Here is a 287,808-nt window from a genome sequence, read left to right on the forward strand (position 1 = left end):
TCCTCTATTCTATACCATTGGTCCACCCGCCTGTTTTGGTACCAGTACCATGCTGTTTTTGTTACTATTGCTTTGTAGTACAGTTTGAAATCTGGTATCGCTACACCTCCTGATTCACACTTCCTGCTTAGAATTGCTTTTGCTATTCTGGGTCTTTTATTTTTCCATATGAATTTCATGATTGCTTTATCTATTTCTACAAGAAATGCCGTTGGGATTTTGATTGGCATTGCATTGAACCTATAGAGAACTTTTGGTAATATTGCCATTTTGATGATGTTAGTTCTGCCTATCCATGAACAGGGTATGTTTTTCCATCTTCTGAGATCTTCTTCTATTTCTCTCTTTAGGGTTCTGTAGTTTTCATTGTATAAATCTTTCACCTCTTTTGTTAGGTTGATTCCCAAGTATTTTATTTTTTTTGAGGATATTGTGAATGGGGTAGATGTCCTCATTTCCAGTTCGGAAAATTTGTCGCTGATATACAGGAATGCCTTTGATTTATGCGTGTTGATTTTATATCCAGCCACTTTGCTGAATTCATTTATTAGCTCTAGTAGTTTCTTTGTAGACCCTTTTGTGTCTTCTAGGTATAGGATCATATCATCCGCAAACAGTGATAATTTAAGTTCTTCTTTTCCTATTTTTATGCCTTTAATTTATTTCGTCTGTCTAATTGCTCTGGCCAGTGTTTCGAGAACTATATTGAATAGAAGTGGTGAGAGAGGGCATCCCTGTCTTGTTACAGATTTTAGAGGGAATGCCTTCAGTTTTTTTCCATTTAGAATGATGCTAGCCTGAGGCTTAGCATATATAGCTTTTATAATTTTGAGGTAAGTTCCTGTTATCCCTAGTTTTTCTAATGTTTTGAACATAAAGGGATGCTGTACTTTGTCGAATGCTTTTTCTGCGTCCACTGAGATGATCATATGGTTCTTATCTTTAAGTCTATTGATGTGGTGAATAACGTTTATTGATTTCCGTATATTGAACCAGCCTTGCATCCCAGGGATGAATCCTACTTGATCATGGTGCACAATCTTTTTTATATGTTTTTGTATACAATTTGCCAGAATTTTATTGAGGATTTTTGCATCTAAATTCATTAGGGATATTGGTCTGTAGTTTTCTTTCTTTGAGGTGTCCTTCTCTGGTTTGGGAATCAGGGTGATATTGGCCTCATAGAATGAATTTGGGAGTTCTCCCTCTTTTTCTATCTCCTGAAATAGATTATGGAGTATTGGTATTAGTTCCTCTTTAAATGTTTTGTAAAACTCTGCTGTATATCCATCCGGTCCTGGGCTTTTCTTGGTTGGTAGTCTTTTGATGGCTTCTTCTATTTCCTCCCTTGATATTGATCTGTTTAGGTTGTTTATATCTTCCTGATTCAATCTGGGTAGTTCATATGTCTCAAGGAATTTATCTATGCCTTCACTATCTTCTATTTTATTAGAGTATAGGGTTTCAAAATAATTTCTAATTATCGTCTGTATTTCTGAATTGTCTGTTGTGATGTTGCCTTTTTCATCCCGTAAGCTAGTAACTTGGGTTCTCTCTCTTCTTCTCTTTGTTAGTGTGGCTAGTGGTCTATCAATCTTATTTAATTTTTCAAAGAACCAACTTTTAGTTTTGTCAATTTTTTCGATTGTTTCTTTTGTTTCGATTTCATTGATTTCTGCTCTAATTTTAATTATTTCTTGCCTTCTACTGTATTTGCTGCTGATTTGTTCTTCTTTTTCTAAGGCTTTGAGGTGTAGTATGAGGTCATTTATTTGTTGGCTTTTACTTCTTTTAAGGAATGAACTCCATGAAATGAATTTTCCTCTTAGTACTGCTTTCATAGTGTCCCAAAGATTTCGATATGTTGTTTCTGAGTTTTCGTTTACCTCTAAGAATTTTTTAATTTCCTCTTTGATGTCTTCTGTAACCCTTTGTTCATTCAGTAGCATATTGTTTAATCTCCATGTGATGTAGGGTTTTTCCTTTCTCATTTTATTATTGATTTCCAATTTCATTCCATTATGATCAGATAAAATGCATGGTAGTATCTCAACTCCTTTGTAATTGCTAAGCTTTGCCCTGTGACATAATATATGGTCTATTTTTGAGAAGGATCCATGTGCTGCTGAGAAGAAAGTGTATCCGCTTGATGTTGGGTGGTATATTCTGTATATATCAATTAAGTCTAAGTTATTTATTGTATTATTGAGTTCTATGGTTTCTTTATTCAATTTTTGTTTGGAAGATCTGTCCATTGGTGAGAGAGGTGTATTAAAATCTCCCATGATTATTGTGTTGTGGTCTATTAGACTCTTGAACTTGAGAAGAGTTTGTTTGATGAATGTAGCTGCACCATTGTTTGGGGCATATATATTAATGATCATCAAGTCTTGTTGGTGTATGGTTCCCTTGAGCAGTATGTATTGTCCTTGTTTATCCCTTTTGATTAACTTTGGCTTGAAGTCTATTTTATTTGATACAAGTATGGACACCCCTGCTTGCTTCCGGGGTCCGTATGAGTGATATGATTTTTCCCAACCTTTCACCTTCAGTCTGTGTATGTCTTTTCCTATCAGATGAGTCTCCTGTAGGCAGCATATTGTTGGATCTTTTTTTTTAATCCATTCTACTAGCCTATGTCTTTTGATTGGTGCATTTAAGCCATTAACATTTAGGGTTACTATTGAGATATGGTTTGTATTTCCAGCCATATTTGGTTATGTATGATACTTAACATGATTAGTTTTTCCTCTATGCTTAGTTTTTCCTTTATTGTACTACCTCCCGTTGTTGGTTTTCATTGTTATTTTTCATTTCCTCTTCCTGTAATGTTTTGCCAAGGATGTTTTGAAGAGCTGGTTTTCTTTTTTTTTTTTTTTTTTTAAAGAGGGAGAGAGAGAGAGAGAGAGAGAGAGAGAGAGAGAGAGAGAATTTTAATATTTATTTTTTTTTTTAGTATTCGGCGGACACAACATCTTTGTCTGTATGTGGTGCTGAGGATCGAACCCGGGCCGCACGCATGCCAGGCAAGTGCGCTACCGCTTGAGCCACATCCCCAGCCCGAAGAGCTGGTTTTCTAGCTGCAAATTCTTTTAACTTTTGCTTATCGTGGAAGATTTTTATTTCATCATCAATCCTGAAGCTTAATTTCGCTGGATACATGATTCTTGGTTGGAACCCTTTTTCTTTCAGCGTTTGAAATATGTTGTTCCAGGATCTTCTAGCTTTCAGAGTCTGTGTTGAAAGATCAGCAGTTATCCTGATTGGTTTACCCTTAAATGTAATCTGCTTCCTCTCTCTTGTGGCTTTTAAGATTCTCTCCTTATTCTGTATGTTGGGCATCTTCATTATTATATGTCTTGGTGTGGATCTCTTATGATTTTGTATATTCGGTGTCCTGTAGGCTTCTAGTACTTGGATTTCTTTTTCATTCTTTAAGTCTGGGAAGTTTTCTAGTATTATTTCATTGAATAGATTACTCATTCCCTTGGTTTGGACCTCTGTACCCTCTTGTATCCCAATAACTCTTAGGTTTGGTTTCTTGATGTTATCCCATAATTCTTGGATGTTCTGCTCATGATTTCTTAACATTCTTGCTGAGCTGTCTATGTTCTTTTCAAGTTGAAAAACTTTGTCTTCGTTGTCTGATGTTCTATCTTCCAAGTGTTCTACTCTGCTGGTAATACTCTCATTTGAGTTTTTAATTTGGTTTATTGTTTCCTGCATTTCCAGGATTTCTGTTTGTTTGTTTTTTATATCCTCTATCTCCCTATAGAGTTGATCTTTTGCTTCTTGGATTTGTTTATGTAATTCATTGTCCAAGTGATTTTTCATTGTCTGAATTTGATGAATAATGTCTTCCTTGAGACTCCAGATCATCTGAAGCATGTGTATCCTGAACTCTTTGTCTGACATTCCATCAGCTGCAGATATTACCTCATCTAATGTTGAATTGACCTGTATTGTTTGTGGTCCTTTCTTTCCTTGTCTTTTCATACTGCTCATGATTCTTTCTAGCTTTGTGAAACTGTTGAGTTAATGTTTTTCCCCTTATATATTTGTATTGTTCTTGAATAGCTCCAATATCCCTCTTTTTCGGAGAAAGACAATGTTAACAGATCCCAATATCAACAGTACATTATCTAAGGACAAGTTTTCATTATTAATACATTTATAGTTAGATTCTAAGACTATAGATGTTGGATTTAATTATTACTTAAGAATATATTCCTTAGTTTCATAAAAGGCGTACCATATCTGGTGGCATATAGAAAACTTAATTTCAGACGAAGGATGTTATACTTAAAGAGAAAGGAGTGAGGGAATGAGGTTAAACTAACTTAGCACCTTTGGAGAACTCTAACCACTCGACTGGTAATTTATGGAAGAATGTATAGACTCAACCTCCTATTTAGATAGTTACCCTATGTATAGATAGCAAAAGTTAGGAGATTGAAAGTGGTATAGAGAGAATATGAATTAAAAAAAAAAAAGAAAAGAAAAGAAATAACAAGGAAGAAAAGAGAAATAAGAGAAGGGAAAGGGAAGTAAGATAGAAATACAGAAAAAAAAATGGGGGGAGGTGGGGTATATGCAATTCCTCTATATTATATTACTTTGGTAATTCAGTTGTTCATGCTCAGTTCTTGGTTTCACATATGCTGAAGTTGTGGAAGAGAGAGAAGAAAAGAGAAAGAGAGGAAAAAAAAAAAAAGTCTCTCAGAACACTGTTTTCCTTGCTTCCAGTAGGTGGCGTTGTCTATTCCTAGTTTGAGTCTCTGTATTCAGGGTGGTGGGTATAGCCAGTGTGAAGGGAAATGAGCTTCCACCTGTATCTTCCCTACTCTAGTCTCTGAGGTAGAAACCAGGTGCCTCTACAGTTGTTGTTTTGTGTTGATAGCTACAATCCCCAAAAGCTTGTGGGAAATATTTTGAGTTATCGCAGCTAAGGGTGGGGGAGTTGGAAACCGGGTACCTGGATCAGCCGCAACTGTGCTGGTAGCCACACCCACTTTGATGGGTTTTAAGGGTTGATGGGCTTCCTGGAGACTAGCGCTCTGGGCGGGACCGGACTTCCTCCTCCGGTCTGGCTGAGCGGCTGGCGCCTTCCTGCTCCGGTCTGGCTGGGCGGCTGTCGCGGCTTCCTGCTCCGGTCTGGCTGGGCGGCTGTCGCGGCTTCCTGCTCCGGTCTGGCTGGGCGGCTGTCGCGGCTTCCTGCTCCGGTCTGGCTCGCTTATATGTTTTTTAATGCTTCCATGGATATAAAATTCAACAAGAAGCATAACTGACTTTTACTGTTAGAGAAGGGTGTGTGGATGTGGCTATGAAAGGGAAAAAACTAAAATGTGGTATTGAATTGGAATTAGTATAAATTCATGACTTTAAAAATGGATAAATAGATAATAGAGAAATAAGTGTGTGTGTGTGTGTGCACGCGCGCGTGTGGGAGAGAGAGAGAGAAAGAGATACAGATATATGATAGACAAGCAGATATCCCTAGGTCTATCTGGTGAGAGCCCGGTAAAGACAATACTCACACCTTATGTGAAGGTATTGTCTTCTAAATATCATTTTCTACCAAAAGGAATGAAAGATCTTGGCAAAATGGCTGATTTCAGAGCTGGAGTAGGGAAAATGAAAAGCAAACACGTTAACAACCAACTATGCCAAAAAATGAAATTGTGCTCAAAGAATGATAAAGGTAAGTCAGAAGGTCACAGAATCCACTTGGATAGGGCTTCCACAGGCCAAATTGGAGATAATATTGAGAAATTGCTGTGACACCATTTTTGAGAAACCAGCCTCTACCTCAGAGCAAAGCCTGTCCAAGGAAAGGGGCGTGACCCTTGTCCTCGGAAAAACCCACAGAGCACTCCTAGGCACATACCCACCCTGCTGAGTTGTTTGTCTGCAAAGAACAAGAGAGATCTGCGCCAGGTGTCCCTGACTCAGTAGGCTAGGTGAGGACCCATAACAACCCCCAGCAACCTCCAATCAGCATGAGATGGTGAAAATTCCTGGGATGCCAGATGACCCTCCCAGTAGTTTATGGTGTGTTAGAGTCTGTAAACAAGTCTGGATGGCGCCTGGCATTTTGCCAGAGAAATGTTAGGGTCTGTAAACAAGTCTGGATGGCGCCTGGCAAAATGCCAGAGGGAGTGGTTTGTGAAGTAACTCTACCTAGCCATTAAGTGTGGAGATTCCTTATTGGTTGACTGCTGTATCTAGTTTATGTTAATTAAGATAAGCTGTGTGGAATGTATAAATACCACTCCGGTCCTACAATAAATGGCTTCCACTCCTGCTGTATCAATGTACACAAGTTGTTCGTCACCCCCACCCCCATCCCCACCCCACCCCTCCCCCCGACCCCCACCCCCACCCACCCCCACCCCACCCCCACCCCACCCCCGGGCTAGTTTGCTGCAGCCGGACTGGTGGTTGATAACTTGTTAGGAAACCATGTAGTTCAGCAGTACACCCCTCGTGGCCTAAACCAATCAGGACATTTATTGTCCTGTAAGTCTTTGAAAATATTGTTTTAATGATTCTTTGTGCCAAAGTATGTTATAAAATATTATTTCATAATATTTCAAATACTATTTTTTAAATATTGTGGCCTAAACCACAGTCCCAGCCCCCTTGTACTAACCAATCACCCCTACCCAACTTGTTCCCGCCAGTGAATGTGCTGATCAATGTTAAGAGTTATTGTTTGACTTTCCCGTGATGTGAAATGATTTGCTGTGTGATGTTGTGACGCATAGACTATCCCCCAAAAAAGCCTATAAAATCTCACTGAACAAAGGGCCAGGACTCACTCCCTGGGACCGCTGGGTAGGAAACGATTGTGAGTCCAGGCTTGAGCTTGCAATAAAGACTCTTGTGTGATTGCCTCGGATTCGGCTCCTGGAGGTTTATTGGGGTCCCATGAATCTGGCATTACAATATCAGCAGAGAAATTAGAGTAATAAACTATAACCATTTGAATAAAATAGGAATTCATACAGATTAAAAGTTTTTCTGTGGACCAAGATGTTTATACATCTCCCCTTCAAATATTTCTTTATTCCAAAGGTCAAAGAGCAACTCTATTATTGAGAAGACTAGCATACACCTCTTTAATCAAGTGATCAAAGTGAATTCATCACTTTGTAAGTGAATAAATAAAAATCTTATGTCTAAACTACAGAGACAGTAAAAAGATATCATTTCCCTAAGTACACGTATAAAGACACGAATGGTGTGAATATACTTTGTATACAACCAGATATATGAAAAAATGTGCTCTATATGTGTAATATGAATTGTAAAGCATTCTACTCTTATATATAACAAGTTAGAATTTAAAAAATAAAAATAAAAATATATTTGAATGCCAGGAGTTGGGGGTTGGGAGGGATAAACAGGTGGAACACAAGGGATTTTTAAGGCAGTGAAACTATTCTGCATATTATAATACAGAATATATTATATAAAATATTAAAATATAATATAAAGCTGGACATAGTTTTGTTTTGTTTTGTTTTTAACAAGTGTCCAAACCCACAGAATGTACCACACTAAGAGGAAACTCTAATGTAAAGTATGGACGGACTTCTGATGAACTTGTTGTCAACGTAGATCCATCAATGGTAACAAATATACCACTGTGGCCAGGGATGTGGTAATGAGGGATTTGTGAGCATGGGAGCCATTATAGAAACTCTCAAGACCTTTTGCTCAAATTTCCTGTCATCTCTAAAAAAGTATCTATAGTATCTATTTTTTTTTTAATCTAATCCACATGAGAGGATGAATGAGAACGCAGCAACATTTTCATGATATTCCTTCCAAATATGCATCATCTGAATCTAATCATGAGAAAAATCAGACAAATTAAAATGGAGGGTCATCCTAAAAACCAACTAACTTGGGATTTTCAAATGTGCAAAGGCATGTGAGTTGAGGAAAGATCGAATAACCTCACCACACTGAAGGCACAAGAAACATCACAACTTTAACGTATTGAATCCTTTGGATGCAATGCAAGGCCTCATGCATGCTCAGCAAGTTCTCCTCCACTGAACTACATGCCTGGACCACGGAACAAATGCTTCGCCTTCCTCAAGATGCCCAAGGAACATTAGTGTGGCTGAAAATCACCAAAAAAGAGTTAACCACTGAAAACTGGACATCCAGTCTCGGACTTGCCAATGTCAGTCAGCTTCTCTGTATATCACCCCTCAAATCTCCATCTCAGGAACAGGAGATGTGAGCTCATGAAAATGATCCATATTCGAGATATTGCAAACGAAGCAGACAAAAGTCTAATCTCCATTTTTTCCCTTTGGGAAATTCTTAGAAGAAAATTGATACCCCTCCATGGGGAAGAGATAAGCCAAGGTGAGCACGTGGAAAAAAAGCGTTAGATGTGTGAAATTACCATTTTTATGAGTTTGAGGAGATGTTTGCATTAAAATATCTTGCTAGTGATGAGACAAATTAAGAGAAAGCTTATTTTTCATATAGTTATGGTTTCCAGGGCAGAGGAAATGCTAAAAGGAGTTGGGGTCCAAGGAAGGGCGAAGATACACAGAACTTTTTAAAGTTAAAACTTGAAAAAAAAAATCAAGAGACCAAGAAGAGGTTAATTTATGCTGAAGAGTCTATTTCCCTAGCCTACCGTCCACCTTGTTCCACTTAAATAAGTCTCTATCCCTGACCTGTATTAAATATTCTGTCCTTGGCATCATTTCTTAGCCTTTAGAGCACATTGATACTGGGAGCAGCCACATCTGCCTACATGAAGCCTCACATGACTCAATCATGAGAGCAATTTACATCTTATTTAGAATTTTGTGGGCAAAAAATTCCACATTTATTGTCCTGTAAGTCTTTGAAAATATTGTTTTAATGATTCTTTGTGCCAAAGTATGTTATAAAATATTATTTTCATAATATTTCAAATATTATTTTTAAAATATTTTGAACAACTACTCAACAACCATCTCCACTGTTCTTTTTAGGAAACCTTAAGTTCACAAGTCAAAGAGAAGTAGCTACTTTCTGACAACATCAAGATCATTTCAGAGCAATTAGAGAAACAAAATATCTGAATACAGTATTTCAAATCTACATTTAAAATTTTTTTTTCTTAGTTGTTGATAGATCTTTATTTTATTTATTTATATGTGGTCCTGAGAATAAAACCCAATACCTCACACATGACAGGCAAGTGTGCTTGCTACTGCTGAACCACAGTCCCAGCCCTCAAATCTACATTTTATGAGAAGAATCTTTCCTTTTCCCTTTCCCTTAAAATGTTTATTTATTCACGGAAACATGGGCAGCTTCTCGGAGAAATACAATATTTCTGAAAGGGAATATTTTCTTCTCTCAAAATCCTGTTTACACCATGGAAAATGGTTTGGTTGTTCCTTTCAAACCTAAAAATGGATTACAATCCAGCGACGGCACTCTTGGTGTTACTCGTAGTGTCCCAGAGAAATGAAGACTTATTTTCACACAGGAACTTGTACGTGAATGTTCACAACAGCTTTATGGCCCAACACTGGAAATGACCTAAATGTCCTGCAATTGGTAAACAATTAAACAAACTGTGATACATCCATACCAGGGAATACTACCCAGCAATAAAAAGGGACCAAGTCTTGATACATGTAACAACCTGGATGAACCTCAAGGAAATTATGCAGAGTTAAAAAAAAAAAAAAGCCAATCCCAAAAGGATACATATGACATGGTTCTATTTATGTAACCTCCAAAAAATAACATAATTATAGAGGTGAAGAGTAGATCTGTGACTACCAGAGGTTAGAGATGGTGGGGAGGGGAAATATGGGTATAAAGGAATGATGACAGAGTAGAGGACCTTGATTGGGGTTGAGGTCACACAAGGTTTTGTATGTGATAAAATTGCATCAAGCTACCCATATGTGTGCACGCATAATGCATAAGTAACTAGTGAGATCTGTATAAACAGTACAGATTATATCAGTGTCAATCCATATCACTATGATATTTTCTTACAGTTATAAGATGTTACTAGTAAGATGTTAATGTTGGAGGAGGCTGGGGGGAAAGTACATTTCTTTGCAACACTCTATTCATCTCTAATTATTTTAAAATTAAGATCAACCCTCCCCCCCCCAAAAAAAAGCCATTGTACAAACATTAAATCTTTCAGTTTAATGTGGTTTCTTAGAAATACAAAACCAGCAGGAGAGCAGGAAGGGGACTGCTAGTGTGGTCATGCACTCCCTATGTTCACCATGGCAACATGGTAGCACTTTCTTTGTGTAATGTATTTTGTACACATTAACCAGGATTATACAATGTGTTCTGTATTTAGGTCTAGCCTTAGGGCTTAAAAGACCTTATGTAGCCTTAGGGCCTCAGTTGTGGTTCATACCTGCTATCTTCCTAAGGCTATTAGGATAACTGAACTCTAGGGACAGGTCTTGGGACTTCTGACCACTTGGTCCCTATGAGTCTGTGTGTTTATGACAGAATGTTGTCATTTATCTGTTCTGCTACTTACTTACTATTTTCACTCTTTCAGAAGATGTCCCTCAAACGGTAACAACTTTGTCCTAGGTTCCAAATATATCTCATTATTTGGCATTTTTTAATACATAAAAGCAGCATTATATATTCTTTTTTAAAAGAAAAAAATTAAGTTTAATTCATTGTTATATATGCATACATGCACACAATATAACTATATAATTTGGTCACTATCATTTCCCAGTATTTCTCCTAAATACTCGTGACAGTTTGCCTATCTTTCAACACTGACTTTTTTCCCTGTTCTTATTTTTTTCTACTCCCTTTGGCATGCTTCTCCTCTGCACTTTTCAAGAGAGGAGTATCTTTAATTCTTTTTAGCCTTAGAGGACAGAGTCAGAGGTTTTAAAATTATTAACACAAATTACTGGGACAAGGGATAGCATTTGGTCCTTGTGTGTTTTCTAGTGAAGGCAAGAGAGTTTTTTTTTTAAATCAATTTTCAGATAAAGTATGTTCTTAGGTGTGAGCAAAAATAACCAAAACAGGTTTTGGCAACACAGTGAAATCATAAATAACCAGGACAGGAGCAGACTTCATAGATCAGCAATGCTTTTACTCAGCAGCAGAGTCAGGCATCAGAGGGGCTTACTTTCTGGGTACAAAATGGCTCCTGGATACAGAAGGGGTCTTGGTTTTCATAGGTTACATTGAGAGGTGACTTAATTATTGACATAACATGTCGGTTTGGGCACTCAGAGAATAGATTGTGAGAATCTGAAACTTGACTTTACTGGGCAAGGATGGAGGGTCCAGAGGTGAGCATTCAGTGCTTATTTTTTTCCTTGGGGGTCTACTGTCACTGGGAAAGAATTTACTGAGAAAGGATTAATATTTGTCCTGTTCCCAGGGATGTCATTTTAGGATTTATGTTCACCTCCTTCCCAGGGATTATCTTGTCCCTGGGAAAGGATTTATTGGGGAAGAATCAATATTTTGCCTTCTTCTTCCTTCCCTCATCCTGGGTCATACTACTGTCTTTGGGGGTTGTCATTTTCCATACCCTTCATTAGGTGTATTCAGAATACAGGTAAGTCAGAAATTCTACCTAAGGCTATTTATGAAACAAAGAAAAAACTTTGATCACATAAATAAGTAGATGCAATCATGGTTTTATGATAATTTTTAATCAAATTTTCTGAAATGTTAATCAAGAAAATTGCACTAAATGTAAAAATTAATGTGCATAGGTTTATTGTTAATTGAGGCAAAATTCATATAACATAAAGTTAACTATTTTAAAGTGAACAATTCAGTATTATTTAGTACTAATAATGTATAACCACCTCCTCTATCTCATCATCTGGTTCCAAAACATTTTCATCAACCACAAAGAAACACCCACACCCAGTAAGCAGTTACTCCCCACCCTGCCACCCTACCCCAGCTCCTAGAAATTGCCATTCTACTTTCCATTTCTATAGATTTGCCTATTCCAAATATTTCCTTTATATAAACGGAACTTCAGACTTCTTTCACTTAGCATGTTTTCCAGATTCATCTGTTATAACATGTATAAAGAATGAAGTATTCACTTCATTCCTTTTTGTGGCTAAACAATATTCCATTGCACATATATAACACAATTTGTCCATCCAGGGACATTGGAGTTGCTTCCTTTTGGCTATTGTGAAGAGTGCTGCTATTGTATTCTGAAATGAGTACCTGTTCTCAATTCTTTGAATAGAATTGCTTGGTCATTTGTTACTTCTATGCATTTTTTTTAAAGAACCCATCAGACTGGTTTCCAAGAAACAGAGCTGTTTACATTCCCATGCATGGGAATCTTTTAAAATGAAACATGTTTCCTATCTGCTTCCCTGGGTTTGGCATCCTCTAGGATAAGTCAGTGGTTCTTGACTCTGGACCTACAGCACAAAAAGTGTAAAACAAGAAGAACAAGAGAATGAAGATGATGGGGGAGAAATGGGAGGAAAAGGAGAAGACAGAAGAGGTAATTGGTGACCATTGCCAGGCTCCATCTCTAGAAACTCTATTTACATCTAATAAATGTGGGTTAAGCCCAACACACCTCAAGTGACCATCAAGTAATTCTAATGGCAACCAGGACTGAAAACTATAGCTATTCTATATGACCTCAGAATTAGCAATGCAACAATTTCCCCCTAGAGAATAGGAACTATTAAATTGTCATGAGACCAGAACTAATTTCAATTGCCCAAATTCCTTGGTTCTTGAATCATAGCCATGTAACTGAAGCTAGAATCTTGATTGGCACATAACTGGGCAAAAATACTGGCTGATGTTGAATACCCAATTTTATTTAGAGCTTAAAATCAATCAACATATCTCCAGGCAGTGGCACACACCTGTAATCCTAGTGGCTTGGGAGGCTGAGGCAGGAGGATCTTGAGTTTCAAGCCAGTCTCAGCAACTTAGTGAGGCACTAAGCAACTCAGCAGACCCTGTCTCTAAATAAAATGCAAAAAAAGGGCTGGGGATGTGGCTCAGTGGTTAAGTGCCCCTGAATTCGATCCCCGGTACCAATAAATAAATAAATAATCAATGTAACAGCAATTAATAATTCTTAAATGATATCAATAATTTTAGTCACCAATATTAAGTAGGAAACCAGAGGAGAAAATGGAAATCTCCTGATCAGATAATATTTTTAACATACCGTCTTTCTTTTGTTAATAATATCTATGTTTATTAGACTTTTTGTATAATATTGGGAGACAATTATTTTTTCAAATAGCTATCACTTTATGCAAGCCTAAATAATAAGTCGAAGGCAAAAATATAAGATGATCAAACAATATTGGCATTCATTAGAATTGTAGTTGTTAGACCACATCGAAGGCAAAAATATAAGATGATCAAACAATATTGGCATTCATTAGAATTGTAGTTGTTAGACCACGACGCAAGAAAAGACCCCTGACTCCAAATAAAATCAAATTTAAGCAAGCTTATTATTTCAACTGGCTGGGCTGCCTCTCCCAACAAAATCGTGGGAGTCAAGGACAGCCCTGCAGCTTTCTTGTAGCCCAGGTTTATAGCCCAAAAAAGTCACACAAAGGGGGGTTACAGATAACAAAACTCTGACAAGCATAACACAAATGCTAGTTTACATTTTTGCCTGCCCGGACATCAGAATTTATGAAGGTCATTAGAGCCTCAGAGAGAGTCGTTATCTGACCAGGGAAGGCCAGGATTTATGAGGCGTCACTAAGGTTTAGGAAAGGGTTGTTATCTGGTCAGGGAAAACCGGGCATGGGTGAGTTCAGGGCACGGGCAGGCATTCCAAGCAGCTTTAGAACATCAACTTATGGCCAGGCTATACAGACATCCTAATGTTTTTACAGAAAACAGGAATGAATCCTTCATAACTGTGACAAGCTGACTTCTGATCTAAAAAGTTTTCTGCATTTACATTCGTTTATTTTTAAAATGTTAATTCTACCTAAATTTTCCAGTTTTGCATTTAGTTTTAAATGTCATTATTCCATCCCCAATTTTACACCAATCTCTTTTCTCTTCAACCTTGGAAATTCTCCTTTCTCTCTCTCTCTCTCTCTCTCCTCATTTTTTCCCGACTTGCAGCAAACTGTTATTAATGTTTCAGTATCTTTCTGTTGAGCTCCATGCAGTCCTTACCAGTTTTTATAGCAGATTCTGGCAAATACTTCTTCATGATGTCATCCTATTCCAATTCCCTCTGAGAATTGCTATCACAATTATATAATAAATAAATAATATATTTATTTATAGGTAAAATAAGCAATTTTAACTTACTTAACTTACAAAAATAAAAGCTCTGGGTTCTATAGAATTACTTCCCACCCTATGTGTTGGGAGCTGCTCTGGAAATACAGGCCCTTAAGCTGTGAGCAAGAGATACTGAACAATTATTGCACCCCACAATAACTTGGGCTTTACCTACTAGGATAATGAGGCGTGGCTCCAGGAGTAGGCATCACCCAGTGGGGTTGAGTTACACTCACCTGTTCCTTTCTAATCCTACCCCTTGCCCTTTTTCGGATAGAATGGTCTAAGAAATAGCATCCCCCAATAAAAGCCAGCTCCAGCACCCCCTCTCTGTTGCCAGCCTCTCATGACTTTTTCTTGCCCCTCTTGTGGGAGCTGGGAAAGCCGTCCTGAAACTCATAGAAAAGGGTATTCCATTCTGTGTCTGCGTGGTATTTTATGTCACCCCAAATTCACACGAGTGACTGTGGTTCAGTTGCCCGCACTGGATAGGGGTGCACCCATGCACATGCACACGCAGGTTGTATAATACCTTGGACTAACTCTTCAGTGACTACAGTGACTATCTCTCAAGCAAGTGGACATCAGACCCTTTCCCAGTCGGACAGGCTTCATCGTGTACCTTGCTCTCAATTTTTAGAAAGGGAAGCTGGATTTCCCTTCTTTCCCCCAAATTATAATTACAAAAGGTAATATTGGTAAGTAAAGACTCAAGCATTTCCCAAAGAGCATCATAAATAAAAATATCTTTACTAACAAGTTTCAAATTAAATTTTTTCATGTAATTAAAATCTTCTTAAATTAAAAAAAAAAAAATAGAGGCTGGGGCTGTGGCTCAGTGGTAACGCACTTGCCTGATATGTGTAAGGCACTGGGTTAGATTCTCAGCAACACGTATAAATAAATCAAAAAAAAAAAAAAAGATCTATCAACATCTAAAAAATATTTTAAAAAATAATAACTGGCCAAAATCTGAAGAGATTTTCTGCAGTTAAAAACAAAAAGCTACATATATTCATTTGTTGGAGAATCTAAAACATGTATCAACAAAGACTGATCATCAAGAAATACTGGTGTCTAGTGTTTTATTACAGGGAGAATGTGAAAGGAAAAGAGGAAAAAATGATGTTAGATCCAGATTATTCAAATCTTTAGCTTAATTTCACAGGGTTGGGGCCACATTTGCTGAAGTAAAGATTCTGTTCAGGGCTGGGGATGTGGCTCAAGCGGTAAGGCGCTTGCCTGGCATGCACGGGTACTGGGTTCGATCCTCAGCACCACATAAAATAAAATAAAGATGTGTCCGCCGAAAACTGAAAATAAATATTAAAAAATTCTCTCTCTCTCTCTCTTAAAAAAAAAAAAAAAAGATTCTGTCCATTGAATTTCAGTGGCTTCTTTCCATTTTTCTTTTCATAATAAAGCCAACATACCCTCAGTGGCTCAGGAGGCTGCAGCAGGAGAATTGCAAGTTCAAAGTCAGGCTCAGCAACTTAGTAAGACCCTGAGCAACTTAGTGAGGTCCTGTTTTAAAAAAAAAAAATAGTAAACATAACTATTTAAGAATTCTAGCAGTAAGAGTAGATCTTGATGACCTCATCAAGGTTACCTGTATCTTGACACCTCTATTGTTAAATAGTGGGTGTTATCTGCCAAACAAACAAGGAATGTGAATGAATGAATAAATGATCCTATTTTTCATCCTAGGACTGCCCAGCAATGGTGGCACATAGACTACAGGTAGCCTGTAAGAGTTAGCATCAAGTGCTAATCAGATTTGTCAAATGAAGACTAACGGGGGCATGACCAATGTCTAGTAGGAGGGTTCTTCTTCCTGCTGAGGAGGATGTAAGCCACCTGAAAACTTCAAGTCTAAAATAATTAGTGATGAACAAAAGACAAAGAGTCAGAAATATATTTACAAAAGAGGAGCCCCTGGAAATAGACAAAGAAAAGATGGCTCCAGTGATTGAGTTAAGGGGTACATCAAAGGCAGGGATAAGGTTTCAAGGAAGGAGTCTTGCAGTCAGCAGGTTGATTGGCATCTTGGCAGGTCACACCCATCTCAGGTGCTATGTGGGACACGGCAGAGTGGGACAGAAATTTACAATGTCTCTGAGCAATTGGCCAGAAAAAAAAAAAATGTCTACTGGTCATTCCCAGACACCAGATGTTTCTATCCACTAGGATTTGATCAGCAGTGACCTACACACAATGCTTAGATGGCTCCTGACAGAAGATGGCAGGGCAGGGGGTGGTGACAAGACATTGGCATCTCCCCAGACCATGAATCTGGGTGGATGTGATGATGCTGGCCTTGACTGTGGCCACAAGCCAGAGGGACATCAGATATGGTGCTCTCAGAGACGGGAAGAAAAGCAGATTCTTGGGATGTCAGACTGGTCTTTAGAATTAGAATACTTGGGTTGGAAATTTGTTTTCTGAAACTTTGCAAAAATGGATAGAACCTAGATATTGATAATAGCTACCCACTGATTATCAGACAGAGGGAGAAAAGTACAGGAATGCACCCCATATCCCTAGTCTCTGAACTGACCACTCAGGGCTTTGGGCATGCAGAGCCAAGAGGCTCAAGTTTCCATCTTGAATAAGGAAAGGAAGAAAATGTAGACAGCACAGCACCAGGCACTAGGAATGTTCCTCAGAAACACTTAGTCATATATCAGGGATAGAAAGGAACCTAAATCACCTGATCCAGCTCCCTCTGTATGAGTTAGGATTTGTTTAACTAATAGTGATTTAACAAGATATTGGTCTATTTTTATCTATACCAAATGAGCTCATATAAATAAATGGCTTTAGAAAATTGCCATAACGACAATAAATTGATATAATTACAAAAAGATAAGGGCAGCAGCACAAAGAATCAAACTCAGCACTGTAACAAGCAGGGGAAACTACTGGATCCATGACACAATGGTCCAAAGTTCAGAGAGCTGAATATTTCTTTATTCTAATCCTTTTTTAAATATTTAGTTTTTAGTGGTAGTTGGACACAATACAAAATTTTTATTTTTTTTATTTTTATGTGGTGCTGAGGATCGAACCCAGGGTCTCACACATGCTAGGGGAGTGCTCTACTGCTGAGCCACGACCCCAGCCCCCTCTTCATTCTAATCTTGCTCTGAAAATTAGGGTTCAGTTGGGAGCTGGGAGATCAATAGCCCTCATCTCCAATGTCTGTTATTATATCAGATCTGCTTGGAAGAACTTTGAACTTTATGTTTAGTCCTCAAGTGTAGATATTTTGGACAGAAAAATAACATTCAAAAATATTCACTTTGGATTCAGTATCAAAGTAAAACGAATTTCCAAAAACCTAGCTCTAATAAGAGGGACAACTTTGTTCCATGGAGAGGGTAAAAGTAAAAAGAAAAAAAAAAAGTTTCGGGTTACCAGTTTATGCTTTAAAATTACAAATTAGAGCAGGGCACAGTGGCACATGCCTGTAATCCCAGCAACTCAGGGAGGAGGCATCGTGAGATCAAAGCCAGCCTCAGCAACTTAGCAAGGTTCTGGGCAACTTAGCAAGACTCTGTCTCAAAACATAAAAAAAAAAAAAAGGGGGGTGGGGAGTGGGGATGTGGCTCAGTGGTTAAGCACCCCTGGGTTCAATCTCCTGTACCAAAAAGCAAACAAAAATTAAATTAAATTAAAAACTAAACATAGAAGACAAAAGAAATTTTCTGATGATTATTCCCCTTCTCAAAACATGCTATTGGAAGGAATCAATTTTGTTTTTGCCAGATTGGGGCAAAGTGGAGACCTGCTTGAGTGGAAATACATTCTGACATGTTGTGTTAGTGTGCTCTGTGTCATTGTTATGACCAAAATACCTGACCAGAACAAATTAGAGGAGGAAAAGTTTATTTGGGGCTCACAGTTTCCAAAGTTCAGTCCTTGGTTGATGGAGTGAGTCTATTGCTCTGGACCCAACATGAGGTGGAGCATCATGGGAGAAGGGCCCAGAGGAAGCAGATGGTGGGGGTTGGAGGGGTGAGGGGGGGAAGCTGTTCAGTTTTCAGTGGGGTCAGGAAGCAGAGAGGGTGAGAAGGGACCACAGGAAATATACAGCCTTCCAGGACACGTGCCCAGTGACCCCTCCTCTAGCCACAACCCACCTGCCTACAATTACCACCCATACCCAGTTAGTCCATTGAAACTAGGATGGACTGATTAGGTAACAGCTTTCACAATTCAATCACTTTACTTCCAAACATTTCTGCATTAACACAAGAACTTTTGGGGGACAAGTTATATCCAAACCATAGCACGTGTCAAATGGGCACTCTGACCCACCAAAATTATAAACGTGAAACAGTACTAGGCTCTAGGGGTAGTAAATATGATCATAATTATATCTACTTATTCTATGTCCCTCTTAAACCATGAGCTTAGCCATCACTTTCTGGGGTATTTACAGAAAGTGAAATGGGGATTTTCCAGTCATGGCTGTGTTATGCCTGACATAGTTTCTCTGTTAGAAAATCTTTCTCAAATGCTCCTTGATGGGTGGGACGTGACTGGTCTTTCCAACAAGTTCTTTTCAATACCAGTCAACTTCAGCTCCACAACACAGAGCCTGTGATTGACTTTTTTTCACAATATTATATTTTTGGGATTCATCTATATTAAGATATACATTTTACCTGTTAAATAGTATTTCATTGTATGACTACCACAATTTGTATAAACATTCTTGTGATGTACATTGTTTCTGCCATTTTTTTTTTTTTTTTACTTTAACTAAAAACAGTGCCACAATGTGCATTCTTATTTGTACAAGCAGCACAGAGGAGTGGTTAGGAGTGCCACAAGACAGAGCCTGTGATTGTCCTGCTATAGAGATATTTATATTCTCTAACATGGGTCCTAATCTAACAAGTAAGCATTTAAATAGGTTCACGTTGCTCCTTTCATTGGTGACAAGCTCATTAAGAATGATTCTGAAAGCATAAAGTTAAAAGATGTGTCTTCCTTCATTGTTTTCATGACTGAAAGAAAACAGGCCACTTAACAGAAGCACAGAGAGTTAAAATAATTTTCCTGTAGTGACACAGCTACCAAGCATAGTAGTAGCATCAAGATTCAAACTAGTTAACCCAGCTCTAGTGTCCTGGCTCCTAACCACTCCTCTGTGCTTCTTGTACAAATAAAAATGCACATTGTAGCATTTTTTCAGTTAAAGTAAGAAAAAAAAAATGGCAGAAACAATGTACATCACAAGAATGTTTTTACAAACTGTGATAGTCATACAATGAAATACTATTTAACAGTTAAAATGTATATCTTAACATAGCTGAGTCCCAAAAATATAATATTGTGAAAAAAGCATGTTTTAAAGATATAATTCAGTATATATATGATATATATAAACAATATATAATATAAAAATATGTCAAACCAGTCTATATATATTATTTCCAGACATATATGACCATGTGTATGTTTTGCTATAAACACACACACACACACCAAAACAAAACAAAACAAAACAAAACTGCCCATCATTTACCATCCACACCCAAACTATTATTAATCCAGACCATGAACTTGATTTTTTAAATGCAAGGTCCAAAATTCCTTACTACAAAATGATATTACTAAAAATTAGCCATGAGTTTTTTTAAGCCAAAGTAAATCAACGTCACTTATATATTGAAAGAAATATCTCTGTATGAATGACCTATTACACATCATATTAGCCCTGTAGTTAAGCACACACCTGTCATTGAACAAATTGGTTTCATTCATTCCAGGGAGGGAGAATGCTAACCCTGGGGCATCTCAGTAAGAGGGTTTTAGAACCTATTATAGGATTTGGACATTTTTGGGGTGACTGGGGGAGAGTCCAAGGAAGCAGAGGTTCATTGTAAATTGAGTTCTGGAAGAAAATGAGGACAAGTCTGTGACTAGCTAGCTCAACAAATCTTGTCTCTAGGGAAGGCAGAACAGAGTGAAGCTAAATCTGAAATTGGTATTTAATCACCAGTTCTTATAATAAATTAGTGATAAAATAGCTGTTTGGGAAGTAAGTGTACATAATTGTAATAATAAAATGTTTACTAAATAATGTGCTTAAAGCACAATTCTTTTATTGAGAATTTTATAAAACTCAACGTAGCAATTTTAAATAAGAACGTAAGACAATAATATGACCCCAAAAATAATAATTTTTTTTCTAAGATTATTTATGGTTACTTTTTAAAGTTTTTTTTTTCTTTACTATTTTGGGATGTTGAATATCAAACCCAGGGACTCACACAAACTAAATAGATACTCTACCACTGAGCTATACCCCAGCCCTGTGGAGGTTACTTTCTGATAAAATATCAAGAAAAGAACATGAAATTCTTATGTGTTTTACTTAGATTCACCAACTGTTTATATAAATTTGGAGACACTTTGTCTCTTTACCTTAAATACCTAGATGCATTTTCCTGAGAACTTGGACATTTTCTTATATAACTACAACACAGTTATGGGAATAAAGAAATGTAACACTGATACAAAACTATTATCTTTTCTTTTATTTATTTATATATTTGGTAGTGGGGAGTGAATCCAGGAGCACTTAACCACTGAGCCACGTCTCCAGCACTTTTTTGTATTTAAGACAAGGTCTCACGGAGTTGCTCAGGGCCTCACTAAGTTGCTGAGGCTGTCTTTGAACTCCTGCCTTCACCTCCTGAGCCACTGGGATTACAGGCGTGCACCACCATGCCCAGCCAAATCTATTTTCTAATCAGTTATCAATGTTTAAATTTCATCAATTATCCTTATAATGTTCTTTATAGGTACCACTTTTAAATTTTGATACAGCCCCTCTGCCTTTTGTGTTGCTTAATCCTGACATTTTTAAAGAAATCGAGTCAGTTCTGTTTTTGTTTGTTTGTTTGTTTTGTCCTTCTGGTGGTGCTGGAGATGGAACCAAGGTCCCTGTGCATGTTAGGCAAGCACTGTAACACTGAGTTGCACCCCCAGCCTTTATAAAAAAACTTCATTTTGGACAGATCTCACTAAGTGGCCCAGGCTGGCTTCAAACTTGTGATCCTCTTGCTTCAGTGTCCTGAGTAGCTGGGATTATACGAGTGCACCACAATGCCCAGTCTAGAAACTTAATGTGTTCATTAACTTTTTTTTTTCTAAAACAAAGCATAAATTAGGGCCTCCTAGTGTTAGGGGAGTAAAGGAGGGAGAAAAAACCAGAGAAACTCTACATAACAATAAAGGCTGAGGAAGGATATTTGCCAAATTATATTGTTATATTGTGTGCCTGTATAAATATGTAATAACTAATCATTATGTGTAACTATAATGCACCAACAAAAATAATGTGGAAAGAGAAAAAAAATGTGGATCAAATGCAAAAACAAAGTTGCCAGAGACTTTTTTAAATGCTACATAAACAGATTCTCTTATAAAAATATTTCTACATGCCTACAATATTTACTACCCCAAACATCTAATAAAGTAAAATATGTGGGGCAATATGTTTTTAAGCTTCGAATGCTTAAAATTGTCTTAAATGTTAAACCCATAAGATAATTATAATTTTACATACATACGTAAGTCATAAGATGATAAGCCTTTCTTTAAAAAAAAATACAGGATTGTGGAGTGTATGTGCACATGTGCACATAAAGAAGAAAGGAGAGAGGGAGGAATAAGAAAACAGCCCAGAAAACCTTTCTCAAAGCTGAACCACAAATTTAAACAAAAGATGCACAAGTTAGAAAAGTTGTCCTTCAAATGCTTTCAGATAAGCAGAAAAGAAAAATCCAGTTATTGTTATTTTATAAGCCTTGCAGCATCCTAAAAAGAAACAGCCAATAGTATGGTGGGCAGCATTGCATTCGACTTCAATCCCAGGTCAAATTTTCTACCAGAAAATACCTTGAATTTATTCTGATATTTTCATTTTTACTGCCAATATTCTGATAGAGCCCGTAAATTAGACCCGCAGGCATTCAGGGTCCCTTCAGCCTGAGCCCCCAAGATCAGCATATTTGAAAAGGTATCAAATATGAGTTTGTTTCACTACGCCTTTGTTTTTAGACTGATCTGTCTGGAATGCCCATTCTAACCTCTTGTCTGTCATCCAAGCCTTCCTCATTCTTCAATGCTTTTGTCAAATGTCCTCAATGTTTTAAAGCTTTTCACGAGTCCCTCCTCATACCTCATTCCATTGATATCAACCCTTCCTCCTGTGCTTGCCATTCATTTCCTTTATATTGGGTTTCAAGTCACTCTAGAGCATGGCACTTGACAAGGGCTCAAAGAAACTCAAGTGTTGAATTGAATGGGCTCCATCGTATTTTAAATAACTTTTTAATTATAGAAACTTTCAAACATAATAAGACTAGACAAAATGGTGCTCTAATAAATTCCCATGTGACTATTCCTCATCTTTTTTCTTTTTTTTTTTTTAGTAGACCTTTATAGTTATACGTAGCCCATCTTTAAAAATTAACATTTTTCTATTCAGCTGCACAAGCCAGAAACCTGAATCCTGCCTGATTTATAATATTTTGAATTTGTTTCCTTCTGTTTATTATCTATGTAAGAGTGTAGCTTCTTGAAGACTGACAAGGTGTCCTTTGATCTCTGTACTTGGCATGGGGGAGTGTCTGGTATATAAGAAGTTAAACAAATACTTGCCTACTGAAAAACAGTTCTGACGGGGACAGTTCCTGTGGCCTAGGGCTGTCCCCTGCCCAAGGAAAGATGGGTCTTGGTTTTGGGCCAAATCAGCCGCCTTTGGCGTAAACAAGTTTGTGCCTGTACCAGGAAGTCCACCCCATTGGCCGGTAGAAACCACAAGAGCTCGGGCCCAGTAAATGCTTCCTGTCTTTCCTATTATGTGTCCACAAGGTTGAGATGTGACCTCCTCTGTGATTGGCTCCTATGTCCTATATATACTAAGCACTTTCTTGGTACCGGGTTCCTCTTGTTGCGCCTTCAATAAAACCTGTCACAGTTCCACCGGGTCCTTGTCTTTCTTTTGTTCGACTCTGCTGGACGGAGTCGACACAGTTCTACACAAATGTCAATGTGGTCACTCCACTTCATTTTCAAATTGACAATAGTCATAGTCTAAAAATTGCTTATCACTTGCAACATTCTACAACCCTCCATCCCAAACTCAGAAATACAGTCCACTAGACTCTTGACATTATTGACTTTAGAGACCTTAGTGAATATGCTCTCATGAATATGTCAACATTTGTACAGGTTTCTGGCTTTCTATTGAGTTACCTGTTCACCCTGATGCATAAAATAGTTGTTTTTTTTTTCTCCACTTGAGAACTATGTGCCACAAAGAAATAAATTTAACTCACTTATTAATTCATATGATAACATATGGAATAAAACAAATTCCAAGCAGGTTGCAAATGCAAGACAGTAACTAAACTTACTCAGTAGGTAAATGACTTGATGCCTGACACCATTCTCAAAGTTTATAAAAATACCACGTTCAGCAAAATTACTAATTCCCATACTTGGTGGCCTTTCAGAATCATTAGCAAACTGCAGAGACTGCAAATGTTAAATCTATAAATGTTAATTGAGTAAGTTTGCTTTTTTAAAAAAAATTTTAGTGGATGGACACAATACGTTTATTTGATTGATTGATTGATTGATTGTGGTGCTGGGGATTGAACCCAGAGCTTTTTGCATGCAGGACAAGCATTCTACTAACTGAGCTATATGCTCAGCACTAATTATTTATTTTTATATGGTTCTGAGGATCAAACCTACATGTGAGACAAGCACTCTACTACTGAGCCACAACCCCAGACCATAGGTTAGTTTTCTTACATCTTAAAAGAAAACAAATGTACTATGCACAATAATGTGTCAACTTTTTGGAATTCTTCGTTGGAAAAACAATTATTTTACTGTTTAATTATCTTACCCATTGAAAATCAATTGGCCACAGATGTACAGTTTTGTTTCTCTCAAATTCATTGATCCATGTATCTATCTTAATGCCAGGACCACATTGTTTTAATTACTGAAGCTTGTACTAAGTTTGAAATGTGAGAATGTTAGTTTTCTAAATTTGTTCTTCTTTTCCAGGATTGTTTTGAATGCCCTTGAAATTCCTTTTTAACTATGATGATCTATTGGATACCATTGATGAGTTTACACTGACATATTTTTATTACCCAAAGTTCTTAGTTTGTATTGGGATTTACTCTGAGTGTTGTACCTTCTGTGGGTTTTGACAAATGTATAATGGTATATAATCACCACAGCAGGATTGTATAGAATAGTTCCACTGTCCTAAAAATCCTGTTCTTGGCCTATTCATCTTTCCCTCCTCACTAACATCTAGCAATCACCAACTATAATGTCTGTAGCTTTATCTCTTCCAGAATGTCATATAATTGGAGTCATATGATATAGAGCCTTGTCAGACTGGCTTCTTTCATTTAGCAATTTGCTTTTAAGACCCCTCCACACCTTCATTATTTAATCTCTCATTTCTTTTTAGCACTGAATAAATTTCATTGTCTGGATATACTATGGATTATTTATCCATTCACCTACTGAAGAACATCGTGGTTTCTTCCAAGTTTTAGCAATTATGAATAAAATTGCTATAAACATCTATGTGCAGGTTTTTTTGTGAACATAAGTTTTCAGTTCATTTGGGTAAATATCAAGAAGCATGATTTCTGGATTGTGTGGTAAAAATATGTGTAGTTGTGTAAGAAACTGACACACTATCTTCCAAAGTAGCCATATCACCCTGCATTCCCACCAACAACAAATGAGTGTTCCTCTGGCTTCACTTCCTCGTCAGCATTTGGTATTTTCAGTTTTGGATTTTGGCCATTCTAATAGGTATGTAGTGGTTATTTTAATTTTCAATTCTCAAATGACAGAATTTTCCTTTTTTTTTTTTTTTTTTTTTTTTGGCACTGGGGGCACTCTGCTTAGCCACATCCCCAGTTCATTATTTTTTTATTTAGAGACAGCATCTCATTGAGTTGCCTAGCGCCTCACCATTGCTGAGGCTGGCTTTGAACTCATGATCCTCCCATTTCAGCCTCCTGAGCTGCTGGGATTACAGATGTGCACCACGGCATCCAGCTCCAAATGACAACATTTTTTAGTCTTTGTCATCTGGATGTCTTCTTTAGTGAGGTGTCTGTTCAGGTCTTTAACACACTTTAAAATCAGGTTATTTATTTTCTTATTGCTGGGTTTTGAGAGTTCTTTAAACATTTTTTATAACAATCCTTTATCAATGTGTATTTTACAGATATTTTCTCCCAGTCTGTGGTTTGTCTTCCCATTCTTTTAACATGGTCTTTATTTTTAAAAAATAATTTAAAAAATTATTTTTTAATTTTAATGAAATCCAGTATGTTATTATTATGTTATTATTTCTTTCTTGGATCATGACTTTGATGTTATATCTAAAAAGTCATAATTATACCCAAGATCATCTAAATTTTCTCCCATATTATCTTCTAGGAGTTTTATAGTTTTGCATTTGACATTTAGGCCTGTGATCCATTTGGGGTTAATATTTGTGACAGATCTGTGTCTAGATTCATTATCTTGCTTGTAGATATCCAGTTGTTCCAGCACTATATGTTGAAAAGAATATTATTGCTCCATTATATTGCCTTCATAGATCAGGTGACTAAATTAAAGAGGATCTTTTCTGGGCTATCATGTTCTATTGACCTATTTGTCTATCCTTTTACCAATACCACACTCTCTTGATTACTATAGCTCTACACTTAAGTCTTGAGGTCAGGTAGTATCAGTCTTCCAATTTTACTCTTCCCCTTCGAGTTAACTATTCTGAGCCTTTTGCCTCTCCCTATTATCTTTAGAATTAGTTCATTCACAAAACAACTCCCTGGGATTTTGATTGAGATTGCATTGAATCTGTAGATCATGTTAGGGAAAAGTGACATCTAACAATTCTGAGTCTTCCTATTCATGAACATGGACTCTCTATTTATTCTTTTATATCTTTCATCAGTCCATTTTCTTCATATAGATCTTGCACATATTTTGTTAGATTTATAGCTATGTATTTCATTTCAGAGGTGCTAATAGTATTGTTTTTTATTTCAAATTCAATTTGTTCATTGCTAATATATAGGAAAGTGATTAACATTGTATTCTGAAACTTTGCTATAATCGCTTATTAGTTCAGGATATATTTTTAGTTTAGGTTTCTTTGTTTTGGATTGTTTTTTGTCCATTCTTTCAGATTATCTATACAGACAATCACATCATCTGCAAAGAAAGACACATATTTTTCTTCTTTTCCTGTCTACCCTTTATTTCTTTTCTTATTGAATTAGCCAGCACTGCCATTATGATGTTGAAATAGGGGGCAAGAAGAGATATCATTGCCTTGTTCCTGACCTTAGGAAAGCTTAGGGTTTCTCATCACTATGTTGACAGCTGGGGTGTGGGGAGAATTAAGTTGGGAAATTCCCTTCAGTTCCTAGTTTATTAAAAATTTTAATGAATGGATATTAGATGTTCTCAAACACTTTTTTGGCATCTACTGATATTTCAATCATGATTTTTCTTTAACCTGTCAATATGGATTAAATCAATTGCTCTCCTTTGTGGAATCAGTTTTGCATACCTGAGACAAATTCCACTTAATTATGGCATATAACACTTTTTATACATTGTTGGATTCAACTTGCTAATATTGTATTGAGAATTTTGCATTTATCTTCATAAGAAATACTGGCCTGAATCAGGCATGGTGATATACACCTGTAATCCCAGCAACTCAGGAGGCAGAGGCAAGTTCCAGGTCAGCCTCAGCAACTTAGATACTCAGCAACTTAGTGAGACCCTGTCTCAAAAAATAAAAGGATAGGGGATGTAGCTCATTGATAAAACATCGCTCGGTTCAATCCCCAGTGTGCGTGTGTGTGTGTGTGTGTGTGTGTGTGTGTTTCTTATTATGGCTTTGTTTGGGTTTCGTATTGGTGTAATTGCTGATCTCTTGAATAAGTTTGAAAGAACTCCTCTATTTCTATTTCCTGAAAGAGACTGTCTTTTGGACGGACTGTGTAGGAATATTTGGCCCATGAGACAATCCCTTCCTATTAGCCAACATTTTGTTTCTCTTTTTCTTTTCTTTCTTCCCCGACCCTTCCCTACCCGGCTTTAACTTCTCTGGTCCCTTTGTGCTTACACCGGGTTTTTAGTCACTGGCGGTTCAAAAGCAGCAGCATTCCAGGGCTCACAGAGCCGGCCTCCCCTGGACGACTCTCTGGATTTCACCCAATCAGAGCCCAGGCAGGAAGAGGAGTCACTGCAAGACCCCGGGACGCCCAACTTCGAGGGACTTAACTCCGCCCATGTCATGTGACCCAAGCCGCGTCTCCCACCTTTCCCCGAAGTGGAGGGCTCTTTCGAGTCCCCGCCCCTCCGGGCCCCGCCCTCCTATGGAGCTCGCGGATTGGTCGCTGCTCGCTCGGTCTCCTGGGTGACGGGAACGCGGTACCCTCTTGAAGGAGACCCGGTGCGCCTGCGCACTTTCTAAGTCGCGCGGCTGCTGGAGCTTTGAGATGAAGGTAAGTAACTTACAAATCCTGGGGGTGGGAAGACGCGACCACTGACCCTTCATCAGACCCTCTAAGCGTCCCAGTGAGGAGAGGGTCTGGGCCCCCTCCCCTTCTCTGGAGTTGTGGGGAGGGCAGGGGCGAAACTGAAGGAAGCAGGGGAAAGAAAAGAAAACAGCAGAGAAGAAGGCGGGGAGAGAGGCCTCTCTTTGCTGGAACCGCGAACCGAGTAGAGGTGCGGGAAGAGGGAACCCCGCCACGACTTGTAATGAGCAGACTGGGTCTGAAGACACCCGAACTTCACGGCGGAAAGAAGGGGCCACGGTGAAGTTGACTCAGTCGGGTGTCATGATCTGCATCATTTCGTGGGGCTAATCCCTGGCAAGTCGTGCTACTGCCCAGCGACCTAAAAAGAATGAAAAGTCTCCGAAAGAATAGTCCTAAATTGCATCGCCGGTGACTGGTCCCGATTACAGATTGCCTGGTCGCGAGAGCACTTTATTCACCTAGAAATCGGCACCCGCACGCGCACGTCTCGGGCGCATCATCCTCGGCACGCAGGTTTTCTAGTCGTGGGCTTCTCATAATCCCCATTCCCTGATCACTGGCTACAGCTGCCTACCCTTCCGATTTATCGCAGCAATACCTCCCGTCCTCCTCTGTCAAAGACCTGGAAGGCTCAATTTAAAATTAATTTAGATGTCCAACCCTTCTTTGTGTGGAAATTGGAATTGACAGATTGGTGGTCGTAACTCATATTTCTAAAGCTAATACTTTCTAATACTTCACAATTTATGAAGTATTAGAAGTAAGGAAGTATTCTCGATTTACAGTTGAGAATTCTATGCTTGAAGTAATTTCAGTGACTTGCTTTAAAGTCCCACAGTTAATAAGCGAGAAATAAAATTTAAATCTTGTTTTTTTTTTTTTTTGTTTTTTTTTTTTTTTTGGTTGTGAAGCTATTACTTTTTCCTCTGCGTTGTACTTAGAGTATCTATAGAGCTCCACAGAAGAAAAATAATGTGTAAGATCACAGCCAGAGGCAGGTCTGCCATAAAGGTAATAAAGTTCAAATTTAAGGACTCCTCGCTAGTATAAAGGGTTTTCCAGCTAATGCAGTCACAAATTGCAAGAGTAAAACTTTATAAATACTCTTGTTTTCCCCTTCATGAGTCTCCATGCACTACCAAACCTGAATGATTTAGCAGGTTCCTGCTTTCAATAGAGATGTATTTCCTCTTGTCTTTGGCATAGGAAATGCTCATTGGTGTTTAGAGGATTGAAAGTTTTGTGTTGCACTGATTCGTGTTTCCTGCAGTACTAGTAGTGGTAGTGATAGTATGCCTAGATACAGGGCATCATTGTTTAATCTGTAACTTAGTATTAAAATCTAATTTTTCACTCAAGTTTATGTTCCTAGATCAGCACTGGTTGATAGTAAGTACAATGTGAGTCAATGTAATTTTTAGTAGCCACATTAAGAATTAGAAAGAAGGGCTGGGGTTGTGGCTCAGCGGTAGAGCACTCGGCCTCACACTTGCGAGACTCTGGGTTCGATCCTCAGCACCACATAAAAATATATGTATAAAATAAAAGTATTGTGTCCAGCTACAACTAAAAACTAAATATTTAAGAAAAATGACAAAGAAATAGATAAAACTAATTTTAGTAGTATGTTTTTATCTTGCCTGGTATATCCAAAATGTTATTTCAGCATGTAGTCAATATAAAAATTATCAATGAGATAGTTTGCAATCTTTTTTCATACTCTTTGAAATCTAATGTGTATTTTAAACTTATATCACATGTAAATTTGTATTACCCATATTACAAATCCTCAATAGTTACCTGTGATTTGTGGCTTCCATATTTGACACACCACTTCTAGATTAGACAAATGAAAAATTTTCAATTGATATACTGTTCACCCAATAGCCAAGTTAAACACTTAATAATGAAGTAAACATAAGATAGTGAGAGAATAAAGAAAGAAAATATAGACATTTTTATGTCTATCTTAAAAATCATTTATGTTTTTTCAGAAAGCAATTTTGTTAAATATAATTCCCAAGAGTTCAATGGATAATCAACTAAATTCAAACTTAAGTTATTTTAATCTCATCATCTATAAAATTTAAATTATACATTTTTGTAAATTTAACATTCAAAAAGATTTTTAAAAAGGCTATCCTGGTGCAGTGGTGCACCTGTCATCAGGATGATCACAAGTTCAAGGTCAGCCTGGACAACTTAGGAAAATTCATCTCAGAAAAGAAAAAAAAAAGGAAAAAGTTTTATAATATTCTCTTATACCTTGAGGCCCATACTGTATTAACCACTTGTGTTTGGTTGTGTTTGGTGTGTTTTCTTTTGTGTTTTTATTGCTTTTTGAGGGGAGAGGAGGCAGGGATAAGCACTAACATAAGATTTCACCAACCTTTACCCTACTGTTTTCATGATCACATTTTGACATGTTTTCTGACCAACACTTTATTGTATATGTTTTAAAAATATAAAAATTGTGTTTATTTTTTAGCGTGTTTTCTCTCTACTAGAAAAGACGTGGCTTGGCTCACCGATACTGTTTACCTGGCAAAAATCATCAGGAAACTATCTTGCAGCAACAGGGTAAGAACCAGTGAATGTTTTAAGTAATTCTATTATGCCCATATAACCAAACCACCTGTTCTACCAGTAGAAGTTCTTGTGTGACAGTAGTATGGTGGGAAAATGAATATTTTCTCTCTGTTAACATCACAGTTCATAGAACCTTTTCTCTGGCAATAACTTTTTAGATACAAATTATGAAAGTACCATGAAAGAATGCTGAAATCATTTGAGTGGCAGCTTAATTTTTTTATATACTTAGATAAATAAAAGAAATAATCAAATCATGTCTTCATATTCTAATTGTCTCCAGAGCTGATCATACAGTAAAAATCTTTGATCGCCATGGCCAAAAAAAAAGTGAAATTAACTTACCTGGGTAAGTACAAGCTTTGTTGCCTATATATATTTTTTTAATTTGCTAAAAAGATTTTTTTAAAAAACATAGTACTTTCTTAAAACTATAATCAAATAAAATTATATAAACTATATATAACCCTCATCTTTTGCCTTCTCCATTTACAGAGCAATTTGTTTTCTTCTAATTACTGCATGCTAACTGGTTGCACAACTGGAGCCCCAAAAGAATTTATTTTCTTTATGACATAGTAGTTAATGAGATATGCAGAATCAGAAATGAGTCCAAAATAAGGATTTTCAGATTAGAGATGCCCAACCTGCATCTATTTTAGTAATTTTCTCTCCAATAAGTTGGAAAATAGTTACTTTTCACATGCTTTTATCCATTTTCAGGAAATCATAAGTATAATTTAGGCATTTTTTATATTTATTTTTTAGTTGTAGTTGAACACAATATCTTTATTTTATTTATTTATTTTTATGTGGTGCTGAGGATCGAACCCAGGGCCTTACACATTCAAGGCAAGCACTCTACCGCTGAGCCACAACTCCAGCACCGATTTAGGCATTTTTAATGATTCACTGTAATCATTACCTGTATCAGTTATTCTGCAGATAGTCTTGGTAGTTAAGATTATGTATGTATGTGTAGAGTCCTTCACTGAAATGGCCTTTTGCTTCTATGCTTTTAAAATTCACATCTGTTTTCTGTGGTTTATTGACCATTTTTGCAAACCAGGTAGTTTTATTTCTCTTGGTCTCAGCCTTTCACACCTCCTGCTCTGCTGCACTCACGTAGTGGGCTACCATTTTGGGATTCGCAATTCTCTCAGTTGTTGATTCTGATTTCTACAATCTGGGAAACAAGAGATCAGAGCAGTCACAGTCTTTATGTCTAAAATAAGGCACTCCGTGAAAAAACGTTTTTGAGTAAATCACATGAGTTTAATTGTCTAATCTCTAACATCAGGTTTGGTTACACAATGGCATCATTTCTTTTGAATTCTTTTGCTGTATTTATGATAGTTTAATTTGACCAAAATTATCTCCAGATAAATAAATTGCTATTATACATTAAGTCTTTAATGGGCAGGTGATTTTATCAACAATTTAAAAGCTTCCCTCTTCCATACTTCCAAGATTTCTAAGGATGTTATGGAAAATTAAAATCTTGAGGGGTTGGGATTATGGCTCTATGGTAGAGCACTTGCCTAATACGTGTGAGACATTGAATTCAAGCCTTAGCACCACATAAAATAATTAAAAATAAAATAAAAGATATTGTGTCCACCTATAACTAAAAAAAAAAAAAAAAAAAATTTTAAAGAAGTAATCCCCGACTTAAATGTAAATCAAAACATGGCTTAGCCAATACCTAACAGCAAAGAGCCTCAACATGAAAAATAGTATTAGGGAGGAAAAGTTCTATTTTCTTAAGAATTTAATGAATTTCAAAGTTTTAAAATTATAGCTAATGGGCTGGGGCAGCAGCTCAGTGGCAGAGCACTTGCCTACCACATGTGAGGCACTGGGTTCGATCCTCAGCACCAAGTAAAAATAAACAAATAAAGGCATGCTGTCCATCTACATCTACAAAAAAATTTTTTTTTAATTATAGCAAACATTTTGGAATAATCTTAAACAAAGAATCATATTAAATAGAGCATTTACAGTTTATAACTCTGTTGTGATCTCAAGTGAATTCTTATTCTATCAAGATATAAAATGAAAATAACATTTCTTACCACTTCAGAATTCAGTCTTCACATTGTTTGTGATCTTACATCTGCATGACCTTGATCTACCGTATTTTCAACTTCTTTATACATAACTTCATTTCTTATCAGTGCCTTCTTTATCTCTCTGTAAATCTGAAACAAACTTTCAAAACTTGATTGTAACAATTACCTGTTAATTCTAGGTGTGATTTGATGGAGGTGTTTGATGAGTATGTTTTCCCAGAAGGCCAGGTTCTTTATAGGATTCAAGAAAATCTGTTAATTCATTAGGTATAATTATATTAAATTAAATGGTATTAACAATAAAATTTAAAATTTTTTTCAACAAAAATCTGAAGTTAATATTAACTAAACAGTCAATAGAGAGTTACATTTCTCATTTTGGAGTTATGACCTGTTCAAAATAGATTGAATGGTTTTGTGGTAAACAAAAGTCACAAATAGGTCTTTCAATTTCTTTCCCCCTGCTTAAGAAAAAATGTATAGAAATGTTTTGCTCTCTCTCTCTCTTTTTTTAAAGTAACTGTATTGCCATGGATTGGGATAAAGATGGAGACATCCTAGCAGTGATTGCTGAGAAAACCAGCTGCATTTATCTCTGGGATGCCAACACAAATAAAACCAGCCAACTAGACAGTGGCATTAGGTAAGGATAACCTACCTTCCTTTCTTTCTTTCTTTCTTTCTTTCTCTTTCTTTCCTTCCTTCTTTCTTTCTTTCTTTATTTATGTTAAGTGGTGATCTCAGTTCTTTGGTTTTACTTTATTTTTTGACTAACATCAATTAATTGAACATATAATTGGAGTATAGCATGAAATTTCAACACAAGTATACAGCATGCACTGACCAAATCAGGGTAATTAGCATTTCCCAACATTTTTATTTTGTTAGTCTTCACTTAGAAACATGAGTATCTGTAAGTTTGATGCCAGCAGTTCATTTTAAAGATGACTTGAGTTACTTTCTTATAAATGAAAAATCTCATTTCATTCTGTTATTGTTATATAATCCTAACCTAAACCAGCTTATTAAAACAAAGTTGTTATAATTATAAAATGAAAATAGCTTCTGAAAAGTTGCTTTCAATGAAAACCATGAAAAAATTACAAAGATATTTGAAATCAAATATATATGGGAAAATCTGGAGATGGAGTTGGCTGCAGGGATAGCTGTCTATGGGCGTTCTAATAATGCAGTCCAGACTCTCCATCTCTCAGCTCTTCCTTTCTCTGTATTGACTTCATTTGAAGTCAGACTCACTTTTGGCTGTATTATTCTTCACAGCAGTCATGTCAGAGAAAAGAGTAAGGCCCTTTATACCCCCAGTGACCATTCAGAAGGTCTCTGAATGAAGCAGAGAAGGCCATACATGGTATTGCAGTCCCTCCAGGTGAAGGGTGGGGTAAAAGGTTGGGCTGTTCCCAAGTGAAGAAACTCTAAGGTAGAGAGAATAAATCACACACCCTGCTAAAATAGAAAACACTTTTTACCATATGGAAAAGAAAAACTTGCCTGTATTTGCAACTAAAACTTCATCAGGTTGACCTGGGACAAGTTGCTTGATTTCTAAGCCTCAATTTCTTCTTTATGGAATGGGTATGATATCTGCTTGATGGCTTCATGTGCCCGCAGGCAGGCAGGAAGAGATCACACACAACAGTGTAAATTTAAATTATAAATTTCCAGCTTATTTACTAGGGAATAACAGAACCAGAGAAAGGAAGTTGGCCTTGCAGAACCAGACCAGACGTAACTTCAGTGCAGTGTCCTTTGACCCTACAATGTGGCTCTTGAGTCACAGAGCTGTAGAAGATACTTTCTACCCAGTGCCAAGTCTCATAAGTCTAAGAACCTTTGTCTTTTGCCCTGTCCTTTTGCACTTGGGCTTGCATCACTTTTCAGAAAGATTTTACACACTCAGCCAGGCAAGGTGATGCACACCTGAAATCCCAGTGGCTTGGGAGGCTGAAGCAGGAGGATCGAGAGTTCAAAGCCAGCCTCATTAAAAGCAAGATGCTAAGGAACTCAGTGAGACCCTGTAAAATATAAAATAGGGCTGGGGATGTGGCTCAGTGGTTGAGTGCCCCTGAATTCCATCCCTGGTACCCAAAAAAAAAGAAAGATTTTACACACTCTGTCCTGTCACACTTTCACTCAAGGGAATGTTTATGAACATTGAATACCGATTATTGAACCAAGCACAGCAGCAGTGAAGCCACACCCTCTCTCCCAGAGAATAATGTATAACTAATCTCCAGGTGTTACTAATTGATATGTCCCACAGAGTTCATTTCCCCACATCATCTCAGGGTTGTTGTGATGTTTAAATGAGTGTTATGGCCAGGCATGAAATTAAGACCTGAAGAAATGGTAGATGTTATTATAATTGTCATTAAGATAAAATTTAGGATTTTTGCTCTTGGTATTAATATTTAATGTCTAAAGAACTTTTATATATACAAATATATAGCTGCTACTTTTTGATCTTTATGTAAAGGCAAATCCTGTGTATGTATGTATGTTAAAATGAAACTCTTAAGTTGGAATATCAAAATTTTGTAAATTTTTTTTTTCAACTTACATGCCCTTAAATATTTTAGATTCCATCTACAAATTTGATCTGAAATTATTCTTTTGAGCACTTCAAATACCTTAAACAGTAAACAAAACATATTCAAATAGGATTATTAAAAACTTACTATGATGCTACTTAACTAAAAAAAACTGTTTTAACATCATTTCTTCATTTTTGCTGTCTATATTTTTATATCTTCTTAGGATTAAACCAGTATTTACTCTGATACTGGCCTACAGCAGTAATCGGTTAGATAATTGAGATACAGCCATCTTTCCAGAGAGAACCCTACATAAAACATCTGGTTCATCAACCAACCCATTCTTGGCTAGATCATGGCACATGGTTGCCTCTCCCAAGGCAACCCAGCCCTGACTACTGGTTATCCTGCTTAGTCTGTTTTTTGATTGATCTTCAGTTGTCATATCATCAGTAAGATTCTTCTAAACCCACACCTTCCATAGAAGTTGCAGAGTTTTGTAGTCTGTGCCTTTCTCTAGAATTACCTGTCTTTTTTTTTTCCCCCCCTAGTACTGGGGTATGCATTCTAGCCAAATGCTCTATCACTAAGCTACATGCCCCACTCAAGTGATTACTGTGTGAAGTTTTTCTTGACCATAGATAACATAAGACTATTCTACATTGGCATGATCTGTTAATATTATTGGGAATTTATGTATGTTTTATCTTTTTGTAAATTATAGGCCCCTCTAGAGACCTTATCTCCTAAGAGAAGAAGGATAGAGCCTGTTCAGTTAGCTCTTCGTTTCAGGATATCCAGTTCCTTGATTTTCTTAGAACTCCCTGTTTACCCTCTTTATAGGGGGTGGTTGTGTGATGGTTGGTTCCGATCGACTGTTGAATAGACCAGTGTTACATTACCCCTGTGGAATATGAGCACTGATGCTGATCAGACCTTGTCCTTGTTACACATGCCCTCTTGTCTGTTACTATTTAACTCGATCACCATTCTTTTTATTCATGTGATCTGAGAAACAGATTCCAAGATATCATTAACTGGATAAGAGATTTACTAAGGGAACACCTATGAGAGGACCTGGGGGGCTGGGGGAGAAGACATTAGAAGAGCTGTGAGACCCCAGTGCATATCTAGCCCTAGGGAAAGAAAGGGAAGGAAGAGAGAATAGAGACATCTTTGACTGTAGCATAGTTCTGAGACAGTTCAGCTGGGCCTAGGGGGAATCTTTGAAGCTAAGGAGTCCTGGATCTCCAGGAATGGACCTTGGAGTATCCCTGTCTTGTTCAGTCATTATCCAGAAACAGTCCATGGCAAAGCATAGCTCCACTCATGGAGGTGATAGATTCCAGTGCTGAGCAGCTGGGGCCCTAGATCAGTTGCACTCTGCAGCCAGAGATCTGAGAGACAGTCACATGGCTGCTACACCTGCTTAAACAGGTAGAGAGAAATTCATGTTTGTCTTTTATAAAATATATAGTTAATAGAAGAACCCAGCAGTCTGGTATATTAGTACTCCCTTTACTTACTGAAATTAATTTTTAACTAAACATTTTGTCATATTCACATATTATTAAAACTAACTTTTCATATTCTTATCATACTTTTATGATCTTTTCAAACTTGTATCAATTAAGTATATAATTTGAGACGGGGGGCGGTACTGGAGATTGAACTCACGGGCACTCAACCCTGAGCCACATCCCAGCCCTATTTTGTATTTTATTTAGAGACAGGGTCTCACTGAGTTGCTTGCACCTCCCTTTTGCTGAGGCTGGCTTTGAACTCTGTATCCTCCTGCCTCAGCCTCCCAAACTGCTGGGATTACAGGCGTGTGCACCCCGCCCAGCTTAAGTATATAATTTTTGACACTCAAATTCTCCTAATTTAGCTTGAGAAGTCCTCTTTAAGCTTACTCTTTTGTCTTTTAATTACTACCCTCAACATTCTTGGGAGGAGTGCTCTTCCTGAAAACAGGAGCATGGTCTGTCAGTGGTGTTCAAAATGTAGCTGCATCAGAGGGCTTATTAAAACACAGAGAGCCAGGTAACACTACCACCACCCCAGCCATGCCCAGGTTTTTCACTGAGTGGTTCGAGGTTGTCATCTGACAGCTGGCATTTCTAATAAGTTCCCAGGTGATGCTGTTGGTTCTGGGTTTGAAAGCTGATGATCTAGACCCATTGTGGTTTCTTTTCTCAATATGTGGAATGAACTATTTCCCAAAGAGTCCTTGATTACCTTTCACAGGGAATTATATAAAAGTCCAACCCATGAATCTTAGATTGCATGTTATAACTGGTAGCAGGTAAAAGTGCTTTCTACCTGCTTCTGAGCTATTCTTAATAGTGACAGAGACAGCAAAAAGATATATCTTTTTTTAAAAGTCACAAATTCCCAGTGATTTTTCCAATTCAATATATCATGTTATTTTACTACTACTTTGTGAAAGCACAAAGTTTCATCATCCATTAAGATTTTTACAACAATTAATGGTAAACCCATCATTAGTGAAGTAATATCAAGAGTCATTCCATGAAATTTGAGGTTACATCATAACCAACTGGAAGTCTATATTCATTATATATTTATATTTTGAGACTGATCCTAAGATCATCTTATAGCATCTCCAAAATTTCTTTAGCACTTAATTTTTGTCCTTAAGCATTAAGTTATAATTTCATGCTTTAGCTTCTGAGCAGAGGTTAAGATTATTTCATGAAGTACATTTTGAAAGGATTATTTAGAGGTCATAATGGTGAATTGTTTAGTAATTTGTATCTTAATGTTACAGGGATCAAATGTCTTTCCTTCTTTGGGCAAAAGTTGGAAGTTTCCTGGCTGTTGGAACTATTAAAGGAAATTTGCTAATTTATAATCATCAGACATCTCGAAAGATTCCCGTCCTTGGTAGGTTGTAGCTGGAAACACTGCCGAATATTTGAGATGCTTTACCTAAATGTAAATTTTTTGACTCATATTCTCTTGATATTGCAAAGGAAATTTTGTAACAGGAAGGCCCTCCCTGCTTCAGTCTCACAGCTAGTTAAACAAGAAAATCCCTCTTCACTGCTTACTAAGAGTTTCCCAGGGTTAAGGTCAGCCGATGTCTTTGGGCATCAAGACAATAATGACATGGATTCCAATTGTCCTTTTCTCACCCAGCTTGTATCTTTCAAGGTGAACTTTAGTCATGTTATAATGTAACAATTTTAGTCCATGTAGTAGGTGAACCAAAACATTTGGAAATTGCTTGAATGAAGTATATCCAGATTCCTAATTCTGACACCTCACTCTGTCCAAACACCAATTAAATCTGGGTGTTGGGGGGTTGGGATTGTGGCACTTGCCTAATAAGTAGGAGGCACTGGGTTCAATCCTCAGCACCACATAAAAAAAAAAAAATAAATAAACAAAACAAAGGTTTGTGTACATCTATAACTAAAAAAAAATAATAAATAAATAAATAAATCTAGGTGTTGGGCTGAGTTCTGTTTGCCTCAGGTATGTGGCTAGGGAGTGTTTGTTTCTTGTCTGACCTAGTTTCAGGCTCTTTGAATCCCCCACCCTTTGGTCACCTGGCCTGTGCCCTCTGAATACCCTTGAAGATGCAGTATTGGTTCTTTTCAGTTAACAACATTCTGCTGACTGGTGGAACTATTGGGCTTAATGCAGGTGGCCAGAAAAAGTTATAACTTACTGCTAACAAAGGTATTAAACTCCAGAGGTAATGGCACCTACAGAATACTTGAGTACCTTTCCATTAAGGACAGTTAACCCTTTCACATTATTTTCACCTTTATGTATCTCTTTAATATTAATTTTTAATTCTACAGCTAAACAGTAATGTCATTGACCTATTTGAAAGATTAAACTAAAAAATGTGAAGTTACAAAAATCAAATTTATCATATAAATTATCTCTTTGACTTGAGTAAGCGTTTTCTATTTCCCACTTCATCTGCAGGTAGATCCCATCAGCTAACTTTTAAGCCCCCAAATTGTGACACTCAAGGTATAAGAAAATAATTGCCTGTGATTATTTTTTAATAAGGCATTTGTCATGTATACATTATTTTGCTCTTCAATTTAATATGAATACTGATGCTGCTTACTTTCTTATTTAATAACTATGTAAAATGGACCTTAAGAGATTCAGATTAATTACAGATTTTAGGTCCTTGAGTTAAACTTAAACCTGCCTTTCTCCCAGGTGACTATGACTTGTGGCTCTGCTTTTTTTCCCCTAACTTTCTTTCTAAAACCCAGCCATCCCATTTCTAATAGCAGCTGATGGTTGCATGAGATGTCAGCACTTTGCAGTAACTAAGAATCTGTGACCTTGTTCAAGTTGCACTTACTTTTTTTGAACTAGACTAGATACAAGCAGTTCTTGCTTTGCCTGTTTCAAATATGCATGAATCCAAGTTAGAAGAGTTTAATTAAATGATGCCAGTTTCCTGTAACACAGTTCCCATCTCAGTTAAAATAGTATGTTAACTGTGAGTTAATGTTAATTAAATGAGTTGATAATGTGTAAAGTGCCCCGAGCACTACCAGTGGGGGCTCTGGTTGGCTTTTATCGTAAGGCTAACCCGAGTTCTGAGCACTGGAAGCAAAAGGGCCTTTGGGTTTATAGGAAGAAAGAGGAAGACCTTCTTCTCCCTTTCTTGCGTAAGGAAAGGAGTTTGTCTTGAGCATCTTTCCACCTTCCTCACATAGTCCTTTTTCCTCCCCTGTATACCAGAGTCCCTCAGTATACAATCAGCAAAATCTCTGTTTCTCCAGTCTGTTCTCTGAATGTTCTCTTCACATCAGTGCTCTGGTCTCCTGATTTGAAGTACTCCCTGTGTCCTGAAAACTCCTTAGTTTATCTCTCTTCCACACCATACATTCATACATCCAGCTGCTTCCTCAACATCTTCAATGAGATGTCAAATACATGCTTCAGATTTAATATCTCCAAAACCCTCTTGACCCACAGCTTCTCTCTTCTTGTTGATGACATTTCATCATTTCAAATTGTGAGGCCAAACTTTACATCACCCTTGACCCTTTTCTTTCTCATACTTTCCATGTCTCATTTGTCAGAAACTCTGGTTTCTGCCTCCAAATATCCCCAGATTCCTGCCCGTCTCATTACCTCTATTTTCCACCTGAATTTCTGCAATCTCCTCTTCGTTGGTCTCCCTGCCTAAGCTCTTGCCCTGCCATAGAATACAGTTGGCCCTCCATATTTGGGGGTTCTACATCCTCAGGCTCACCCAGCCACAAATCAAATATATTCAGAAAAAAAAAAAAACTATCTATACTGAGCATGTACATATTTTTTTTTTCATTTCATTATTCTTTTATTATTTCAGAGAGAGAGAGAGTTATTTTGCTGACTGGAAAGCTGAGAGAGAGTTTCTGATCCTTAGTGGTTATCTACTATTACTAGCTAAGAAACTCAGGTTCATTCATATTTTCACCTTAGCATTGCCATGAAGTATTATGAATGATTAAAACTGTGAGTGTTCTTTCTACTTCACGATTTACCAGACCATGGTAAATTGTGGAGCTGATTATAAGTAAAGATGACATCACTGCTTTGGGATTTACTTCTCTTAAGGACATTATTGTTACAGGCTTTATTATGTTGTAAACAAACAAAATTTGTCAAGGATCAGAATATCTTTTTATGTGCTTATATTCAGATAAAAAGTTGGAAAGAGCATTAACCTCATGTACCTTTTTCTTGATTTACAACTTAGTAATAAACTGTTTTAAATAAGGTTGTGCAGACACTAACTACTTTGAAGATATTCTAAGTTCTTTGTTATTGAATCCCATGGCATATCACCTAAATTTTCAGACTGGCATCACAGGTTCATTTATTTATTTATTTAGAGAACTCCATGTAGCTATACAAAAATCATCTTTTTTTTTTTCCTTAGGAAAACATACCAAAAGAATCACATGTGGATGTTGGAGTACAGAAAATCTGCTTGCTTTAGGTGGTGAAGATAAAATAATTACAGTTAGTAACCAGGAGGGGGACACAATAAGACAGGTAATATAGTAATGTCTCTGTGGTCTGATATATTCAAATTTTTCCTCAAAATAGTTTGTCTTTTGGGCTGGGGTTATGACTCAGCGGTAGAGCATTCGCCTAGCACATGTGAGGCCCTGAGTTCAATCCTCAGCACCACATAAAAATAAATAAATAAAATAAATGTATTGTGTCCAACTACAACTAAAAAATAAATATTTTTATTTGTTAACATTCAGAATTTGTGCATGTGGTATTTTGTTTTGTATTTTGGGGTTTTAGGAATTAGATCCAGGGCCTTGTTAGATCTGTAAGCCCCAAGTCCTCTAGAAAGAATTTGAATATTGGGTTTGTTCACAGTGATGATATTTTTATCCTTATAGACATCTGTGAGATCAGAGCCAAGCCACATACAATTTGCCACGATAAAGACCAGCGACCAAAGTGCTGCTACTGAAAACACAGTAAGAATTCTAAATCAAACCCATGCCCAAGTCACTGTGGTAATTTTGTAGAATATAGCTATTTCCTTTTCTTGGATAGGTTTTGAGAAATAAATTATGTTTGTCACTTATTAATCCAAAGTAGGGCTCAGTCTCTCAGGCCTGAAAATTGCTTTTGCCTCTGCTGACCTCTGGTATCACAGAAAATGAGAATAACTTTCTGTTCCAGTTGGTGTATTGCTCTGTTCATTCATGTGGTAACAAAACAGGGGAGATTAATGATTTCTCTGTGACTTTTTTCCTCTACGATTGGGTGAACAGATCTCAAAAGTTGTAATTTTTCATTCCTTAATACCTAGTTATATTTTCCTTTCTACATTTTAATATTCCAAAATCCAGATGATTTGCATAATCAACATGCATATATTTAATGACGTAATGTGTCTTTATTTCCTATAAAGCAATTTTTATGTTGACATTGACTACTATTGGTGACATCTTAGAATCAGGGAATATATCAAAGTGTCTCTCTTGATGAAGTCAAATAAACAAACATGCTCTTTTTTCTCCCCAACACAAATATACCTTCCACTGAGAATTATGTTAAGTATTAACTTGTGTTAGTAGCAGAGGGATGCTAGTTTAGCCATGCTCACCTACAAGTGATGGAAGTAATGATATAAAAAGCCAGGCTAGATCATCCATAGAAGTGTGGGGATCTGTAATCCCCAGTGGCTCAAAAGCAGATTGGCCTCTTAAAATGGAAGACTCTTTAAACTCTGAATATGAAATAACTTCAGTGAAATTATGTCAGACTTACCCTCCCACATTGCATAGTATTCCAAGGAAAGGTGTAGAGTTTAAGAGTCTATTCCAGCCAGGTGTGATGGTGTACATGTATAATCTCAGCAACTTTCGAGTTTGAAGCCAGCCTCAGCAATTTAGCAAGACCTTGTCTCAAAACAAACTCAGTGGTTAAGCACCCTTGGGTTCAATCCCTGGTACCAAAAGAAAAAGGAAAGGAGGCTATTTCACAAAGGTATTTTAGTATATTTCAAAGGATATGTTAAAGATGTGTAAAGCCAAGGACCCTTATCAAAATATACCTCACTAGATGCATTTTTTGTTAAGTCATATTATCATGCTAATGTAGCACATGGAAATTTGGTTTATTGTTTTCCTAAATTAGGTTCAGCTGTTTGGATTTGCTTATTGGTCTTTTCAAGAACTACTAAGTAATTTATTTCACAGTCTCCTGATCTTTTCTGACAGATAAGTGCGGTGATTGGCAAGAAAACTTTGTGTATTTTTAATATAAATGATCCAGATTGCCCAATTGATCTGGAATTTCAGCAGCGCTATGGCAGTATTGTCTGCTATAGTTGGTATGTACCAAAAGCTCATTATAGAAAGAAATCTATTGTTTTTCCATACTAATTATATGTATAAAGTTTTGCCTGTAACATTCTCTATAGAGCATTTCTGAGTTACAATCTGTGATTAAGTATGTGAAACTGCCTAGCATATTATCTGATATTTAGTTGGCCCTTAATAAATTATATTCTTTAAGGTATTTGCTGATTTCCCATATTACCAGTAATATATGAGTCTCCTTTTTTAAAAATTTCTTTTTCTTTACCATATTTTTGCCTTTGTTGCTGCAGGTTTGGTGATGGCTACATCATGATTGGTTTTTCACGTGGCATTTTCGTGGCCATTTCTACATACTTCCAAGAAATTGGGCATGAGGTATTTCAGACTCGCAACCATAAAGATAATCTAACCAGTATTGCAATATCACAGACTCTTAACAAAGCTGCCACATGTGGAGATAACTGGTAAGTCATATTCGCATATCGCTAGGAAAGTTTATATAGGAAAGAGAATACTCAAGAAAATCAATAAGACTTTGGTAACTGATAAATCTGACATTCATACTTTCTTGGACTCTGAGAACATGTTTACATTTGCAGATTTCTTGAACTCCTTCATCCTCTGCTTCCTTTAATACTCAGAGCAAAAATATAATATGGAATATACTAGAAAATCAATCTTAAAAATAGTATAGGCAATCTCAGGTAATCAGGTCAACACACTGCACCCTGTCTCTCCTACCGTACACAGCTGTAAAACCTGGAGAGAGTGATGGAGCAGCTATTTAAGATCTCTGAAATGTAAATATTAGCAGGTCAGAATTCAAAGTACCACTGAACCAACAATGAGGCTTCCTTTCTCCTCCACTGTCTCTCAGGCAGGACTCAAGGTAGCCTGAATCCTAGAAGCAGGCATCAGAGCACAGAGAGCTGCAAAACATTGCAGGAAAGGAAAGACCTAATGATCAGAGGCAATTGGGGAAATGTCCTGATTTTTGAGTTTTCATTCTTGTTTTTCTCTCCTGCCCTGGCCACCAAGTAGCCTGCAAGAGCATTAGCACCAAGGACCCACAGGCACCTCAAGCTTTCATGGAGGGTCCCCTCCTTCATCTGTTAGAGGACCTGTGGTCCCAAGGAAGTGGAACAAATCCCTGTTGCTTATTTTTCTTTCTGCCCACAGATGCTGGTGCAGTTGTAGGAACTACAACAGACAGTACAGGGTGTCTAGAGCCCCAGGGTTCCCAGAGGACCAAAAAGGGAATCCCAAGGAACCAGAAAACAAAGAGGGAGGGACTCAGGAAAGCAATCTGAAACAGATGTTTATGAACTCCTAGGTTTACCCCTCAGCTTGTATGTGTAAATCTTTTTTTTTTAAACTTTATTTTATTATCATTATTTTTTTATGTGGTGCTGAGGATCTAACCCAGTGCCTCACACATGCTAGGCAAGCACTCCATCACTGAGCCACAACCCCAGCCCCTGTAAATCTTATCGTAAACATTTACCAAAGCATTGAACTGAGGTCCAATACTGGCCACTGAGTGGGCCGTGCATGGACACATCTAAATGCTACTGCAGAAGCTTAGAAAATAGAGCTGTCATTGAAGCCATTACCCTCAGAGTATGCTTGAAACCTGTGGCCTGAACCCAAATGGTTGATTGCCTAGTAAAACAAAAATATCAACCCTCTCCAGAGGAATTAGGTTAGACACAGATTCTCAAAACATTATGTTTAAAATGTCCAGAATATAACCCCAAATTACCTGGCATCTGAAGAATCAAGAAAAGTTCCACTCACTTGGGAAAGAGCAATCAAAGGACACCAATGCCAAGAAGGTACAGAGGCAGCTGTCACTGAAATACTCCAAAAGGGCTGATAATCCAAAATTGGAAAGATCACCTAAGAAAAAGAAATGGAACTTCTAAAGAAGAATCTAGTAGAAATTTCAGAATTTAAAAAAATCCAATACATACAGTGAACTTAATAGCAAGTGGAGGTCAGGGTAAAGAGTGCACTTAAAGATAGATCAACCCAAAATGTCCAATCTGAACACAGAAAAAGAAGATTGAAAAAAAAAAATAGTAGAATGTTAGGGACCTGTGAAACAATACCAAAAAGTCATCAGAATCCTCAAAATAATGGCTGGAAACTTCTTTCTAGGAAAAAGCATAAACCTAGATATTACAGAAGTTCAGCAGATCCCCAAAAGGATAAAAATCAAAGAAATGAATCTTGACAAAGAAAAAAATCTTGACAGAAAACATTTTAAATGGCAGTGAGTTTCTCACCATAGAGTATGGAGGACAGAAGGGTCACAGTGTTCTTAATCTGCTGAAATAAGGGCGCTGTCCATTGAAATTCTGTATTCAATGAAATTATCTGTTTAGCAATGAAGATAAAAGCTTTCTCAGAATAAGAAAAAGTGAAGAGAATTTCTTGCCAGGCAGCAGACTTGATCTAAAATAATTGCTGAAGGAAGTTCTTTAGAGAGAAGAGAAATGAAGACGACAGAAGGAAATTTGAGATGATAAGAATGAAGGAAAAGCCCAGCGCAGTAGTGCAAGCCTATAATCCCAGCAACTCAGGAGGCTGAGGCAGGAGGATAGGAAAGGAAAGACCTAACGGTCAGAGGCAATTGGGGAAATCTCCTGATTTTTGAGTTTTCATTCTTATTTTTCTCTCTTGTCCTGGCCACCAATTGTTAGCCTCAGCAACTTAGCAAGACCTCTTTCTCAAAACAAATGAACAAAACAAAAAACAGAAGGAAGGAAGAATTGGCAAGGAATGTAATTCAGTGGTAGAGCATTTTCCTAGCATAGCATGTATGAGGTCCTGGGTTCTGTCCCCAGTAACAAACACACACACACACACACGCACACACGCACACGCACACGAAGACCAAAATATCTGGATGAATATAATAAGACATTTTTCTTTAACATAAATGTGACTGTTAAAAGCAAAAGTTATAAAGTAGTCTAATAGAGATGCAATACACAGGACAAGTGTAATACAAAAAGGAGAGACTAAAAGTTGACATGTGTAATAAGATTTCTATATTTCACCTGACATGGTCAAATATTGATTCTAGAAAGACTATGAAAAATTAAATATGTATATTGTAATCTAGATCAACCACTAAAAAACTACAAAGATATTTATAAAAGTACAAAATTATGGCATTTGCAGATAAATGGATGGAATTGGAGAACATCATGCTAAGCAAAATAAGCCAGTCCGAAAAAAAACAGGGACCGAATGTTTTCTCTGATTACTGGATGCTAAACTATAATGGGAGGGGGACATGGGATGAGTAGAGGAACTTTGGATGGGCCAAAGAGAAGTGGGGAAGGGAGGCAAGAGGGTAAGAAAGATAGTGGAATGAGACGGACATCATTATCCCAGGTACATGTGTGATTTCACGAATGGTGTGACTCTACTTCATGTACAATTAGAGAAGCAAAAAATTCTGTTCCATTTGTGTACAATGAATCAAAGACTTTTCTACTGTCCTGTATAACTGATTAGAACTGATTTTTTAAAAAGCATGATAGATAAATTGAAATGGAATACTAAAAAAAAATCAAATATAAATGAAGGAAAGAAAAGGAGAAAAGGAACAAAAGACAGAGGAGACAAACAAGACAAATGCCATAGATCTACATTCAAACCTACCTAGACTACATTAAATATAAACGATACAGTTATATCATTTATAGGCTGTTAGAATGGATTTTTAAATGACCATATTATATGCTGCCTGTAAGAAACTCACTTCAAATATAACTAAGAAAAAAAGTAAAAGGATGAAAAAAGTTAAAACATTCCAATGCTAATCAAAAGACCCTCAGTAATGTGAATATGAAACAACAGATCCCACCATTATGTATTACTATAATGCACCAATGCAAACAAGAAACCCCAGCAAAAGAAAGATGGGGCTGAGGAGGAAGGAGGCAACATAAAGGGTCCTGTAGTCATGGACTATCTGTATCCTCATTGTGATTGTGGACCTCAGGATTCTCACGTTAGAATATTACATAGAACTAACACACACACACACTGGGTACCAGTAGAACTGGGGATATCTAAATAAGGTTTGTGGATTATGTCAATGTCAGTAACCTGATTGTGATATTATACTATAATTTTCCAAGATGTCACCACTGGGAGGGGAGGGGCTTACGGACTCTCTTGGGATCACTTCTGAAAACTGCATGTGGGTCTGTAATTTTCTCAAAATAAAAAGATTAACTAATGAAAAGAACAGGGGGAAAATATAAGGGGAAAACACTAGGAGGGAGGAGAAAGAGGGAGACACGGAGGAAAGAAATATGATGCTTATTGTGCTCCAGTATTGTGCTATACGACTTTCATTTTCATGGACCTATTTATTCTTCCCAGTAAGCTGAGGAAGTAATATTATGTCCCCATTTTTTTCAGCGCTTTCAACCTAGTCCTTGTGATTCCAAATCTAATGCACTTTCTGTTGTACCTCCCCACTTTTTGTATGAACCAATTCTGGGCAGGGGAGAAAGGCGACCTGTTATAAACAGCACTTGTGTCATCTTACAATAATTAAACTGCTCACCTAGGTACACGAATGAAGACACGAATGGTGTGACTCTACTTTGTGTACAACCAGAAAAATGAAAAAATTGTGTTCCATTTGGGTGCTATCAGTCAAAATGCATTCTGCTGTCATATATAACTAATTAGAACAAACAAATAAATAAAATTTTTAAAAAACTGCTCAGAAGAAGGTTCTCCTATTCAAACTTCATCAGAACAATATTAACCTCCCTTTGTAGTAGCTATATAGATCAGAGAATTAAGTGGGATACTGCTCCCCTTCCTGTGCCCACATATGCTCAAATAAGCAAACAAACCTAACCAGAAGAAAATTTTAATATTATCTTACCTTAACCCACTGTATTATCCTATATGTCCTATTTGGGAGACCTCTGATCTATTCCACAGTTTATAATTTTTTTTGTGAACTAAAACAATTTTACATAGAGCTCATATATATTTAAAATATCCTCTTTTTTTCCAGCATTAAAATTCATGACTTGGCAGAATTAAAAGACATGTATGCTATAGTCAACCTGGATGATGAAAATAAAGGTATTGATTTTCCTGAAGCAGTTGACATCTTCTCATTTCAATTATAGAGAGTAATGCTGTGTTTGTTATTGTGTATGATATGCATTTATTGTAGGAGGAATAAAATTAACACCTTTCATTAGAGTTTCCTAAAATAGTCTCCTTATTTTAGTAATCATGTTAAATCATTCTACTTGACTAACAGAATATTAGCACACTTAAAACCAGAGATTTAAAGTGAATTGGATCCTGATCCTAGTTGGAAAATGAATATATACTTTCCATTTGAGCCATATTGGATGAGTTTGCACTCATATTCTTATGCTCATCCATGGTGAATTCCCTATTTTAAATAAAAACTATATTTGAAAAAAAATATTTGAAGTTTTTTTTAAGCCTCTGGTAGCTTAAGTAAAAATATATGCTTGCTTGCCTGCAACTGTAAATTGTTTTTTTTAATTGTTTGTGTTGTGAATTTTTTCAGGGTTGGGTACCTTGTCCTGGACAGATGATGGCCAGTTGCTGGCATTGTCTACCCAAAGGGGCTCACTCCACGTTTTCCTGACCAAGCTTCCCATACTGGGGGCTGCCTGCAGCACAAGGATTGCGTATCTCACCTCCCTCCTTGAGGTCACCGTAGCCAACCTTGTTGAAGGAGTATGAAAATGGTGTTATTTTTATTTTATTTATTAATAAATCAAAACAGTTTTAACAGCTGATTTACCGCTCTTACTTCTCTGTGTTATAGGAGACACCAATCACAGTCTCAGTTGATGTGGAACCCAACTTTATAGCAGTAGGTCTCTATCATCTGGCTGTGGGAATGAACAATCGAGCCTGGTTTTATGTTCTTGGAGAGAACGGCAAGTCGACATCCATTTGTTGCATTGTTATCTAGCATATAATTTCTGTATAACACTGGAAGTTTCTCTTTAGACCAAGTCTTTCACTCATTTTTGTCCAAACATCTCTTTCTTAATTTGAATGGCTTTGTGAATCCTCTAAAATATTTTGTGTAATTTTTAGAAAGATTTTCTTCTTTACCTTTGAAGTAAAAATAGCATGGTATAGTGGGTAGGCTGGAATTAGAGAGGAGCTGGGTTCAATTCCCCTTCTGCTTCTGTAAGTTAAGTGAACTGTAGCCTATTTACTCTACCCCTGTGAGCTTTGGTTTACTCATCTGGAAAATGAGGCTACTTCTATGTTTAAGGGATCATGAGGCAGATTTTTTTTTTTTTTGCATACATGACAATAGTGGAATGCATTACACTCATTATTACCCATTTACAGCACAATTTTTTGTAACTCTGTATATAAAGTATGTTCACACCAGATTATGCCATTATACACTACATGTAGTCTCTCTCTTTTTTTTGCATTACAATTCTTAATACACATATATACCACAATTTATCATCTCTATTTGTATATAAGATATGTTGACACCAAATTCAAATCTTCATACATGTATTTTGTATAATGATGACCATCACCTTTCACCATCCTTGCTATTCCCCTTCCCCCTCCCTTTCCCTCCCACCCTTCTTCCCTATCTAGAAATAATCTTCCTCCCATGCTCTCCCTCCCTACCCCACTTTGATTCACCCCCCCCCTTATATCGGAGAAAACATTTGGCATTTGTCTTTGGGGGGTTGGCTAACTTCATTTAGCATAATCTTCTCTAATGCCATCCATTTACCTGCAAATGCCATGATCTTGTTCTTTTTTAGTGCTGAATAATATTCCATTGTGTATAAATGCCACATTTTTTAATCCATTCATTCACTGAAGGACATCTTGGCTCCACAGTTTAGCTATTGTGAATTGTGCTGCTATAAACATTGATGTGGCTGTATCCCTGTAGTTTGCTGTTTTTAGGTCCTTTGGGTATAGTCCGAGAAGAGGAATAGCTGGGTCAAATGGTGATTCCATTCCCAGATTTCCATGGAATCTCCATACTGCTTTCCTAATTGGCTGTCCCACCAGCAATATATGAGTGAACCTTTTTCCCCACATCCTCAACAATACTTACTGTTGTTTGTCTTCATAATAGCTGCCATTCTTACTGGAGTGAGATAAAATCTTCGAGTAGTTTTGATTTGCATTTCTCTGATTGCTAGAGATGATGAGCATTTTTTCATATATTTGTTGATTGATTGTATATCCTCTTCTGAGAAGGGTCTGTTCAGGTCCTTGGCCCGTTTATTGATTGGATTATTTGGGGGGTTTTTTTTGGTGCTTAGCTTGTTAAGTTCTTTATATACGCCAGAGATTAGTGCTCTATCTGATGTGTGAGGGGTAAAAATTTGCTCCCAGGATGTAGGCTCCCTGTTCACCTCACAGATTGTTTTGCTGAGAAAAAACTTTTTAGTTTGAATCCATCCCATTTCTTGATTCTTGGTTCTCACTTTACACAGTGGCTTTGTTAGGCACACCTATGCCTGGTAGCTTAACAAACCATGGGTCCCTCTCCCCTTTTATTCTTTGAGTAATGTCTAATATCATGTGAAGAAAGCTTTTCCTCCCTCTTCCTCTCCACTTTCCCCCCAACTCTAGATCAGATAACCTTCAGGAAAAGACCTGAGAAGTAACCTGTAGAATAGAAAACCCCATTAAGCTTCTTGTCACTTAAGGTTTAATTCACTTATTTTCTCTTGTTTCATATGAACCATTATAGAATTCCCGAAAGCAAATTTATTTGGCTACCACGATTTTCTTTACAAAAGCTAGAATAAGATTTAAGTTCAGAAGATTTTTACAAAGGCACACATTTAAAAATTACTTGCAAATACTTGTATGAGGTAGTTTTTGCCTAATTTCAGTGTGTTAATTTTTTACATTGCTACAGGTGTAAAAAAATTAAAAGACGTAGAATATCTTGGAACAGTAGCCAGCATCTGTCTTCATTCTGACTATGCTTCCGCACTTTTTGAAGGCAAAGTCCAGTTACATTTGGTAAGTATAATTCTGATATCTTGGAAATCTGCTAGTTTAAGTAGTAATAATGAATAACCTCATGTCTCATTATCAAGAACCTTGGCCAGGCAGCAAGTATATACAGCCTAGCTAGAAAGCCAGGTATGGGTAAGGGTGAACAAAACTCTTCCCCTTCTGTATGAGATGTTCAAGTGACATTTTAGCCCTGTTCTCTAGAACCTTGATAAATATCAACAGTGCTCTTTACCACATTGCTTATAGTAAAAATAATCCAGTTGATAAATTGCATCTAGAAGGAACTACAAATGAACCATAAACCTCTGGGCTTTCTGCAATGCAATGACTCTTAGATTTGTGCATGTTACATGTAAGGATCCTCGAAATTATGTTCATTGAGTCATTCAACAAATATTGGCACCTGCTATGACAAGACTTCTAAATTAGGGCATCTGCCACATAAATAACTTTTCATTCTTTTTTTTTTTTTTTTTTTTGGTACTGAGGATTGATTGAACCGAGGGGCAGTTACCTACAGAACCACATCCCCATCCCTTTTTTAAATATTTTATTTAGAGATGGGGTCTCACTGAGTTGCTTAGGGCCTCACTAAATTGCTGAGGCTGCCTTTGAACTCACAGTCTTCCTGTCTTAGCCTCCCGAGCTGCTGGGATTACAGGCGTGTGCCACTGTACCCAGCACACATAAATATCTTGACTCTTCTCATCTGGGGAGCCAAAGAGATTGGTGGGAACACCTAATGCTGCCCTGCAGGCCAACTGTGGTTGCTGTCAGGTATATTTCTGAGTAAGCAGGCCTAAGGTAATCTTGAGATTCCAAATGTGTAGTTGAACTTGAGAAAAAGGACACTTTGCACATTTATGCAAACAATCTTTACATTTTAGATAGAAAGTGAAATCTCCAATGCTCAAGAAGAACGTGAGACTCGACTCTTCCCGGCAGTGGATGATAAATGCCGTATTTTATGTCATGCCTTAACTGGTGATTTCCTCATCTATGGGACAGATGTATGTATTGTCTTTTTTAATATAGAGCATAGAGGATTTCTAATTTTTACTTTGTGACTTAGACTTTTTCCTACTTTTTTCTATATATTTTTCTGAATTGAATTCAATATGAGGAATGAAGTTATCTGTGATTAATCATACACTTATGCAGAATATAGATGGTATGATCTGCTAGTATAAGCGTCTTGTGATTTTTAAGCAATTTCTTAATTTATGAAATTGAAAAGGTAGACTTGGGATGGTGCCATCACTAAAAGCAGATGAAAAGCTGATTCATGACAACTTTCCACAAGACAGAGAGGTGAATGAGAAATGACTTGGGACAGCTCTTCTCCAGGCTGCCTGCTCTGTCATGTCCCTGCTGAGATGTGGGTCCGACTAGATTTGAGCCTCACCTGTGTGCCTGTGTGAGTGTTGCAAAGTAGCCATGGTGTTATGGTGGAGCTCTCCCCCACGAAGCCCCCTGGGCCTGGACTTTTCTTTACAAGATGATTTTAAACTACAGATTCAATGGTGTCAGTAGAAAGCAAGCTATTCAGGTTATCTGTTTTTCTTCCTTGGTGAACTTGGATAGTTTGTGTCTTTGAAAGAATGCGTCCATCTAAGTTATGGCATAAAATTATAATATTCCTTATTATTCTTTTAATAGTTGTAGATCTGTAGCAATATCACTCGTCTCATTTCTGATGTTGTAATTTGTGTTTTTTTCCCCTGATTGATCTACCCAGAGGTTTATCAGTTGTGTTGATCTTTTCAAATAAATAGCTTTTTTGGTTTTGTTTTTTGTTTTTTTGGTTTTTCTCTATTGTTTTCCTGTTTCCTCTTTCATTGCTTTCTGCTCCATAATTTATCCTACTGATTTGGGTATTAATCTGTTCTTTTTTTAGTTTTTAGGACCGGAGTTGATTTCATTTACTTGAGATCATTCTTCTTTTCTAACATAAGCCCTTCAGTGGGAGGAAATTTCCCGTGTGTCCTACTTTAGCAGCATCCCCCCGATTTTGGTATATTGTATTTTTTGTTTTTATTCAGTTCAAAATCTTTAGAATTTCCCTTTTGATTTTTTATTTTATTCATGGGTTTTTTAATACTGCGTTGATAAATTTGCAGACAACTGAGATTTTTCCAGATGTCTTTCTGTTACTGAATTCTGATTTCATTCTATTATGGTTAGGGAACATAATTTGTCTGACAAATTATTTTAAATTTGTGAGACTTATTTTATGGTACAAAAAGTGATCCATTTGGTAAATATTCCTTTTGTAACTGGAAGGAATATATATGCTATTCTAGAGATCAAGTTGGTTGATAACATTCAAGACTTCTGTATCCTTTCTGATTTTATATTTTTTTATTCAATCAATTATTGAGAGCTACAATGGTGAATTTGCCTATTTATCTCTTTGTCTTTTCTATTCTCTAAGCGTTTTATGTATATTGAAGCTCTCTTGTTAGGCACCTAACCATTCTGGATTGTTTTGTTTTCTTGACAGATTAGCCACTTTATCATTTTGAAATGACCTTTTAAAATCTCTGGTAATAGTTTTGCTCTGAAATCTATTTTTTTCTGATAGTAACACAGCCATTTCAGCCTTCTAGAATGTTATCCTGCTGTATCTTTTTCCATTTCTAACTTTTTTGTATCTTTATATGTAAACTTTTTTCTTATAAGTAGCATATAGTTGGATCGCACAGTCAGACAGTCTCTCTGCCTTTTAGCTGGGGAGTTTAGACTTTTAAGTATAATGAATTACCCACCTGTTTAGGTTTCAGTCTGTTGTCCTGCCATTTTCTACTTGTCACATCTGTTCTTTGTTGCCGTTTTCTTCCTCCTTTACCTTCCTTCAGACTGTGTATTTTTATTATTTTATCTCATCTGGTGACTTATTAATTATAACCTTTGTTATTTGGGGTTTGGTCTATGCCTGTATTCAAGTGATGGTGTACCATGAAATGTTCCCCTCCAACCTCAGTGCCACTGACACACGTCTTGCTTTAACAGTTATCATAAACCCCTTAGTGCATTGTTATTAGTTTTGTTTAAACAATCAGCTATACTTTAAAGAGATTTAAGAAAGAAGTAGCTTAAATATTTATTCATGTGGTTGACATTTTTGGTGCTCTTCATTCCATTGTGTGAATCTGTGTTTCCACCTGGTATGTTTTTCTTCTGCCTGAAGGTTTAACTTTATCAATATTCATCATACTGGTGTCCTGTCCATGAATTCTTTTAGCTTTTGGTCTGAGAAATGTCCTTGTTTCACCTTTATTTATTTATTTATTTATTTAAGATGTCTTCGCTGGGTGTAGAATTCTAGGCTGACCACTTCTTTCTTTCAGTACTGTTTCTGCCCCGCTGTCTTCTCACTTGCATTTTTTCCAACAAGAAATCTGTCATCTTGATCTTGTTCCTCTGTGTGCAGTGTTTCTTTGCTCTGCTTTTACTATTTCATCTTAATCACTGCTTTTGAGCAATTTGATTATAATGTGTCGAGATGTCGTTTTCTTCCTTTTTCCTGAGCTTGAAATTGTTGACCTTCTTGAATCTGAGAGTTTACAGTTTTAATCAAACTTGGACCCTTTTAGCTACAATATCTTTAAATTTGTGCTGCCACTCTCTAATCGCAGGGATTCTACCTACCTGGATATTGCGGTGCTAAAAGTGTCTCACAGATAAAACTCTTTACATTTTTTAATTCTCTTTCTTCTTTTTCATTTGCAATAGTTTCTACTGCTGTATTTTCAAAATCACTAACCTTTGTTTTATCATGTCTGAGCTGCCATTAGTCTCATCCAATTGTTTTAAATTTTAAACATGGTAATTTTCATCCATAAAAGATCTATTTGGGTTTTTAAAATGTCTTCCATGTCTCCAATTAGCTTTGAAACACATGCTTTACAGTTATAATCATCTTTAATGATCTTATCCACTAATTCTAATATCTGGGTCCATTTTGGGTCAGTTCTGATTGATTATTCTCATTATGGGTCATATTTTCCTATACGTCTGGTAATTTTACCTTTTGGGGTTCTGGATATATTTGTATTCCCCCAAATATTCTTGAACTTTGATGTGGGGAACAGTTAGTTTATTTTAAAAGAGTTTGACTCATTTGAGTCTTGCTTTTATCATTTTTTAAAAAGTTTTTTAGTTGTCAGTGGACCTTTATTTTCTTTATTTATATGTGGGCTGAAAATTGAACCCAGTTCAGTGCCTTACACATGCTAGGCAAGCACTCTACCACTGAGCTACAACCCCAGCCCTTATCATTTGTTTTTGGCAGGTATGAAATAGTGCTCAGTTACAGCCAATTATTTCCCATTCCTGCAGCATGGCTTTCCCAAGTACTCTACCCAAGGCCCCTGTGGATTTTAAGTTTTTAGAGTGTGGCTGTTGGGAATAGTTTTCTGTGAGGCCAGTCACTGTTCACTTTGTTTCTTTTGGATGATTCTTTCCTGGCCTCAGTAATTTTCTCATATATGTGCACTGATCATATATGTGCACACCTGTGTCAAGGTGAACCCTCTCCATAGATCTCCAACTTCTCTTTCTCTTTGCATCTTTGTCCTCTCTGGGACTCTACCCTGTCAATTCTAGCCGCCACCTTCTTCTCCCTGTGTTCTCAGCTCCATCTCCACAACTTGGAATCATGCTCCACCTGTAGCCCCAACCCCCTTGCCATGATTTGAAATCTCTGAAAGCCATAGCTGGAGCTGTCATAGGACTCGCCTTGTTGCCCCCTCTCAGAGATCAATGTCCTTTGTTGCCTAATTTCAGCATCTTGAGAATGGTTGTTTCACGCACTTTGTTTACGTATGTATTAAAAAAATACAAGTGGTTGTTCTGGATAGAAAAGAGAATCCAGTGTCTCACTCCATCTTGGCCTAAGTGAAGTCCAAGATGTTCTCATGTATTTTTATTGCAATTAAACTTTTTTTTTATTTGAGATCCTTGCAAAATTAAATGCAGTTGTCAGAAATAAAGAGATCCTATGATCCTATATACCCTTCACCTAGGTTCCCCCGTGTACATTTATAGCCCAGTATCACAACCATGTTGAGATCCATACAGTCAGACAGAACAATTCTGTCACCACAGGGATCCCTTCTGTTACTGCTTTAGACCACACTCACTTTCCTCCTAACCCCACCCCTCCTTAACCCCTGGTAACAAATAATCTGTTCTCTATTTCTATGATTTTACCATTTTCATAGAAATCATATAATATGCAGTCTTTTCAGATTGGCTCTTTTTCACTCCATGTACTTCTCAGGAGATTCAGCCAGGTTGTATGTAGCAGCCATTTGCCTTTTTTATTGCCAAGTAGTGTTCCGAGGTATGGTTGCACTAGTATGTTCAACCTTTCACCTACTGAAGAGCTTCTGGATTGACTTCTAAGTGGGGTTTCTCTTTTGGGTGATGAATTGTTTTAAGTTGATTAAAGTATTGTACAACTCTGTAAACATGCCAAGAGTTGTACACTTTGAGAGGGTGAATTTCATGGTATGTGAATTACATTTTCATAAAGCTACTAAAGAAAAAAATGAATGTAAGCACCTTTTAAACAGGAATAAGAATCAGTTGAGCATATCCATGTCTATTTTCTGGGCCCTCTACTCCATTCCATTGACCTGTGTGGCGTCCCTCCATCTATACCACATAGTCTTGATTATCACAACTGTATATTTTTTAAAAATCTTTGAAATTGGGCAAACTAATTCCCACTTTATTCTTTATTTTCAAACTTGGTTCAGCTCATCTAGTTGTTTTGCCATTCCGTATAAATTTTAGAATAGTTTTGTATCTTCAAAGAAATCTTGTTGAGATTTTTATTAGAATGATGTTAAACCTATATAGTTGGGAAAATTAACATTTCTACCATGGTGAGTCTTCTAATACATTATGAATATAGCGTTTTGTATTTAGTGTTTTGTAGTTTTCAGCATCAAAATCCTATGCATGTTTTGTTACATTTAAACCCAGATATATAAATGTAGATTATCCCTTATCCAAAATGTTTGAGACCAGAAAGAAATGTTTCAGGTTTTGTTTTGTTTTGTTTCACTGGGGATATTTACATAGATATCACTAGTTGAGCATCCCTAACCTGAAAATCTGAAATCTGAAGTACTCCAATGTCTGAAAACTTCTGAGTGTCATGTTGGCACACAGAAAATTTCAATTTCAGATTTTCAGATTAGGGATGTTCAGCCTTTATTGTGTTTTCAATTTTGAGATGTGCAAGTTCATTGCTAATATATAGAAATACAGTTGATTGTATCAGGTAAGGGTTTTGTTTTGTTTTTATCTATTTTAAAACTAATTTTCTAGCTTACTAATTAACAGAAAAAAATATTTGAAAAAACACAATCTGAAACAAAATCTCTTCAGCAACAAGGGTATTTCAGCAAGTAAGAAATACTATGAATTAATTATTCCATGTCATTAAAAGCATATGAATTAATAGAATATTGAGTCACTTGTGTATTCTCATTGCATTTATTTTTAGGAGTCTGTACACTGCATGCATACTAAATATTGTTAGGCTTCTCCTTCATCAAAAATAATGATGAAGGCCGGGCATGGTGGTACACGCTTATAGTCCCAGCAGCTAGGGAGGCTGAGACAGGAGGATTTCTGTGTTCAAAGCCAGCCTTAGCAAAAAGTGAGGCGTTAAGCAACTCAGTAAGACCCTATCTCTAAATAAAATACAAAATAGGCCTGGGGATGTGGCCCAGTAATTGAGTGCCCCTGAGTTCAATCCTGGTACAAAATAATAATAATAATAATAATAGTAATAATAATAATAATGCTCTAAAAATTAGGAAGTGTATTTAATATGAACATGGAAAGTCAGTATTTCCTTGACCACCCCTTATATTTCCATAACTGGATTTTTTTTTTTAGACTGGCGTCATTCAATATTTCTATATTGAAGACTGGCAATATGTTAATGATTATCGACATCCTGTTGGTGTGAAAAAGATTTTTCCTGACCCAAATGGGACCAAATTAATTTTCATTGATGAAAAAAGTGATGGATTTGTTTACTGTCCAGTAAGTCTAGAAATTTTTTAAATGTCTGTTTAAATAAATATAATATAAGAAAAAGGTGTTATTAAAGTAGAGCTCATGTAAAATTTTCCTACACAGTATCAAAGATTATGCTACTTGCTATCACCTATCACATTGTTACATTTCATACAACTTTTAGCCTTGTTACTGCAAGGTATTATCATTACAGTCTACCTTCCTGCACATGAGTTTTCTCTCCAGATATGCAGGAAGCCTCAGAAGGCAGAGGCTATACTGTCCTTTCTGCCCATCTTAGTTGATTTAAAAGTTGTTTTTATATTAAAATGATTCTTAAAAATGGATGGACCTATCCAAAAAGTCAGTTACTCCTATTTTTGGACATCCTTCATGTTTTTGAAAATAGATTTAGAAAGAGGAAATGTGCTTTATGATCATTACCATACTGGGGCTTTTCATTTATTTTTGACTCACCCTTAATGGTCGCCCGTGCACTGGGTCCCGGCTCAAACCCCACAGAGGTTCCTGGACCCACCTTAATGCGGCTCCCAGGTGTCTGTTCTGCCTAGTGTCTGCCCAGTGAAGGTGGCTTTCCATCCCTACCGTAGCTGCCTTGGTATGAAGATTTCATTCCTCCTTCCTCCCTCCTTCCTTTCTTCCTTTCCTCTCCTCTCTTCTCTTCTCCTTTTCCTTTTCTTTTCTTTTCCTTTCTTTGAAAAATATAACAAGAAGCCTGGATTATTTATGCCAGATTCCCATTGTGGACTTCCCACTCAACTCATTCCCCTCCTGTCCCATAACAAAGGAGGAAGAATGACATAAACCTGAAGAGAACATCCTGTTCCCTCCACTTAACTGGCACAGGTTCCCCTGGTAACCAGGTGCCAATCAGAGCTGCCTCCCCCGACGCCGTCCCCATGGGTTCACCCACTGCTTTGACAGGGCATCTGGAGGTGGCAGGACCTGTGGGGTGTCTGTCAGGAGGTCAGGTCAGTGCCTGGCGATGACTGCTAGGGAACCGGTGGAGAGTAAGAACAACCATAAACAAGAGGATGCCATTTATCGTTCTCCTTTCATAAGTGTCTTTTCCTTGATCATTTATGTGAAAGAGCTGAGTAATTGGATTCCCAGTTTCCCTATATTTCTAGATGGAGATGGTTCTAACACTCTGTGGGGTCATTGGATGACAACTAAATGGGATGATGTGTGTAGGGTTTTGCACATAATAGATGCTACACAAATGGCTACACTCAAAAAAAAAAAAAAAAAATCCTGTATCCTCCACCTGCTGTGCTTATCCATACAAACTGAGCCTCGGTATAACCTAGAGGTTAGAAGCATAGACTCTGGAGCAGGCTGGGGTTCAAACCCTGGCTCTTCAACTAATTAGTTGTGTGACTTTGGGCTGATTATTCTGTGCCTGAGTTTCCTCATCTGAAAAGTGGGGCTAATTACAATACCTGTCTTGGAGAGAATAATGTTACAATTAAATGAGTTTACACATATAGGTATATAATTATGAGTAGATAATATAGTACCTTTTAGTAGTACTGTCAAATTGGAATTTAATGTGAACCACATAGAGAATTTTTAATTTTCTACTAGCCAGATTTTTTAAAAAGATGAAAAGAAATAAATGGAATTTTTTTTTGCAAAGCAGGGGATCAAAACATGAATTTAATTTTTATGTATTTAATATAACCTAACATTATCATTTCAATATGTAGCTAAACGTAAAATTATTAATGAGATGCTTTACATTTCTTTTTTGCTTTGAGATCTAGTATGTGTTGATTGGTTTAGGCACATTTGAATGCTCAATAGCTTTAGATGGATATGTTATCTAGGCCCAGGTTAGAGGCTACTTGAGTTCTGACTAACTGGGTTTAGTTGCCTGCCCACATCAGTGAAAAGAGAAAGCTATATAAAAAGGAAAAATGAATTAATTGCAGTTTGGCCCAAACTAGGAAGACAGTTAATCTACTTTCCTCATGCTACAGAAATGTCACAATTGGTAGGAACAAAAAGCCAGGAAATATGCATATGTAGATTCAGCCAGGCTGTGCTAGCCAGAGTTAGATTGTAGTTCCAGTTTTCTGATTTTCACCAGGGCTTTGGGGGTGGTTTCATCTCCCATTCTCAGCATGAGATGATGGACTGTAGAAAGCTGGGGGAAGGAAATGCTTGAACAGATTAGTAGGAAATGAATAAAAAAAACAATTTGGAGCTTCTGATTTTAAATGGGCCCATTACAGATATTATAATAGCAGCTATCATATCATATAATACAGCTCTGTAGTATCAGTTATTATTTGGAAGAATCATAAATATCATTCTCATTTTGAGAGAAGATGGACTAGGAAGAACACACGGTTCTCCATTTAAGATGTATGTAACCCTATCTGCTTAAGTTCACAGAAATTATGTAGATTTTAAATGTTTATATCATTGTAGTATTATATTTATAGATTTTTGAAATAAAGCATCCCCAGTGTAATTTTTGTAAATTTCAAATCGTGCATGAATTAACTTCTGTTTCTTAACACCCGTGTTATTTACTACCCATTATTATTTAAAAGTTCCTGGGGTTGTAGCCTAGCATGTGTGAGGCACTGGGTTCTATCACCAACAACACACACGTGCACACACATACACAAATCTGGAAACAGGTGTGTTTGTGGTGTAAACTTCTGCCATTTTGAGCAGCTTCTATATGTTATTTTTAACCTGAAGCCACTGTTTTTAGACTTGTAGTTTCCTATAAATTCCCCATAGTTTAGATCAAACCCTTGATTTGCCAAATAGCTGCAGTTTTTCCAAGTCTGATGTGGTATAGGACTAGGAAGAGGAACTTCCCTTCCTGCTGTGGTTGGAGTAACTTTGGGTCCAGTGGGGGTTGGGAAGCTCTGCCAGTTAAGGCTGTAGACAGGCTCCTGCCAAGGCAAACGTAATGATCTAAACACAGACGTGGGCGAATCTATAAACCCTATTTTGTAGGTTAATGATGCTACCTATGAGATTCCAGATTTCTCACCAACCATTAAAGGTGTTCTTTGGGAAAACTGGCCAATGGATAAAGGCGTATTTATTGCTTATGATGACGATAAAGTGTACACTTACGTCTTTCACAAGGACACCATACAAGGTACCGAATCACTTTTTTGTACATTCGTTAATAAATCAATTTCCATTGCAAAGAAATTAAAACCTTCCTTTCTGATGTTTGTGCTAAGTATTCACTTTTGTCATTAAGAGGTCTGCTTTATGATATAGGATCCAAGGTTATTTTGGCTGGTGGCACCAAAGTTCCCTTCTCTCATAAACCTCTGCTGTTGTACAATGGTGAGCTGACCTGCCAGACAGAGAGTGGAAAAATCAACAGCATTTTCCTCAGCACCCACGGCTTCCTCCACAGTTTAAAAGACAAGCCGCCTAACGAACTGAGACAAATGTTGGCCCAGACTTTAATGCTCAAAAGGTAGGTTGGACACACTTCGCTTGGAGCTTCTCACTTGCTTTTGTGATTTTTCAAGGTCAAACCCAATTCAGTAGATCTGTATAACACTACTGGCTTATTTCACAAGGCTATTGTGAGGCTCAGATAAAATAATGAATAGAAAAATATATATAAATCCCAAGGAAGTACCACCATCAGATATTATAGCTAAAAGTGTTGTTTACAAGAAAAACCCTTCAGAATAAAAAAGTTTCTAAGGATCTATGTAGCCCAGTTGTTATGAAATTCTAATAAACTGAATTATTTCGACAATATCAACTTTATCGTAATGAAGTCTGACCTTGCCTTGCTCCAAGACTTCCTTTTCCTGATGTTTTCTTTTACGTCTTGGGGCCACCGTGAATTCTTTGGTGGTTCTGATTCTTCTAACCATCTCTGAAGCAGTGCTCTTTCTTAGCATCCCCATGAGCTCCCTTATTTTCTTCTCACTCTGTTTCTCCTGAGCAAATCATCTCTACTTCCAAAGCATCGATATAGTCCATATGAGGCTGACGTCAAAATCTGTCTTCATCTTAAACCTGTGTTTACAACTAACTGCTTTCAGAACTCCACAAGCTCCTCAAACTTGCCCTGCCTAACACCGAGCTCTCCTTCTTCCCCCCCATCCCTGTCTTGATTAACTTTTGGTGTATACACACACACACACACACACACACACACACACACACACAAGCACCTTGACTTCAAGATCATCTTCTCCTCTCGTTCTCCTGTCTTCATTCAGATGCTGACTTGGAACGATGTATAATATGACCACTTGTTAACTGGTCTCTTTCCAGATAGCCGCATGATGATCTGTTCTGTTTTCTTTTCTTTCTTTCTTTTTTTTTTTTTTTAGTTGTTGATGGACCTTTATTTATTTGTATGTGGTGCTGAGAATCGAACCCAGTGCCTCACACATGCTAGGCAAGCACTCTACCACTAAGCCACAACTCCAGCCCCTTCACACAGTTTTAAAAATATGAATCTGATCCTCTCGTACCTCTCTCTGTTCAAGATCTTTCAGTGGGCATGGCTGTGTAGCTCAGTGATAGAGCACTTGCCTAACATGCACAAAGGTCCCATGTTCAAATCCAAGCATGAAGAGAGAAAGAGAGAGAGAGAGAGAGAGAGACTGACTCTGACTAAACTGGTAAAATTAAAAAAAAAAAAAATTCAGTGACTTACAATTGTCTTTAGGGAAAAAATCCAAATTCCTCAGGGATCCCAGTATGGCACACTCAGCTCTTGATTTAATCCGAGCCACAACTGCCTCAACTGGCCCTACTCAGCTCCCTCTCTGTTCCACTGGCAGCTTAAATAATTATATTTTTCATGCTTCTTCCTGGAATGCCCTTCCCCTATCTCTGGAGGGCAAAACTCCTCATTCTTTAGCCACCAGGCAGCCATCTCCTCCAGGAAGCCTTCCCTGATTTCCCCCCACCATGAAGTCCCAGCTGGGGGTTTTGTGGCATGTTGCCTCAGGACCAGGATGAAGTGCCCCTAGTGCTTCAGAACACTTCACTACTTACCTCCGCTGTGTGACTTGAGCCAGTCTCCTAAGGCGCCTAAGCTCACTTCTTCATCAGTAAAGGAGAAGTAACAATTTGTAGTGGGTGAGGTTGTCGCAGTGACCTAATAGAATGTGTGCAAACAGCACAGAGAGTCAGGTACCCAGAGCACTTGGTTCCTTCTGTCGCACCGTGTGGAGCGCATTTGTTCACTTCCCTGTCTCTTCCTCCTTCCCGAGTCATAGCTGTCCTAAGGACAGTGACTGTGTGTTTGACCTTGTATCTTGGTTCTAAGCACAGTTCCTGGCACATAGCACAGAGGTGCTCAGTAAACGTGTGCTGGATAGAGAAACGGACAGGCGGGCAGGTGGATGGCTGAGCAGGTGGGTGCGTGTGAGTTTTTCACTGCGGCAGAGGTTCTGTGAAGTTGAATTGGCTTGAGTGTATGTTCATGTTTTAAGCCAGAGATCAGCAAATGTTTTCTGCTATGGGCCAAATCGTAAATATTTCAGGCTTAAGGGCCACAGGGTCTTAGTCACAGCTGCTCAGCTGACTCTTGGAGCACAGAAGCATCCAGAGAGAGTCCAGACAGGAGCAGACTGCCAAATCACCCTGTTTCACTCAGACTTTACACCAAAAGCTAAAAGCAGATTGGACTTATCCTTTCAGCCAGTTTACTGACCCATTTTCACCTTCTAAATTTATAGGACTCTATTAGGTTTAAGTGTAAACAAAAACAATTTTAATCTATGTGTGAAATAAAAGTACAGAAAAAAAAAAGAATTAGTTTAGTTAATTGAGGCAGAAGGGCTGGTTACAGAGAGTAGATTCAAATTAATTTTTAAAAAGGCAAGGGAAAACATTTGTCATACAAAAAAAAAGAAAGTTTATATATTTTTTCATTAACAAGTGACAATTATAGGTTAAAAAAAAATGTTTTGCAAAGTTTATTTAGCACATGATAATAGATCATAGGTAATCTTCAAATTGCCAAATAGGTGGCAGTGGCGCTCTCCAATTAAGTGTGTATACTCAAATCCCAGGTTTTCTGATGCTTGGGACATATGCAAGATTCTGAATGATCATGCTGCCTGGAATGATTTGGCCAAAGCTTGCCTGCATCACATGGAAGTGGAGTTTGCAATCCGGGTTTATCGGGCAATTGGAAACGTCGGCATAGTGATGTCCCTAGAAGAAATAAAGGTATACAGCATTTTATGAGAATTATCAGATTAAGATTTAAATGCTATTTCTTCAAATATTTTTCTTCCTTGAGTTAATGTTACTTAACTCATAAACAGGCAAATAGAACATTGCCACTTCCTACTGAGCACAGTCTTCTTAAAAATGGAGTTAAACCTCTGTATTTCTTCTTATCAAAACTGCTTTTCTTTGCAGGGAATAGAGGACTACAATCTTTTGGCAGGACATCTTGCCATGTTTATGAATGACTTCAACCTGGCTCAGGACCTGTACCTTGCATCCAGCTGTCCTGTGGCTGCCCTAGAGGTATGGCTTTAAATAAGGAGGGAAAGAATGTGCAGAGAAGAGGGTCTCCCCTTTTTTCTGGTTAAAACTTCTTAGTTCCAGACACCATATGCCTTCCCCCTCCTAAAATGTAAACATTTAAGCTTTTAAGAATCCCTGAGTAGCCAGGCACAGTGGTGCATGCCTGTAATCCCAGCAACTCGGGAGGCTGAGACAGGAATATCACAAGTTGGAGGCCAGCCTCAAGCAATTTAGCAAGGCCCTAAGCAACTTAGTGAAACCCTGTCTCGAAAAACTAAAAGGGCTGGAGGATGTGACTGAGAGGTAAAGCACCTGTGGGTTCAAGCCCCAGCACACACACACACACACACACACACACACACATACACACATACACACACACACATACACCCCCCCCCCCAAAAAAAAATCCCAAAGTACCATTAGCTTGAAAATATTTTCATTCTTCATTTGGGAGCAGCATAAAAGGCATGGTATTATAACATTACTAAATAATTTAAAGTCTAAATGTGTCCAAAGAAAACAGATTGTGTAACTTACAAAAATATTTGCAAAGAAAAATAGCTGCCATTTCTTGAGTGCTCACAGGTGCCAGGCAGTTTTCTAAGCACTTGACATTTATTAGCTCATTTAACTCTCACAAGAATCCTATAAGATGGTACTATTATTTTCTCTATTTTTTGCCTGGGAAAACTAAGGCACATTTATCTTTTATCTATTTATGAAATTCCCTTATGTATTGAGAGTTGTAGGAGAGGAATTGGAATAGAATGAAGGACCAAGTTCAAGGGCAGAGTGGAAGAAGACATAACAATATAGAAAAATGATCAAGAGCAGAGACTCGAGAGAAGAACACTTCTGGGCTCAAATCCCGACTCTGTATGATCTTGAATGAATTATTCAACCTTTTCAGCCCCAGGTCCCTCTTCTTTAGAGTAAGGATAACTATATCCAGCCCAGCCCACAGGATACTTGTAAAATGTCTTCAAAGGGAATTAGATCTTTTAGCACAGTGACGGATCAGTAGACACAAAATAGTAGTTATTATAATTATTAATGTTCTTCCAGCCCAAAGCAGCATTTCTACAACTATATAAAAGGGGTAGTTTTGAAAATATATTTGTTACTAATTTCACAGCTTTTCTTTTTCATATTGTTCTACAGCAAATTTTCATTTTCTTTTATGCAATGCTGGGATCCAACCCAGGGCCTCCTACGTGCTTGGCAGGCACTCTACCATTGAGCCACATCCTCAGCCCTAAATTTTTATTTGCACATTACATTGATGTTTCATTATTATTTTTACAGCAAATTTTCATTTTTGTTTTCATTATAAGTAAACTAAATTCATTCATTTTAAGAAAAAAAAAAAAACTAAGGTTATTTTACCCTATTATTTGAGATAACTAGGGACACCCTGAGAAATTTTCAAAGCTTGGATAGGTACTGACTTAAGTAAAAATGTGACTACAGTGAGTAAAGGCAGTGCCGTCATCTTGGCTCCTTTGCATTTACCTGTGGACACCTGTGCCCCTAGCTTTGTAAAGGATTTGAGGGATGGCTTCAGAATGAGGGGTAGTTGCAGTCTGTTATTCTTTAACTTCGTTCTGAGTGGTAAGTTAGCCAGGTGGAGAGGGCAGGGGCAGAGCCCTACTACTGGCTCTGTCATGAACTGGCCATGTAGCCTGTGTCAAAACTAGCCTCTCTTTGTCTCAGAGTCTGGATCTCTAAAATGACAAGTTCATTGTAAAAGGGTAGAAGTGAAAAGTAAAATAAGCTAATGCCTTAGACCAGTGTCTGGCAAAGAATAACACTTGAAAAATGTTAGCTATTCTTAATTCTTCATAAAGTGTACATAGGGCGAGGAACAAACTTTAAAAGTTTGTGTTAATGATAAGTTTGTATTTGGAATTGTGTAACTGACCACAGGAACCACAGACACTGGTAAAAGGAACCAGGAAGGAAGAAAGTTTACATTTTACTTATGTATTCTGTTATTTCTGTTGCCATGTAGCTTGAAATTATCTAATAAAATAACATTAATTCCTATAGTAAAGTGTTTTCCAACTTTTTTGTCATTGCCCCTCAAAGATGAAAAATTAAATTTAATTACTGCATTAATTTTTATTGGTACATTATGATCATACATAATAGTAGGATTCATTATGCCATACTCAAACACATGTATAGCATAATTTGATCAGTCTCATTCCTCAGTACCTTCCCTTTCTATCCCCTCCTCCCTCCCCAATCCATGTACTCTACTGATCTCCCTTCTATTATCATTTTCAACTAGTGCATTATAATTTTATATATATATATAGATATATATATATAGATATATAGATATATAGATATAGATATATAGATTATATTAATTTTAATTTACCCTTACTGAGAAAAACCAAATACTAAGGAATAAGGTTTTTTTAGGTAGGATTGAGTATGGGGAGGGCCACAAACCACTGTAATAGCTAAATTTAGGGCTCTGTTACCACCATTGAGACTGCAGAAAGTACTAGTTATCCTTGTAAATGCCAAGTTTCACTGTTAAAAAAAAAAACAAAAAAAACTTTTTTTTTGAAATTACTTTTATTAAAACTGGCACTATATTATAAATTTGCAAAATAGTTTGCTCTTTTGAAATTAAGGTCTCTTCCTAACAGATGAGAAGGGATTTACAGCATTGGGACAGTGCTCTCCAACTGGCAAAACGTTTGGCCCCAGAGCAAATACCATTTATATCAAAAGAATATGCTATTCAGCTTGAATTCACGTAAGTCCTCCTTGTTATGTTTTTTTTATGGGGGTGGGGGCACCAGGGATCGAACCTAGGGATACTTAACCATTGAGCCACATCCCCAGCCCTTTCTATCTTTTTATTTATTTATTTTTTTTGAGACAAGGTCTTACTAAGGCTGGCTTTAAACTTGCAATCTTCCTGCCTCAACCTCCCAAGCCATTTGGGATTATAGTCATGTGCCACTGTACCTAGCCATCATTATGTTTTCATAGGTAGCTAATTGCTACATATTTTCATTTTCTTAATATTTTTTTAGTTGTAGATGGACACACATATATTTATTTATTTATTTATATTTTTTTTAAGAGAGAGAGAATTTTTTAATATTTATTTTTTAGTTTTCAGTGGACACAACATCTTTATTTTATTTTTATGTGGTGCTGAGGATCGAACCCAGTGCCCTGAGCATGCCAGGCGAGGGCGCTATCGCTTGAGCCACATCTCTAGCCCTCTGTATTTATTTTTATGTGGTGCTGAAGATCAAACCCAATGCCTCACACATGCAAGGCAAGCGCTTATCAGTGAGCTACAGCCCCAGCCTCTACATATTTTCATTTTAAACTGCCTTTAATTATAAGGTTCTCCCTTGATTTAATAATTGCTTTTTAGAGAGAAAAAAAATGTTGCTTACTCCACATTCAAAAAACATTTAGCTGGGCATGGTGGCACACACCTGTAATCCTAGTGGCTCCAGAGGATGAAGCAGGAGGATCACAAGTTTAAAGACAGCCTCAGCAATTTAGCAAGGCCCCAGTAACTTAGCGAGGCCCTGTCCCAAGATTTGAAAAAAAAAAAAAAAAAAAACAGGGCTGGGGAGGTTGCATAGGTTACACACTAATGATATCCTATCATACATTTATCCACTTTGATTTTCAGCATCAAAATCTAAATTTGGGTCTAAGCCTTTTCAGCATGGAGAGTGATACAATGTTTCCTAACCTGTGTGCAGGAGCCTGATCTCCCTTAACACTTTGAGGATTTGTAATATAATTTCAAGGCAGAATGAAAAATGCTGAAGTTTAGTCTATGTCTTAGTCCATTTGTGCAGCTATAACAGGGTACCTGAGACTGGGTAACTTATGAAGTACGGAAATTTATTTCTCACAGTTCTGGAGGCCAGGAAGTCCAAGATCAAAAAGAGTTCTCCCTCATACCTTTGTCCTGATGACTTTATCACCTCCCAATACCATCACATTGGCAATTAAGTTTCAATATATATGAACATGTGCCATAGCAGTCTGCATCTCTATTAGCTTAAAATTATAGATTTTTCTTTTTAAAATTGAATTGCATATGGATGAAAAATAGTATTTTCACAGAGTGATGCTCAGTGCTTGAGTAGTAAACTTTTTTGGTACATCAGTAGGCTTTGCAAATCTCTCCTACCTTTGGAAATTCCATAATCTATGCTGGGAAATTTAGAATTTTCTTATTCTCTTAAATGTTAGCTCATCTTATTTGCCATAAATTTTGTTTGTTTGTTTGGTACTGGGGATTGAACCCAGGTGTACTTTACCATTGAGCTACATCCCCAGTCCTTTTTGTTCTGAGACATGGTCTTCCTAAATTGCTGAAGCTGTTCTCAAATTTAGGAAACTCCTGCCTCAGTCTCCCGAGTTGTTGGGATGATAGGGGTGTGCTATCATGCCCAGTTGTCATAGTCTTAATCAATAGACACTACATTTTTATTTCAGTGATGTATAAAACTGTAAATTTAGAGGCATTCAGCATCCAGTTTTAAGTTAACATTCAGTTGTGGTTATTTCTACCAACACAAATAGCTACAAAGACTATAAATGAATAACGTATTTACAAATATAAGTTCACACATGCATGTGTATGTGCAATGACAATATCACAACTGGTAATTTCTCCTGACATATATTGTAAGATACATTCAAATTTCAAAAATATTAGAATGTAGAAAAGTACTAGTCTTTGACAAAGAAAGAAAATATGTTTTAACATTTGACTGTTACAAAAATATTATGTAGTTGCACTTTTATTTTCATACAGATTTTTGATTGTGAGAATATTGACCTCCAAATTTTGGTTGTAGAAATTATTTTATCAAAAAGTATTTATTTTTGTTCAGGATACCTAATTTTAAATTTTCTGTTCTCCAATAAAAAGCTTTTTGAAGGCGTTATTTTCAGAGATGATTATGCAAAAAGAGATGGTTTCTCAGAGGAAGATGGGTCTCACCAAAAAGGTCTTAAGCAAATCATCATCCTACATAATGAAAATTAATTGATATAATAAATAGGTCTTCTAGATATGCAGATCTATGTTAGTATTCGTCATGGGAACAGAGCCTATTATTAATTATTGATATGGTTAGGAGCGTAAACGTCCCCCAAAGGCCATGTGGTAAAGGCTTGGTCACCAGCCTGTAGTGCTATTAAGAGGTGGTGGAACTCTTAGGAGGTGAGCCCTAGTGAGAGGTCACTGGAGTGTGCCCTTGAAGGGGATATTGGGGCCCCAAGGCCCTCCTCACTTGCTTCCTGGCTGCCGTGAGGTGAGAGGCTTAGCTCCGCTGCACATCCCCTGCCATGACACTCTGCCTCACCACAGGCCCAAAGTAAAGGGTCCAAGGGACCATGAACTGCTCTGAACTGTGAGCCCAAATCAACTTTTCCTCAGGTTTCTTATTCTCAGCTATTTTGTCATAATGAAGGAAAACTGATTAACACAATTATATCATGAATGATACATTTTATTAAAGTAAGAACCAGCATCCTCAATACTGTAATACCCAGGGTGTTCTTCCATGTATCTTTAATAAACTGATGGTAACCCAGATTCTCTCAATACATATTCTTCTTATGAATATTGGGTCTTTGGAAGAAAGCATTAGTTTTTACGGTCACATTATTTGTCATTTCATGCCCTAAAGGAAATAATTAACCAACGGTAGCTCATAAAATTTGCTGTACCTCCCACAAATGCCTAGCAAGTCCCTTACAGTGCACTATGATCCATTTTAATATTTTTAAAGTGACAAAATAATGATGGGCTGCACTCTGAAAGAATGCTTGCATCTATGTTGTTTATCACATCTTTCATGAACTTAAGCAACTCAGAGATTATCTTTTAAGTTTTGTACATATAAATAAGATACATAAATATGAATTAAATTCACTCTGATTTTTCTTTCAGGGGTGATTATGTAAATGCTTTGGCTCATTATGAAAAAGGAATAACAGGAGAAAATAAGGTAATCTCAAGTAAAGATCTTTATCCTGCTCTTATTTGCATTGTACTTATTCAATATCTAGTAGGTGACCTGTTTTTCTGTTCATTAGCACATTTGCAAAAACATAATTAAATTATTTTAAACACTTTTTAAACTCTTAAAAACTAAAGATGGCAATATTTTTACCCATCTGAAAAGAAACGTTTTCTACTACAGCCTAAATATAAGCTTCTAATTAAGACTGGAAGTTAAAAAGTGGCATATAACTTTCCCATTTATAGGCCAATATAATTCAATAAGAAAATGAATGAAAAAATTAGGGTACATCCTAACAATGTAACATTAGAGGACTAAAACAGATTCATATGTATTAACGTGGAAAGTCTCTGAACAGGCAAAATGCTTTGCACAGAGTAGATACCAACTCAAAAAGCTCAATTTTGGAATAAAATGGGTGTTTTTAAATTTAGTTGATCTAATAAAGATGGAGAATCTTTTTTTTTCTATTTATATCTAAGTTATTACAAAAGGAATGCAAGTTCATCATACTCAATTTTAAAAAATCAACCAAGGATATTAGGGTGAAAAGTGAGAGTCCAATATTCACTCCTCCGTCCACACCCTATAATGATTCCATATGTTGACATCCAGAATCTTATGGAGCTCACAAACATGTATGTCATACAGGGTTTCTACTAAACATAAAATCACTCCTGCCCTTTCATTGAGCAAAGAGTAGCTGTTGTCCACTCTGCAACGTAGCATTTTGCATGCTCCCGATCTTTCCAAGTCAATATATATGAATCTGTTTATCCTTTAAGAGAGTCAATGTTCCATTTCTTAGATTATACCTTATTTTCAAAAATACTGCAAATACTACAATGACTATCCCACCCAGTACATATTTTTTTAGTTACCAAAAATGGTATTTCTGAAGGATATATTCTTATAGGTGGAATTTCTAGGCTATAAAATGTGTTTTAATTTTTGATATTTGCTAAATTGCTCTCACAAAGAAATTATAGTAATTCATGCAAATATTGTTCATGTAAGAACATATTCTCAACATCAGTGAACCATTTAGTCAATTTAATAAGCATATACATATATATAAAATTTTATTTTATGTGTATTTGAGTGAAGTTGAGCATGTTTTTATTTATTTCTTGGCCAGTTATATTTCTTATTAATTACTTGATTATATCCTTTACTAATTTATCTCTTGGGGTTTTTATATTTTCTTGGGCTACCTCTGCTTTACTTTATTCTTTATGTGATCTATCAAATACATTAACCACTAGCTACATGTAGCTGTTCGAATTAATTATCTAATCAAATTGAAAATTCAGTCCTCTTTCACACTCATCATATTTCAAATGCCCAGTAGGCACTTGTAACTATTGGCTACCATGTTGGACAGGGCAGACACAGATTCCCATCCTCACAGAATGTTCTACTGTACATCTGCTTCAGATAAAATAGGATCTGACTCATTAGTCTTTGCTCCATCATTTCAGGAGCACGATGAAGTGTGCCTGGCTGGAGTGGCCCAGATGTCCATAAGAATGGGAGACATACGCAGAGGGGTCAATCAAGCCCTCAAGCACCCCAGCAGGGTTCTTAAAAGAGACTGTGGAGCCATATTGGAAAATATGAAGGTAGTCCTTTCTCTGCACAAATGTTCACATGGTTCTTACACGTAACAAATTTAGTACCTTAATGATCCTGTATGATTTTAGCAATTTTCAGAAGCAGCTCAACTGTATGAAAAAGGCCAGTACTATGACAAAGCAGCCTCTGTTTACATCCGCTGTAAGAACTGGTAAGAGCTGGTGATGGTTCGTTTCCAGGCAGGTTTGGAAATTAATATGTTGGGGTTTCCCCACTTGTCTCCTTGCCAGTCTTTCTACCTGACACTCTGTTCCCCCCAACCGTGCCTGCCATCTTGTTTTTACTACTTAGTTCACATGAATAGCCTTTGCCCAAAGAACAGCACATTTTGCTGATTTTGTATGAGAATGTCCCTAAACAGATAAATTACAAGGAAAAAACAAACAAAACCCAAGAGAGTTAATTAACTAACCTTTATCTTCCCACATAGGGACTAACAAGAGGCAAAGCAATTAAGTTTACTTTTTCCTATTGCAGCCAAGATTTTTGAAAGATCATAACTGTTTTTTCGTTTTTGTTTTTGGCACCAAGAATTGAGCCCAGGGGGAGGGGTGCTCTTCCACTGCACTATATATCCCCAGCCATTTTTGTTAGCCCAGACTGGCCTCAGCCTCCCAAATCACTGGTATTACAGGCATATGCCATTGTGCCCAGCAGATAATTGTTTTTTTAATCCTAAAATCTAGCATTTGTTTATATGCAGCTACTTGAGGGAGCACAGTGTTGATATCATTCCTTGTGTCTACTTCTCTAGGGCAAAGGTTGGTGAGCTTCTGCCTCATGTTTCTTCTCCTAAGATCCACTTGCAGTATGCCAAAGCTAAAGAAGCAGACGGAAGGTTTGTACAATTTCTTAAATTTATACAAACTTAAAGAAGTTTGATCAATTAATCTTTAACATTTACAACACTCTAAGAAAGACAAAGAAGAGAAAGATAGAAAACATCCTTTATATATAATGCTGGTCTGAAACGACAGTCTTCAACATCTTTCTACATCTCATACCTCATGCCTTCCTTTATGTATTCAGATATAGACTGGGATATCTTTGTATTTGAAGGTAAATGGAGGAAGTGGAAATTTGGCCTAATAAGGCATGAAAATGGAATTAAGTGATCATCATTTTATTAAGGAGGATAACTTAGAGATATAGAAGGAAAAAAAAGTAAAGAACCATGAATTCCACACACAAGGCTGGCTGTGCTGTTTAAACCATAAAACAGTATGAAAATCTAGAAATGAATAATGAATATTAAATGCGCTATGACCTTCTCCAGCTTAATATAGTATAAGAAACTCAAAAACACTAATATTGGAAAAGAGGCTCAAGACAAGAAGGCAAGTCTCGGAGGAAATACAGTTATAAAACTGCATGTGTTTAAATATGAAAAAGTTTCACCCCATGAACAGTAATAAAACTGTCACCATATTTGGAAAATGTATTTTAAACTAATAACCATACTGTGGAAATGCACTTATTTTACATGAATGATGGAAGTGTAGATTTCACTTTGGAAGTTTGTACTAAGAGACTTTTAAATATTAGTGATACCCTTCACTTTTTGAAAAGTAACTTAGGAAATGGAGAGATACACTAATAGTCTTGTTGAGATGGAAAGAGTTGGAGAATTAGTTCAAGCGAAAAGAAGTCCTGAGCGCCATCTAGAGGTCAACACACAAAGACTTTATATCATTGTTAGGCATATATAATTGTGAAAAATTATGTTATCTATGTTTTATAAAATAATCCTATATTGCTATTTTAATATTCTCACTCAAAAAGGAAAAAAACAGTAACATATAAAGAAATTATATAACTTTGATTCAAGTGAGGAAAAATACAATTCAATATTGGCCTTTTACTGTTTATCAAACCCTTACAAAGAACATATTTTAGTGGGAGAGTTCCTGCTGTTTTTTCTGATGAAATAAAAGGATGTTTAAGGAAAACAAGCAACGATTGCAACACAATAGGAAAGTGACCCAAACACTTATTGTTATTTCCCTCCTAAACTGACAGTGTTGGGAAAGTTTATCTCAACCAAGTATTTCTTACAGATACAAAGAAGCTGTCCTGGCTTACGAGAACGCCAAGCAGTGGAACAGTGTGATCCGCATCTATCTGGACCACCTCAACAACCCGGAGAAGGCCGTCAGCATCGTCAGAGAGACCCAGTCTCTGGATGGGGCCAAGATGGTAGCCAGGTAACACAGTGCATTCACACTTTTGGACTTCCAAAAACTAACTGTAAAAGAAGGACCCTGCCTCCACTGTCAAATACTTAAATTTGAAAGGAATATTTATTCTTTTTGATTTTTTAAATCAGCTCTAGGTATTTAAATCCAAAGGTTGTTTGTGGGCTGGGGATGTGGCTCAAGCGCTAGCACGCTCGTCTGGCATGCGTGCGGCCCGGGTTCGATCCTCAGCACCACATACCAACAAAGATGTTGTGTCTGCCGATAACTAAAAAAATAAATAAATATTAAAAAAAAAAAAAAAAGGTTGTTTGTGAATGGTCAGCATTAGCATTTGATTGTCTAGTATAATAAGCATATAATGAGGACTGCAGTTTATGTAATAAATTTTTATTTTTAAGTGATTTCTCCTGATTAAAAACGATTTTATTTTGTAAATCACAGACTTATTTTATATAAGGGTCAAGCTAATTGAAGTACTTTATTTTAGGTTTTTTCTACAGCTGGGTGACTATGGGTCTGCCATCCAGTTTCTTGTCATGTCCAAATGTAACAATGAAGCTTTCACCCTGGCCCAGCAACACAACAAAATGGAAATTTATGCAGACATTATTGGTAAATATCATTGTTTCTCTACGTTCTCTAAAAGCTTTTATCATAGAAACACTTTGACTCTTACCATCAACTTAGCGAGGTCCTAAGCAACTGAGTGAGACCCTGTCTCAAAAGATGAAAAAAGGCTGGGGATATGCCTCAATGGTAAAGCACCCCTGGGTTCAATCCCTGGTTAAAAAAAAAAAAAAAAAAGAATATTTGATTACTAAAGCTGGGCACTGAAGGCCTGTAGTCCCAACTACTCAGGAGACTGAAGCAGGAAGACTGCAAGTTCAAGGCCAGCCTCAACAACTTAGTGAAATCTGTCTTTAAAAAAAAGAAAGAAAGATATATGAATGTATATGATTATTTTGATGAAAAGTGATATTTTTTGGCATGCTTGCCACTGTTCTTAGAAATTACTGAAATAATTTTTAGACCTTTATATCATGAACCATATAATTTATTTGTGTTGTCTTCCTTTAGCCTTTTTTCATTGTGGTAAAATAGTCCTTACCTAAAATTTCTATTTAAAACTGCTCGGTTCTGGGGCTGGGGATGTGGCTCAGTGGCACTTGCCTTGTACACACTGAGCACATGCTTTACCACCCACTGAGCTGCACCACAGTGCTCAACCTTGAAATCGTCTCTCTCCACCCTGTCACTGTCACTGTCACTGTCTTCCTTCACACTTGCAGGTGTGAGGCCCTGGGTTTGATTTCCAGCATTAAGTACGTTCACATTGTAGTGCAACTGTCACCACCACACATTTATGGAGCTACTTCATCATCGCATTCTAAAACTCTGTACCCATTGTACTCTCTCCCCATTCCCCTCCTGGTAACCACTTTCTATTTTGTGAATTTGACTATTCGTGGTACCTCATGTAAGTGGAATCAGAAAATATTTGTCTTTTTGTGTTATTTTCTTTTTTAAAATTCACAAAATGACCCTAAATTGTTAAAACTCATGAGAAATTTTCTGTCTCCATCTTTAAGAAAACATTTGTTGGGAAGTCATTGAGATAACTGAAGAAAATAAAAAGCTAAAGAGGAAAAAAGAAGTAGAGATAAAAGCAACTTTAGAACTGCTAATGTTTCACTTGATGGATGTTTGTCCCAACATTATAAGTGACCATTGCACTAAATCATCTAAGTTTTCATAGATAGAGAGATAGAGATGGAGATAGATAGAGATGGAGAGAGAGAGAGAGAGAGAGAGAGAATCTTCCCATAGGGTACAGTGTCCAACCTTTCTCTTAGAAACTCTGTATCTCCCTTGGGCTGGACTTGTAGGGCTATTATGGGTAACTGTTGTTACCCACTGAGCTGCCATGGGTAAGTGTATGTAATGAGTTGGAACCTGTGGAGCTGTGGAGCCCTTCTTTCTCTGTGCTTAATAAATTTAAAAGCCCTCAACCAAAAGAAAACAGTAAGAGAAGAACAGTAATAATGGTAACTCCCCTCATTGGCCATTTTGGATACCCTCTTTCCCTGCTGTCTGGCACACACAGACTGTTGTTCAAACCAGGCCATGCTGGGAAAGGGAGGTGGGTCACGTCTGTGTTGGGTTGACTTGGCCTCTGAAGCTCTAGGCAGATTGCGGTTGTGGTCATAGTCATCGTGGTTCTTGTTGTTTTAGGAATTGAGATTTCAAGACTCAAAGAATGAAAAAAAACTCAAATGCTAATAACGAATCATAACCTGGATTCATCATTTTCTCTCCCAAGTCCTGTTTAGAATGAAACAAAGATGGAGCAGAGTTGATATGCAGGGTGATGATGATGAATGTCTTCTGATGAAAACAGACACTAAGGGTTTTAGTCTCCAGTTTTTAGATCACTTCTTAGAATTTTTTTTAGTTAGCAATAAAAGGTAAACAAGTTCTGCTCACGTATTTTACTCAACCAACTTATGTTGTAGGTTCCGAAGACACGACTAACGAAGACTACCAAAGTATTGCCTTGTACTTTGAAGGAGAAAAGAGACATTTTCAGGCTGGAAAATTCTTCTTGCTATGTGGCCAGTATTCCCGAGTTAGTATTTGCCAAGAACACATTCCTGGACTCCACAGGAATGATTATGGGAAATGTTTTAAAATGCTAATATGTTTCCAAACACCCAGATTTGGGATCTGTCCACCTTTTTCGTTGTCCTTGGCCCTGAGGTTTGTACCCAGGGCCTTGTGCACACTGAGCACATGCTCTACCACCCACTGAGCTGCACCACTCAACCTTGAAATCGTCTCTCTCCACAAACTGTCACCATCTTCCTAAAATCTCTCACATTGTCCCTTTCTTTCTAACTGCCATCAACCCAGAGCCCAGATGACCTTTCTTCTGATTATTCTGATAGTTTCCTACTTTCCCTATTTTTAGTTTCTCTGCGTGAAACTCATCCTTCATTTCATTACCCCCCAAACAGTACTTGCTTTGCCTCAGGCGGGGAAACTGTCCAAACAAGAGACACCATGAGTTCATCTGGGGGGTGAAGCTGAGTGTTGACTGTCAAGGCTGGCTGGCACGTGCCTTGTCTGAAGGGGACAGCTGCTGCCCACCTCCAGCACATCAGGGCCATTCAGGAGTCCAGCAGTACCAGATCATATGATGCTTCAAGGGAAACAGAAGTCTGGGTCTGCCAGTCTTAAAATCTGGGTCCAGATATTTGCAGAATACCTCACAAGCCAGAGAAAACACATGTGTGTGAATTTCGCCTACAGGCCACCAGTTTACTGTTTCTGCCTCTTAGAAAAAGGCCTACCTCCTCAGCTGGCACTCAAAAGGAATTTCCAGAATTTGACCAGCCAGCCTGAGCCTCCCAATCTGGCTCCAGCTGTTTCTATGGAAGCACCACACTAGGTTCTCTCAGCCAGCCCTTTACCAACCCCCTCCTCCCTCTGGCTCCTCTCATTCCCTTCACCACCGACCACACACCCATCCATCCTGCAGGCCTCTCCCCTCCTCTGCCACCTTTGGACTGTCCCCCCTGCATAACCATCTTAGCTTCCTCAGAGCACTTATAATACCAACTGGCCACACCTGTCTTTTAAGCTTTTTAATTTCTTTATGGGTCTGATGTTCAGGAATTGGGCAATTGGGACTTAAAATAATTGGTTCCTTTTATTATCGCATCACACAGATCTCTCCCCAGTTAGATGGTACCTAACATAAAAGGCAGGGCCACACATACCAGAGCATTCCTGCTATACACCGGCTCTCCCACAGCCCCACATACAGTTACAAGTAATCAATAAATATTTGTTGAAAGAATGAATGAAAGTCACTAGATCTTCCTCCTGCAAGAGGGCTTAGTTTGTATTTGCATTTCATCAAAAGTAGAATAAGATTCTTCAGAGGGTTAACTGGATCCTTCCATTTCTTTTAAACTCCCCCCCAATCTTTGAAGTTTATATTTAAGATCCAGCACTGTGCAGGCCCCTGGGGAGATGAAGATTTTTTTCACAAACTAATTAATTTGTATGTGGAAATTTTGTTTTTCCTATTGTGAGCTCAGTCTAAAGACGTTTAATTGCTGTACGTTTCCCATTTTAGGCACTGAAACACTTCCTGAAATGCCCGAGCTCAGAAGATAATATGGCAATAGAAATGGCAATAGAAACTGTAAGTAAACTCTACAATGAAACCTTCAAGAATGCCAGTGTTTTTAAAAACTCTTTGAAGAAATTTCCAAATATATGCAGAAGAAGACCAAACAGTGTAACAAACTCCCACACCCGACAGCTGCCCACACATGGACAGTACTATTTTATTCATGCTCCACCTTCTTTCCTTGGATTATTTTAAAGTAGATCACCGTCATCACATCACTTCCATTCTGGATAAAAATCTTTGTCTAAAAGATAAGAACCTGGGCTGGTCAGGTAGCTCAGTGGTAGAGTGCTTGCCTAGTGGGTCTGAGGCCCTCAGTTTGCTCCCCAGCACCACAAAAAGAAAGGCCCTGTGGGTTTTCTTTAGTTGTAACTTGCATAACAGTGACGTTCACAGAGCCTGTGTGTACAACTTGATCAGTATTTTCCTACATGTCAACCTGGGTGACTCTCACAGATCTTCAGTTCTACTACAAAAGGCGCCCTCATGTCACCTCCCAGCCAGTACCCCCACCCAGGGCAACAATCCTGACTCCTGTCCTTAGAGAATAGTTTTACCCGTGATGAACTTCATACAAATGTAGACAGGCATGTGTAGCCTTTTGTGTTCAGTTTCTTTGAATCAGTGTTACGTAGGGGAATGTGTCTCCTGTTGCAGGTAGCAATGGGCCGTTCTTACTCACTGCTGTGTAGTAGTCTACTATACAACTATGTCACGACTTATTTATCCCTTACACTGTTAGTGGGCATTTGGGTTATCTCTAGCTTCGGCTTATTATAAATAAAGCTGCTGCCTTAAGCAGTTCATACCTTTTGGTGGACATAGCACTCAGTTTTATTAGGTATGCCTCCAGGAAAACTATCAGTTATAGGGTATACATGTTTTTAGCGATAGTGGATACTGCCAAGCATTTTTTTTTCAAGGTGGTCATACCAATTTACATTCTAGTGAGATATTTTAGTCCCTCCTCATCTTTACCAACACTTACTGGTCTATTTCAGTTTAGCTCTTCGGATAGATGTGTAGTGATATCTCATTATGGCTTTTATTCATTTTTCTAATGACTGACAATATAGAACACCTTTTCATATTTATGGTCTATTTGAATATCCTCTCTTGTGAAGTACTCTTCTGTCTTTTTTCCAATTTTGAATTGTATCTACTCATCCTTACTGATTTGTAGGATTTTATTACATATCCTGCATATCAGTCTTTTCACTACATACACACACACACGCACACAATATAAATCATTCAAGATATAGCTTATCTTTATTTTCTAATGGTGTCTTGATGAACAAAAATTCTTATGTTTTGATAAAGTCTAATTTGGGAATCTTTTGTAGTTAATGCTTATTTATTTAAGAAATTTTGTTCATTCTATGGTCATGAAGATATCTCCCCGGTGCTTTTATGTACAAGTTTGATCATTTTAGCTTTCTCATTTAGGTCTGTGCCTACCGAATTCATTTTGGGGTATGGCATGAGATGGGGTCAAAAATCTTTCTTTTGCATATGGTTATCTACTTGACCTAGTGCCACTTATCAAAATGTCATTCTTTCTCCACTGAATTACCATAGAGTGTTTGTCGTAGATGAAATGACCAATATGTATAATTGATTTTATTTTTGATTTTTGATTCATAAGTTTCTTCTGTTATTTTAGTTATCTTTTCACCACTACCACACTATCTTACTTATTATATGTAGTGTATGTTATAATCCATTTTAAATTACTATGGATTTGCCTATTCTAGACATTTCCTACAAATAGAATTATGCATACAACATATGGTCCTTGGTGTAGTCTTCCGTTTAGCTTAATGTCTAAGACTTATCCAGGTTGTCTTATGTATCAGGACTCCATACCTTCTTATGGCTTAATGAAATTCCATGGTATGACTATATCATATTTTGTTTATATGTTTATCAGTTGGACATTTGAATTGCTTCCACTTTTGAGCTTTTATGGATAATACTGATGTCAACACTTGTGTGCAATTTTCTGTGTGAACGTGTTTTCTTTTGGATATATTACATAGGAGTGGAATTGCTTGGCCACATGCAAACTGTTTAACATTTTTGTTGAACTGCACAGCTGTTTCCCAAAGCAGCTGCACTACTTCATGTTCTCACCAGCACTGTATCAGGATCCCAATTGCTCCAACAATGATTTCTTGATAATGTCAAATGCCCAGCTAGGGCTCAAATTTCCCAACTCTCACATAAATGCTCTTTTACAGCAGGTTAGTTCACATCTGTCTCCAGCAAAGTCCTTGTGTTACGTTTGGTAGATGAACCCTATGCCTCTTTTAATCTCCTTCTCCACTCCCCTCTTTTGCCCTATCTCCTAACCCCACCTTCAGTTGTTAAGAAAATGGGTTATTTTTCCTGAGGAATTTCTGACATTTAGATTTAATTGATATATCCTTGTGGCATAATTTCCCTATATTTCCTACTAAGTAGTAGTTAAATTTAGATACTTGATCAGACATAGATCTGACATATTTTGAAAAATGTCTTCTTAGATGGTACGTGTACTTTCTATTTCATCGTTATCAGTAGGCTCACGTCTTAAGTCCAGTTGGGTTGCCACAGTTCTAGAGCCTCGGAAGCCCAAGATCAAGGGGCTGGCTTCCCATTCCTGTGTGAGGGCTCTCTTCTTGACTCGTGGATGGCCTCCTTCGCACTGTAGCCTCACGTGGGCTTTCCTCCATTTATGTACACAAGGAAAAAAGATCTCCCTCCATTTTTCTTATTTTAAAGCCACTAATATCATCATACCTTCCAGTATGGCATACTGTTTTCCTGATCGATACCCCCCACTGGAGTGGTTTCACTCTCAACTTTGTGGAGATGATTTCTAAGAGATCTGTAAGCCAGGGTCCTCACCAGAACCTCATCCAAGTTTCCCAGCTGCCTACCCCCTCTGGGCTCTGTGGCTGCTCCTTGACACTGAGCCCCGCCTGCAGGGGTGTCCTCAGGGAGCCGCTGCAAGGGCCAGGCACTCAGAAGGGTGATGTTGTGCAAGCTGAATATCCCTTACCCAAAATGCTTAGAACTAGAAGTGTTTTAGATTTCAGTTTTGGATTTTGGAATGCCGGCATAGATTAATTAGCATACTAAAATCTGAAATGCTACAAAATCCAAAACTCTTTGGGCATCATGTTGGCCCTCAAAAAGTTTTAGATTTCAGATTGTTTTGATTAGGGAGATGCACCTGTGAAAGGCCCAGGTCTTGTGCTCAAGATGTGATGCTTTTTGCAAGATGTTGCTACACTGATCTTAAGATTTTTTTATTGAAACCTAAGAAGCATATTCTCTGTACAAAGAAACATCAGCTGAGTAAAGTTACAGTTTCTAAAGATGGATTTTTATTGGCAACTAAAGACTCTGAGTCTATGTTTCCAGCACTTTACTATAGATACTTCCATGTATTCTTTTATTCCACATCCACAGCAAATGATTGTCTTTCTCCCCTCCTGCTAGGTTTAAGGTGCTGATTTGCTGGGGTTTTTTTCTTTACAAAACAGGTTGGCCAGGCCAAAGATGAACTGCTGACCAGTCAGCTGATCGACCACCTGATGGGGGAGAGTGACGGCCTGCCCAAGGTAGGGGAGGCTCTGCTCTGTGGGGTGCTCATGTCTTCATTCAGCCCAGCTTTCACCTATCAGCTATCAAGCCTTTGGAACATGGGCTTGAAAATTTGTCTCTGAAATTAGCTGCAGCTCATCTAAACAGACCCAAGTGTTGGAAGATGTTATGGATGTTCACTCTTTTTTGGTGGGTGGGTGGGTATTAGGGATTGAACCCAGGGGCATTCAGCCTATCCCCAGACCTATTTTATACTTATTTAGAAACAGGGTCTCACTGAGTTGCTTAGTGCTTCGCCATTACTGAGGCTGGCTTTGAACTTGCAATCCCCCTGCTTCAGCCTCCCGAGCCACTGGGACTACAGGTGTGCACCATCGCACCCAGCATGTATATTTACTCTTTCAAGTTAGCAGTCCACCTGGGAAATAGCTGCATCCCTCCAGAAAACACCAGCACCTTGACTTTTGTTTTAGTTTAGTTTAGCTGGGAATTATGAAAACAATCGCTGTTTCACTGGTCCCTAAAAATTGGTGTGCTTTGTTTGAATTTTTAAAATTATGGACATTAACAAAAATCATATTAAGCATAAAAACAACTCACTTTAAAGTAGAAATTAATTGCAAAGAGTATCTTTTCAAAATACTCCCTGAGAGTTCCTGCAGAAACTGGTCTTCTCCCTGTCCTGGTGAGAACAGACTTTCAGAATGCCAGGAACAGGTTCTCCCGCTTGCTTTTATGGACAAGGAATGCTGCTTGACCACTCAAGTCACTGATTTAAAGAGGGCTGTACAGTCTCACAGCTGGAGAGCAGGTAGATGCCTGAGTCCATTTCCTTTATTTAACAGATTAAGCCACTGAGACCCAGAGAAGCTAAATTGACTTGCCAAAGGACACAGGTCCTTGGTCTGATCCAAACCACCTCCCACTCTGTCCACTTATTCCAATAACCTGGAAAGCAGCATCAAATACATGATGAAAGGCTCTCAAGCACAGGCCTGTAATCCCAGCAGCCTGTGAGGCTGAGACAGGAGGATCATGAGTTCAAAACCAGCCTCAGCAACATAGGGAGGCCCAAAGCAACTTAGTGATATCCTGACTTAAAATAAAAACTAAACAGGCTGGGGATATGGCTCAGTGGTTAAGAACCCCTGGGTTCAATCCCTGGTACAAAAAAAAAAAAAAAGAAAACAAGAAGAAAAAGTCTCAAACTAGGATAGGAATAAAGTGATCAAAGGCCAAAGAAAATTTTTATAGAACAGAGAATTTATATGAGTTTTAAATTTTTTTCAATCTTGGAAAGCTGGTATATTGTGTAAGAATGCATTTCCCTCCAAATATATAAAACATCCTCTGTGAAGCAGGGTTGGGAACAGAGACTTGGAATCCAGACCATAATGGTCCAAACCCTGGCTCTGCCCCTCTCCTATTATATCATTTCTCATCTATGAAATTAGAATAATAACCATTTCTCCTGGGGCAGGCCGAAGGACTTAACAGAGTTAATATTTCTTGAGTACTTAAAGGGCTACTGGGTACATATGAACCTCTGAACAAATTCCTTTATTGTGGTTTTTTTTTTTCCTAGTTATTTTTTATTTTTTCCTTTATTGGGTTTTTAAAAACAGTATCAATTCTCAGTTACTGGCAGATGAATGTGATTCTAAGTGTAGAATCATAGGTGTTTTTCCCCTTAGCTAATGAAGAAAATGATGTTTCTCTAACGGTTTGTATGATAGGACGCCAAATACCTGTTCCGCTTGTACATGGCTCTAAAACAGTACCGAGAGGCTGCCCGGACCGCCATTATAATTGCCAGAGAAGAGCAGTCTGCTGGTAAGTGCCTCACATGTACATTTTGTTTGTTTTGGTTTGGGCTTTTTATAGTGCTGGGATTTGAACCCAGGCCTCACACATATTAGGCCAGTATGCTAACACTGAGCTGCCTCTCCAGCCCCAGGTCCCTAACAGTTCTTTTTCTACCCAAATAGATGGTAGAATCAAGCCCCAAGCCCTTTTCTGACAGAAAAAAAAAAAAAAAAAGGAGGCAGATTCTAATTTAGACTTGCTTTGAATCCAGAAGAATAAGGAAATAGCCAGGCACGGTGGTGCATGCATGTAATCCCAGCAGCTCAGGAGGCTGACGCAAGAGAATTGCAAGTTCAAAGCCAACCTCAGCAATTTAGCAAGGTGCTAAGCAACTCAGTGAGACCCTGTCTCTAAATAAAATACATAATAGGGCTAGGGATGTGGCTCAGAGGTTGAGTGCCCTGAGTTCATTCCCTGGTACCAAAAAAAAAAAAGAAAGAAAGTAGGAAGTTGCCATTTCTAGGTTTCAGAGAAATAAAATAATAGCTGTCACAGAGGGACATGGAGTAACTGGACTGATCCTTCTCCTGTGGGGCACTCGTTCAGCCGTCCTTTGCAACCTTACAGTTCCTGACTCTGGACGACTCCTCTGACCTTCCCAGCCCACAGCCCCCTCCTACAATGGCATTTCCTTTCAGTTCCATGTGTTTGACCTTAACCGTGTAAGAGATATCAGATGGTAGAAGATAATCATACTATATTACTATGGACCTGGTTCTTTGTGATCTGCAGGACTACTTATGGAAACTCCAGAATGTTCTATGGTTCCCTTATATGCTTTGTAAATAGTTATTGAATAAGTCAGAATTCTTTGCAAGCCAGTTCTCTTAGATATTCATATATATGGAACACAATTCTAGGAAATATGCAATAAACACAGTACTTTATTCACCTTATGTTGACTTCACACCTGTCAGATGTGTGCTAGGAGCTCGGGATACAGAACTGGGCCACAGTTCTGCCCTCGAGGGTTCACAATTCGATGGGAGAAAAAAAAAAAAAGTGAATTCTGAGTTGTTATTCAGGCTGACAAGTGCTAGACTAGAAAAGAGAAATATAATAAAAAAGACACTAGGAGTGGGGGTCCAGGGCATCCCAAAGGCTAGGGGTGGTGACAGTTGGAGAATGGTAATGAGGGTGGCAACAAGGGCTCCAGCTGAGTTGGAAAGGAGAGAGATGAAGAGAAAGGGGGTGTGCTGAGAGAGGGGCAGCCAGACTATCACATCCCCAGGCGGGCAGCAACAGGAGAAGGCAATGACCCTGGGCATGGGGGGGCAGATCTGCCGGGCTCAGGGCCTCTGCTCAGGAATTTACATTGGAGGGTTTTTGCAAGGGTGTGACCTGGAGGTGTTAGGCTTCTGGTGAGGCATGAAGTTTTGGAAGGACTCTGACATCTGAATGAAGCTCAGGAGAAACACTGGTTAGGACACTACTGCCCGGAGGAAAATGAGAGGCACTCAGGGCAGGCACGAGGAAGGGAGCCGGATGGAATCTGAAGGACTCAGAACTCACTGACCCAGCGGACTTTGGGGTCAGGTGGTTGCCCTGAGGAAGAGTGAATCATCTGGGAGGGCAGCCCCATCTTCTCCCGAGGGACTGGCTGGATGTTAATAATATGGAATAGGAAACACTACTAGGTTACTATGTAGAAGAAAAGGTTAAAATGTTACTAAAAACAAGATTAGCAATTTCACTTATAAAATGAGGGCCCATAAAACTCCTCAGATGACATCCTTTGCAGTCATGTCATTTTACCGCCTTTTTTCAAGGAAACTATCGGAATGCACATGATGTTCTCTTCAGCATGTACGCAGAACTTAAATCCCAGAAGATCAAAATTCCCTCTGAGATGGCCACCAACCTCATGATCCTGCACAGTTATATACTGGTGAAGGTGAGGCCCTTAGAATGACCCAGAATAATGCCACAATATGCTGCCTTATGTGTGAAAAGAAAGAATGCCTAGCTGTTCACTGCAGAATAATGAGAGACATACTGAAGAGACTGGTAGAACTGGCTTGCTAAAGTGGCAGGGCGTGAGAGGAACCAAGCCCCAGCAGACGGGAGGGAAGAAAGGAGCAGGCTTTGCTGTGTGAGTCTTTCTATATTGTATTTATTTGGAAGCATTTAGGTATATTAGCTGTGCCCACAAAACAAATTTACTTAAAACATTTTTATTTATCCAGTAATTGTTAGTTTATTAATTCTAAATTAGTAGAGTTTACAAAATTTCACTGTTTTTAATATTGTTTCATTTTCAGCTACATAGAAAAATAATATGCATTAAAAATTTTTGAGAATATAGAAAGTTTGGTGAAAACAATCATTCAGGCTTGAAGTCTGTCACTGAGATATAAGTGTTAACATTATGTTGTACATATCCTCTGTGCTTCTTCAAATGCATGTACATACATTTTTAAATGTTTTACCAAGTTAGATCATATTTATTTCCAGTTGTACATTGGTTTTAATCAGCAATTTTCAATAGAAACAAAATAGATCATGCAAATCTCAAATACTTATTCATATAATATAAATCACTGTTGTATGTTTGCATGGGTAGGTCCATATGTACACTCATATCTCTGTAAAGGTACAGACAGAATCTAACTTGTATTTTCCCAAATTTTCACTTAGATCAAAGTACCTTGCATATTAGTAATAAATTGGTTCTCTGGCCAGTCCACAGGACCTCACGTAACCTTGAATTTAAACTGATTTAAACCCTGATTACTGTGTCAGCACTGTCCAGTAGAACTTCCTGTGGTGATATACCTGTGCTGTCCAGTACAAAAGCTGACAGCCTGTCTGTGGAGCACTTGTGTAACTGCTAAACTCAATTTTTAGCTTCATGTGATTTTAAAGTTTAAATGCCACATGTGACTAATGGTTACCATATTAGACACCTGGGTCCTCAGCGCTGACTGATAGGAAAAGGCATTTAGAACTCCAACACGCAGCCCCTGGGGAGTCCACTTCCCTTCAGAGCAGCAGGATCCTTCTTTCCTAGAGAAAGTGGCTGCAAACAGGAAGGTTTTCCTCAGCTGCCAACGTGAGAGGTGACGCCGGTGTCGTGGGAGCCCAGATAAGCAAAATGGAACCTTAGGTGTTGAGGGAGGCTAGAAACAGTTGGAGCTGAGGAGCAAAAAATAGGGAGGGATTCCTCCTCCAGGCTGTCCACCACCATACGCCATGGGATGCTGCTTGAGTCCTTTTCTTCTCTGGCCCCCAGGGCTGACACCTTCCATTCCATCCAGACATTCTCCTCCCTTCTCGCTGGAGAGCACCCTTGTGACTCTTCCCCTCAGCTCTAATCTCTCACCAAGCATTTCCAAGGCTTTCTAGGTCTTTGACTGCTTGTAGTATCTAAAGCAAACTATCAAACCCTCTCAAGGAAGAATACATTGATGCACAAATGTCAAGGTATCTTTGCCACAAAGGACTGAAGAAAGATTCATCCACATACATTTCATGAGAAATCTGGACTTGGCTTTGGTGCGGCTTTCTCCTCAGAGCTGGGATAATGACAGCCTAGGACATTCAGGTGTCGGTGGCTCGGCTGGGCAGTGTTGAGGCCCAGAATCAGTGGAAGGTTGTGGAGAATAAGCAGGAAGGGCTTCCCCTGCTTCAGATAAGAGATCAACAATAGCTAATAAAATAGAACATTCATAGCAATATATTCTAACTATGTGAATGAGGTCACTGAAGAGTAGACAAATGTGCATATTTTTGGACCAAGGTGGATTGCAGGTAACTAAGACTGTAGAAAGCAAAGCCGTGGATGAAGGGGACTACTGTACTTCTCTCCATCCCACTGTCCCACCTCTATGGGCCCCCTCACCTCACACTGGGTGACTGCAGTGGCTTTTTGGCCAGGCTTTTGCCAATTCTGCAGCTTCACCTCATCTTACCCACACCCCTCCACCTCAGACCTTCCATCTGCCATTGCCCTTTCCCTTCTGTGTACATAAATGTAGGAAAGCCCACATGAGGCTATAGTGCAAAGGAGGCCATCCATGAGTCAAGAAGAGAGCCCTCACACAGGAACGGGAAGCTAGCACCTTGATCTTGGGCTTCCCAGGCTCTAGAACTGTGGGGAATGACTTAGTTGTTTAAGCACTCAGGCTACGACAACCCAACTGGACTTAAGACATGAGCCTACTGATAATGATGAAATAGAAAGTACACGTACCATCTAAGAAGTCATTTTTCAAAATATGTCAGACCAAGCATCTAAATTTAACTACTATTAATAGTCCTCTAATAATGGCCAGTAAGAGATGGACCAGGGACTTGAACTCATTTCAAGGGTCTAGGGCAGAGTAAAATGCATAGAATAGAAGAGGTGAGACCTAAGGCCACTGTGGCAGGCAGCAGCTGTTTGAAGGAGAAGTAGTAAGGGAGAAATTGCCAGTGGTATCAGCCAAGAAAGGCTGTAAGGACCTCGTAATGGCCCTGTCCTGGGCCACAATCAAGAAGTTATTTGGGTTAGGTGAGGTGGTGCGTTGCATGTCTATAATCCCAGTTGCTCGGGAGGCCGAGGCAGGAGGATTGTGAATTCAAAGCCAATCTCAGCAACTTATCGAGGCCCTAAGCAACTCAGGAAGACCCTGTCTCTAAATAAAATATAAACAGGGCTGAGGATGTGGCTCAGTGGGATGAGGCTCCTGAGTTTAATCCCCAGTACCAATAATAATAATAAGAATAAGAAGAAGTTGTTTAGGGGAACAAAGCATGAATTGGGGTTGCCTGTAAGAATAAAATGTATCATTTATTTCAGATTCATGTTAAAAATGGAGATCACATGAAAGGGGCACGCATGCTCATTCGGGTGGCCAACAACATTAGCAAATTTCCATCACGTAAGTACTGTGTGAAGAGCTCACTATCCACCTGTCCACCCTAGTGCAGTTTGAGATCTACTCAAAGACTCAGCTGCCAGCCAGTGTTTTATATACTATGTATACAGGTAATCCCTGCCTGGCATGTACCAAAATTTCCAGCCTCCCAGGAAACAAATATCCACATAAACCACATTGTTTCTACAAAGATTTTTAGGCACATGGAGCCACTCATCCGTTCTGGAAATGGTGGGAACTCTCCCTAAATCCAGTTTCCCAGATACAAGTCAAGGGCCAACCATTCAAGCAGGTCTAGTCTAAGGATAAGGTCTCCAGCATGAACACGTGGCTACTCTTCTACACACATGGGGACCATTCTCCACATGTTATAGATAAGCAAACTGGGGCAAAGAAAGTGAAAAATAACATCCATCTGCCCAAGATCACATTGTCAGTTAAAAAGTTTGATTCTATGTTCTCAACCACAGTAGGATATGTTCTCTGAAAAAGGTTCTGTTATTCTAAAAGACATGACATGACAATATTCTTAAATGGATAAGACTCTGTACCATAATAGACAGATATCTACCTATTTTTTCCCATAATGGATCACATGTTAAATGTTTTAGGTTTTGTGGGTCCTTTGTCCCTCAACTATTCGACTCTGACATTTTTGCATGAACAATACATATATGAATGAGCAGGGCTGGGTTCCAACAGAACTATTTTTTAGACACAGAAATCTTGGAACCTCATAAAATTTTAACATGCCACAAAATATTATTCTTATGATCTCTTCTCAGCCATTTAAAATGTAGAAACCATTCTTAGTTCATGGGTCATAACAAAGTCAGAGGGCCAGATCTGGCCTATGGGTCATAATCTCACCAACCCATTCTCTAAATGTATTTTTGTTACAGAAAAGGACTTAATATCATTTGGCAAAGGGTAGGACAGAACAAGCCCTCTCATGCATGCTGGTGGGAATGAAGCTGATGTAGCCTTTCTAGGAAGCAGTTTGTCTATTAGTAGTGAGTCATTTTTAAAAGATCATGTTCTTTGAGTCAGTAATTCTGATTATCTGTCCTGAAGGAAGAATTAGGTGCCTGCAGAAAGATTAGTGCATAAAGTTATTAACTTCCCAGACCCATTTATCAGCAATCCTGTCAGATGCAAAAAGTCTCAGGTGTGGAAGGAGCCTCACCCCAGTGTCACCTCAAGGGTTGTTGGTCCCAGTGTCCCAGAGCAACAAGTTAATCAAGGGAAAGACATAAGTTAGCCTGACTACACGGTGGTGTCCTTTCCTTATTAAATATATCACCTGTGGGTGTTTGCAGAAAAAGCTAAGCTTGGATGAGTGTGAACCTGTTTTTCTAGCAACCAGGGATGGAGTCACGCCCGTGCCCTGAGAACGGGAGCCATGTGCTTTCTCTGTTGCATTTGTATTGCAGACATTGTGCCCATACTGACGTCTACTGTGATCGAGTGTCACAGGGCAGGCCTGAAGAACTCTGCTTTCAGTTTTGCAGCTATGCTGATGAGGCCTGAGTACCGCAACAAAATAGATGCCAAATACAAAAAGAAGATCGAGGCAATGGTCAGGTAGGCAGAGACAGCCATTTCTACTCTCTAATCCCATTTCCCAGAGGTATTTTTCAAAATAGAGCTGCTAATGCGCAGGCTCAATAAGAAAGTAGACAGCAGGTAAGGGATTATATTCAGCTACAAAGCACAGAAAATCTTGAAACAAGTCAGGATTTATGTGACTCTTGCACAAGGCATCATGGTTCAGGGCTGGTGCCACTGTGTCCTGATACCACCAAGCACAGATCCAGCTATGCTCTCCACAAGATGAAAGTTTCCTCCTCTTGATTGCAAGATAGCTGCCACACCTACAGACATCACATTCCCATTCAAGGAGGGAAGAAGTAAGGGAATTAAAGGAAGGGTCTTTGCCTGGTTATTCAGGAAGGCATCGTCCTCAGGACTCGCAGTTCACCTCCTTAGCCAGCTCTGCCACACAACATACTGCCGAGTGGAAACAAGTTCTCTTACCAAGGAAGGAGAGAATGAATGGCTACTAGCAAGGAGCATCTGCCAGGGGAATAAATAAAGTAGTGCACATTCTCAGTGTGAGAAACTCTGTAACAGCCCTTTGCCAGTTGAGTCCAAATCCTGTGCATTTCCAAAGGCACATAAGGCATGTCCTCACTTCGGAAAGCAGGCTAGTGGCCTGGTCAGAAATCTAGGAAAAAGTAGTAATACCGTCTACGAAAGGAAAGATTAGTTGCAATCATGCAGCATTTCTAAACAACTTGTCCAGAGTAGTGATGACACTTAGGATACTGATTAGTCACAGTTATGACCAGGGACTCAGCTGTACCGGAAACGTGACCCAGGCCTCAGCCAAGGAAAATGGAAGCAGGTAACACTTCAGTTTCAGATGGCCCTGGGACCATCCTCATGGCAGAGAACTTTTAAACTGGGTGGGCCTACCTGAACACTCCCTTTTTTAAAAGCTAACAAGTTTACCAAATCAGTCTGACCCAGTACGCTTTCCAGCGTGGAAGGGAGAACAACTGTAAAATGGAGGACAGGTAGAGCAGGCTGGCCAAGGCCCTGGCTTTGAGAAGATGATTGTCATTCTCCACACACGAGTGAGTGGTCCACAGCTATGTGGTCTAAAATGGCACCCACTAGCCACCTATGGCTCTTTAAATTTAGATTAATTAAAATGGAAATAAACTTTGAAACTTAGTTCCTCACATATATCAAGTATATGACTCGTGGCCACAGTATTGGGCAGCACAAAATTACAACTCTCCCATGGTCACCAAGTTCTGTTGGAACAGTGCTGGAGAGCCGTTAAAAAAACCCTTTAGCTACACAAAAAGGAAAAGAGGGAAAATATCAAGCTCACCGCTGCAGAGACACAGCAAGTCCTCCCTGTTTTCCGCCAAGTAAGTGCTGTGAACTCTTTAACTCCTGAACCTGGGCAATCCTGGGTTCTCTCTCTTCCCTACAGCGGGATCAAGGGTGGCAGGGAGCTGAGAAGCATCTCCAATCTCTGTCTGCCTGTGAAGAAACTGGTAGTTACACAGTCCTTCCCAAGTGTGCTTTTTGCTATCCATGTTCTATGAAATGTGTTTGTCAATGACATGTGATGGTTCCTCCACAGGAGACCTGATACATCTGAGACAGAAGAGGCCACGACCCCGTGTCCATACTGCGAATTTCTTCTCCCGGAGTGTGAACTCCTCTGTCCTGGATGTAAAAACAACATCCCCTATTGCATTGCAACAGTAAGTTTCTTTATGATAATAGTTTCCCTTTTCATTTGAATACTTGATATACTTCTGCATTTTCTTCATTTCTGAAATAATCCTATCCTTCCAATTTCCTGCCACACTTAGCATACAATTTCATGGTCAGCAAAGTTGGAAGTTATGTTCAAAGCATATGTAAGCTAGGGCACTGGCCAGAAGGCACTGCAGGGCAGCTGGGCAGATGAGGATCAGCAGCTGTGGGCTCAAAGTTTTTCCTAACACTTATTAGACCACAACATGGTGCCATTTCCTGTACCTTGCTACACGAATCTATAATAAGACCTTCCTACTGAGATTGACTAGACTGAAAAGATAACATGTCCTAACAAGGTCTTACGACAACATCTGACATGCTACAGCATTTCATAAATGGTAGTTTAGTGTTGTTGTTGTTTTAATAATTGTGGGGGGTTTTTTAGCCTTTATTTATTTATTTATTTTATGTGGTGCTGAGGGTTGAACCCATTGCTTCACACGTACTAGGCAAGCACTCAACCACTGAGCCCCAGCCCCAGCCCCAGCCCTCTGGTAGTTTTTATTAAAACCAACTGTCAAAAAATTATTTGTTCATCACTGGGCTAATGTAAACTCTGTTTTAAAGGAAAATAAATTCAGGTAATGATGTAAAAAAAAAAATTAAAGATTATTCTGTCTTTAAACATGAATCTGGTAAGTCAAGTCTAGCTATAGTACTTCTGATACCATCTCTTTCTAGGCAATTACACACCTATAGGAAATACCAATAATTTCATAATTTAGAGGCCTGGCTTTAATTGTAATTGTTATAATTTAATACTGGGATTTTTAAAACAAAGATGAATTTTACTCTTAAATGTACTGTTTCCAGGGCCGGCACATGTTGAAAAATGACTGGACAGTGTGTCCACATTGTGACTTTCCTGCACTATATTCAGAATTTAAGACGTAAGTGTGTATCCTTTCACAGTCACAATTTTATACAAAAACAGGCCTTTTGTTTTTCACTTCTTTATTCTGAAGTCTCCTTATGTTTCATGTTCCTAAAGACCCAAATTGTCTTCCTGAAAGAAACTTCTATGACCTATGGACCATTATCTTTAAGAGGATCTTTCAGTAGGCATGGTGGTGGCCACCTGTAATCCCAGTGACTCAGAAAGCTGAGGTAGAGGCTGAGGCAGGAGGATTGCAAGTTGAAAGCAAGCCTCAGCACCTTAGCGAGAACCTGTTCCAAAATAAAAAATAAAAAGGACTAGGGATGGGATGTGGCTCAGGAAAAAAGAATAATCTTTTATTATTATTGATCGACACAGTATCTCAAACTTCACCTACTGAGTTGCTTAGCACCTTGCTTTTGCTGAGACTGGCTTTGAACTCATGACCTTCCTGCCTCAGCCTCCCAAGCCACTGGGATTACAGGTGTGCATTACCACACCTGATAAATATTTCTAATTCTTAAATTGCATGAGTTATGAGGTAAAGATAGAAAATAGCTGCTTTTTACACTAGAATTACCCAAAGGTAAAGAAATATTGTACAATTACCTTACTCTGAATTTCCCTCCCCAAAACAGCATGTTAAACCATGAAAGCACATGTCCTATGTGTTCAGAAAGATTAGATTCTGCTCAGCTGAAGAACATTTCAGACTGTACCAAGTACCTGCGAACAGAGATGGAATAGTGGGCAGCATGTGCAGGTAAGGGCACCATTCTCTCATGTTCCAGAGCACACACAGCCGGTACTTGGTAATGGCGTTCACTTCTTTTTGTGTATCATGTATTTTTAGATCTGAATAATTGGACAAGAAATCTTTGATGTATTTTTTTAATGCTAAAATGCAGGCAATATAGTTGCCAGTGATAAAAGTTATTTGGCCAAGGAGAATCACGGAAAGCAACTAGAACTCGTTGTATCAAGTCACATAGAATTATTTCTAATCAGTTCAATAAAACTAGAGCCACCTAATGAAAGTGGATATTACTGATATAATTCAGGAGAATATGCTCTAAAAAGTTTTGGCTTCCAGAGATTTGAAAAAAATCCCATTGTTTTTCTTTCCAAGTCTCAGTTTTGTCAATGGAAGCTACACATACTTGTGCTGTTTTCCATTGACAAGGATTTACTCACATGGCTACATAGTGCAGAAGGAGGAAGGAAAATGTCTCTAGCTTGAAAGCCAAAAGCCCTACTAAAAATTATGAGATTCTTAAAAAGAAAATATCCTTTTATTATAATTGACACAGAATTTCAAACTTAACCTGAGGAGGAAACTCCAGGTCTCTGACCACAACCTGTTCTCTCCAGGTCTTCCCTACCTTTCCCTACCTCTGCCAGGGGCAGCTCCCTCCACTCAGCGGGTCAGGATGTGAACTGGAGAGGTGACCTTGATTCATCTCACCCTTACCCCCACCCCCATCAGTCCACCTCCAGCATCTAGTTCCCTTCCTAAACCCATCAGTGGCTTTAGAAGAGCCTACAGGTGGTGAGCTGGCCCGTCTCCTCCTCCTGTCTCATCTCAGATTATTCCTCTTGCTCACTATACTGCAGCCCATTGACCTTTCTGCTGTTCTCCAATACTCCAGACTCTTCACAGGGGATGCACCATCTTCCATTCCCATCAGCAATGTACGAGGCCCTAGTTTCTCCACATACTCACTCATACCTGTTACTATCTGCGCTTTGATTGCAATCACCCTGCTGGGAGTAAAGTAATATTTCATTAGATCTTGATTTGCATTTCCTTAGTGGCAAGTGATGTGGAATCTCTTTTCCTATTTATTTCTTTGAAGATATACAAGTCCTTCGCCCATTTATTTTGTTGTTGAGTTATGAGTTCTTTTAGAATATATTCTAAATACATTTTATCAGATATGATTTACAAATACTTTCCTCCTGGGATTGGTTTGTTTTCACTTCTTTAATATCTGAGTCACAAGTTTATTTTGTGAATTCCAATTTATTTCTTTCTTTGACTGCTGTCATATCTAAAAAACTATTGCTTAATCCAAGGTCATGAAATTTACACTTACGTTTCCTTTTAGGAATTCATAATCATTACTCTTACATTGAGGTTGTCTTTGACCCATTAAGTGGTATGGATCCTCCTCCTTTTCTGTGTAGATAATCGAGTTGTCCCAGATATTCATTGAGAAGACTCTTCTATCTTCACTAGCACTGGGTTATCTGTTTTTTAACTTTTCACTATAGTGAAACAAATTGACATCTATAATCATAGGGGTTGTTATCTTTTTGAACTGTCAAAATTATTTATTCTAGTCACAAACTGTTCATCAAACATGTTTGAAAATATTTCCTCCCACTCTGGCTTTCTGCTTCTGAATGGGCATTTGGATAGCAGATATTAATGAATTTGTTTATCAGTTCTTTAATTTCATAGTTATTCTGTGTCCTACCCTTATTTTTATTTGCTCATTGAAGTTAGGAACACATTTTCCTGTTTTCTTCTAGAGACTCTAGATCTGTGACTCATCTTGAGAGGATGTTTGTCTATAATGAGAGGCTGTCCCACCCATCCCCCACACACACATACCAAGTAGATAGATTCAGTCTTCTAGTACCATCTGTTAGCAGGTCTTTCCTTTCCTCATTGAACTACTTGATGCTTTTACTGAAAAATCAGTTAGGTTTTAATTGTGGCTGTTTTTAGACTGATGGATTAGTTCATTATTTTAACACTACATTGTTTCAATTATTTTAGGTTTATAGTGGTATATTAAAGTCTTGAAGTACTGTGGATGCTCCAACTTTTATTGTTTTTTCCCAAGATTATTTTGTCCACTCTTGGTCTTTTTATCTTTATAATATCTTAACCAGCTTGTCAAATTAAGATTGGGATTTCCTTTAGTTGCTGCTGCTGTACAGCATCCTAAAACAACATACACTTATTATCAGTGAGTCAGTGTCTAAGCATAGCTTTAGTTGGGCCTTCTGCTCAGGGTCTCACAAGACTATAGTCATGATGTTGGCTGGAACTCATGGGCTTCAAGTCCTCTTCCAGGTTCACCACTAGCAGAATTCTGTTGTTCATGATTGGAGAACTGAAGCCCTAAGCACTTAGAGGTAGTTTCCCAACACATGAAATTATGCTTCAAAGCCCAGCAAAGGAGCATCTCTCCAATGTACAACAATGTACCTTCAGGGAAAGTCTAAACCCTCTTAAAAGGGCTTACCTAATTAGGTCAGGCCACCTAGGTTAAAGTCCTATTGATTAATTCAGTCAGCTGACTGGGGACCTAAACTGCACCTACAGAATCCCTCATGTAATATAGACAAACATGGTTATTTCCACAATCACAAGCCCTTCCCCGCACTTAAGAGCCAAGTACAATATAAATAGGATGTGTACACTGAGGGTGGGAATCTTGGGGGTCACTCTAGAATTCTGTCTGCCAAAACTACATTGATTCTGAGTCCATTTTGAGAACTGACATTAAAGATATATACCAGTCTACCAATATAGCCCTACATTTATTTCAAAATCTTGAAATTCCTTTTGACAATTTAACTTTCAGTACAGGAGTCTTTCGTTAAATTTATTCCCAAGGAATTTGAGACTTTGATATGGAATTTTTAATTTTCCATTGGTATGGAAAAATGCAGTGGATTTTCGTATCCTGACCTTGCATCTTGCAGCCTGCCTCCTACCCTAGTACTAGGGATTGAACCTGGGGCCCTCTACCACTGTACCCCCAGCCCTTTTATTTGGAAACAAGGTCTTACCTAAATTGGCCAGGTTGGCCTTGATTTAGCAAAACCCCTGCATTAGCCTCCCAAATAGTGTGATTACAGACATGTGCCACCATGCCCAGCTTTTTCTAAATTTATGTTTTATGTCATAGTGTATAGTCTTTCAGATTGTCTATGTAAATAAGCATGTCAACAGACAAAAAATTTTTTCTTCCTTTCTAATATTTATGACTTTTATTTCTCTCTTCCCATATTGCATTAGCTAGGATCTCTAGTACAAAGCAATATACTTGTCTTATTGCGGGTATTGGGAGAAAGCATTCAGTATTTGACCATTGTGATTAGTTGTAAGGTTTATAAGAGAGGCCTTCTATGGGGCTGGGGTTGTAGCTCAGTGCTAAAGCATTTGCCTAGCATGTGTGAGGCACTGGGTTTAATTCTCAGCACTACATATAAATAAAAAATAAAGGTCCACTATCTTAATTACAAAACTTTCCTTTTATTCCTAGTTGGCTGAGTTTTGAATTTTGTCATATGAGTTTTCTGTATTAATTAAGATGATAAGTTTATCCCCCTTTATTCCATTAATATAAATTATATTTATTTTTGAGTGTTAAAATCAACTTTTATTTAGGGGATATATTCACTTGATCATGATAATTTCCCTTTTTATGTACTTCTGGATTATTTTGCTTATACTGAGAATACTGTGTCTAAGTTTATGAAGGATACTGGTCTGTAATTTTTTTGTTGTTGTTGTTCTAATGTCTTTTTCAAGTGTTATCATGTTGAATTTAGGTATACTGTTTCATTACTTTTGTCTTGCCTTCTATTCATATAATCCAATTCTTTTTTTTTTTTTTTTTTTAAGTATTTCACTTGATTCCTCTGTTGACCTTTTATCTATATACCTTTGCAAAACTTTTTACTTGGTCAGTAGCCTATGTCACAAATATACATACATACACAGATACATACACACTTATAAACCTTATAATATTATTTTCCTTTATCATGTCTTAGAAATTACAGGAAAAAATATGGATATAGCCTTATACTTGCCAACCTATTTGCCATTTCCATGATATTCTTACATTCCTGAATCCACATTTCCACACGGTATTATTTGCTTTCAGCCTAAAGAATTTCCTATAGCACTTCTTTCAAGTTCAGGTTTGTTAGTGACTATTTCTCTGTCTTTACTTTCCTTCAATTTTGAAGGATATTTTCACTTGATAAGGAATTCTGGTTTGGGGGTTTTGTTGTTGTTTATTTCTTACAGTACTTAAAAGATACTTGTCCAATGTCAACCATCGTTGTTCCCTGTGTATACCATTTTCTCTGTGGCTGCATTCAATATATTCTCTGTTTTTAGAATATGACTATTTGACTAGTGTGTGTTTTTTTTTAATTTCTTTTAGTGAATGTCTTCAGTGAGTTATGATTATGCACTGTCTTTTTAAAAAGTCACTGTGTCTTTTAAACAATGAATATTGGTTGAAGTCATTGTTCACTGGTTCCTTTAGATAAGCAATCTTTAACTGTTTATATATGTTCTCTGTAGTTTGCTGAGGATTCACTCTGCATTTTCTCATTCTTCCCAGTATGGCCGTCATCAGCATCATTCTCAATTTACAATAAAGGCTTAGAAGCTTGCCACACATTAGTCAGTTACAAGGCCAGTACTGAAACTCAATACTGATTATAGATTGGAAATTTCAAGCTTGAATGTAGTGTTCTTGTTCCATAGTTCAGAAATAAGCAGAGAATGTGGCTTGATTATTAAATGCTAGTAATTACCTGAAACCCTTCTGAAGGCATGTGTTTGTCTTTTCTAGATACAGTGTTCCTGAGAAGATAGTAATTTTTCCACAGGAGACTGTTTCCACCCCAATGGACTTAAGAGATGATTCTTCATAGATACACAAAAAAGAAACAGAGGTGACCTCTCCAAGTCAGCACTTGGCAAAAGTGACATATAATAGTGTTGTTTATTATACTTTGTATATTTCCTCTTCAAAGTTTTACATTTTAATAGTAACCTATAACGTAATTGTAAATACTTAGTTTTTGATTACTTTTATATTTTGAATATCTCCTTTAAAATAAAATTATTGACTAGATATTTGTACTGTTTTCTTGGAGTTAAAGACAGAAAAAGAGATGATGAAGGTAGCTTTCAAGCACATTGTGAAGTTTCGATAGTACATATATATTAAGTGTAAAAAATCTTAAAATATGTTCATACAAATCAAGGCTTTAAGCAGAATCAGTTCCAGAATCAAAACACAGTAAAATTTTTGTCATTCTACTGCACACTACGGAATTTGTCACAAATTGTTTGACTTCTCCTAAAAACACCCATTACCTGGAATCTTTCCCAAGGCGGTGTGACAGTTCCTTCCTCGTATCATGTACACCACACAAATAGGCTGCAAGGGACCATACTTTTCCTGCAACCTCAGTATATGCTTCCTTGCCATCCTAGCCAATGTCACCAAAGTCTAAACAGCTAACAGAAATGAGTCACCTCTGAATAAATCACACAGTTTTACGTTTATAGCACTCCTAAGCTGAGGCGAGGGCCCACAGGGCCAATAATGTTTTATAGCATCTAAGCAGCCTGCCTGCATGATGCTTCCAGCTTTATCACCTGTCCTTCCCTCCTAATGCCCAGCAGGACAAGCCAGAGGCCTTTGGCCAAAGTGATTCAATACAATTTACTAACATAAAACCCACACATAATCCCCCACTTATGAGGACAGCAAAGAAGAATTAGACCTACACTGTCATCCTCATATATTAAATAGCACATTGATAATTCCTAAAATAGATGTTCTTGTACACATGTTTAGAACTTCATAATGAACAGTAAAGGACACTATTTGTTCTGGCTCCAAAGAGGCCCTTTCCAGAGTGTACAAAATAACTGGGCAGACATGACTTGCTATTCAAAAAGAATAGAAATGCAAGAAGAATATGCATGAGAAGACCATCTTCACCCTACTAGTGAAATAACTTTCACTGAAACTGAAAAGTTCCAAGCCTGGCTTTAACAAAGAAGAGCATGGCTCAGTGGGTAAAGGCTTAAGGCAAAATTTTATTTTCATAATGAATTAATCTCCATGAAAGATACTTCAAAAGTCTCCAGAACTTTGTCCAATCTCCCAAATAAGATTATCAGTCCTTGAAGGCAGGTTAACACCATCCTTATTTTATATTCCTTTTAGCATATACCTCACAGAGGCAGCACACACCTCTGAGCATTTCTGACAAGATCAAAAAAATAGCTAGAAAACTAAACTTCAGGTTAGATCCATAACCTTCAGAGCCACTGGCAAGCATATCACTAGGTACAGCCTGAAGTTCCAACAGATCCATCACAGGACAGAACCCCATCTACAGCCAAAGTAAGCCTAAGAAACCCTGCCTGAGCCCTACTGGTCTGAACCTAATGAGATGCACAAGGGCGGGCATGCCTGGCAATCCTATGGCCCTACCCTCTATTAGCAACAAAGAGGGCCTCTCCTTGAGAGAGGTGCATGACTCTGGTCAGCACTGGAGGGAGGGAAGCTGGAAATTCCAGCTCTGGCTCTTCAACTGCCAGTCATGTTTCACACAACTGGTTAGTATGGAATAAAATGAGCTTTTAATCCACTCATTTACAAACTAATAAGGAAAGTAATATACCAACATACTATTTTGCTGTACAAGATGACAATCTTGAGAAAAATTTGTACATGTATCATGTGGAACATTTTTATTCCTAATTTATACTTTGTAAGATGCTTGACAATGTACAAAGAATACCCAGTTCTAGGTGGTGAATGTTTTGTATTGATTTATTTACAAAATTTCACCACATAATAAGAACTACCTTTAAAAAAAAAAATCAGCATTGGTCCTATAAAGGCCATTAGGATAAATTCTTAACCTACAAAAGACACCTTCGTACCACTGCTCCCCGGTTTATCGTTGTTAATGAAAATCTGGCACGAAAGCCCACATGTAGTTTCTGGTTCTAATTATACACAGTCATCTGAAGTACAACAATCTAATTAGATTGGCAGGGGACAGTGGAGCACCCACATAGTCCTACAGACCTCTATGAGAGGTGTGCACGAGCCTACTGGTTACATCTCAGCTGTGCTGCCTTTGGAATGGGACCACCATGTCATCCCATTATGCTAAACATGGCTCCCCTGGAAAAAAAACGAGGCTTACTCTAGACCAGCTGGACTGGTCAGGAGGGTAGATAAAAAGTGGCTGTTGGTGAAAAAATGGTTTCATTTCTTCAAACTTTTTCCTTTTCCTTTTTTGGACTCCTTATCTTTTTCTGGTTTTGAAGGCTTTGGAGATTTTGTCTTTTTCTGTTGGAGGGAAAAGATGCACAAAATAGTTAGTAGCTGTGTTCATGAGTAAATGAAACAAGCTTCTCTCTACAATAAATCTCATCTTTATCTGCAGCTGAATTTTGAAAGAAGAGAGGCTGCAAACATCTAGATCTTGAACTACTGCTGCCTCTGATGAGCTGGCCTCTAAGCAACAACTAGGCTAGTTAAACTTTTCAAAGACAGCAGTAAAAACTGAAGCTATCCATCTAAAACTAAGATACATTCCCCATGGAAGGCAAAATAAGCAAAAGTTAATTTACAGATAGGTTTTTTGTTTTGGTACCAGAGATTTGAACCCAGAGGCACTTAACCACTGAGCCACATCCCCAGCCTTTTTTTTTTTCCTTGTGAAAGCAGCTCACTAAGTTGCTGAGGCTGGCTTTGAACTTATAAACCTCCTGCCTCAGCCTCCCAGGTTACTGGGATTACAGGCATGCACCACCATATCAGCCAAATACGGTAACGCTTATATGAAGAATTTCCTTTTTAGCTTCAGACTGGAGATCTAAACACACTCATTTTGTAAAGGCGGAAGAGGAGAAAGGAAGACTACATCTTATGTCTAAATAAGGCAGAACAAGATCCATGGAAAAGATCACTATTACTAATTTGCATATAAACACAAAAATAAGAGACAAGGAGCATACACACACCAAAGGACAGAGGAGGACAGAGACTAGATTCCTTTGCCTTGGTCAGCTGTCAACACTGAGCTGATACCATGACTAATTGTACTCTTTCCTAGTCAATGACAAGGAAAGATCAAGTTAGCTCTGAGAAAGTTCTACAGGCAATTCAATGACTACAGCAAAACACATATAACAGAAGGGCAAAATGCGTTTGTTAAAAATGTGTTTCTGTCTGTGGCAAAAATGTGTGTGTACAGATAAGAAAGCATATACCAATGGCCAAATACATAAAAATCCAACTTTTCCTTAGAAAATATATGACCATCCATATAAATGGCCTATTTTCTTAGCATTTGGCTCTTCCACTATGACAAGGAGCTATTTATAAAAATAAAATCTATCCCTTCACCACCCTAAGCCACAACAAATAAAACATTGGAAGCATTTTCAGCTTACTCTGCCACTTGCTATAGGCTCTATTATTTACAAGGCAAGTGACACAAAGAAAAGAACATCTTTTTTGAAGTTCTCCCATCTATTACTTAAATACTACCTTGATCATAGCGTCAGTCTCTATAGCATCTTGGTCTTTCTCCTCAGACTGAGAGTCATCTTCATGTAATTCTTCATTGTATTCAGAATCTAGTGCTGAGCTCATGCTGGGTCTAGATGTCTTTATTACCTGAAGTGAATATGGGGTGAGGTGGGCTTCTTTATTGTAAGCTCTTGTGAAAGCTGCTTTCACCTGCATAAAAGGAACAGAGGGAGACTATTAAAAATCTAATTGCCAAATAATTCCTTAAACTCCATAAGCCTAAATGCTTGCAGAGGTATTGGAAGCCCCTTGAAATTATCGGCAAAATATTCATGTATGCGTGTGTACATGGAAATATATGTATCTTTCCATGAAGACGGTCCACATTTTTCATGACATTCTTAATAGAGCCCTAATCAGTATCGGGAACTTTAGGCATTTTTTTTTTTTTAAAAATGACTTTAAGTCATATTTGAACTATTGAATACTCTCCACATTTCTACTAAGTATCAAACAAAGTTAGTCTATGAATCAGTAAATCAAAAAAGCTCATTGTAAAGTTCAAATTGGCCTTTACTACAAAACACTGAAGTTTCCTTTAGCAGAATACTACAAATACTGGTAACTTAAAAAGCCTTAACTTCAAGCTTCTAAACAATTCCAGAATAAATCCATGAATTTAGTAATAATTAGATCAAAATTCTAGAGAAAACAAACCACAGAGTGTGTGTTTTCTAAAACAGCATCAAATAAACAAAAGAGAGAACTAGATATTACATATTCATGTTATATCACTTGAGCTTTTTCATCCTCCTGAGCTAGGGATATGGTTCAGTGGTTAAAGTGCCCCTGGGTTCACTCCCCAGTACCAAAAAAAAGAAAAGAAGGGGCTATGTTTATACATAGCAGACTATCCAACCAGAATAAATACAGAATCCACAAATTAGGGAGACTAAGAAAAAGGAAAAATTATTCAATCCTCAACCAGGAAACCCACCTTCTTTTTATTTTGGGGTAGTAGGAACTAAACCCAGGGATACTCTACTACTGAGCCATATCCCCGGTCCTTTTTATTTTGAGACAGGATATTGATAAATTGCATAGGGCCTCACTAAGTTGCTGAGCTGGGCTTTGAACTTGCTTCTGCCTCAGCCTCCTGAGTCGCTGGGATTACTGGTGTGTACCACTGCACCTGGCCACTCTTCTTTTTATGACCCGTTACTACCACCGCACTTTTACTTCTTCCCTCCACTCTTATTAAGAGTATGTTCATGTTTGCTCCTCAGATTTGACTTTTTTTCTGTTCAGCATGAAGCTAAGATAAAAATACAAATTGCAAAGTTAAATCCAAAAGTTTTTTTCTAACTATGGTAAACAAATGCTATCTTTAGAAAGCATAGGCCATAAAAGAGAATAAATTTTAAGAGAATATACAGAAAGTATTTTAAAAAGCACTAAAAACACCACTGAAGTACTTCTAGGACAAACCTGGTCATCACAAAGTGATGAAGAACCAGGAGGTTGTACGACTTACCTTGGGGTCCAGCTTGGAAAAGGGACTAGGTTTGCCACCCCAGCTGCTAATTTCCATGATATTCTCAAAGTCTTCTTTCATCAGATAATATGTGTCCATAAGTGCAACAACATCCTGTATTCCTTCCACCCCTTGTGAAGTCAAGGGTTGTACAAGTGCATCCCTTATATGTGACAGATAATCCATGTTCACAGTCCTTTTGCTAGAGTAAGTTCTAAAACCAAACAAAAGACACAATTGTGGTTGATGGCAAACTATCACCAATTCAAGTCATATTGCGCATATCAAGAGGCAATCAGGTGGAGCTTCATCCAAGTTTATTACTGTCTGGGGGAATGCCTACTATTTATTTAACAGCTGGCAGGAAAGGCCCAGGGCTCCAAACCAGGGAAATGGACATATATCACTGTGCTCAAAGGCAGTTTCTCCTCACTTGGAGCAGTGACTACAAACCAAACATAGATTCTATTTCTATCCTACTCTTAAGATCCAGGCAACAACACTGTTTTTCTGTGCACATATTTATTATAGCCATAGGGATTACTCATTCAACTTCCAAAATACTAAAAGTATCAGTAAAAAGTGGTGAGACCTGAGATTCTATCTCACTCTAGTCAGAATGACAATTATTAAGAATACAACTAAAAATAAATGTTGGCAAGAATGTAGGGAAGGGGCTGGGGATGTGGCTCAAGCGGTAGCGCGCTGGCCTGGCATGCGTGCGGCCCGGGTTCGATCCTCAGCACCACATACAAACAAAGATGTTGTATCCGCCGATAACTAAAAAAGAAATATTAAAAAAATTCTCTCTCTCCTCTCTCTTTAAAAAAAAAAAAAGAAGAAGAAGAAAAAAAAAGAATGTAGGGAAAAAAGGTACACTCATACATTGCTGATGCGACTGCAAACTGGTCAACCACTTTGAAAAGCAGTCTGGAGATTCCTCAGAAAACTTGGAATGGAACCACCATTTGACCCAGTTATCCCATTCCTCAGTATATAACCAAAGGACAAAATATATTACACCAAGGACAAAATTAGCATACTACAGTGGCATAGCCACATCAATATTTATAGCAGCTCAATTCACAATAGCTAAACTATGGAACCAACCCAGATGTCCTTCAACAGATGAATGGATAAAGAAAATGTGGTATATATATACGGTGGAATATTACTCAGCCATAAAAAAGGATGACATTATTATGACTTTTGCAAGTAAATGGATGATCTGGAGATAATCAGGCTAAGTGAAACAAGCAAATCCCAAAAAACAAAGGCAGAGAGAGTTGGGGTTGTGGCTCAGTGGTAGAGCGCTTGCCTAGCATGTGTGAGGCACTGAGTTTGACCTCAGCACCACACATAAATAAATAAAGGTCCATCACCTACTAATAAAATAAAAATTAAAATAAAATAAACAAAGGCCAAATATTCTCTGATATGCATGTGCTAACTTACAATAAGAAGGGGGAGGAAGAACAGAAGTTTAGTGGATTAGACAAAGAGGAATGAAAGGAAGGGAGAGGAGATAAGAATAGGAAAGACAATAGGGTGAATCATAAATAACTTTACTATGTTCGTATGTGAACATATATACTCCATGTATGTATATATCAAAATACATTTTACTGTTATGTGTATCACTTCCTCAGAGCCACTTTCCACATCAGGGTGCCTAACACCTTCTGTTCTGATTATTACATTTGAAATGATACATGAATGCCTCCCTTACACACTCGGAAATCTTCAGTTCTACAGTGGTATTTCTGAGATTTTCCCCAAACCTCAGAAAACTGAAGAGAATGTCCTGCAGAATCCAAAAGTTATCCACACCCGCCAGTGAAAGATAAGGAATCAATTCTGATTTGCTGAGAACTGGGATATCATCAGGAAATGACTTTTTCTTTTTCTCTCAAATGCTGTCACTTTTTTTTTCAGTTGTAGATGGACACACTATTAATACCTTTATTTATTCATTTTTATGTGGTGCTGAGGTGAGGCAAGCGCTCTATGACTGAGCTACAACCCAGACCTGCTGTCATTACTTTAAAACAGAAAATACATGAACAAAACAGTATTTCAAATGTCACCATCTTAAATCTTAAACTTAGATGCCTCTGTATGCGTTCTTTAAACAAAAGCCCTCTAACACCATTAGTATCAGAGCCCACATGTTACTAGATGGGGCCCGGCTGGAGGAAGTAGGTCACTGGGGGCAAGCAGTTGAGAGGAATGTTTTATCTCCCTGGTCTCTCTCTCACATGCTCTCTCCTTCCCGACAGCCATGAGGTGAACAGCTTCTGCCTTGGAGCCAGCCAACCATGTATTGAAATCTTTGAAATCATATGCCTAAATAAATCTTTCCTCTCTTAAGTTGATTTTCTCAGGTATTTGTTTCAGTGATGAAAGAGCTGACTAGCACAAAATAGAATTAGAAAAGACTGTTAAAAATTAGGGTCCTATTCCTGCCTTTATATAACTAATATCTGAACCCCAAGAGGTCATAGAGATCTTCCTCAGTCAGAAACCTAGAAACTTGCTCTTGTGACTGTCTTATTGCTCAGGCAAATTTCAATTTCACCCATTTCCTGTAGATTCAGTCTTTTATAATTAAGGACACTAGTGCCTGAAGAGAAGCACAGTGAGTCCCTAAGCCACAAAACCCAAGACCATGAAACATTTTCAAAATAACTTTCCTGAGCTGTTGAATTGTCATCTTCTAGTAGAATCAGAGAATGTTAAATCCAGAAAAGTATAGAGATGACATCTATGTACCTAAAATCAGGGATTCTTAACTTCAGGAATCTGTACTTCCCCTATGATTGTATTATTTGAGCATCTGTGCATTTTTCTGGGGAGAGGGTGGAGGGAATAAAGGTCAAAGCTTTCAGATTCTCAAAGGCACTTAAGACCCCCAAAAAGGTTAAGAATTAAAAAAAAAAAATCACACTTTCATTTTGAAAATATGGAGAGAAACTGAGGCCTCTAAGGGTTCAGTGATTTGATCAGGATTAAAAGGTTAAGTGGGAAGGTCTTACCTAACCATAAATGTCCTTGATGATAGTGTCCCATGTGTGATTCACTAGGAAACACTTATGAGCTGGAGGAGTAAGCTCGATTCCTACCCTGACAAATGTTCATCTGAGTGGGGAAGGCAACAGCCACAAAACAACATGGAGGTCAAGGGCTCTAAATCCATATGGAGTAGGGCGGGAGCCTCAAGAAGGGACATCCCTAGGGCAGAGTCATGCAGGACCTTGAAAACCCTGGTGATAAATAAATCCTGAAGTCTATTTAACATCTATTATATGCACATTTTTTTAGATTCTGAGTGGCCTCCTTCTGTTACATGTAAAACTGTGTTTTCTATCTCAAATGAGGTCCGTTCACTTCTAAAATAGGCAAACACTAGTTCATTTCTCTGAATAATTCAATTTTTTCCAATTAATTATTCTGAAGCTGAGACACTATTCCTACTAGTAACAAGCATAGTCACAATATCAGCAGTACTACCTCAGATGTATATAGTTTTCAAAATGTATTTTGAAGTTATGACACATCTACCATCTGTCTTTATTGTCCAAAATGTCCTCCTAAGTGGTAAAGCAAATCTTGTATGGGCCCACAAAATATAAAGAACTTATCCATGATCATTTTAAATGTTAGTAATAAAATCAAAACTAAAGCTCAAATCTTTACACTCATGCTATCTTACTGGATAAAGGCTAATACGTTAACCATAAAATGTCAGAAATGGAGTAATTCTGCTTACCTGAGACTCATATGCAATGCTAGTTCCTGAACAATACGATCATGTTTGCCGGTGGATGAGTGCTTGCCCAGCCAGCTCGGAAAGGTGGGAAACTGGGTCATGTACCCCCTCATCAACTCTCCAGGAAGAACACTGGCATAAATGGCCTGGGGGGGAAAAAAATCAATTGCAGTCCAGAATTGAATTCAGTGCAACGTCACTTCGGTAGCAGTTGTTGGCTTCCCAGAAGGCTGCTATGATTTAGACAGGATTTGAGTGTGTCCACCAAGCCTTCATGACTTAATTTTTAAGTCCCCACTGTGAGGTTTTAGGAGGGTAGAAACTTAATGCAAGTATACTGCTTAGAGGTGAGGCCCTGGAAAGTGATCTGGACTAGAGTCATTAAGGTGAAGTCCCATGACTGAATGCTGTTGAGGGAAGAGAGATCACACACACACACACACACACACACACACACACACACACACACATGCATGTTCTCCATCTCATGCCACATGATGCCCTGTGCCACCTTGGGACTCTACCAGCAAGAAGGCCTCACCAGAAACTGGCCCCTAAACCTTCATAAATGTGAGCTAACTAGACCTCTCCTCTTTAAAACTTACACAGCCTGTAGTATTGCATTACTAGTAACTGAAAATGAACTAAAACACAGTCTACAGAAAATGAAGCAGTGTACCTAATTATAGGGCTGCCAGGCCCTTTCCCTGTCTCTGATCTGTAGGTGAAGGAAACTTCTAGAGAAAACAATGAATTGCAATCAACACCTTGTTCCATAACATGTGACAGCTCAGAGAAAGCTTGTATCCTCAGCCAGATGACCTCAACATACCCGTTACCTCATGGATGCCAATGGCACAGCACAGAACTAGCTGAAGAGGAATGGGATTATCTTTACATAAGCAATTGACAGCACAGGTAGATTAATATATGGAAAATCTAATAATTAGAGAATTGATTAGAGTGGCACTTGACACACCTTTTAGGGTCAGGATTTTGCTTTTTTAAAGGTTGGAATTATACTCCACATAAACTTTGTATCCTGCTTCATTCTAGTAATATTCTCATGTTTTTTCATTAGATAATCTCTACAAATAATAAAGGGTATAAAATTTTTCATCAAGGGATTACCAAAAGTAATCCTCTTATTACTGGACATGGAGATTTTCTCAAAGTTTCTGCTATCAGAACTAAAGAGTTAGGGAATATTTTTATACATTAAGATTTCCCTGGGCTGGGGTTGTAGCTCAGTAGTACAGCGCAGGCCTCACATGCAGGAGGCCCTGTGTTCGATCCTCAGCACCACATAAAAATAAAATAAAGGTATTTTTTAAAAAAAAAAGATTTCTCTGTTTAAAATTATTTAAGAGAAATTCTCAAAGGTACAATTATTAAGGCGGGGGGTAGACACTTTTAAAACATAAAAGACTCTGTGTCTCCAGAATAAGTCTTTGTTTTCTATTTCCAAGCAATGTGTGGGAAGAAAATAGGCCTTCTGAAAGTCCCATGCGTATCACTCAGGCCACTAATGCTAAAAACAAAACTCAAATAGGAATTAACAACTCTCTTAAATAAAAATGTCTGCCAAATTCTGCTTTCCCTTAAAGATATCAACTTATGGGCTGGGGTTGAGGCTCAGAAGGAGAGCGCTTGCCTAGCATGCGTGAGGCCCTGGGTTCGATCCTCAGCACCACATAAAAATAAAGCATATTGTATACACCTATAACTAAAAAATAAATATTTTTTTTAAAAAGATATCAACTAAAATACAGTACCCAACATAAAGCTGCCTTGTTAGCAAAAAAGAAGGAAATTGGAATTCCTGCATCAGAAATGACTGCTGACCTGACTTGACTCATTCCTTTGAGGAGGAGCTATTTAGTGACCCTCTAGGAGGACCACAAATAACAAAAAATAAATTCTTAAAGTAGAACAGGGCAAACAAATTTTCTGATTCACATCTTTGGTTATAACCAATATCTGGCCTTCCTCTTTCTGAGCATACATTTAGATAAAAACAATTTTATCTAAATAAAGACAGATTAGTAAACAGACAATAGTGATCACAGTGTTTTCATCTATAACAGATCATAGTTTTTCCAGAAAAGCCATATTATTCACCTGGTATCTTAAATAAAGTAGGAGCCCAAAACTATTTTGTTCTCTTTGGCTAAAGCAAAATCCTTATATGCATATTATTGTCTGAAATAAGTCAACGTCAAAAGTCTATATACTATGTAATTTCAAAGTCCACTCTTGAAGGAGAGCCCTACACCTACCTGTGTGGGCAGAAGACTCCAGTTTTGCTTACTCCGAATCTGACTGTCCACTAAGTCCCCATCGCATATGCTGTCTGCTGCTCGGCTCAAAAGCATCAAGTGCTTTTTCATGTCACCCCTACAGGAAAGAACCAGTCTGGATTACACCACTATCTACACCCCAGGACACTCCCTCCTCCCAAGTCTGTGGCCTTCACAGCTCTGTCCTACCCCTCAGGAGTCAGAAAGCTCACCCTGCAGCTACAGGCTTCACATGCACATAGTTCTCCTGGACAAAGAGGGGTGCTATTGAATAGTCATGAAAAAAGAGATCTGATTTGTCCATAAGTGACATGTGAGCAGTCTCCTCTCCAACTGCAAATACTTTCCGGGCAACATCAAATGGGCCCTGAAAAGAAGAAAGGACATACCTGTTAGAATGCTCAAAATCTAAAACACTGAACACAACAAATGTTTGGCAATGATACAGAGCAACAATGATAAGGTACTCTCACTGGTTGCTGGTGGGATTGTCACAAACACTTTCAAAGATAGTCTGATTCTTACAAAACTAAACGAACTTTTACCATCAGCAGTCATACTCCTTGGTATCTACCCAAATGAACTAAAAACTTTACACAGAAACCTGCACACAGATTTTTATAGTTATTTTATTCATAATTGCCAAAAATTAGAAGCAACCAAGATGTCCTTCAGCATCTGGATAAACAAACTATGGTACATCCAGATAATGGAATATTACTCAACAAGTAAAAAAATAAAAAGAACTATCAAGTCATTAAAAGACATAAAGAGAACCTGATATGCATATTATTGTCTGAAGTAAGTCAACCTCAAAAGTCTACATACTATGCAATTCCAACTATATTACATTCTGGAGAAGGCAACACTACAAAGACAGGAAAAAGTTTAGTAGCTGTCAGGGCTTAAGTGGGGAAAAGGGATAAAGAAACAGGATTTTTTTGGACAAGAACCTACCCTACATGACACAACAATGGTGGACACATACCAAAAAACCATAGAATGTACAACAATTTTACAATTTACAAATGGACCACTCTGGAGGGAAGGCTGGCAGGAGGGGAGGCTAGCAGGGAGAAAGGCTGTGCCTATTGGGGAGGGAGTGGTACAGGTATAGAAGAAATCTGCACCTTCCAATCAATTTTGCAGTGAACCTAAAACTGTATCAAAAAATAAAATATATTAATTTCTTTTTAAATCCATTACTTAAATTGTGGAAAGAAAAAAAAATTACTTAATCAATGCTCTAACATAATAATAAATTCTGACTAGTTAAATGAAGCACAGAGGAAATTGATATAGACCTCTGGTTTCATAGAGATTAAATTAAACCATTTGAAACAAATTATTCCAAATAGTACAAAACCATTCAAAACATGAAAGCTACCAGATGGGGCACACTGGTAATCCCATCAATATGGGAGCCTTAGGCAGAACAATCATAAGCTCAAAGCCAGCCTTAGCAACTTAACAATAATCTGCCTAAAAATAAAAACTTAGTGAGAATCTGGCCAAATTAAAATTTATATTGTTATATTGTGTGCATGTACAAATATGTAACAACAAGTCCCATCAATAAGTAGAACTATAATGCACAGATTTAAAAAAAAAGTGGGGAGAAAAAGGGACTGGGGATATAGCTCAGTAGTAGGGCACCCTAGTACAAAAAAAAAATTAAAGCCATACATAAGGGACTCTAGAAAAGCTAATTTGTAACTGCTGAAGCATGAGTATAAGTTAAAATTTATCCCTTTCTTAAAATTTATCATAACATTAACAATCCTTGAGGAAAAAATGAATTTGAATTAGAAATACTTCTAGCCACAATGTCTCATTATAAATACCCATGGGTTGCACAGTAACTCAATACCACTTCTATTAAGCTAGAAGTGGTATTGAGTTACCACTTCTAGCTTAATAGAAGCTATTAAACAAAAAGTGCTGCGCTTGGGAAGAAACTACGAAATGGATAGGTATTTTACCAGTTTGATATCCTTCTTGGCCCTATGAGAGTCGGCCTTGGCCTGGTCGTAGGTTAGCGCCTTGCTTCGTGCACACCACATACTCAGATTGTGCAAAACCTGAAAAAATCATAAATTAAACAATGAAAGATGGGAAAAGACCGCTACTTCCTCTCCCAGCAGGACAGATGGATGGAACTACAGAATATCATGCTAAGTGAGATCAGCCAGTCCCAAACAACCAAAGGCCAAATGTTCTCTCTGATATGTGGATACTGGCTCACAATAAGGGAGGGTGGGGAGGGGAAGAACAGAAGTCCATTGAATTAGGCAAAGGGGAACGGAGGGAAGGGGGAGGATTAGGGAAGACAGCAGAATTAACTGGACATAACTTTCCTGTCCTTATTTATGAATACATGACCAGGGTAACTCCAAATCATGTATGACCCCAAGAATGGAATCCTAATAAGTTATACTCCATGCACGTACAATATGTCAAAATACTCTACTCTCATGTACATCAAAAAGAGAACCAATCAAAAAAGAATAAAAAAGAATCAACAACTGCCATAAGATATATTTAATTTACCTGTCTGATATCTTGATTGGCTCCTAAAATTATTTCATTCATAGCAGGAGGGGGAATCTTTAAACCCTCTTTAAATGCAATGGACATCATAGCACCCTGGAATTCAAAAGGAGGGAAGGATCTTTAATAATTTTTTTAGAACTCATAATCTAGCTTAAATAAACAAGACAGTGTGGTTAAAAAAAAAAAAGAACCTTAATACCTTTATCTGTTCAACCCGAGGTCTTTGAAAACGAAGATCAAAACAATAATGAACCAAAGAGCGAATCTTGGGATGATTTCTATCATTACACATACAAATAATGGGTATTTTAGTATGTTTTATCAGACCAATTAATTCCTAAAAGACAAATTTGCAAGACAAAAATAATTATTTAAACAACAAAAATATCACACAATATATTTTAGGTTTTAAAAACCTCCCTAACGACATCCTTTAATAATTATAAATATCAATGCGTAATAAATATTTTCTAAAAATCTAAAAATTAGCAGTAAAACTGAAAAAGTACATGCTTCCATTACCTGCACTCCGCCCCGGTCTTCACTGCCGGCCATGCCGTCTACTTCATCCATGATGAGCGCGTGTTTCATGCTTACGGAAGGGGCTGCTCCACCTGAGCCTGGGTGAGATGCAATAGAATGGGACAAAAACGAAAAACAAAGTTCAAAAACTGATACTTTACAAATAATTATATAACGCATTTTAAACTTCAAAAGCTTTAAAAGTAAGCAGTAAAAGGAAATTCTTTCACCCCTTCTGTTGGGTTTCCCTTCCCAGAGGCAAACAATAGTCTCTTGAATCCTTACCCCCCGCCCTTTTTAGGGTCTTTTAAAATTTATTTATTTATTTATTTATTCTAATTAGGTATATATGACAACAGAATGCATTTTGATTCATTGTACACAATTGCAGCACAACTTTTTCTTGAATACTCTTTCTATACATGTTAATAATATACATTTAATATATTTTTAGTGACGCTTTCCCTTGTCTATAGATATAGAACAATTCCTTTGTTGACACTGGGGATTAACCCAGGGAAGCTTTACCACTGAACTACATCCCCAACCCTTTTTATTTTGAGATAGTTGCCTAGGTTTCACTAAACTGCTGTGGCTAGCTTCAAACCTGTGATCCTCCTGCCTCAGCCTCTCAAGTAGCTGGGAATACAGGTGTGTGTCACCGCACGCAACTAGAACACTTCATTTTTCTCAAGACTATTTAATATTCCATTTTAACAAAGGCATCATAATTTACTTACTTACTATCTACCAATGAAATATTAACATACTCCCAAGCTTTTACTATAAGTTACACTTAATATCCTCATGTGTGTGCACACACGTCATTTAACAGTCCATAAACCAGTATAGTAATAACTGAATACCAGGAACTAGAATTTCTGGTTAGAGGTGTGTATAATTAAACTCTGAGAAACACAGCCAGGCAACTCTCCCACCAGCCATGAGTGACATTTCCTGAGCAACTTCATTAAAGAAAGATTTTCTGCCACCGAAAACACCAAGAATGCAGGTGAGCAGCAGTACACCTCCGGCTCTCAACAGTCAGTTGAGTCCTTAATTTGGCATCTTAATTCTCCCCGTGAACTCTGGCTGTTCAGGACCACCAGCCACAGCCTAAAACACAGTGAACACTTCCACACTATGTTTTTTCTTCTCTTCTACTATTTTTGCCTGAGATGACATTTTCTACCTCCAAATAGATCTCTCTTTCTTCAAGGCCTTTCTAATAAATACCATCCTTTCCCAGCTTGCTAGCTTAGCCAGAACCCCAAACACAATCATTCCTCCTCTGCAGGCCTTATTACCTCATTCATCACATGGAATTATATTTATTTTCCTGTGAATCTTCTAAAATCATATGAAAATACAAAAATTTTACCATAGTCTCAGAAACCTCAAAGCCTAAAGCAGGGTAACCATTATAAGGGTTATGCCAGAGGACTTTCTTACTTTCTTGATAGCCCAAGGATTCAGCAGGGTGCCTGCTGCACAGCGGTACTCAATACTGGTTACAAAACAGTAAAATCAACTTATTTTTCTTATATAACAATAACAGTTCAAAAAGCCACATACTTGAATAAAAGCCTTTGATGCTGGTGTTATTCAGTGATTCAGCAACAAGTGCCTTCAAACTGTTCTTACTCCGAGTGTCACTTGCATTTAGTTCCACGTAGCTATATCCCAATTCCTAATCCAAATATCAGACATCATTACTATCACAATGCAAATTAATTTCTTTCCCACAAACAAAAGGGAAAAGTTCATTAAGAAAAGAATGCAAAAATCACATAAAGAACCATGGGTAAAAATACAAAGTATAATCACAAAAGACAATTATTTTAACTATGTCTCAAAATATTAGTCACTTTTTAAAATATCACATATAGACAGCACACCTATATATATAAACACATGAAAGTTCGATCTTAAGTCCTCAGCTACTAAATCACTAATCTGGAAGAATATATTTAAACAAACAATTTTATAAAGTTTGCTTCTTAGAGCCCTAAAATTTTAAATATAAACATTCCAAGAATTCAATACCAGATAAAGAATTAATCTATTATAAAATACCAAAAAGTAATTCTTGCCTAGGATAAATTATAAAATTAGAAATTAAGACATTTTTGCCAAACTGTCCCAAAATACAATTTTCCTCTTTAATCAGGAAAATTCAAGTTATTCTGATTCATTTTCCAAAACTGATTAGCTTTAAAAATGCCTTATTCTTCATTATAAACAAAAAAGGAATGATACCAAGGGAGAAAAAATAGTGCTCATAAATGTAGATATCAGGAAAAAAAATTGCTTTGCTTTTTTTAAAAAATACAGTGAAAAATATATAAGCACTTATATTTAAATTTTATGTACTGATCCATACAACAAAGACCAAAATAAGCTACCAGCTTATGTGGCAAAGGACTGGGAACCCAGCAATAAATTTATAATCCCGTATTACTCTGATAACACAAGAACTCTGATATATTCTAGTCTAGTGCCTCTCACTGTCTAGAGAGTTAGCAATAATAGACACAAGAAATTAGGCAGAATCACGTGGTGGTAAAGAGCAGGAACCCGAGTCAGACCACCCAGGTTCAGATGGTGCCCCTATGTGTTTTACCTGTCACATGAGGTTAATAAGAGGACATACACTGAATATACAGAATAGTTACAAAAGTATATGAGTTATTTGTATCTTTCAGGGTCTGTAACAGCTATTTACATTACAGGTTGAGTACCCCTTGTCTGAATGCTTGGGACCAGAAATGTTTCAGGTTTCAGGGTTTTTCAGATTTGGGAATATTAACATAGATTTTACTGAATGAATATGCTTAACCTGAGAACCTGGAATCCACAAATTTTCCAAAATCTGTAACTTTTTGAGTGTCTCATAAATGTTCAAAAAGTTTTGGAGTTTCAGAGCATTTTCAATTTCAGATTTGCATATTAGGAATATTCAACCTGTAACTAAGATAATGTACCCAAGTGCTTTAATAACAGCACAATGACTGGAGCAAAGGTAAATTTTACTTATTAGTTCCCCCCTTATCCACAGTTTTTTACTTTTTGAGATTTCAGTTAATTAACCATAATCTAAAAATATTAAATGGAAAATTCCAGAAATAAACAATTCTTAAGTTTTAAATTGCATGCCATTCTGAGTAGCATATTGAATGCTTAGGCTGTCTTGCTCTATCCTGCCAGGACGTGAGTCAGCCCTTTGTCCAGAATATCCATTCTGTATACACTATCTGCCCATTAGTCACTTAGCAACTGCCCTGTTTATTAGATCAAGTATAACAGTATGGCAGTGCTTGTGTTCAAATAACCCTTATTTTACTTAATAATGGCCCAAAGAACAACAGCAGTGATGCAAAGAAGGTAACATGGCATAAAACTTGGAGGACAGATTGCATGGCAATGGTATTATGTGGCAAGCTGTAGGGCATATAGGGAAAAACAGTATATGTAGGATATGGTTCCATCTGTGTGGCTTTAGGCATCCACCTGGGGGTTTGGGATGTATCACCCACAGATAAGGGGCACTAGTGTATTTACCTCAAAAAGGTTGAAAATAACAAATATCACCAGAACCAAAACAGATTTTAAAAGCTGGATTTTAGAAAAATATACATCACATGTTTACACACACATCTTATACACTAGCATTTATCTGATACGGGAGGTTATTTCCGACCACAGTGACAGTGTACCCACCTGACACACCAGAGAAGCTGTGGTGGTTTTGCCAACACCAGGAGGGCCTGAGAGCAATGCTGCTTTAAAACTAGAGCCATCATCTTTACCGGCAAATTTACCAAACTTTGCTGCCAGAGAAAAAAAAGTTTCAGAGTGTTACCTGGGCCACCCAACAGAGATTCAGGAATGGCAGGAATAGGTTATGTGTGAACTATCTGCAGAAAGCATTCATCCAGGTTAGTTCTAAATTTGTAAAACAAAACTAATTTGCTTTCAAACTATATGAAACAATAGTTTTATAGGTTTCCTTTTCTACAAAAGCACAGGTCTGATTCCACCCATCTCTAGCTGGGAGAACTTGAGTCAAGACTGAACCCCTCCATGTCTGTCTTCTGCTTTGTAAAATCAAGATTAATAACAGTGAAGTAGCTGATACTGTGGTGTAAGGATCAAAGTGCTAAGCACAGACTCAGGTCTGCCTCAATAAATGCTAACAACCAGAATCAGTTATAGGAGCACAAGGAGAAATAACAAGTTAAAGATGTCAGGTCTACAACTATCTTGCACAGCTCAAAGCTAGAACTTCCTTCCTACCCTTACTACATGGGTGCTGGAACATACAGAGACCCAATGGATACTCAATAACAGAAAATTATTGCACCTGCTATCCATGGACACAGAAAAAGAGATTACAGTTCATTTGTAGTCTTAAAGTCTTCTCCAGGCATACAAAATACTTGTTCCCCTTTTAAGGTAGGTTTTATACAGTTTCAGGAAGAGAAAATAAAAATTTAACTAAATCTTAAATAATATAATTCTAATGACATAGTTTAACAGTTATGAATAAAGTAAACTGGCATTGCTTGCAATGTCAGGCAGCCATGCAGATATTAATTACTCAGTTACCACTTTGGGGATTTGCTATACTGCTCCTAAAGTTTGTCTTCTTATTTTTCACAAACTATCTTCTAGGGCTATGGCTGAAACTTAAGAAAACACTACCAATATCATGATCTGAAACCTCAGTTCCAAAAATACTTTAGACATTAAACATATATTTTGACTTTTCAATTTTCATGACGATTACATGGTAAACAAGGATAGAAACTACTGAAGTACGCGTCTATCAAGCTTACCAAAAGCAAGTCACACACTGCTGGGATTTTAGGATGCCTACTCTGTGTGCATGCCTCAGCCACTTATTCACACCTTTCACCCTACGGCTCTGGGCACTCTTCTCTCTTTCCTACCCCAAATCCACCCATCCCTTTACCTGGCTATCTCCTACTTGGATTCCAAGCCTTAGCATAACCATCCATTCCTGCAGGATGGGAGCATACATCTTCATCCCTGACCCCACACTTCCACCCCAGAAGCACCCTATACTTACCCCTCTAACAGTACTTGGCACAATGCATTTTAATGGCTGGTTCATATGTCTCCCCTACCACCTGTGAGCTCCTGAGGGGCTTTATTCACAACAGCACCACAAGGGTCTAGTAGAGCACCTAGGCTCAGAGCAAGACTCAATAAGAGCTTGCTGACAGATGAATGAACCAACCATTAACCTTTTGCATATGTGTGCAACTGAGCAATTACATGCTGACAGACACACAAAATGAGTGAAGTTGTGAAATCACCATGTTTCTTCTCTTCAGGAGAACTCTTGTGCCAGTTTCGGAGCCAGCGTAGCAGTTTATTGGCACAACTCTGGTCACCTTGCTGTCCAATTATAGTCTTGAGTGAAGTTGGCTTGTATTTATCGACCCAGAGCAAATTTTCCACTTTGCTTTCACCGCTGTCAGCCAAATCCCTAGCCTTACTGTCACCCTGTGTGTCCTGGGCCACCTGCTCCTTAAAGTCCAGGCCTTTCAGAGGCACGTTTGTTTCCTGTGTCTCCTTTTTTATTGCCTTTACAGAACTGTCCCTTTTAGGAGTTAGCTTGTTCCTTTTAGATTCTGATTCCTTCTTGGTTGGACTACTTTTTCTTTTTCCTTGATTATTTTTTTGGGGTGTTCTCTCCAATTTGGATTTTTCTTTCTTCATCTTAAAAAAGCAGAAAAATTAGAGAAAAAGAAACCTGATGAGACACAGAAAATTTCAATGCTACAAAATGTACTCAAGAGCAACCTGAGATACCCAGGTTACTTGATCATTGAGTTACTCAATCTGGGTTGGTCTTTTAATGATGGACCCTGTGGTTTGTGGAATTCACCACTTTTCAAACTTTATAAAAATTAACAACAGGGCTGGGATCGTGACTCAGTGGTAGAGTGCTTGCCCAGCACGTGTAAAGCACTGGATTCAATCCTCAGCACCACATAAAAATATGTAAATAAAACAAAGGTGCCGTGCCCATCTACAACTAAAAATATTTTTTTAAATTAACAACAAACATACTAAAAGTAAGAACATGCTGTTAAGTAATAAGAACTCCACCCAATTTCACTTTGAAAAAAGAGTAATGATTTAAAAGATTTTTGTTTTTAAAGTTTCCTGACTAGTTAAAAGCTAATGCTCCACAAAAATTTGTACTTAAATGTTTACAGCAACATTATATTAAATGACGTATATAATATAGTCAAAAAATGGAAACAACTCAAATGTCCATCAACTAATAACCAATTAAACAAATGTAATCCATATCCACACAGTAGAACATTGTTCACCCATAAAAAGGAGTAAAGTACTAATATATGCTACAACATAGGTGAACGTTGAAACCATTATGCTAAGTAAAAGGTCAACATGTTGTATGATTCCGTTTACATGAAATGTCCAGAACAGGCAAGTCCACAGAGACAGAAAGTGGATTAGTAACTGCAGTGGTGGGTATGATGAGTGACTGCAACTGAGTTTCAGATCTCATTTTGGAGTAATGACAATGTTCTAGAATAGGCAGTGGTGAAGTTTGCACACTTGTGTGACTATACTAAAAACACTTGACTTACACACTTTAAAAGGGTGAATTATGGTATGTTCATAATATCATAATTTCTAAAATAGTTAAGTGTCTTCATCAATGGCTGCTAAAACTCACGGACAAATATTTAAGGAGAAATAGAACATTTAGCATCATCTTCAAGTATCTACCTCAGATAGTTATCAATTACAGAGGGGAAAACAGTTTTTCTACTAGTGCAGAACCAGGAAGGCACCATGTCAACCAACTAACTGAACAAGTCATGCCTGCATTACATACATGTCATGCACTAGGAAACATGGACATATCATACAACTCCTGGGAAACTCCTGCCAAAACAATTAAACTCAATCTAATTAACGGAAAACATCAAAGAAACCAAAACGGAAAGATTCTCCAAAACAATGTTAACTTCCTGTTTTTAACAACTTTACTACAGTTACACAATACAAATCATCCCCTCAGATTTTTCTAACTGTCATCAACTGGGTGGATCATCTTGCTACATTGGTGACAGTGCTGGAGTTGTTAATCTCAGGAAGCTAGAACTCCTGTGTCCTGCTTTGAGAAAAGCAGCTATATAATGTTGGAATGAATGAGGGTAATACTAAAAGAAGCAGAGACAGAAAATCAAAGGGTTCTGAAAGCGCTGGACCCTGAGTTCCTACTCAACACCCACTCAGCTCTTAGTTTAGCTTAATTGACTACATTTTTTTTTTTTTTTTTTGCTGAAACCAAGACAAGCTGAGTTTCTGTCTCAACAGAAAAAGCCCTAATAGTTCAAACTAAGCACTAATCATGCTAATGCCCAGAACATATCCTTTAAAGAACTCCCAAACAGTAATTTCTGCTGTAAAGTCAACACAAGAATGTGAGATACGAGGAAAGTTTAACAAGTCAATACGTGTAATACACTGCCCTCTCTCTGCCTCTCTTTCTCTACATATTCTTTTGAGAAAGCCAAGGAAAAAGACCATAGAAGACATCCTGAAGAGAGTCCTCCAAGTCAAAAGGAAATAAGGTTAAGTTCATTTGTGGTAAAACAGTTAATCTTCTAGCCAATGAACCTGTATCCACATAAGATATGTCTGCATAAAATAGGAAATGTTTCTACGTTCTGACTTAAATAAATCAAGTTCATTTATACAAACCTCAGCTTCAACTGCTATTTCATATTTAGACTTCTTGCCTGGCATAGTTCGAATCAAATTCAACAGTCCATCTTCATCAATAATTTTTGTCCCCAAGGCTGCTGCCTGTTGATTAAAAATGAGAATCATCAGGGGCCGGGGTTGTAGTTCAGTGGCAGAGCGCTTGCCTAGCATGTATGAGGCATTGGGTTTGATTCTCAGCAACATGGATCAATAAATAAAATAAAGGTCCACTGACAACTAAAAAAAATTAGAAGAAAAGAAAATCATCACTGCTAAGTGAAGTTAGCCAATCCCAAAAAACCAAATGCCAAATGTTTTCTCTGATATAAGGAGGCTGATTCATAGTGGGGTTGGGAGGAGGAGCATAGGAGGATTAGACAAACTCTAGATAAGACTGGTGGGAGGTGAAGGGAGGGGGCAAGGGGGTAGAAAAGACAGTGGAATGAGATGGACATCATTACCCTAAGTACACGTATGAAGCCATGAATGGTGTGAATATACTCTGTATACAACCAGAGATGAAAAATTGTGCTCTATTATAATATGAATTGTAATACATTCTGCTGTCATATATAACAAATTAGAATAAAATTTTTTTTAAAAAAATGAGAATCATCAAAACTGCACCCTAACCATTCATTTTTATAAGAGGGAAAAAAAAAAAAAAAAAAAAAAGATTCCAGGGCCTATTTTTAAATTAGGTAACATTAAATTTTTTTTCAGGGGGTGGTACTAGGGGTTAAACCAGGAGTACTAAGTTACACCCCCAATTCTTTTTTAATTTTTATTTTGAGGCAGGGTCTCATTAAGTTGCTTAAGGTCATGCGCTAAATTGTTAAGGCTGGCCTCAAACTTGTGATCCTCCTTCGCCATTGAGATTACAGGTATGTGCCACTGCACCCAGCAACAATGGAATTTTTAAGAAGCAAAAACATTCACTGAAAAAGCACTATTAAAAAGAAAGAAAGAAAATATCAAGCATGGTGGCTCATGGCTATAATCCCAACAGCTCCTGGAGGCTGAAGCAGGAAGATCATGAGTTCAAAGCCAGTCTCAGGAATTTAGTGAAGTACTTAGCAACTCTCTAATAAAACATTAAAAAAGAGCTGGGGGCACTGGGGTTGTGGCTCAGTGGTAGAATGCTTGCCTAGCATGTGTAAGGCACTGGGTTCGATTCTCAGTACCACGTAAATGAATTAAATAAACAAAGTTTAAAAAAAAAAAAAAGAGCTGGGGATGTGGTTCATTGGTTAAGCATCCCTGGATTCAATCCCCAGTACCAAAAGAAAGAAGGGGGATGGGGGTAGAAAATGATAGATAAACTCCCTAAGAGTGATATGCTAACAGCTGAAGTATCACATTATTATTTATTTTTTTGTGTGTGGGGGAAAGACAGGTTCTCACTAAATTGCTAAGGCTGGTTTAGAACTTGGAATCCTCCTGCCTCAGCCTCCCAAATTGCTGGGTTTACAGGTGTGCACCACCACACCCAGCTAACATTACTACTTTTGTGAACTGCTTTATCTTTCCTCCCAGAAAAGGGCAAAGCCACCAGGATCTAGGTCCAGTTCTTCACACCCTCTCCTATGTTCTGGTCTAAGGCAATCAGAGAATTCCTGCTCCTCCCCAACCTCCATTAGAGCTCTGAATGTCCATGTGCCAGCTCTTGCCAATGACGCTTGGGTGGAACTCTACAGGAGATGTTTCTGGGAAGATGCCTGTCAGGCCACTCACAGCTATTATGACATCTTGCCCCTGTGTCCTTTGTCCTGCCTTGAATGCAGCTACCTTGCAATCACAAGGCGACAGGCATGAGGACTAAAGGAAGATGGCAATGGAAGGTGGCACTACCCTGGCTACACTGCCCAGCTGCTGAGCCATTGGCTGACCTCTGAGATTATTGTCAGGTGAGGAAAATAAGCAGCAGTTTGTTTGAATCACAAGTTGAGTTGGATACTCTTTTACTTGGAGCTAAACACAATCCAACCTAACAGACCTCAAGCTTCCCTTAGAGATTCCAGTAAAAAAAAAAAAAAAAAAAAAAAAAAAATAGGATGGAGTATATCACGACATATACAGGAAAACTTAGAGCTAGAGAAAAAAGAAAACTGCATTTGTTTCTCTATCTTAAAAAAAAAAAAAACTATTATTAACTAGAAGACACTAAGGAAGTCAAATAAACAGGAACTATACCTTCAATCAAAGCCAACAGCACTTATACAGAGAAGAAATAACGAATGAAATTACTTTTCCTTTATTTTCCCTCATTTAACTCTCTATATAAAGGCTTACTTACTACACACAGTCACACCAAGAGCATGCCAAGGAAGCAGGCTCCCACACTGCGGGGGCACAGCAGGACCCACCTTATCACTCTTGGACTGTCCACTATCACGACCCATGACAAGGTAGTTGGTTTTCTTGCTGACATTTCCTGTTACTTTTCCCCCATAACGTTCAATTAAAGACTTGGCTTCATCTCGTTCAATGGACTCCAGCACTCCTGTGATCACAAATATAAGGCCTTCCAAGCAATTTTCAGCTCCCTAAAAACCAAAAATGTTCACACAGAGAAGAAATTACATGGTAGCTTTCCAAAGAAATATTTGGCATCAAAAATGCAGCAAGCTGATTTTTCTCATTTGACATCATAAGTAACCTTGGCATGAAAAATTGGCTGGAAATTTACAGCAAATAAGCAGAACCTGAAACTAAATCCTGAGAAATTCTTATGTAGCTAACATTTTTCAATTTTTTTTAAATGAGCTCCAAGAAAAACAATTCTCTTAGCAAAACTCATTAAAATTACCCATTCATGCAATTTTCCATTTTGTTCTTTTATATTTCAATTAGTTAATCAACTTGCATAACTTCAAACAGCCAAATGCAATCCACCCACAGAAACTCTTGCTATTGTTAAAAAGGGAAAGTTAATTATGAAAATCTTATGAGGTTGGAACCTCCCCTTCTCTCTGCTGACTATGCTAGGACAGTAAATCCAACAATTGGCAGGAACTTAAAGGCAAGATCATATTATTCCTTGATTGGAAAGATAACTGATAATCTAAGGCATTTTGGCCAAAGGAAGCTGGATGGAGAAGACATAATCATATTTGCAACTATATAAGTCTATATATGTTATAGACTGTTATTTTAACAATAGATTAATGAAATTACACAACCAAGCAAAATGAAAATCATACATGACACGCCAAATTACTATTACTCTGTTTTATCTTTTTGTTATTAACCATGGATTGAACCCAGGGGTGCTTAATCACTGAGCCACATCCCCACCCGCTTTTTTTATTTTGTATTTCAAGACAAGGTCTCACTAAATTGTTTACAGCCTTGCTAAGTTGCTGAGGCTGGCTCTGTACTTGTGATCCTCCTGCCTCAGCATCCCAAGCCATGGGGATTACAGGCGTGTGCCAACATGCCAGGCTACTATTACTCTTTGAGTAAAGAACTGAGATCAACACAAACTTAAAACAGGCTTGAAAAGCAGCTACACAAAATTCAAAGACTACCCTACCACAAGATCAATCCTTCCCATCTAGGTGAAGATTATTTCTTAGAAGACAAAAAAGAAATAGCTATGAATTTGGCTGGAAAGAAAAAGTTTGACTAATAAAATCTCAAGGTCCCTTCAAGGCCCACAATTCTAGGATTGAAATGAGCCAATGCAATACTACAGGTACTTCCTTCTTGACAGATTCAAAATAACCCTGGAACAGACCACATGGAAGCCCCTATAACTCAAACCCCAATCATATGCTATTTCCTAAGCAATCCCCCACAATGATTCTGAATGTCTCTTTGCTTATCCAACCTCAGCACTTCCAGCCTCCTTACCCAGCCCTTCCATTCTAGGACTCCTCTGTAGGCCTTACTTCAGGAGCAGCAAACCTCTTCTCAATCTCTTTTCCAACATTCCCTCCACAGTCTTTCCATCACTGAAACCCAACTGTCGTCTAAGGACACCAGTTTGCCTAAAGTCCTCTCAATTAGTGGCTTATTTAGTCTTTCAGTGACATACCTGGGCACTAGACTAACATCTTTCTAAAGCTTCCTATACAATCCACAAGCCCCTCCAGGTTCACCCCTTTCCCCTTGCCATCCCACAGCTGCACCATCCTCAGCCCCTCTTTATTAGGGGAACTACTAATCTCCATTTGTCATTATGTATACAAAGCTACATGTGCTGTCTCCATTTTGTCTCCCACACTCATTCCTCAGGCCACTTTCATCAGGCACTGCCTCTATCAATCCAATGAAGCTGCTCCAGCTAGGGTCACCAGGGACCACTGTTCATGTCACTAGGTGAAATGACAAATTCCCGTCTCATTTTTCTTAGAATCTTAACATGACATATTTAATAGCCACTCTTATCATTTTAAAAGTACTCTCTTGCCTTTGCTTCTGTGATACCACCCTTGAGAGGCTTCTCTCTTATGTTAGTGGTTGTTTCTTTTTCGTCTCCTTTTGATTTTCATTCACCCCCCTCTACTTCACAAAAATACTGGGGACAAGGCCCCCTTCTCCTCCCGTTCAGTTCAACTCTCAGATAATATTAATCCCTTCAAATATTACCTAAGTGAATAATGCCCAAGTTTACGTCCAGTCTTGACTTCTGAGCTCCATTACTACATACATATTTGCCTATTCCGCATCTCTGCACAAACACTGAAAACAGCATGACCAGCAATGAACTCATCCGCATCTTTCTAAACTGTCTCTGCTCCAGTAGCACCAGTGTTCACCAAGTTGCTCATAACCAGGAGACCATCCTTATACTCACTCTTCCTCAGTTCCCTCTTCCAATTACCACCAAGTCCTGCAGATTTACCTCTTCCCTTGAAACCACTTCAGGTCTACCTTCACTGCTCCCTCAGACAGGCCTATCATTTCCTACCACAGCTCCTAACTGATCTTCCCCTTTCTATTCCTGCCTTGCCACAGCACCCCAGACTCAGCAGCCACAGTGCTATTTAACATATGCAATCTGGTCAAGTCAGTCCCCACTTACAACTCTTTTTCTTACATAGAAGCCTGAAACATGGTGCCCCCAAAGATATAGTCCCTCTCATTCCTTGGTCACTTTGCTATAACAGTATCAGTTTTCTTTTGCTTGTTCAAACGTGCCATGCAAGATCCTTCTCCTTCAAGCACATCACACATGCTGGCCCCTCTGACCAGATCACTATGCCATCACAACCCTGTGACACCTGTGAATCCCCTTCATTCTTAAAGTTCCCATGTTTAAATGCCATGTATTCTTCATGTCCCACCCAGGCCCTACTTCTTCTATTATATTAAGAGAACCCTGGATTTTTCCATCATGGCCATATAATTACAAATAAATAATAATCTATTTAATCTTTCTCCTTAAACTATAAGTGCATGAAGGCAAAGGCATTTGTCTTCTCACCAGTGTATTCTCAGAGTCTAGCCCTTCTCAGGCTACTTGTTATTTAAAGGAAATTTAAGTATCAGGCAGAGATTCATAATGTGAAAAAACATCACTAATTCATAAAGTTGGTGGCTTAGTTTTCTATTGTTAATTTTTCATTATTACTCTGCTACTGTAAGCATACTGAATGCACACATGGACCCACAAGGCAGAGGTGGCATATTCGCTCAATATTCTTACCTTTGGTATTTCTTTGGAGCCCAGAGCTTTGGGACCTTCTCGATTTAAGTAGCTTCGATAAGCTTGATAATTAGTTCGTTTCTTTTCAGAATCTTCTGGACTTACAGACTTTGGGAAGCAGAAAAGGAAACTGAATAAAGTCATGCAAAATTCATATAAAATTAAAAATACATACCTAGAAATAAACTTTAAGGACACTTCTGTGTTTTATCCTGAAAATAACAATTTGAGTTACGTAAGTACTCCAGGATGCCTGACTTACAAACCCCTGCATCGGCCCTTCTCAAAACAGTCTACTCTCTCTAAAGGCACATACCTCAGGGCAGATCCAGGGCATAAGCCAAGTTGCCAGTTCTAAGTAAGGAAATGGAAACTATTTTATTTTAGAAATTCATGTGGATTTTAAATTCTATTCCATGTTAAATCCATGATTATTTACAGAAAGATAAATTCTTTTACAATTAAATCTGTTAACCCAAGAAGATATCGTGTTTACCTATGGCCTTTGGGATAATTCAAAGAACACTCAAATTCTGTGTGCCACCATTATCCCTTCTGTGTTTAACCTCTCCTATCTAGCTCTCTCAAGAGCTCTTACCATTTTATTATAGCTCAGAATATCCTAGGGAATGGCTAGGATAGGTATACCTGAGGGGAGGGGAGGGTCCTAGGTTCTGATTTAAGAACCACTTACTAGACGGTCTTTATTGATTTTTTTACTTCCTATTTTACATTATTTTTAACTTATAAGCAATCCAAAATCCCTTTGAGAATAGAAAAAATATTTCTATATAAATAAGTGATATAACTAATAAAATAGTTAAGCTCATTTGGTTATGAGTTAAATAAGCCAGTATAGAATCTAACCCTACTTTTTAACAATGGCTCCACACATTGGTTATTAAACTATAGCTGCCCACACCACATGCCCTGGAAACCATATTTTTAACAAGCTTTACAAGGGAGTCCAATGCATACCAACATGGGAATGTTATTCATTTATAATATTAATTCACTGGGGAAAAAATCTGAAATATAAACAACTTATAAAATAACTTTGAAGCATACCCATTTACAAAGTTAGATTTATTTGAGATCAACTGAATTTACTAAACATTGATGTTCTCAAAACTACCAAGTAAAAGTTCTGAGTTCTAACTTTGAAAACTATCATAAAGAGTAACAGTTAAAAAAAAAAGTAATAATATCATTAAAAATTTCCTTTTATTTCATAAAAATACACATCCACTGTAAACTGAACATGTTTAGTGTGCCTGAAGAAAAACATTCATCTATCGGATAAGTATTTAGTGAAGAAAAATCTGAGACCAAAAAGTTAATTGCTCCTTTAAGCGTATTTATGAGCACTACCCACAAACAAAAGCATTTCAAAATCATCACCATTTCATGGTTTTGCACTAAAAAGCAATGATGATGAGCAGTTAAAATAGACAGTATTCTGCTTTTAATGATAAGTGCCTAGCATGAAGGAACAATGGTTTCTCATTATGAATCTAAAGTGTTCCAAATTGGAGATTCAAAAAAAACATTAGTTTCCCATATACATATGAAAAACTTTTGAAAAGCATTCATTATTTTACCATTTTTCCTTTGGAAATGATTTCAGTACTTCAACACTATCATATGAGAACAAAAAAGGAATAACTTCAGGACAAATACAAACAAAAATTCTTATAATTATACTAGCTACAACTTACACAGCACTTACTATATCCCAGGAACGGTCTAAGTGGTTTTACAGATTTAGTCATTGGGTACTATTATTATCTTGAAGTATAGAAGTAAAAGTATATTATTACTTTTTTTTTCAACCAGATCAAGGTCACAAATCTGCTCAGCGGTAGGGCTGGGATTGGAAACTTGCTCCAGAGCCTATGTTTGGAGCCACTATGTTGCACTGCTATTTTTGTCTTGAGTTCTCTGCCACTTAACTATGTGGTTAATCTTATAAAAGTTACTTAAATTCTTTCAGCCATTTCCTCACCTTTACAACTTGAATAATAAAAGAAAATATTTCACAGGGTTATTGTAAATATTATGAGATACCATATATAACATATTAGCAAAATATCTGATACATATTAACAATAAATACTGGCTAACTTAACTATAATTATGTAATAGTTTAAAATAAAATAGTACCTTCCGGAGATCAGACTCAGGGCCTGGCACATGCTACACATGCACTCTACCACTGAGTTACACCCATCACCACCCTTAAATAGTATCTTAAAAGATCTGTAATGATTGGAAGTTGAAAATAAAATCTGAAAGCAATCAAACTCAGATCAACACAAAGCCCCAAAATAAACTTTGTTTGGTACTGGGGATTTAACCCAGAGGCACTTTATCACTGAGCTATATTACTCAGGCCTTTTATTTTTATTTTGAGAGAGGGTCTCGCTAAGTTGATTAGGGTCTCACTAAATTGCTAAGGCTGCCCTCGAACTTGTGATCCTCCTGCTACATCTTCCCAAATTGCTGGGATTACAGGCATGCACCACTGAATCCAGCTAGCCGAGATACATACTGTTCAGAAAATTCATACCTCTTTTTTAGCTGGAGAACTTTTGGTTTTCTTAGGAGTTTTCTTCTCTCCTTTCAACTCATTGGCACTGTCTTTTCTTTTTGAGGCCACAGGCTCTGTTTCTTTATAGGAATTCTCTTCTTTTGCTTTCATAAGGGCCAACTTAGAACTGGCCTTTGGAGAAGAGGATTCTCCTGATGACTTGGAATGTTGCTGAGATTCTTTTGAGTTTTCACACTTAGTTGGCTTATTAGGACTATAGCTCTTTCTTGCATTTGAAAATTGTTCTGTTTTTACTAGGAAGAAAAGATTATGATTATTCTTTTTGGAAAACAACACCCAATATCAACATTCCATTTGTTCATTTGTTTTTTCTTTTCAATTGAATGATCTTAGTAGTACATAGTATAACACAGTAATTTCAAAACATTAATATTTTCATTTCTTAGCATATATGGCATATCTATTTTTAAAAATTAAACATTTACATATTGCTTCTTTAAATAACCAGTTCAAATTAAGAGATTTGTCTGTCATTTTAAATACAAACTACTCATTTCTGGCTATAATACTGTAAACAACATCACACAACAAATGTGCTCTGAAATTTACACAGAGAAACTTACTGACTAAAATATGCCACATAAAAATTCTATGGTTGGCAAGCTCAAAATTCGGAGGTGTGAAGACCAAAAGATACTTCATAAACAGATTTACTCATAGGATTAAGATCATCTATGCAGTAAATCCTCCACATCTGGGGGTCCCACATTCATACATTCAACCAATCATGAATCAAAAATATTTTCTAAAACTGTGTCAGGTGATTGTAGCTCATGGTAGAGCGCTTGCCTTGGATGCATGAGACACTGGGTTCGATCCTCAGCACCACATTAAATAAATTAAATAAAGATATTTTTTAAAAAAACTGTGTCAATAACACAGATGGACTAGACCTGTTTAATAAATATAAAACATTTAAAAATTGTGTCAATATTATGATATATGCATGTATAAATATACCACAGTGAATTCCACCTTTATGAATATCTATGAAACACCAATTAAAAATAATAGATAAATAAATAAGAGGAAGACCAATAGACTAGAGGAGGAAAATGGCGGAAAGGAGGAGGCAAGAGGTGGCCCAAGGGACTGAAATGGAGCAAATTAAATTACATGCAATGTATGATTATATCAAAATGAACCCAACTATTATGTATAACTATAATACACTAAGAAAAGCATTTAAAAAAAATTGTCTGTATAGAATGTACAGATATTGTCTTGTAATTATTCTCTAAACACTATATAATTATGTAGCATTCCCCTTGTGTTAAGTATTTTAAGTAATCTAGAGATTATTTAAAGTATACAGGAGGCTGTACATAAGTTATATGCAAATTCTATTCTATTATATATAAGGAACTTCAGCATCCAACGATTTTGGTATCCTCAGGGGTCCTGAAACCAATCCTCCACTAATAAAGAAAGATGATTACACTAGCAGTTGGTTTGATATCAAGGCCATTAAAGAATAAACCCCAAAACAATCAGTAGAAGACCTTCAGATGACCTGGACAACTGTAAGTCAACTCTAAAACTATAACATGAAAAGCTCAAAGCATTTAGTTGTTTTCATATACTGAAGTCCACATGTAATATATTGGAAATTAACAGGAAGCCAAGAGCCATAACACATTTATCATAACAGTCTTAGAGCAGATAGGCATACTCCACCAGCTAGTATCCAAAGAGCTCTCAAAATACAGATGATCCCTGACCTATGATGGTTCAACTGATTTTTCAGCTTTACTCTGTGCAAAAGCAATATGCATTAAGTAGAAAATGTACCTGAAATTTTGAATTTTGAGCTTTCCCTGAGTTAGAAATATGCAATAAGATACTTCCTCAAGAGGAAGCAGCTATAAAGTACAGTGTACTGTGTTGCTGAGCTATACTTTTGGAAAAGGGGTGTATTAAATGCATTTTCAAGTTATGATATTTTCAACTCTGTTAATTGGGATGTAACCCCACCATAAGTCCAGGAGCATCTGTAATAGTTTCATGAAATAATGTCTATCTAATACAATTATCAAAATGTTTAAGAGAATTCTAAGAATTCTCTTCTACAAAGATAAGCATTCTTACTTTCTTCTGCTAGTATTACCTTTATGAGGATATTTATGTTTTTCTGGTTTACTTAAATTGGCTTGGGCAGATGAAAACGTTTCTCCCTCTTCAGTGTTCTTTTGGGCCTAAACAGATTTAAAAAGTGTCGAGTGTGACAAATATAGGAACATTATTACCACAAAATTCATTGTGAATTAAAGTTTTACTTTTAAATTCAAGGGTCACCTTCCAAACTAGGAAAACACTACAGTAAACTGTCATTTACTTAATTACAACATTTCTACAGCAAATGAAGCATGTTTTCTAACCTCATTTTACAGATAAAATGAAGATAAGGAAACAGATGAAAGATTGTAAAAATACATCTATAAAACATTATTACGTTACATAACAACCTGCCAAACTGGAAATGGAAGCCTATGTTTGCTTCTTTTATTTCAACTCTCAAACTGTATTATGCAGTTCAAAACTAAAATGCATACCAAAATAAAATGAAAACACACTAAAGCTTAAAGAAAAATTAAAAAGCACTTTCTCAAAAGAGAAAAATATCCAATATCTCCACTGCTCCCTCAAAATTTCATTTTATAAATGGGATAATATAATATTTGTTATAATTTGAATATCCGTATGTATAAGGATATTGTACCAGGGATTGAGCCCAGGATCACTTAATCACTGAGCCACACCCTCAGTCCTTTTATTTTATTTTTTTATTTTGAGACAGAGTCTCAAATAAGTTACTTAAGACCTCACACTAAGTTGCTGAAGCTAGCTTTAAACTTGCAGTCCCTCTGCCTCAGTCTCCCAAGTCACTGAGATTACTGTGCCTGGCAAATAGTCAGATATTGGTACTGACAATTATACCGATTCATCAGAAATAAAACCAAAATGTGATTGATTAGAAATAAAGCTAATTTATTAAAGATCCAGTGCTTTTAAAAGAAAGAAAGAAAACATCATGAATAGTCCCAACCACTGAGGAGGTTAAGGCAGGGGGATTGTGAGTTTAAGGACAAGAGCACTAATTCTTACTTAAAAAAAATTTTTTTTGATGCCAAAAATATACTGATTAATAATAAGATTATTATATAATCTTATTATTAAGATTGCCCTAATATAGATCTTAAAGTTAGCTTAAAAACAGCAAAATTAAGCTTGCTGAAGAGACAGTGATTAAAATTAAAGTTACTAAATTTATGTCCTATTAGCATTATTCCCTGAACAAATACATAAAAGCCCCCTGTAAAGATTCTGGATTTTTGTGTTCTTGCACTCTTCTTTTAGGAAGAACAAATTTTCCAATGAGTTTCTCCAAAAACATTTTTATAAATTATAAAAATTTAGCTTCTTTCTGGAAAAGTCACTCATGGCTATATCTCCAGAGCCTAGAATATACACAACACTGATCTATAGTGTATATTCAGAATGCAAACAGCCCATTATAATGCACCTTTTTGGTCTTGGGTTCCTCATCCAACATGGCTAACGTTCTGGCGAACTCTTCATCTTCATGCAATTGCCTCTCCAGCTGTAAAAACAATCAACATACTGAGATGCTTGTGTTCTTTTGTATTTGAAAGCACAGAGTAAATGCCTAATAAATGTTGAATGAATGTAAGTGTTTGGAGGTCAAAAGAGAACTCTGTACTGGAGACAGATTTAGGGGTCATCAGCATAAAATAATAATTACAAACACAGGAATGGATGAGATTGCTCATAGTAAAAACAGGAGACATGAGCAAATTAAGTTATTTGAAATATATTAAAGGAGCTTCCCACTAAAGAACTCTTAAGAGCCAGGCAGTGGCATATGCCTTTAATCCCTGTGACTTGGGAGGCTGAGGCAGGAGGATCACGAGTTCAAAGCCAGCCTCAGCAAAAACAAGGCACTAAAGAACTCAGTGAGACCCTATCTCTCAATAAAACAAAAAAAGGGCTGGGGATGTGGCTCAGTGGTCAAGTGCCCTTGAATTCGATCCCCATACTCCCCCAGCCAAAAAAAAAACTCTAAGGATAAATCTTAAAGTAAAATTATCCCTTGGTCTCATAATTTATCTTTTATAGATATTTAGAGTTTCATATGTTAGATTTTAACTTACTTTACACATAATCTCCAATAAAGCTCAATTCAAAACTAAACTAGAACTATCTTGACTGTTTGCCTAGCTACGGCACATCAAAACATCAAGTTATTAATGATACCTAAGTAAAATGCCAATACCTCTGCATCTTCATCAAGTTGCAATTGCTTGGCGATGACTTCATCATTTAATATGGAATCATTTGTATTCTGTGAAGGCTATGTTTCAAAGAAAATTAAACAGTATCAGCATAAAACAAGTTAAAAATAAGGTGTTTTTTCTTGACTATAATAGCTGATTAAACACACCAATGAGATAAGTATATCAGTAATAGTTGTAACCCACACCAGCCAAAATGTCAACTTTACTGGCAAATCAACATAAGAATGATCACATTGTCCCATGGAAGCACTAATATGAAATCAACAAACACACACTACTGGGCAGGTTAATTTAACTCAGGAGGCTGCTTTGACTAAGTTATAATTTCTATACAGCCAGAAAAAGATGAATCTAACTCCAGTAGAGAAGGTCAAATATAGCATATTCATAAGGGATGTATTTATGACTTCATTTGGGAACAAATCTATTATCTAATTTTGTCTGGTTGAAGTCACAAGTAAAATGAGTTTGTATTATGAGAACACAATTTAAATTCTAAGAACTATAACTTTTTCTAATAGTCTTCATACCTTTTTCCTGTTTTGAAGTATAAAGAAAAATTATGTAGTATCTTATTTCTTTGTCCTCTAAAATGAGGGCAACACATTTTATCCTAATCACAGGAAAATTGTCTTCATTAATAAAACATGCTGACCCATTTATAACATCCTAATTTCTCCTCTTATTAACATCAGTACATGGCTATCATCTGAAAATTCTTTCTTGCATGTGGAACACTCACTTGTTTTCTTTTGCTTGCTACCATCTTCTTATCCGATCTTTGGACACTTCCAGTTCCAAAATAATCAAGCACTGAGGTTGGTGTAAGTTTTATTGGTGATAAAGGCTTATTCTTGGTCTTAGTGTTTTCTTCATTCTTTTTCATGTTTGATGTTCCAAGATAACTATTTGTAGATCTTCCATTTTCTTTTGATTTAGAGGCTGCTTTCTTACACATAAAGTCGTCATCTTCATCTTACATGGAATATAACCAAATATTTTTTGATAAATATCAATTTCTAAATTATATAAGGCAACTACTTCTACCAGCTTTAGAAAAAGTACAAAAAAAGCTTTGGGAATGCTAGTAATTCTTTTTCCTTTCCATCTCCTGAACTCAACAGTCACCCCCCTGCATTTACTACTGCCAGGCCTGTAATACACCAACCCAACTACACAAATATTTACTGAGCACCCATTATATGCCAGGTACTGATGACACAAGAGTGAATTAAAAAAAAAAAAACCTGCACTCATGCAACTTCAAGTCTACAAGCGAAAACAGATAACAAATATGTACTGTTGAGTTATATGTGCTATGAAGAAAAAACAGAAGTGGGGTGTAGATCAATGGTAGAGTACTTACCTAGCACATGTGAAGCCCTGGGTTCACTCCCCACCAATGAAAAACATTTTAAATTAAAAAAAAAAAAAGAAAAGTGATGAAGGATGCTCTTTTAGAGAGTAATCGGGGAAAGTCTCTCTGATAAGCGAACTTTCACAGAACCCTAAAATACAGATACGACCAGTAAGAAGGCTCAGACAACGAAAACTACAAGTGCAAAAGCTTAAAGTAAGTGTGCTTTGAGGTCAATGTGGCCTCAGCACAATAAGAGGGTATGTGCTGCAAGAATCCAGGTGAAAGAGAGAGAAGCCAAATCCTGCAGACTTTCTAGGTCACACAAAGAATTTCAGATTTTTCTATAAAATGAGAATCAACTACAGAACTCCAAGCAGAGAATTCCAACTTAAGTCACATCCTTTGGAGAAGACACTGTACAAGGTTGAAAGGAAAGCAAGGAGATAACTTAGGAAGCTATGGTAGCTCCAAACAAGATGCTGTGTACAGTGGGTTTGCAGACATGGTGAGGAGTTATCAAATTCTAGCTATATATTAAAGGTGTACTATTTTACCAATATCTAACCATTCATTTAAGACTTTAAAATGTTGCTATATTTTATATTTTTAAAAAATTCCCATTAAAAATTGGTCTTAAGTGTCTTTTTAGGACTGGGTATATAGTTCAGTGATCAAGCACTTGCTTAGCATGTACAAGGCCATGGGTTCCATCCCTAGCACAACAAAATAATTTCTATATATTCATAAGGCTTAGATAGCTAGAAACCCTAAAAATGTACTTCAAAGGGGCCTCAACAAGTTTTAACTGGTTCAGTGACTCACAAAAGAAAAGTCTTTTCAATTTGGTCTATTAACAAAAGAAAATTTTTAAAAAAATCTAAAAGATGACCATGAAGATTTAGATCGAGGGAACAGGAAGGTTTCCTTTATAAACTCAGTATGCAAAACCACATGAGTGGGTCTTACTTCCTCTCAAGGGCTCACTCATTTGACTACCAATATTTGTTAAGGCCATATGATCCAGGAGCTGGGCTATTCCTAATTGGTTCCCACCAAAAAATGAAAGTAATCAATGCTATGTTAAAAGGGAAGAAGGGAGGAGATTTAGCCTTACTTTCTATAAATATATTAAATTGAAATTATAAACTTTACAACATGTAACTTAGAGGTTCCTGATTACAAATATAGCAAGTAATCCACTATTTAAAGCAAGAGGAGAGATCTCTAAGGATGCCCATACCATTCACTATAGGCTCATTTTCTCTACTAACTGGCAGCTCACCCAACCCTTCAAGGGCCTCCAATGAGCACAGATATGTTTATTAGATGGCTTTACATTCTTGGCTATGACCAACTAGGCCAGCCGTGGGCACCTGATCAAGTGGGGCCCGTGATCAGTCGGGTTTATTCCTGCACTCCACGAAACAGGTTAAAGGCCTCCTAACAAATTCCCCATCTTGTTTACTCCAAGCTAGTTTATTTTTATTTTTTTTAACTTACCTGAAACAGAACAATTCTAATTAAAGCACACTTGCTTAACTTTAGTAAAGTCAAACTACCTTTGAGCTTAAAAATTTATCCATAAACCTTTCTAAAGCACATCCAGGGCTTGATACACTTAAATTTCAGTTCGACCATGTTAACAAGAGTCAGCAGACAAGTCAGTCACTCATTCATCTATCCTCTCATTCTCTGCCTATTTGCCAGGTAAAGGAAAGGGGTCTGATTCACAGAGGTTTGGAAAGGCTGGGCAATATTATCACCATTCCACTTAAGTAAATAGCCACGTGAATCACCCATAGTAAGTCTGATGACCACCGAGAATATAATCTAAAATACCTTTTGTTTTCTCTAAAATAACAATGAATTATTATAAAAATTCAAATATTTTATGATTGAGAGCTATTTTACATGCACATCTACACTCAATTAAGCTAGAGCATAACCAATCAGTAGCACACAACAACATATTACTCTCTACAGTCACATGTCACTTAATAACAGAAATATTTTCTGGGAAAAGCATCATTAGTTGATTGCACTGGTTGTGCAAACATCATAGGGTATCCTTATACAAACCTACATTATACAGCCTACTACACACGTAGTCATATGGTACATATATATGGTATAGCCATGATGAATAAAACATACAAAATTAAATAAAACATAAGATAAAATGATACAGTAAAAAACATGGTAAACAGGATGCTGCTATTGAAACATGTGATAGTAAACTTTAATTTTTGAAAGTGAAACGAGTACATTCTAAACAATAAAAATATAGTAAATATATAAACCAGCAACACAGGTATTTATTAAAATATATTCTGTACTATACATATTGTATGTGCTATGGTTCTGTACGACTTTGCAGTGCTTTAGGTTTCTTTACAGCACCATCACCACAAACATGGACAACACAGTACACCATGACCTTAAATCAGGTGCAATGTCACCAGGTAATAAGAATTTTTCAGCTCCATTATAATTTATGGGGCCCCTGTTGTATATGCTGTTTATCATTGAAACATTCTGTTATGCAGTATGTGACTATATCCTACTTAGCAAGCCAAAAAAATATGCAAAATAGCTTTAAAAATTTAAACCAAGAAGAGCATTGCTTATATCCTGGCTTTAATAAAGAAAGGAAGAAAAAAAGGGCAGGAGGAAAAAGGAGGGGAGTGGGAGGAAAAAGGAAAGGGGAAAAGAGCAAGGGAAGGCAGACTAGAACCTTCCAAGTACAGAAAATCAAAACATCAACTTAGGCAATACCTGCCAAATTAAAAGCATAACCAGTGTATGTAAGATAAGACTTCTAATCTTATCTTAAGTTTAATCATGTTTATATGCTTCAAGCATGCTAGGCAAGCACTCTACCACTGAGCCACATCCTCAGCTCATATTTATTTGCTTTAAGTTCAACAACCACAGGAGGGAGGGGAGAGGCAGGAGGGAGTCCCTTAATGGAGAAGAAACAAAAATTAAATTGTCTGTGAAATGACAGTGGCTATTCTAGCTTTACACCCACATTAAATACATCAAGAACAGCTGGGCACAGTGGCACACACCTATAATCCCAGCTATTTGGGAGACTGAGGCAGTAGGATCGCATGTTCTAGACCAGCCTCAGCAATTCAGCAAGACCCTGTCTCAAAATAAAATTTTTAGAAAGGCTGGGGATATAGCCCAGTGGTAGAGTGCTCCTGAGTTCAATCTCCAGTACCACCAAAAAAATAAAACCCAAAACACTAACATTCCATTTCAACTACACCTCAATTTGCTCACAAGTAGTATGACAGAAAACACCAGAACTGAGTGGATAAGGTCAACTACTATGGGAACAGACTATGGGCAAGAAAAGATGAAGAAATTAGGGGACTAATATAAGACAGGCAAGCAAAATGGCCTCACCGTAATAATGGCAGTACAGATTGAGAGAGGAATGAGTATTGTTTATAATATGGGAAAACAAATAGCCTAAATACCTATTCAAAAGTTCAACCATGTGATGGAATTCTATGCAGCAATAAAATATCTTAATGTAGATCCATATTTATTGATATAAAGATATCCATGGGGCTGGGGTTGTGGCTCAGTGGTAGAGTACTTGCCTTGCATGTGGTGAGGAACTGCGTTTATACTCAGTACCACATAAAAACAAATAAAACAAAATAAAGGTATGGTGTCCATCCACAATTTAAAAAATATTTCTTAAAAAGATATCCATGTCAGGGCTGAGGATGTAACCTAGTGGTTAGAGTGCTCACCTAACATAAGTGAGCCCTGGCTTCAAACTCCCAGCACTGGGAAGGGGAAAAAAAAAAAAAACAACTTGGAAGAACATATCTTTAACCTTAAATTAATTCATATCCTTTAGTGTAGTATTCTTGGAGATATTAGAAGTGTGGAAAAATATATATTACAAATATATTCATCAGGGATCCGAATGTAGCCCAAGGGTAGAGCACTTGCCTAGCATGCACAAGCCCTGGGTTTGATCCCCAGGCACACTCTTAGGAACGAACAGTGTAGGCAATCAAAATAATCAAAACTGGGGAAAGGTTTAAATAAATTGTGGTCTAACCAGTCAATGGACTCATGCAGCTGTTAAAGATCAAGCCAAAATTTCAAGATTCAAAAAACTGATGACAACAGTTTTAAAAAAAAAGCAGAATGCATCAGTTCTTTTTCATTAGTCCTAACATTCTAGGTCTTACACCAGCTTAAAAGGAGGGCTTCTTCATGAGCCTCCCCTGCTAGTAACCTTTACAAGAATGAAAAGCAAAGAGCTACTTTCTGAATACATGGGTTTAAACTTAAGAAATGTCTTCAAGCTACAGGTCCCAAAAAATGCACTATTCCTAACACAGACACAGTTTTATAAACATTTTCATAATTTTTCAATAAGAAAGTAAATCACACATGGATCTCCAAGAAAAAATCATGGAAGTGAAATTTCAAGTATATTTTCGCTATATTAAGCAAAAATTACATACAAGTCCCACAAAATAAGTAGCTTTCTAGACCCCTTGGAAAGTAGGAGGAATTCTGGGGAATGAAGTTATAAAAGAGAAGAGGCAATTCTCAAGGACAACTCTCTTGCTTTGACACTTTTTCAATGCCTCTTGATTTGTGTTCTTTCCCACACTCCTTACAGTTGTGGGAGTGATTAACAACAAAAGGAAATTCATGATCCTAAGAAAAGTGATATTTGTGACAAACTATAAGGGTTTCACAACTAGAGTACGCTCTGTCATGAATATCTGAAGGATCCTGTCATGTGGCTTTGATGAAACCAGAAAATCTGAAAAAAGAGCAGTCCTACTGTCTACACACATGATGACTGTTGAACAGGTTGTCTTAGAGCTCCTTAGACCTCAGTATTCCAGGGTTACACCAATATATTATGGAGAAAAAAGGCAGAAAAGGCCAAGGATGCAACCAGCTGCTTGCAAAGACACAGTCATTTAACAGATGTTGCTGTGATCATCTCACATAAAATCAATATTTGACAATCCAACACATTGTGTAGAGATGAAACATTCCTCTTTTTTCACATTTACCATTTGCTAACAAACCTAAATTTGTTTCTGCTTTGTCAGAAGCCAAAGGCAAACTATGTTCTCATCTCCCCAGAAACTTACAATAAAATAATGATAAATAGATCTAAGTCAAATTTCTGAGAACTAGGTGAAAATCATGGGCAACTGAACACTTAAAACTTCCCTCCAGGATATCTGTTTCCTTATGAAAACACCATTTATTTTCATTAAAGACAACATAAACTCAAATGTGGTAACAACAACCAAGTAAACTAGCATTATCTTACACACAGCAGAGGAACTGCCTGGAAGAGAAGATTGCTTTGCCACTCTGAATTAGATACATTCATTTATTTAGACAGATAACAAATAAAAGAAAAAGAGAATAATGTGCAGGTCCATATGAAAATCTATTTACAAACCAAAAAGAAAAAAAAAATCTCATCTGGAGTTCATACTGCTCTGAATATGACCTTTCCAAATGGATCTCTGAATATCCTAATTCTGACTTTCTTTCCTTTGGTCTGGAACACATCAAAACCAAAAATGGAGAGATCTCATTATAGAAATTAACAATAATTTACTCAGCAACAACTCAAAAACTAAAAAGAGGACCTAGACATTTAAAACCTGTGTCTATGAAGTTCCTTTTCAATACTTCTTTGAGTTAAAACCCTAAACTGTCCTTTTGGTTTTGGAGCTAGAGAAAGGTTCATACATTTGTCCAGCCACCAGTAAGTATTCATTAATTAAGTAGAAGAGAAACTATACATAAGTTCTTTGTCTGTTTATGTGGTGAAACATTCTATACATATCACTGTAATAAAACTTCTGAGACTGTTCATCTTTAATCAAGAAACCAGATTTCATGATTTCATTACCAATGAATCCTCTTAGAATCAAATGGAATCCATTATACTTTTTAAAAACTTTTTATAATTTGTGGAGTCTTGTAAGGTAGTTAAGGAATAATAACAGAAAAATTGTATGAGCTTGAAATATGATGTTATCCACCACACAGGTATCAAGCCCACTGGATCTCACAGAAAAAGTAAAAAGAGGGAGCACACCTGAACATCTGGCCAAAGTACATGACCCAAAACGTCTTACAATTCAAAGTCTTCAAAACAAACAACAGAAGGAACCCTTACTGGCCAGAGTTAAGGCAGTGATTCTGCAATGCAACTCCCCACACACAAGAGGAGGAAGGGAACAGTGCTGGGCTCAGTATTAGGGCAAAGTATAAATCACCTGCATGTTACTTTGATAAAGACAGCCAGGCACTGTGGCACATGCCTGTAATCCCAGCAACTGGGGAGGCTGAGACAAGAGGATTGCAACTTAGCAAGGTCCTAAGAACTTAGCAAGATCCTGTCCCAAAATAAGAAATACCAGGACAGGGGATGTGGCTCTGTGGTAAATCACCCCTGGGTTTAACCTACAGTACCAAAAAAAAAAAAAAAAAAAAAATTCTGTCCCTTAAAACAAGCTTAATAATTTTGCCAATGATTAAGAAAGAAATTAAAAGATAAATCTATCAAATATATAGAGGTTGTTTTGGGTCATAGCTCAGTAGTAGAAAGCTTACCTAACACACTCAAGACCCTGGATTCAATCTCCAGCATCTCACAGAACAACAACAACAATATATGCAGAAGATGTGAAATCACATTACAGAAAAAAATGTAAGTAGATGAGGGACATTCAAAGATATACTAGATTCTTCCACCGTGAAACTTGTGCAACCTTAGATTAAAAATTGCTTCTCTAAGAACATGTTTTCTCAATCAGCCTTAATATTAGGTAGTTTCAAAGATAAAATTAGAAAAATATGAAAAATGGGCTATACAATAAATTCTATTCTATTCCATGAAGGCATTAAAAAGCATTTGAAAAAAGTTATAGATCGACATACATAGTATTTAAAATTCCCCCGTCTTTCAGTCTGAAGACACAAATTTCAAATAAAATAATAGGTTCCTATGTAAAAGATAACTGTAATTAAAATACAAGTAACAATCTAATCTGATATAAATCTGTGAAAGTTTATGAACTAAAATTTTAAATTAGACTCTCAAAACGTATAATGGAAAAAACTATAAAATAGAACTACTAATTTATAAACTATGTATTATTCTTTCTAGTACACATACACAATACTAAATTTCCGTGTCAAATCTTACCAAAACTTTTCACACTTAGCTCAAATTCCCTCTACCCCAGGAAATATTTTCTAAACTTCCGAAAATTTAAATTACCTCACTCATGCCTGAAAATCCTTCCAAGATATTTCTATCACGTTAATTTTCCCCCCATAACTTTTATGTAAAAGTATTATCTCCCCAATAGACTTTTAAAAAATATTTACTTTTTACTTGTAGTTGGATACAATACCTTTATTTTATTTATTTTTATGTGGTGCTGAGAATCGAACACAGGGCCTTGCACTTGCTAGGTGAGCACTCTACCACTGAGCCACAACCCCAGCTCCACCAATAGACTTTAATAGTGTAGTTTAATCCAGAATACAATTATGCATACAGTGTATACATCACTTTTATTTAATAAATAAATTAGTAATAATTTAATATTATTAAATAAATGTATTGGTCATTCCACAATGTATATATTTATGTGTGTATATATATCCAAACATCACTTTGTAACTGACATATAATTATTATTTGTCATTATTATTTAGAATTGAAAATATATGATATGCAATATATTTGAATTTTAATTTTTAAAAAAATTTTAAGTATTGAAATTTAATATTAAAAAAACAGATAACACAATAAGGATACAAAACCTGGAATCAGCCCAGAAACTAAGAAGATAAAAATGTAATACAGTTAGTTGATTCTAGAAAAAAATTAAGGAGAAACTGAAAACTGGAAAAAAAAAAAAAGCTAACTTAATAGCAGCCCATGGCTTTGTTTTGTTTTTTTAATTTTTCAGGAGTGTTTTGACCTATCAGATAAATAGGAGTCGAAAGGAAAAGGAAAATGGTTGGGGCAGAAGGACCCTAATAAAAACACTATGCCCAGAGCATAGCTTTATGAAAATAAACCCTGTGCTATTACTCATAATACAGGTAGATAAGCTACACTCTTAAAAATGCTACATAGCTTCAAGAAACACTACTCCTTTTAAAGTGGTCATATTCTTTGTGAACTGCCAATTCATAAAGTAATGAAGCACAAACAGGCTCACATCAACAATACAATATCCAAAAAAGGAAGAGAAAGAAAAATTGAACTCGTACTATTAAATTCTATGCAGAAGTTTAAAAGAATGAGACAGGGATCTTTTAAAATTGAAAGAGGTAGACTGAGGAAGGGGGCAGGAGGAACAGGAAAAGGGAGAAGAGGAAGGGAGGAAGGGCAGACTAAGACATTAAATTATGAAAAAGCAAGCTCCAGAAATCTTACAGTAAGACACTACTCAAATAAGTAAATATGCATATATACATACAAGTACAAGTGTGTTAAATATAGCTATGTAAAGCAAAGGAGTTACATGAGGGAAATGGAACATATACTCATTTGATTTAAAACCATGTTAAACTAAATACTTCATCCATCCTCAAAAATTCTCAGCTCAGTTTCTTTTATAATCTTAGTGTATAAATTAATATTAATCTTTAGCAATAATCAAACAATATACAGTTCTTGGTTTCTTCTCCACTTTCTGCCTCAAAACATCTAGGTTTCTCTGAAAACATGTCTAAAAGGCTCCCTATCATACACAGAATTTATACCCATTTGTTCATACATAAACTATGTCTGAAAATTAGCAAAAAAATACTATAGGAACCTCCAGTAATATTTTCTGCTCTGTTTTACCAAATCGTAGGTCACTGGTGTTACACAGTAACCCAGAGAACAAAACAACACCAATTTTTTTTTTCCTCACTTAACACCCACCAAATAATTATAACATAAAGAGTACTAACTGCCTCTGGGATTATGAGCTCAATAAAATTAGCAGTCATAAACAATTCTTGAGAGAGGAAAACCCCCACCTTTTTGGATCAAACAGTGGCCCAATGAAACTGCATATTGAAAGGTCATCTTTACCAAACAAAACTCAAGGCCTCTCACTTCATTAAACAGCTGAAGGTAAATATATTTACCCAGTACAACAAGTATTTGGGTTTTTACCAACCCAGAAGAACATTTTACTAGTCAATGGTTAGCTATGAAAAGATTTACAAGCAATTTTTTCCTTTTCCTATAACATGGAAAATTAATGTAGTTAAATTAGTCTTTAAAAAAAAATCAATAAATCCTAGAAAACAGATTTAATCAAAGAGATGATCAAAAATATTTGTCATCAAGTTAATGGTAAACCTAAATGCCTGTATAATAATATGGTCTAAAAGGCTATATAATAATATAAACAAAAATATTTGAAATCTACATTATTCCTAAATCTGTTTTGCACTGTTTAGAAAATTATGTAAAAGAAATAAAATGTAAGCCACATATGTGATTTTAAATAGTCTCATAGCCACATTTAAAAAGTAAAAAGTAAAGTTAATTTTACCAATGGTTTACTTAATCAATATATCCAAATTGTTATCATTTCAACATGGGATGAATACCAAAAAGCCAGTAAGATAGTTTACCTTTTTGTAGGAAGTCTTTGAAATCTTTTTTTAATTTAAAAATTTATTAAATTTTAAATTTATTAAATTTTATTGTGTATAGTTAAGGTATACAAAAATTATGTGATTCATACAGTCAGTAAAATGGATTTTACAGTGAAGCAAATTAACATATCTATCATCTCACATAGTTAGCCATTTTTCTTGGTCTGTTTTTGTGGTAAGAGCAACAAAAATCTACTCGTTCGGTAGTAATACCAAATACAATTTGATTAGCTGAGTTCTGTTTTATGCATCAGATTTCTAGACTTTGTTCATAGTACACATCTGCTACTTTGTAACTTCTGACCTGTATCTCCCCATTTTCCCCCTCTGCCCTCTTGGTAATTGCTGTTTTATTCACTCTGGGAAATCATGCAATATTTTTCTTTATGCACATGATTTATTTCACTTAGCATGTCCTCCAAGTGGCATATGCCCATATCACCTTCTTGCAAAGAAGGCTGAATATTCCATTGTATACATATATACAATTTCTTTATCTGTTACAGCATAGTTTGTTTCCATGTCTTGGCTATCATGCATAATGCTTTAACAAATGTGGGATTGCAGATATCTTTACAAGGTGATGATTTCATTCCCTTTGGATATATGTCCAGAAGAATGATTGCTGAGCTAACTGGTAGTAATATTTTTAATTTCTTTAGCAATTCCCAAACTGTTTTCCATAAAAATTGTACCAATCTATATTCCTACCAATAATGTAAATGAATTCCCTTTTCTACACACTCCTGACATTTTTATTTCTTAACTTTTAGATAATAACTACGTTAACAGGTAGGAAATGATATCTCACAGTGGTTTTGCATTTCCTTAATGATTAATGTTGTTGAGTACCTTCATAATCAGTTGACCATTCTTAGTATTCTTTGGAGAAATGTCTAGTAAGGTCCTTTGCTCATTTTTTTAATTGGGTTATTTGCTGTTCTATTATTAAGATGTATGAGTTCTTTATAAATTTTAGATATTTAACATTTATATATGTGGCTTGCAAACATTTTTTCCAATCAGTTAAGTTGGCTTTTCGTTTTGCTGATTATTTCCTTTGCTGTGTGACGTCTGTATTTAACTCTCACAACACACACAATTGAGGCTAATCACATTTCAAGTGATCAAGAGTCACATGTAACTAGTAGATGCCATATTGAACAGTGCCCATCTATAACAAAAGTGAGTCAAAGACCATTTCCAAAGTTCTAAAACACAATTACATAATCAACAGAAAACACTAAGTACCTAAACAAAAGTAGAATCTGCCTTTAAAGGTAAACATAGACATAGGTTTATGAATAAAGTCAAAACATATTCAGAATTTATTATGTGTCAGTCCCTATTTTTAAGTACTTTTCAGGTATTAATCAATTGATATAAGGCCACTCACTGATGTAGGTACTAGTAACATCCCCCTTTTACATATCTAGAAACAAAGACAACATAAAATAGGTAAAGATTTAAGCAAGATAGCCCAACACAGTGATGCACCCTGGAATACCAGCAGCTTGGGAGGCTGAGACAGGAGGATCACAAATTCAAGGTCTGTCTCAGCAATTTAGTGATACCCTAAGCAACTTAGTGAGACTCTATCTCAAAATAAAAAATAAAAAGGGCCAAGAATGTGGCTCAGTAGTACATAGCCCCTGGGTTAAATCCCCAGTACCAAAAAAGAAAAAAAAAAATTTAACCAAGGCTATGCTATACTACAAGAAAAACATCAAAGGTTGAGTTTTTTAAATAAGAATAAAAAAGATGAGCATAAAATAAAAGATACAGTATGGAATAGTAAACAAAAACTATATTTTGGAACTAACAGATTTTTATAACCAAATTATGTTATATAATACTTTTTCATAAGATGCTTCAAACTCTAAATAAATTATGTTATTTTAGATTAGAATTTGTAATTTTTTTTTAAATAGGGTGTAACTGAGTTGGTTAGGCCTCACTTTTTTTTTTAATTTTTTTTTAATATTTATTTTTTAAGTTTTCAGCAGACACACCACCTTTGTTTTATATGTGGTGCTGAGGATCGAACCCGGGCCGCACGCATTCCAGGCGAGCGCACTACCGCTTGAGCCACATCCCCAGCCCCTAGAATTTGTATTTTTAAGCTCTTATTACCACAAACATTTCATTTAACTTTAACTAGTAATGTAAAATGAATATGTTTAACATCTAGTATTGAAAATTAGTTCTAGCTTAAAGAAAAAATAAAGAATTGTTTTAAGATCATGGATTTTCAAGTAATTTGTTAGGCTCAAGAATTGTACTTTTCTTTTTTGAAACCCTTATTTTATGCCTGATCGGATTATGCTAATTTACTATGGACTTTTTAATAGTCTCAATCTCATTCACTTATCATTTCAAAGAACAAAAAGTACAAGCCAGGCAAGGTGGCAATGGCGCAGGCCTATAATCCCAGCAGCTCAAGAGGCTGACAGTAGAAGATCAAGAGTTCAAAGCCAACCTCAGCGAAGGCAGCCACGGCAGGGTGACATGTTAAGCAACTCAGTGAGACCTGTCTCTAAAAAAAAATACAAAAAAGTAGGGCTGGGGATGTAGCTCAATGGGTGAGTGCCCCTGAGTTCAATCCCCAGTAACCCCCACCCTGTTCCCCCCAAAAAAGAACAAGAAGATAAAGGCAGGCAAGAATAGAGCTAGTTTCTTTCCTATATTTCAGTTCTAAGGAAAAAATAGAAAGCTGTATAATAATAAACATCACATTAGATGGGTACAATGTACCCCAAAACTTTACCCTACAACAAGTAGATAATGCTTACTTATAAAATGATACAAACATTACCTAATGGTCATAAAATGTTCAGATAAAATGCTAGACATCTCTTCAGAATACACATTCAAAAATTCCTCTACTGAAAAACAGTCCTGTGTTAAAGAAAATCTCTGATCAACCCTTAAACTGTCTGACCCCTTTTGTGTACTTAAAAATCACAAGATAACACTAGTCTGATCCACAGTTGAAGGCCATGGCAGTTTACACACTGCTATTTCAGGGTGCTACTGCAAAGCCTGATCACACCACATTCAGTTACATAACAAACCTACTGCCATTTGTTTTCATTATCCCAGCCACACACTCAAAACTTCACAAAGGTGGCCAGATCAGAAGGGGAGGGGGGCCTTAAAAAAATAGACCTCATTTATACAATGTGTCTGAGCAAATTTAGCAACAGGAAAAGGTTAGAAGTTCCAATCTGCCTCTGTCATAACAAAAAAATACATCAGTTTGCTAAAAATGTTTCAAAAATATGTTCACATCATTTACATTCTGCCTTTGATCAATTTGAACAATTTCATCAATAAATGCCTCATATAATGTTCACGTGTATGCTTTTTTTTAGGTTTTTTTTTTTTTTTTTTTTTACCTTATGACTGCCTAGCAGTAAAAGTGTCAGGTACTAGGCTTGACTCTTACATATAGATCATCTCATGTTATTCTGGTTAGAGTCTCCTCTAGGAGTTAAAAATACTAGAATCAAAATGACTTTACCAGTAACTTATCTGAAGCCTCCCCCCACCATGAAAATATAATTCAGAGATTCTCATACAAATAAACAACTATACTATGAAACTTTAAGATTAGTACAAAATTATTTATAAATGTCTTTTGTTCTTTGATCACTCTTACAACTGATCAAATAAATTTAAGTACAAAAACCATCCTTTATATATATATATGGTTGTAGTTGGACACAATACCTTTGTTTTATTATTTATTTATTTTTATGTGGTGCTAAGGATCGAACACAGGGCTTTGCACGCACTAGGCAAGTGCTCTACCACTGAGCCACAAACCCAGCCCCCATTGTTTTTTTTAATAATGATAAAATCTTGAGTGTCACCAGAGAAAGAGAATTCAAATCACATCTGTGCTAAATTATAAATAAGGCTAGATACAGTGGTACATTCCTGAAACCTCAGCTACTAAGTAGGCTGAAGCAAGAGGATTTTAAGTTCAAAAGCAGCCTTGGAAACAGTGAGACCTAGTCTCAAATTAAAAAATAAAAAACGTTGGGGCTGGGATTGTGGCTCAGTGGTCAAGCGCTCCCCTAGCACGGGCGGGACCTGGGTTCGATCCTCAGCACCACATAAAAATAAAGGCATTGTGTTGTGTCCATCTACATCTAAAAAATGAATATTAAAAAAATATATAAATAAATAAATAAAATAAAAAACATGGGGCTGGGGTTGCGATCAGTGATAGAGCATTTGCCTAGTATGTGCAATCCTCAGCACCAAATATAATTAGTTGTGTCCAACTACAACTAAAAAAATAGTAAAATAATAAAAAAAAACTCTGGGGATGTAGCTCAGTGGTACAGAAAAAAAAAAAAAAAAAAAACAGAACAGGATAGTGGCGCATGCCAACAATCCCAGCTTCTCAGAAGACTCAAGAGGATTGCAAGTTCAAGGCCAGCCTCAGCAATTTAGCTAGACCCTAAGCAACTTAGTGAGACTCTGCCTCAAAAAAAAAAAAAAAAAGGGATGGGGATGTAGCTCAGTGATGAATTGCTCCTGGGTTAAAGCTCACATATCTGTGTAATCACCATATTATTATGACTTTAGCATGAAAGATCAAAAAAAAACTTACATAAAAAAGTAGTTCTAAAATAACCCACTAATAATTCAATATATAATTCAAGATAAATCTTCAAAATATGATTCAATATAAAGCATTTTTTTAAAATTCCCCTTTAATTGGCCCTTTAGCCCACAGAAAATGCCAAAGATGACCATTCCCCTGATAAATATGATTCAACAAAACAAAAAAGGCACTAAAAATTCAATTCAAAATGAAGGAGATACAATTTAACATAAATGAAAAGTTCAAGAGCCTAACACTGCATGGCTCCAAATAACTGAACATATTTAGTACCCTTACCTGTTTCTGAAATGTATGTAACAGGATCCTTCCGCAAAATTTTACTAGGTTTAGAAGCCAATGGCAATTTTTCTGATTGCTTTTTGGCATTTTTTACCTGCACTGTCTCCTCTGATTCTGAATCTGCAGATGAACAGAAAATAAAACTTTGAAAAGAAGTATTTAACATTCTTAAGTAGTTATTGTGAATCAATTCCTCAAGGCCCTTTTCAGAGCACATCTCTCTTGTAAATTTCACACGTTAGTTTTAGCCAGCAATAAGCCTGTATATTAGTTTCCTCTTACAAATCACCACAAAATTTATAACTTAAAACAACATAAATTTACCATCTTCATGGTTCTGGAGGTTACAAGTCTGAAATGGATCTCACTGGTCAAAAAAAAAAAAAAAAAAAAAAAAAATCAAGGTGTCAACAGGGCTATTCCTTGCTGGATCACTCAGGAAGGAATCACTTTCCCTGACTTTTCCAGCTGCTAGTGGCTGCCAACATTTCTTGGCTCATAACCACTTCTTCCATCATCAGACCCAGCAATATCAAGTAGAGTCCTTCTCATTCTGCCATCTCTGATTCTCTGAACTTCCTCAATAATCTCTCCCTAAATTTCTTCTTCTGCCTTCCTACTTCTTATGCACACAAAGCCCACCTCAATCCAGGATTATCTTCCTATTTGAAGGTCATCCAATTAGCCTCTGTAACTTTTATTTCCTTCTGTCACTTAACCTAACACATTCACAGGTTCTAGGAATTAGGCTCTAGGTATCTTTGGGGACCATTATTTTGCCCACCACAGCCTAATTGCCCAGAACACTTAAATATAAATCAGGACAAAGTGTGAGCACTTAGCATAATGTTTCATAAACTGGCTGTCCTTCTTCTTCCTCTGCACCATGCATTTATAAGTCCTGACTCATACTGTCTTAAATTATATCAAACAATTATATTGCAATAGTTTTCCAAACAAAGGAAACTCCTAGAGAATAGACACACACTTCTATAAATTCCTTACAACACAGAGCAATATGGGATGGGGATATAGCTCAGTTGGTAGAGTTCTTGCCTTGCAAGCAAGCATCAAGGCCCTGGGTTCAATCCCCAGAGCGTGTTCGCACATACATACACACACACCAAAAAAAAACAGAGCAGTAAAAGGCATATAATAAATACTAAATACTTTTAGAACTGAGGAAATACTATTTCTATCACTGACAAAATCATGATAAAAAGTCTGGGTGGAGTGACACATACCTGGAATTCCAGCTACTCAAAGAGACTGAGACAGGTTGATTATGTGAGCCCAGGAGTTTGAGAGCAAAGTGAGCAACACAGTGAGACCCCATTTCAAAAGATAAATAAAGCTACTAGAAGACTGAGTATCACAAGTTCAAGGTCTTTTTAAATGAAAGCAAAAATGATTACATCTTTTAATCAAACACAAAAAATAAACTTTAGACCTCTGTTTTAAAAACAATATTCTAAGGGCTGAGGGTGTGGCTCAAGTGGTAGCGTGCTATGATTCAATATAAAGCATTTTTTTAAAATTCCCCTTTAATTGGCATGCGTGAGGCACTAGGTTCGATTCTTAGCACCACATAGAAACAAAATAAAGATATTGTGTTCGCCTAAAACTAAAAAATAAATATTAATAAATAAATAAATAAATAAAAATAAAAAATATTTTAAAACACTCTTTTTCAAATTCAACTTTCAAGAATCTCCAGCCCAAAGAAAAAATAATTATCTTTTAAAATATGGGCTGGGAATATAGCTAGTAGAGCTGATATAGTGCTTGGATAGTATGTATGAAGTCCTGAGTTTGATCCTCAGTACTGCAAATGAATGAATGAATGAATGAATGAATGAATACACCATAATCAAAGTAAATATGAGACATGCTACATATTCTATCCCCATCTAAACAACCTTAATACATTAATATATTTAGGTTCTGGGCTGGGGATATATGACATCCTGGAATTGATCCTAGCACCACAGAACACAACCATACATGTACACATATACACACATATATACACACATGTATGAATAGATGCATATTAGATATAACATTCATGTTCTGATAAATTCTGCAATTGAATAAAATTGTTTTAGAGGGGGACAGTGTTGCCTGCCTATAATCCCAGCACCTGGGAGTGAGGCAGGAGGTTCAAAACCAGCTGGGCAACACAGCAAGACCTCCATTTCAAAAAAAATAATAATAATTAATTTAAAAAAATTTTTTTTTTTGGAGGGGGTGGTATAGTGCTAAGGATTAAACCCAGAGCCTTGTGCATATGAGGCAAGCACTCTACCAACTGAGCTATATCCCCAGCCCCTAAAAATTGATTTAATAGCCAGACACAGTGGCACACACCTGTAATCCCAGCAACTCAGAAGGCTGAAGCAGGATTGCAAATTCATTGTCAGCCCAGCAACTTAACGAGACCCTGTCTCAAAATAAAAAATAAAAAGAACTGGGGATGTAGCTCAATGGTAAAGTACCCCTGGGTTCAATACCGGTACCCCCCCCAAAAAAAAATTTACTTGCACATACAGCCCTATTCTCACAGTACTTATAAACATCATAGAGAACTAAGTGCCTCAGAACATCATTGTAAAACACTGTTCTAAGAAATACAAAATAATTTTTAAACTTTAAAGGTCCTTAGAAGAACTATTACCTGAATCATAGATAATCCTCTTTTTCTTGTTTGGTTGCTTCTGTTTGGAGGCATCCTCTTTACAAGAGCTATTTACCTAAAAACATCATAATATAATTAGAACACAAAGAAGCCTATCATATAACATCCCTTTATCTTTCCCCCCTGATTAGTCTTGGGCTTAATGGTTCTCAAGAGCAATTTTGTTCCCAAGGAGACATATGTCAATGTTGGGAGACATTATTATTTATCACAACTGAGGGGGAGGAGGGTTATGGGACATCTAATAAGTAAACCAGAGATGCTACTAAACATCCTACCATTCACAGAACAGTCTTCCACAACAGAGTTTCTAGCCCAAAATGTTAATAATGCTCTTACTGGACTAAAGAATAAGCCACGCAATAACTGTATCAGGATGGTAAAGAATTACAGAAAAAAGCTATATTATTATTGGGCCCCTCTTTCAATAACAAAAATGCATAACAAAGAATAAAAGAATAAAAGACAAGGTGATACAGTTTGAATCTTGAGTGCCCCCCAAAGATCCATGTGTTAAAGGCTTGGTTGCCAGGGTAGTATAGCACTTTTGGGAGGCAGTGAAACTTTTTAAGTTATGAGGCAGATAGGGTGGGGTGGAGCTGTCCCCAAAAGGGGATTGTGAAACACTGAACCCTTTCTCTTTCTCTTTTGCCCCTTGGCCATGAAGTGAATAACTTTGCTCTGTTATATGCTCACACCATGAGGTACTACCTCACACCGTACTAAAGCAATGGGATAAATCAAACATGGACTAGAACCTCCAAAACTGTGAGCCAAAATAAACCTTTTCTCTTTGTAAGTTGACTATCCTAGCTATTTTATTATAGTAACAGAAAATTATCTTAACATTATACAAGGCAGTACTTCCTAAAAAAATGAAACCTAAACTAAAATAAAATCTAAACTAGAAATAAAATCTAAACTAGAAACCCACTACTATCCAATGCCTGTTGGAAAAATAAAACCAAGGCAAAATGCATTATTCATATTTTGTAATTAAACATCACATTTCTAACATTAAAATTTTCCAAAAAAGCATCAAGAAAGCAGGCAGCAAAAAAAAAAAAAACCTATAAACAATTAAAAGGTAAAAATATATGCTATTTCTGTTCATAATGAAACTTCAAAAACATAAAATCAACTAGTTTGCTAGAAAATGGAACAAATGAACCATTATAATTCAATCTATATCATTAAATCAGAGAACAGAGTTAATAGCAACTACAATAATTCAAAAGTCAAAGATGTTTTCTCCCAAAGGAAAGAGCTACAGAAAAGGAATTCCAAATTCTGCCTATTATAAACTTTGCCCTAATTTCTGGTTTTCTCCTATCCTTTCTGGAACACCTCCAATCACTTAGCTAAAGTTAAACGAATTGAATAAAGATTTCTGCAGCTGCCTGTCACAGGGGAGGCAAGAATTTAGAGCTTAAATTCAGTCAAGTCAACTGCCTAATAAACCAAAAGAATCAACATTCTTTGGAATAATATAACAGAATCCAAAGTTCCTACACCATATCATTCACAATCTCCATGATAAATCCAAAATAACTAGACATACAAAGAAAGAAAAAAATAAAATATGACCTATAATGATTGATTATATACAAACTTGAGTGGACCACAAGGTATGCCAGAAACACAAAGTGTTTCTGTGAGGGTGCTTTTGGATGAGCTTAATAAATAGAATAAATCAATAATAGGCCAAGTTAAGCAGATACCCTCTGTTTAGTCGGCTTTTCATCACTGTGACCAAAATACCTGACGAGAACAATTTGAAGGAGGAAAAGGTATTTTGGCTCCCAGTTTCAGAGATTCAATCTATGATTGGCTGATTCCATAGCTCTGGTCACAAGTGATGCAGAACATCATGGCACAGGTCATGGTAGAAGAAAGCAGCTCAGGACATAGCAACCAGGAAAAAAGAGTTAGCTCTGCTCACCAGGGAGAGTTACACACCCAGTGACCTACTTCTTCCAGCCACACTCTGCCTGCCTGCAGTTACTGCCTAGTTAATCCATCAGTGGATTAACCACAGATTAGATCAGACCTCTTATACTTGATCGTTTCATATCTGAAAATTCTTACATTGTGTCACACCATGAACTTTTGGGGGACACTTCATACCTAAACCATAACACTGCCCCTCATGTAGATGAACTTCAACCAAGTAGGTGGAGGCCTAAAAATAACAAAAGGCTGAATAAGAATCCTTTATGCCAGACTGCTCGAAGCTAGGACATCAGTTTTTTCCTGCCTTTGGACTATAACTGGAACGTCACCCTTCCTGGGTCTTAAGTTTGTCAGGCTTCAGACCAGAACCACACTATTAGCTCTCCTGTTTCTCAAGCCTTCAAACTTAAGACTAGAACTACACCATTAGCTCTCCAAGTCTCCAACTTGCCAACTGCAACTTTTTAGCCTCTGTAATCACATGAACCCATTCTTTGTAATAAATTTCTTTATATGTATATGTATACATACATACATATACACACACACACACACACACACACACACACACACATATATATATATATATATATATATATATATATATATCTATCTCCTATTGGTTCTGTTTCTCTGGACACCCCAATACAAATTTTAGTACTGAGAAATGGAATACTGCTATAAATATAAATAAATACATATATAAAATATATATAATAAATAAAAGTATAAAATAAATATAAGATACATAAAATATGGAAGCATCTTTAGAACTGAGTAATGGGTAAGAGCTACTAGGGTTTTGAGATACAAGCTAGAAGAAACCTAGATTGCCACAACTGTTAATAGAAATATGGACATTAAAGTCAATTCCAGTAAAGGCTCATAAAAAAAGAGGAGTTAAATGAGTGCTATAGTAAAAACTTCTTTCATCTCAGAGAATATGTATATTATCATGAACAGAATGTTCATAAAAATAAGAATGTAGGGGTTGGGATCTAGCTCAGTGGTAGAGTGTTTCCCTAGCATGCACAAGGGCCTTAGATCTGATACTCAACACAAATAAAGGAAGGAAAGAGTAAGAGATTATTAAAAACTAGAGTAAAGAACTTGGCTGAGTTGTGTTCTTGTATTTTGTGAAAGACAGAACTTCTAAAGAAGAAAATTAGATATTTAGCTGAGAAGATTTCAGAGCAAAACGTTGATGGTGTAGCTTGAGTCCTGCTGATCGCTTATAGTAAAATGGAGGAGAGATGAATTGAAAAAGGATTGTTAAGCAAAAAGGAACCAGAAATTAAAGACTTGAAAAATTCTCAGCCTGTTTATATTGCAAAAAATGAGAAAGCATGTTCTGAAGAGAATGCCCAAAGCATCTGAATTAGCACTAAAGAGATTATGGGATTCCATAAGCACAAACACTGCCAGTTTGAACTGAAGGGGTGCAAAGGAAGGATGTGGGACTTCTTAGATTCTATAGGACAGAATAATAGTTATATTCTTCAGGGAAAAAGGGAAGAATAACAGCAAAGGCAATTCAGAGGTCATCAGAATTGCCTCTTCAGTTTCAACAGTGTGAAACCTGAAGCCATTTGGTTTCAACAGACCAGACATCCTCCACCTGTAGCCTTGAAGGTGAGAGGTCCTGGAGAGCCACACAGGCAAGACTGCTGCCTAGGGCTATGGAGACAGAACTACCACCCAGTAGGTCTGGAAGATAGGGCATAAACCAAAAAAAAATTATTCTTGAGCCTTAAAAACTTAATGTGCCCTGCTAGATTTTAGACTTGTATGACACCACCCACTATCCCTTTCTTCCTTCTGATGACTCCCTTTTGGAATGGGAAGGTCTAGCTTATGCCTGTTTCACCATGATATTTGGTTTCAAAGATTCACAGCTAGAGAGGATGAATCATACTTCAAATCTCACCTATATCTGATTTAGATGACATTTAGATGAGACTTTGGACTTTAAGACAATGCTGGAATGAATTTAGACTGTTTGTGGCTACTGAGATGGAACGAATGTACTTTGCATATGAGGGCACAATTTCAGATGACCATGGATGAAATGTTACACAGACCAAATGATCTGTCTATTAAATCTAATTTACTCATGGCTCCCAGTATATCAAGTTTAGGAACTCAGTTTATTTAACATTTCATACAATAAAAAATTACATTTGGAAAACTGACCTTGATTTCCTTTATTCCTTTCTTTCCTTTTAAAGTTTCTTCAACAGACTTTGTTTTCTCATTCTTCTTTACTGTTTCACTTACAAGTTTTTTTCCACTTGGTATAACTCCAAAGAACTTCCGAATGTCCTAAAAGAGAAAATAAAGACTCATAAATAAATAGTAATCATATAATATTCTAAGTTCAACAATAAATGGCACAGCTTTACTTACACACTGGTTTACCATAAGTAATTTCTCCATACCAAAATAGTTCCATGCATGCAGTGGCATTTTAATGTGGGGGGGCTGAGGTTGTGGCTCAGTGGTAGAGCGCTCACCTAGCACATGTGAGGCCCTGGGTTCAATCCTAAGCACCACATAAAAATAAATAAATAAAATAAAGTTAAAAAAAAAAAAATTTGCCAGGCTGGGATATGGCTCAGTGGTAGAGTACTTGCCTAGCATGTGCAAAGTCTCAGGTATTTATTGATCATGTATGTACAACATAACCCAGCATAGCTGGGGGAGAAAACAAAAAGTTGAAGAATATAATCTTTATCCATGGAATGTATTCTTCAGTTTAAGAAGTATAACTCTTTCAACCCTAATCTCTCTTAGTTGCTAGGAAAGCTTGAAGTTACTTTCTCCTTTATATGATTTTCCCAAATTTCCGAAGAAAAACTTGGGGTGCTCATTACAATGTGTTCTTCTTACTCTACTCCATATTCATCTTTAGAATTCAAACCAATTCAATGCAACTTTACAATTTATAATTAAAATTACTCACTTTTCTCATACTTTGCACGCATTTTCCCTAACTTTCTAGAATCTGGTCTTGAAGAAACAATTGTATAGAGGAAATAGACATGAGAATCAGAAAAACATGGTTGGACTCTGGATCTAGAGTTTTCTATCTGTGTGACCTTGAACAAGTTGCTTTAACTTGTCTGTTTTCTCATACACAAAGTGGAACTAATCATAGTTTTATGAGAATTAATTATGAATCTAACACAATGTGACTCAGCAAAAAGCTTCATTGCTGAACTACTATCCCTTCACAACACTGAAACATCTCCATTTATAAATATGTTTACAGGCAAGGGTGTAAGGATCACAAAATAATAAGAATTTAAAATCTTAATTCCAAAGAACTGAGTTCAAGAACCAGCTGTAGGGGCTGGGGCTGAGGCTCAGTGGTAGAGCGCTTGCCCAGCATGTGTGAGGCACTGGGTTCAATCCTTAACACCACATAAAAATAAACAAATAAAATAAAGGCATTCTGTCAATCTATAACTACAAAAAAAAAATGAATAAAAAAAAACAGCTGTACCATTTTCCTATCCTTCATGTTCATAATTTTTAACTTTTTTATTCCTCCAACTTCTCTCTTTATTCTTTGAGAGAAATGACTACAAAACTACTTTTATAAGAAAAGATGGCAATTATTTGCTGGATCTAAGCAATAACTGTCGTATGATATCAAAAACCCCAAAGTGTGTTTTTCAAGACACAAACAGCTTTGGGCTAAGCCAATAAACAAAGCAGACAAATGAGGCACAGAGGCATGTAAACATAAGAGATGAGAGAAAGATTAAAGACTTCCCTGATTTTAAACCCTCTTTTGTAAATCTCCTAATATAGAAAAGTTATAAATCCATTAATTAAGTCTAAATCTTAAAAAAAAAAAAAAAAACTGCTTATAGAATGGATACCTCATCTCTAACACTGAAACATCTTGTGAGGTACTAAAGTAAAGAATAGAAAAAGACAGCCTTGAGGCTGGGGCTTGCCTGGTATGTGTAAGGCACTGGGTTCGATTCTCAGCACCATGTATAAATAAATAAAAGTAAAGATCTATCAACAACTAAAAAATATTTTTTAAAAAGACAGCCTTCCTTATAAATTGCAAAGAATCAAGTTTAAGGCTGACTACTTTATTGCTTCTGAAGGAAATGTGTTTCACATCAGTTTCACTTTTTGAAATTACACAGTGATTCTTCACTAAAATAGTGATGATTATTTAAACACACAAAGAGTTGCATCATGGAAATACCAAAACTTGAACCATCAGTGTACCAAGTTTTGAATAGTAGGTCTTTTTAACATCCATGTACAACCTGGTTTTGAACCACAAATGCTTAAAACTCCAAAGAAAACAAAATATAATTCAGAGAATAAAACTATCAGTAACACTGAACACTGTGATTTTATCTCTACTGCCACTCTTAACACTGTCACACCCTTTCCTTCCTAATTCTTTCCATTCTTTCCTTACCTTTTCTCTTATTCTACCCACTCCCTTCCCCCACATCCCTATACTCTGAAGCATAAAAGAAATAAATGCATCCTGATCTCACTCAATATGTACTAAAAACCTAAACTTTTAGAAAAGAATTGTCATAAACAACTTCTTTGGACTCTTTCCAGTATGAGCAGCTGTAGAATACAAACAGGTAAGAAGCAAAGGTCAGCAATTAGGCTAATTAATTTATACAGCGTGACTTTACCTTACCCTTCCAATTAACATTTCCTTTCTAATACTCTACATCTTCAAAGATTTCATGCGATGCAGACCAATCCTAGTATCTAATCATATTACCAAAGAATAGCTCTCAACACTTCCCTTGCCTGCCAGAATATTTAAGTAAAAAGGAAGAAAAGGGAACAAATTTTTAAATTTACTTTTAAATTGGCAAGGGGAAAGCCTTCTAAGCAGAAAACCAAAGCTATAAACATCATAAAGAGGTCTGGCTAGATAAAAATGAAAAAAGATGCCAAAAAGTTAAAATAGCGGCAACCAAAAACTGTCTACAACTTTTGTAAATATATGTAATACATAAATGAGTTCCTACAAGTCAACAGAAGATAAGCCAATGTAACAATAAAAGCTAGTAATAGGTTAAAAATGATATGCAAACAATCAACACACAGAAGATGCTCAACTTCACAAATAATAAAAAGGTAAATTAAAATTTGATTGGTTTCCTCTAAGTTTTAAAAGATTAATAATGCTAAAATTCATCAAGGATGTGGGGAAACATGCTCACAACTCTGAGAAAAGTAAAAACTGGCATAACCTTCCTGGAAGATCATTCAGCAATACTTATCAAAATCTTTTTTTTTTAATATTTTTAGTTACAGACAGACACAATATCTTTGTTTTGTTTATTTTTATTTTTATGTTGTGTTTAGGATTGAACCCAGTGCCTCACATGTGCTAGGCAAGTACTCTACCACTGAGCTACAACCCCAGCCCCACTTATCAAAATCTTAAATGTAGCCAGGATGTAGCATGCCTATAGCCCCAGCTACTAGGGAAGTAAAAATTTAAATGTGCACATACCCCTTGTCCCAGAATATAGTTTTTCTTTGACCATTTCTGGGGAGCAGAAACCAAAAGAGAGCAGTTATTAACTATTCTTTCTTTTTTCAATGATAATTAATTGAACAAACAGGTCAATTCAAGCGAGGCAAAAGATTCAGGCAAAGATCACATAAAAGTTAAATAACAAATTTTAACAGAAAAACTAAGTAAAATGCTTAGTTTTCATATTTGACTTACAGCAACTGGACACAGATTTATGTCTTTTGATAATTCTATGTGGTGAATAGTGCAAATAAAATTAAAATACATTCCCACTTTATAAATGAATGGAATGAATAATTAAGTCAGACAAATAAGTTTTCCACTTACTACGACTCGTGGCATGAGTTACTTCATTTCTCTGTCCTTTTTCATCTCCTCATGATGCCACCTGCCTCACGGACCCCTATGAGGATTAGCAGTGGCACACCAAAAACCTCTAGAATGGAAACTGGTCCTCTCACTCCAAATCTCTATCCTAGTTTTCAACTTGACCATGGCTGCCTTCTCAGTGTTCCTATAACTCTAGGGACTATGCAAAAGCAGATGTAGGCCCCAATTAGCAACGTGCACTTTCCCCTCCTATCATTTTTTTAAAATATTTTTTAGCTGTCAATGGACCTTTTTTTAAAAAATTTATTTTATGTGGTGCTGAGAATCAAACCCAGTGGCTCACACATGCTAGGTAAGCACTCTACCAATGAGCCACAACCCCAGCCTCCTCCTACCATTTTTGATCCACTTGATCCTTTTAAGCTTACAGGTAGGCTCTGTGCCAGGGACTTAGGATGCAAAGTTGAGTGCTCCTTTATGAGGAAAAAAAAAATGACTTCATGAAGCTTCCTGGAAGACAAATGGGTACATTAGTACATAAAGGCCTAATACAGTATAGAACACTGGGTTCAATCCTCAGCACCACATAAAAATAAAAAGCTAACCACAAGGCTGTGAAAGCACGGGGAGCACTTCATACAGGACTGAAGAAGCAACACCTGAACTGAGCCTTAACATCTGATGCTCATAGAAAGTTAAGTTTAAAGACATTTGTTAGTTCCATACAGCAAGCTTGTCTATCTTACTACCATATCTCAAGTACAGGGTCAGTACACCAGATTAAGTAGATGTTTGATTAATATTCAATGAATACATAAATGGTTATTCCTAAAACCGGTCACCTTCAAACCTGGGATCAGAAAAAAAAGGCTCTGGATTATGTAAAATGAAATTGTGGTAGACTTCTTTTTGTTTTTGCAGTACTGAGGACTGAACCCAGAGTCACACATGCTAGGTAAGCACTCTACCACCAAGCTACATCCCCCCAACTTTTTTTTTTTTGGAGTCAGTGTCTCTCTAAATAGCAGAGGCTAACCTTGAACGTGTGATCCTCCAGCCTCAGTCTCCAGAATCACTGGGATTAACTGCGTGTGGCTTAGATTTGTTTTGAAATATGGGGCTGCAGCCTGGGCAGCGGCAGCGGAGGCGGAGGCCCTCTGCCTCCCACCTCCAACCATGCACGTCCAGTACTGGTGACAAATGGGTACATTAGTACATAAAGACCTAAATACAATACAGAGCACTGGGTTCAATCCTCACTGAGTTGAGTTTCGGGTCTTCCCAAAAAATGTGTGGGCAGGACAGAAACATTCTGCATGCAGAGGAAATACAAAGTACACTTCCTGAGGGAATGGGGAGGGTGTGGCAGTTACAGGGTCACCTGCTACTCATAAATCTAAATCAGAAGAAAATATGGAGGAAGAAAAAATATGAAGAAGGCAAAGAAAAAGAGGCAGGCAAATTATTGAGGGAAGTAATCTAAAAATTTACAACGAAGGTGCAACTGAACCAAACACAACCAACCTCAAGAAATGGGAGATGGAAATGTAGCAATAACTGAGGTGATGAGATGACAGGAAGAGAGGAGAAAGGGGCTACCACTGCAGCCCTAAATGATGGTGGACTACGCATAGCCATTGACCTGTTCACTGATGCCATCATGCCAAATCTCCAGGTGGCCATTCTGTATACTGAGAGAGCCAGCATTTTCAAATTAGAACAGCCAAATGCTGCCATCTGGAACTGTGACAGAGCCATTCCAATACATCCTGATTCAGCTCAGTCTTCCAAGAGGCAAGGGAAAGTACATAGACTTCTGGGACACTGGGAAGTAACAGCCTATGATCTTGCCTTGCCTGTCGTCTGGATTAGAATGCTAGAGTAAATGCTGAAAGAAGTTTGAGGGAGGGCCTGGAAACTTGCAGAACACAGAGAAAGTAAAGTAAAAGCAAGAAGATGAGAGATCAGTGAAAGCCTAGAAAGGGTTAAGAAGGCTTGAGCACAAAGGCCTAGAGAAAGAAGCCAGCTGACAATCAAAAGCTCAGAATGGCTCTTTTCCAGGTCGCTTTCCTGGAGGAATGCCTGGTAATTTTCCTGCAGGAATGCTTGGAATGGGAGGAATGCCTGGGTTCAGTGAAATTCTTAGTGACACAAAGGTTCTTGCAGCTATGCAGAAGCCTGGTGTTATGGAGGACTTCCAGGATATGGCCCAGAATCTGGCAAACATGTCAAAATACCCGAGCAACCCATTCAGCAGTAAACCGTTAGCCAAATTTGGAGGTAAAGCATAAGGCCCTCCTGACAGCCCTTCCTGAAGGAAAGGCAATCTAGATCACCAATGGATGCCACAGTAACAGAATAGTGTACCTCTGATGTCTCACCTCAAGACAGCTGAGTGCTGTGAAGCTAATCCCACAGCTCTGCACCAAAGGCAGCTGAAGCTTTCAACAGTGGTTTGCCAGGGGTACTCACTCAGGTCATGTTTTCCTACTAGAAATTACAAATACTTTTTAAACCTTGTATTTAAAACAAAGTAAAAGGGTACATCAGTTCCTAAATTTAAAAATAAATTTGTATCAAAAAATCTTTAATTGGAATTCATATTTCAATATGAATTTTAAGATGTTAACACTGTGCATTATTTGTGAGCTGAATTATTAAAGTTAACTTTCTATATTTGATCTTTATGTTACTCTCCTATTGTATAACAATACTGTGGCTAAGGAAAAAAAAAAACACTTTCATTTTAATAGGGTACTTCCTCTTCAAAATTTGTTTTAGCCAAACAAATTACTTTTTTTAAAAATCAGAAATATCACTACATACAAAATTGATGTTACTGATACATCAAAGTGTGGCACCTGCCTCAAGAACTTCCCTAAGGAAAGTTGCAGACACCATAAGAAACAGAAGCATTATTTGAGAAACCTTTGAACATTAACAGGTTCTAGACAGGAAGACTTGCAAGGTCCTGAGTCAGTTTCCTTTATTCACTACTCATCTATTCATTCAAGAAATACTACTGAATCCCAGTGGACATGGGAGGCTGAGGCAGGAGGCTTCTAAGTTCAAGGGCAGTCTCAGCAACTTAGCAAGGCCCTAAGTAACTTAGAGAGACCCTGTCTCAAAATACCAAAAGGGGAAAAAAAAAAAAAAAAACTTATTGAGTCCAAGAACTAACTATTCTTAGGGCTTGGTGTAAACACAACAAGCAAAAATTTGTTCTCATGGAACTTAATTCTACTTTCTGCTCTCATCTTTCTGGCTTTAGAAAACAAAGCTGAGCACAGGAAATAAAAAACAGATGCCATAAAGCCCAGTACAGGAAGAGAAATGGGGATAGAAACCACTCTCCCAACACAGCCTAGAATCTACTGATCATCTGGTAGGCTCCTTCCATGACAATGAAAAGATTCACTTCCATTCTTAGGTGTGTGCAAGAAGACAGGAAAGACTGTGAAGTCACATTCAATATCATAGAGCCTTAAGACTACTCTCTCAATTAAATAATGTAGAGCAAAAGTTTTCAGGTATCTGACCCAAAAATATAAACCAACACTGGCAAAATTCAACAGAAATTGAAGTAATTATATAATTCAGGTTTAAAAACTAAGGTCCCTTCAAACTTGCATAAGTAGGATAACTGAAGCATTTGAGACGGCTGTGCCTGATCTATCGGTTTATTTCATAAGTTTAACATTTCCACCAGGGCTAACATACTAACTGTGTAAGTCAACTTTTTAGAATTGAGTTCTGATCCAAAAAAACAAATATTAACTACTTGAATGAGCACAATTCAGATCAAACCCAAAAGAGACCTACAACATAATATAGCACAACAATGTAGTTCTCTAGGTTACCTTATTCGTTGTAATGAAATGTTTTGATAGCTTACATATAAAGTCATGTAGAAAGGGCTAGAGAAAATGTCTTCATACCAACAAGTTTTACCGTCTAGTTATTTTTTTTTTTTTTTTTTTTACTGGAGATACAAAGTTTATCTGTACTTATTCACTCATCAAACATTTCAGAAAATGCATCATGTACCACTCCATACAATAGTTCCCTATCCTTGTGGTCCCTCCCCTTGCAGAGCTTGTAAACCACTGTCAGAGGTGACCCACTTGTTAAAATATGCCAAAGCACATGTCAAGGAAAAAAAATGAATGGTTTTTTCACTAACAATACCAGCAGTGTTTGCACTTTCATAAATCTGGTGAAAGGTACGAATACATTCCCCAGAAATACGCAAAAACAAACATGCACAGAAAACTTTGTATGGAGGGTTAGGGGTATAGTTTAGAGGTCCACCACTTGCCTTGTATGTGGGATTCCCTGGGTTCCATACCCAGCTCTGAGGGCTTTTTTTATTTGTTTTAATTAGTTACACATGACAGTACAATGACCAAATATCATACATTTGGGAGTTTTGTTTTTTTTAAAAAAAAAAAAAAAAAAAAACATGGAATGCAGTTCTGGGGACTTTCCCAAATCCTATCACAAAACCCAAGTTACAACTTTGAACCTACACTCATATTGTGTTAGCTAACAGGTACCCACTTAACCTCCATACAACTTAAAATACACACCATCCAATCTTGCCCTCCACTCCAAACCTCCTTTGAGCTCCATACCCATGTAGCTAACAGCCTGCTAGATACACTTCCGTCCAAATGCGCAAAGGGGCCTCCAACTCATAATGACCAAAACTAAATTCATCTTCTTCTGGCATTTGCTTCTGTCCCTTGATCTCCCATCTCCACACACTGTACTTCTGTTCACCCAAGAAGGTACAAGCGCATTGTCTTTCTGCCTCATTCTGACTCTCCACCTACTCCTCTCACCTAATCTTGCTCCCAAATACTGCTGTATTCTCCCTTCCATTCCTATTGCCACTGCCCTGATTCAGAAATTCATTTTATTTACTTTTTTAACAAACCCTTATGTATTGTGTCCATCTACAACTAAAAAAAAGAAAAAAAAAAAGGTGAGAAAATTGAGAACACCAAGACATTCTCTAATAAAAGACCAGGCGCTGTGGTGCATGCCTATAATCTCAGCAGCTCAAGAGGTTGAGGCAGGAGGATCTACAGTCCAAAGCCAACCTCAGCAACAGCCAGGCACTAAGCAACTCAGTGAGATCCTGTCTCTAAATAAAATATAAAATAGGGCTGGGGATGTGTCTAAGTGGTCAAGTGCCCCTGAGTTTAATCTCCAGTACCACCCCCACTCCCAAAAAAAGTTTTGAAATTTAAGATGCATTAAATATAAGCAAAGACTACTTGCATTTTTCTCATTTAAGGTATAACTAACAATCTACAACACTATTAGAGAGAAGCATTGCATATCAGGCAGCCCAAATACAATCTGAATATACATAGGCTAAAACAAAATATCTGACTTTGTCAAAGTCAAATACACACATAAATAAGGCATTTAGTATGTCTTCAACCCATATCAAGATGTTTCCTCCTTGGTTGGTTGATTTCAAAACTATTAATAGAGGGCTGGGGTTGTGGCTCAGTGGTAGACCGCTTGCCTAGCATATGTGAGGACCTGGGTTCAATCCTCAGCACCACATATAAATAAATAAAATAAAGGTCTATTGACAACTTAAAAAAAAAAAAAAAACTAATAGAGATGAAAAAAATGTTTTTGCAACAAACCCTCCTAAACCCACAGAAATGAGTACCATAATGACCTTTAAGCTTTAGAATGTCAGAGTACAAAAGCTGATATATATTTACTTTGACATGTAACCAAAGGAACTCTAATTACTGCTAATGGGCTCAACCAACATGCAAGTAATACTTGCTTATGAAAAATGTGAACAGAAACAAATTATGTCACTGTGGTCATTTATCTTCAAGAATATAGTATTTTATGCAAAATAAGTATCACAGTGCTCTGCAGAATGATTTCCAAAATATTGTATGTTGGTTTCACTTCTCTATTTTGACAGTACTGATGAAATATAAATATTTCTGTTTTAATATTTTTAAATAGCCAACCAGATTCACAAGCAGAAACAGCAGAAATTGATTATGAACATACATCACCAAATCGCTAAATATAAAAATCTCTTATCTTGAACTAATCACTAAAATGCAAAACTATATTTCTGAATAAAATATACACTGAAGTAGCTGGTGACAGCACAGCAAATAAAATTTGAGATAGTTTAATAATTTTAAAGTATTTTAAATTTTATTTAGATCTTTGGAAGCAAAAAGTAAGCTTGAAGAAGGCTTTTCCCCCTAAGATCAAGAAAAATATAGGATGTCCACTTTTGCCATTTGTATTTAACATTGTGGCAATTCTAGTGAAGAAAAGAATTTGGCAAATGCCAGGTATGGTGTTGCTCACCTATAATCCCAGCTACATGGGAGGCTGAGGCAAAAGGATCACAAGGTCTAGATTAGCCTGGTCAATTTAATGAGACACTATCTCAAATTAAGGGCTGGAGGTATGGCTCAATGGTACAGCCCTTGCCAAGCATGTGTGAGACCTGGGTTTAATCCCTAGTACAGCCAAACACACACAAACACAAATAGGCAAGAAAACAAAATAAAAGATACCTAGATTGGACAGACTCTCTTTTCACAGACTAAAAAAAAAAAAAAAAAAAAAAAAAGTCTTACACATTGGGGTTGGGGCATGGCTCAGTGGTAGAGCATTTGCATATCACACTTGAAGTGCTGGGTTTGATCCCCAGTACCACACACAAAAAATAATATTTGTCTGTAGATCAGCTAAATCAGTGAGTTATGGACCTATGTATATTTCTCTGGGCAAAAATTTGCATACAATTCACATTTATCAAAGGGAACTGTGAGCCAAAGAGAAGTTACAAACTACCATCCTATAATATAACTGTGCACAGCTGTTTCAAAAGAAAATTATGGAATGGAATTTTAGTCTAGGTTTTTTGCTAGATATATTTTTTAATTTGTTTTTAGTTGGCAATGGACTTTTATTTTTATTTATATGTGGTGCTGAGAATCAAACCTAAGGCCTCACACATGCTAAGCAAGTGCTCTACCACGGAGCTACAACCCCAGCCCCGCTAGATATTTTTGTACTGGGCATTGGAGGGCTTAACTAAATACCAGAGGATGCAAAATTCCTACTACTTTTTAGAACCTTTTCCTATTAACAAACAGCAAAACTGACCAACTTGACCATTTCCTTTTTTTTTTTTTTTTTTTTTGTAGTTGTAGATGGACAGCATGCTTTATTTTGTTTATTTTTATGTGATGCTGAGGATCAAACCCAGTGTCTCATACATGCTAGGCAAGTGCTTTGTCACTGAGCTACAGCCCCAGCTCTTCACCATTTCTTTTCTGCAAAGAGGACTGTTTTTCATCTTAAGTTTCTCAAGTTTATATCCAGAGTGTCCCCCAGAATTTCTAAAGGCTTGGTTGTCAGTCTGTGGCACTACTGGGAGGTAGTGAAAATTCTAGGAGAGGGGGCCTAATGGGAGAATGGTAAGTCTTTGGGGGTATGCCCTTAAAGGATACTGGGACTCCAATTTCTCCCCTTTCCTTGTTTCCTGTGGTCAGGAGGTGAGCAGCTTTGTTTCACCACATACCCCCGGCACCATGATGTTCTGCCCTGCCATGGGCCCAAAAGCAATGGAGCCAGCCAACTGTGGACTGAAGCCTCTAAAACCATGAACCAAAATAAATGTTTCCTTCTTAGAAGTTGTTTATCTCGGGTATTTTGTCACAGAGATGGAAAGCTAACCAACACACTCACATAGAAAATCATAAGAAATCCATTATATAACTATCAGAATAAATAAATGAGTTCAGCAAGGATACAAGATCAATATACAAAATTCAACCATATTTCTTTTTATTAAATATTTCTTTTTTTATCTTTAGGTGGACACAATATCTTTATTTTATTTTTATGTGGTGCTGAGGATCGAACCCAGTGCCTCACGCATGCCAGGCAAGCGTGCTACCACTTGATCCATATCACCAGCCCTCAACCATTCTTGCAAATGAACAATCCAAAACTGAAATGAACAACTCCAAAGGCTGGGAGTATAGCTTGGTGATATAGCACTTGCCTAGTACATATGAGGCCCTCAATATGAGGCCAAATCTCCAAAAAGAAAAAAAAAAATTCATTTAAAATATTATCAAAAATAATAAATTACTTAGGAATATATTTAACAAAAGAAGAGTAAGACAGCATAGTGGCAAACACCTGTATTCCAGCAACCTGGGAGGCTGAGGCAAAAAGATTGCAAATTTGAGGCCAGGTTCAGTAATTAGGCAAGGCCCTAAGCAACTTAACAAGACCTCTGGGTTCAATCCCCACTACCCACCACCCCACTGCCAAAAAAAAAAAAATAGAAAAAGTGTAAAATTCAAAATGTTATTTGAAAAAAAATCAAAGATCTAAACAAATAGGAAGACATTACATGTTCATGGATCAGAAGACAATATATTTAAGATGGCAATATTCCCCAAATTGATCTATAGTTTCAACACATTTCTTATCGAAATCCTAGCTACTCTGCTTATTCTAAAATGCATATGGAAATTCAAGAGACTGGAATAGCCAAAACAATCTTGGAGGAAAAAAAAAAAAAGTTGGAGGACTCTTACTTCCAAAAGATTTCAAAAATTATCACAAAGCCACATTAAGCAAGATAGTGCACTGTAGCATTAGAATAGACAGAGACCAAAGAAATAGAATTTAAGAATCCAACAAATCTAAATCACATTTAGAGTCAACTGATTTTTGCCAGCTGTGCCAAGATAATTCAATGGGAAATGAATTGCCCTTTCAAAAGATGGTGCCAGGACAACTAAATATCCACATGTCCAAGAATAAACTTTGACCTCTATACTTCATACTACCCAAAACTGAGACGTGAAATCAGAGAGACAGGTAGGGGCCTCATAGACCAAGTACTAGGATATATGACAAAATTACATTACAATGGGACCACAACACTGTCCAGGGAAGCAAGAATTTCACACAGCAAACAATGACAAAGCAGCTGAGATTACAATGTATTTAAAGTGACCTGACAGTCCTTCAAAAATGCTGCCCCTTAAGTTTGATGTGTTTAATTCAACCTTATGTATATTTTTAATTATGCCAACCAATTAATGACATATGCTGATTCTGCACTCTCCCCACCCAGTACTGAGGAATTGAACCCAGGGTCACTCTACCACTGAGCTACATCTCCAGCCCTTTTTTTAAACTTTTATTTTGAAAGTCTCATTAAACTGCCTTCCGAGTCTGGCCTCCAATTTACAACCCTCCTGCCTCGGCCTCCTGAGTCACTGGGATTACAGGTGTGTGTTGCCATGTCAACCTATATGCTGATTTCTTAAAAGTAGCATCTCTTGGATTTTATTCACATTTTGAACAAACTATTAACTCTCATAGCAATTCAAATTGTTTACATGACTCATTTCTTATTCCTTTTAGACTTCATTTCTGTTCCTTTTATATTCACATGGTTCAAAACACATATCTTTCAGACATATACTTCCCATCTCTGACAACAATGAATCTTATCAGTTAGTTCCTAGTGTTTCTTTCCAGAGGAATTTATATCTTGGAGATTATTTTATATCAGGGTATATAATTTTCTTATTTTTCTAATGGCTAAACAGTATTCCATTATGTGGACACAGTGTTTTATTCCTTTATTGGTAACTTCTGATTGAAAAATATCTCGGGGAAAATGGAGCTCCCAGATTACCTTTTGTCTGTGAATAAGCTAAGATGATATGTTACAGGCCTATGTGTATTTCTCTGGGCAGAAAAGTTGCATGCCATTCACATTTACCAAAGGGAACTATGACTCAAATAGAATTTAAGAACTACTGTCCTATAATATAACTTGTGTATAGATGCATAAAAAAAAAATTGTGGTATAGAATTTTAGCCTAGGGTTTTGCTAGACTTTTTTGTACTAGAGGCTGGAGAGCTATATCAAAAGCCAAAATACAAAATTCTTACTACTTTCTAGAACCTTTTCCCATTAGCAAACAGTAAAATTGACCAACTTGATCATTTCTTTTCTACAAAGAGATTTGTTTTTCAACTGCATCAAGAACAGAAGTTCTAAAGAAAGAAAGAACCAAATTTAAAAGTACCTAAATGATCAAAAATTAACCATACAAGCTGTTGGTTCATTGTAATTGACATCAGAAGCATCTACAATTTCCCTTAAAATCTTATGTATTTTTTTCAGAGTTCCTTCTGAAAGAAACAAGTTATTGGAAATTAAGCAGTTGTATATTACCTACTACATACCATGCTCCAAAATGGAAGATATATATATATATATATATATATATATATATATATATATATATATATATAATATCTTGTTTAATCCTAAAAAAAAAATTGGAGGGATAGCTATTATCCCCCCCACCTTGTTTTTTTTTTTTTTTTAAACAGATAAAGAAATAGAGACTAAAGTTAAGCCGCTTAACTGGCTCAAGACCATATAACTATAAACTATTAAACGAAAACAACATCTCATTTTCACCTTCAAGACTTCAAATCTCATCAATTTTCCACCCTACCATGATTCCCCAAATCCAAAGTGTAATGATAATCATTTTAGGGAGGTAGTAAAATGCAGTAGCCAGAAACACCTAGGTTCTAATTCTAGTTCAACCATAGTTGTATGACAAATTGTTTAAAAAGTCTCTTTACCATCTGTAAAACTGAATTTCTATGGGTCAATATGAAAAGAAAGTATTTAAGGGCTGGGATTGTGACTCAGTGGTAGAGTACTTGCCTAGCATTTGTGAAGCACTGGGTTCAATTCTCAGCACCACATATAAATAAATGAATAAAATAAAGGTTCATCAATGTCTAAAAAAATATTTTTTTTAAAAAAAAGAAAGTATTTAAAAGCAAAACAACTCACATATTGAACTGAAGATGATGGTTGGTTCAGGGTGGCTATTATCATCATTATTATATCCTTTTTTGAGAAAAAACACAAAGAGCTGCAAAGTTTCCCAACTTGGCATGAAACTTTTTTCCTCAGAATGCTGGCATTCTGACAAGGTTAAGAATGACTTTAAAAATTACATATGATTGGTAAGTATCTTCTGTCTTAATAGAACACCTTAATTTGCCCTTTAGAAACATTTCAAGCACATAATTGTATCCACTGCCATACCATGATGAATGTCTCTTGCCGGCTGCTATTCTACTCTCAATTCGTTTGAAATGCTTTATACAGAATTATGCACTTAAGTTTGGGGGCGGTTTAAGATCATTTTTTTAACATCAGGTGACAAGGGATGACAGCTGTCAAATACGTTACATTTGTTTCTACTTTTTGCATTTTTTTTTTTCCTGGTAAACCGTGCTATCCGTTTAACTCCTATGAACATTCAAACAAAATGAACCATCTTCCCCATACAGCCATTGAGACTCAAAAAGGCTGAGAAGAAAGTTGCGGGGAGCTGCTCATCATGAAACTTGAAGGCCTCAGGCAATTTACTCTTAAGAAAGGAAAGTTTGTTGCATTCTTCCTCCTAACCCACATCTTGAAATCAGCGCTCCAGGAAGCACTCAAACGGAGTTTTGGGGCAACAGTAAACAGGAAATTAACTTTAACGCTCCGTTCCCAAATCATCACCACTCTTCCTTCTTCCCTTCCCCCAGAGTTGAAAAAAGAGTGAAAGTGCCGCGTAGCACCCAAATCCCCGCGCATCGGGCGACGGAGAGCGCCGCAGCCCGCATTCACAGAAAAGTCTGCAGCCAGAGCGGGGTGCGCGGCCCCGCGGGTACCTGGGCTCCCCAGCCGAGCACCCACCGCCGTCCTCCCCCACGCCGCACCCAGGAGCACCCCATCCGCCCCCGGCCTGCAAAGGCTCCCAGGCCCCCGAGCTGCACGACCTCCCCCCGGGGCTCACCATCGCAGCCCCAGGATTAAGGAGCAGGCTGGAAGGCCGGCGGGCTGGGGAATCCGTTATCGGGACTCGGGATCCATTGGCGCCAACAACTTCTCCCGCGAAGTGGCAGAAGCGGAGGCACCGGCGCCCGGCAATGACGTCAAGAGCGCGCGCTTCCTCTTGACCCCGCCCCGACGCGGGAGGTGCGACGCCGTCCAGGTGGCTCCCGGGGCTGGCTGGGCCTTCCCTAGAGAAGGGTCATCTGGGCCGTGGTCAGCACGTGGGTTCCCGTCCGCGATTTCTTGGCCGAGGCGCCCAGATGGGCGATACAGGATGGGTTTCCTCCCAGTGACACCTCTGGAAGGTGCACTGCAAGTTTGTACTATCACCGCTGGAAAGAAACAGTGGGCCGGCTGGGCGGCCCACACCTCCAGTCCCACCACTCCGGAGCCTGAGGCTGGAGGATCGCAAGTTCGGGCCGGCCTCAGCAATTTACATCACAGCGAGGCCCTAAGCAAATTAGTGAGACTCAGCCTCAAAAAGGGCTGGGAACTAGACTCGGTGGTGAAGCCCCTCGAGGTTTAACCCCCAGAACCAAAAAATAAAGACACACCTTGGGTGTGTAAATACCTGCCTTAGCCTGAGGGCAGTAGCCACACTTCTAATCCTGGGCCAAATGACAGAAATTCGCCAATTCAGACCCTCTGGAATTAAAAGAACTGAGGCTGAAATTCAGTGGTTGAGCAGCCCTGGGTTCAATCCCCAGTATCAGGGTTTGGGGTGGGGGAATTTACTCCGAAGCAAGCGACATCTGATATTTTGTTGTTGTTGTTGTTATTTTAATGTTTGCTCCACTGAACTGGGTTTTTGTTTGTTTGCCTATTAATAAGAGAACACCCACAGTTTGAAGACCACCGGGCTAAAGGACAACTTTAATATTGTATACTTCAAAAAGCATTTTGTGAAATCATCTGGACACCACAATTCACCCCATTTTATAAATGAAAAATAAGAAACTCAAACATGTTAATGGGTCTAAATTTGTTCCAAAGCTACCAGAGGAAGAAATCTACACCTAATTTGGAATTTCCTTTAATTCCAAACCTGCACTGCTCCTGCTCTGCTGAATCCCACCAAGAGCAGTGGTGTATATGAAGCCAGGGCACACCAAGGTGCATCCCCATAGAAGAGCCATGATGGTTTTAACAATTATAGAGCCTTATGGCCAAAGGTAAAATTAAATTTTTGTACATATTTTGAAACAGAAAAACAAGACACAATAAACAAAAGAATCATAAGCCCAATAAAGTATTAACTAAGATGAAATGCTGTGGAGAAAAATAGAATAGCTATATTGGTTTCATGGGGAAAAAGAATAAAAAGTGAGTTTGTTTACATATTTGTATAAATAGTTGTTATTGTTTTAGATAGCATCGGGTACACATCAAGAGTGGCATCACTGAATGAAGAATTGTAATGCAAAAATAAATAAAATAATTTAAAAAAAAAAGAGTGGCATCACTGTTTAATAGTGCCAGCACTTATAATGCATGGGATGGCAATCTTTAAAACTAATTAAACTTATGATGGGAAAAAAAAAAAAAAAAGAAGAGCCGTTATGGGAGAGCTTTGACAGAAGCCAGTTTTATATTCATAGATAAGTATTGAGTTGTGGAACAGAATGCAACATTTACATACAATTTTGAGAGAAAAGGGAGACCATCAGAGTGTTCAGTGGGGTGAGCAATATCTCTGCTTAGGCCCCAGGTTTTCAAATCTTTTTCAACCCACCCCTTGTTGGGTCTTGCACTTTATGACACCAATGTCTCTGCAAAGAAAGTTAGCAAATTCCCCTGGAATAGAAGAGCTAGTATATATTAAGCACCTATTATAACAAGTGCCAAGTTTGCAGCTGTGGACCAGCCTCAATTAGTTCATTTTTCCCCTAGAGCTTCTACTATTCCCAATTTATAAACAGGTCAACTGTCACCAATGAACAAAGCCTCACTGCTTGAGTCCCTTTTATGCTAGTATGCTAGGTTCTCAGCCTTACTACATGCTAGTTATGTGATCGTAGACAAGTTATTGTGCCTGAGTTCCTCATCCGTAAAATAAGGTAATAGTACCACTTTGTAAAGTGTTACAGAACTGTTTCTGAAACAAAAGTAGGTAATAATTATTTTTTAAGTCAGCAATTATTACCATCATTGTTACATGATGCTAGGTGTTATAAAAAGAGAAAGCTCCTGAAATAGACATCTCCTGTACAATGTTGCTTAGGGAAAAACTTGAATAAGGAGGAGGCCAATGTCATTAGATCCTCTGAGAAATCAATTTAAAAAAATCTATGAACCAACTTGCTAGAAAAATATACATAGCATATACAACACAAAAATTTTTTGCCTATAATTTCTAGATCTAATCCAATTTACAAATGTTCATTGTCACTTCTGAAAGATACTTTGTAAATTTGTTAGATCATTTTCCTAGGAATGTTTCCTTGAAAATACCCTCAGAATTGTGTCAGATTAAAAATTATACTTCTCTTTTGAACCAGAACTGGCCTATGATTGATTTAACCAAAGAACAAAGTGGAAATGACCTTAACCAGAACTAAGCCTTAAGAAAATGTAGAGTTCCTACCTTGCCCTCTTGGAGCCCTGAGCTGCCAAGTAAAGTAGGAAGGGTGCAGCTGAGCCCAACCTCAAGCCATTTCCACCAGGTACTACACCTGTGAAGGAAGCCATCTTGGACTCACCAAGCCAACAACTGCTGGAATTCCGCTGAGTAACCCCAGTCAGCAGCTCATAGAGCAGAAAAATCCCCTAGTCAAGGGTCATTCAAATTTCCTGTCTCACAGGTGATAAAATGATTACTCTTTTAAGGTCTTCAGCACTAGGGTGATTTGTTGATAAAATACTGGATAACTGGAATAGAAATTATTTTTAGAAATATTTTTAAAGACCCCCAAAATGCAATTTTTAAAAAAGCATGCATGGAAAAATGAATTTTTTTTCACTGCAGTAATTCTTATTGGTGCATTCATTCAACAAATATTTTTTGAGCATCTACTAAGTGTGAGCACTTTTTATGTGCAAACTGGATGAGTCAATAAGAGTCAATAAGAAAGACAATCTCAGCTTCCCTAAAATTTATGTTTTTAAAAGAAAAGATAAAAATATGGAGACAAAATAATGATATGCTTTCAGATAAGGCTATGTACTATAAAGAAAATAAAGCAGCATAATGAGATAGAGGAAAAATTGGGAGAAGAATGAGAAAGTATTGTAAATAAGTGATCAAAAGCCCCTAAGGAAATACTGATCTGAGACATAAGTATTAAGAAGGCAACAGCAAATATAAAGCCCCTGATATGGGAATAAGTTAAAATATTCAAGGAACAACAAGTTTTATGACTAGGGACCAGTTAAGTGGGAATAAGAGATTAGGTTGGGCTGAAGGGAACGGAGAGATTCCCATGAGCCATATACCCCAGCAAGGAAGTTTAATTTTATTCTAAATGTAATGAGAATGTTTTACAAGATTTGTGTGTGTGTGTGTGTGTGTGTGTGTGTGTGCGCGCGCGCAGGCGCCCACCAGAGACTAAAGGGGGGAAGGGGTTAACTACTGAGCTACATCCTCAGCCCTTTTTTATATAGTATGTTGAAACAAGGTCTCACCCAGGTTGTTAGGGCCATGCTAACTTGCTGAAGCTAGCTTTGTACTCGCAATCCTCCTGCCACAGCTTCCAGAGCTGGCAGTTTTACAACATTTTAAACCAAGAAATTACTATGATTGCAACATTCTGATACTTTGTATTTTATACCCAAAAAGAAAAAAAATGATTACTATGTGTTTTATGGTAAAATATGATACCCACTTATTTCCCATGGCAAAGAAATCTTTAAGAGTGCTAAAAATATTTCTAAATATGTTTTTTTTTTAAATTTTCACTTGTCAATAAGGGAGCAGCTGAGTCTCTTATTAAGTTTGTTTCTACATAAATAGTGGCATCTGGATTTTAACCTTTATTTGGCACTGTTTCATAATAGTGTCTAGTTTGAGTTTGTTCCAAGCAAAAGACTAACCAAAGATCAACCTGGGTGCACCTTGCATTTCTATGTGACTTTTCAGTGGCAATGAAAATAAAACTATAATAGATCATAACTGCTTTCATGTCTTAGTATTAACAGAAAGACTTCAATTATGCTTCTCCAGGAAATTGAAGATTCACAAAAAATACAACAGGCCAGGGCTGCTGATTTTTATGTGGTTTTCCAGAGAGGCACAGAAAAGTCACTTATTGCTAATGTTAAACATTAGCTAAAGATTCTTTGCATGTTTTCTTAAGTGTCTTGACCAAAATGTTTTCCTTGTGTTCCTTAGTCATCTGTTAAGCTCTTATTAGTATAAATATTTCTCAAACAAGCTAATGAATAAATAGGACAGATTATTCATTTGTAGAGTCAATTTGCTAAAAGATACTACAGCGATTGGATTAGCACTGAAGTTTCTAAAATTGAGGCCCTCTATGCCAAAACTTAAACCATTTCTTGAAATGTTTTTTCTTTTAATAATGATTTTAGACCTAACACAGAAAAGACACTTTAAGGGAGATATTATATATTGGATCTGATTACATAGTACTCACGGGCCTTGTCTTAATCCTCCAAACAAAGGGCTTCAGGAAAAATTTTAACTTTATCAACACAGCCAATTTTGTGACAGATCTATTCCTCCCCCACCCTTTTAGAAATATATCCCTGGTGGAAATATTGCTTACATCCATGAAAAGCTTTGTCCCAAAGATTAGAATATGGACATCGCATCTTTATTTGTATGCTTCTAAACTTTTGAATAGTTGAATTGTTCTTGTAATAATTGACTCTCTTTTCTTAACATATACAGAGAGAGAAATCACTGTCTTCCTGAAATGACAAAAAAATTTGTTCAACTAAGAAAGTGTATGCCCGGTACCCTGGAGCCCGCCTGTAATCCCAGTGGCTCCGGAGGCTGAAGCAGGAAGATCTGAGTTCATAAACCAGCCTCAGTAACAGCGAGGCCCTAAGCAACTCAGTGAGACCCTGTCACTAAATAAAATACAAATAATGGCTGGGGATGTGGCTCAGTGGTCAAGAGCCCCTAAATTCAACCCCTGGTACCAAAAATAAAAAGAAAGTGCATGATCTGAATTTTGGTCCTCTTTTATGGTCTAACTACTATTGTGAGGAAGTGGAAAACAAGTGAAATGGTCAAAATAAATTCTCCATGTCAACACCTTTGTCTCAGTTAACTTATCTAAGTGGTAGGATTAACTCCTTTCTTAGTTACTTTTAAATCATTTTCAGAAGCACAATAGTCACATTGTCTTTCACTAGACTTTTAAAAATCAACAGAAATCAATTGAATTTTCACTGTGCAACAACAAAAGTGACCTTCTGCCCCCTGGATAAATATTAGCATGTCCTGCTTTGTCAGGACTTATTGGAACATTTTCCTTATAGAAAATAGTCCATTAGGCAGCTTGTCATTTTCTTTCTGGTAGCTGCAGATCCACACCAGTGATGTTGACCTTGTAATTCATTTAGGAACATAATCATTAAGTCATAATCTGTCACCATTAAAGTGTACATATTCTAATTTAGGAAATCAGGCACTGTCAGTTATCTTAATTCTTTGATGATGCCCTATTAATCTTTTTAATATCATTATGTTTGAGTAATCTAGGTTTATATAAACTTGCTGGATGATTTTTATATCCTACAAATAACAGAAAATTTCTACCAAGTAAATCAGTGTCTTCACTTAAGAATATTTACATTTAGAAGAATACATTCTAAAAAGACATATAACTTTACTATTGATCTACATATTTGATTACATATATAATGTATCTGAAATTGTGGACTCATTTCCTATGATATTCATTGGCAATTTTAAGGGTGCATATGGAGAGATCAATAGTCTTTGAATTCTAAATACTTTGAAAGTACTTTGTAGTGATGGTAGGTTTGATGATTAGGATAATCTTTTTCTCCAAGTTCTATAGGTCAGAATAATTTCACAATCCTTGTTGTTTAAAAAAAAATGTGAGGCACAGAAAATAAAAGAAACTAATATCACTTTTCTGAAAACTTATCATATCAAGAATGACCACAAACCTTGATATTCTTTACCCTTAGGACCCTTAAAACCTGAAATTCAACTGGGTACAGTAGTGCAAGATATAGTCCCAGCAGTGGGGAGACTGAGACAGGAGGATCCATGGAGCCCGGGAGTTTAAGACCACTCTGTACAACATAGTGAGTCCTACCTTCTCAAAAAAAAAAAAAAATCTGAAATTTTATGATAAATTATGGCCATAATATTCATATTTCAGCAATGTTTACATTAAAAAGAATTTTTGAACTTCCATGAAAATCTCACAGGTCATTTTTTTGACATGAAGTTTAAATACAATTAAAAATGATTATAACTGTTTATACAGAGTAATGTACATCAGAAGTTTGATAATTTTTTTTTTTTTTTTGCAAATGAATACAGGTTGAAATAAAAGCATGGCAAAGGGAATTTTAATAGATTCACATCTTCCATAAAATACACGCAAAAATCTCACTCAGATATAAGTCTGGTTCACTAACACGCAGAACATATAAACAATACTTTTAATATCCATTTAAACTACTGGCGGCTATGAGAAAAGCTAATTTTGTTTAGGATAAATAAGGTGAATTGCTTTGGGCTCTAAGTTTTTAAGTATTAGACCTGATTTGATGCCTTTATTTATCATCAGTTCTGGGATGATGGTAAGTATTGTAATTGATAAAGTAAATAAGGTAAAAAATCAGTAGTATCTAGGATTCCCTACACATTTTTTAATGCTTTTTTAGATTCAAAGTATAATTTGCAAACTTTAGTATTAATATATGTTGAAACTCACTATTACAGTTGCATTTCACCTATTTTCCTTCTTCTACTGATATGCTTTAAGTACCAAGAATAGTTACTAAAATTGTCTAAAATGAAGAAGTGAATTCTTTTTAGACATAACTTTTATTTAGACGTTGTTGTAGTTTCCCCACATATACACTTCCTACTTTATAGGTTTATGTTTATTGCTATTAATATTTCCATTGGAATCTCAAGCTTCAAAACTAAAATTATAGTTGGAGAGGTAATTGTAAGTAGAAATCATCAAACAAGAAAGCAATATACTTGTGGGGTGGTAGGTTAGGGATAAAACCCCAGGGTCTTGCACATGCTAAGTAAGCACTCTGTTACTGAGCTATATTCCCAATCTATTCATAACTCTAAATATAATACACTAAAATAATTTATCTGTCAAATGCTAACTATGCCATTGCTATTTACTTCACAAAGATATAGACATTACTATTTTAAAATCTGTATAGTTTATTTCCATGCTCATTGACTTCTCTGGGTTTCCATATTTATTTCACTATGTCACTTTTTTTTTTTTTTCACTATGTATTGAACGCAGGGGCACTTAACCACTGAGCCACATCTCTAGCCCTTTTTTAAAAAATTTTTATTTTCAGAGAGCATTGCCCTAATTTGCTTAGGGCCTCCCTAAAGTCCTAAGGCTGGCTTTGAGCTCTCAATCCTCCTGCCTCAGCCACCTGAGCCAATGAATACAGGTGCCCAGCTTATGTCACCTCTTTAATGCTCTCATAAAAAATTTGAAATATTATCAACAGAGACTAGTTCCAAATACTCCAGAGGCTGAGGCAAGAGTAGCCCTTGAGTCCAAGAGTTTGAAGTCAGCCAGGGCAATATTGCAAACCACATCTCAAAAATAGATATGGAACTAAATACACATGTGTTTGCATGTATGGATTAATACATATGTTCCTTACCTCTGTCCACTACAAGATTCTAGGAGCAATGATATCCCATTAGCAATGAGCACACACCTAAAATACCGACACTGGTTTCTAAATACCATTGTCCAATAAAAGGAACCTAGAGAAGCAGTTGATTCCATGGCTTGGGAAGGAAAAATACAAGTGCAGTTGGAACATCTTGTAGTGCTAGAAAATAAAGAAGTGATCAAAAAAGGGATGGGGGTATGTGAAAAGGACATAGTAACCTAACTAGAGGAGCCCTTATAAACAAAACTAGAACAATTTGAAAAACAAAATAACTAATGATAATTATTGTATGTGTGTGTAGATGTGTTTGTACCAAAACCCATACAATATAATCAATGTGAATTCATGATGAAATAAATAATAGAATAAGTAAAAAGCAATGAAGAGGATGGTCTTTTTTTTTTTTTTTTTGGTGGTGGTGGTGTTGGGGATTGAACCCAGGGCCTTATACATGTGAGGCAAGCACTCTACCAACTAAGCTATATCCACAAGCCAAGAATGCTTTTCTTCACAGAATAATTTCACTTGTTATATGTAGAAATGAGGAAGAAAATAAAAAATCATTATTAGGAAATCGCCACAGTAATAATTATTATAGGCAAGATCTGCCAATGGGCCGGGTGCAAGGGTGCACACCTGTAATCCCAGCAGCTTGAGAGGCTGATTCAGGAGGATCGAGATTTCAAAGCCAGCCTCAGCAACAGTGAGGTGCTAAGCAACTCAGTGAGACCCTGTCTCTGAATTAAATTATTGTAAGTGAAATAAACCAGGAACAGAAAGACAAATACTGCATGTTTTCACTTACACATGGAAGATAAATAAGTCACAGAAGTAGAGAGTACAGTAGTGGTAACAAGATGCTGGGAAAGATGGGGAAATGGGAGAGAGAGAAAGTTTGGTTAATTGTGTACAAAAATATAGCTAGGAGACATAAGTTTTAGTATTATATAGTACAGTAGGATAACTATAATTAACAATAATTTGTCATATATTTTAAAGTAGCTAGAAGAAAGAATTTTGAGTGGTCTCAATACAAAGAAATGACAAATGTTTGAGGTGAGAATTATGCTAATACCCTGATTTGGTCCTTACACATTGTATACATGTATCAAAATATATGTTTTATACTTGTACTCCATAAATATATATAATTACTATGTGTCAATTAAAATTTAATTTAAATAAAGAAAAAAAACAGAATCCAACTATTTTTACCATCTCCTCTGCTACCATATTGGTCCAAGCTACCATCACCTGTTATCCAGTTCTTTTCTCTCTATTCATCACCCCGATTTTGCTTTTGTTCCCCACAATGTACCTTGACAATGGCATCCAGAACGATACTTTTAAAATGTGAACTAAATCATGTCACTCTTTCTGCTGAAAACTCTCCAATGCTTCTGTTCTCACTAAAGGCATAAAAGAAATAATCTGTATAACCTCTCTGAATCTTATATATCAAACAAGAGGTTTAATGTAGATAGATAGATGATTGGTAGAAAACTCCTTCTAATTCATTAGAAAAAGTCACCAAAAAGAGCAAAATAGATAACAGAGATTATAAGGCAACTCACAGAAGAAGAAATAAAAGTATGAAAAGAAATCCAAACTCACTTATCAGAGACTAAATCCATATGAATATAAAAATGAAATGCCATCTTTCCCTCACTATGTTGACAAAAATTAAAAGAACTCATAAAACCCAATATCAAGAAGCGTAGGGGAACTACCTTTCCTGCACTAATGGTAGGAACTTAAATTGATACTGCCTCTTTGCAGAGCAGACAGGAAATATCCATGAATATAGAAAATGCACACACACTTTAACCCAGAAATTCTAATCTCATCAATCTCTCATACTTCTCATATGGGCAAAATAATAAGTTCAACAATGCTAATTGCTAAATTGTAATAGAAGAAAATGGAAACTCAATGGTTAAATAAAATAGATGTGTCTGTGCTAAGTTTTAGTATTATATAGTACGGTAGGGTAACTATAACAATTAACATAATTAACAATAATTTGTCATATATTTTCAAATAAGTAGAAGAAAAAATTTTGAATGCTCTCAATACAAAGAAATGATATATTATGCATCTTTTGAAAAAGATGAAATTAGACCTATTTTATCAATATGCAAATTCTTCAAAATAAATTACTAAAAGAAAAAGGCATGTTGTGGAACACTGTGTAAGGTGTGATCACATTTATGTTTTTAAAAAATAAACTGTGAGTTCCACACAGTGGTGCATGCCTGTAGTCTCAGCAGCTTAGGAGCTGAGGATCTCCAGTTCAAAGCTAGCCCTAGCAAAAGCGAGACACTAAGCAACTCAGTGAGACCCTGTCTCTAAAGAAAATAGAAAAAAGGAATGTGGATGTGGCTCAGTGGTCAAGTGCCCCTGAGTTCAATCCCTGGTACCCCTCCCAAAAAATAAACAGAAATAAATTGTGTGTGTGTGTGTGTGTAAGGATATACACCAAATGTTCACAAGGGGGACTTCAACTTTTTGTTTCACATTGTTTTATTTTCACTCTTTTAAAGTTACCTCTTAATAACTTTTTACTTTGTATATTTTTTAAAATATGAATTCTAAACAAGAAATACATCAGGTGTCAAATCTACTGATTCAGTCTCTGGAGGCAGAGACTATATATATATATATATATATATATATATATATATATATATATACACATATATATATATATTTTTTTTTAATTCAAGAGGTGGCTCTGATATGAGAACATGGAAAACATAAGGCAGTTTCTCAAAACATTAAACAGAATTAACCCATGGTCTACTAATTCCATTTTTGAGCCCAAGATTTGAGCTCAGTGTTTTTTCTCCCTTTGTAGCACCAGGATGGAACCCAGGACCTAAGCATGCAAGACAAGCACTCTATCACTCAACAACATCTCCAAGAATTGAAAGCAAGGACTCAAACAAATATTTGTACACCCATGTCAATGACAGCATTATTCAATATAATCAACAGGTAAAAGCAATCCAAATATTCATTAGTGAATGAATGCATAAATAAAATGCAGTGCATAACTACAATGGGATTTTATTTAGTCATAAAAAGGAATGAGCAGGTGCAGTTGCATGCACCTCTAGTCCCAGCTATTTAGGAGGCTGAGGCAGGAAAATAGCTTGAGCCCAAGAATTTAAGGACAGATTGTATAAAATGTCAGTTTGGGAAAAGAAAAAAGTTTCAAAGATGGATGCTGGTGATTAATAACTGAAATTTTTATTACAATTATATTGAATCTGCAGATCATGTTACAGAAAAAAATCTTTATAATATTGATTTTTCCTATTCATGTACCTGGAATATCTCTCCATTTAGTTGGATTTTTTTTTTTTTTTTGATGTCTTTCATCAGAATTTTGTAGTTTTTCTCATAGAGATCTTGTTCATATTTTGTTGGATTTATACCTAGATATTTCTTGTTTTATTTTTACTAAGATACATTCATAGCTGAACATTGATAGGGAAATGATAATAGATTAATGTAACAGGCATTGTCTTTTTAATCTCAAAGTTTAATTATTCATTGTTCATTATATATAAGAAAGCCATTGACTTTTGTATATAAACCTTGTATCTCGAAACCTTGTTATAGTTGCTTATTAATGCCACAACTTTTTGATTTGGGGAGACTTTTTCATAGACAATTATTATCAGTTGTGAACAATTTTACTTTTGCTTCTTAGTCTATATGTTTGTTTGTTTTGTGTGTGTGTGTGTTGTAGTTTAATGTATTTTAGTAGCAAACTTACAGGAATAGCACAGAAGACAAACATTTAAAAAGCATGTAGGACAACCCAGAAAAGTATAGTGAGTGGATGGAATCTACTGTATGATAAAAACTACAAACAGGTGCTGGGGATATAGCTCAGAAGGTAGAGTGCCTGCCTTTCACGCACAAGGCCCTGGGTTCAATCCCTAACATTGCCAAAAAAAAAAAAAAAAAAATGCTATAAACACAATTTAGTTGCCCTCAATAAGAAACATACTTATTCACAAAAATCCAAATGCTGACATTATCCAGAAAAATTTAACGGTTTCATTTATAATTGTTATGAAATTGAGCTGCTGAAACTCATTCACTGAAACACTTTGACTTACATTAATGCTCTATGTGCCTGCATTTATATTAAAAATTCACACACAAATAAAAATGGGAAAATGGCCAATACCTGATTTCTGTCCCCTAGTTTTCAACTCACAATCATATACTTATGTACCTTTTGGAAAAAAAATACGTAACCGTCAGAACTACCAATAACAGGAAAAAGAGAAAAAAAAAATTTTTTGAGAATGAAATGTTTCACATGATAGGGAATTCTTAAGCACGTTTTCCATGTATGCAGCGTGCTAGTTGGATGTTTTTTGGCATAATTGTTACACGTTTGGCATAGATAGCACACAGGTTGGTGTCTTCAAAAAGGCCAACCAGATAGGCCTAACTTGCCTCCTGCAAAGCACCAATAGCTGCGCTCTGGAAGTGCATCTCTGTTTTGAAGACCTGAGCAATTTCTAGCACCAGATGCTGGAAGGGAAGTTTGTGCATCAAAAGTTCAATGGACTTCTAATACCATCTAATTTCACGGAGTGCCACAGTACCAGGCCTGTAACAATGAGGGTTCTTCACCCCTCCAGTAGAGGGGGCACTCTTGCAAGCGGCTTTTGCAGCCAGTTGTTTCCTGAGTGCTTTAGCAACCGTATTTGCTGGCATTCCGCTTTGTACAAGCCATGGTAGAAAGGCCTTCTAACTTAACTCCACTTTTTCTTCGGCAGGAGCTTGGCAAGATAGAGACCACGCAGAAGCGACTACTAACACCTCAATCTGTATATTTTATTTCCTTTTCCTGTCATATTGCCTCAGCCAGGATTTCCAGTATAATGTTGAATAGTAGTGATAATAATAGACATCCTTGCCTTACTCCTAATCTTAGTGAGAAAGTATCTACTTTCTCATCAAGAAACTTGTATATCTAATATTGACTTGTTGCTTTTTATGTTCGTTTTCTTATTAAAAGTAAAAAATTAAAAATAAAAAGGACTGGGATGTAACTCAGTAGTAAAGCACCTCAGGGTTCAATCCCCAGTACCAAAAGGGGGGGGGGAGTAAAAAGTAAAATTAAATATACAAAAGGAGGGAAATTACTATAACCCATAGTTTGTCATCCAAACACAATATGGAAAAAAAATGGATATTTTTTAAAAATTCCTTGTTGGCTACTGCTCTTATTATATCATTATAGTAATACTGATTATTCAATTTATTGTCCTGATTTTTTCTCTTACTAATTTTTGTTTGTTTTCTACAGTGCTGGAGACTGAACCCAGGACCTCGCACATGCTACGCAAACACTCTACCACTGAGCCACATCCCCAGCCTTATATGTACTTTTAATTACCCATGACTTAAATATTTTTTCATTAATTATATAGTTGTATTCATTTTTGTGTGATTGGATCCATGTTATATGAGTATTTGTTAGATATTTATTTTCTCTTCTTGATTTGCAGAAATTATGACCATTTTGCTGTAGGAATTTGCAAGATACAGAGGAAAGAAGATATACTGAGTCTTAAAAGATAAGTGCCCATAAACCATTAGAATACAAAACAAACAACTTGGGAGCAACCCACCTGTGTCCTGGTGTCCACATCCCCACCTGCAGAAAGTAGCATGATTCAAGGGCAATACACAAGCACAAGGAAAACTGGTGGGAAATTGTACAACCCCAACCTGATTTCACCCCTAGTCCAGCCCCTAGTTTCTGTCTCTCTATAAATATTAACAACCCAGACCAAAAGGTTGCTTCTCACTCTCAAAAGCAGCCCACACTCTCTCTTCCCCTTTGAGTACTTCCTTGCTTTCCTAAATAATCTGTCTGTGCCTCAATATGTGACATGTGCTATAATTCTTTTCTGTCTCATATGCCAAGGACCTTGTCATCCAGAGCTGAAATCCCCCTCTTGGGGACTGACTTGGACCCTCCTCTGGTGACAATTTCCCTCCCTTTGGCCATTTCCCTTCTAGATTTACCTCAATATTTTCCCAGTTTCTTATTTGTAATTTCTGGTTTCAAATTTAAATTTTGTTGTATATTTTAATTATAGTTGCAGGATTTACATATTATTATTTTTAAAAATATTTATTTATTTTTTTTTAGCTTTTAGGTGGACACAATGTCTTTATTTTATTTTTATGTGGTGCTGAGGATCGAACCGAGTGCCTCACACATGCCAGGCAAGCGCACTACTACTTGAGCCATATCCCCAGCCCTACATATTATTTTTCTGTAAATATGATTGTATAGTTGTATATAAACTGTATATATAATTTAATGTTTACTTCTGTTTTGTTCTTGTGGCAAAATATTCATAATTCAAAATTTAACTACTAATTTACTAATTTGTTACTAATTTCTGTGGCTATATAGTTTTTAATTAAATATATGTGAGGGTCTAAATTATTACATTTAGGGCTGGGGATGTGGCTCAAGCGCTCACCTGGCATGTGTGCGGCCCGGGTTCGATCCTCAGCACCACATACAAAGAAAGATGTTGTGTCCGCCCAAAACTAAAAAATAAATATTAAAATTCTCTCTCTCTCTAAAAAATAAATAAATTATTACATTTAAGTTTTCATTTTCATGAATGGTAATTGTACTGACTCCATTTATTCAACAGGCAATTATAAGCATTTATTCTGATAAGCAATGATAAGAATTTAGATAAAAGCTAGGTACAGAGGCTGGGTTTATGTCTCAGCAGTAGAGCGTTTGCCTAGCACAGTGTGCAAGGCACTGGATTTGATCCTCAGCACCACATAAAAATAAATTAATAAATAAAGGTATTGTGTCTAACTACAACTAAAAATATATATACATTAAAAAAAAAAAAAGCTAAGTGCAGTGGTCCACTCCTGTAATCCCAGCAACTTGGGAAGTTGAGGCAGGAGGATCACAAGTACGAAGTCAAAAGTTGGCAACTTAATGAGACCCTGCCTCAAAAATAAAAAAAAACACAAGGGGAGTTGGGGATGTAGCTCAGTGGCAAAGTGTTTGCCTAACATACAGGAGGCACTGGGTCAATCCCCAGGACTGCAAAAAAGTAATAATAATAATAAAATAGGATAAAAAGGGCTGGAGATATATATAGCTCAGCATACCCTTGGATTCAAACCCCAGTACTGAAAAAAAAATTAAAAGTAAATCTTACAGTCTAGTGGAGGAGACAACAACTCCAGTATTAAGTGATAAATGCAATGATAGACAGGTACAGGTAGTATATACTATGATATATTCATTTATTCAATGTATACTTTGGTGATTACTGTATGTCAAGTACAGTGGTAAGTCCCAGATATTTAATAGGAAACAAAACAATTATGGTCCATTTTGTTTCTTTCTTTCTTTTTCTTCTTCTTCTTTTTTTTTTTTAAGTATTTTAGAGGGAAGAGTGAAATCTTATTTATTTATTTATTTAATGTGGTGCTGAGGATTGAACCCAGTGCCTCACGTGTGAGGAGCAAATGCTCTATCACAGAGCTACAGCCCCAGCCCCTTGGGTTTTGCTTTTTTTTTTTTTAATATTTATTTTTTTAGTTGTAGTTGGACACAATATCTTTAGTCCATTCATTTATTATTTTTATGTGGTGCTGAGGATCGAACCCAGGGCTAGGTGAGTGTTCTACTGCTGAGCCACAATCCCAGCCCAGGTTTTGCTTTTTTGAGGTGAGGTTCTTCCTGCGTTGCCCAGGCTGGTCTTGACCCTCCTGCCTCAGCCTCTGGAATAGCTGGGACCACAGACACATGCCACCACATTCTGCTCTGTTTTGATTTTTAAAGAAAGAGGGAGGGAGAGGAAGTCTGTAATCCAACAGAGGATATAGATAAATGTACTGTGTGGTATACTATGTGATTTATTGGGTGATAAATGCCATAATAGAAAAAACATGGGCTGCCATGGAAACATAGAGGAGATTCACCTAAATCTAATTGCATTTTGGAATCAGAAAAGCTTTCCGGAAGAGGTAACTGGGTGTTAAAAAATAGACATGAGCTGGATAAAGGAAGAAACCAATTGTACACAGAGAGCACACACACCAATGTACAGGGACATCAGTGAGTTAGATATGTACAACTTATTAAAGTTATTTCTTATATTGTGTGTAGTCAATTAAGAAACAAAGTTCAAAATGATCCAGAAAAGAAGTGTCTTCTATGCTAAATCTGAGCATCACTTCTCTGAATTCTTCCCTTTCAGATAGAATAATATTTATTGAGCACTTAGTATTGTCATTCTCTAAGTGCCTTAGATGTATTAATTCATTTAAATCTCATAATAATCCATGAGTTGTTGTTGTTGTTATTATTATTATTATTACATAAGAGGAAATTGCAGTACAGAAAGTTTCCATATTTAAACTAGGTGGCCTGGCTTGAACTATTAAATACTATACCTCATTAATACATAATATTTCAAATATTTAAACATTAAAGTATTTAAAACATTAAAAAATTTTGAAGGTTATTTGAAAGCTAGAAATTCTGTACAATTTTTAACAATATTTTTGTAGTTGTAGATGGGCACAATACCTTTATTTTTGTTTATTTTTATATGGTGCTGAGGATCAAATGCAGTGCCTCACGTGTGTGAGGCAAGTACTGTGTTTGAGTTACACGTCCAAATAGTTGTCACCCATACATTTTAGTCTAATTTTTCCCATAACAGGAGAGGACTGAACTTACAGCCCCAGCCCTCTGTACAATACTTCTTTCTGTTTATTCTTGTTCCAGAATCATGCTGTTTAAATTGTTGTGGTCTGAAAGCAGTTATGACCTCACTATTTCTCTTTCAGGTTTTCTTCTTTACTTTTTGTAATTCTACCTATTTATTCTTCAAGTAACCTTTCTCAATAATCTAATTGAACTGAATTTTAAATTAAGGGATTTTGGTGAAAAGTACACTAAATTTGTAAATTAAATTGGAAAGTATTCATGTTTTATCTAGAAAGTGCTATATTTCTCCATTCAAATCTTCTTTCAAATCTGTTAATACAGTTGGTAATATTTATTCAGATTATTCTTAATTGTGTTTATGATTTTTATGGAAGTATAATGTCTTATGTCTTATTTATTATTGGTATTCAGAAATGCTATTGACTTGTATATAAGATGGTTTTTCCTGAAATATGAAATAATAAAATTACCATTCAAAAACTCTAAAAATAGCCAAGGTATATACTTATTCAATAATGTTCAAAAGATTTGCGTCAATGTGAAAGGCTACACAGAAAATGCCATTCTTATTCACTGTTCACATATGTTTGAGTTACACATCCAAACTGTTGTCACCCATGCATTTTCGTCTAATTTTTCCCATAACAGGAGAGGACGAAACATGTGGGTGACTGCAGTAGGGCCACCTCCCTCAAGTTACGTGGCTCTCCAGGACCCATCCTGAGTCTCACAGTTCAAGCTAATCATTGACAGAGCTTTACAATCACAGGCTTTTGCTAACGCGTTGATAAGACAGTCCAACAGTTAGTGGCAAATGAAGCCAGGCTGTGCAGCAGGGTCTCCAGGGAATGAATGGATTTTCTTCAGAGCCGATGAAAGACACATACGCTATAGGAAAACAATGTCCAACGGTGCGCTGCAAAGATCTGTCATCCTGTCAGCATTTATTCTGCTACAAGCTGTTACTGGCCTCTCTGGAGACGGAAGAGTTATATGGTCTAAAAATCCTAATTTTAGTCCTGTAAATGCAAGTCAGCTGTTTCTCTATGACACTTTCCCTAAAAACTTTTTTTGGGGTGTTGGGACTGGAGCATTTCAAGTGGAAGGGAGTTGGAAGAAGGATGGAAAAGGACCCTCTGTATGGGATCATTTCATCCATACACACCTTAAAAATGTCAACAGCACGAATGGTTCCAGTGACAGTTACATTTTTCTGGAAAAAGACTTATCGGCTCTGGATTTTATAGGAGTTTCTTTTTATCAGTTTTCAATTTCCTGGCCGAGGCTTTTCCCTGATGGAATAGCAGCAGTCGCCAACGCAAAAGGTCTGCAATATTATAATACTCTTCTGGACGCTCTAGTACTTAGAAACATTAAACCTGTAGTGACTTTGTACCACTGGGATTTGCCTTTGGCGTTGCAAGAAAAATATGGGGGATGGAAGAATGAATCTATGGTTGATATCTTCAATGATTATGCCACATACTGTTTCCAGACGTTTGGGGACCGTGTCAAATACTGGATTACAATTCACAACCCATATCTAGTTGCTTGGCATGGATATAACACAGGTCTGCATGCTCCTGGAGAGAAGGGAAATTTAGCAGCTGTCTACACAGTGGGACACAACCTGATCAAGGTACTGTACAGCTGACTTCTTGTTATATCTTCAGAATATATAGGCAGCAGAAGTTAAAAAGAAACACTAGGAAATTTATCTCTGTTTAAATGATCCTCTTGATTGAAATCAGCTCAAGTAGTTTTAGGCTCATTCACAAGTTCTATCTTCAAATTTTATTTTAAAATAGGGTGTGTTTTATTTGCCTAAGCTATTATTAATGCATTAATCTAATTAGTCTCTTCCAAGAGGAAACTGAGACTGTTTTAAAATTTACAATTATGCATTAGAATGTGAGAATGTGAGTTTACTTTCTTTCAGTATTTTGCACATTTAACTGTTGGAATCATTTTCTGACATGTCATTCGTTTCAGAATTATGTTAAAGGATGACCCTTTCAAACAGGCATTTGTTGTTAGCATGGCTATTCTTAGTGGTACTTAGCTATAGTGAGATACATAAATGTTAGCTAATGAATAGTACTAAATACAGAAACTTAAATAAATGTCCTTCACACTTAGTTTTGTGTTGTATGACAGAAAAGATGAGATTAATTGTACTGGAAGTTAAAATTAAACTAATATAAAAACTGGGAAGAATGTGTTCTACCAAGTATGTAAAAGTGGTGTATTTCAAAAGCTAGAGCTTATCTTGGGAAATGTTAAACTTATGAAAACAATAGTAAAATATAACAAAATAAGAGCTAATAGTTATTGATTGTTATGTCCTACAGACTACATTAAGTACTTTACATGCATTGACATGTTTGATCCTCATAACAACCTTATGAACTAGGTCCTACAATTGTTCCCATTTTAAAGGTGAGGAAACTTAAGCTTAGGTAGATTAAATAATTTGCCCAAGGTTACAGGAAAAAAATGCAGCTCTTGTGAAGATGAGGTTCATAAATGATGACATAATTAAAACATCATCCTTATTAAAAGTCTTTTTTAAAGAAATCTTTCAGAAATTTTCAGGAGTTTTAGCCTCACCTGGAGACTAACATATAGAATTAGATTTAACTTTTGAGTCAAAGAGTTTACTTGAAAAAATAAATTATTCAATCCCTTTTACATTTTAAAAATGGGAAAATAAATTATTAATTGGATTTTATACTGTGCAAGGGGATGTACTTTGAAGGAGCAAATATTAAACATGTAGAAATTTTTTTAAAAATTATTCAGGAACATAAAACTACTTCAGGCTAAACTTTCTTTTATTGGATCTTCTGGATATATATATATATATATATATATATATATATATATATATATATATAGACAATAATGCTATGGTTTTGATTACATCAGCCCTTGTAGGAAATGGATTGTATGATCATTTCAAGGTCATTTGCATATATTTTAGTAGAATTGATATAGAAAATATTATTAATGTGTGGGTATACTATGACTTCAAAATGTAAGAAATTAAATAGGAGAAAATTTATATAGCTATTTAATAAATAACTATTAAGATACACATGTTTTAAAACATTTTTAATCGAACTCTTTTAATTATTTTTTAAATCATTTTTAGTTGTCAATGAACCTTCATTTTATTTATGTCCAGTATTGAGAATCGAACCCAGTGCCTTACACATGCTAGGCAAGTGCTCTACCCCTGAGCTACAACTTCAACCCTAGTTCTTTTAATTATTAAGACAATCCATGCTCATGTAAGCTTAAAAATATTAGATTGTACCAAAAGATATAAAATAAAAGTGTTAGCCCCTTTCTTCCCCTCCAACAGTCCCAACCCAAGGAAACTATATTCTTTTTAAAGTTTCCTATGTAAACACATACCAGGCATAGGTTTATTTAAACTTCGTATAAGAAAAAATATTTTAAATTGTTGATAAGTTTCAGTTACCTGGAAAAATGTTAATAATTATGATTTTCATGAAAAAAACATGTTCCAGTGATTAAAGCCTTAAAAACTGACAATCTGGTAAAAATAAAGAGGAAAAAAGCATTAACTTACAAATGGATATTACTTTCACACTTAACTAATAAAATACTGTATTTTCCATATGCTTTCCATTTTCATCTAATTTTAGATAAGCTCTGCCTTCAATGCAAAATTAGTACTTTCTGATAGGGACATAAATTTCATTAGTTTTAAATAATTGCTTCCCAAATAATTTCTTTTATCTCCTTAAAATTTCTAAATAACTAGACTAAGTAAATGTTGTAAGTGGTCCCTTGAAATTGGTCACAAAGTGAAATTCTCCACATAACCCAGTGACCTATCATTCCAGAAAGAAATCTTGCAATGGTTTGGCAGCCTGGGTGCCACTTGTCCCCACTTGTCCCCTCTCTGTCCTTGCTTTAACATAGAAAAGATTCATTTGATATTTTATGTTGCAATGAAGTATTTTTTCCTTAACTTTTCCTCTTTTGATCCAGAAAAAGCATTCTTTAGCATTTGTTTTTAGTCCAAAAACATTGAGTTAAATAAGCCTCAAGTAAAACTCAATTCATAGGTAGGTAGTTATAGACTACTTTATTCCCCCATTCTCAGATAATGAAAAAATTTCAGAGTGACTATTGGAGACCCTTTAGTTGTAGAATGATATTGAAGACTCCATCTTAGTTTAAAATGTCCTGATTTGGAGGAACCTGAATGGTCTGTCAGGTCCAAGACTGACTTGGAATTTAGATGTCACATTATTACAGATCTGGTGATTATCTTGGAGCAAGTCTAAACCTCTGGTAAAAATTTTCAATAATCCCACCTACTAATGGATGCTCTGCTCTTGAGTTTTTAACACTGTCCAGAACAGAATGAGGGTGGATGTTTTGACTTGACTATCTTTGAGCACAGTAATCACCACTTTAAATACCTATAATCTCTGTGGCCACCTTGCCAGATAACTATTATTATCCCCCCTTACAGAGTGCTGTTTCTAATACACACAATGTTGACGACCTGCATGAAATTTATTAGTGGCTCCCCAAAGATTCCAGGGTAAAGTCTCAATTTTTCACCAAGGCTGTCAAGACACAACCCCCAGCCTCCCCTTCAGTCTCCTTTCTAGCCACTGTCTCATCCCACTGCCAATGCCGCCCCTTGCACCTCACATTTCATCCTAATTCCCTGCTGCCAAGGTACCAAATTTACCTTACTGTTCCTTTGCACCCAGCCTCTTGGAGCATGCTCTCTCTGGCTAAACTGCCCTTCTCAGTCCCTGCTTCACCCACCTAGTGGCCTTTAAAACTCACTTTAGGGCTGGGGGTATAGCTCAGTTGGTAGAGTGCTTGCCTCACATGCATATAACCCTGGGTTGAATCCCCCATACCACAAAAAAAAGGACTCATTTTATTAGACAGTTACCACCTCTAGGTTATTCCCTACCCATCAGAGTTAAGCACCCCTCCTGTGTACTCCCACAAGATGTCCTTGCTTCTGTGTAGCATTCACACCACATGGAACCTTTCTGTCCACATGGAACCTTTCTGTCCTCCCAACTCACGTGAGAGTTCCTTGAAAGGGGAAACATGGTGTTGTTTTGTTTGTTTGTTTGTTTGTTTTTGGTTGTTTTGGGGTTTTGGTTTTATTTTTGTCTTTATGTTCCCAGCACCTAACACAGGATATTTAATATACATTAGGGTATAGATGTTGGTTGAATGCATAACTTAGGATTTCTACCTTAAACTTTGTAATTTAAAAAAAAATGTCAAGTTCAATCTTCATATTTCATCACATTATTGCTAATTCTTAAAGTATATTAAGAATATATTAATATGCCTACATCAATCAAGTGATGTATTAGACACTGTTGATTGCAGGTGACAGATCTAATTCAAGTTGGCTTTAGCAAAAAAGGGTAATTTCTTGACTCAGTTACCAGACTACAGGGATGAATAGACTCAGTAACCAGGATACCCTCAGAGTGGGCTTTATCTCCATCTCTCACATCCAGTTCTTCTTGTGGTTTGATGTCAGTCTTTCCTTTGTAGAGGAAGGATTTCTCTCTCTTAAGTTCAGGTTTTTCAATTCCATAAACAGATTTGGCCCATTAGGACCAGGCTCTTGGCTCTCAGCAAAGCCCCAAGGGTTCACATTAGTAATGACAGTAATGATGTCTGCTTCCATTCTATTTTTAAATCAATAAATTCATATAGTAATTTAAATTTGTAGATTTTCCTCTTAAAATGGAATACTTGAGAGCTTCTGAGTAATCATTCACAGAAGTTTGGATAAATGAATTTGTTCATGAGACAATAAGTCATTCAGTTCATTACTCTACTAAATACTGTCAGCCTCCATGACAGTTTGAACATTTCATGAATTTAATCTTTTTCTTTTTTTCTTTTTTGAGATTGTGTCTTGCCAAGTTGTCTAGGCTGGTCTCTCAAACTCATGGGCTCAAGTGATCCTCCTGCCTCAGCTGCCTCAGCATCTGGGACTGTAGGCCTACACCAGAACATCCAGCTAACATGTCATCTTTCATAGATAGATACAGTGCAAGAGTTTCTCAGCCTCAGCACTGTTGACATTTGGACCTGATAATTCTTCATTGTAGTGGACTGTCCCTTGCGTTGTAGGATGTTTAGCAGCAGCCCTGGCCTCTACCTACCTCATCCCCATCCCCACTCTCCCATTCCTCCCATTCACACTCCTGCTTCTAGGTTTTTCACCTACTGGGTTTACTACCCCTACTGGCTTGGTATTATTTGTGAAATACTTGAGAGAGCTGCCTCAAACCATTTCTTCTTCTTCTTCTTCTTCTTCTTCTTCTTCTTCTTCTTCTTCTTCTTCTCCTTCTCCTTCTCCTTCTCCTTCTCCTTCTCCTTCTCCTTCTCCTTCTCCTTCTCCTTCTCCTTCTTCTTCTTCTCTGGGGGGGGTGGGGCACCAGGGATTGAACCCAGGGGCACTTAACCACCAAACCACATCCCCAGGCCTTTTTTATATTTTATTAGAGACAGAGTCTCACTGAATTGCTTAGGGTCTCGCTAAGTTGCTGAAGCTGGGTTTGAACTCATGATCCTCCTGCCTCATCATCTTTCACATTAACATACATTTATTTATTTATTTATTTATTTATATGGGAGATTGAACCCAGGGGCAACTAACCACTGAGCCACAGCCCTTTCCTTCCTTCCTTCCTTCCTTCCTTCCTTCCTTCCTTCCTTCCTTTCTTTCTGTATTTTATTTAGGAGTCTCCCTGAGTTGCTTAAGGCTCCGATAAGTTGCTGAGGCTGGATTTGAACTTTCTATCCTCCTGTCTCAGCCTTACAAATTGCTGGGATAACAGGAGTGCACTATTATGCCAACCTGTTAGTTATTTATGAACAAAACATTATACTAACTTTAAAAAAATCTTGTTCTATTCTTTTAAACAAATTTCAAGAATTTAAATAAAATGCTATATAATAAATTTTTACTCATTTTCGATGCCATACATTGTTTTACAAAGTTTCTGGGTTTTTGTTGTTGTTGTTGTTGTTTTGTTTTTTGTTTTTTGGGGTATCACTTAATGTTGAACCTTTTTCTGGTTTTTTCGTTTGTTCACATATTCAAATATCACATGTACTATTTTATTTACTAAAGTGCTTTTATTTAAAATTTTCTTTTAGTCTTTTTTTTTTCCTAGGTGTTTGGTGCTGGGGATTGAACCCAGGGCCTCACACATGCTAGGCAAGCACTGTACAATGAACTATATCCCCATCCCTTAAATTTTATTTTTGACTGGGTATGGTGGTGCATACTTGTAATCCCAGCAGCTAAAGAGGCTGAGACAGGAGGATCAAGAGTTCAAAGCCAGCCTCAGCAATTTAGCAAGACCCTGTCTCTAAATAAAATATTTTTAAAAAGGGTTGGATATGTAGCTCAGTAGTTAAGTCCTCCTGGGTTCAATCCCTGGTACCAAAAAAAAAGAAAAAGTTTGGACACCTATAATACCAGAGACTCGGGAGGCTAAGGCAGGAGGATCACAGATTCAAGACCTTCCTGGGCAATTTAGTAAGATCATCTCAAAGTAAAATAAAAAGAGCTGGGAATGTAGCTCAGTGATAGAGTTCAGTTTCTAGTACCTCAAAGAAAAAAATATTCTGAAGGAAAAATTTATATCCTACAATAAATGGAGGACCAATATTTTTAATACCCCCAAATAATACATAACATTTAAATACTAATTTCTCAACTTTGCTCCACCTAATGTCATCTACTATATAAAAAACGGTAGGTGTAATAGGCTTAGAAAATACCACTGAGGGTGGTGCTGGGGTTGTGGCTCAGAGGTAGAGCGCTTGCCTAGTATGCATGAGGCACTGGGTTTGATCCTTGGCACCACATAAAAAATAAAATATAATAAAGATATTGTGTCCACCTATAATTAAAAAATAGATTAAAAAAAAGAAAGAAAGAAAAGAAAACACACTGAAGGCTGGGGATATAGCTCAGTTGGTAGAGTGCTTGCCCTGTGTGCACAAGGCCCTCGGTTCAATCCACCAAAAAACAAACAAACAAAAACACACTGAATTGTGTAAGTTTTACTCAGCACTTTAGTGTACACTTAGTACCAAAACCAAACACAGTATGTCATTTAAAAATGTCATAAAATGCTTTTTCTTACATAAGTAGGAGAATTTAAATAATGAGCATTATTTTTAACTAAGAAAATGCCAATATATGTTTATGTATTACTAGCACTTTAACTATTCATAATTAATACTTTAAACTTGAAAATAAACTATACAGTCTAAAATAAAATAGGCTATAAACAATATATGTCAATGCTTTTTTGTATACCACACGCAAATGATGAAATTATTTTCAACATTCCTCAGGGATTCAAGAGATTGCTTAATATGTTCAAGGAAGCTCTTAAGACAAAAAACAATATTGGGAAACCCTACCTTAGGTCAAGGCCCCACCAAGCTGTTCCTGCACCACGGATTAGATTGGTATTCTTTGGAAGGGGGTGAAGCTCAGCTCAAGCATGCTTAGCATGCTTGAGGCCCTGGGTTTAATCCCCATCACCAGAAAAATAAGATTGTATTTCCTCCCTGTTTTCCCACCTTCCTGAGGAACTCTCTTTTAACATTTCTTGGCATTCCTCAAACACACAATGCTGGACATGCATCAGGTATTTGTTATATAAATTGATTGTTTTCAATTTGGGGGAAGATCTACCTTGTCCCAGAAAGGATTTAAACCTGCAATGGGCCAGAAATGAATTCCATATGTGTACACATGCAGAGGCATAAACATACAGTCTTTTCAACACACACAAATCAATTATGTGTATTTGTTTCTAAAAAAAAAAAAAAAATTTGTGTGTTAGGGATTAAACTCAGGGCTTTGCACATTCTAGGCAAGCACTCTACCACTGAGCTATATCTCCAACCTGTGAGAATATTTACGTTGAAAACAATCTTAGAACAATGAGCAAAATTTGGATAACTGTTAAAGCTGTATGGTGTATTTATGAGGTTTCATTATGTTCTTTCTATTTTCATGTATTATGACAATTTCCATAAAAAAAGTAAAAAGTAAAGCCAGGACCAATGGCACACACCTAAAATCCCAGCCACTCAGGAGGCTGAGGGCAAAAGGATCTCGAATTTAAAGCCAGACTTCAGCAATTTAGAGAAAGTCTGTCTCTAAATAAAATGTTAAAAAAAAAAAAAATGGGCTGGAGATGTGCTCAGTGGTTAAACATCCCTGGGTTCAATCCCTGGTACCAAAAAAAAAAAAAAAAAAAAAAAAAAAAAAGTAAAAATATCGTTTTATATTTAAAGATAATGAAAAATAAAACAACCATCTTTACATAGTTCTCTTAAAGGTTCTGTATTTGTATGATTACTAGCCAAGCCTTCTTTGTCAACATGTTAATTCAACTGCTTTCTTTTCTAAAAAATATTTTTAGTTGTAGATGGACAAAATATCTTTATTTATTTTTTTTTATGTGGTGCTCAGAATCAAATGCAATGCCTCACACTTGCTAAACAAATGCTCTACCACTGAGCCACAACTCCAGCTTTGCAACTGCTTTCTTAAATTGATATTTAAGAAGACCCCAGGGCCAGGCATGGTAGCACATGCCTATAATCCCAGCAACTCAGAGGTTGAGGCAGGAGGATTGCAATTTCAAACCAGCCTTAATGGCAAGGCCCTAGCTAACTTAGTAAAACTCTGTCTCAAATTTTTAAAAAATAATTTAAAAGGGCTGGGGATGTGGTTAAGTAGATAAGTGCTCCTAGGTTCAATAAAACAAAAACAAGGAATTTTTACCAGGGCATGGTACTGCATGCCTATAATTCCAGCTACTCTGAACACTGAGTCAAGATTGCATATTTGAGTTCAGCCTTTACAACTTAGCAAGATCCTATATCCAAATATATGTATGTATGGACTGGGGGTATAGCCAAGTGGTAGTGTGCCCTGAGTTCAATCCCCAGTATTAAAAAAGAAAAAAAAAGAAAAAAGAAGGATTTTTAAAAACTCCCTTGTTAGAGTTGGGTTGAAAGAGAATAATATACCAGGCATTATTACATCACAGGCACACATTACAGGCACCCACCTGTAATCCCAGTGGCACGGGAGGCTGAGGCAGGAGGCTGAGACAGAAGGATCTCAGGTTCAAAGCCAGTCCCTAAGCAACTCAGTGAAACCCTGTTTCTAAAGAAAATAAATAAATAAATAAAATTATAATATATAATGTTTATTTATTTATATGGGGCTGGGGATGTGACTCAGTGGTAAAGAGCACCTAGGTTCAATCCCTGGTACCAAAAGAAAAACAGAAAGAGAATAACATAACAAAATTAACTTTTTCTAAGTTTTATAGCTAAAAAAAAAAAAAAAAAAACTAGCCAATGACAGAAAAATGAAGACAAAAAATAAAAACAAAAAACCTTATTTACTTTCTATCTTCCACTACTTTCCCTTCCTATATCAAAAGAAGAAAAAAGAGGAGAGAAGATGAAAGAACACCGTATGATCTTGGTTCTTAAAAGGAAGGATTGAGACAATTATTACAGATAGCTTTTGACATTCCATCCTAATTGTACATGTGTGAGGTGCTGGGGACAGAACCCAGGACCTCCCACTCTAGAAACGCACTCTACCATGGAGTTATACCTCCAGCCTGTTCATGTGATTTTAATTTTCATTTGCTTGAAACTTCAGCATCCCATTAAAGTGATATTAAATCACATATGTGTGCCCTCAACAATATCATTTAGAGTTTAAATAAATGAGTTAACACATTTCATTTAATTAATTAACTAATGCAGAATTCCTATATTATAATCCCAACCATCTCCATTAGGACCCAAGATGTCTCTAACAAAATACAAGAACTACAACCAGATAAGTTAAAATTAGTACTCATATAGACGATTTTAATCAAATTTGAATAAGTGATAAAAACTGTGCATGGAGAATTGCCAAAAACAGTTTCTACAATCTAATTATCTTTTTTTTTTTAGTTATAAGTCATGTAAAAAAACAATTTACAGGCCAAAATTGGTATTAGAAAGCCTTCAAGTGAGCAATATTTACTTTTCTAACCATTAAGTAGAAAAAGTTATACTTTAGTGAATGATTAACAAGAGCTTAAATAAATGTAATTATAAATGCTTTTAGAATAATATTTTAATTCTATTTAAACAGCTTGATTTGATATAAATACTCTCATACATGGAAAATTAGGCCCAACAGAAGATCAAAAAATATAGTAAGTAATGGAAATGATCTGGATACAATGAAGCAATGAATTGAGGGAAAACTGACATTACTTTGTAACATGAAATAAGTCATTTAATTGCAAATATAAAGTCTGGTTGAGAAAACTCAATATTAGAAAATAGTCTATAAAAATATTCTATGTCAACAGAAAAAGATAGTATTACAATAGCTGAACATTAACAACAATTCTGTTGCTATAAAGCAGCAGAGATGTTGAAAATAGACCAGAACCCTCTAACTTATTGTAGAGTGAATCACAGAAGTAAGTAAAGTAGTCTTTGGGTGAGCTATTGATGTTACTTAAAAGATGTTTTGGAAAAACCTCAGAGATTGATGAAAGCTGGTATCTTTTAGTAGTTAAGAGACTTTGCTGCTTGGTTTTCTAGTGTCTTATCTTGTTCAGAGATTATGTGACTAAGTCTTAAATAAAGGGCAAGGGGTTACTGTTATTGATTCTTCTTTCAAGATAATGGCCTCCTTCTATCTTGTTTTGAACATCAACAAATTATTATGGGGTAAAATATATTCTTTTTTGAGGGGGGGGCAGTGCTGGGAATCAAACCCAGGGCCTTGTGCATGCAAGGCAAGCACTCTACCAACTGAGCTATATCCCCAGACCCCAAAATATATTCTTTTTTTTAATATTTATTTTTTAGTTATAGTTGGACACAATACCTTTATTTTGTTTATTTATTTTTATATGGTGCTGAGGATTGAACCCAGGGCCTTGTACGTGCTAGGCGAGCTCTCTACAGCTTGAGCCACAACCCCAGCCCCTAAAATATATTCTTTATACAAAAATGGAATAACTGAATTTTATTTTTATGTTCCTATTTTTTTTTCTTTGAGATTTTGAGAATTTGGGGGAACCGAAGAGTATGAACATAAAGCAACTGAATTTACTGACAGAGCCAGGCATAGTGGCACATGCTTGAAATCCCAGCAACTAGAGAGGCTAAGAGAGGAGAATTGCAAGTTTGAGACTTGTTTGGGTAACTTAGCAAAAAAACTGTCTCAAAATAAAAAAGGGGGTGTCTAAGGAGCTGGGGGTGTAGTTCAGTGGTAGAGCATCCCTGGATTCAATACCCAGTATCAAAAGAAGAAATATTCACTGACAAACTGTTTCAATCACTTCTCTCGACTTTTCTAAATTATAAAAATAATGCATTTTTATTAGAAAACAAATAATACAGAAAGATACTAAGATATATCATTTTTCACTAAAAATGAAAGGTCCCCTGTTTTCCTTTACTCTTTAACTGCATACCCCACTGCTAATAACCTGTTCAAATTTTTGTCTATGTAGACATAAACACATACATATTGTCATTTTTTAAATAAAATTTGATCATTTCACTTTAGTTATCATTTCTGGCTGATCAAAATGTAGAAGTATATTGCTTTTATTCTATTATTTCTGTGGGTCTTTATCCTATTAAATGTAACAGCCCATCTGAAGACAAAGCCTGTCTTATTAATCTTTTTTTCTAAATGTCTACTGCAGTACCTTATGTTTATTGAATAAATATTTGTAGATTTGAATTTAAGCAAATGGACAAAAACTGAAAACAGGTTACTCTGAAACAATAGCCAGATAGGATCTGGGATATAATTGAGTGGTAGAGGACTTGCTTAGCATATGAGAGGCCCTACTGGGTTTAATCCACAGCACTGCAAACAAGCTTGTTTTTTGCTGACTGTATATAACTTTCTGAAAGGAAAAGAATGAACCAGAAGAAAATGCTGATGAGCTCCCCATTAGACAGTGAGGGGATGCCCCAGCTAGTGAAGCAGAGTGAAGCAGGATAAAGGCATCATTGAAGCTATGAGTTCTTAAGACCCTCTGCCAAATCTCCACCTCTGCAAAAAAAAAAAAAGAAGAAGAAGAAGCAAACTTGATGGCTCTTAATGCAATCATTATTCAATTTGATCATCAAAGTCTTTAAGACTTTAAGAACCATTCCACTATTATTTGAAGTTGGCACTGTCCAAAATGCTATGTAGGCAGAGCATCTCTGTCCTTCTAGTCTAATTACAGTGGTGTAGACATCACCCTCCTCAGGGAAAGGCAGTCAATGTAGGGGTGATCCCAAAGGAATTCAGTTAGCCTCTGACACCAGTAATACCAACCTCACTGATTCTAGGAAAGAGGCATGTTACACGCTGTGCTGGGCACTTGGATAACCACATGGTTTTCTAAACACCCCAAATTTGCTGGCAGGTCCTCCATGACCTTTATGATTGTCCTGATTTCCAGTAATATATAAATATATTTTCTTCTCAGCATGCAAGAATGGGGTGTTGTAGTTTCTTTCTGGGACTATTTAGTTCTTTTAATAGCCAAATACATTTAAAAAAATAAAAATTTATAACAATATGTTGTGGTTCATGTCAAATAGACCTTCCCCAACAGCTTCAAAATTTAGAACTGGCAGACATATGGAAAGCAGGAGGGTGGGGAAAAGTGATTAGAGCCCTGGGTTCAAGTCCTGACACCATCACTGTCCAGTCTCAGTTTATTCTCTAAAATGAGACATGTAAGACCTTTCTTGCAGAAGCCGTATTATCAACAACAGTTCATAGCTGATTCACCAGGAGCATTCATTCAACAAGTATTCTATGCCTGTGTACAACTGTGAATAAAATAGATAGTTGCCATACTTAAGAAGCTTTTAGTTAGGATAGGTGACCCATGTTCTGTAATTCAGCAACAGAAGGGTAAGACAGGAGGATCCAAGTCCGAGGCCAGCCTGAGCATAAACTAAAAGGAACTGAAGATAGTGTAGTGGTAGAGCATCCCTGGGTTCGATCCCTAGTACTGCAAAACAAACTAACAAAAAATAAAGGTCCTAGGCCAGGTGTGGATCCAAGTTTTGTGGGCCTGACACTTATAAGTGAGAAAAATATCACAAAAACATTACTTCAGACTTGAAAAGTCAGATACCTTTTTTTCCTAAGGTCCTTGCAGGAATACCAGAAATTCTTACCTAGAAATGCGTCCAATTGTAGTCTGGTTTTCCAATCCACATAGAACATCATCAAGGACCTGGGTCAGTGAAAGGCCCTGAAGCTTAGCTTCATTAGTCATGATAAATCTGCCTTTGCTGCAGGCCCTGAAAATGGTAGGTCTTATTTTTTATTATTATAATAATACATTATTTATAATTTCCAGGGTGGCTTCTATATTGACTATCTTTAACTCTTTGTTCTTAAATTCTGAGGAAAGGCTTCAAGTCAGCAACTCAGGCCATTTTAGCTTCAATTTTACTGAAGCTAACATAAATGTTATTATAGCTGTGTAATAACATTTATGTTGCTTAAAATATTATTTCAGGCTTGGCACTGTGGCACAAGCCTGTAATCTCAGCTACTCAGTAGGTTGAGGAAGGATTGCAAATTGGAGGGCAGCATGGGCAACCCAGTGAGATCCTGTCTCCAAAAAAAGAGGCAGTGGGTGATGGGAATATAACTTACTTATAGAATGTGCTGAGTTCAATCACCAAAGCTTGGGCAGGAGGTGGGGGGAATAGAATGGGTACAATATTCTTCTTATGAAAGGTAGCAATAATTGTATTTATTTATTGATTTATGATGCTGGGGACTAAACCCAGGGCCTCAGGCACTCTAGGCAAGCACTCTGTCACTGAGCCACATCTCTAGCCCAGAGGTGGTAACTTTTGTTAATACTGAATTGTCTCCTAAAATTAATGAAAGTAAAATATTTTTTCCAAGAGAAGTTAAGATTGTCAAAAAATTTAACTAAATAATGGTTACATAATGATGTACTTTAAGGCAATAATAGTCACATATGTTTTTAGCAATGAACACTAAAGTTTGCCTTCATTAACCAGTCAATAAATATGTGTGGAATTCAGGATAAATTAATGTTAAATAATCTGGAAGAGGAACATTTGTAATAAGCATAAAACTTGACACACACACACACACACACACACACACACACACACATAAAGAAGTGCTGAATAGATGAAAGCAGAATCAAATTGAGATTAATCCCAGTCCAAAAGGACAACGAATGAAACTCAAACCACTACGAATAATAAACAAGGACAAACGTCTACCCACAAAAACGAGAAAGGTAGGGACTTAGGAGCAACCTGCAGGAGACTCTTCATGCCCCACCACATTTCCATTGTGATTTTTCATAGCAAGTTGAATTATTTTCAACTTTCCATTTCAAAGTACTTCACGTTTACACTTTCATAGGGTCTTCACCTCTATGGTCTCATTAGATCTTCACAATAGTTCCCTAGAATATTTATTTTTAGCTCCATATAATGAAGGAGGAAACTGGGATCTCTGAGAGGGAAATGATTTGTTTGAGATCATAAAGCTTATAAGTAGCAGAACCAGCACTAGAGCTCAGGTCTCCCGCTTGCCAGACCAGTATCATTCATTTCCCCTATAGGACCATGTAGGTGAGTAACACCTTTATGTCATTCTCAAAGGCCATTTATTCACAAATAAAGCTATCAGTGTTTTGCAACAGATGGTCAAAGAACACTGAAACCAATGGGGAAAAAAAAAAAAAGTATGGGAAGCAATTTGGGAATTTAATACAATTTAAAAACTAAATAATCCTGGGCTGGGATTATAGCTCAGCAATAGCACACTCACTTACCGCGTGCAAGGTCCTGAGTTCGATCCTCAGCACCACATAAAAAATAAATAAATAAATAAGATAAAGGTATTGTGTCCAACTACAACTGAAAAATAGGTATTTTTAATAAATAAATAAATAGATAGATAGATAGATAGATAGATAAATAAATAAATAGTCCAGCTACACATGGTGGCACATGCCTATAATTCCAGTGACTCAGGAGCTGGGGCAGGAGGATTGCAAGTTCTGGGCCAGCCTCAGCAATTTAGCAAGATCCCGTCTCAACATAGCTTAGTGGTAACTTCCACTGTATTCAATCCCCAGGACAAAAAAAAAAGTCCATTCCTAGGATAACCAAAAGGAAATAATTCAAATAAATTAAAAGCTATACGCACAAAGTTAGTTATTACCATATTATTTATCACAGGAGAAAAGAATGAATAAAAACAAGTTAATTTTGGGCTGAGGATACAGTTCTTCTGGTAGAGTACTTGCCTAGTATGCACAAGGCTCTGGGTTCAATCCTCAGCACCACAAAAAAAAATTAATTTCTATTAAAAGAGAGATGCCCAAGTAAATCATATTTTATCAAACTGTTGAATTGTGATACTATTAAGATAATTATGAGGCCTGGGGATGTGGCTCAAATGGTAGCGCGCTCGCCTGGCATGCGTGCGGCCCGAGTTTGATCCTTAGCACCACATACAAAGATGTTGTGTCTGCCAATAACTAAAAAATAAATATTAAACTTCTCTCTCTCTCTCTCTCTCTCTCTCTCTCTCTCTCTCTCTCCCTCCCTCTCTCACTCTCTCTTTAAAAAAAAAAAAAAAAGATAATTATGAAACTAAAATAACATGGGAAATGTTTAAAGTGATTTTAACTGGGAAATGTATTTGGAAAGGCTGAACAGGAACACAGAAATATGAAAACATTGTTATGATTTTGGAGCTTTTAAATAAATTTTCTTTAACAGATTTTAATTAATAGTTTTAGTAAGTAGCTTTTTAATAACAGACTAGTTTACAGTCCACATGAAGAAACGTGACTAAAATTATGCAAAGATATGGAAAATTTAACTTTTCGCAAAGGATCGAGAGTTCCTTTAATGCCCATGTGTGATGTGCTGAGTCTGTGCATCTGTCCTCACTCCATCCTTTCCACCAATGCCCCTCATGTTCTCCTGACCTCTAACCCTCTCCTCATCTCTTTCTTAAGTTGTGCCTGCTATCTTATTTGTTTCCTATCATCCACAGAATTTATCTGAGTCTGTACTTCCAGGGGTATCAAAGGCAACAGGCATATTAGACTGGAGGAGGGAACCAGAAGAGATATTAGCCTCCCACCCCGCCTCACTGTCTCAATGACATGGGCCCCTGAGACCTGGCTCAAAAGGAAAAAACAGCTCACTTCCCTGTTAAGCTAGGGAATCTAAAGAACAAAGGCTGAAGCTCCCTTAACTCATCATTCCAAAGGTAGATGGCCTTGTGCAAGATAGTGGGTATCCTTGGGGAACTGTCCATGCTGCTGTGCAAGGGTGCTGGGCCCAGTTTGCATTCTACAAATCCTGTTTTAGTCTTTCCAACAGAACTCCTTTAGGAGTGTAATTCAAATAATAACACCTGTAGATATCCCTGTTTCATCAAGATTTGTGTCAAATTCACTATCTCGGAGCAAAACATTTTTACCTTGTGACTTGGCAAAAGGACCAAGGTATAACCATATGTACCACAGAGAGAACCTCCCCCATTCTCGACTGAGATCAGAGAGGCTGTCTTCAACCCTGAGTAAAGATAACCTTAGATACCTTGATAGCCTATGCAAATAGCAGCAATGGTGAAAGAGACACAGTGGAACATGAAGGTCACCTTGGGGTATGATAATACATGCATGTGGGTATCCAGAAAACAGGTGGGACAGGCCTTGCTGAGGTATAATATGCCTGTTGCTATCTATGCTGCACTGTGTCTCATTTAAATTCTTATGGAACCAAGATTTTTATCACAGCCTAGGTCATCTTTCGTATAATTTCTGAAGTAGGTAACTATTACATCTCTTTTGAATAAATTCTCCTGCCCTGTTTTTCCCTATTAGGCGTGCTGATTCCAATTAGGACTAGGTTAATACATTGATGCTGATTGTATCCCACCCTCCCTTTAGCATCCCGTAGTACCTTATTTGCAAGGCAGCTAGTTTACACATGTGTGGTGCTTTTCTGGGTACATATCAGAGGCACATGACAGCCCTGAAGAGAGCTGCTGGTCACTGTGTTCTCTATGGATGAAAGCACTCAAGCTACCGAGAGATGCAATGAACAATGAGAATAAAGCAAAGAACACCCCTGCCCCCACCTGAATCCTAGGAATGCGCTTTTTATTTTGAAACAAAAGAAAAAGGAAAGAAAAAAAGAAGGGGCTGGGGTTGTAGCTCAGCAGTAAAGCACTCGCCTAGCATGTGCGAAGCCCTGGGTTCGATCCTCAGCACCACATAAAAATAAATAAAATAAAGGTATTGTGTCCATCCACCACTAAAAACTATTTTAAAAGAAAGAAAACACTTTTCAAGATTTTCCTCAGTGTTTCTAGCCCCAGAAAATTCCACAGAGTGGCTAAGACCATGTAAGGCTGTATGCCATGTGTTCCCTGCTCCTCTGTGATTCCTTCCAGAAGCTCTGACCTCAGGTCAGAGGAAGACAGGAGGCTAGAGTCTAAATTATTATGAGAGAGAAGATTTCCAGGGCTGTGATTGTGACTCAGTGGTAGGGTGCTCGCCTAGTGCGCTGAGGCCCTGGGTTCGATCCTCAGCACACATAAAAATAAATAAATAAAAACAAAGGCATTGTATACAACTAAAAGAATTTTTTAAAAAAAAGAAAGAAAGAAAAAGAAAGAAAAGAAAAAATTTCTAGGTGTTTCCAGGATCTCCCAGTGAAAATCTAGTAAGATCAGAGATGCCTCAAGGCATCTACACCTGTAGAAAATCTTCCAAGGAATGATTTAAATTAGCTTTCCTTGCATTAAGGGGGATGGCACCAGTTTTGGAATCCTCACCCCTTACATCAACACAAACTTTCCCCACCCTAACAGGATTTATAGAACATTTTCAAGCTCATAAGATCTAACCAGTTTGAATTCATTGCTCATATTTGATTATTTTTGACCTGCAAAAAGGCAGTTTCAAATGGTTTGTCCTGATATAAATATCACCTTTGAGCAAAAGAAAAGCTAAGGAACAAAACTAAAAGGGCATCATAGGTTAAAAATAACAAGGATTTGGCCAGATATTGTGGTGCACACGTGCAATCCCAGCTCCTTGGTAGGCTGAGGCAGGAGGATCAGTGGCTCCTGGCCAGCCTGAGCAACTTAGTGAGACCATGTCTCCAAATAAAATAAAAAGGGCTGGAGATAGAGCCCAGTGTAGAGCTTCTTCTTGCCTATCATGTATGAGACCCTGCATTCAATTCCCAGTACCACAATAAATAAATAAACAAGAGTTTGCATTTGTCAAATAGATAAGAAATTGAGAGATGTGGGGAGAGACATCAGGAAACAAGCAAGTGGGGCTGAAGTTGCGGCTCAGAGGTGCAGTGCTCGCTCACCTAGCACACATGAGGCCCTGGGTTCCAGCCTCAGCACCACATATAAATCAATAAAATAAAGGAAATAAAGGAATTGTGTCCACCTACAACTAAAAAAAGATTTAAAAAAAAAAAAAAAAAGAGGCAAACAAGTCAAATTCTGAGGGGAAGAACAGTAACTATGGTATAGAGAAAGGACAATTCCATGGTTGACCAGTACAGAGAAGTGGCTTTGGGCATTTAACGGGCCAGGAATCCTTAATTTGAGACCTTAACATTTGTTCCTCCTTCAGCCATAGCTCATGGCTTTTTGCTGAACTATATCTTCTAGCTTTTGGTTACATTTTCTTTTAATGTTTTATTTTATATATTTTTATATGTTTCTCTTCATCATATTTCAGTGTTATTTTCCCAGTAAGTAGCTTCCTGAGAACAAGTTCCCATGTCATATTTCAGCTTCTTAAGGCATGGCACGCCACACATTCAGTAAGTGCCAGTAAGTATCTATTAAATAGACGTGAAACTGATCAATAGGCTCTATTACAAGAGAGCTCACCTGGAAATGTAAACTCTAGGAGGACCAGTAATAATAAGATCCATCTTTTTTTTTTATTGGTTGTTCAAAATATCACAAAGCTCTTGACATCTCATATTACATATATTAGATTCAAGTGGAAGATCCATCTTTTGATGGTACTTCTATGTGCTCTATTCTATGCCACAAATTTTTTTTTATACCTTAATTTTATTCATTTTTATGTGGTGCTAAGGATTGAACCCACGGCCTCGCACATGCTAGGCAAGTGCTCTACCACTGAGCCACAACCCCAGCCCTATGCCACATATTTTATACATGCATTAGTTCTAAATCTGACATTAACCTTACAAAGGATATTAGTATTATTAATCTCATGCTATATTATCAGTCTCATTCTACAGCTGGGCTGTAAGAGATTTCAGAAAGGTTAAGTGACTTGCTTCATGCCACACAGTATACATGAACTTCAAGCCCAGGTGTGCTGCCAGAGCCCACACTCTTTCCGTTGGTTTTCTGCCTCGGGCAATGCCTGCCATCCTTTTATAATAATGGAAATAATACCAGAGACCTGTAGAGTGTTTACTCTGTACCAGACACTGTTCTAACGCCATTCACATATGTTAAATTCATTCAGTCCCCACAACTATTTTCTTAGGTGGCGAGCTCTATTATTAGCCATTTTACCTTGTATCATCAGTCGTTTTACAACCCTTATAAGGACAATAAAGGTCAATGATATTTTCTTCTTATTAGGCTCATTCAAAAGCTTGGCATAACTACAACAGAAATTTCCGCCCACATCAGAAAGGCTATTTATCGATCACATTGGGATCCCATTGGATTGAGCCAAACAGGTCAGAAAACACGATGGATGTGAGCATGTGCCAAGAATCCATGGTTTCTGTGCTCGGGTGGTTTGCCACCCCTATTCATGGGAATGGCGACTATCCAGATACCATGAAGAAGTCGCTCTCCATTCTACCCCTTTTCTCAGAAGCAGAGAAGGAGGAGGTAAGGGGCACGGCTGACTTCTTTGCCTTTTCCTTTGGACCCAACAATTTCAAGCCCCCAAACACCATAGATAAAATGGGGCAAAATTTGTCACTCAATTTAAGAAAAGTGCTGAACTGGATTAAACTGGAATATGGTAACCCCCGAATCTTGATTACTGAGAATGGTTGGTTCACGGACAGTTATGTGAAGACAGAAGACACCACAGCCATCTACATGATGAAGAAGTTCCTCAACCAGGTTCTTCAAGGTGGGTTGCACATTAGCTCAAATTTTTAAAAATGTTGAATCCTTATAGGATATTTAAAGTCCCCTTTGAATGTGTAATCATTGTTGTTGTGGGTTTATTTCATATTGTACAATGTTGATAGAACTTTTAAGTATTATTCCCATGCCCTTTCTTTTTTTTTTTTTTGGGTGCGGGGGTGGTGGAAATCAGGGATTGAACTTAAGGGCACTCGACCACTGAGCCACATACCAGCCCTATTTTGTACTTTATTTAGAGAAAGGGTCTCACTGAGTTGCTTTTGCGGAGGCTGACTTTGAACTCTCGATCCTCCTGCCTCAGCCTCCTGAGTCACTGGGATTACAGGCGTGCACCACCATTCCCAACTTTATGTCCTTTCTTAAATAAAAGTTTAAGGTCAAAATAATTTCAAACTACAGGTTGACCTTTAATTGTTGGGAATATGATGTTTTATTCTTTATAAATGATACAATGCTAAAAGAGATAAGTTTAAAGTTCCCTATTAGGTTGTACTTTATTCTAAGATGCTTCTTGAAATTATGATCCATTTACTCTTTTATTATGTGACTAGATGATAAAAGGTCTGAAGACAAAACTGAGAAATTTCTATTAATCCTAGTGATTTCCTCTGACCTCAACATATCTCCTCATTCCTTTTCCATTACTCAAGCAGGACATCTTCAGGTGACTGAAACAATGGAACCAAAGTCAAGCTCAGGTTATGATGGTTTTATTCCCTACAGAATTGAACTCCTTTCATCCAATAAAGGAATTCTCTGTGGATCTTGCTAAAACTCTGTAGCTCTTTTTAGAAGTCACTAGTCTACAGGAAAACCCCAGCTTCTTCAGGAGAGAACCTTCAGGGAGGGTCCTCAAGGAGAGCAAGACTGCCCCAATTCTGCTGTTCCGGATTCCAAGAAGGAACAGCATGGAAGAGCTATACCCAGCCACAAGCCACACGCCCAAGAGGGACCTCAGAGCAGAGGATACTGCCCACAGGTTCTGGGTCAAGTTCTCCGCACTTGGGCAGAAGAGGAATCTTTTGCCATGGATTTTCTCTACCTACCTCTTGGAATCTTTTGCCATGGATTTTCCACCTTTTAGGGAAAGAATGTCAGTGAAAAACGCCCAAAATGCAAAACTGAGGCATTTCTAAAATAGAAACGAAAGCTTTTAAGGAAAATGATTCAGAGTGGGCTGGGGATGTAATTCAGTGGTAGAGCACTTGCCTAGCATTGTGGGAAGCCCTGGGTTCAATCCCCAGGTACTGTCAGAAAGTAGAAAGAAACAAAGAGGGAGAGAGGGAAAATCAGGGCTAATATGGGAATTTGTTGTTTTTGTTGCTTATGTTGATATTCACAATTTATTTTTATCCATTCCTGCAATTTATTAATTCAGAGTTTTAAAGCTAGAAAGGCCCTTAGAGATCATCCTTTCCAATATATTCTGTTTGCAAATAAGGAAACTGAGGCCAAGAAACTTGCCCAATAGCACCCTCCCAGGAACACAGCAGGGCAAGGCCCTGGGCCTCCTGCCCTTGGGCCCAGTCAGAGCTCATTCTCTTACATCACTTTGTCTCTTTTGCCTCCTTATATCTACACAGACTATGCTACTTTCAGTCCCTGGAGAACAGTTTCTTAGAATGGATAGTTTGTCCACAAATGGGAACAAAACCAAATTTGAAGTGAGAGAAACTCTTGGTCACTAGCAGACATCTGCATTAGTCCCAGAGGGTTGTAGAAATTATCATGCCCCCCTGTCACAGATCTCCACACTAAATCTCAGTAATATTTTTCATTTGATCCTTTGTGCCATTCAGTTATGAGGGGTGATGTGAATAGGGGTACCATTCTAGATGAAAATAACTGCCATGTTTCAGGAAGGAACATGCATTTTCTATTTGATATAACTGGCCTGCAAATCAAGGGAAAGGTTGGTTTCACAATACACTGTCCCCTGCCATGTTGTTAGTGAAATTGTAAATTGGAGTGTTTACCTTTCTGAATGTCTCTGCTTTTTTTTTCTTTGTGCAGCAATAAGAATTGATGATATTCAAGTGTTTGGTTATACTGCCTGGTCTCTCTTGGATGGTTTTGAGTGGCATGATGCTTACAACACCCGGCGAGGATTATTTTATGTGGATTTTAATAGTAAACAGAAAGAAAGAAAACCCAAGTCCTCAGCACATTACTATAAACAGATCATACAAGAAAATGGTTTTATTTTGAAAGAGTCCACGCCAGATATGCAGGGTCAGTTTCCCTGTGACTTTTCCTGGGGTATCACTGAATCTGTTCTTAAGGTAAGTGGCTACCTCCAAATCAACCATAAACTGGAGAAGATAGGACACCATGTTTTATTTCATTTACTCAATGTTAGCTAGGAAGATAGCTATTAGGCAATGTCAAATACCATGGTTATTTAGAGGTAATGGAACAGAGTTGAAGAAAGAGGAAGAAGGAGATGAGTGCTGAGACATTTTCATGGGCCAGAAGGTTTACTTGGTGAGGGAGTCCAAGTGACCAAGAGGCTGCCCTCTGGAAGTGTATAGTTCAGACAGAACTTAAGACCATTTCTCTGTGAGAAAAAACAATTTTATATATTTTTGCTTGGCCAAAAGCAAATCATTAGCAGTCCTTTATTTAAGCAAATAGTAGATCTGGGTAATTTGCCTTCTGAGATCTCCATATCCCAGTGGAGCACCCCCCACATCTCATTATTCACCTCTTTCCAATGTTTGCTCAAATGTCTCCTTCTCAATCAGACTTCCCTGTAATCAAAAACCCTAAATCCACCCTATTACATTCTCTCTTCCCTGCTCTGTATTTCTATACAGAACTCTTCACCATCTAACTTACTATGAACCTTATACATTTTTCTTATTTATCACCTGTCTTCTCCTCTACCATGCAAGGTGCGTGAGGGCAGAGATGTTTAATTATTTGATGTCTGCTGTATGCTTTAGTCGGGCAGCACCAGGCACATGGCAAGTCCTCATCTCTTAGAATCAGGTGAGTAAATGAGATCAACTTTTAGAGCCAGGTATGGGTGTAGAGACTTTCCGTTCCAAATTCTTTATTTTACAGGCCAGGAAAGTGAGACCTATCAATTTTCCCAAGGCAACACAAGTAGTGGCAGAACTATTATCAGTCTGGAAGCCTTCAGATCACAATGCTCTTTCCCAAATAACTATTTTTATTTAAAAAAATTTTATTATAGTTGTAGATGGACAGCAAGCCTTTATTTTATTTTTTTATATTTTTAGGTGGTGCTGAGGATCGAACTCAGTGCCTCACACATGCTAGGCAAGCGCTCTGCCACTGAGCCACAGCCCCATCCCTAAGAACTACTTTTATTTATTTTTTTCCTAATAACAATTTTTAAAGCCCATACTTTTTTTAAAAATATTTATTTTTATTTTTTAGTTTTTGGCAGACACAACATCTTTGTTTGTATGTGGTGCTGAGGATCGAACCCAGGCCACACGCATGCCAGGCGAGCGCGCTACTGCTTGAGCCACATCCCCAGCCCCAAGCCCATACTTTTTGCCAAGCATGTAACTATTGCATGAATGCACATTCTATTTAATCTTAAAAATCTCATTTTACAGATCAGAAAGCTGAGGTTTAGGGAAGTTACATAACTTGCCCGCAGGTTACCTAGGTCTGTCTCCTGAACACTATGCTATAGAACTTCACAATAACACACAATTTCCTGTACTCTAGAAGTGTATGAAAAGACAATGAGTTGTACAGGAATGGGACCAGACAAAAGGCTCCAAACCACAAGTGACCAAAGTTCACAGGTTATTGACGAGCATAGTGGCGCACACCTGTGATCCCAGGAATTTAGAAGGCTGAAACAGGAGGATAACAAATTCCAGGCCAGTCTCAGCAATTTAGTGAGGCCCTAAGTAACTTCGTGAGCCTCTGCTCCAAAACAGAAAACAGAAAGGGCTAGGGATGTGACTCAGTTGTTAAACATCCCCGGGTTCACTTCCTGGTGCAAAAAAATATATGTAATTTTTGAGATTCACAGGCTATGAATCTCAACCCCTGTGGCTATTAAAAGTAACATAAACAGTGATTCATCTTCTGCTCGTGTCTCCTCTTAAACCACCTATTTATCCAGTTCCTACTTCTTCCTTCCTATGACCATCTTTTCCCTATGACTTCAGTAGGTTGATACTTTTCACAACTCCAGACCCGGCAGGTAAAGACCTGAGGGGATACAAGAGCTACTTCTCCCACCTGTATGGGAGATCCAACCTTCAAGTTCCTGCTTTAGCTGAAGACCCAGCAGCTTCCCAGTGATTGACACTGTGGTATCTGCCCTATTCCTAGTTTTAGGAGCAAGAACTGATCCTGTATGAGGGGAAATCATTTCTGTGGTCTGTTAGGCCTTGGTTTCATACTCACCCCTCGGAGCGCAGGAAAGTCAGCTTCTGTTCATCAACTTGGACTAAGAATGGGGATGAATGATTTGCCAAAGAAAATTATGTTGGTTTTTGAAAAATCAGCCAAAGGATGTATGACTAGATGCTATGTGGGCAGAAAATTGGATATCTTCTTCAGAAAGACTAACAAAATGAAATTAACAGTTCAAAAATATTACTATACCTAACCCCACACATTCCCATCTTATTTTCCTCTAGTCTCTAGTATCCTTTGTTCCTTCAACATTTTATTTTGAAAAATTTGAAACTTGTACAACAAAAACACATATTCTCTTCCTCAAGACTGACCAATTATTCATGTTGTCACTTTTTTTTTTTTGGTACCAGGGATTGAACCCAGGTGCTCATCCCCAGCCTGTTTTATTTTTTAAGATAGGGTCTTGTTAAGTTGCTTAGGGCCTTACTAAGTTTCTGAGGCGGGCCTTGAACTTGTGATCCTCCTGCTTCTGCCTCCTGAGCCTCTGAGATTATAGTTGTGCACCACCATGGCCGTCTAACATTGTCACATCTACTTTATCTCAGCCCCTCTCTTCTATAAACCATGGATAAATTGCAGACATCATTATGCTCCATCCCGAAATGTTTCAGCATGTATCTCCCAAAACAAGAACATTCTCCTGTATCACTCCATCATCAAGAGGCCCAGAACATTTAACATTGAGTCAATCCATCTTATATACAATCCATATTCAAATTTTCTAAATATTCCAAAAATGTCCTTTATAGATTTAAAATTATTTTTGGATCAAGAATGCAAAGAAAGGTCACACGTCATTCATCTTTATTTTTTTATTTTATTTTATTTTTTTAAAGAGAGAGAGAGAGAATGAGAATTTTTTTAAATATGTATTTTTTAGTTATCGGCGGACAAAACATCTTTGTATGTGGTGCTGAGGATCGAACCTGGGCCGCACGCATGCCAGGCGAGCATGCTACCGCTTGAGCCACATCCCCAGCCCACATATTTCATCTTTAGCCTTCTTTAATTCAGAACAATTCCTTCAAAGTTGATGGTATTGGCAATTCTGACAAATTCAGACCAATTGACTATAGAATGTCTCATGCTTTGGAGTTCTCTGATTATTTCTTTATTAGATTGAATTTACCAGTCTTGGAAAAATGATAAATAGATGATATTGTGCACTATCAGTGCATCCCATCAGGAGGAACTTGATGTCAATTTGTTTTATTATGGAAAATATCAATGCAGTTGAAGTAGTGTCACCAGATTTCTTGGTTAAGGTGGCACTTGTCAGATCTTTTAATTAAATGGTACCTTTATTTTTAATTAAGAAGTGATTAGATGAAGCCAGGTGCAGTGGCCCACTCCTGTAATCCCAGTGGCTTGGGAGGCTGAGGCAGGAGGATTGTGAGTTCAAAGCTAGCCTCAATAACTTAGCAAGGCCCTAAATTTCGAGACCCTGTCTTGAAAAAAAAAAAAAAAATTAAGGGGGCCAGGGGTTGTGGTTCAGTGGTTAAGTGCCCTTTGGTTTAATTCCTGGTACCCCACCAAAAAAAGTGATCTGATGATGATACCCAGAGAATATATGAATATCCTTTTCCTGAACAATAATTCAAACAACTGTTTTAAAATTCATTCATGAAACTTGCCTCTCATAGATAGCAAAATGGAGAAATTTGAGTTAGACTGTTCCTTCTACACTTATTAGCTGGGTTCTCTGAAGTTCAACTTTTTGTAATTCATTATTATCTTTATAACATCATTTATTTTTATGCACAACTTGTCACACCGGGACCCTTCAAGCTGCTCATATATCTTTTGACATTTACCTTCCAGTTTTTAAGCACTTTCTTGTTTTCCAGCACTAGATGCCCCAGGATCAACCCTTTTTTTTTTCTCTCCCAGACCTGAAAAAAAATTCTCCAAGGAGCCCAGGATCCTTTTAGTGGGGAACACAACTTTAAAAACAAAATTTGGGAATTGGGGCTGGGTTAAGGGTTCATCATATTTAACTAGATTTCTTTGCAGGCTAATCAAACCCACTTGCTGCCTAAAACTAATACTTTCTGAAGAGTTTTTAAAGTAAAACCACCAGGCGCAATGGTGTACATCTGTAATCCCAGTGATTTGAGAGTTTGAGGCAGGATTTTTCAAGGTTAGCTTAGGCAATTTAGCAAGCTCTTGTCTCAAAATAAAACAATAAAAGGACTGGGAATATAGATCACTTGTAAAGCATCCATGGGTTCAATTCCCAGTACCACAAACAAACAAAAAAGTAACAGATATTTATTTGATCTTGCCTTGCCGCATGGCAGGATTGTCTTTGTGAATACCTTTTTAATATCATTATGTGGTCAGCTTTTCTACACACTGAAACTGACCATATAGGCTAGAAAGATTTCACTCAAATAATTAATTATATCCAGATTAAACTTCATGCTCACATGATCAATGTTCTCTAGTTTAATGTTCTAGATAACTGGTTGGCAGATGGCAAGTGGGCAGTAATATGGTTTTGTAATTATACTATGAAAGATGACATATGAGAAAACAATTAGAGGGAAAATATTTACCAAAGGCTAATTATCATTTTCCCTGGTGCATTTAAACTCAGTCATGAAAAGAAAAAGTACTTTACATAAGTACAGAACATTTATTTTCCCTTTTTAGTCTTAAATTTAGAAATCCCTTTTTTAAGTCCTTTGTTTTAGTTTAGACTCAAAGGTCTACAAGATAATTATTGCATCCAGGGAAAACTAAACCCAAGTCATGACTACCTTACATTTATACAGTGCGTTAGGGTCGACAAAGCCCTTTTGCAGAACATCAACTCCTCACCGCACACCTGGGAGGCAGGTGAGACAGCTCCATCACTATATAATTGCCAAGCCTAAGTTTCAAAGGCACAGATTAGGACAGACTGTAATGAGACACTACCAGATCCAAGGGGCAACCTGGAGAGTTTTATGGGTATTTTATTTTATGGGTATTCTTTCCATTCATAATCCAAGTTCTTTGCATAGAGAAAGAATTTAATCCTCTTCTTTTAGATGAATAAATCTGTGTTCTGACATATTCATGGGTGAGGGAGATACAGTTGTATTTTGACAGGCAGTGGGTAGGGGGAAGATACACCTGAAGCAAAGGTAATATCACTTGGACTTTTCAAATAGAAAAAGTTGAGAGGTGCATTCAGCCAATGAAAGGAGCCGTCTCTTTTAGGAACTGGAGCTGTTGTCAACCAGTCCTCTCTAAATCCAAGTGCGGTCTGAGAACTCCTTTACACCTTTGTTTTCAATTTGTGACAGGGTTTAGAATCCATCTTTCATAACTGCTTTTAACTGAGGATAGCAGGCCAATTTCCTGATGCATTTGAAGAGAATCACATGAGACCCCACTGTATAACCTGGATTTTTAGGTGAAATGAGCTGGAAAATGGCTTCTCAGTCTTTTCTCAATTTGTTTCCAAGCCAAACCCTGGGTATGGTTCCTTCCCTATGTTTCCTGGTTTCCCTGGAGATGTCAAGGGCTGGAAGGGAAGATAATCAATTCATCAGGCCTTTTCTCTGCATCACCAGGAGAACAGCCGGAACACAGAGGTCATTATGAAGGACATATGCATAATGTACTTTCTCTCTTGTCCTGAGAGGCCCCATAAGATCAGGCCCTTCTTCTTCTTAAAGGGCGTATTGCTGAGAGCCTCAGTTAGCCAGCATGTGCTTTATCTGAATGTGCTTCTTTTCCCACAGCCCGAGTCCATGGCTTCCTCCCCACAGTTTATTGACCCTCACCTGTACTTGTGGAATGCCACTGGCAACAGACTGTTGCACCGAGTGGAAGGAGTAAGGCTGAAAACCCGGCCCGCTCAATGCACAGATTTTGTCAGCATCAAAAAACAACTTGAGATGTTGACCAGAATGAAAGTCACCCACTACCGGTTTGCTCTGGACTGGGCCTCAGTCCTTCCCACTGGCAACCTGTCTGAGATCAACCAACAAGTTCTGAGGTACTACAGGTGTGTGATCAGCGAGGGGCTGAAGCTCAACATCTCCCCAATGGTCACGTTGTATCACCCCACCCACGCCCATCTAGGCCTCCCCACGCCCCTATTACACAGCGGGGGCTGGCTGAACCCGTCGACAGCCACGGCCTTCCAGGACTACGCAGGGCTGTGCTTCCAGGAGCTGGGAGACTTGGTGAAGCTCTGGATCACCATCAACGAGCCTAACCGGCTGAGTGACATCTACAACCGCACTAGTAACGACACCTACAGGGCAGCCCACAATCTGCTGATCGCACATGCCCTGGTCTGGCACCTCTATGACCAGCAGTACAGGCTGTCCCAGCATGGCGCGGTGTCGCTGTCCTTGCATTCCGACTGGGCGGAACCAGCCAACCCCTATGTTGACTCTCACTGGAAGGCGGCGGAGCGCTTCCTCCAGTTCGAGATTGCCTGGTTCGCAGATCCTCTGTTCAAGACCGGGGACTACCCCACCGCGATGAGGGAGTACATAGCCTCCAAGAATCGGCAAGGGCTCTCCAGCTCTGCGCTTCCTCATTTCACCGAGAACGAGCGCAGGCTGGTCAAGGGCGCCGCCGACTTCTATGCCTTAAACCACTTCACCACTAGATACGTGATGCATGAGCAGCAGAACGGCAGCCGCTACGACTCGGACAGGGACGTGCAGTTCCTGCAAGACATCACCTGCCTGAGCTCCCCAACTCGCCTGGCGGTGCTGCCCTGGGGAGAGCGCAAGCTGCTCAGGTGGATCCGGAAGAACTACGGAGACGTAGATATCTACATCACTGCCAATGGCATCGACGACCAGTCTTTGGAAAATGATCAACTCCGAAAGTACTACTTGGAGAAGTACGTTCAGGAAGCTCTGAAAGGTGAGGTTCCGGGCCAGCTTAGATACAGTGAGGTGTGAGGTTCATGTTAACTGACAGGAACAAAAGAACAAGGGGAGAAGGCTCATTAATGACCTTGTTGGCTTTGTTTAGAATGGTAGGATTAGAGCTGGGCGCTGTGGCGCACGTCTGTAATCCCAGGACTTGGGAGGCTGAGGCAGGAGGATCGCTAGTTCAAAGCCAGCCTCAGCAACAGCAAGGTGCTAAGCAATCCAGTGAGGCCCTGTCTCTAAATAAAATACAAAATAGGGCTGGGGATGTGGCTCAGTGGTTGAGTGCCCCTGAGTTCAATCCCCAGTATCCTCCACCCCCCAAAAAAAATAGAATTGTAGGATTAGGACAGTAAGATTTTATAGAATTATAGGAGCAGGAAAGTAAGAAAAGAATGAATGCTTAGGGAAACCAAGTGTGGTTACTGGGCAGCACCAAGAGCATATCTGAGATTCAGAATGAGGACAGACAGGCAAGATTTTTCTGCTTGTGATTCTTAAGAACTATTGTGTTCATGGCTCTGCTTCTTAAATTTGCTTTTTAAAATATTTTTGGATGATTTATATATCAGTTTTACTTCAAACTTTTAAAACTTAATTATTTTCATAGATTGTAAAAAAAAGTTTAAAAAAAAGCCTTTAATGGGCGAGAATCATGACTTTTTTTTTATGGACATAAGTTTAGCTTGTTTCAGTGAAAACTAAATTCTTATTCAAAGATACTTCATTGTAATTAATGATTTCCATTTCTGGTATTTTTCAGCATACCTTATTGATAAAGTCAAAATCAAAGGCTATTACGCATTCAAACTTACCGAAGAAAAATCTAAACCTAGATTCGGATTCTTCACATCTGATTTCAGAGCTAAATCCTCCATACTATTTTACAATCACCTGATCAGCAGCAGTGGCTTCCCTTTGGAGAACAGTAGTCCTAGATGCAATCAGACTCAAGAAAAAGCAGAGTGCATTGCCTGCTCATTTCTCCTGCAGAAGAAACCACTGATATTCTTTGGTTGTTGCTTTTTCTCCACCCTGGTTCTACTATTATCAATCACTATTTTACATCAGCGAAAGAGAAGACAATTTTGGAAAGCAAAGAGCTTACAAAACATACCATTAAAGCAAGGCCACAAGAGAGTCCTTAGCTAAAGTGATCTGTCTTCACAGCTTAAAAAATTCACTCCAGTTCTATATACTGGGAACTTACAGTATTCCTGCCTAGTGTAAGAAAGAAGACAATTTGAAATACAGCAGTAATCAAGGTGATGACAATCGATGTCTCTGCAGTGTGGTTTAAATGAGCTTTCCCTTAGGTGTTGACATCAACAAATTCAGTTCTTGGAGCTGAAGAATAAGACTTCAATGACTGTAAACTATGAGGATTACCTGTTAAATTGCTTCAGGAAGCATTTTCCATCATTATTCTCTAGCTTCTCTAAATATCTTCTCATGGTTAAAAGAATTATTTTTAAGAAGTGAAAGTTTGTCAGTCCATAGCGGAGATTTAAAACTATTCTTTAAACTGGATAGTTGGTGACATTCTGTCACTCCTAACAAGGTGCTTTGTCCTTTAGGTCAGGGTGGTTCTCAAATGAAAAGTAAATCTCAACAAGTTAAAGCAGTGCTTGTCTATAGCCAGTTACGGCAGACTCTGAAGTGCATCAATCTGTTTTCTCAAAAAACCTGTCAAGTATTTCAAAAACATCTAAATTTGTGAGACAGGTTTTTCTCAAAACATTATCAAGCATTTCTAAAACATCTAAATTTGTGAGCTCTCTTATTAGATTTGTGAATTTTAGAAAAATTCAACTTCCATAACTGATCTCATGGCAAGATCACAGGATAAAGATTAAAAGCTGGACCCAACTGTCTGTGAAGACAGGAAGTCACTCAACCTGACTAGTACAGAAATTTCACCTTTAAATAAATTGAGCATTTCTTCTCCCCAATTTTCATGGTGATAAACAAGATTTGGTAGACTTAGTAAAGCTAAAAAGATGTAAATTTTACTTATTGGTTATCAATAGCAAAGTACCATATTATTATTCCATAAGACCCGCTCTTCCCCCTAAAGAGTTTCACTGCTTTTTACATGCATACAGCAAAGTACAAAGTGTGGCCCTTTCTGGACCTAGCAATGTGACTCTGGATGAGTTGAGTATTACTAGTCTAAATGAGTTAAAATTACTTTTATTTACCACTTTGTAAGGCTAGAATTAAGTAAATTCTTAAATCTGAACTGAGAGTATTTTTTTTAATGAACCTGAATGTACACCAATTTATGCTTATAATTTTTTAGATTAATAAATATTCAAATAATGGCCTTTGCACACATTCACTGGCCACTCCAGGAATTTAGAGTCAAAGGAAAGTAGTTTGTTTCAAAAAGCCTTAGTAGGAAATTATTTTAAATTAAAGGTAGTTTTCATTGTATCCAGAATTCATTATCAACCCATCAAACTCTTTTAACATCAAGGTGTTGAAAAAATGTGTGGTCAGAAGTCATATGTACACAATTGGAATTCTAACTGATCATGAAGAGCAATTATATTTCAAAGATGGTGTAAAGAGAAAATTGATCATGCAAATGCTTAAGGAATAGCAATAAATTTGCTATGTGGCTGGTCAAATACAAATGGTAAAATCCTGCTTTTGTCTCTTCTTTCTCCCATTATACCCATTCTCCTAGCCTTCTTAAGTCTTAAGCATGTTTTGCAAGATTTTTTTTCCCTTTGAGAACTTACTGTGCCTAATGCTATGCATAATTATAATTGGTCAATTGTTCTAACATGTTGACTATGTAGAAAAGTTAAGTCATTTAGAAGAATCACTTGGATGGGCTGCAGCTAAGTGATAGAGCACTTGCTTAGCAAGCTCCAAGCTTGAGGCCCTAGGTTTTATGCCTCACACCACCATCACCACCATCACCAACACCCCCTCAAAAAAAAAAACCCTTGGCTTCTCCCCTTTTATGCCACATAGGCTCACCTTGACCCAAGAGTTACAGTGAAAATCTTTGGTGTCAATTGAACAATTCATTATCAACTCATCAACCTCTTTTAACATCAAGGTGTTGAAAAAAACGTGGTCAAAATAACAAAGATTTTCAGGTTTTGTTTTCTAGTCTTCAAATATTTTGTGCCCTGATTCAAGTATCTTGTTATTTATGATTTCTGAGTTTATTAGACTTTCTTTTCAAGGTTGGCCTTTAACTTCAGATTCTACCTCAACCTTCCTAATAGTTGAGACTACAGACATGCATGCACACCACATCTGGCCTATTTTTCAACGTTTACATTACGTATTCTTAAAAACACGGTTTCCCTTTTCAAATTACTTTGCCAGAAACTCTCCCAAATAGCCAAGTTCCTTAGCTTAAAGCTTAAGTCTTCCCTTACTGCCACTTTGGGAGTATTTAAGTCATTGTCATATGAAAAACCTTAGTTAAATATTTAATATGGGGCTGGGGTTGTAGCTCAGTGGTAGAGCACTTGCCTCGCATGCTTGAGACCCTGGGTTCTATCCCCAGTACCACATAAAAATAAAAATAAAGACATTATGCCCATCTACAACTAAAAAAATATTTAATATGGCTCATGACCTACTAAGCTTACTAAAATAGTCAGGTTTATTAAAAAAAAATCAATTTAAGTTGGGTACAGTGAGGCACACTGATAACTTAAGAGGCTCAAGCCAAAGAATTGCAAACTCAAGGTCACCCTGGGCAACTTAGATCCTGTCTCAAAGAGCACTTGCCTACCACACAGTAGGATGGGGTCCAAGTCCCTGTACCTCAAAAACCAAAAATACCTCACTGGGTTTATGCTTACTATATATTTAGCTAATATTCTGGTGAGTGGATTTTTACTTACTCTGCCCCAACTGGGTAAGTTACCTCTGGGAATGTGTATCCATTAGTAAGATGTAAACACCTGACCTAAAAGTTGGGTTTGACTGTCACCACACCCTAGTTTTGTGGAAATTATTCTCCAAGTTACCAGGTCATAACCTAGCATCAGTTCACTCCTGGAGGTAGTTGCCCAGCAGCAACTACCCATATATTGCTATTTCATTCCTAATGTCTCTAGCTTACTATAATACTGCCATTTTGAAATTTCTCCCTCACCCCTCAAAATTTCACCAAGTTTCCACTCAGCAAACAATGATGTGCCATTTTTCCATATTCTTGAAATGAAGAAGTGCAGAAGATTGCATCCCACTAACAGTTGTGTTCTAACAGAAGAAAGCATACAATCAATACTCAACAAGGTAAACTGTAAATGTTTATAAATGCTACGGACAGAATCAAGTGCAACAGGACCAAGATGACTGAATGAGTTAATGCCATGTTTTTAAATAGGGTGATCAAGGTACGTTTTACTATGCCATTGAAGGGGACTGCCACACTTCAACTGTAAAACCCTTTTTAAAGGGAAAGAACTTGCTTGATATTGAAAATCAACAAAGTAAACTGAAGGTTTGAGGATATAGCTAAGTGGCAGAATGTTTGTCTAGCATGCTCAAAGGTGTGTTCAATCTCCAGCACTGCAAAAAATAGTAATAAAAAATATAAAAACTCAACTAAGTGTGAAAGCAGTCAAGTTTTAAAAACATACTTAATTCAGAAGTGGTGGTGTACACCTGCAACCCGGGTAGCTCAGGAGGCCAAGGCAAGAGGATCACAAGTTCAAAACCCAGCTTTAGCAACTTATTGAGAGCCTAAACAACTCAGCAAACCCTGTCTAAAAATAAAAAGGAGTGGGGATAAAAAAACAAAAAACCCAACCTTTGAAAAATACTGTTTCAAAAAGAACATCCTTCCCTGTAGCCCGGAAGGATGGGATGGCAAGTTCAAAGCCAGTCTCAGCAACAGTGATGGATGCACTGAGCAACTTAGTGAGACCCTATCTGTAAGATACAAAATAGGGCTGCAGATGTGGCTCAGTGGTTCAATCCTCAGTACAAGACCCACTACCAGAGGGAGTGTGAAGAACCAATAACCAATAATCCAAGTGAAAGTCAAGGTTGTTTCGTTTTCTACCATTTTCAAATACTGTAATAGTATAACAAAGCCCGTTCGGCTTCAATAGTTGTCAATTATATTATTTCACTCAGAAACCAAATTCAATGCCTGTAACCCTACCTCAAATGTTTGACTTAACACTTCATCCTTTCCTTAAAAACCTATCTCTATAATCAAGCTCAACACTACCTCCATGAAATCATACACCATCAGTACACTTGAAACAAGTCTAAGATTGAAGTCTCTTCATTTAAATAGTTCTGATAGACTCTGAACATACCAAGTAGTGAATATATGTATATATCAGGGTTGGATGTATGGTGTGTAAAAAGAACTCAAGGGTTGATATTAATTTTCTGAAAATTTGGGATGTTGGAATTTAACAGATGAAGAGGGGATTAAAGGGATCACCATGTTGGGTTTAAGGAAGTCTGGTATGGCCAGGAATTAACACTGACCAATGCACACAAGTATAATGCACCATTAAAAAAATTAGGGGGAAAAAAGGTGCTATAATAAATAAATAAATGTAAGTCTAGTAAAATATTATTATATAATACTTAAAAACTCTGACAGGGAATGAAGATATAATGTAAAAGTTGTGCTTTTAAAATACCAAGTGGGGGTGGACATGGTGGCTCAAGCCTGTAATCCTACCAGCTCCGGAGGCTGAGGCAAGAGAATGGCAAGTTTAAAGACAGCCTCAGCAACCTACAGACACTCTGCCCAAAATAGAAAAATAAAAAGGGCTGGGGTGTGGCTCAGTGGTTAAGAACTCTGGTGATGTAAAAATAAAGGTCTCAGACACACTAGTAGATGGCTAAGAGACAGGTATGGTGGCTCATGCCTATCTCAACAACTGAGGCAAGGTTGCAAATTTGAGGCCAGCTACAATAACTTCAAAATACACAGTACTGGCTTGAGGCAGAGGACAAGATTATTGAAATCTTGTAGCACAACAGTAATATGGTCAGCATATTTCACAAATTAACTGCACATCTCCATCCTGAGTATATTAATATTTTGTTTCATTTTTCAGAACGTTTCTCACAAGTGACTAGAGTGCACTACCTCACCAAATATTCAAATTCATGCCTCAAAAATATTAAAACCCCTTCAGATCTTCCCCAAAGCTCTCTATCCATTGAAAAATTAGGTAGATGTTGCCTGTCACAGGTACCAATTTCTTTTTGCCTGAGATTTACCTGGTATTCAAGAACCAGATTCAAACCACTTGTTCCCAAGAAGAAAAAAAATAAACTAGAAAAAAAATTTGTTTTGTTCCTTTGAAAGGACACTAAAGTTTATTCAACCCGTTGGAAAGGATTAAGTCCAAAGTCAATAGAGATCTATTATTGCATCAGTGAAATATCAAATTGACTCCAGGACGTGCTTCTGTGACTGGACAACTGTAAAAAGAAATAAAAATATCTCCATCAGTTACCTTTGTCCATTAAAGTTGTAAATTATCATTAAATATACTGTTCATAGTAAACTGTAAACTTAGAATTTACTGTGCTCCATTCTCTACCATTAATATAATTTCAATTTAAGTCTTCTTTCTTTTTGGAGAACGAGGAATGGAGCCTAGACACGTTGCTCATGCTCAGCAAGTCTCAGTATATTAAAAACACATCTAAAGCAGTAATCAATCTTACAGACATTAGCAGACATGATAGTGCTCACCTGTGATCCCAACTACTTAGAAGACAGAGGCAGGAGGATAACAAGTTCTAGGCCAGCCTAGGTAACTTAGCATAAATAGCTGGGGATATAACTTAATGGTGGAGCTCTTGCTTAGCATGTGCAAAGTCCTGAGTTTAATCCCTAGTAACATAAAACAGACACTAAAGAACCTACCTCTTAGATCTTATTCATCAGCCTGCTGAACTGTTCCTTTTTCAGAAACATAAATACCATCCAAAAATTTTCTGATATCCTTGTTTTTCACTGTTGTGGCTTGCTGAATTAAAGCGGCTATAGGAATTAAAAAAAGAACTCAATTATTTCATCTTAAAAAGCAATCAGGTACAGCACATTTTGGCTAACAATGAACCAAATATACAGCAATGATTCCATAAGGTAATAACACAGACAAAAAATTTCCTACATCTAGTGAAACAGTACTAGTGAACACATCACTCACATTTGTTCTTGGTGATGGGAGCAAGAACAAACTTTTTTCACAAGTGTGAAAAATATTTATTGTGTTGCCAGTCAAAAGTATACAACACAATTATACATAAGATACTTGATAATCATAATAAACAACTACTTACTACACTTTTTAATCTAAATCTTCTATCTACTGAAAAAAGGTTATCAAACAATATGCCATGTTTTGCTGGCAACTTGTGTATATACACTTTTCTACATGGTCTCTTGACTGTACCAAGGACCATGTTCAGTGAACAATCTGTACCATCAAGTTTTGTGTATACTTTGACATTCATACTAACAAAAATGCCTAATAACACATTTCTCACACTGTGTCCCTGTCCTTACACAAGACTGTTTTAAGTGAAACACTTAAAAGTCCCAGAGCATCATTGAGTCAACCTTTTTAAAAAATATTTAAAAAGGTTTTTTTTAAAAAAATATTTTTTAGGTGTAGATGGATACAACAAAATGCCTTTATTTTTATTTGGTGCTGAGGATCGAACCCGGGTCCCACCTGTGCTAGGCGAGCGCTCTACCGCTGAGCCACAATCCCAGCCCAGAGTCAACTTTTTATTTAAAATTTAAACAAGATTTTGCAGGCATAATTGGTATTGAGAACATACAAACCTGAATTTGAAACAAGTTCAATATCATTTCCTTCAAGGATTAATTCATCTTTCTGAGCTTGAGACACTGAACAAGCAACACCTGAAAAGGGAAAAAAGCATTTGCATGGTGTTAGAATAAACAAATACTTAAATCCCACTAGTAATTAACTCCATTTAAAATTCCATACAACAAACCAATTTTCTCTTGAGGTTTTTGCTTTATAGGATCTGGCTTATATCAGCCAAAATTATCCTAATAACTTGGGAGGCTTTAAGACCAGCCTCAGCAACTTAGAGAGAACCTGTCTCAAAATAAAAAAGGACTAGGGACGTGGTGGTTATACACCCCTGGGTTCAATTCCTGTACCAAAAACAAAGTTCTGTACCAACACTTTGTACATATTTAGTATTCCCGAAAGTTTATTTTTTACATGGGGATTCTCATTAAATGTTGCAGAAAACAGCTATTATATAGAAATTGGCATCGAGATCTCCTTTCTTTCCCCTCTTCCCCACCCTAACCAAGAGCACACTGGGGGGAAAAAAAACACATAAAACTAAAGGTTCAGTGTTTACTATGTATTAGACAAGCACTATTTTGAGTGCTTTTCAATTTTAAACTCATTTGGTCATAACATAGTTCCCACTAAACAGATGAGTACTAAGCTACAGAAACAAAATGCTCCAAGCAAGAATTGAAATTTAAACCTAGGCAGAATGTAGACTAGTAACTACTACTCCATTTTTTGGGAATCTAAGTTTTTATTACCAAGAAATAGGAGATGAACATGTTAAATATCCTAATTTGATCATTCTACTTATGCATATGTCCATCAAAACATCACAATGCAGCCAGATATGGTGGTACATGCCTGTAACCCCAGAAATTTGGGAGACAGAGGCAGGAGGATCACAAGTTCAAAGCTATCCTTAGACAATTATGAAATACTTATAGTCAGAACCAACCCAAAAAACCAGGCTTCAAAAGATTTACAATTCCTGAATCATATCTGAGGGCACATACAACATACCTGTCCTCATCCGAACCCTGCGGATGTATTTTTCACCCAAGAAATTTCGGATTTCAACAAGAGACCCATTCTCCTGAATAACAACGTTGATGGGGAAGTGAGCATACACAGACCTCATCTTGTAACGGAAGCCCTAGTTAAAAGAAAGTCACTTTAAAATTTAGTAGGATGCTTATGTTACTTATAATTTAAAAATTTAACAGTTCCCATATTGCATTCATTGTCAAGGTTTCCTAACAACTGACACCTGTATCAACCCTCCTACAACATTTTTTATTACTGGTACACCATAGGTATACAATTTTATGTCTCCTCACTGGACAGCAAAGCTTCTTAAAGAAGCACTTATTTTGTTACCTTTATGCCCACAGTAAACAATGCTAACACCTTTTAATGAGAACCCCCCAAATCCCACATTTTCAGACTAATATTTACTAAGACTAATGGCAGAATTGAGAATATCAAGTATGACAGGGCTTCTACCTTCAAGGAACTGGAATCAGGGATACGCAGTAGAAACATTTAATAGGTCCATAATAGAGGTTAAGCACAGTATTCCCTTATTAGGTATAGTCTAGAGGGACCAGGTTTTAATGCATACACACAAGTCAGCACAAACTTTACTTTAGGGGTGGGAGGCTTGAAATCAATAGTGAACATCAGACATGCATTTAGGAAAACAGGCAGGGTTATAGGGTCCGAATGGTGGCTTAACATTAAGTAAGCAAAGCCAATCTATGTGCTATGGTATAGCAGATTTTCTATTAATGATAAATAAATAGGATGCGGCTCAGTGATAGAGCACTTGGCACCAGCATGGGTTTGAGCTCCAGCACTACAGTCAAAAAAGTTCCACACCCTCAGCCTAATCTTATGGATAATCCATTATTGGTCATAGACATCTCTCTCTCTCTCTATATATATATATAATACACACATATACACACTTAATACAGCTCAGAAAACTTTCAATAGTAAAATAAAGGAGTGGGGGGAATGTCTTTATCAGTCAGCTTACCAGTGTAACACCCTTGATCATGTTCTGTACATGACTACAGATGGTGCGAACAGTGGCCAGTTCCTTTCTATTTCCCCACCATTTGTCAACCCGTAGCTGTAACACAACAAAAACTTCCCATAAATAAGTAGGCTTGAAGGAGATCAGTTCATTTTTTTTCCCAATGAATTTCTCTAGATTCTAGAATTAACCCCAATTAAAGAATAGGATTTTCAACTGGGAAAATCCAACCACATACAAAGTCTCCTACATTTAACAAATGTTTTTATTGCTGTACACCAAAGGTACGCAGATTCACGTTGAAAACTCCCAAACAAGTTGCAACAAACTTCACCACTGGACAATAAAATCAAGTCCAAAAAAATCCCCATTACTGGTTTAAATTCTTACTTTTTAAGCAATCAAATAAATCTAACTTGTATTAGTATTAAAACCGCTTTGAGAATAACTACTAGATATTGAGCTTTACAGTATACTGTATTCAGAATCTGATATTCCAACCTCATTAAAGCAAAATTTATTTTGGATGCTAAACTTAAAAGCCAAACATTGCTCTCAATTGGGAAACTTTACAAGCAACCAAATTTAATGCTATTATAGATAACTACCATCCGAAAGAGCAACATAAGTTATCTACACCTTACCCTCTTCTTTTTCTTTCCAAGGAGGCTGAGTTCCACATTGATATGATTGAAATCCCTCCGGAGGGTTCCTCTTGGGCCCTTCACAATAACTGTGCGTCCCTTCAGAGTAATGTCGACTACGAGAAAGAATGAATTCTGAGATTACAGAAGGCTTGGAACACGTAGTAAACACCCATCAGAAAAACCGCAAGTACCGTACCATTTTCTGGAATGTCGACAGTCTGATTGCTGAGAATGGTCTTCATTCTGAAACACAAACACTTGGAGTCAGGCCAGTGCAGGGAGTGTTTTCGCCAAACAGAGCTCCACTCCCACAGGAAAGTGCTGGGAGACGTGGGAGGATAAAAGATGACCCAAACTAAGAGTGGCCTCCGGTGCGTCCGGGCCTGGTAGGTACAGCCCCCAAAGAGGTGTTACGAAGCCTTGCTGGCTAACACACTGTCGGCCCAACCCTGGAATCCCAGCTCGGCGCGCCATCCCGGTAAGGCAGAGCGGTAGGGTTAGGCCTAAAGCCCCAAAACAGAACTCGCATCTTGCGCCAGCAGATCCACACGGCACTCGCCGCGCCGGAAGATAACCAGGGTAAAAGCCGAGAGCGCAAAACCCACGCTGTTAGCTTTCCTAGAGCCGATGGCTTCAGATTCCCAGGGCCCACGGAAAACAGTATCCTCCTCACCTCGCAGTAGATACGGGAAAGAGAGAGCGTCTTTCGTCATCACGTATTTGTAGCCCGTAAGGACTCTGCGTATTGCGTAATGAGTGCGCCACGCCACTAAGACTAAAGCAGCCAATTGCGGAACAGTTCAACCTACATGGGCTTAGTGGTAGTTCTGTTGATTGTCATAAGCCGAGCGACGGTTTATCGATCAGTCTTTTCCCTGGCATTGGTGATCCCTCGACCCTGCTAGGTCTAAAGAGGCGATGTCTCTACGCGGCGGGGACGCTGTTCGCACCCTGGGGCTCCGGGTGAGCAGCGGGGCGACAAGCGTGCAGGCGTGGGGTGAGGGGTTCCCATCTCTTCAGAGCACTCCGTAATGAAGGCCAACGCTTTTGCTTGCAGCCAGGCACTTTTCTAAACGTTTATCGTGTTATCTCGTTTAATTCTCCTGACATCCCCATGAAGTAGTCCCTGATCTTGTTTTTTTTTGAAGGTCTCTCTGGGTCGGTGATGAGGGGTTTTGGTTTTGTCTTTTTTTTTCTTTTTTCTTTTTTCTGCTTAGAGTGGTTTGTTCCTTATATTTGAAGGACCACAACAGCGCTCAACCCACATCGTTGGGCTCTTCCTGTATATTAGACACCACTTTTACAGCTGAGAACACAGCCTGCCCTCTGGGCTAAAACTGTAGACGTGGATAAGTGCACTACCAATCATGCAGTGCTCTAACAGATATTTTTTTCTTTTGAACTGTTGAAGATCCCTTTAATTTTACAGTGTTTTGCCTGTCTCGTGCATGTTTGTATTCAGATCTAGAAGTCAAATACTGTGGTTTCTTACACTCGACAAAAGCGCACTGGTTAACTGCCATGTTCTAGCACAGAAACAGGGCTGGGGACTGTAGTTTAAAGGGAAAGTGAGTCCTTCGCAAGTGTGAGTGCTGGGTAATTCAATTCCAGCATCACCCAAACAAACAAAAACCAAGAAACCAGCATAAACTAGTGCGAGAAGCTGGTGGGCTTAGGTTTGGTTTTACTACTTCCAGTTTTCTGGAACCAACTAGATATTAGCACTACATTTTAACATGTTTACTTTACCCCAAACACAAAGCTAGAGGGATTTATTGCAAATTTCCTTTTAAACATATCTGACTCAAGTCAGAAATAGAAAATGTATAGCCTTGGCATCTTCATTACTGCAGTTTAAGTTTGTTGAAAGACGAAGTTTTAGTACTGTGAACCTGGCCACCTTAGCCCACCCTTGTAATGTCAACTATTTGAGAGGATACCAAGTTCAAGGTCAGATTCAGCAATTTAGCAAGACCCTGTCTCAAAATATAAAGTAAAAAGGGCATAAAAGTGTGATCTATGATAGATACTTAAAAGGTTTTTAAATCTATTCTAAATTTGGTATTCAGAAGTTCATTCCTATTCTTCTTTGGGTTTGTTTCCTTCTAGATTCTTCTTTAATCTTAGATTACAATCTTGTAAGCAGTAAACCACTTGATATAATTCCTGCATCACTTCTTTGCTTTTACCCTCCCTTCCTTTTAGACTGTTCTATTGTGGGGTTTTTTGTTGTTGTTGTTTTTGTGTTACTGGGGATGAAAGGGGGGGCGCACTCTTCCACTGAACTATATCCCCAGTCCTTTTTAATTTTTATTTTGAGATGGGGTCTCACTAGATTGTCCAAGCTGGCCTCAAACTCAAAGTTCTCCTGCCTCATTCTCCCTAGTCTCTAAGAGTACAGGCATACACCATAACACCAGGTATCTTTTAGATATTATAATGGGTTAAAACTAAATTATCCCAGAACCCACTAAATGAATGTCATAATTAACTCTTTCTTTAGGTATTTGGAAGATATTTATACAGTCCAATCAGGTCATTAAGTTCCTTGCCAGATAAAAAAAAAGAATTTTTACAGAATGGACCAGATCTTCAAGATTTTGTGTCTGGGGATCTTGCAGACAAGAGCACTTGGGAGGAATATAAAGGAAACTTAAAACGCCAGAAAGGAGAAAGGTAACTGAGAATTTGAGATAATTTCAATGTCCCATTCCTTATCCATTTTCAGATGTAACCAAGTCCTAGAGTATATTTTTAATTTCAGGCTTGTTTAATTTAGTGAAAGATCATTAGAGAAAAGAGAGAACATGTAAATTGATGAAAATGCTGAAATCTTTTCTTGGTTTTCTGTTTTTTTGTTTTGTTTTAAATTAGGGATTGAACTCAGTGGTGCTTAACCCCTACTCCTTTTTGTTTTTTATTTCAGAGAGCTACACCCTCTGCCCCTTTTTGTTTTTATTTCAAGACAGGGTCTCAATAAATTGCTTATGGCTTAGCTGAGGCTGGTCTAGAACTTATGATCCTTCTGCCTCAGCCTCCTGAGCTGCTGCTGGGATCACAGGCGTGCACCACCACACCCATCTAGACCTTGATAAAATTTTCATTGTTAGTGGGTATTGTTGATCTAACTGCTCCCAGTCAATTTACATAAGATCTATGTATGCCTTGCCTTAACTAATTAATTTCCTCTTTTCCCCCTCCCTTGCTGTAATTTAAAAGAATAATGAGAATTTAATGCAGATGGCAAATTGTTTTGAAAAATATTTATCCAACAACTTCCAGATCATAAGTAAGTAAAGTCATGGTGAAACAAGTATACTTAATTCCATTTCAAATATTAGAATTTTGCCATTTAATCACCACCATAAAATCAAGAATATAAGCTGATAGTGCATAGTTGGGATCTCTCCTTACTGTGAATTAATATTACTTTGGGTAACCAGGCGAGGTGATGCACATCTGTAATCCCAGCAGCTTGGGAGCCTGAGGCAGGAGGATTGCAAGTTCAAAACCAGGCTTGGCAATTTATGGAGCCCCTAAGCAACTCAGCGAGATCTTGTCTCTAAAACAAAATGGACCAGAAGAAATTATACTCCATTATATATGATATATCAAAGTACATTCTACTGTTATGTATAACTAATTAAAACAAATTTAAAAATTTTAAAAATATATAAAAAGGTCTGTTAGATTCCAATATCAGTGTTTTCTAATGTGATTTGATGAATCCTAAATTTGAATCTTTGTTCTTATGCCCACAGCAGAAATTAATAAGGGTTAATCCAGGATTATGGAAAAAAATTTGACTAAGAATTATAATAGAACAAAGTAACTTCAAAGCTGTGTGATTACTTGTTTGCCTGTTTGTTAATGGATAGTTATCCTTGGCTTTCCTTAGGTTAAGACTACCTCCATGGCTAAAGACAGAGATTCCCATGGGGAAAAATTACAATAAACTGAAAAATAGTTTGCGAAATTTAAATCTCCATACAGTAAGTTGTCAATCTTAATCCATGGTTATAAATGTTTATACATATTTATAGCTTAGAAATTATTAATTCATATATAAATACAGCAAGGAAAATGAATGAAAAACGTTAAGCGATGCATTATTATTATTACCAATGATAAAAATACAGTGGGGGTAGATATGGCTCAATGGTAGAGTATTTGCCTACCATATGCAAGGCCCTGGATTCAATCCTCAATATTGGTGGGGGCGGGGATTATTTAGAGGCTGAGGCTGTAGCTCACTGATAGAGTGCTTGCCTAGGCATTTTCAAGGCTCTGGGTTCCATCCCCATCACTGCCCAAAGCAAACAAATAAAAATCATTTAAAATAATTATTCCTGCAAAAGAAATAAAGGGTGATTATATTAATGACTCATTTAATAGTACAAAACAAGATTTTTCCCTGCAACTAGAGAAACAAAGGTTTTTGTTTTGTTTTGAGACAAATAAAAACTGTTCCCAGGCTAGCCTCAGACTCCTAGACTCAAATAGTCCTCCCACTCAAATAGCCTCTCAAGTGGCTGGGACTACAGGCACATGCCACTGTACCCAGCTTGGTGTTTTTGTTTTTTTTTTTACTGGGAATTGAACCCAGGGTTGTTTACTGAGCCACATCCACAGCCCTTTTTTTATTTTTATTTTTTTACATATATATATATTAGCTGTAGGTAGACACAATACCTATATTTTATTTGTTTATTTTTTTATGTGGTGCCCGGGATTGAACTCAGTGCCTCATGCATGCTAGTCAAGTGCTCTACCACTGAGCCACAACCCTGGTCCCACAGCCCTTTTTTAATGTTTTATTTTGAGACAGGGTCTCACTAAGTCCTTAGGGCCTTGCTAAGTTGCTGAGGCTAGCCTTGAACTTCCAATCCTCCTGCCTCAGCCTCCTGAGTTGCTGGGATTTAGGCTTGTGTCACCACACCCAGCTTGTATCCAGCCTGTTGGTTTTATAATAGAAATTATATGTTTGTTGGAAAGAGTATAAAATTAAATATGAAAAATCTCAACTATTAACCACACCCCTTAACTGTTTAATGTATATCATTAGACCAATTTCTTTTTTTTGGTACTGGGGATTAAACTCAGGGACACTTGACCACTGAGCCACATCCCCAGCCCTTTTTTGTATTTTATTTAGAGACAGGGTCTCACTGAGTTGCTTACACCTCGCCGTTGCTGTGGCTGCCTTTGAACTCGTGATCCTTCTGCCTCAGCCTCCCTAGCCACTGGGATTACAAGAGTGTGCCACCATGCATGACTCAGACCAATTTCTTTAAACATAAAATATTTATATTTGTATACTTTTCAATTTAAAAATGAGATCTTAATATATGGTTTGGCAGTTTAACAGAATTTTTTTTTTAGGTGTAGGTGGACACAACACAATGCCTTTATTTTTATGTGGTGCTGAGGATCAAACCCAGGTCCCACCCATGCTAGGGGAGCGCTCTACTGCTGAGCCACAATCCCAGCCCCTTAACAGAATTTTTGAATAGTGAATTTAAAAAGAAATATGTTGTAAACAATGGGCGCCTCAATACTGAACCACTATTTGTTCAACTGGTTGGTAGTTTCAACCTGATTGTATTCTGTTCCCTTTTACTTACAGGTATGTGAGGAAGCTCGATGTCCCAATATTGGAGAGTGTTGGGGAGGTGGAGAATATGCCACTGCCACAGCTACAATCATGGTAAGACAAGCTCAACCTTTTAAACTTTAGTCTAGAAATGGAAACGGGATATTTTGTGTCCTCAGTTAAAAGCAATTATGAAAGAGTCATCTGTCTACTTGACTTAAATTATAACATCTCTATTCTAGTTAATGGGTGACACATGTACAAGAGGTTGCAGATTTTGTTCAGTTAAGACTGCAAGAAATCCACCTCCCCTGGATACCAGTGAGCCCTACAATACTGCAAAGGCAATTGCAGAGTGGGGTCTGGATTATGTTGTGCTGACATCTGTGGATCGAGATGGTTAGTGTGTCATCATGGTGTCTAAAGATATTGACTTTCTAAATGGTGACATTATCCTGAGCAGATTATTTTCTTTCTAGATATACCTGATGGGGGAGCTGAGCACATTGCAAAAACTGTATCATACCTTAAGGAAAGGTACTTGTTTCTGCATTTATTTGTGTATTTTAAGGACTTTTTTTGGAGCTATATAAATTCAGTTTAAAGCCTTCACCTTAAAACAGTGGTTATTAGGGGTTATTAGGGCTAGGATTGTAGCTCAGTGGTAGAGTGCTTGCCTTGCACATGTGAAGAACTGAGTTCGATCCTCAGCATCACATAAAGATAAATAAATAAAATAAATCTACAACTAAAAATTTTTTAAAAAACCACCAGTGGTTATTAACCTTTTGGGGATTTTATACCCTTTTGATAATCTACTGAAAAGTATGTGACCATTTCTCCAGAAAAAGTATATTGGTGCTGGATGTGGTGGCACACGCCTGTAATCCAAATGGCTTGGTAGGCTAAGACAAGAGGATTTCGAGTTCAAAGCCAGCCTCAACAATGGTAAGGGGCTAAAGCAACTCAGTGAGATGTGGCTCAGTGGTTGAGTGCCCCTGAATTCAATCCCCGACACCTGCCCCCTGGCCAAATAAAGTATATTGGTGCTTACATATACATATTTCCTGGACATTTTAGGGGTTCAGTGGCATGAACATAGCCCTGGACAATTAGTATATGAGACCTCCACTTTTCATATTTGAGCATTAGTCTGAATGTCAAGTGATATTCTTTAAAAAGTATTAAGCTGTGGTCTTCTGAGCACTGACTTTGAATTAACAATCATTTAAAAATAGTTAGGGATGTTGGGCATGGGGGCGCACACCTGTAATCCCAGTGACCTTAGAGGTTGAGTCAAGAGAATTGCAAGTTCAAAGGCAGCCTCACCAACTTAGTGATGTCCTAGGTAACTTAACAAGACCCTGTTTGAAAATTTTTTAAAAAGGCCAAGCCTGTGGCTCACTGATGAAGTGCCCCTGGGTTCAATCCTCCAAAAAATAAAAAAGCACTGAAAAGGAACTCTGATCATTTCCTATAACTCAGTGCTTATCTAGCATCTAGCATACTTAATAAATGTTTTTCTAATGATTTCCCAGTATTTTCTATTTTACATTTATTAGAGTTCCTTTTTTAAAATATTTGTGGTTGGGCACAGTGTCATATGCCTCCAATCCCCACAACTTGAGAGTCTTTTTTTTTTTTTAATTGATTTTATTATTTTTTTTAAATACACGACAACAGTGGGACTTGGGAGTCTTGAGGCAACAGGATCACAGGTTCAGAGCTAACCTCCATAACTTAGTAAGACCCTGTCTCAAACTAAAAAATAAAAAGGGCCGGGGATGTAACTCAGTGATAAAGCACCCTTGGATTCAATCCCCAATACCAAAATAATTGTTTAAATTCTTTTGAATAAAAATATGTTTGCAACCCACTAAATTTTCTTTCTCAAGCCACTAATGGGTCTCAACTTGAAGTTTAAAAACAGTGAGTTCTGGGATATATTCTTTCAACATTTCTGTATTCATGAGAGGGTATATGTGTGGTCTTTTTTTTTTTTTTTTTTAATCTGTTCTTTCAGGGAACAATTCCAGACACTTTGCCATTGGGTTCATGAAAAAATTTGTCAGCTGTCTGAATCATTTCTGCTAATGTCAAAGGAAACAGCTCTGTGACCTAGTTCACATTATAATGCTTGAATGAATAGACATAGCCACAGTATAAATAGGAAGATTAATGTTTAGCTTGTCCTTCATTTAAGCAAAACTCAAGTCACAGCAACCCAGAAAATAGTTTTTAAAATCTATAGCACTTGTGAAATATTTGCCTAGAGGAAGAAGGGAAGACAGTATTTGATAAATTATAGAAGACAGAATTGAATCAATCAAGTAATATTTGTGTTCACATAAGAAATATCCTAATTTTCTTTCCAAACAAGAAAATATATTTAATGTTTTAATATTTCATATTTTATTTTTTAAAAATTTACTTAAATTAGGTTTAAAAGTCTTATCTAATCTCAAGGTTTTTTTTAATATTTTTTTTTAGTTTTTTTTTTTTTAGGTGGACACAATATATTTATTTTATTTTTATGTGGTGCTGAGGATCGAACCCAGTGCCTCGTGCATGCCAGGCAAGTATGCTACCACTTGAGCCACAATCCCAGCCCTAATCTCAAGTTTTATTCTGATTATTATTTGCATGAAGGTGTATTTTAACCATTATGAACATAATATTTGATGTTCTGGATATTTTTTTTTCTTCATATGATAGCTCATATATGGACATTTGTATGTCCATGCTTTTTTTTAGCCAAGTTCTAAATATTACTATGTTGAAACTGATACTGGATAAGTATTGATAATTCATTTTGAGTAATAATTCTTTCATTTCTTTTCCTCAGTTTGATATTTATCTTTTTCTCCCCTAGGAATCCAAAAATTCTTGTGGAATGCCTCACCCCTGATTTCCGAGGAGATCTTAAAGCAATAGAAAAAGTTGCATTGTCAGGATTAGATGTGTATGCACATAATGTAGAAACAGTTCCAGAATTACAGAGGTGATTACATGTACTGAGTAATGTGGGAGAGTTAGGAGGATCGAAATATGCTTATATTCTCACTTTTCAGGAGCCAACTTGCAGTTGACTTTTACAAAATAAACTTTCCTTCCCTCCCTCCCTCCCTCCCTCCCTTCAGTCTTCCTTTACTCCCTCCCTACCTACTACCTTCCTCTACTCCCTCTTTGTTTGTTACAGAAAGATCAGAAAATAAAGCCAACAAAAACAGCATAAGCTGTTTTAATAATATTTTAATAATATTAAAATAAGCTGTTTTAATAATATTTCCTCCCAGTAATATCAGTTACTATCAACTTTGTATTTATATTTACATGTTTCCTTTGTTTGTTGTTTACAGTACTGTAGATTGAATCCAGGGGTGCTCCACCACTGAGCTACATCCACAGCCCCTTTTTATTTTGAGATAGGGATTCGCTAAATTGCTGAAGCTGGCCTTGAGCTTGTGATCCTTCTACCTCAGTCTCCCAAGTAGCTTGGATTATAGGTATACACCACTGCACACATGTAATTTTTGATATATGTGCTCATAATAAGCATATTTTTTCTTTTTAAAAAGTACTATCTGGGCTGGGGATGTGGCTCAAGTGGTAGCGCGCTCGCCTGGCATACGTGCGGCCCGGGTTCAATCCTCAGCACCACATACAAACAAAGATGTTGTGTCCGCCGAAAACTAAAAAATAAATATTAAAAAATTCTCTCTCTCTCTCTCTCTCTTTAAAAAAAAAAAGTACTATCATTTTGCAAATGCCAATGAATTACCCTTTTCAAAGAAAAATTTTCAAATGGAAAATAATTACACTAGAGCAACTGCCTTGGCGGTAATTCTAAAGAAAATACTTAAAAGTACATTTGAGGGACTGGGGAATGTAACCCAGTGGTATAGTGCTTGCCTAGCATGTACAAAGCCCTGGGTTCAATCCCCAGCATTGGGAAAATAAAAAAGCCACTAATTCACATAGTAAATAAATAATGCAGCAGATAATGTGGTATTGTTCAGATGTACTTTAAGTCTCTCTTTTTTTTTAAGCTATTTTGCTATAGATGGACACAATACCTTTATTTTATTTTTATGTGGTACTGAGGATTGAACCCATTGCCTCACATGTGCCCAGAAAGCACTCTACACTGAGCCACAACCCCAGCCCTACTTTAATTCTCTTTTAAAATATAAACACTATTCTTCTTTACTTTTTTTTTTAGAGATAGAGAATTTTTTTAATATTTATTTTTTAGTTTTCGGTGAACACAACATCTTTGTTTGTATGTGGTGCTGAGGATCGAACCCGGGCCACACGCATGCCAGGCGAGCACACTACAGCTTGAGCCACATTCCTAGCCCATCTTCTTTACTCTTCCTAGTTAATTTTAGTTGTTAGTACTAATTAAGAAATGTTCCACATAATGACTATATTCAAATTTCAAAAAAGTTAAAATTATTTTAAACCTCAAGAAAAATTAATATTGTTCATTTTCTTTACCTTAAGTGTTGGCTGTGATTTTATTAGCTTTGTATATTATTTGTATCATAGAACCTAAAAGAAGTTATAGTAAGCTGAGCATGGTGGTGCCCCTGTAGTTGTAGCAACCCAGGATCCTGAAAGAGGAGAATCACAAGTTTGAGGCCAGCCTGGGCATATTACCAAGACCCTCAGACTCCGTCTCAAAATTTTAAAAAAGGACCCGGAATGTAGGTCAGTGATAGAACACCCCTGGATTCAATCCCCTGTACCACAAAAACAAAATAAAACCCAAATAAATTCTAGAAAAGAAAGCTACATTTGAATTCAAACGACTGCTGGTTTAACATCAGCAACTTTCTGACCTTTTGGCATTCTTGACATTTAAACTAGGATGGTGAGGCCATTGTTGAAGTCTAGCACACAGTTTATATCAACCCTGTCATGATACTGCCAGCAGTGGGTGCCAGTTTCCCTGGTTTCTCTTAAAAAACATTATCCTTTCCAGTGAAAATTCCAGAATCCTACATTTCTCTACCTAAGAGATGGCAATGTTGTGTACTTACCAGCAGAGGGCAGCTTAGTCTTTAGAAAAGAAATGAACATAAAAGTTTCAACCTTCTGAAATGTGGTTTCAGGTTAGTTTTTTCTTTGTTCATTGCCAAAATTGTTTTACTTCTGTTCATCTTCTTTTCTTTTGACTGTCTCTTACAATTATTATAATATTGAGCTTCAGAATTCTGATTTCTCAACGCATAAAACTATAAAGCAATGTCTTCTGTGTTTTTAGTTTTCTCTGCCCTGGGCTTGAGAAGCCTTAAGTTAACAGAGGTAGGGAGCCCACTGAGGCCTTTTTTTCTTTCCTAGGTTATCAGACTTTTGTATACAGATGTTACCATTGAACCATATAATGTAATATCATGTTCAGAATGTGCTTTCCTGGTCTTCCAGGTTGCTTGCGTAACTATGTATTTGGTTGAACTTGTGGTTATTCTTGCTGACAACAGCCCTACTGTTTTCCAGGAAAGTTCGTGATCCCAGGGCCAATTTCGACCAGTCTGTGCGTGTACTGAAACATGCCAAGGAGGTTCAGCCTGATCTTATTTCTAAAACATCAATAATGTTGGGTTTAGGTGAGAATGATGAGCAAGTATATGCAACAATGAAAGGTAAAGAAATTTAAAAATAAAAAACTTTCCTGTTTAATTTGAGTAATAGCAAGAACCCCACTTTGAGGCTTGTTCAATTTATGTTTCTTCTATAGTCTCAATGCAAATGCCAGTAAGAACTAAGTATGTGTGACTGCAAGTGTAGCTCACATTGTATACATGTGGGTAACACCCACTCTCAACCTCTCAAGCTGTAGTACAGGCCCTGAATTTAACCCATAGTGCACATATGATGTAAACAGCAATATGAAAGGAAAATTTTTCTTAGTATTTCATGGAATTATATGTATAAAGGTCGAGATGAAGTCATGTCCCATTTCATTCCTCACTCATTCATCCAATGAACACATGGGTTTTTGGTTGTTTTTTGGGAGGGGGTACTGGGGAGTGAACCCAGGAGTGCTTAACCATTGAGCCACATCCCCATCCCTTTTTTATATTTTACTTAGAGATAGGGTCTCACTGAGTTGAGAGGGTCTCGCCAAGTTGCTGAGGCTGGCTTTAAACTCACAATCCTCCACTCTCAACCTCTCAAGCTGTTGGGATTACAGTGTGCACCACCATGCTTAGCCCGTGTTTTTTATTCTGTCATTAGACTGTTTTTGAGAGCCAGTCATGTACAATACACTGACAATTCATAGAATAAGACCAACCCAGGCCTTTGAGAACAGCTTACTTGTAATACTGTCATAAACATGCTGGGCTTTGGAATTTGCGAACCTTACTCTCCCATAAGCCTTTGTGATTCTTGGCCTTTTTAAACTTTGAAATATAAAAGTTGTTATTTTTCCCTGAGTCTTTGGCCTACTTGTAGTCATTCAGTGGTTCAAAAAATAATAAGTTCATATAGTAATTAAAAGCTGCTTTTTATCACAATACATACAGTTTATTTACTAAAAGTTTTCTAATAATATCAGAGGTCAAATCATATCCTCAAGAGCATATCTTAAAAATTGAGTAAAAGCCTAATGCAGGATGTTTGGTCTGAAATATGGGTGTTTTCAGGATTTTGCATGTTCTGTTTCCTTTACCTTTTCTGCATAACAGATTTCGCTCTAAAACACCCTCCACTCCTATTTTAGTATTTAATCCATAGTATTAAAGTCATTTGTTTTTATATCTATCAGCCCCATATGATGATGTTAATTATTCCTATGCTTTCAGTCCTTATGGTTCCTGACATAAATATTTTTTAATGAATAGGTATCTGTTTGCCATCATGAGGATTATGAACTAGCATATTCACACTGTTTTGAGATACTCCTCAGGAAAATTATACTTAGATCTATAATTTTAATATTGTAAAACATCTGCTAATATAATTCATGCTTTTTTTTTTTCTTTCCCTGTAGCGCTCCGTGAAGCAGATGTAGACTGTTTAACTTTAGGACAATATATGCAGCCAACGAAGCGCCACCTTAAGGTATAGATATCTTGAATTGCCAAATGTTTCTTAGTATTTTGAATTAAATCTTCACTGTCCATAGGTAAAAATAAGAAACTATTGTTCCATGTATATTTATAAGTTCCAGTTTCCATTTATTTATTATTCATACAAAGCAGCTACACTGGTGCTTATTTGCCACTGCCTGAATTGTCTGATTCAAGTGAACCTACAGAAAAAGGATTAACAACTTGGAAGGTGCACTCATTGACACTTGGTGATCCTGTGACTTGTTTTAGAATTATGTGAGAGCCACATTGAAGTAAGAAAGAGAAGCGCTGTTTCTGTTTCTGTAATGGGTATTTATCCATTCGTTCAAGAAAGTTGTGTTGAGTAAGTCTTTGTGATTCTTGGCCTTTTTAAACCCAGTCACAATGCTAAGCAGAAGATATAAGGTAAATAAGAGTCTTTTCCTCAAGAGTCTTAGAGGGATTGGTTTGTTTTGTTTGTTTCATTTTATTTTTAATTTTTTCTGTGCTGGGATCAAATCCAAGGCCTTGCACATGCTAGGCAAGTGCTCTGTTATTGAACTACACCTCCAGCCCTCTCGATTCTACCAGTTAATCAATTAAGGAAAAATATAGCTAAATAATTACTAAAGATAATGTCATTTTCTTTCTCCATCCTTTGGAACAGCTAATGTAATACAGAATTGATATGTTTTCCTTCCTTTTTAATTTCCTGTTATTGTGGTCTGATACCAGTGATCAAGTAATCACTAGACACGTGGTTAGTAAGGAAGGGGGGAGGGCAAGGGCTGGGGAGAGTACATGTGTATAAACTTTATATAGAATCAAAATTATTTTAGGGAATTCTAGAATCTGATCTGAAGTCATTATTTAAGTCTAGGTTGAAGAATATATTACTCCTGAAAAGTTTAAATACTGGGAAAAAATAGGAAATGAACTTGGATTTCATTATACTGCAAGTGGTCCTTTGGTGCGTTCTTCATATAAAGCAGGTAAGTTAAACTACAGGGAATGGTTTTATTTAGGCTGATAACTTCCCACCCTAAGTTCTACCCTAAATAGCTAAAGCTGTAAGGCAAATTGTAATAGCTGTGTTTGTCTTTTGTCAGAGGGAAAAGAGTGTTTTTTCCTGAACCATCCTTTAGAGCTTTGCTCCATAGGGATCATATATTAAGAACTTTCTCTTAAACCTAGTTTGTTCCTTTAGCAAATCCCTCAGCCACTCTGATGAAAATAAGAACAGTTAGTTTATTTGATTATTCTGTCTGTGGATTTCAGTAGTAGATTATTCAGGAATGACAAAGTATGTCAAGCATATAATATGGTTTTCTGAAAAATGTACATTCATTTGAAAATGATGCTTGCTGCATCCCCAGACTCCCAATTTCAGATCAATTTAAGCACTGAAATTTGATAGCATTGCTGTTTGCACTATTAATTTCTTTGTGCTTAACAACAACAACAAAAATTTGTACAATATTTTTCCTTAAAGAAAATTTTAATGGCTTTATTAGCTACAGTGCAGTTTTTCACCTGTGGAATTCTGCACTTGTTTGATCAGTTGCTAAAAATGATTTATGAAAATAAAAGCATTTTCTAAGGGATAAGAAGTAAGTTGACACCAGGTACAGTGTGAGACATATGTTATCTCAACTACTTGGGAGGCTGATGTTAGAGCATCACAAATTAAAGGCCTGCCTGGGCAACTTAGAGAGACCTTGTCTCAAAAAAAAAAGTTTGTTTCTTTTTAAAGAAAAGGGCTGTTGACATAGCTCAGTGGTAGAGTGCCTAGTGTGCCTAAGACCCTGGGTTCAATCCCCAGGTCTACAAAAAAAAAAGTTATTTAATAGTGGCCATCAGTAAGTCCATAAGAACGTATCTGAAGACTGAATGTAATCTAAAAAATGCAGATGTTTTTCCTGTTAGTTGGGCTTAACAATTATAATTGTTAAGAATAAACAGCATGGGGCTGGGGATGTGGCTCAAGTGGTAGTGCGCTCGCCTGGCATGCATGCCGCCCAGGTTCGATCCTCAGCACCACATACAAACAAAAGATGTTGTGTCCGCCAAAAACTGAGAAATAAATATTAAAAAAAAAAAAAAAGAATATTCAGCTGAGGGCTGGGGTTGTAGCTCAGTGGTAAGCGCTTGCCTAGCATGTGTGAGGCTGTGGGTTTGATCCCCAGCATCACATAAAAAATACTAAATAAAGGTATTGCATCCATCTACAACTAAAAAAAAAAAAAGTTTAAAAAAAACTGCTGGTGTTTTTTGAGGTCTAAAATATGTTATTACTATTAATGTTCTTTTAAATGAGTATTTTATAAATTGAGGTCTAAATATAAATATGTTTAAATTAAGCATAAATTATATTTGAAAAAAATTGGTGTTCAAGTATTAGTGATATCAGTGTTCCTAAAAAAAATTAAGACATTTTCATGAATTAACAGTTTATCCTAGTTATTAAATGCAAAAGTTTGATTCAACAGTGACTGACAGGATGGGGCACTTTGAAAATCAGTAATTATGTGATTTAGTCTTCAACCAAAACTACTGGCAAGCTAAAAATATGTATAAAGGAGAGAACTAGCCAAGCATGGTGGCACATACCTATAATCCCAGAGACTCAGAAGGTTCAGATAGGAGGATCACAAGTTTGAGGCCAGCTTCAGTAATCTAGTTAGACCCTATCTCAAAATTAGAAATTTAAAAAGGGCTGGGGATGTACCTCAGCAGTAAAGCATCTCCCCCCCCACCCCCCCACCCCCCGTTCAATCCCCAGTACCAAAAAAAGAAAAGAAAAAAAACTATCAGCTTCTAGAGTGATTAGAGTAATATAATTTAAAAGGTGTTTTTCTTTTTTTTTTAAGGGAAATAAAATTTCTAATATTTGAGGGAGTAAGGAACTTCTTTTTTCAAGGTGTTTTTTTTTTAATTTTTAAAATTTTATTTATTTTATATGTGATGCTAAGAATAGAATCCAGTGCCTCACACATGCTGGACAAATGTGCTACCGCTGAACCACAGTCCCAGCCCGAGTAAGGAACTTTTAAAATGCTTTTTAAGTTGCCAGTAAAAGATTTGAGTTGTGTTACCTGGAGCATTATACTCAGGTGATGGATGAGAGCCTGATAATGTTGGTTCTTCTACCAGATTTAGATGAGGTATGGAGCAGCATTGATTACTTGGCTGGGTTGAATCCTGGGATTCTTGGTGATTGAGTTTGAATATGGTCATTGCAGTTCTACTCATATATGTTAGATGACAAAGACATGTTAATCAGATTCCTCATAAAATCAGACCTCCAGTGCTGAGCTCTGCCAATAAGCATTGAGTTCTGCTGTAAAAGTGATAAACTAAATGGAACCCTAATGGCCTGAAAAGTGAATGTGCCCCTCTAAACAGCTAACTTATTATGCAGGCACAACTCAGGGGGTGGGGAGAAAGCCCATTATAAATGAAGAGTGCTCGCTTCCCTAGAGGGGAATAAGCTGAAGAGATTCCATCAGATGAGTGTGCTCAACTGCAACAAGGTCTGTTTTAAAAACATCAGATCCAGGCTAATAATGTAACAAAATTGCTCTCTGAAATGAATTTTGCCAACAGCAATTCTTTGTCAGTGATGAGGAATAGATAGTGCACACAAAATGGAATAAATATACAGAAGCAGACCCATAGATACAATAGGGTCACCCTTTATAATATTGAGTTATTAGAAAGATTAAAAATTGAGAGGAAAGCATGGTGGTACATGCCTTTGTAATCTCAGCAACTTGGGAAGCTGAGGCAGGATTGTAGGTGCAAGGCTAACTTGGGCAACTTAGCTAGACCCTATCTCAAAATACAAAATAAAATGACTCAGGGGGAGATAGCCCATTGATACATCGTCCTTGGGTTCAATCCCCAGTATCAAAAAAAAAAAAAAAAAGAAAGAAAGAACAGAAAGAAACAATGATAGTTAAGACTATATGATATATTAAAATTAAAAAAAGACTGTTTTTTGTTGTTGGGAAAAAGAGCCAAAAATATAGGGAATACTTAGATTTAAAAAATAGTTTCTTTGAGATTGAAGAAGAGAAAAATGCTGGTAAGTACAAATCTTCTTTATAATTTGTAGGGAAATCATAGAAGAATAATTCTGAAATAGTAGTCTTACTTTTATTTACTTTAAATTAATATTAATGTATTTTCATTTTCTTAAATAGGTGAATTTTTCCTGAAAAATCTGGTGGCTAAAAGAAAAACAAAAGCCCTCTAAAACTTGGACAAGACCTTCAAGATCACAGAAATTTTATTTTATTTTTTGTGGTGCTGGGAATTGATTCCAGGGCCTTGTGTATGCAAGGCAAGCACATACCAACTGAGCTATATCCATCCCCAGCCCTCGATCACAGAAATTTTAAAAAATATATTTCCAGTTGGATCCTAAGTGGTGCCAGAATGCTTAAACTTCAGCAGATGCACCTTGATTTTTTTTTTTTTTTTTTTTTTTTTGGTACTGGGGATTGAACTCAGGCACTCAACCACTGAGTCACATCCCCAGCCCTATTTTGTATTTTATTTAGAGCCAGGGCCTCACTGAGTAGATTAGTGCCTCAGCTAAATTGCTGAGGCTGGCTTTGAACTCACGATCCTACTGTCTCAGCCTTTCAAGCTGCAGGGATTACAGGCGAACCTTGACTTTTTTCTGTTTCAAGAGAAATGTTAGCAATCTGTATGTATTTAATTATGATAATTCATTTGGTTTTTAGCATACTTTCTTTATCTTAATAATTTCCTGCTAAATGTAATCAAAGCATTCTTGAAAGGGTTTGCTGCTAACCTTGTAATTTAAAAACACATTAAAAACTTTCAAAAGATATTTTTAAGTCACTGATAGCCTATATGTCATCGTTGCACTTCATTATGAAGAATGAATACATAAAATTTCATTTATGGTATTGTAATGAAACAGTAAACATAGATTGAGACTGTGGTTAATTTACTTATGAGTAGCATATGACCTTTACCTAATATAATATAAATAATAATCTAGCACCAGTGGAGTAACTTAGGAAAGCTTTAGAGTTTGAATGTTTCACCTTGATATGGATACTTCAGACCCTGTAAAATAGTTATGTACTGACAACTTGTTTAATACCTGTATTACACTAAGACCGTTTTTGTCAGAGACACAGAAATTTAATCTAAGAAATATTAACCCTTATTATGTATAGTAACTTGCTACATCTGCATGTACTGTTGTATTTATTCCTCATACTATTTTGATGAAGTGCTTGTATTAAATAATAGTAATGACCTGAAGAAAGAATTCTTTCCAAAATACTAATATATAATTCATCATTGGACTGCTTTTTGTTGTTTTCTTTTGGACTTTTGCAGTACTGGGAACTGAACCTAGAGGTACTTTATCACTAAGCTATCCTCAAAATTTTGAGACAAGATTTTGCTAAATTGTTCAGACTGGCCTCAAACATGTGATCCTCCTGCCTCAGTCTCCCGAGTCACTGGACCACCATGCCTGGCCCATATTTTGCAGTCCCAAAATATTTTCCAGTTAAACCTAATCCAGAAACTTGAATGAGGAGTAGCAGAACCAATTTTTTTTGGACCAGGGATGCTTAACCATTGAGCTACATCCCCTCCCCTTTTCTATATTTTATTTACAGACAGAGTCTCACTAAGTTGCTGAGGCTGGCTTTGAACTTGGTGATCCTCCTGTCTCAGTCTCAGTAAGAGGATCTTGAGTTCAAAGCCAGCCTTAGCAATGGCGAGGCACTAAGCAATTCACTGAGACCCTTTCTCTAAATAAAATACAAAATAGGGCTGGGGATGTGGCTTAGTGATCAAGTGCCCCTGAGTTCAATCCCTGGTACCAAATTTTTTAAAAAATGTAATCATAGATAGTATTATTTTGATGTATTATTCATTCACTTTTTATTGCATTATTGACCATTATACCATGACTAAAATGTGTATGACCAAATGCCTGGGTCTTGCTGGACATTTAAATGTGGTGAACATGTGCCGTAGGGTGTACTCCCTTTCACAACTATGTGAGGATAGTCAGACTTGAATTGTACAAAAGGCCAGGGCAGAGCTTTTGATGCATTGCAATGGATGCATTTATACGAAATGCATTTAAATGACCAGACTTGGCAGGAAGTCCATATGAAAATCTGGCAGCACACGTTAATGCCCTGGTGCTCTCTAATCTATTAAAATTTGGTATATGACGTATTTCAGTATGTATGATTTTTCTTTCCATAGGACAATGACTTTTTTTAAAAAATTAAAGTGATAAATACATATGGTTTTAAAAAATGTGATGCAGAACAATACTTATTGCTCTAGTTCTCTCCATACAGCTTTCTCTATTTCTTTAGAGAAAAAAACACTCCTCATCCTGCCTTTTTTTCTATCCTGGGGCTAAGAGATGGGGTTGCATCATTGGTATAAATGCCAGTCTGCTTGACGTCACCCTGCCTATAGGGTTCGGTGACTGTTCAATTTAACCACAGCTGAGCCCCTCATTTATGCCTCCTCTCTGCTTTGGGGGAGGCAGGTAGAGCCTCTGCTGTTCTGCTAGCCAGGTACTCTTCCTCTGTCCATCACACCAGTTCTGGAAGCAGCTTCCTCAGCTCTTTTTTAGTATACACATCCATGTATCTGATGCTTTCCAGAAATGTCTTGAAATCTCCTGATCACCAGTGGCCCACTCTTATACTTTGTTTTATTGAATTATGTTTTCCCCCACCGGCCACCTCAACCCCTTGCTATCTATATTTGTAATGTGGTCCTTCAAAGGAAAAGGCTATAAATGTGCTCAGTATGCCATATTGATTACCAAGAACTCCACTTGTTGCCTTTTTAATATTAGCTTTGTAAATAGTTTTACATATATTATTATCTGTATGTGTATATATGTATTTATATATATATATATATATTTTTTTTTTTAAGAGAGAGGCGAGAGAGAGAGAGACAGAGAGAATTTTTAATATTTATTTTTTAGTTTTTGGCGGACACAACATCTTTGTATGTGGTGCTGAGGATCGAACCCGGGCCGCACGCATGCCAGGCGAGCGCGCTACCGCTTGAGCCACATCCCCAGCCCCTGTATTTATATTTAAATCAATCATTTCAGGATTCCTGTAGTAGCACCTCTTGTTGAGCTGCTTGGATCACAGTTTGAAAATCATTATTAGATAGCAGGTGACATTTGAGTATGTTTTGTTATGATGTAGGCTTGGGTCACTAGTCTCAGTAAAACTAAAATCCCTCGTAATTCCCTAAGCTTTTGTGTTACTACTTAAAATAATGTCACCTACTACTGTGTTTCCTAAATTCCAGTTATTCACGTACAGTCTTCATAGTGTTTGCTTCATTTGGGTGGGAACTATAGTATTATATACTCCTTTTTTAAAATAATTAAAATTTAAAACACTTTAAATCCCTTTAAAGTGAAACTAAATGAAGCCCAAATTCAGCCGAGAGGTCAAGCCCTTCACAATCTATCCTTTTTTCACCAGCTCTTCCTCCTCATTCTCCCTACAACTCCAGACAAAACCAGCCTGAACTTTCCTGCCTTCATCGTTTGGCTCCTATTGCTTCTTCCACTGATGTGCCCATTCTCCTCCCACTACCCTATTAAGATCTGTTCAGATCCACCTCAGATGCCTTCCTGCCTCCATAAAGGGAAATTTGCTAAGGGCATTATCCTTGACAGAAATAAGCCCATTCTTGGAGTAGAAGGTTAGATTAGCAGGTGGGGATGCATATCTGACTACCAGGGCTATTAGGAAGATTAGGGAAAAAATGTTGCAACCAACAAGATCCCCCTCACCTTTGTTAGTGTTTACTGTGTACTAGGCCCTGTGCCAAGGGTGTTACATGCATTACTAAGATAATCCTCACAAATTTCTTAAATATGTACTATGTTACCCTTGAATTATATATGGAAAATGGACACTTGAGAAAGGTTGAATGGGTCAAACTTTCATTGCTACTAACTGTCAAAACCCAGATTCAAACTTGGGTCTCCAACTGGCAGCTATCATTCATTGTCATAATAATTGATACAGATAGGAATTATCAGAAGCTTATATCAGTGGATAAAACTTTGAAGAGTAACAATTTGATAGTCTCCAAGTCTCTGCTTACCACAGACATAATTACAAAGGGCAAAATCATTCTGCAGCAGAGAAACCTGCCAGATACCACCCTAAATGACAAAGTAACATCACCAGAATGGAGCATGTTGATCTCCTGTACTTCTTGGTATGGAGTGTCAAAGACAGGAGATCACTTATGTGAGCCAGATGGCTTGAGAGGCTGAGGTAGGAGGATTGCAAGTACATTCTTTGAACTCAGCAACTTAGCAAGGCTATAAGCAACTTAAAGACTGTTTCAAAATATAAAAGGGGGCTGAGGATGTAGCTCAGTGGTTAAGCAAACCTGGGTTCAATCCCTGGTGCACACATACACACAAAAATTTATTTGGCTTTTTATCACGCCCATGTATTATTTTCAATTTTAAGTATTAGTTAATAATCTCTCTCTCTCTCTCTCTCTCTCTCACCAATTCTTCTACCTTTTAATCAGTAACTATATTTCACATGTAAGTATTACTTCTCTGTTCTAGGCACTGAAGCATCCTGCAAAACAAGTGCTTGATCCTATCTGCTTTAGCAGGATATCTCTAGGTTTATAATCCCTTTACTAGCATATAAAATCATTAAGCAAGATACATGAATATTTTTAAGCAGAAATGTAAAGCAAAATTCTAATAAGTTTTTAAAGCCTTAAGAATAAAGGCTCATCTTATGATCTTCAAACTCAACTGATGTCTTTCTCAGAGGTCTGCAAACTTTCCCTTCCTTCCTCTCTTTCTCCCTTCATCCCTCCTTCCCTTCATTCCTTCCTTCCTTTTCTTTTATTTGTGGTACTGGAGGTACTGGGGATTGAACCCAGGGGTGCTCTACCTCTTAGCTACTGGTCTCACAAAATTGCCAAGCCTGGTCTTGAACTTGCTATCCTTAGCCTCCTGAGTAGTTGGGATTACAGGAGTATGCTACATACTTTTTCTTAAAGGGCTAGACAGCAAATATTTGTATGCTTTGTGGGCCAAGAGGCAAATTTGAAGATATTACGTAGGGACTTATATAACCATTTAAAAAGTAACTGTGTAAAACCACTCTTAGCTCCCATGTGGCTGGCCCGATTGTGATTATACTTTGCCAATGCCTGCTTTATTGGTAAATCCCCTCCCTTTCTTGCATCATTTGAAAGAATGATGTAATTCCTTTTTCTTTAAAAAGTGATGAGTCATTTTTTTCTCACCTGTTGAATCACCATGACTCATTTGTTCTTCTACCATGACAAAAATTATACCCACACGGTAGTTGATGTCTAATTTATATATTTGTTATCTGTACAGATGTTTCTGTCCTCATCTTTACATTTGACTCCCTCATCTTACTGAACCCCCAAATGTTCAGTCCTATGTATGTTTAACACAGTTTGCACACTCTGAGCAGAGCACAAATGTATATGACATCAAATGTATATACTACATACTTTCATAATGATCAAACATAAACAAAAACAACCATTGCAGATATAAAAGTCAACAAGAGACATAGGAAAAAAACGGATAGAAATACACACAAAAATTCTTGTTTTTGAATGATGCTATTTGTAATTTGTAAAATCTTTTCATTTTTATATATGAAGTTATATTTTTTTACTTAAAGAAAAATTAGAATTAAGAATAGAAAAATGCAAAATAAAGGTAACAAACATTTTTGACTTTTAGACTACGAAAGTAATATTCAATAAGGAAATCTGACAAATAGAAATAGACCATACTACTGATTTTCTCATGTTAAATTTAAGAGAGACGGATAAAGAACTCCTCAAGTTAAAGACTATATGGAAATGAACAGTGATGATCTTTTGGGGTAAAAAAAAATCAATGTTATTCTCATTAAAACAAAATGAACAAGGAACTTTTAAACAGACCATACTTATCAAGGCTACTTAGCATAGTATTTTGATGGCTTCAAAATACACAATGACAAGCACATAAACCAATGCCTAGGAAAACCAGGTTGACTTTACAATGTGATATTAAAGTGCTGTCTGTGATAATCTGTAAAATAAAAGGTGTTTGAAGTTTAATTTTTATTTCACAAAAATTGACACTGTTAAAACCAACATGATTATTTTCCATTCATCCAATAACTGAGCTAATAATATAAAAATATGTAAAAAATATTATAGATTCATAATTACCAGATATGCTAATACTCATATAACTAGTATAAATTTGATGATTAAAAAAATAAGTTTGTTTCCTTAAAAACGCTTGATTCTTTACCATTTAATATCAGATATTTGCTATCCTGAAGTACCAAAATCATCGTAAATAAAAATGGCAATGTCTATACTTTAGGTTTCTTATTAGGTGGATCCTGAAGACTAAACTTTGGAATTTCACCAGAAGGAGCATATGGAATTCTCTTTGAAGATACCTTCTTGCCAATTGTTTCAATCTGAAGAGAAAAAAGATTTTAAAAAGAGAATTATTAATGATTATAACACATAAATGTAAGAGTTCTATAATGTAGTATCAAAAGGAAGAAAACCAAGATTATTATTCTTATTACAAGCAGAAAAAGTTTCTCAAGTTGTCTGAGTTGCTGTGAGAGATCTTTGGTTCTTTCTTTATTTTCTGTTTCTAGAATCACCTCTACTCCACATCTCATTCATGTCTAGACACTCTCATTCTGCCATTCCCCACACAAGGCAAGGCATCAGAGCAGAGTCACTTGCCTCTGTCGTTCTTAGTAGCATGTATGAAAGCAATGAACACGGAGATTCCAGTTAGTTCATGCCTCTCTCATGCTCTGCTCATTTCCATTTCTCTTACATGGAAAAAACTTGTGAAGTTATAATAGCATTGTTCGTAAGGGTGCAGGCTTCAGATTCTGAAAGGGCCCAGCTGGAATCCTGACTACACTTGCTATCTTGCTAAACGTTCTAGATATTTCTTCCTCACAAATGGTGTTATAACCATTTACCTCAAAAGGTTGTGGCAAGAATTAAAGTGCTTAGCTTTTAATACAAGTCAGCTTTTAATAAATGAGTCATTATTATTTTGCACATAATATTTTTCATATATTCCATTTATTCAAAATAATCAGTTTTATCATTAAAAAGGCTACTTTTTTATAGTCATAAGTTTATCTCCCCTCCATAGCAAAGTATAAATATACTACTCCGTTTTCATTTCTTCTGAATTAAAAATTGATATTTGTGACTATAAATAAAAAAATTCTGCTTTATATATTTGTTTGCTTGTTTCTTTTGGTATGAGAGATTGAACCCAGGGGTACCTTTCCACTGAGCCATATCCCTGCCCTTTTTGTTTTTTTTATTTTGTGAAAGGGTCTTGCTAAGTTGCTGAGGCTAGCCTTGAACTTGTGATCTTCCTGCCTCAGCCTCCCAAATTGCTGGGATTACAGGCATGCACCACTGTCCCCTGCTGGCTTTTTCAGTAATTCACATATTTTGTTTATTTAGTGACTCCATTCCTGTGTTTTGTTTTGTTTTTTTAACTAGGGGAAATTAGCTTTTAGAAGAATTTAAAATCATTTTAATTATGTTATCCTTCTACATATAGTAAGTGAAAATTTGTCTGTCTTGAAAATAACCTTTTATAAAGAACATTTCTGAGTTTAAGTTACAACAGGGAAAAACAGTCATGTTGTTACTCACTAAGGAGGGGTAGGATAGAGGAGTCCCCAAGGTCCTTGCTGGGAGAGTTAGCAGACACATCATCTGACTCTTGCTTCAATTCAATGTCTCATAAATGAGAAACGGCACTGAATTCTAAGTAAGAAGGCCCTTCAACAAGTTGGCAAAAAGTTAAAGAGAACCAGACCTGGTGAGGTTTTTCTTGTTTTTGCTTATATATGTGTGTGTGTGTGTGTATGTGTGTACGTGTATACACAAACACATACACACACAATGTTTTTTTAGTTGTAGTTGGATACAAAATCTTTATTTCTATGTGGTGCTAAGGATCAAACCCAGCACCTCACACATGCTAGGTGAGCACTCTGCTGCTAAGCCACAACCCCGGCTTTGTTTTTGTTTTTTTGTACCTGGAATTGAACCCAGGGGCACTTAACCACTGAGCCACATCCCCAGGCCTTTTTTGTATTTTAGTTAGAGACAGGGTCTCACTGAGTTGCTTATGGCTGTGCTACCATGTCCAACAGATCTGGTGTTTTTGAATATCATACAAAGTCTTACTGGTACTTTTCCAGGACAGCTGGTGCTGAGAAGAGACACACAGCTGGCTATCAAACACTGCCCCCCTCTGCTCTGCTTGAGCACTAATGTGGACAGCAATCCTGTACCCTCCCTAATTACCCCACCTCCCCAACCTCCCAACCCCATGTACACACTACACTGAGGAAGTGGAAAGTAGATCCTTTGTATTAGTACTTTAGGGATCCCCAGTGGAATTCAAATAGATGGAACATACGAATGCACTATTCTGGGCAGAAGCATCTGTCAGCTGTCCAGAGGTTCCATGACAGACAAACTTTGAGATGAAGGCTGATACCACTGAAGCTTTTGTACTCTTCATTCAGACCTCTCACAGCACTGGGACAGTGCCAAGCATTCAAAAGGTATAGGATGAGCACCTGTTGATCACTCCTTTCCTTCTCTCAGCACCTGGTACTACAGATGGTAGCTATTCCCATATGAGGATGGACAGAGTTGCCCTCAAGACAGAGTACTTCCTCATTCTCCACCACAATCACACCCCAGCCCTTCCCAGATCCTCAGAGGTTAAGAGAAAACAAGAGGATGGGGTCAGCTGGAAGCAATAATAGACAATAATAATACTATATACTGTGTTTTGCAGTTTTCAAAACACAGTCATGTATTTTCTTACTTGATCTTTATGATACAAGGTAAGTCAGAGCACATTCTTTTTCCATATAATAGGTGACTGATGTCTGCTGTGTAAAAGAGACCAATACTGAATGTGATGTCAAATGAACTTTACATCATAAACTTCGGGAGTGGAGTAGTTACTTACAAAAGTCCCATAGAGAATTCCCTAGAGAACTGACGTATTGCCCCAGAGTTATTTTATTGCTAAATAAGAAAATATGAACCCAGTTTGGGGGCATACGCCTATAACCGCAGCAATCTGGAAGGCTGAGGCAGGAGGATCCCAAGTTCAAGGCCAAATTCAGCAACTTATCAAGACCCTTTCTCAAAAAGTAAAAAGGACTGGGGATATAGCTCATTGGCAGAGTGCTTGCTTAGCAAGTATGAGACCTTGGGTTTGATCCCTAGTACTAGAAAACAACCAAAAAAAAAAAAAAAAAAAAAAAAAGAAGAAGAAGAAGAAGAAGAAAAGAAAAAGAAAGAAAAACATAAAAATTATAAAACCCACACAATAGGTTTAAAAAGAAAATAACCACCAGGTGAAGTGGCAGACACCTATAACCCCAGCAACTCAGGAGACCAAGGCAAGAGGATTGCAAGTTTAAGGCCAGCCTCAGCAACTTAGCAAGACCTTGCCTTAACATAAAAAATAAAAAGGGCTGGGAATATAGCTCAGTGGTAAAGTGTCCTGTGTTCAATCCTTCAATACATCCCCGAAAAAGAAAGAAAGAAAAAAAACAAATAAATGAATAGGATCATGGGCTGGGGTTATGGCTCAGTGGTAGAGCACTTGCCTTGCAGGTGTGAGGCATTAGATTTGATCCTCAGCACTACATAAAAATAAACAAAATAAAGGTATGGTGTCCATCTACATCTAAAAAATATATATATATTTTTTTAAAGTAGGGGCTGGGACTGTGGCTCAGTGGTGGCACACTTAACTGGCATGTGTGAGCCACTGGGTTTGATTCTCAGCACCTCATATAAATAAATAAATAAATAAAGGTCTATCAATAACTTAAAAAACCTATTAAAAATAAATAAATAAATAGTAGTCCAGGATCATGATTACCTGGAAGCCAATGGTTTGTAGTTCATTGTGCAGCCCATCCAGGACACGTCGTCCATCAAAGATAAAGGCAGGCTTCAGCATTTTTTTATGAATGCGTTCATAATCTAATTCCTGTAAAGATGTATGGACAGAACAGTTAGTACACATGCACGAAAACATACTCAACCCCACTGATACTAGAACACCTCTAGAATTCTCCTTAATATGATTTCTGTCACCTTACCTTAAACATGTCCCACTCTGTGCAAATAACAACAGCATGAGCACCATCACATGCTTCATATGGATCCTTGGAAATGGTCACAAGTCGGGACACTGTAACAGCAACAACAATAAACCAGGAACAAGAGTTACGTGAAACCATGTATTTTAACACTGGAATGTAGGAGCTTAATGTCTGATAGAAATGGAACATTATGGTTGAAGTGAAGGGGTGATGGTGGGGACCTGGAGCACCCCCAAACCTTCTTCTAGAAGCATCTCCTTGGAACATCTGGGGCTTTGTGAAATATATTGGAAAAATTATTAGACTAACCCACAAATGAGGACATAATATCTGTTTAACTTTAGAGAAAAAGAATTGAATTCAAGGCATACCAATGATATAAATGGTAAAAGACAATGGTTTCTAGAGAACAAACAAGTTTTGAGCACTGCACTCAAGATGATTCATGAGACTCAAAGCCTTACCTTGGTCATCCTCTGAAACACCTGGGTGAGAAAGATCCACAACTATTTGTTCCCTGGGTACTTTTGGATCATATATATGGAGGTGTGCACCTTCATCCATCAGATATTTACTAATATATATACTGGAGGATTCTCTGAATGAAAAAAAAAATTAATATTGCTTTAAATGACTTTATATTCTAATACTAGGAAATTTAAGATACAAGAGTCACTGTCTTTCAGCTGGCCGAGTGGTAAGGATATGTTCATTTTTATTCTTTTTTTTTTTTTTTTTTTAAAGAGAGAGTGAGAGAGGAGAGAGAGAGAAAGAGAGAATTTTAATATTTTTATTTTTTATTTTTCGGTGGACACAACATCTTTGTTTGTATGTGGTGCTGAGGATCGAACCCGGGCCGCACGCATGCCAGGCGAGCGCGCTACCACTTGAGCCACATCCCCAGCCCAAGTTCATTTTTATTCTTATTTTTTATTGGTTCTTTTTAGTTATTCATGATATATTAGTTTGTTTGTATGTTTTGTACTGTGGATGAAACCCTGGGGCACTCAACCACTGAGCCACACCCCCAGTCCTTTTTAGTATTTTATTTAGAGACAGAGTCTCACTGGGTTGCTTAGCACCTCACTTTTGCTGAGGCTGGCTCTGAACTCACAATCCTCCTGCCTCAGCTTCCCAAGCTGCTGAGATTACAGGCATGCACCACTGTGCCTGGAAATTCTCTAAAATATGTGTATACATGTATTTCACAAGCAAATCCACCAAGCAAAGGATCACTGTTAAGATGAGAAGTTAGGGCTGGGGATGTGGCTCAAGCGGTAGCGCACTCGCCTGGCATGCGTGCGGCCCAGGTTCGATCCTCAGCACCACATACAAACAAAGATGTTGTGTCCGCCGAAAACTAAAAAATAAAAAATATTAAAAATTCAAAAAAAAAAAAAAGATGAGAAGTTAAAAACATTCTCAAAGGGTTTGAATTGTGTGCACAGGTCCTGCTGGGGATTAAACCCAGGGCCTCGTGCATATACTAGGCAAGTGCTGTACTACTGAGCTACATCCCCGGCCCTGAAATGTTTTAAAGAACACATACCTCGTATCACCAGTGTCCTTTTTGAATGCAAAACCCAAAATTGCTATCTTCTTATCAGTCACTGTATTAAATAGACTATCTATGATCCGAGAAGCAAATCTCCTCCTCTGGTAGTCATTCATGTCTATGACCTGAAATAAATGTATAATTATGCAATATTAATTAAAAAAAAGTACAGCCCATGACATACAGTACTCAGAATTAAGGTGGGTCCTCCTATATGAACATTAAGCTTATATATTTACAGAAGACAAAGATTAACCAAACACTCTGATGTCTATAAATTTAAAAATAAAAAGAGGGCTGGTGATATAGCTCAGTTGGTAGAGTGCTTGCCGCACATGCATAGGTCCTAGGTTCTATTCCCAGCACCACAAAAAATAAATAAATAAAAAGTACTACCCAACCCCTTCCTTAAAGCCTTACTGAACATTTTCATTTTTACTTGGCTTGATCTGACATGCATCAGGATGGGATGGACACAAAGATGGGGTGCATAGCTAATTTTAACTGTGAAGGCATTTAAGATCCAACTATAAAGACAGACTAAATAAAACAATATTCTCCATAACCACTTTCTCCAAACCCTGTGGAAATAAGGCTTTAAGCAATCAAATCTGAAAGTAGGTCCCTATGTGCTTATGTCTCACCATTCACCAGAATTTAGTTTGAGAGGAAAATGGTCAGGGTATAGTCAACGTGCAGACTTAAGAGCTACCTCTGGACAAATCAGGACACCACAAATACTTTGCAAGGTTTTTAACTAAATGTTATAAGACTAATAGTATCTGATCACCCAATGTGTTAAAATTTAGACTGGTGACAATGCTCATAAGGAAAGAGACTTTTTATTTAAGGTTCTAAGTTTCTAGGGGCCATATCAAACCTTGAGAACTTGGGAACTGAGCCCAAAATGTTGGAAAATTAAGACTTGATCTGTATTTTGCTGGATTGAGTGACATGACCCAGAGTGTATATTTTCCCTAAAAAGCAAGCATTTCCTTAGGTTCCTTCCCATATCTTTTGCTGAAATCTGAAAAATTATAAACTCGGGAAAAATATAGTATCAAGTATAGTGGCCAGTACCTTGGACAAATTATTTAACATCTCTGTGTCAATTCTCTCATCTGAAAAATGGTATAATGTTAGTGATGAGGATTAAATGAGATAATTGCATGCAGAGTGCCCTACAGAGTACACAGAACAGGGTAAGCAAGGGTTTCCAACATTAGCTCTGTGAATATGAAAGGGACAAAGCCAAGTGTCAGTTGATGCAAGCCACTCAAAAGCATCACAATACAGATTCCTCCTTTAATTTGTATTTATGCCTTTCAAGATAGAGAATTATCAAGAACTAGATAGTTTTTTATTTTCTCTGGGAGCATATTTAGTTATGAAATTAGAAAAAATATTGGTTTATCAGAAATTTCCATCACAGTTGACTACCAAAAAAGACTAACTAAGAACACGAACATCTAATAAATAAACCTAAAATAAGTATATTGATTTGAGTTCTTAGGATAAATTCCATCAAAAACACTTCACAAAGGGTGACGTGTTTAATTGTAATCTAATCAGAAGTTAAAGATTATTAATACCTGCTGCCAATAACGAGCTACTTCAGGCAAATTCAGAGCCTCACAGAGATAAACCAAATTTAGGACATCCTTTTGGAAGCAGCTCCCACCAAAACCTGAGGGCAGAAAAAAATCAATAATATTTTCATATAAGAACCAGAAACTGAATCATGTGACAAATTCTATACCACAGAGGATCCAAACTAAGATTTTTAATAATATAATTCCAATGTTAGAAAATTAGTGAGTTTGTAAATTGTGTGAAATCTATCAACCCCTTAAGTAATTTCCAAATAATTTTCTAACAAAAGTTTCAATATGGGTACATTTGACATTTTGTTTTATTTTTACCTTCTTTCTCTCTCTCTTTTTTTTTCTTTCTCTCATTCATTGGATATGATTGCCCTATATCTCTTACTCTTCAGTAGGGCTAGCAAACTCACAGGAAAGAGCCAGTTGGTAGATATTTTGTGGGCCACACAGTCTATTGCAACTATTCAATTCTGTCACTGTAGCTCAAAAGCAGCCATTGACAATAAATAACAAAAACCGTTATGTGTTCCCATGAAATTTATTTACAAAAACAAGCTATGGGGTGGATTTGAGTAGAGGGACAATTTGCTCACCCTTGATCTAGTGTAATTTAGGATGCATTGAGGGATGGTATAAACTTTGGAGTAAGACACACTCGGCCATTTAATAGTTGTATGATTTTTGAGCAAGCTGAAAAAGCCTGAATCATCTCTAAAAAGGAAATAACAACACATTCCTAACAGGTTATAAAGATTAAATGAGATATAAAAAGTGCTGGTACAGAACCTGGCACATAAAAATGCCTTCAGTAAATTGTAGATATTTTTATTAAAGTATAGCTAGAAGAAAACATAAAAAAAGATATAAAAGGCCAGGGAAACTAGTGTGGAAAATGACAGATAATCCCTGAAATACTAGAATTTCTGCCTATAGCCCAATCTGTAAAATATTCTATTGAGTGTTATACCAACCTTATTAACTTAATCTAAAAATATAGTCAATTCTCATTATTTGGGTAGTTATATTCAACAAAGTCACTACAAACACTGAAGCATTGCTCCTAAGTAAAATACAGGGTGAGGTTGTTGCAAGTTTCCACTCATGTTTTTTTCAACTGATCAGTACAGCACCTGGTTTCACACATGCTCATGTAATACATACAACTGGTTCACTAATGCTGAACTCATGGCCAATGGTTCTATAATTCACACATATTTTCTCCATAAGACACATCACAACCTTCTTGCACTTAGAACCACTAAACAGCACTTGGGCACTCCACTTGGGGGCCATTTTAAATCATAAAGTCACCAACAAAAAGCACAAGTATGGCCAGGAGCAATGGCGCACGCCTGTAATCCCAGCAGCTCAGGAGCCTGATGCAGAAGGATTCTAAGTTCAAAGCTAGCCTTAGCAAAAGTGAGGCGCTAAGCAACTCAGTGAGACCCTGTCTCTAATAAAATACAAAATAGGGCTTGGTGGTTGAGTGCCCCTACCCATCCCCCCGCAAAAAAAACCCCACAAGTATGTGAAAAACTGCACACAAAGGACATTGTTTACAGTATAAGAGCTGGAATATGAAGGCAAAGCATTGCCTTATTCAACCTTGCAGACTCAGATGCCACACAAATTCTTCACTGTTCCGCTTGTCAGAGAATTATGACAGCCTTAGTATTGATTCTGAGATCACCAAAAAGTTTTAAGGAGTAGAAAAATTCACAAAACAGATTCCATGAATAAGGATTGACTATATTTCACCTGGACACATTTTCCAAAATGTATTAGTAAGAAAAACAATAGTGAAATTTGTTTCCTACTTGCTTAAATAAGGTGTTACTTAGTATTCTTATGTGGCCCCCAAACTATTAATTTTTTTCCTCCAAAACACTGAACTATATTTATCCTATAATCAGTCATTACTAAACAATATAGGCAATTATTGCCTCACTTAGGAAGTCCAGGGTAGGCTGAAGGACAAATACATAATAAAATCTTTTATTTTCTTAAAGGATATTAAGTTAAAAAAAAAAAAAAAAAGACTTCCCTGAAGTTAAACAAACCCACATTGGGTAGAAGAAAACGTTAATTTACCAACACTGGCTTTTAGAAACTTATTTCCAATTCTCTGGTCCATTCCAATGGCTGTTGCTACCTCTTCCACATCAGCTCCTGTTGCTTCACACAGAGCACTGATGGAGTTAATGCTGCTGATTCTCTGGGCAAGAAAAGCATTTGCTGCCTTAAAAAGAAAAAAGAAGAAGGAAAAGTATGGTGAGGGGAATAAGTGATTTTATACATCAGTACCATGCTTCATTGAGTTGATGCAAATGCTGTGGAGATACAAAAGTTACTGATGACCTAAATTAAAGGAGATAATGGATGGTCTGGTAAGAAACATGTTTTACATAATAAAAGATGATTTTTAAAAAATATTTATTTTTTTAGGTGTAGTTGGACATACTATCTTTATTTTATTTATTTACTTTTATGTGGTGTTGAGGATCAAACCCAAGGCCTCGCACCTGCTAGGCGGGAACTCTACCCTGAGCTACAGCCCCAGCCCCAAATAAAGAGGATGATTAAGAAAAAAAGGGTAAAAGGATGGAAAGAGTGATTAAAAAATACTATCTCAATATAGCTTCCATGTTATCTTACATCTGATTAAAATTTTTGAATATTCCAAGAATATTTTATACTCTGATATTTGATCCCTTTAGAAAATTTAGTTCATAATTTGAATATGCAAGAACATTATCTTCAAAAGGATAACATTTTATTAAAATTAAGAGAGTATCTGGGGCTGAGGCTGTGGCTCAGTGGTAGAGTGCTTGCCTAGCATGTGTGAGGCACTGGGTTCGATTATCAGCACCACATATAAATAAATGAATTAAATAAAGGTCCATACATCTAAAAAAAAAAAAAAAAGAGTATCTGTGTAGCTTATCAGATTTAAGAGAAAAAAACACTTGGCTTTAAATTTATGGAAGGTAAGTGGGGTATGTGACATGTAGCTGTAGCCCCAGCTGCTTGGGAGGCTGAGACAGGAGGATGCTCAAGCTCAGGAGTTCCAGGCCAGCCTGGGCAACATGGTGGGACTGTCTAAAAACAACAGTATTTAATGGGGAGTTGAAAGCCATGCACTAACCAGCTTAGAAAGCTCTGAAGACCAAGTATTGGTGGTAAGAATCTTTTCCCTGGGAACCCAGTGCTCATACACAGCACACAGCGCCTGCACAGCTCTCTGGCCCTCTGGGGTCTCATCCCCTCCGATCAGTACTCTGTCTGGGTTCTTAAGGTCCTTGATGGCTGTTCCCTCTGCCAAGAACTCAGGGTTGGACAGCACCTAAAATCCCGATACAAAGCAAAGGCTTAAGTTAGAAATAATTATGGGCAATCCAAAGCCATCATATCTACATAAGAAGAACCAGATTCTAATGCTTCATTTTTTTATACCTGTAAATTCAGGTTGGGTTTTGTGTTCGCGTCAAAGATGCGACGAATACTTTCTGCTGCTCGCACTGGGACTGTGCTTTTCTCAGTCACAATTTTGTACCCGTTTGAGTTTTGCACGATGCGTCTAGCACAAGCTTCAATATACTTCAGATCTGCTGCCCGGCCTTTCCCCATTCCATAGGTTTTTGTTGGAGTGTTCACCTGATGAAAGTATATGGGACAAAGAGTGATTTCAGGATATTCCTCAGACTATCAATTCATGGTCAAGTGGGAAGGTCACTAAATCAGCAGTCATGATTGAACTCTCCTTACTTCCATGGAAACAGTGCATTTTATAAATATAATCATCAGAAGAAAAAACTTGAAACATCTGGAGAACTCATTCAGTGAATTTTTGTTGAGAAGCTACTACATATGTGCCAGATACTAGAGTAGGCAGGTTCCAAGCTAACCCTTGGAGATACAAATGGATGAGAAAGTTTTCATCCTAAAGAAGTTCAAGGTCTGAAAAGAAACATGTTTCCTCTTCTTTCATTTTTTTTTTTTTATTGTATGCAATATATTGTCATAAGTCTCTAAAAATAAACTTTGAACTCCTTTTTAATTCCATTTCTATAGCCCTATATCAACAGCTTTTTAAAAATGTTTTGCAGAGTCGGGTGTGGTGGTTCATGTCTGTAATCCCAACAACTATGGAGGCTGAGCAGGAAGATTGTAAGTTAAAGGCCACCCTGGGCAATTTAGGGAGACCTGCTCTCAAAACCAACAAATAAAAAAGAGCAGAGGATGTACCTCAGTAGTGAAGTATCCCTGGTTCAATCCCTAGTACAGCAAAAAAAAAAAAAAAAAAAATTGCTATTTCATTCATGAATGATTCCTTAGCCCATTAAAGCCAGATATCAACTAGCATCTTCAGAACAAAGGATACTACATGCTCAGGACTTTCAAATGGCAAGAAAAATAAATCATACTCCAGAGTCTAGGCATTTAGTCTTGGCTTAACAATAACATACCACTTTGGACAAGTGTGGCTGCTTCTGCCTCAACAACCTCAATGGTAAATAAGTACTCTATAAAAATTAACACATGAGTCTAAAATACATAAATAATAAAAATGAATGTGCTATCAAAAGTTTAAAATTTAATGAGAAGAGGAATAATTTTTTAACGGGTAGTAAATAGCATCTTTTTTTTTTTTAATATTTATTTTTTAGTTTTCGGCGGATACATCTTTGTGTTGAGGAGCGAACCAGGGCCGCACGCATGCCAGGTGAGCGCGCTACCGCTTGAGCCACATCCCCAGCCCAAACCTCTTCTCTTGACAAGCTTATGATTATGACCTAGAAGGAAACTAATAAAGGAACCAGGCAAAATAAATCAAAACTTGAGGATTAAGCTGAGGTGTAAAAAACAGGAGTCATTTGCATGCATGGAACAATTTAGGATACCTCTTAGACCTGGAAGGCAGGGAGCAGAGAAGGGCAAAGATGGCTGATGGGGGAAGGCAAGACGGGCTAAAGATGGAAGATGATCCAACAGCTTCCCCTCATAAAGTAGCTCTGAGATAACAGTTGAAAATTGATTGTGCAGTTGAACATGCCTATAATCACAACCACTTGGGAAGCTGAGGCAGGAAAATCACAGTGTAGGCTACTTAGCAAAACCTTGTCTCAAAATAAAATAAAAAGGGCACTTCAACATTGAGTTATATGCCATTTTGTATTTTTTATTTTGAGACAGGGTCCCTCTAAGTTGCTAAGGGCCTCGCTCAGTTGCTCAGGCTGGTCTTGATCTTGTGATCCTCCTGCTTCAACCTCTTGAGTCACTGGGATTATAGGTGTGTGCCACTGTGCCCTCCTTATTATCAATTTTTTATATAAATTTGATATTTTTCATGATGAAAAGCATACAGCAAGGAATCAAAAACAAACAAAGAGAACTAGAAATGTAGACCATGAGTTAGACAGTTCTAAATTCACTTATCAGGCATACAGAATAATAGTTTAGAAAGATTCAGGGCAGTTCAGTCTGGATCACCAAAAAAGTAAGTATAAAATTGACTATTTGTGCCAGAACCACCCTAAGATAGCACTCTATCACCAGAGAACAGATTACTTTTAAATGTCCTTTTTACAGAAAACTCCCCTATTCCCATTCCAAGCTACAGTCATCTAAAAGTGGGACTAAGGTAACTTCTTGATTTCCTCCTAAAATCTAGTTTATATTTATAACTCTAACTTTCTGTGTGTTTAAATAAAGGATGTGTAAGTGAGTCATAGAAGCTACCTCAGTTTTTCTGAAATGATAAAGAAGGCCGAAAACAGGGCTGGGGTGGTTGGAATTCAGTGGTAAGGCATGCATGAGGCCCTGGGTTCAATCCCCAACACCACACACACACACACACACACACACACACACACACACAAAAGGAAGGCCCAAAACAGAGACATTGTTTTATCACTAGCTTCATTACCACTTTTCTTCTAGAGTTCACATATTCTCATAGTACTGCTTTTGTCTCATCAGTCAGAAAACAACCCCTATCCAACAATGTATAACCGTTAACAATACACATTATTAGCTCAACAGCAGCTACCTCTCTGGACCCACGTGCTCCTTCACTTTAGCTCATGGAACACTGTCAAATCCCATACCACTGACTTTCTACTTACCCCTTAGGTACAAAAAATCATAGCTCACCTACCAATTGGTGATAGTTACACCATCACATACAGAATATCTGAGTAGATGGTAACAAGGACAATAAAAAATTAGTTGTATTTGTTCAAATACTGAATAACTAGAATTTAAACCCAAGTGTTCATTCCATTTTTTTTCACTATAAGGTATAATAGTTACACTGCATTCCAAGTTGAAAGTATCTGTGGACTATCCTAATGCTATAAATAATATATGCCAAATAATTAATTTAAGATGACTTTTGCAATGCAATTTATGGAGACAGGAGATGGCTGTAAGTTTGCAAATTGATTCTCTTCACTTCACCTCTGCCACTCAATGGAAACAAGAAATGATGACATATGTACAAACATCATGTGTGCTTATGTGCTACCAGCATTTCCTAATTCTAGATCTCAGAACTTTCTCTGGATTTATTTGTTCAATGATCTGAAATGATATACATGATCATGTAAGTACAGGGTTTGATTAACTGACAAAGTGTCATCAAAATTCAATTGGACATCTCTTTATTAAGCAATGTTGTAGCTTAATAGCAATGAGAAAGTCAATGGAACTTTTATATAGATGAGAATATGTTAAAATTCACACAGCAAAGAATAATACTTACAGATATGAATACCAGATCAGCTTCTTTGATGGCATCATCAATATTTGTAGAAAAAAATAGATTTTTTCCTCGACAGGATTCTACCACTTCTTTTAGTCCAGGCTAGAAAAGAAATTATACATACAGTTTACTAGTCATAGGAGATGACCTAATACAGTGAGCTGTGTTTGTTAAAGGGGAAGGTTATAATGTAATAAAAGGTCTAAACTGGCTTTCAAATAGCACCTTTATAGACAAGCCAAGGCTCATACACGAAATGCCATTCAATGTGCAGTATATGTTATCACCATTAAAGCAAAATTGAACTTGCACAATCAGAGCAGAAGCTCTAATGTGCTTTGTCATTGTTTACTGTGCGCCTGACTAGTTCATAAGTTAAATATTAACTCTTGAGTATCACCTTAATTTTCAGAAAATTCAAGGCCTTTTGTGATTTCAAGTTAGAACGATTTTGCACTGTCATCATGAATGAAGCATTTTACTCCCAATAACTCAGGCCAATTGGTTGTGAAAGGCAATATTTACTCTGTACATACATACCTAATTCAATCTTAACTAAACTTTTTTTATATGTAAAATCTCTCCCTTTTACAAAAAACACATTAAAATTTTTTTTTACACTTTTTCCCATACAATTAAGAGATATACTTATGCTAAGAATGCTGCAGCTGGGCACAGGGACATGAGCCAGTAGTTCTAGCTACTCAAGAAGCTGAAGTGGGAGGATCACTTGAGCCCATTAGTTTGAGGACAGCCAGGGCAACACAGCAAAACTCCATGATGAACAAAACAAGACTACTGAGATGTACAAAACCACTTGACAAGTATTTTTGAAAAAAAAGGAAAAGAAAACGAAAACAAAGCCTATCTAATCAGACCTGTCTTATAGATCTAACTACCAATTTACATGAAATAAAGGATATAGAAAAATAAAATTATAAAACCCCAAGGGAACTGGGCATGATGGCATACTCGTGTAATCCCAGTGGCTCAGGAGGCTGAGGCAGAAGGATCTCAAATTCAAAGCTAGCCCCAGCAACTTAGCAAGACCCTAAGCAACTTAGAGTCTCTAAATAAAATATAAGAGGGCTGTGGATGTGGCTCTGGGTTCAATCCTGGGAACAAAACAAAACAAAACCCAGGGGACTCAGAACTCAAACAGCAAAATCAGAACAAAAAATTCTACAAGATAAACAAACCAGTTTCTTCAACCAATTAATTTAAGATAAAAATAAAATAAAAGGAGAGGGAAGGAAGGGGACATTAAATATTGTAGACTTGGGCTGGGGCTGTAGCTCAGTGTCAGAGCACTTGCCTAGCATGTGTGAGGTCCTGGGTTTGATCCCTAGCACCACATAAAAATAAACAAATAAAATAAAGGTATGCTGTCCATCTACAACTACAAACAAATAATAATTAAAATATATATATATTGTGGACTAAAGCCGGGGCAGTGACTCATGCCTGTGATCCCAGCAGCTAGGGAGGCTGAGGCAGGAGGATCATAAGTTCAAAGCCAGCCTTAGCAAAAGTGAGGTGCTAAGCAACTCAGTGAGACCCTGTCTCTAAATAAAATACAAAACAGGGCTGGAGATATGGCTCAGTGGTTGAGTGCCCCTGAACTCAATCCCCAGTACCCCTCCCCCAAATATTGTGGACTTAAAAGATACTTTGGTATCAGTCTACTGTGAAGTATAGATCTTACTTGGATCTTGATTCAAATTAACTATGGGGTAAGAACATATATAAGATTTCTTTGGTTACCAATAGTAAAATATGGAAAATAAATAAATGAAAGAATTCTTTTTTTTTTTTTTTTTTTTTGGTGCTGATTGAACCTAGGACCTTGAGCATGCTAAGCTCCATACTTACCACTGAGTTATACCCTCAGCCCCAAGAATTCTCTCTCTCTTTTTTTTTTTTTTTTTGGTGGTACTGGGAATTGAATCCAGGACCTTATGCATCACATAGTAGACAGCACTCTAACACTAAAGTACACACCAGCCCTTTTTATACTTTTTTTTTTTAAGTCAGTTATTAACTTTATTACATTAGCAGTAGCACATTCATTTTCATTATTGATCTGGCCTATGTAATTATACCAGGCAAGACTTCTTGTATTGGCAATAACCAAATGGAAGGGGTTAGAGGAAGGGAAGGAAAGATATTCTGTACATCAGTCTGACTTCTTCAGTCTTTGGAATGAAGAATTTCACTTCTCATAAACATCAAGAGCTCTGTGGGGCTTTTGTTTGTTCATTTTTTTTTATACTTTTTTTTTTTTTTTTTTTTAAAGAGAGAGTGAGAGAGAGAGAGAGAATTTTAATATTTATTTTATTTTAGTTTTCGGCGGACACAACATCTTTGTTTGTATGTGGTGCTGAGGATCGAACCCAGGCCGCACGCACGCCAGGCAAGTGCGCTACCGCTTGAGCCACATCCCCAGCCCTTTTTATACTTTTTTATTGTGATACCAGATCTTGCCAAATTGCCAAGGTTGGTCTTGAATTTACAGTTTGTCTCAGTCTCCTAGTCTCTGGGAATACAGGTATGTGCTACCATACCCAGCTTCTACCTTTTAATTGATTATGTAAATATCATAATTAATATTTAGAATGATACTTTCTATGAAAGAATTTAAATGCCAACAGAGCTACAACCCCAACCCTAAACCACTGTATATTTTTTGTTTTTTAATGAAGAAAGTTAACAAAAAGACAATAACTATTCAGTTGATATGGTAACACATAAGTTATTAATATTAGATGTTAACATTAAATGTTAAATGTTAACAATAGATGCTGTTAGTTCACAAAATGGCTCTACCAATTTACATCCTTACCAACAATGTATAAAATTCCAGTTACTGTACATTCTTGTTAACATTTGGCATTGTTGGTAATTTATTTGTTTGTTTGTTTATTTCTGGGAGTTGAACCCAGGGGCACTTTACCACTGGGCTACATCCCTAGCCCTTTTATTTTTTATTGTGACAAGCTTTCACTAAGTTGATGATCCTCTCAAACTTGTGTCTTCCTGCCTCAGCCACCAAAGTTGCTGGGATTACAGGAGTGTACCAGTTTATTTAACTATTCTGATAAGTGTACTTTATTTTTGAAGACTACACTACCAGCATAATTAATTACTGAATATTTAGATATAAGTATGGATGTACATGATTTCAGGTGACTTGTGGCTCTTTAATGGATATCAGAATTAGAAAACTCTCTACCAAGTTGTCTTTATAAAATGTTTTTTAAAAAAGAAAGGACTAAGCCAAATATAGTAGTAAGTTTCTTTCAACAGGGAGAATGCTATAACATGAAGTTAAAGAACTATTATGGCAGGTGATCTGGTAGGAGAAAGGACAAGGCACAAAAGGAGTAAAGTAAGAAGGTAAAACCACACACATGAAGAACTTTTTAATTCTAAATCTGATTCAGATATGAGTAAACTTGGAATGTTTAGTGGCTACTACTCTGTGAATGCTTTTTCATGGGCTTATAAACAAAACTACTTGAGACTTCTCTTCTAAAAAAGAACTTGTGATCCTCCTGCCTTTTTTAGTTTTGAAACAGGGTCTTGCTAAGTTGTCGAGGCTGACCTCAAATTTGTGATCCTCCTGCCTCACCCTCCCTACTTCCTGGGATTATGAACTATGGCTAAATAGAGTCTCAAAAACTAAAGACTATGGCTGATAGAGTCTAAAAAAATAACTCAACTTTTTCTGGGGAATAAAAAGGAATATATTTGTGTTGGATACAAAATACTACCATCAAAATTTCAGATACTTTCCTGTTGGGTTTCAAAAGCATATCATGAGTTCATTTTACAGTGAAATAATAGAGAGACCTGGATAGTTCATTTAAACAAAAGCATATTTTCCAAACTATAAATTCTCCAAATTCATGAAATTTTGAAATTCTAGGTAATTCTTAATAGGAACTCTATGGAAGGCTCTGTTATATCCATCTAAGTTTTATCTCATGTTAAGTACAATAATCTAAAAATATATTGGACTTATATTAAGATTATAAGCAACTAAAGTTTAATTTATTTTAATAGGATACTACCTTTTAATTCCACTACAATATGGTAACCATATTAATGGAGGAAATTAGAACATAGAGCTAGGCACAGTGGCACATGCCTGTAATCCCAGCAGCTAGGGAGGCTGAGACAGGAGGATCAGGAGTTCAAAGCCACCATAGCAATGGCAAGGTTGCTAATAAGTTGCTAATAAGCAACTCAGTGAGACCCTGTCTGTAAATAAAATACAAAATAGAGCTGGGGATATGGCTCAGTGGTCAAGTGCCTCTGAGTTCAATCCCTGGTACTCAAAAAAAAAAAAAAAAAATTAGAACATAGAGAAAACAATTATCATAATCTCACTGCAATTAATACCAACATTACTAATATTCTGATATACTTATTCTTTCTCAAGTATACTCATTTTTTGAGTATACTTGACATACTTCTCATTTTAATGTACATGATTTCTATTATTATGATTATTATTATTATTAATTTATTTTTGCAGTGCTAATGCTAGAACCCTAGAGCCTGGCACATGCTCTACCACTGAACTATGCTCCCAACCAAACATCCATGACATTTTGTATCCAGATTTTCTCACTAAATTTCTTATCAACTGCTGTAACCATAGATTTTTATGTTAATAGTATATACAAAATATTGAACAAATAGTAAGAAAACAGAGTCCAGTGCAATGGTGCAGGCCTATAATCCCAGCAGCTCAGGAGACTGAGGCAGGAAGATCCCAAGTTCAAAGCCATCCTCAGCAACTCAGTGAGATCCTAAGCAACTTAGCAAGACCCTGTCTCAAAATAAAAAATAAAAAAGGCCTGGGGATATAGCTGAGTGGTTAAGTGTCCCTGGGTTCAATCTCCGGTATCAGAAAAAGAAAAGAAACAGATGTTTAGTACATTTACCTCATAAATAGGAAGGGTAGGAGAATTCCATGCGTTGATTCTTGATTCATTAACATCAACAACCGTTACTCTGATTTCAGGGCACATATGAGCAATGACACTACATGTGGGTCCTCCAACATAGCCAGCACCAATGCAGCAGATCTTCTTAATTTCAAACATGACTGTACTAGAAGGGAAACAGTAAGAATGTTCATTTTGCAAACAGAAAATTTCAAGAAATCCCATTGCACATTCATTGCACTTTAAAAACTGTCAAAAGACAGATATCTGGAAAGATTTCCTATAGTCACTCATAAGAATTATGAAATAGTGATTTAAAAAAATAACATTCCAGTTGGATGACCTAGCGTGTTCTCAGCTATACTCGCATGAAACAGATGGAAAAAATTATAGTAACTGATATTACTAGAGAAGAGTCACAACAATTATGACCTAATATTTAGAAAGTCATGAAGCAGTCAAGTGTGGTACATATTAGTAACCCCAGTCTGTAGGGAGGATGAGGCAGGAGGATCACAAATTTGAGGTCAGCCTCGACAACTTAGTAAGACCCTGTTTCAAAAAAAAAAATCATGAAGCAAAATAAGGCCTCATTTAGGCCTCAAATAAACCTGGAGAACTTTGCTGAGGGAAAGCTCCAGGGTAAATTTACACACCAGTACAATTCTTCCTTAAGCTGTGGTGTACAAAGGTGAATTATACAACAGGTATGACTAACATGAGAGATGTTAAGATTAGTTTCATAACCCAGAAGCGGACTCTGAGATTAACCTCCTGGCTGTGGTTTAAATGTCTTCAAAAAAAATGTGTTGGAAACTGAATCCCCAGTACAACTGTGTTAGGAGGTGGGGCCTGATGGGAGGTGCTTAGTTTGTGGGGCTCCAACCTTATGTATGGATCAGTGCCTATTATGAATGGGCTTAAAGCTTTGAGTTTGATCTCTTGCTTTCTTTGCCCTTTTGCCAGGGAATGATGCTGCAAAAAGGCCTTAGCCTTTAGCCCCTCCATCTTAAGACTTGCCAACCTACAGAACCTTGATCCAGGAAATTGCTATTCATTATAAATTATCTACCTCAGATATTGTTATAAGAGAGAGAGAGAGAGAGAGAGAGAGAGGGAGAGAGAGAGACTGAAACTGACTTTGAACAGAGTGCAGTGGAGCATGGCTGAAATCTAGAAGCTTGAGAGGCTGAGGCAGGAGTATTACAAGTTCAAAGCCAGCTCAGCAACTTAGCAAGGACCTAGGCAACTCAGTGAGGCACATATGAGCAATGACACTACATGTGGGTCATGTGGCTGGGGATGTGGCTCAGGAGTTAAGTGCCTCTGGGTTCAATCCCTGGTACAAAAAAGAAAGAAAGAAAAAGAGAGAGAGAGAGAGCAACATGATACTCCCTACATACTTAGTTTGGCTTCTTAGATTATTTTGAGGTATATTGGGCAATGACTTTAAACTCTTTCTACTCCACAGAAGCAATGAGATGGTTAAATAAACTTCTGTGGGCTGGGGCTATACCTCAGTTGGTAGAGTGCTTGCCTTGCATGCATAAGGCCCTGGGTTAAATCCCCAGAACCAACACCAAAAAACAAACAAACAAACAAACAACAAACAAACAAAAAAAAACAACTCTGTGTTACTAAAGCTGTAACACAGATTTTGATATGTTTTTAAAAGTCATTAGATGAACTGATTCACACTAATCAAAATTACAAAGAGCTGGCCAGGCATGGTGGCCCATGCATGTAATCCTAGTAACACAGGAGGCTGAAGCAAGAGGATGGCAAATTCACGTCTACCTGATCAACACAGTGAGATTCTGCCACAAAATAAAAAATAAAAAAGGCTGGGGATGTAGCTCAATGGTAGAGCCACCCTGGGTTCCATCCCCAGTATTTCAAAAATAAAATAAACATAAACAGAGTTTAGAATCATATGATTCTATTAAGGGAAGAAAACACTGTTAGTGATATACATAAAATATTTAAATTTTTTTTTGTTTTGAATAGGTAATATGTTCACGATTCAAAAATTAAATGTTATAACAAGATATACACTGAGAAGCCTCAGTTTTTCTCCTCTACTCTGTTTCCCCAGCAGCTCCTTTGTTTCTTGTATATCCTCTCAGTGCTGTTACCTGAAACCACAACTAATACACATACACACACATGCACACACATGTTCTAATAATCTCTTCTTTCTAAACTGAGGAAACAGAATACCACAGAATACTACCAACACCTGGCTTTTTTGCACTTAATGCATTCTGAAGGCATCTCCCTTTCTTCCTGCCCCATTTTGCATGTGTATTTACAAGAGATATTTAAGCCATGTTCTAAATCTGATAAATTCTCTCATTAATAACCTGAATGAATGAGTTAATAGTTCTCTATTATCACTTGCAAAGCCTACTTACTATTCCTATTAAGCCTTTAGGATTCCAAGATTCACCTTGGCAAAAATACCAAGCCTACCATAGTTGACTTGTGGCATCCATCCCTCTTTCCTTGCTTTACCCATCTTCTACTTTCACTTCTACCCTTTACCATTTTTCAGGCTTCTTGTACCTCACACATGGAGAAAGAATCTACATGGGCAGAAAGACTATATCGGAAGAACTAGGTGACTAAAGCTCAGAGGAATGTTCTGAAAATCTCTGACTTGCTCCAGTCTATTCCCTTCTTCCTCACAAAAAAAATTAATATTCCCAATTTAAAGGCACAACAGAGAATTTGGCTATGGAGAGATACAGGTCCTGACATTTAAGTATTTAACAACTGATTTGGAGAATAATTCAATGAAACATTCATTAAACACCCCACCAAGTAATGGACATCATTGTTCTATGTACTGTGAATACAATAGTGAACAAGACAGACCAGCTCCTGCTCTTTCTTGCACAGCTGCATTCTGGTAGGGAAACACAAAATAATGGCAGTTGTGAAAGTTTCACATAATGGAAACACACTGGTGAAAAAGTGAGAACCTGTGGGGAAAAGGGGTAGTTAGAAAAGGACTCTGAAAGGTTGACTTTGCAACTGGTTAAAAAGATGAAAAAAACGTTGCTCACAACTAAGTAAAATGGTTAAATTATACAAAGAATATAATCAATTAAATGACAAAATGAGTGTTAAAGTCCAGAGGAAAACAAACGTTTCAAAAAAGAAAAGGAGGGGGCTTCCGTTGGTAGAGTGCTTGCCTCGCATGAACAAGGCCCTGGGTTCAATCCCCAGCACCACACACACACAAAAAAATAAGATTAAAAAAAAAAAATCAAAAAAGAAAAGGAAAGAAAGTTTCAAGGTAGATGTAGAACTTGAACTTGGTCTAAAGATTGGGTAAGATTTAGAAGGAAAAAGAAAGCAGTGAAGAACATTCCAGATGAGAGGAAAAAGAAATGAATAAAGACAAAGAAATGAATTCAGAGAAATGAGAAGATCTTCTCAGTTGAACAAAAAATGGAGAAGGTATTAAGGAATACTAATCAGAAATACTTATCTCCCACAGTGGAAAGGAATCTAAAGTGAGTCTTGAATGTCCCTCTCAGAAAAGTCAGACCATAACAATCCATAAGGCTATAATTTAAAAACAATGTAACATAGCAGAACATAACCATAATAATCAAAGGTATTAATGTAGCTCAAATCTACTCCAGCGGGAGAGTGTTAAAGGAATAATAAACCTGAAGTCTGGAAAAGAGGAGCGAAGAACAAGAACCACATGCTATTTGATGCAATATTTATTGCAAAAAGAATAGTGATGTGGAATCTGGAGGTCAGACTTTTTCTGGTTTTAGAGAAGCGGGAACAGGAACAGGCTTTTCCATGTTTCCCAAAGATTGTTTTGCTCTGTTCCTTTTTTTTTTTTTTTTTTTTTTTTTAGTACTGGCATTGGGGATTGAACCTGGGGTACTTTACCCCTGAGCCACATTTTTATTCTGAGAAAGGGTCTCACTAAATTGCTTATGGCCTTGATAAGCTGCTGTGGCTGGCTTTGAACTTGGATCCTCCCGCCTCAGCCTCCTAAACTGCTGGGATCTTAGGTGTGTGCCACTGCACCTGGCTGCTCTGATTCCATTCTGATTTATGAATTCAGATTCCCAGAAACCAGGCTACTAAAAAGTAATAACCTGGATCTGAGACACAGATACAGTTGGCCATCTGAATCTGATAGTTCTGCATTCAGATTCAACCAAGTGCAAATTGAAAACATTTGAAAAAAAAATATTTTCTTCTTATTATTCTCTAAACAATAAAGTATAACAACTTACACTGTATTAAGTACTACAAGTATCTAGAGATGATTTTAAAGTATACAGGAAGATTACCTAGGTTATACACAAATACTACACCATTTTATCTAAGTGACTTGAATATTCTTGGATTTTGATATTTTGTGGGTGCCCTGGAACCAATCCACCACTGATTCCAAAGGATAAATGTATTCCAGACACTGCAACAAATCTCCAAGCTGCATACAGTGGCACACACTTGTAATCCCAGTCACTTGGGAGGCTGAGATGGGAGGATTGCAAATGCAAGGCCAGCCTAGACAATTTAGCAAGACCCTGTCTCAAAATTAAAATAAAAAGGGCTAGAGGGGGTAGGCACACCTGTAATCCCAGCAGCTTGGGAGGCTGAGACAGGAGGATCCCAAGTTCAAAGCTAGCTTCAGTAATTTAGCAAGACCCTGTCTCAAAAACTAAAAAGAGCTAGGGGACGGGGTTGTAACTCAGTGGTGGAGTGCTTGCCTCGCACATGAGGCACTGGGTTTGATCCGCTGCACCACATAAAAATAAATAAAATAAATGAGGGTATTATGTCCATCTACAACTAAAAATATTTTTTAAATTTTTTAAAATTGTTGATTGACCTTTATTTTTTTACTTATATGTGACGTTGACAATCAAACCCAGGGCCTCACACATGCTAGGCAAGCATTCTACCAACTGAGCCACAACCTCAGCCCAACAAAAATATTTTTTTTTGAATTTTTATAAAAAGGGAGCTAGAGGTATGGCTCAGTGGTTAAGCACCCCGGGATTCAATCCCTAGTACCAAAAATAAAAGTGAGGAGGGGGCGTCTAGAGGGACCAAAGTTACAGCTCAGTGAGACAGCACTTGCCCAGCATGTGGAGGCCCTGGGTTCATGCCTAGCACTGTTAAAAAAAAAAAAAAAAAAAAAAAAAAAGGAGAAGGGGGTAGCTGGGGTTGGAGATGTAGTTCAGTGACAGAGCACTTGCCTGGCATATCGGAAGCCCTGAGTTCAATCCCCAGTACTGGGGAGAGAAAACCCTCCCCTACTGAAATAGTAATAGTTCCATTCTAGTGTATATACTAATATAGTCTTCCATAGCAAAGACTACAATAAATCAACACCTGGGACCAATGAGTGTATACAGTGTTTACTTTCTAGAGCTGCAGGGATGGAGATCAGATCCTGAATTGTGATGATTTCAAAGAACTAACATACTAGAAGACTACCGAACAGCTAGCTAGCCTCCCTTGCTAATTAAAACCAGTTTGCCTATAATATCTACAAAAGATAATTTGAAATTCTGAACCAGAGAATCTTTCAGGGTTACCACTCAATCCTATAGCCAAGAGGTTATTTGGGCATTTTGTTTTTTGGGTTTTTTTCCAGTTGTACTGATGGTTGAACTCAGGGATGGTCTACCACTGAGCCCACATTCCCAACCCTTTTTTATTTTAAAATTTTTTATTGTAGATGGACACAATACTTTTATTTTTTTAATGTGGTGCTGAAGATTGAACCCAGTGCCTCACACATGCTAGGCAAGCACTCTACCATTAAGCTACAAGCCCAGCGCTTCTTTATTTTGAGACAGAATTTCATGAAGTTGCTCAAGCTGCCCTTGAAGTTGTAATCCTCCTGCCTAAGTTTATGGAATCACTGGAATTACAGGTGTGCACAATGGCATCCAGCTATTAGGAATCTTAACACAATCTGACTTCAATCCCAACAATGATAGGTTCTGTTAACATTCACATAATAAACATAGATTAAATATCTACTTGATGCAACTCTTAGGCTTAAGGAATTCATAGTTTAAAAAAGCAAACCGAGGATAACAGTTCTTATCTTCTGCTATTCATGGCTATATCCTCATACCTAGAATGGAAGCCCCTCAATAAACTTTCATTGAATAAGTAACTTTTCACAAGGACCTCTTAAGTTGCAGGCTTGTGTTTAAACAGCTTAATTTAAATGGCTAATCACAATATTTTATAATAAGGAACCAGAAGCATGCTACCATATATATTAAAAAAATATATTTTTTGTTGTTGTAGTTGGACACAATGCCTTTATTTTATTTATTGTTATGTGGTGCTGAGGATCGAACCCAGCACCTTCCATGAGCTAGGCAAGCACTCTCCACTGAGTCACAACCCCAGCCATGTTTTCTTTTCTTTAGTGGCCCTAAAGAACAGTAACATTTTCTCCCAAAGCATTTTCTCCCATTTTCTTTTCTGAATTGTAAGACCATATTTCAGCTTCCCTTACATAGAGCAACTGAGGCAGATAATTGATGGTAGGTGGATCAGTATTATAGAACTGAATATGTTTTAGGACTTCATTTTGGGTATGATTCTCTTGCTACTTCATATGAAATATGGTTTGTAGGGCTGGGTATGTGGCTCAAGCGGTAGCGTGTTCGCCTGGCATGCGTGCAGCCCGGGTTCGATCCTCAACACCACATACAAACAAAGATGTTGTGTCTGCCGAAAACTAAAAAATAAATATTAAAAATTCTCTTTCTCTCTCCCTCTCTCTCTCTTAAAAAAAAAAAAAAGAAATATGGTTTGTATATGATAATGGGAAAATTATTGAAAAAGCCAGATGAACAATCCGTACAAATCCAAATAAATATCACTTGAAATTTCAATGACATCCTCAATAAACTTTAATATGGAGGTTGATACAGTGTTAGTGATGCACTTTGTATAACATTTTCTGAGTCCATTTTCTATTTCTGCTTGTCGGTATCCTCTGGTCCTCTATTATGCTATCAGAAAAATTATATTTGCTTACTGAATAGGTCATTTTGAAATGAGTTCTCACCTCTGTATTTTGAAAGTTGCAACACCCAAGCCATTCCAAAACTACTCTTCATGTAAAAATTTCATAAATTCACATAAACATTTCAACCTAGAAGATGTCACTAACAAATAACAAATGCCCCACAGTGCAATTTAAATAAAATATAATCCTTCTGCCCACAGCCTTCTTCAGCACTCTTCATAGATAACCAGGAGCTAAACAATGGACCTTAAAGATGGAATTCTCAACTTCACATTTCATTTTCAGTTCAGAAATTAAATATTAAGATATTTGATCCAATAAAAATATTTAACCAGTGAGAAAATGTCAACATTATCTCTAAAGGGCATTTTGCAAATCTGTGTTAACAAGTAGAGGAAGATGGAGCATACTTATCAGGTACAGATTTTATGCTAGAGGAAGGAGAACATGAATGAAAGAAAATGGGATTCTTTCAACCAGGGTTTTCTAGTGCTTACCTTAAACTAGATGCTGTGTACTAAAAAAGCACATCTCAGAGCAGACAGTTGGCTCTTTCATTTTCAGAACCCCTCTGAAGAAACAGACCAGACTACTGTTCTCCAATTCTTAGGGGATTTTAAGAAACTCAAAGACTCACTGTGTTTTTGAGGCCAGTCTATGGAAAGCTACTTCTCTGAACATCATGAATAGCTGCTTACCAGTCAATCCCTCTTTCTGTGTATCAGAAATCTCAACTCTACTTAATTATCTTCTTATATGTAGGACGTACAATTTTTTTCAAGATCTCACACAAACATGGTCTCCTGAAGCACGCAGGAAAGGCCCCTTTCCCGACAAGAAGTAGTACAATTATATGTGTAGCGGTCAACAATGGATTGCAGGCAGCCTACACAGCCATCACGATAGCATGTCTTGGGATTTTGCCTTCAAAGGGGTTTTCCGACTTCGTTTCTCTTTGATTTCAAGTGGCGGCCTGAAAATAGCGGCAGCCCCCCCAGGTGAGCATACTCTAAACCCAAACAAAAGACTAGGTTTAGACTCAGACCAAACTGGGGTCCCCAATGAAAGGACAGCTTCCTTCGGTGGACGCTCGGCTTTCCAGAAGCGGAGGGGGAAATCTCGTTTGCATCCAGCCAGAAAGTGGATAAAAGCAGAAAGAGAAGAGTCTTAGAGGCGCACAATCTTGAGTAAGGCTATCCCATCTCCAGGGAAGCAAATGCAAAACGCGATTCCCGCCCGGAGCCCAAGAGACTGGCAGCCCAGGACCCAGCGCAGCTAGAGACCAGGAGCAGCGCACACACCCCGCCCCGCTCCCTCCACGTCCAGCCACGACCCGGGAGCATCCTAACCCCGCGGCGGGGCTAGCTGGGGAAAAGCGCTTACCGCTTCCAAGCGCCGAGCTCCGCGGCCGCTTCTATTCCGAACGTTCGGACAGCACCTTTCTCCCGACCCGGTTGCAGCAGCTTCTGCAACCGCAACCTACTCCGCCTGCTCTCCTTTCAGCGCACGCCCCTCCCTCAGGCTGCCAGGCGCCGCACCCTGAGTCCCGGGCCAGCGCCCGTATTTAAAGGCTTCTGCCCGAGAAGGCGGAGGCTTCATTCCCCCGGAGCCAGGCCCTCCAGGACTCTGCCCTCTGCCGCTAGCCTGCTCCACCTCCCGCCGCCGCACGAGGCCTAGGGCAGGGCCCCGATTTCCAGCAGGGCGCAGGGGCGGGGCCAGGCGGGGCGGGAGGTCCCGCCCACAACAGCTCGGGCGAATCCGCACAGGCCAGCTCAGCGGCCCCACCCCTCCCGCGACTGTGCTAGCGCGCGGAGGGTCTAGGCTACTGCGTGTAGGAAGTCTAATGCTGTTTTTGTCTTCTGGATAGTCGGGAGGCCGACCCTCTGCCCCTGCTTCGCTGTACTGGCAGTCGGCGCTGAAGCGGGAGACTGTGTCAGCCAAGCAGTGGGCTGCCGGGGACTCCGGGGAGGGGGGAAGAGTGTGGCGGGCCGAGGCGACCGGAAGGCCCTGCCCCCTTTCCGGTCTCCCCTACTGCTGGAGCGCTGTCCTCCTGTGCAGCTTCCTAGACCGTGTGGCGTGGTCCCAGAGGGTGGATTGCTCCCCTTCCACACCCTCCAGGCCTGCTGCGCCCTCTGGGCCCGCGGCCCAAGGTTTAGTCACGTCCCGCTCGACCGCCGCGTCTGGGAAGGAGGCGCTGAGTTCCGTAATGACTGGACCACTTAGTGTCCCCGCCCGGTCCTTGGCAGGCGAAGCTGGACACCCACGCCCTCCAGGCGAATTTTCCATACAGCCAAACTCAGAACCTGGGGTGTCTGTGCATGATACATAGCCGGCAGTAAGCAATGTGTAAGTGTCTGAGAAAGAGAAGAACGTGAAGGGCAGTGCCTGTTTCTTTCGCTACTCCGAGATCATTTTAAGCCTCAAGTCTTAGAAGGGAAAAAAATCAAGCATAGTCATAGTTTTTTTTTTTATTTCCCTAATTAAATGAATTACATCAGGTGACGTAATCTGTACTTCGAAGTCGAAAGTGGTTTTTAAATACAGTCATGCATCCGATAACGATGAGGATACTTTCTGAGAAATGTGACGTTAGGCACTTTCATTGTGAAACATGTGTACTTAGACAAACTAAGCCGGTTGTGTCAGTAGGCAATATAATCTTACAGGACTATCATCCTGTATGGGGTCAGTCCTTGAGTATTGTGAGAGTTAAGGCAGCGCATGACTTGTAACTCATGAGGAGAGTGATTAAAAACTTATGAAGGATCCCTTCATGAGATCCTGTCTCTAAGTAAAATAAGACTGGGGATGTGGCTCAGTGGTCCAGTGCCCCTGAGTTCAATCCTCAGTACCCCCCCCCCCAAAAAAAAAACAATTTATGAAGGTACATTACACTATCATGTGGATTGTGATTTTCTTAATGGGATCATGGTGGTAACTTTAAGAAAATTGTTGAATGTTAATTATAACTTGCTGCAAATTGTAGAAAGTGTGATAGACTCTGTAGGCTTTGTACATTCAATGCAGTTCATTCATCCAACAAATATTTATTAAGGGCTGACTACCGGTCAGACACTATCCTAAAGGCAGAAGATGCAAAATGGACTGATTCAGTTTATTCTTCCAAAGCTCACATGCTTACAAGCCACTGCAATGCATGAGACAAATAATATAGTAGAGGTATCTTTTTGAATTTAGCATTGATTTAATTTGTTGTTAGAATAAACCTATTCTTCCCTTTATTTTGAAGACAACATTTTTTAGTATGTGTGAGACCCTGGGTTCAATCAAAAAAAAATTTTTTTTGCATAGTGTTCACCTCACATTCTTTGCACACACACACATATATATATGTGCGTGTGCATATATATATTTATTTTAATTGTTGATGGACCTTCATTTTATTTATTTATATGTGGTGCTGAAAATGGAACCCAGTGCCTCACACATGCTAAGCAAGCATTCTACCACTGAGCCATAACTCCAGCCCTCTTTGTTGTTTTTTTTTAATAATAATTTTTAAAACAGTCAATAGAATCTCAAATTAAATTAGAATATCAATATTAGCTAGAATGGACCATTGAATCTAGGACAGTACTACTCAAACTCTAAACTAGGGGTTCCCTAACAGTAACTGGGGCCTTTTTAGAAGATCCATAAGGTCAAAACATCTTCTTGATAACAATATACTATTTGTCTTTTTCACTCTCATTCTTTCACAAGTGTACAGTGGAATTTTTCAGAGGTTATATTGTGTTGTAACAGAGTAAATACAGCAGCAGAAATAAAAATCCAGCTGTCTTTTCAGTCAGATATTAGAGATTAGAAAAAAATACAATGTCAGTCTTCTTACTAAATATTTTTGAAGATTATAGTAATTTTGCATAAAACATGCTACTTATATTAACATGTATAATTATTGTTGATTTAAAGGAGTTTATATTTTTCATAATTTGTCACTTTTCGTTTTTGATATGGTAAATAGATACAGCCTATCCAAAAAAACCTTTTTTGTAGTCTTCAGCTTTTAAGCTTGAGATTTCTGAGACCAAAAATTTAAGAACTGCTGATGTAGTTTGTTTGTTTTTTGTTTTTTGTTGTACAGGCAATTGAACCCAGGGTCTCACACATGCTAAGCACATGCTCTACCACTGAGCTATACCTCCAGCCCCAAACCAGTTTTCAAATTTTGTTTCATAGAGCCTTAAATTTCTCTGGAAGTTTGTCAGAGTCTGTTAGAAAAGAGAAGAAGTAGAAGGTTAAATGCAGGGCTCTAGGTCTCTCTTATCCCTCTCCTTCTAATCAGAGCTATTCTACTTTTATCTTCTTTATAAGTAACCCTTTCATGTAGGATTTCAGTTTACAAATGGGTTCTTCTTATTTTAGCTGTTGATGGACCTTCATTTTATTTATTTATATGTGGTGCTGAGAATGGAACCATTCTAGCTAGTATTGATATTCTAATTTAATTTGAGATTCTATTGACTGTTTTGAAAATTATTATTTAAAAAAAAACAACAAAGAGGGCTGGGGTTATAGCTCAGTGGTAGAATGCTTGCTTAGCATGTGTGAATTTAAAAACCATTGATTCATTCATTGAAACAAGTATTTTCCCCAATTGTTGATTACATGGTATGATTGTGCTATTTAATGGGACTGTAATTATGAGTAAAGGATGATGTGTTCCCCACCTTTGTAAATTTCACTCTATGGGAGAACATCAAACAATCATCTAGAAAAATGTGAAATTAAAACTACTAAATGATGCAGTGGTGCACACCTGTAATCCCAGCAATTCTGGAGGCTGAGACAGGAGGATTGCAAGTTCCAGACCATTGCAAATTCCAGAGGATTGCAAGTATTGAAACCTGAGCAACTCAATGAGACCCTGTCTCAAAATAAAAAAGAGGGCTAGGGATGTAGCCCAATAGTAGAGCACCCCTGGGTTCAATCCCCAGTACCAAAAAATAAAAATAAAAATTTTATTAAAGAAAGGTGCTCATGGGGGCTGGGGTTGTGGCTCAGCGGTAGAGTGCTCACCTAGTATTGTGAGGCCCTGGGTTTGATCCTCAATACCACATAAAAATAAATACAATAAAGGTATTGTGTTCAAATAAAACTAAAAAATAAATATAAAAAAAGAAAGGTAGTCATGGGGGTGTATGCTAATATAATATTTAGCATAGTAAATCATAGATATTTCCTCAAGTTATGATGATTTCTAAAGGAAATACAGGCATTAACTAGAAAGAAATGAAGAGGGTAATTAGAGGAATACAAAGAGGTATAGCTCAATTACAGGCATCTGATTGAAGGTAGCATGTCTAGGACAGTAGCAGTGGAGATTCAGAGAAATAACAGATTCAAGAAATGATTGGGGATTAAAAGTAATAAAGGCTTTGATAATATCCTTCCTTGCTACTTCATGTCACACCAAGGATGACACTTTCCTGAATTCTGACAGTAAAGGTTAGTTTTATTTTGTACAAATATAGTTAAAGGAATCCTAATTTCCAGTTTCTCAAATTCCACAGATACCCTTTTCTAAAACTGATCTGTCTGAGAACAGCCCATTTCACAAAAGAAGGGCTTACCTTTCAAACAAACAAAACATGACTATGATCTATTACCCAGGTGGAAAATTCTTCCTGGTGCCAAATAAAGTGATATTACTGAGTTCTGGTTTTGAGGAAGTCACCTATAATGAGTAACCAAAGATCCTCAAATTTGATGCATATTTTTGTTAAGGTTGAAGTTCAGAGTAAGCAACAGAACATTTGGGGGTCTGAGGGTATAAGCTTAGGGGAAGATTTTGTGCTTAGCATGCACAGGCTCTGGGTTTGATATCCAATTGCAGAAGAAAGGAAGAGACGAAACAGTAAATTTTGGCTTATGTTGGTAGGGTCTGAATGTCAAATAGAAGATGCCAAAATTAGTGACCTTGATTCTTTTAAAAACAACTTGACAAATATTTGAACTTATATCCAATCTCTCTGTCCCTCCCCTCCTCCTCTCCCTCTGTTTTCTCCCTCTCTTCTATACTGGGCATCAAATCCAGGGCTTCATACCTGCTAGACAAGCATTTTAGCACTGAGTTGTATTACCCCAGCCTTCAATATTATGATGAATCATTTTTTTCCACTTATCTTCCCCTTATATAATGTTTAATATTTTCTATTTTTTATTAACAAAAAAGTCCTAGAAACATAGTAAATGCCAAATTAAAATGTGCACACCATTGGCTGAAGTCAGAGACATTCTTCAAATTTCCAAGATGTGTAGTCATGTTGATTCTGACACTCTGAGCAGGAACTGGGATTATAGTTATCTTTCTACTTTGAGCTAATCAATTTGGTTGTACTCTTACAAAATCCTTTGTAAATTTCTGCATAATAGTATTGCTGACACTAGTGGCCTTACCCAAAGATTGTGTTAAGACAAGAAGAGATAAGTGGTTTGTTTATAGATGGAGCCAGATGAGTTTAGGGGAAAACACATGAGTCAAAACTTAGGGCTCTTTTTGACTTCTGTGTATTTTGGCCAAAAAGAGGAAAAATAAATGTCTTCAAAAGTTTGATTAGTTAAGCCAGTAATTGAGGTGGAAAAAGAAGGAACACGTAAGCAACTTTATTAAAGGAGAGCATCAAAAATGGTTTGCATTACATTTCTAAAATGAAAAAAGAATGTGCAAGATAATATGTAGCATGAATATGTGATTTTTCACAATTCTTTTGGGAGTATATGAATAAAAATGTTAGCAGTTACAGGTCTAGGATATGCCAATAGGAGTGGATAGTAGCAGTAGTGTGAAAACAAGATTATTGAATGAGAGATCAGGGAAATGATTATTGGAAGAATTGTCTACTTGGATATTAATAGCACCAATAATCACAATAGGGAGAGTATTGAAAAGAAGAGCAGAAAGTCCAGAGTTAAAATCTCAAAGAAATGAGGAGGAGTGATTCAGAGATCTATAGATGAATGTTAGAAGATGGATATCATCTGGAAATCTCTGACAGCATGAGCTTCAAAGTGTTGGAGAATTTTAGAAAAGGAGACAGAGATAATAGTCTGACAGCCCAAATGAGAAATTGGGAGGATGCTCATTCCATCTTTACATTCTTTTGTTAGAGAGTCTGGGAAAGAGAACAATTCCTGTTAAAAGAGGGTGATGGGAGAGAGTTAATCCCCTAAGGAGATAGCAGGTTTGGCCAAAGGGAATGTTCAAACAAAGGTTGAAGATACCAGGTTTTGCTGATGATAGCTCTTGAGTTTAGGAGATTTGGGACATGAGGAAAAGGGCATCAGTAAGTTTAGGGGATATACAGGATCTTGTAGAAAGGCTAAATAGCACATGCCTGTAATCCCAGGGACCCAGTAGGCTAAGACAGGAGGATCACAAGTTTGATCAGCCTTGCAATTTAACAAGATCCTGTCTCAAAATTAATTTTTTTAAAAGCCTGGGGCTTAGTTCAGTGTTAGAGCACCCCTGGATTAAATCCACAGAAAAATACACACACACACACACACACACACACACACACACACACACAAACACACAGCAAGCTGGGAATCCGGATCTTCTAGTGATTGCTAATATAAACAGAGTTGATGAGGACATGATAGTCTTAATCCTGATAGTATGTCGTTTCTAAGGCACATTATCACAGTGAGGTCATAAATAGAGTGGGAGAATGGGAAGGTGAGGGTGAGGGAGCTTTGACAAGAACACAGAAATCTTAGAGCAACTAGTCCCGTAAGACATAATGATGGTGGTGCTCAGGCCAGACACAAAGAGGAGCTCTACTGACAGAGCTCAGTGGTATTCCTGACTTCTCTGCAAACACTTTATCCTCCATCTTAATGAAACAACAATAACGAAAAAAAAAAAAGTTCTCTTTCCCACTCTATGTCCATATCTCACTCAAATGACTACCTGTCCTCTGCTCTCATTCACTGTAAAACTCCTCCAAATAGTTGCTTGTTGGGCTGGGCATGTGGCTCAAGCGGTAGCGCGCTCGCCTGGCATGCATGCGGCCCGGGGTTCCATCCTCAGCACCACATACAAACAAAGATGTTGTGTCTGCCCATAACTAAAAAATAAATATTAAAATTCTCTCTCTAAAAAAGAGTTGCTTGTATTGTCTCTCCTTTCTTTTTTTTTAAAAAAAGACATGACACATTTTATTTATTTTTATAGTTTTTTTCAGAGAGAGAGAGAGAATTTTTTAATATTTATTTTTCAGTTTTTGGCAGACACAGCATCTTTGTTTGTATGTGGTACTGAGGATCAAACCTGGGCCGCACACATGCCAGGTGAGCGTGCTACCGCTTGAACCACATCCCCAGCCTTTGTCTCTCCTTTCTTATCCCCAATACCAATTCTTGCTAACTCTTCCAGTTGGGTTTTCATCTCCATCAGTCCACTGACACAATTATTAAGTTCACCAGACAAAATATTCTATTATTTTTTTAAATATTTTTTATAACACCTTTATTCTTTTTTTTAAAGATTTATTTTTTAGTTATAGGTGGAAACAATACCTTTATTTTATTTTTATGTGGTGCTGAGGATCAAACCCAGTGCCTCACGCATGCTAAGTGAGCACTCTTTCCTCTGAGCCACAACCCAAGCCCACAATATCTTTATTCTATTTATTTATTGTATGTGGTACTGGGGATCAAACCCAGGGCTTCACATGTTTTAGGCAAGCACTCTACCACTGAGCTATATTCTGCCCAAAATACTCTATTCTTTATCCCCATTATTTGATTTCCCAGCAGAATTTGACAAAGTTAAACCTTCCTTTGGAAATTTGCTTTCTTTTCTGGGCTCCCAAGACATTCACTCTAATAGTTCTTTTCTTTCACTGGCCATTTCTTCTTAGTCTATTTGTTTGGCTCCTCTTCCTTACCAGAGTTGTACATATGTAGCAACTCAGGGCCCAGTCGAGGGATTTTTTTCTCTTCTCTGTCTTAACTCTCTCCTTAAGTGATTTTGTCCCATTTGAGATTCAAATACCATCTAACTTCTTTTGGTTCTTAAATTTTCTCTCCCTTTATGATGGATGCTTAGCTCCACATGTCTCTATCCAACTCCCTACTCGTGATCTCCACTTGGATGTCTGGCACTACAAAATCATCATAGCCAACACTGAATTATTGAAAGAGACACTAGTCACTTTCTTCTTTAGTAATAGATTTCC

The 287,808-nt window shown here is 37.3% G+C and overlaps 6 protein-coding genes and 2 pseudogenes across 11 annotated transcripts; 4 read left to right on the forward strand and 4 right to left on the reverse strand.

The window, feature by feature from the left end:
* The first annotated feature begins 27,866 nt into the window (after positions 1 to 27,866).
* Positions 27,867 to 99,111, forward strand: Wdr19 (WD repeat domain 19). Its single transcript, XM_076864455.2, has 37 exons — positions 27,867 to 27,899; positions 30,424 to 30,515; positions 30,808 to 30,873; positions 33,114 to 33,239; positions 37,940 to 38,055; positions 41,081 to 41,196; positions 41,559 to 41,639; positions 42,891 to 43,003; positions 43,283 to 43,456; positions 48,049 to 48,119; positions 48,583 to 48,755; positions 48,847 to 48,961; positions 50,947 to 51,053; positions 51,938 to 52,060; positions 57,969 to 58,118; positions 61,092 to 61,239; positions 61,368 to 61,572; positions 64,145 to 64,304; positions 64,500 to 64,610; positions 67,277 to 67,386; positions 70,573 to 70,630; positions 72,127 to 72,267; positions 72,349 to 72,431; positions 73,035 to 73,118; positions 74,338 to 74,484; positions 74,966 to 75,090; positions 76,992 to 77,104; positions 78,620 to 78,688; positions 82,210 to 82,287; positions 84,007 to 84,103; positions 85,906 to 86,030; positions 88,917 to 88,998; positions 90,429 to 90,579; positions 92,156 to 92,279; positions 93,151 to 93,227; positions 93,853 to 93,977; positions 98,827 to 99,111. Exons 1-36 carry the CDS (start codon positions 27,894 to 27,896, stop codon positions 93,959 to 93,961), a joined length of 4,026 nt encoding a protein of 1,341 aa, XP_076720570.1. The 5' UTR covers positions 27,867 to 27,893; the 3' UTR covers positions 93,962 to 93,977; positions 98,827 to 99,111.
* Positions 64,050 to 172,121, reverse strand: Rfc1 (replication factor C subunit 1). 3 transcript variants are annotated; one of them, XR_013092144.2, is made up of 26 exons: positions 172,005 to 172,121; positions 156,405 to 156,533; positions 152,238 to 152,313; positions 149,558 to 149,680; positions 134,326 to 134,558; positions 133,562 to 133,639; positions 132,791 to 132,868; positions 131,375 to 131,462; positions 129,226 to 129,500; positions 126,657 to 126,764; positions 123,370 to 123,549; positions 121,001 to 121,105; positions 118,567 to 118,972; positions 116,945 to 117,054; positions 114,800 to 114,914; positions 113,225 to 113,322; positions 112,902 to 113,039; positions 112,700 to 112,795; positions 112,132 to 112,230; positions 110,362 to 110,516; positions 110,129 to 110,246; positions 107,850 to 107,995; positions 104,081 to 104,294; positions 102,565 to 102,756; positions 101,213 to 101,358; positions 64,050 to 64,289 (listed from the first exon to the last, which is right to left on the reverse strand). XR_013092144.2 is itself a non-coding variant. In XM_076864456.2 (25 exons), the coding sequence occupies exons 1-25, from the start codon at positions 172,005 to 172,007 to the stop codon at positions 101,275 to 101,277; spliced, it is 3,447 nt and encodes a 1,148-aa protein (XP_076720571.2). In that variant the 5' UTR covers positions 172,008 to 172,121; the 3' UTR covers positions 100,615 to 101,274. The 3 variants fall into 3 exon arrangements, 1 of the variants encoding a protein (XP_076720571.2); XR_013092143.2 differs by lacking the exon at positions 64,050 to 64,289 and adding an exon at positions 86,277 to 87,761; XM_076864456.2 differs by lacking the exon at positions 64,050 to 64,289 and having other exon boundaries at positions 100,615 to 101,358.
* On the forward strand, positions 161,372 to 162,374 carry LOC143406374 (hsc70-interacting protein pseudogene; annotated as a pseudogene).
* A 12,107-nt stretch (positions 172,122 to 184,228) lies between the features above and the next one.
* Positions 184,229 to 184,637, reverse strand: LOC143406394 (histone H3.3A-like; annotated as a pseudogene).
* Positions 184,638 to 189,388: 4,751 nt separating this feature from the next.
* Positions 189,389 to 223,850, forward strand: Klb (klotho beta). Its single transcript, XM_076864786.2, has 5 exons — positions 189,389 to 190,278; positions 209,443 to 209,950; positions 211,981 to 212,249; positions 218,115 to 219,258; positions 220,030 to 223,850. Exons 1-5 carry the CDS (start codon positions 189,454 to 189,456, stop codon positions 220,416 to 220,418), a joined length of 3,135 nt encoding a protein of 1,044 aa, XP_076720901.2. The 5' UTR covers positions 189,389 to 189,453; the 3' UTR covers positions 220,419 to 223,850.
* A 1,714-nt stretch (positions 223,851 to 225,564) lies between these two features.
* Rpl9 (ribosomal protein L9) lies at positions 225,565 to 230,061 on the reverse strand. The gene is made up of 7 exons (XM_076864787.2): positions 229,953 to 230,061; positions 229,754 to 229,869; positions 229,110 to 229,205; positions 228,092 to 228,224; positions 227,080 to 227,160; positions 226,153 to 226,269; positions 225,565 to 225,701 (listed from the first exon to the last, which is right to left on the reverse strand). Exons 1-6 carry the CDS (start codon positions 229,996 to 229,998, stop codon positions 226,163 to 226,165), a joined length of 579 nt encoding a protein of 192 aa, XP_076720902.1. The 5' UTR covers positions 229,999 to 230,061; the 3' UTR covers positions 225,565 to 225,701; positions 226,153 to 226,162.
* Positions 230,062 to 230,591: 530 nt separating this feature from the next.
* On the forward strand, positions 230,592 to 248,075 carry Lias (lipoic acid synthetase). 4 transcript variants are annotated; one of them, XM_076864646.2, is made up of 11 exons: positions 230,592 to 230,719; positions 232,260 to 232,432; positions 233,655 to 233,748; positions 235,383 to 235,463; positions 235,592 to 235,748; positions 235,829 to 235,886; positions 238,222 to 238,350; positions 240,852 to 240,997; positions 242,350 to 242,420; positions 243,291 to 243,402; positions 246,616 to 248,075. In XM_076864646.2, exons 1-11 carry the CDS (start codon positions 230,675 to 230,677, stop codon positions 246,666 to 246,668), a joined length of 1,119 nt encoding a protein of 372 aa, XP_076720761.1. In that variant the 5' UTR covers positions 230,592 to 230,674; the 3' UTR covers positions 246,669 to 248,075. The 4 variants fall into 4 exon arrangements, with proteins under 4 accessions (XP_076720761.1, XP_076720763.1, XP_076720766.1 ...); XM_076864648.2 differs by lacking the exon at positions 238,222 to 238,350; XM_076864651.2 differs by lacking the exons at positions 233,655 to 233,748; positions 235,592 to 235,748; positions 235,829 to 235,886.
* A 3,739-nt stretch (positions 248,076 to 251,814) lies between these two features.
* On the reverse strand, positions 251,815 to 280,257 carry Ugdh (UDP-glucose 6-dehydrogenase). The gene is made up of 12 exons (XM_076864606.2): positions 279,986 to 280,257; positions 271,558 to 271,726; positions 266,606 to 266,707; positions 263,296 to 263,496; positions 262,988 to 263,185; positions 261,934 to 262,081; positions 259,831 to 259,925; positions 258,233 to 258,363; positions 257,148 to 257,281; positions 256,681 to 256,772; positions 256,458 to 256,568; positions 251,815 to 252,966 (listed from the first exon to the last, which is right to left on the reverse strand). Exons 2-12 carry the CDS (start codon positions 271,717 to 271,719, stop codon positions 252,856 to 252,858), a joined length of 1,485 nt encoding a protein of 494 aa, XP_076720721.1. The 5' UTR covers positions 271,720 to 271,726; positions 279,986 to 280,257; the 3' UTR covers positions 251,815 to 252,855.
* Positions 280,258 to 287,808: the final 7,551 nt, after the last annotated feature.

This window comes from Callospermophilus lateralis, chromosome 8 (genome assembly GCF_048772815.1).
Source record: "Callospermophilus lateralis isolate mCalLat2 chromosome 8, mCalLat2.hap1, whole genome shotgun sequence".
Taxonomy (NCBI): domain Eukaryota; kingdom Metazoa; phylum Chordata; class Mammalia; order Rodentia; family Sciuridae; genus Callospermophilus; species Callospermophilus lateralis.

Bases quoted from the DNA above. Each gene is read 5' to 3' on its own strand.
- Wdr19 (XM_076864455.2), top strand. The intron at 72,268-72,348 runs GTAGTCCTTTCT...GTATGATTTTAG, and splicing joins CCATATTGGAAAATATGAAG to CAATTTTCAGAAGCAGCTCA. The intron at 93,228-93,852 runs GTAAGTGTGTAT...TCCCCAAAACAG, and splicing joins CTATATTCAGAATTTAAGAC to CATGTTAAACCATGAAAGCA.
- Klb (XM_076864786.2), top strand. From the start codon at position 189,454: ATGAAGCCAGGCTGTGCAGCAGGGTCTCCAGGGAATGAATGGATTTTC. The intron at 190,279-209,442 runs GTACTGTACAGC...TCTTCTTATTAG, and splicing joins TGGGACACAACCTGATCAAG to GCTCATTCAAAAGCTTGGCA. The intron at 212,250-218,114 runs GTAAGTGGCTAC...CTTTTCCCACAG, and splicing joins TCACTGAATCTGTTCTTAAG to CCCGAGTCCATGGCTTCCTC.
- Ugdh (XM_076864606.2), bottom strand. From the start codon at position 271,719: ATGTTTGAAATTAAGAAGATCTGCTGCATTGGTGCTGGCTATGTTGGA. The intron at 266,708-271,557 runs GTAAATGTACTA...TTTCTTTTCTAG, and splicing joins CTACCCTTCCTATTTATGAG to CCTGGACTAAAAGAAGTGGT. The intron at 259,926-261,933 runs GTAAATTAACGT...TTCTGCCCTCAG, and splicing joins GTTTCTAAAAGCCAGTGTTG to GTTTTGGTGGGAGCTGCTTC.
- Rpl9 (XM_076864787.2), bottom strand. From the start codon at position 229,998: ATGAAGACCATTCTCAGCAATCAGACTGTCGACATTCCAGAAAATG. The intron at 229,870-229,952 runs GTACGGTACTTG...TCTTTCTCGTAG, and splicing joins TGTCGACATTCCAGAAAATG to TCGACATTACTCTGAAGGGA. The intron at 228,225-229,109 runs GTAAGCTGACTG...TCTTTTAACTAG, and splicing joins TGATCAAGGGTGTTACACTG to GGCTTCCGTTACAAGATGAG.
- Rfc1 (XM_076864456.2), bottom strand. The intron at 110,517-112,131 runs GTAAAATACCTA...TCTTCTTTTCAG, and splicing joins CCAAGAAGGATATCAAACTG to GGCCCATTTGATGTTGCCCG. The intron at 107,996-110,128 runs GTAGGTGTAGGG...TTTCCCCCCCAG, and splicing joins GGAGTCTTCTGCCCACACAG to GCCATTTATGCCAGTGTTCT.
- Lias (XM_076864646.2), top strand. From the start codon at position 230,675: ATGTCTCTACGCGGCGGGGACGCTGTTCGCACCCTGGGGCTCCGG. The intron at 233,749-235,382 runs GTAAGTTGTCAA...TTTTACTTACAG, and splicing joins GAAATTTAAATCTCCATACA to GTATGTGAGGAAGCTCGATG. The intron at 235,464-235,591 runs GTAAGACAAGCT...TCTCTATTCTAG, and splicing joins CTGCCACAGCTACAATCATG to TTAATGGGTGACACATGTAC.